This window comes from Coregonus clupeaformis, chromosome 27, assembly GCF_020615455.1.
Source record: "Coregonus clupeaformis isolate EN_2021a chromosome 27, ASM2061545v1, whole genome shotgun sequence".
NCBI classification, from domain to species: Eukaryota; Metazoa; Chordata; class Actinopteri; order Salmoniformes; family Salmonidae; genus Coregonus; species Coregonus clupeaformis.
In genome coordinates this window covers 38,706,972-38,965,436 of record NC_059218.1, presented here as the reverse complement: position 1 = coordinate 38,965,436, position 258,465 = coordinate 38,706,972, and the positions used below count along the sequence as shown (strand labels likewise).

The 258,465-nt window shown below is 45.5% G+C and overlaps 7 protein-coding genes and 1 non-coding gene across 17 annotated transcripts; 4 read left to right on the top strand and 4 right to left on the bottom strand.

Annotated features, from left to right (window-relative positions):
- Window positions 1–15,374: 15,374 nt before the first annotated feature.
- LOC121542083 (CXXC-type zinc finger protein 5-like) lies at window positions 15,375–34,068 on the bottom strand. Of its 5 annotated transcripts, XM_041851535.2 has the most exons (4): window positions 33,969–34,061; window positions 33,786–33,843; window positions 24,598–25,602; window positions 15,375–15,602 (listed from the first exon to the last, which is right to left on the bottom strand). In XM_041851535.2, the coding sequence occupies exons 3-4, from the start codon at window positions 25,402–25,404 to the stop codon at window positions 15,558–15,560; spliced, it is 852 nt and encodes a 283-aa protein (XP_041707469.2). In that variant the 5' UTR covers window positions 25,405–25,602; window positions 33,786–33,843; window positions 33,969–34,061; the 3' UTR covers window positions 15,375–15,557. The 5 variants fall into 5 exon arrangements, with proteins under 5 accessions (XP_041707469.2, XP_041707471.2, XP_041707472.2 ...); XM_041851537.2 differs by lacking the exon at window positions 33,786–33,843 and having other exon boundaries at window positions 33,969–34,068; XM_041851538.2 differs by having other exon boundaries at window positions 15,375–15,599; window positions 33,786–34,050.
- A 5,518-nt stretch (window positions 34,069–39,586) lies between these two features.
- LOC121542082 (ubiquitin-conjugating enzyme E2 D2) lies at window positions 39,587–46,656 on the bottom strand. Of its 2 annotated transcripts, none has more exons than XM_041851533.1 (7): window positions 46,636–46,656; window positions 43,269–43,332; window positions 42,945–42,976; window positions 42,776–42,853; window positions 42,441–42,546; window positions 41,087–41,180; window positions 39,587–40,985 (listed from the first exon to the last, which is right to left on the bottom strand). In XM_041851533.1, coding segments are annotated over exons 2-7 (357 nt in total). In that variant the 5' UTR covers window positions 43,270–43,332; window positions 46,636–46,656; the 3' UTR covers window positions 39,587–40,939. The 2 variants fall into 2 exon arrangements, with proteins under 2 accessions (XP_041707467.1, XP_041707466.1); XM_041851532.2 differs by lacking the exon at window positions 46,636–46,656 and adding an exon at window positions 46,319–46,535.
- LOC121541954 (serine/threonine-protein phosphatase 2B catalytic subunit alpha isoform) lies at window positions 46,514–143,244 on the top strand. 4 transcript variants are annotated; one of them, XM_041851364.2, is made up of 15 exons: window positions 51,260–51,538; window positions 104,312–104,512; window positions 109,906–110,030; window positions 114,244–114,355; window positions 115,678–115,823; window positions 116,229–116,368; window positions 123,031–123,108; window positions 123,293–123,387; window positions 135,153–135,278; window positions 135,827–135,910; window positions 137,768–137,852; window positions 138,298–138,395; window positions 139,519–139,569; window positions 140,080–140,122; window positions 141,317–141,429. In XM_041851364.2, the coding sequence occupies exons 1-15, from the start codon at window positions 51,484–51,486 to the stop codon at window positions 141,342–141,344; spliced, it is 1,467 nt and encodes a 488-aa protein (XP_041707298.2). In that variant the 5' UTR covers window positions 51,260–51,483; the 3' UTR covers window positions 141,345–141,429. The 4 variants fall into 4 exon arrangements, with proteins under 4 accessions (XP_041707299.1, XP_041707298.2, XP_045064127.1 ...); XM_041851365.2 differs by lacking the exons at window positions 51,260–51,538; window positions 140,080–140,122 and adding an exon at window positions 46,514–46,599 and having other exon boundaries at window positions 141,317–143,244; XM_045208192.1 differs by lacking the exon at window positions 140,080–140,122 and having other exon boundaries at window positions 141,317–143,244.
- Window positions 143,245–147,802: 4,558 nt separating this feature from the next.
- Window positions 147,803–166,737, top strand: LOC121541953 (dnaJ homolog subfamily C member 18). Of its 2 annotated transcripts, none has more exons than XM_041851363.2 (8): window positions 147,803–148,398; window positions 157,453–157,627; window positions 157,847–157,992; window positions 163,680–163,886; window positions 164,041–164,153; window positions 164,611–164,720; window positions 164,929–165,101; window positions 165,257–166,737. In XM_041851363.2, the coding sequence occupies exons 1-8, from the start codon at window positions 148,272–148,274 to the stop codon at window positions 165,379–165,381; spliced, it is 1,176 nt and encodes a 391-aa protein (XP_041707297.2). In that variant the 5' UTR covers window positions 147,803–148,271; the 3' UTR covers window positions 165,382–166,737. The 2 variants fall into 2 exon arrangements, with proteins under 2 accessions (XP_041707297.2, XP_041707296.2); XM_041851362.2 differs by having other exon boundaries at window positions 147,804–148,398; window positions 164,608–164,720.
- Window positions 166,738–171,493: 4,756 nt separating this feature from the next.
- Window positions 171,494–186,619, bottom strand: LOC121541330 (bromodomain-containing protein 8-like). The gene is made up of 20 exons (XM_045207943.1): window positions 186,537–186,619; window positions 181,519–181,615; window positions 181,214–181,283; window positions 180,907–180,956; window positions 180,596–180,718; window positions 180,273–180,353; window positions 179,916–179,980; window positions 179,371–179,513; window positions 178,963–179,154; window positions 178,730–178,817; window positions 177,987–178,133; window positions 177,529–177,662; window positions 176,900–177,371; window positions 176,708–176,745; window positions 176,347–176,603; window positions 176,154–176,246; window positions 175,972–176,040; window positions 175,499–175,781; window positions 172,707–172,751; window positions 171,494–172,162 (listed from the first exon to the last, which is right to left on the bottom strand). Exons 1-20 carry the CDS (start codon window positions 186,553–186,555, stop codon window positions 172,103–172,105), a joined length of 2,526 nt encoding a protein of 841 aa, XP_045063878.1. The 5' UTR covers window positions 186,556–186,619; the 3' UTR covers window positions 171,494–172,102.
- A 203-nt stretch (window positions 186,620–186,822) lies between these two features.
- trnaa-agc lies at window positions 186,823–186,895 on the top strand. The gene has a single exon. It is a non-coding gene; the product is annotated as a tRNA-Ala (tRNA).
- An 860-nt stretch (window positions 186,896–187,755) lies between these two features.
- kif20a (kinesin family member 20A) lies at window positions 187,756–197,603 on the top strand. The gene is made up of 17 exons (XM_041851359.1): window positions 187,756–187,892; window positions 188,994–189,193; window positions 192,309–192,434; window positions 192,546–192,665; window positions 192,777–192,915; window positions 193,049–193,224; window positions 193,312–193,411; window positions 193,600–193,812; window positions 193,951–194,137; window positions 194,389–194,532; window positions 194,647–194,815; window positions 194,917–195,063; window positions 195,150–195,392; window positions 195,513–195,723; window positions 195,814–195,905; window positions 196,023–196,160; window positions 196,742–197,603. The coding sequence occupies exons 2-17, from the start codon at window positions 189,011–189,013 to the stop codon at window positions 197,093–197,095; spliced, it is 2,742 nt and encodes a 913-aa protein (XP_041707293.1). The 5' UTR covers window positions 187,756–187,892; window positions 188,994–189,010; the 3' UTR covers window positions 197,096–197,603.
- Window positions 197,604–207,070, bottom strand: cdc23 (CDC23 (cell division cycle 23, yeast, homolog)). Its single transcript, XM_041851361.2, has 16 exons — window positions 206,933–207,070; window positions 206,596–206,668; window positions 206,317–206,454; window positions 206,096–206,138; window positions 205,868–205,973; window positions 205,643–205,775; window positions 205,332–205,509; window positions 205,140–205,237; window positions 204,973–205,054; window positions 204,623–204,776; window positions 204,037–204,156; window positions 203,673–203,748; window positions 203,491–203,552; window positions 203,320–203,398; window positions 198,422–198,541; window positions 197,604–198,234 (listed from the first exon to the last, which is right to left on the bottom strand). The coding sequence occupies exons 1-16, from the start codon at window positions 207,037–207,039 to the stop codon at window positions 198,079–198,081; spliced, it is 1,725 nt and encodes a 574-aa protein (XP_041707295.1). The 5' UTR covers window positions 207,040–207,070; the 3' UTR covers window positions 197,604–198,078.
- Window positions 207,071–258,465: the final 51,395 nt, after the last annotated feature.

The following is a 258,465-nucleotide window of genomic DNA, read 5'->3' as shown; positions in this document are numbered from 1 at the left end:
CACAGGCCAGAAAGTGCATGGGGCCTGGACTGGACTGCAGGTGGGGTCCCATGGGGAGAGCTGAGGTCTGCCTGTCAGCCTGGCTGGTGAGGGATTGGTGGTGGTGGATGGTGTGGGAGATGTGTCATGGTACACAAAGCACGTACCATGGAAAATGCAGGAGGGAGTGTAGCTCACGGCCAGGGAGGCAGTCAATACCAGGGAAATTGATCGTAATCAAGCGAGCTGCAGAGAGTGAGCAGAGCACAGTCACCGACTCTCCTTCCCCTTCTCTCCTCCTCTCCTCCTCTCCTCCTCTCCTCCTCTCCTCCTCTCCTCCTCCAGTCTCTCCATACACTCTTAGAAAAAAGGGTTCCAAAAGGGTTCTTCGGCTGTCCTCATATAAGAGAACCCTTTTGGGTTCCACGTAGAACCCTTTTGGGTTCCATATAGAACTCTCTGTGGAAAGGGTCCTACATGGAACCCAAAAGGGTTCTACCTAGAACCAAAAAGGGTTCTTCAAAGTGTTCTCTGGTGGGGACAGCCGAAGAACTCTTAGGTTCTAGATAGCACCTTTTTTTCTAAGAGTGTATGTATGTTTCTCTTGATTTCAAAGGAAATGTTAACAATGGAGAAACCTTGTGATGTGGAAAGGTATGTGAGTTCTATAAGATTGTGTTTGTATATGAAAAATGTATGCACTCATTAACTGTAAGTCGCTCTGGATAAGAGTGTCTGCTAAATGACTAAAATGTAATGTAATGTATCCATTTTAATTTCTTATTCACAAAATCTATTATTACCGTTTTAATGACTATTACTAATTTATGTTTACAGGTGTTATTATTAAAATACAGATATTTATTCCTTTTGTCTCTCTGTATACAGTAGACTTTAACCTTTCACCTTTTTAATGTCTAAAGGACATTTCTGATATTCTTCAGTAGAATCCTCCAGATATACTGCACCTGTCTGTCTGTATGTTAGAGGACATAACAAATTACCCAGGAACAGGAAAGGAGGTGAAGGTCCAAGGCTTTCTCTCTCCCCTCGCTGCACCATCATTTCTCATTTGAAGACGCTGGCGTACCTGGCTGTGCGGCTGTGCTGTTAAAAGCGCTGGCCCAATTATAGCATAACACCTAGCCTTACGGTTACCATGGCTGCACGATGCATCTGTCCCGCGGGACGCACAGTGGAGGAACGAGCGTCTTATCAACAATCACCCTGGTAATAACACTTCCCCTGAGCCTTAGCCGCCTAACGAGAACCCTGGGTGAAATCTTTCTCCCATTCGAGCCACAGCCTGATTTGGGCTTAATCTGTTTCTGTGTCCCTGCATGTGTGCGTATGCGTGTGTGGCTCATGCGGAACAAGCGTGGATGAGCTTGGATTCTCTCTCTCTCTCTCTCTCTCTCTCTCTCTCTCTCTCTCTCTCTCTCTCTCTCTCTCTCTCTGTTTGTGTCCACGTTAATTTGTGCCCATTCTGCATTTGTTTTCACATTTCTATATGTACCTAATTCTGATTTCCCTTCCTGCAAACCTACACTGTTATCTATGTTGAAAACATGCACAGTATGTACTGTTTGGAATACAGTATTTTTATCTGCTTAGGGTGGTGTTGCTTACCAATATTGACTATATCTATTTATTTAAAAAAATATTTGACATCAATACTGGAGTCTCTTGCCAACATATCATGAAATACACATGGTGAACTAATATCTTATTGCCTTTCCTTTTATAATTGTTGTATGTTTTATTTTTAAGATTTTCTTTACAATACAAAACATCCATATACAAACTACAACATAAAGATTCTCACCAACATCCATAACATCACCCCTGCCCAGACCCACCTGCTCACATCTCCATCTCCAGCACCTGCATCACTCTCCGCCACATGGCCTCAAACGGCACCATTTTGTTTCTCTTTGTCGCCCACGCACTTTCAACATTCAGAAAATAAAGCATTTTACCTTTCCATTGTGTTAACAATAGAGGATTGGTTGATTTCCAGTTTTGAAGTATACATTTTTTCAAGATGATCGACGAGTAAAGTATCATCCAACCCATCGGGTATCTCACTGCACTCTCAATGCCATGTCTTGAAATATGTAGACAGACGGATTTAAAAAATTCTAACTCCGCCCATAACTTTTGGACTTTATAGCATTGTCTTTCCAAGAGGTCCTCAAATAACAACAACAAGATTAACTAAAAAGAACAAGACCTTTCCCTTTCAGGTGGCTGACACAACTACAGACCTAAGCTACTGATTGCAGTCTGCCAGCCAGACAGCTAAGTTTGGCTTTATACATAGCTTGGGCTTTGTCGAGTAAGGCTTAAACTATGTATTTAGATTGTAGTTAGGTATTATAGGTAGGCATCGTGGGCTGTATATTATTAGGTATTATAGGTAGGCATCGTGGGCTGTTGTGGGTAGTTGTTGTATGTAGTTATTGTAGGTTACTTTTGTATTCGGCGGTGCCGGGTGTAGCACGAAGCTAGCTAGCTAACTCACCTCCTGAACTAGCTGGCGAGTAGCTATTAGCAACGGTAGCTACTAAATACAATATCCTTTTAGCCAGCTACATTCGTTCGCAGCGACGCAGTTTTTCAAACAAAGTCAACACAGCAGCCATTGCTAGCTAGCCAACACTACCAGCTAGCTGTACTGTAGTAGCTAAATACAATATCTTTGTGCTAGCTAGCCAATGTTTAATTATTGCTGCGTTATTAAAGAACTAGACACGGACACGAATTATCTGTTTAGTGTGTTAACACACTATTGGTAGTTTGTTGTAACCAAGTATTGGTGCTAAACTGTGTGTTATTGGATGCTAGCATGCTAGTTAGCTATGGCGTCATAGTTAGCTAGCTGAATAAAGTAAGTTGAGTCCACTCCTTGAAACATTGAACCGCTGTAGTTTACAACAATTCTAATTTCTAAAGTGGAAGTTGGGAGAGTTTTATTCGGGTGGTTCAGTGAAACAATTATCGTTTCTGAGGTGGAAGTTGGGAGAGTTATATTTTTTTTGGTGAGGGAGGCCCTGCTCTCTCCTTTCCCAGATGTTTAGTTCATTTCATTCCGATCTCCTCTGCATTATTGTAGCCATCTGCTACAGCCTGTCAACTATGCCTCTGCCTATCCCTGTTCTCTCCTCTCCGCACAGGCTACACAAACGCCTCACACCGCGTGGCTGCTGCCTCTCTAACCTGGTGGTCCCTGCACGCACCACACACCTGGAGTTCCAGGTCTCAGGCAGCCTCTGGAACTGCCGTTCTGCTGCCAACAAGGCTGACTTCATCCCAGCCTATGCTACCCTCCAGTCCCTCGACTTCCTGGCGCTGACGGAAACATGGATTACCACTGAAAACACTGCTACTCCTACTGCTCTCTCCTCGTCTGACCATGTGTTCTCGCATACCCGAGAGCATCTGGTCAGAGGGGTGGTGGCACAGGAATCCTCATCTCTCCCAAGTGGTCATTCTCAATTTTTCCCCTAACCCATCTGTCTATCTCCTCATTTGAATTCCACGCTGTCACAGTCACTAGCCCATTTAAGCTTAATATCCTTGTCATCTATCGCCCTCCAGGTTCCCTTGGAGAGTTCATCAATGAGCTTGACGCCTTGATAAGTTCCTTTCCTGAGGATGGCTCACCCTTCACAGTTTTGGGGGATTTCAACCTCCCTACGTCTACATTTGACTCATTTCTCTCTGCCTCCTTCTTTCCACTCCTCTCCTCTTTTGACCTCACCCTCTCACCGTCCCCCCCCTACTCACAAGGCAGGCAATACGCTTGACTTCATCTTTACTAGATGTTGCTCTTCTACGAATCTCACTGCAACTCCTCTCCATGTCTCCGACCACTACTTTGTATCCTTTTCTCTCTCGCTCTCCTCCAACACTACTCACTCTGCCCCTACACAGATGGTAACGCGCCGCCGCAACCTTCGCTCTCTCTCTCCCACTACTCTCTCCTCTTCCATCCTATCATCTCTTCCCTCTGCTCAATCCTTCTCCCTCCAATCTCCTGATTCTGCCTCCCTCAACCCTCCTCTCCTCCCTTTCTGCATCCTTTGACTCCCTGTGTCCCCTATCCTCCCGGCCGGCTCGGTCCTCCCCTCCAGCTCCGTGGCTTGATGACTCATTGCGAGCTCACAGAACAGAGCTCCGGGCAGCTGAGCGGAAATGGAAGAAAACTAAACTCCCTGCCGACCTGGCATCTTTTCACTCCCTCCTCTCTACATTTTCTTCATCTGTTTCTGCTGCTAAGGCCACTTTCTACCACTCTAAATTCCAAGCATCTGCCTCTAACCCTAGGAAGCTCTTTGCCACATTCTCCTCACTGCTGAATCCTCCCCCCCCCCTCCTCCCTCTCTGTGGATGACTTCGTCAACCACTTTGAAAAGAAGGTTGACGACATCCGATCCTCGTTTGTTAAGTCTAATGACACTGCTGGTCCTGCTCACACTGCCCTACCCTATGCTTTGACTTCTTTCTCCCCTCTCTCTCCAGATAAAATCTTGCGACTAGTGACTGCAGGCCGCCCAACAACCTGCCCGCTTGACCCCATCCCCTCCTCTCTTCTCCAGACCATCTCCGGTGACCTTCTCCCCTACCTCACCTCGCTGATCAACTCATCCTTGACCGCTGGCTATGTCCCTTCCGTCTTCAAGAGAGCGAGAGTTGCACCCCCTTCTCAAAAACCAACACTCGATCCCACTGATGTCAACAACTACAGACCAGTATCCCTTCTTTCTTTTCTTTCCAAAACTATTGAGCGTGCCGTCTTTAGCCAACTCTCTTGCTATCTCTCTCAGAATGACCTTCTTGATCCAAACCAGTCAGGTTTCAGGACTGGTCATTCAACTGAGACTGCTCTTCTCTGTGTCACGGAGGCTCTCCGCACTGCTAAAGCTAACTCTCTCTCCTCTGCTCTTGTCCTTCTAGACCTGTCTGCTGCCTTTGATACTGTGAACCATCAGATCCTCCTCTCCACCCTCTCCGAGCTGGGCATCTCCGGCGCGGCTCACTCCTGGATTGCGTCCTACCTGACCGGTCGCTCCTACCAAGTGGCGTGGTGAGAATCTGTCTCCGCACCACGTGCTCTCACCACTGGTGTCCCCCAGGGCTCAGTTCTAGGCCCTCTCCTTTTCTCCCTATACACCAAGTCACTTGGCTCTGTCATATCCTCACATGGCCTCTCCTATCATTGCTACGCTGACGATACACAACTAATCTTCTCCTTTCCCCCTTCTGATAACCAGGTGGCGAATCGCATCTCTGCATGTCTGGCAGACATATCAGTATGGATGACGGATCACCACCTCAAGCTGAACCGTGGCAAGACGGAGCTGCTCTTCCTCCCGGGAAGGACTGCCCGTTCCATGATCTCGCCATCACGGTTGACAACTCCGTTGTGTCCTCCTCCCAGAGTGCGAAGAGCCTTGGCGTGACCCTGGACAACACCCTGTCGTTCTCCGCTAACATCAAGGCGGTGACCCGATCCTGCAGGTTCATGCTCTACAACATTCGGAGAGTACGACCCTGCCTTACACAGGAAGCGGCACAGGTCCTAATCCAGGCACTTGTCATCTCCCGTCTGGATTACTGCAACTCGCTGTTGGCTGTGCTCCCTGCCTGTGCCATTAAACCCCTACAACTCATCCAGAATGCCGCAGCCCGTCTGGTGTTCAACCTTCCCAAGTTCTCTCACGTCACCCCCTCCTCCGCACACTCCACTGGCTTCCAGTTGAAGCTCGCATCCGTTACAAGACCATGGTGCTTGCCTATGGAGCAGTGAGGGGAACGGCACCTCCGTACCTTCAGGCTCTGATCAGTCCCTACACCCAAACGAGGGCATTGCGTTCATCCACATCTGGCCTGCTGGCTCCCTTCCTCTGCGGAAGCATAGTTCCCGCTCAGCCCAGTCAAAACTGTTCGCTGCTCTGGCACCCCAATGGTGGAACAAGCTCCCTCACGACGCCAGGACAGCGGAGTCACTCACCACCTTCCGGAGACATTTGAAACCCCACCTCTTTAAGGAATACCTGGGATAGGATAAAGTAATCCTTCTACCCCCCCCCCAAAAAAAAAGAAGAAAAAAAAAAAAAATTTGTAAAGTGGTTATCCCACTGGCTATAGGGTGAATGCACCAATTTGTAAGTCGCTCTGGATAAGAGCGTCTGCTAAATGACGTAAATGTGCCCTTGAGCAAGGCACTTAACCCTAATTGCTCCTGTAAGTCGCTCTGGATAAGAGCGTCTGCTAAATGACTAAAATGTAAAATGTAATGTAATGTAGTGATTGGCTTTTGGATGAGCAATGTATACATCAGGTAGGCTGCCTTTTTTTCTCATCTATCATCTCAGATCTATGGGGGATGTCTATGTCTATGTATTGTCTTCTGACAGGTGGCGTCGCTCCTACGCGGCACTCGTCCCTCAGTGCAGGCGGAATCATCGCGCTATCTGACGTGAGACAGAAAAAGTAGTGAAGATAGTGTTGTGTCTTCTCTACGATCAATTCCCAAGCCCTGTGACTGATATTATTGTTTATAGTATTGTTTTATTCCTGGCCTGTAGATGTCATCTTGTTACATGAGTCAGGCTTGTCAATATGATTTTTGTTGTTGTCTAACTAACAGGACACAGGAATAGCCTGAGTATGTTTACAGGTGTTTATAGGTGTCACTGAGGCATTGTGCCTTAGTATCATCCTACCATCCTGCAGCAGCTCCAACACTGCTGGCCCTCACAGCTCACACACATAAACACATAAACACATAAACACAGGACCGCTTGGTTGTGGTAGTGAGGGAGGTGTGTATGACCACCACCAGAGATGAAGCATACCCCTCAGCTCCCAGACCCACACACAGTGTGAATAATTGGGCAAAGTCAGCTGCTGGAAGCTAGTCAGCATAACGGATACATTCTGAGCCTGGAGATGGACGCAGATACTGTTAGAAAATAAAAGGGAGCAGTGCTGTTGGTCAACAGCATGAACCTCAAAGCCACAGCAGAAACAGAGATACAAGAGAGATGAGGAAATGGTCATCCCTGTTAATCAATCAGCATGTGATTGAGTTCACACTGCCTGCATCACCTAACCTAAGTCATATGGAGGTATGCCTCAAGCACCTCCAATACTGAGCAGTCACAGTGAAATTAGGTTTTACATTGATGCATAGTAGCTCTCCAGCCAGATGGCTATATTCACAGTGGTCAGTCATTTAATTCCATCAAATGGTCATAATTAACATTAGAAACAAAAATATTTTAAAAATCAGTGTTTCTATGTTGGTTTTGTTATATTTCAGTCTTCTTTGATCTATATAAAATGTAATATTGGGATGAATATATTTCAACTCTATATCTGACATGGTACAGGTGTCTTCTTGTTTTTAAGCTCATAACCATGTGTGTGTGGTGTATACTTTTGTTTCCAAATATATTTGTTTAAGACTACCAAGAAACACTATGTGTGACCCTGATTTTGTCAACTGCAGTAAAAGGTTAACTTGTTTAGTATAATCCATTTGTAACTCCACTCACTACTTGTAGCTGAATAGTCCGTTTGTTTGTGATGTTGGTCTTGGCTAGCTTAATGTTCTGTTCGGTAGCTAGCTGGCACTCACTCACTGAAGTGGCTGCTAGCATCGTCATGAAAAGGGGCATCAGGGAAGCCCTACAATATGATGTTTTTCTAAGTAGTGAGAACACTAGGGAGCAGGCAATGTTGAAAGGTCATCTTTAGACATGTTGTACTTTTCTTAAATGTAGTTTTGTAATTGACTAAAACAAGCAGACAACAAGAAAATTGTGTTTGAAAAAGGTTACTTCTTTGCTGTGAGCCAATGGGGTAACCTAGGTAATCACAGGTTGTTTTCCCCACACGCGGGCAGGGTCGCAACGTTCGAAAGGGATAATCAACGAAAGTGTGTTCCACGACGCACTAGTGGATTGGAACTAACCTTCCACAGAGTTGCATTATTTTCCAGAGAACGCATAGAGCCCGAGTTGATTATCCCTTTTATACCATGGCTATAATTTAACACATTTGCCGCTAGCAGTGTGTTCATTTGCAGATAGAAATGTGTTCAACATCCACTGAAGTGGCTAGCAAGTTTACTAGATAGCTACAGTAGTTGCCGTTTTTAACCAAACAAACAGACTTGCTAGTTTAGCTAACCAAACCATGAGTCCCAGCTTGCTATTATGAAAATCGAATTCAACAATGCCAATAATGTTTTCAATTCGACTTTTGCTTTCAAAAGCAGCTCAATAGAACATGTAAGAATTAACTATAGCCATTGAATTCTACCTTGCTGATATACCCTGCATTATAGGGAAATAATGCACGCTCTAGAATGCCCTTCAAGCCAATCAGAAACGAGTATTCAACAGTGCCATGGTATAATTCAGCAATAAAGCCAGGCTATATACCACGGCTAAGGGCTGTTCTTAGGCACGACGCATCGCGGAGCACCTGGACACAGCCCTTAGCCGTGGTATATTGGCCATATATCACAAACCCCCGAGGTGCCTTATTGCTATTATAAACTGGTTACGAACGTAATTAGAGCAGTAAAAATAAATGTTTTGTCATACGGTCTGATATACCACGGCTGTCAGCCAATCAGCATTCAAACCAACCAGTTTATAATATCTAATACCAACTGGGTCTATTTAGGCTCAGAATGACATGTGGCCCATTGTTTACCTTGTCATCAAAGACACTTATTTTTTATATTTAACTTTATTTAACTAAGCAAGTCAGTTAAGAACAAATTCTTATTTACAATGACGGCCTACACCGGCCAAACCCGGACGAATTGTGCACCGCCCTATGGGTCTCCCAATCACGGCTGGTTGTGATACAGCCTGGAATCGAACCAGGGGGTCTGTAGTGACACCTCAAGCACGGAGATGCAGTGCCTTAGACCGCTGCGCCACTCGGGAGCACATTGTGAGAGAAAGGTACAGATGAGAGAAAATATACAATTTCTTCATTTCTGAGCATTTTAACAGCGTAAAAATATTATGGGTGATATTTTGGTCACTCAAAGGCACTCAAAGGCTTTATTTTTACTTGGAAAATAGGATGACTGTGCGGGTCCTTTAAGAAATTAAGAACTGCTCAGACAAGCTGGCTGTTGTGTTTACGGACATATTCAATCTTTCCCTTTCCCAGTCTGCTGTTCCCACATGCTTCAAGATGGCCACCATTGTTCCTGTACCCAAGAAAGCAAAGGTAACTGAACTAAATGACTATCGCCCCGTAGCTCTCACCTCTGTCATCATGAAGTGCTTTGAGAGACTAGTCAAGGATCATATACAGTGGGGAAAAAAAGTTTTTAGTCAGCCACCAATTGTGCATGTTCTCCCACTTAAAAAGATGAGAGAGGCCTGTAATTTTCATCATAGGTACACGTCAACTATGACAGACAAAATGAGAATTCCAGAAAATCACATTGTAGGATTTTTTATGAATTTATTTGCAAATTATGGTGGAAAATAAGTATTTGGTCAATAACAAAAGTTTCTCAATACTTTGTTATATACCCTTTGTTGGCAATGACACAGGTCAAACGTTTTCTGTAAGTCTTCACAAAGTTTTCACACACTGTTGCTGGTATTTTGGCCCATTCCTCCATGCAGATCTCCTCTAGAGCAGTGATGTTTTGGGGCTGTCGCTGGGCAACACGTACTTTCAACTCCCTCCAAAGATTTTCTATGGGGTTGAGATCTGGAGACTGGCTAGGCCACTCCAGGACCTTGAAATGCTTCTTACGAAGCCACTCCTTCGTTGCCCGGGCGGTGTGTTTGGGATCATTGTCATGCTGAAAGACCCAGCCACGTTTAATCTTCAATGCCCTTGCTGATGGAAGGAGGTTTTCACTCGAAATTTCACGATACATGGCCCCATTCATTCTTTCCTTTACACGGATCAGTCGTCCTGGTCCCTTTGCAGAAAAAAAGCCCCAACGCATGATGTTTCCACCCCCATGCTTCACAGTAGGTATGGTGTTCTTTGGATGCATCTCAGCATTCTTTGTCCTCCAAACACGACGAGTTGAGTTTTTACCAAAAAGTTCTATTTTGGTTTTAGTTCTCTTCTGGATCATCCAAATGCACTCTAGCAAACTTCAGATGGGCCTGGACATGTACTGGCTTAAGCAGGGGGACACGTCTGGCACTGCAGGATTTGAGTCCCTGGCGGCGTAGTGTGTTACTGATGGTAGGCTTTGTTACTTTGGTCCCAGCTCTCTGCAGGTCATTCACTAGGTCCCCCCGTGTGGTTCTGTGATTTTTGCTCACCGTTCTTGTGATCATTTTGACCCCACGGGGTGAGATCTTGCGTGGAGCCCCAGATCGAGGGAGATTATCAGTGGTCTTGCATGTCTTCCATTTCCTAATAATTGCTCCCACAGTTGATTTCTTCAAACCAAGCTGCTTACCTATTGCAGATTCAGTCTTCCCAGCCTGGTGCAGGTCTACAATTTTGTTTCTGGTGTCCTTTGACAGCTCTTTGGTCTTGGCCATAGTGGAGTTTGGAGTGTGACTGTTTGAGGTTGTGGACAGGTGTCTTTTATACTGATAACAAGTTAAAACAGGTACCATTAATACAGGTAACGAGTGGAGGACAGAGGAGCCTCTTAAAGAAGAAGTTATAGGTCTGTGAGAGCCAGAAATCTTGCTTGTTTGTAGGTGACCAAATACTTATTTTCCACCATAATTTGCAAATAAATTCATTAAAAATCCTACAATGTGATTTTCTGGGAAAAAAATTCTCAATTTGTCTGTCATAGTTGACGTGTACCTATGATGAAAATTACAGGCCTCTCTCATCTTTTTAAGTGGGAGAACTTGCACAATTGGTGGCTGACTAAATACTTTTCCCCCCACTGTAACCTCTACCTTACCACCCCCCTATCCACATCGACGGGACCGCAGTGGAGAAGGTGGAAAGCTTCAAGTTCCTTGGCGTACACATCACTGACAAACTGAAATGGTCCACAAACGCAGACAGTGTGGTGAAGAAAGCGCAACAGAGCCTCTTCAACCTCAGGAGGCTAAATAAATTTGGCTTGGTACCTAAAACCCTCACAAACTTTTACAGACTCACAATTGAGAGCATCCTGTTGGGCTGTATCACTGCCTGGTAAGGCAACTGCACTGCCCGCAACCGCAGGGCTCTCCAGAGGGTGGTGCGGTCTGCCGAACGCATTACCGGGGACAAACTACCCGCCCTCCAAGACACCTACAGCACCCGATGTCACAGGAAGGCCAAAAAGATCATCAAGGACATCAACCACACGAGCCACTGCCTGTTCACCCCACTATCATCCTGAAGGTGCGGTCAGTACAGGTGCATCAAAGCTGGGACCGAGAGAATGAAAAACAGCTTCTATCTCAAGGCCATCAGACTGTTAAATAGCCATCACTAGCACATTAGAGGCTGCTGCTGCCTATTGAAATCACTGGCCACTTTAAGAAATGGAACACTAGTCACTTTAATAATGTTTACATATCTTGCACTACTCATCTCATATGTATATACTGCATTCTATTCTATAATATTCTACTGTATCTTAGTCCATGCCGCTCTGTCATTGCTTGTCCATATATGTATATATTCTTAAATTCCATTCCTTACTAGATTTGTGTGTATTAGGTATATGTTGTGAAATTGTTAGATATTACTTGTTAGATATTACTGCACTGTCGGAGCTAGAAGCACAAGCATTTCGCTACACCCGCAATAACATCTGCTAAACACGTGTATGTGACAAATAAAATTTGATTTGATTTGATCCTACTATATTTTCTGTGCGAGGAAGGAGGCGAGCGAAGTGGAGAGAGAAGGGAAGGAGTCTGCCTGTGCAGGGGCATGTGAATGGGGGAAGGGCACATCTGCCGGCCAAGAGGGTGAGCAGATCAGTACAGCTCAGTGTCTGCGAGGCGTTGATAAGATTCCAGGATTCTCCCACTGTGACAGGCCTGCTTACCCTAACTCTGTAGAAAAACACCGCACCACCACCACATGACCCTCAACTACAACTACACCACCTCACTATCGTCCCCAACCTCATTCAACTCTCACCACACCTGGTGGTTTTGGATACCACAGGAGGTTAGTGGCACCTTAATTGGGGAGGATGAGCTCGTGGTAATGGCTGGAGCGGAACCAGTGGAATTGTATTAAATACATCAAACACATGGTTTGATGCCATTCCATTTGCTCCGTTCCAGTTATTATTATGAGCCGTCCTCCCCACAGCAGCCTCCACTGTTGGATACTCTATTTGTTCGGAGAAGGGGACTAATATCTGACCATTGGTGGTTTATATTCCTACCCTGATTTAAACCTATAATTGTTTTGTTTTTGCTCAGCAGTAAGCATCAAATAGGAGTATAATAATGAAACAGTGAGTCCACTCTAGCTCCGATCCTCCTACACATGGCAGGTTGGGCAGTGAGCTGTGCTTTGCTGTACAAAGCAGTGCGGGCGGCGCGGAGCAGAGGAGGTGAGGAGGACGCCGCGGCGCACATTAATAATGCAGGGCCTCAGCTCCCCCCCAGCGCCACAGTGATGGCACCAGCCCAGCGCTGTCACCAGTGGGGAGCTGGGAATACGCACTCTCCAACCCTCGCACAGCCAAGCTGCTCACCAGCTCTCTCACACACGCACACACATACACCAGCCCACCACTCTGGGCCTCCACCGTGGATACTCACTCATTAAAAAAACTCACCATTATAACCATGGTAGAAACCTGTATCTACGTCCACACTGCTAACTGTACGTAGCCAGGGTTTGGAACTATCTGACATTTTCATTATTTTGCAGGAATTGGAAATTCACCTTTGTGCGCTTTGGACCTGAGAACTGTTCTGAAAAAGCCTCATAGTCCTACTAAGATAAAGAGAGGATAAGGACATTCTCAATCCTAAATCATATCTTACCTGTTATAGTCATTACCTCCAATGTAATATAATATCAGTTGTGGTCTTTTAGCGGACGAGGTCTCATAAAGAGCTTGCATTGGATAAATGTCACAGGACCATGTGTGAAGTCACCAGAGTGGGGGACCTGACTCCTGACATCCAAAAAGCTTCCCTTTACTCTTAAACAACCCTCTCCTTTGTGGCTTTGAGGACAACACTCTAATTCAACATTATTGAGTAAATATTAATTATTCATAGCTTTCTAATAGTGTTTTTTTTTTTTTTAACCAGTAAATGTCATGTGGTGTCAGGGGAGTAGGACATTTGAGGAGGGTGGAGGAAGTGACTCCATAGATTTGGAGGATATACAGCACATTCCAGATTTAGATTTAGGTTTGGTTTCACTTTAACATTACAATGCCACAGGAAACTGCCAAAATAATGTAATCACTTGAGTAAATGAGGGATACAAAGTATATTGAAAGCAGGTGCTTCCACACAGGTGTGGTTCCTGAGTTAATTAAGCAATTAAAATCCCATCATGCTTAGGGTCATGCATACAAATTCTGGGCAGGCCATTATTTTGTCTACCATGGCTATGCCCCCATAGGATGACAATTCCCACATCCACAGGGCACGAGTGTTCACTGAATTGTTTGATGAACATGAAAATGTGTAAGCCATATGCCATGGCCGTATCAGTCACCAGATCTCAACCCAATTGAACACTACTGGGAGATTCTGGAGCGGCGCCTGAGACAGCATTTTCCACTACCATTAACAAAACACCAAATAATGGAAGGTCTCGTGGAAGAATGGTGTTGCATCCCTCCAGTAGAGTTCCAGACACTTGCAGACTCTATGCCAAGGTGCATTGAAGCTGTTCCCGCCCAACACCCTATTAAGTCACTTTATTTTGGCAGTTACCTGTACATCAATCTACCCATTGCAACAACTCCCCACTATCTCTACATAGAACCTTAATGTACAACACTCTCGCATGAGGAACACTAATGGGTGCTTTTATACTTTCTGAACTATCCCACTCTAATTAGGGACCCCTGGGAAACACTCACCAAAACTTTGGTTCCTACCCTGTCACTACCAGTGTTGTTTGTATCGGGTATCTATGCTATAGAAAGAGGAAACATCTGAATGAAACACACCATTTCCTGCTTCTGCTTTAATTAGTTGTTTTTCTTGCCCAATATATATATTTTAAATTATAGCATCCAATGATATGAAAAGGGAACAAATTTGAACGATTTACCGAACATCTTCATACTTCAGAATTTTCTCAAGTCAGCCGCTGTTTTAGGAAAAAAAACATGCAAAGACAAGTAGACAAACATCAGAACTGTAAATTTTTACACAAATACATGCATTCGTTTTTATTCACAAAAACAGTCAAATTTTCTAAATTAATACAAACATTGCTGTTGTTTTTAAAAGATGTAGCTACCAGCAACATAATAAAAAAATTAAAATTAAAATTAAAAATCATGTTTCAGTGCGTTCAAATGGGTAGACTCAGAGCAAGTGCCTCCTAGTGATGTCCCCCTCTGTGCTGTCCCTCTCATGACACACACTCGTTAGGGCCACAGGAATGTAAGGCTGCCAGTTTCACAAAATAAAAAGCTTGGAAATACAGGCGAGGAAAACACGGTTGGTTGGTTGGTCGGGGAGATTCCAATGAGTTCTCTGGAGGTTAGCGTCATCCTGCTAAAGAGTTCCCTAGACCAGTGGTCCTCAATCCTGGTCCTGGGGACCCAAAGGGGTGCACATTTTTGTTTTTGCCCTAGCACTACACACCTGATTCAAATAATCAAAGCCTGATGATGAGTTGATGATTTGAATCAGGTGTGTAGTGCTAGGGCAAAAACAAAAATGTGCACCCCTTTGGGTCCCCAGGACCAGGATTGAGAACCACTGCCCTAGACTTCTGCCCAATAGGATGAGAGTTACTTTTTCATTTGAATCAGAAATCTGGATTTTTACATCTTGAAACATTTCCTTTTTCTTTTAAAAGACAACCATTAATCAGTTGCAAAACTATATTCTTGCAACAATACAAATCATAAAATAGACAAGGGTTTAGATAAGAACAATGGTGCTAAATTACAATAGTGCCTGCCATTAGCCACTAGTTTTAAAATATAGCCATAAATGTACATTCTCTACACAAGTACTGTATCTTTCCACACGTGAACAACATTAACACCAAACACAGAAATTTGTTGATTGTCCACACTCAGTCCGTCATTTCTGTTTGGCAATGAACAGTTCCATGTCTAAGCGACAGAAAAGACCTGCTGGAAACAGGACAAAAAGGTACCAAAATGGGAACATAGAAAAGGGAATGAAAGTTGCCATAGATAATTTTATTTATATTTAATTTTTGGTTCAAGGAATAATTAGGTGCATCCATTACTCGGTTGATTCCTTCGTATCATTCCTGTTGAGCTTTTTTTTTGTATCTTTTTATTTGTTGTTTGTTTGTTTTCTTGTCAGCCAGTGTCCGTGCCCGAGACAATCCAAGCGAGAGTTGGCATTGCACTTGATCGCAGCGCTTTGGGTTTGTGTAGGTAAGGGTTAGAGTGGAGGAGGGTCAGAGTCTTACTGGAACCATCGGAATGCTGCTCCTGTAGGAAGCATCACCTTCTTAGAGAAACAAATAACAAAGAGAGAGGAGAGAGAAGGAGAGGGTTAGTGGACGCAGCTAGGAGAAGATAACACATCCCTAGACCCATTGTAAACCGCAACATCTGCAGTTTTCTCTCTCTCTCTCTCTCTCTCTCTCTCTCTCTCTCTCTCTCTCTCGCTCTCTCTCTCGAACATTTTTCTCCCCAAGACTAATTATTGAATAGATTCAGACAACAACATGCTCATCAAATCTCCACATCAAACACATTAACAGACACCATCACCCTCACTCCCCACTCCTCCTCGCTTCTGCTCCACTTCTCTCTCTCTCTTGCTCTCTGTCGCTCTCTCTCCAGACCAGGCCAGGCAGGCACTATCATGGAAATCACTGCGTCCCACACAGACATATCCCCCGTCCCCCCCCCACCCCACCCCCCACCCCACCCCACCTCATCAGCCATGGCCCTGGCTCCACGTGAAACCCAATATGGCACATCTATTATTTAGTCACCAAGCAGTCACGTCCATCTCCCATCACACCACACCGCTCTCACTGGTGACACTGCTCTCTGTTCTTCCCTCACTCCTCTCTCAGAGTGGGATCTCTAGCTCTGATTGCATTGCACTAGGCAGGGCAGGCACCAATGCAATGCAGCTGCAGGGGTTGAGTGGTCGCCTGCCAGTCATAAGACAGAGGACCACTGGGGCTCAGGCTCGGCTCAGTCCTAGGAGCTACAGCACAACTCTACTGCGGCACAGAATCTCACATGTTAGCCAGCACTGCCCGGAGCCATTCAGGGCCAGCTCGACAAACACGCACACACCCACACAAACACACACACACCTCCCCACACGGAAATACATAAAATAGCACAAGAACAATATACTTATCACACTGATAAACCACAAAGCTGATGCTACAGCTAGCTTTGGGATTTATCAGTCGATGTCAAAGTGGTAACTCAAAATAAATCACAGACTACACAAAACAATTCAGAATAGGGGGGAAATAGTATTTGAAAAAGAAAAGGAGAGTCGCACACTCTAGGAGCTCAGATGCAATCATTTTATAACCAACATTTCGACAGCCAAGCTCTCTTCATCAGGGTATAGAAAGAGAAATAGGGGCAGGAGGAAGATAGAAAGAGAGAGGGAGGAGAATGAAAGAAATAAAGAGAGAGGAGGAGGAGGAGGAGGCGGCGGAAGAGATAAGGGGTGGAGGGGGAGAGAAAGAGAGAAAGAAAGAGGGGGAGGAGAGAAAGAGAGAGGGGGGGAGAGAAAGAGAGAGGGGGAGGAGAGAAAGAGAGAGGGGGAGGAGAGAAAGAGAGAGGGGGAGGAGAGAAAGAGAGAAGGGGAGGAGAGAAAGAAAATAGTATTTAACATAATCAACTTTTCTCTTCTATTATATCATTTTCACTTTGGAATATTCCCAACACTAAAAAAGCAAGGAGGTCAAGGTGGTGCAAGCCATAAGCACCTAACTAATGACCTTTCACCTATGACACTCAGGCACCTGGACGCTAACCTCAAGACCTTTTTCATTGTGAACTCACTAGTGACTTATTAAAGGAAAAACACTCTGAGCCAACACATGTGACCTCCATTCTGCATAAACATGGTTGTTTGTCACATCTGGCTAAGGGGGAATGGGCTCCTAAGGTCACAATCCATTCCAGGCGTCCATTTCAATGTCCAGCATCTTAATCTCTGTTTATTGACTTTACTATGAATATGTTCCTGCTACTTTCCTCAATGGACGCTGCATTTAGTCTACACTTCCCCAACCCAGGGGCCTGCTAGCCTTGCTCTAGCACACATATTGAGAGCATCGGTTAGCATAACATTTCATACTCTGAAATGTGGCTCCAGTTTCTAATTTGCTATCTTATTTGTTCTGACATATTGTGACTGTTTTAGGCACAGCTGATCCAGGACCAGCCCATAGGGGAACATTCGCTTTAGAGCAGAGCATTAGGCTAAATACTCCCATCAATCACTTCCCATTGGACAGCCCCAGGTCCACTGGTAACAAGAACCCTTTCATCTGTGACTGTGATGTCATCTCGCCCCTCCCCTCTCATAGGTTGGCTAAGGGAGTTAATAACTCCACTGCTGTTTGTCCGTATGTGTCTGTTTGTGTCTGTATGTCTGTCTGTCTGACTGTACCTGTCTGTCCTACTCCTACTAGTTTCTGTGTCTGCCTGGCAACATGCCTACTGATCAGTGTGTCTCTGTGTCAGTCTGCATGCCTGTGTATCTCTGTGTCCGTCTGCATGCCTGTGTGTCTCTGTGTCAGTCTGCATGCCTGTGTCAGTCAGCATGCCTGTCTGCCGTTTGATTTCTAAGAGGAGGGAGGGGGTAACAACACTCAGCGAAAATTCTCTGGCTCAGTGTCTGCATGCCTCAAACTGGCCATGTCATGTCACCACACATGTAATACCTGTAGTGGGTCGGCTAGATCTGTCCTCTGACTATGATACTTCAACACAGAAGACAGACAGACAGACAGACAGACAGACAGACAGACAGACAGACAGACAGACAGACAGACAGACAGACAGAACAGACAGACAGAACAGACAGACAGAACAGACAGAACAGGAATTAACAAACACATTTCCACAAAACCAAACGAATCCCCCAAGGCCCTGGTCACCCTCACAAACAAATCCAATCAGCAGACCAGAGTACAGAAACACACTAGCATTAAAATAATCACATAACTAAACAAATATAAACACATGTTGACATAAAACCAGTGGTGTAAAGTACTTGAGTAAAAATACTTTAAAGTACTACTTAAGTAGTTTTTTTTGGTATCTGTACTTTACTTTACTATTTATATTTTTGACAACTTTTACTTTTACTTCACTACATTCCTAATGAAAATAATGTACTTTTTACTCCATACATTTTCCCTGACATCCAAAAGAACTCGTTACATTTTGAATACTTAGCAGGACAGGAACATGGTCTAATTCACACTCTTATCAAGAGAACATCCCTGGTCATCCCTACTGCCGCTGATGTGGCGGACTCACTAAACACAAATGCTTTGTTTGTCAATTATGTCTGCATGTTGTACTGTGCCCCTGGCTATCCGTAAATTGAAAAAACAAGAAAGTTGTGCCATCTGTTTTGCTTAATATTAGCAATTTGAAATGATTTATACTTTTACTTTTACTTTTGATACTTAAGTATATTTTTGAAATTACATTTACTTTTGATACTTAAGTATATTTAAAACAAAATACTTTTAGACTTTTACTCAAGTAGTATTTCACTGGGTTACTTTCACTATTACTTGAGTCATTATCTATTAAGGTATCTTTACTTTTACTCAAGTATGGCAATTGGGTACTTTTTTCACCACTGCATAAAACCTATACTTCTCTCTCTCACAGACAGGGCAAACACCAACCGTGAGACTGAGACTAGTGGTGAAAACTCAGACATGCAGCAGAAAGGGAGTGTTTCTCTTGGGTTTTATTTATTTCCCTTCAAACATAGCGTTCCCAAAATAAATTCAGACATCTCCAGCCAGCGAGGTGTGAGGTGGCAAAGGCCCCGGCACGCTAAGGCCTCGGCATGCTAACGGCACGCTAAGGCCTCAGCACGCTAAAGGCACGCTGAGGCCTCGGCACGTTAACGGCACGCTGAGGCCTCTGCACGCTAACGGCACACTGAGGCCTCGGCAAGCTAACGGCATGCTGAGGCCTCTGCACGCTAACGGCACGCTGAGGCCTCGGCACGCTAACGGCACGCTAAGGCCTTGGCACGCTAACGGCACGCTGAGGCCTCGGCATGCTAACGGCACGCTGAGGCCTCTGCACGCTAACGGCACGCTAAGGCCTCGGCACGCTAACGGCACGCTAAGGCCTTGGCACGCTAACGGCACGCTGAGGCCTCGGCATGCTAACGGCACGCTGAGGCATCGGCATGAATAACGGCACGCTAACGGCACGCTGAGGCCTCGGCAAGCTAACGGCACGCTGAGGCCTCGACACGCTAACGGCACGCTGAGGCCTCGGCACGCTAACGGCACGCTGAGGCCTCGGCACGCTAACGGCAAACTAAGGCCTCGGCACGCTAACGGCACACTAAGGCCTTGGCACGCTAACGGCACGCTGAGGCCTCGGCACGCCACCTCCCCCTTACTCTGTTTTTACGCCCATCTTTAGGCTGCCATGAGGTTTCAATGGAAACCGTCAACACCATCAAAGCGCAGAGCCACTCTTTGTATTCTCACAGACACACCACATCGGACCGCATCAACTTCAAATAATGTACACTCACAATATGCACAAATAAACAAATAAACAAACAAACAGACTAACAATTACAAATCTGTTATAAAGGAATTATAAATATGTTATCAAAAGCATTGATTAAAAACAACCAGTATTTTCCTTGATTTCGGGCGTCTGAAGAGGTTAAAACAAACCAAGCATCAAAATACTTATTGAATCACATGACACAGCTTTACAACATAACACGCACGCACGCACACACACACACACACACACACAGACACACTATAAGCACTATGGCTAACGGGTCTATGCCACCTCGCTAAGTGATCCCCAGCCATTAGCATCTCTGTTAGACAGTGGGCTGTGTGCATGTGAGATGTGACACTCTGGGGCTGTTTCCACTAGACCCCAGCTCAAGCTAACAGCAGATGACAGACTGTGGTATGCTGCTTACGAGCCGGATCGGATGACCATGATCCTCCATTTTGTCCCAGGTGCTGCCCAGGTGTCCCTGAACATGTCCTAACCTCAGTGACCAGAAGGGCTGAGGGGGAGTTGGGCAATATGTTTTACCATTTCATAATGCCCCAGTTAACAGAACATAAAACAGTGTAACCTAGATAATGCTATCTGTACTGTTTACAGTGTGGTAATGCTTGATAGGGAAATATGGATTCATAGTACAAGCAATGTTATTTTCTGTAGAGCCTGAAAGAACAACCTCCGTCGGCAATATGAATGGCAGAACCTCTCAGAAAAGCCCCAATAAATTATAAACGTAAACACACAAATCTGTAAGATCAAAGTAGGATACATATATCAGATGTGTTATTGTACACAATATGTTTTCTGTCATTATTCTCACCTTTGACCTGGTGTTATGACATCACTCTGACTGTGCAAGGCTACTCTCTGACCTATTGGCCTGTTGCTCAAGGCTGGCCCTAACACAGAACAGTTCTAGCCAGCATTGGCCTGCTAGTGTAAGATGAGGCACACCATTTTAGACAGACAGAAAACTAACCCAATCTGAAGGAGAAGTCAACAGTTCATTTGAAGATAAACTATTCCAAAACGTAAATGCTAAACAGATTATTATCACATCAAGTCCTGCGCTACGGCCATACTGCTGATGTGTTGTGTGTGACAAAACATAACAACGGCAAACAATCGGATTTTATTAGCAGCGTACAATTCTAAAACTATGTGACATCAATCAATTAGAAACTGAGATTAGTTTGTGTGATTCTTTCTTTTGGTTTGGGAGAACAAATGCAGACATTAACTTCATAGTAAAGGCTGCAGTCATGAATATTCCACTTGTTGTTGATCTGATGCTGTGAATGACTGGTGGTCACTGTTACCATGTGAACAACAATAGCATACTGTCAATCATTAACATACAGTAAGTCCTATTACCAACACACATTCACAAGCATCTGATTACATAAGATAACCCTTTCAGAGTATGAGTGTTGACAGTGAAACCATAAGAGTTGCCATCTGAAATGGAATCCTGTCTGATCACAATAGTTACAACCAGCGAACATGCGGGTCAAGCCCTTATTAATCTGTTGTTGCATGTCTGCTTGGAGAACAACTCTTTACTGCCAGGTTACACAAACGGATCACCCTCTGTCTCATGAACGTGAGTGTTGTAGCATTGCATAGTACATCCAGCTATAGAGGATATTCAGGATGTATTCCACATACTGTATACTTTGGCCAAAATAGTCATTATCACAAGTAAGAATATAAAATGTCTGATAATTAATTTGTGAACATGCGGACATTGTTAGAGAGCACACTTGTCATGATCAGGACAGCATTGTTTACTAGCATAGCTCATATCATGTATGTCTGCCTCCTTACAGGAACAACAAGATGCTGAAAGACTGAAGAGGGCAGAGGGCAGAGGGCAGAGGGCAGAGCCTAATCACATCAACCTTGTATTTACATCTTTAAAAGGAACGATAAATGAATCTGACCATTTTTGATGTGATGTTCACACATCTTCTTAACAGTAATTCAATATTGCATAACATCATCATGACAATTGAGGGTCATATAAATCAGCTAATACAATCTATCATGCCTTGGCAATATACCAAAATATTGTCATGGATGTTTTGTCATTTTGTCATAGAGTGTTTATCACATCTTTATACAGTACAGGCTTTAATTGTCAAATGAAGTGCCTTAAAAACAGAATGTAATATGCCACAGAGGTTTAAAAAAAATGGTCCAGTGCCACTGAGGTGACCCAGAAGACAAGTTTGGAGACCATTTAGCCAAACGGGTGTGCCACAGGAGAAAGAGAGAGGGAGAGAGGGGGGCGCCTGTGCCACAATGACACCTGGTGCCCCAGATGACAGCCACATGGCCAGATGGACCATGTCACACACACATTCTGCCACAACCATCAAATACCCACAAGCACACACACACACTATACATACAAAAGTATGTGGACACCCCTTCAAATTAGTGGATTCGGCTATTTCAGCCACACCTGTTGCTGACAGGTGTATAAAATCGAGCACACAGCCATGCAATCTCCATAGACAAACATTGGCAGTAGAATGGCCTTACTGAAGAGCTCAGTGACTTTCAACGTGGCACGGTCATAGGATGCCACCTTTCCAACAAGTCAGTTTGTTACATTTCTGCCCTGCTAGAGCTGCCCTGGTCAACTGTAAGTGTTGTTATTGTGAAGTGGAAACGTCTAGGAGCAACAACGGCTCAACCGTGAAGTGGTATGCCACACAAGCTCACAGACTGGACCGCCGAGTGCTGAAGCGCATAGCGTGTAAAAATCGTCTGTCCTCGGTTGCAACACTCACTACGACTTCCAAACTGCCTCTGAAAGCAATGTCAGCACAATAACTGTTCGTCGGGAGCTTCATGAAATAGGTTTCCATGGCCAAGCAGCCGCACAGAAGCCTAAGATCACCATGCGCAATGCCATCGTCGGCTGGAGTGGTGTAAAGCTCGCCGCCATTGGACTCTGGAGCAGTGGAAATGTATTCTCTGGAGTGATGAATCATACTTCACCATCTGGCAGTCCGACAGACTAATCTGGGTTTGGCGGATGCCAGGAGAACGCTACCTGCCCCAATGCATAGTGCCAACTGTAAAGTTTGGTGGAGGAGGAATAATGGTCTGGTGCTGATTTTCATGGTTCGGGCTAGGCCCCTTAGTTCCAGTGAAGGGAAATCTTGACACACAATGACACACAATGACATTGTAGACGATTCTGTGCTTCCAACTTTGTGGAAACAGTTTGGGGAAGGCCCTTTCCTGTTTCAGCATGACAATGCCCCCGTGTACAAAGTGAGGTCCATACAGAAATGGTTTGTTGAGATCAGTGTGGAAGAACTTGACTGGCCTGCACAGAGCCCTGACCTCAACCCCATTGAACATCTTTGGGATTAATTGGAACGCCGACTGCAAGCCAGTCCTAATCGCCCAACATCAGTGCCCAACCTCACTAATGCTCTTGTGGCTGAATGGAAGCAAGTCCCCGCAGCAATGTTCCAAAATCTAGTGGAAAGCCTTCCCAGAAGAGTGGAGGCTGTTAAAGCAGCAAACGGTGGACCAACTCCATATTAATGCCCATGATTTTGGAATGAGATGTTCGACCAGCAGGTGTCCACATACTTTTGGTCATGTAGTAGGTTCTACTACACACATACTACCCATGAAAACCATATACACACAAACAGTATCACACACTGCCGCACTCTGTCAAACACACACCTACAAACACACAAACTCTCATAATTCTAAATAGTCCATCAGACATTCTCTCTGTCACATCTCTCTCTCTCTCTCTCTCTCTCTCTCTCCTCATTCCTACTCGCGCATACCCACAAGGCAATACTAATTTTGCAACATATGCACACAATCAAACACACATTTGTGTAAACTGCTAAACACGCAATGACCCCCAATTAAGAAAGTCAATTAATCTGTTTTGTGAGGGGGTAAAATGAGAGCTGTGTATTATGGGTATGGACAGGGTGATGTTCATTCAGGGCGTGCGCTGCAATGCGGAGGACAGATTAAAGAGACAACATGGTGCATGTCTACTCCTCCCCCTCCCCACCACCTGTCATTCCCCGGCCCAGCTCAAAGCCTTCCCCACCAAAAAGCCCCTCCACACCCCTCTCCTTAACCCCTCACTTTGGAGCTCTATCCACACTGTGCAAAGAAATCAGAACAGTGCCACACTCTATACATACACGTATAAAGTTTAGTTGTGTGTATGGTTCATGTACATTCCAAACACTCTTTCCATCCCTATGCCCCATCCTGCCTGACCCCTCTGACCCTCTGACCCCTCTGTGACACTCTGTGACCCTCTGTGACCCTCTGTGTACCCCTCTGACCCTCTGACCCCTCTGTCACCCTCTGTGATTCTCTGTGACCCTCTGTGTACCTCTGTGACCCTCTGTGACCCTCTGTGACTCTCTGTGACCCTGTGTCCCTTTGTGTCCTTCTGTGACTCTCTGTGACCATCTGTGAGCCTCTGTGACCCTCTGTGTACCCCTCTGACCCCTCTGTCACCCTCTGTGACCCTCTGTGATTCTCTGTGACCCTCTGTGTACCTCTGTGACCCTCTGTGACCCTCTGTGACTCTCTGTGACCCTGTGTCCCTTTGTGTCCCTCTGTGACTCTCTGTGACCCTCTGTGATCCTCTGTGACCCTCTGTGACCCTCTGTGACATCTCCAGCTCTGTCTCCTCCCTGAACTCTTACCTCCAGAGTGGCAGACGGTTTCTTTTTCAGCTCATCACATTTGCGGAACTTGCAGATCTGGTGGCCCGTTTTGCGGTTCCGGCAGCTGCTGCACGTCTCGCAGTTAATTCGCCGACGGCAGGGCTGGCACATGCCGCAGCGTTTCCGCTTCTTTTTGCCGGAGTTGATGGCGGAGGCCAGCTCGCTCTGCGCCGGGTACTCGGCCAGGCCGGCCATGTGCAGAGCGCTGTCGGCTAGGAACACGCCTGCCGGTGTCATGATGAACAGTCCCGGATTGAACGGGAAGCCGCCTCCCACACCGTACGGGAAGTCTGCAATACCACCAATGGAGTCCGCAGCAGACGCACCCTCCAAGTCGTTTGCCCCTGAGCCTGAATCGCTAACCCCCATCCCCATCCCCATGCCCCCCGGCAGCAGCATGTGCTCCATCCCAGCCCTCTTTAACAGCACCGCGGCCTGGGCAAAGTGCAGCAGGCCGTTCTGTCCCTCCAGGACCTGCTCCAGGGTCCGGTCCAGTTTGGCTACCGCCAGCGCTGAGACGGTGGGCTGGGGCTGTGGGGGCGGCTGGGGCTTGGCCGGGTGGCTCTTGGCCTCTCCATTGTGGTGTGCGTGTCCATTAGTGCTGGTGGGACAGGCTGCTGTGTACTGGGAGAGGGTGCGGGACCTCTTAAGGCTCTTACTCAGGGGCTCACTGATGATGCCACTGCGGTTCCTGCGCTCCATGACAGGGACATCCTCACTGCAGCTGCTTCGCTCCAGGGCCTCGGCTGTCCGGTCTCGGCTTCCCTCCGACCGTCCGCTAGACATGGTCCAGTATGTGCAGGGCTGGGGGGGGCGGGCGGGAGGGGGAGCCGAGAGGTTCTCACAGTCTGTTCTGAGCCCACGTGAGGTGGCGCCTCCCCGCTGTGGACGAATCGGCCAGCCAATCACAGGCAGGCCTTAGAGCCCTTGTACTCTGTCTAAACCTCAGCCCTCATCCACATCCTTCCACTGGCAACCTACAAACTGGCACAGGGAGAGAGAAGGGTCCTTCAATAACAGGCTCAGTGTTGGACCTAGACAGCATCTTAGTAAACAACAGACTCCATTACTGCCATTCCTTTATGTTACCTGTTTATTAGATTGAACACAGCTAAAAAGCCAATGAGGCAGCTCCGTTAGATAGTATGTATACCAAACATCTCATAACCACTAATAAGTAAGAGTCCACTTACACAACTTAAAGTTCATCAACCCCCCCAGCTACAATGCACAATAACACAAATAAGAACATTCAGAACACAGCAAAACATGAAAGTACTAAATGTCAGTGACAGGAGAGAACAGGCACTTCTATGTATTTTCCTCCCAATTTGACCGATGTGTGAGCTAATTCCCACCCTTTAGGGCTAGGTTGAATGCAGCCATAGTATTTCCCGGAAGAAACACAAGAGGAGCTGGCCTGTGGATGGTCACACTTTCCATCAAAGGCATTTGAAACAATAATTCCCACACACTACACACTGACAAAATTCAAATCCATTTCACATGAATTAAGACTTCAGACCATGAACAATTCCCATTTTGATATCACTCTCTCCTAATAACAGAAACTGGCTTAGTCTTAGTGGTGGTGAATCTGGTGGTAAGGGTCACACCTCTTTGTTTTAATTTTTATTTTATTGGTCACATACACATATTTAGCAGATGTTATTGCAGGTCTAGCTAAATGGTTGTGTTCCTAGCTCCAACAGTGCAGTAGTATCTAACAATTCACAACAATACACACAAATCTAAAAGTAAATGTTAAACATTTATTTTATTTATTAGACGTTGACCTAATTTGCATAATATATTAACTTGTATGCATCAGATATTTGGAGAAAAAAAAACACACAAAGAGCCATTTACATACACAAATATATATATTTTTAAACACACAGTTTTGACCACTTACAACACAGTAAGTACGTTGGTTGTCATTATTGATGACATCATTAACCCTCCAACCACAAAAAGATTGTAATGTAGTATTTATATAACTCATCATCATTATGACTTGTGTATGCCCTACATTTCTGTCCAATTAGCTATATTCACATATAATGGCATAGCCTATGATAATCAATAATGTTGCATTAAAAAAGAAAATGCCAAATCCTCCAGATCACTAAAGTGTGCATGGCCAAAAGTATGTGGACACCTGCTCGTCGAACATCTCATTCCAAAAATCATGGGCTATTACAGGCTCAACTCTTCTAGGAAGGCTTTTCACTAGATGTTGGAACATTGCTGCGGGGACTTGCTTCCATTCAGCCACAAGATCATTAGTGAGATCGGGCACTGATGTTGGGCAATTAGGCCTGGCTCACAGTCGGCGTTCCAATTCATCCCAAAGGTGTTCGATGGGGTTGAGGTCAGGGCTCTGTGCAGGCCAATCAAGTTCTTCCACACCGATCTCGACAATGAGGTTCTTACTGTGGAATGCAGTGTTTGGTTTTCGCCAGGCATAATGGGACCCATGTCATCCAAAAAGTTGACTCAAGTTTGCCAGAAAGCACCTGGATGATCATCAAGACTCTTGGAAGAATGTTCTATGGACAGATGATTCAAAAGTATAACTTATTAGAGGACATAGGTCCCATTATGCCTGCCGAAAACCAAACACTGCATTCTACAGTAAGAACCTTATACCAACGGTCAAGCATGGTGGTGGTAGTGCATGGTTTGGGGATGCTTTGCTGCCTGAGGACCTGGACGACTTGCCTTAATAGTATCAGAGAATTCTACAGGAGAACGTCAGGCCATCCGTCTGTGAGCTGAAGCTGAAGCGCAACTGGGTCATGCAGTAAGACAATGATCCAAAACACACAATCAAGTCTACATGAAAATAGCTAAAAAGCAACACTTTTGAAGTTTTTAAATGGCCTAGTCAAAGTCCAGAACTAATCCCAATTAAGATGTTGTGGCAGGACTTGAAACAAGAAGTTCATGCTTGAAAACCCACAAATGTTGCTGAGTTAAAGCAGTTCTGCATGGAAGAGTGGGCCAAAATTCCTCCACAGCGACTTGAGAGACTGATCAACAACTACAGGAAGCGTTTGGTTGGAGTCATTGCAGCTAAAGGTGGCACAACCAGTTATTGAGTGTAAGGGGGCAATTACTTTTTTACACAGGGTTTTACATAACTTTGTTTATGAAATAAATTAAATAAGTATGTAATTGTTGTGTTATTTGTTTACTCAGGTTCCCTTTATCTAATATTAGGTTTTGGTTGAAGATCTGATAACATTCTGAATCAAAAATGTGACTCTTTTGAGAAAACTAGGCATATGTCGCGCGTCACTACTTCACAGGAGGCATTTGAACGTACACATATATTTTTAATCAAAATGTGTTTTTTGGCAGAAATGCCTTCTGGAAAATGTGAACTTTCATGAGCCTTAATAACAAACTTGTATGCCATCTGTAAATACAAATAAAATTGTTAAATTACGAGACTAGTTGGTTTAGCCACGGAAAAAGACAGGAACCTTCCCGCTAGCCATGATTGGCTGAGATAATGGATGGGCTGGACATAACGAGAGGTGAGTTCAGATTGGTCTGCCATGTAGCATGCGTCTGTCTATAATATGAGCTGCTCAGTATGTGTAGGTAATCCTTTCTAATGCTGCTTTTTTGAAAGATATTACGAAGAACTGCAAAAGTGTTGCTAATGCTCTCTACCTTCTGGAGGACCGAGTTTTGAAATCAGTGGAATGCCCGGTGGAAGCAGAGTATGATAGCTAAGGAGATGGAGAAAATTCTGCCGTTTGATTGCAAATATGCGGAGGGAGTCGAAAAGAGAACACACAGAAGGCTGTTGTATAAATCTCCTGTCTCCGGATTACATCTTCAAACTAAGGGCAACCATGGCATCCGTGAGAGAGGGAGAAGCGTTCCCCCATGTATACGGGTAAGAGAGTCTAGCTAGCTACATTTTCAGATATTAATGGTTTCTAATTTTGTCAGAAAGTCGTTTTCATTACAAGTTAAAGTGTGCTGTTAGCTAGCTAATGTTATCTTGCTGGCTGGCTCGCTAGCTAATGTTACGTGTATGATCTGTGTAGTAATATTATTCGTATCTCAGAACCATTTGCATTGCTGTTAAAGCCTAATGTTAGCTAGCTAGCTAACATTGAACCTAGTTGGTTAGCTTTAGCTACCTGTAGATTCATGCAGGGTGGTAACGTTATGAGTTGGGATTATGGTTCATTGTTTAGCTAGCTATGCAAGTAACCATTTCACTGTACCGTTTACACCTTCTGTATTCTGTGCATGTGACAAATAAACGTGGATTTTATTTCATATAGTATGTGTTTACCAGAGACGGTAATGTGAAGGACAACATGACCTGCACCAAAGTCAAATTAGGATATAACGTTAGTCCAACGAGACAGTGTCCAAGTTCTAATATTCTATGGTAGAATGCCCTGCTTTTATTTCGTCACACTCACAACCATAACCTATTTTCTGTAATTGGCTCGCCATTAACTTGTAAATAATTATCTTGTTGTGAGTTTATTTTCCTGTAGTAATTAATACAAATTAGCTAAAGTTAAGACGTTGTCAGCTATATGATTTACATTTTACATTTTAGTCATTTAGCAGATGCTCTTATCCAAAGCGACTTACAGTTAGTGAGTGCATACATTTTCATGATATGGTCATTATTTGAACTGGCTAGTCAGCTAATTTAACGTTAGCTAGCTAGCTACCAATCTAGAAACGAACCAAAACATTGTTTAGAAAGTTGCTTTTAGTTGCCTGGTTTGCTAGATTGACATATACTAAATTCATTTTTAAACTTTTGGGTTTGTTGGTGTTCAAACACACCAGTTATGCTATTTTGGACCACCAGGCTGCTGATGTCATGCAGCCTGTTGTTTTTGTGTTTATCCTTTTTCATAACGACAATGACAAGTTTGATGTTGGACGACGATTGAATGTTCATGATGTCACTGCGACAACTGTATACAGACATGTCGATAGACATGGCCTCACATGTGAATCCTTAAAAAGATGGGTGGGGCTAAGGCTTAAGAGGGTGTGAACGATGCTGAATAGGTGTAGACAAAGAAGACCTCTCCAGTAGGTGTACCAAAACATTCAAGGGCCATTTTCTCAAAAGTGATGTTACAAGTTTATCAACTTTTAAAGCAGAATTACTTTCCCATTGTTCCTCAACTGTAGTGTATGATATAAAATGTTCTAGCTCTAAGTCTCTACTTTTATCTAATGTGGAAAACACGTTTTCAAATTTTGCTACATAAGACCGAATCGAGGCGGTCAGTCACAAATATGCAAAAGTAGAGAAAATTAGAAAGGGGGCAAATACTTTTTCACAGCACTGTATGTTCATGTCTCCTTCCTTTAAGATTTTTTGCCAGAAGTTCACTGTTCTAGACTCTCCATATTATCAATTTCCCTATGGGTAGGGTGACGGTCCCTTGTGGCTCAGTCGGTAGAGCCTGGCGCTTGCAACGCAACAGTTGTGGGTTCGTTTCCCACGGGGGACCAGTACAGAAAAAATGTATGAAAAATGTATGCACTCACTACTGTAAGCCACTCTGGATAAGAGTGTCTGCTAAATGACTAAAATGTGACCAAACATAATTGATCATGTCTATCAATTAAACTAGATATCAGCACTTACTATGGCGTAGCATAGGGCAAGTTGGTTGGCTCTTTTAAATGTTGCTTGACAGTCCCTCTGGGGGAATATCCTGTTATTCACTATGAGCCCATTTAATGTCCACAATCCAATTGAAAAATAACACATTTATTGGCTGGGTATTTTTTCCATTCATCAATTAAAATGGACTGAAATGAATTTGACTCCAATGCTTTATTCAGATTGTGTACAACTGAAAAATCCCAATGGCCAACATCCTATGAAGAGACACACTATCCTCCTATTCCACTGACCTGTCCCCACTCACAAAGAAACACCTCCCAGAGAAAAGCTGAGGAAATGGCCGGACCAGTCCTTATAAGGGAAACAAAGGGAAGGGGCGGGAGAGAGGATTGGGGGTGGGGTGGGGGGGGGTCTGTGCAGCATGTGGAAATTGGAAGGCCAGAATTAGTGGGAGGTAAAGCTTCAAAGGCAGGAGCGCAGCCCCCGCATTCTCACCAGCTCAGGGGTCCGTGGCGCCAACGGACCCCTGAGCCAGCCCCTCAGCTCCTTGCTCTCCTGCTTCGAGTCTGACCAGGACACTGCTCTCTCTCACACTGCTGCAGGGCCACCCGCCTGCTACACTAACATATACAGTATGTCTGTGTGTCTCTTTCTTCCTGGTGTCCTAGTCTCACTCCATCAAACTCAGAGTGTCTCTCTGTCTGATCCATATCCCTCACACTCTCTCCATCCATCTCCATCAAACGTGAACATGTCATTCATAGCCTATCTTTTCCAACCATCTCAGTCCCTCTTTCTCAGTCTACCATTCCCCTTCCAATGTCAATGGCTCTATAACAGCCTATGTCCCTCCTCCATATAATTTACAGTCTCTCCGTTCATGTTTTCACCCTCTCTTAATATCACTCTCACTCTGTTCCTCTACTATGTCATTCACACGCTCCCTATGCATTCAAATTGTATCTCTTCCAAACCCCTAGACTGAACTTCACAGTCTCTCTTCTCTGTCACTCAACAGTCCCCCCAGTTTCTGTAACCAATCACTGTATTCTCTCTGAATATAATTATCCCAAATTCTGCTACTGCTGAGATGATGATGATGATGATGATGATGATGATGATGATGATGATGATGATGATTAGAAAAGCAAGGATGATTGCATAATGAGGAACAGGTTGGTTATATTCCTGGGAAAAGGTTATGTGTATCCATTGTTATATGAGAAAAGAAATGCACCAAAGAAATGCAATGTTGTTAGTGTAGACATTGTTGTTGTTTACATCTTCCTCAATGACGTCATTACCATCATGCCAGTGGCAGCCTAAGGATCTCTAAAGGCTATCTATACTTTCTGCAGTTATGACTTCTACCACAGCTCCTTTTTTTCTCACCCAACTAGCCTACTTCTCCTAATAGCATCACAAATAGGACTGCCACTAAAAAACATAATAACACTTTCCCACTATGCTTTCACCGAAGCACCCACTCTCCAAGCCTTATATAGATCTACTCTACATTGATTACGTCAGTGGGAGCTGCTGGAGACATGGCTCGTGCTTCCTCCATGGAGCTCAGCGCGCGGCGGTAATTGGCCCCTCTCAGCTGAATAACCATCCCGAACAGACTGACCATACAGACTCCCCAAGGCCAACGAGAGGGGTACTATATGCAATCTATAAGCAAAATGGACTAACCCACTAAAAGAACTCAAACATCTTTGGAATATGCAAGTTGAAAAAAAGTCTAACTCAAGTTATGATATAGGCCTATTACTAATTTACATTTTTAGAACATAGCATAATATTCTTCAAAATATTTGTTGTATTCATCAAATATTAATTAGGTCTATAATAAATAGCCTGACTATAGATATATGCGACTTTTAAAAGTGGACTACATAATACTGTCAATATGGAACTTGTTTCAAATACTGTATGTATTAATAAATAAATAAGCCTATTCATGTTTGTCATCAATCGTGAAACCAAAACATTTTACATTTACATTTTAGTCATTTAGCAGACGCTCTTATCCAGAGCGACTTACAGTTACTGAGTGCATACATGTATTTTTTTGTTGTTGTGTTTTTTTATACTGGCCCCCCGTGGGAATCGAACCCACAACCCTGGTGTTGCAAACGCCTTGCTCTACCAACTAAGCTACATCCCTGCCGGCCATTCCCTCCCCTACCCTGGATGACGCTGGGCCAATTGTGCGCATCTGACAACGAGCCAAAAACTTTAATATCTTGTGGGACGCTGCCAGGTAGCTCGACTATAGGCTACTTATTAGTTCAGGTAATGCAGTGTCAAATGCAACACTTCCTTCCAGACCGCGGTCACGCAGACACTCACACCTATCTTCCTAGCCCCCTCTCTCAACCACCCCCTCCCTGCTCTGACTCACACAAGAGCACTCACGTCACACACACTCACTCACAGACACACACACAGTCAGTCACATTTGTGCACGAGACCCATTGAAGTTTATAAGGACCAGAATTAAATATCCCACAACCTGCTGCGCCTCTCTGTTTCTTTTCCATTCTTGAGTTAAAATAGTCAAAATGGTATGCATGCGACGGTGTGTTAAATCGTGACTAATTTGCAAGAACATGAAGCCCATACGAGCGCCACTGCTGGTGGCGGATTGCGGCAGTACCAGGGGTCGGCGTAAATCCCGGCTTGCAACTGCGATAACACCGGGACATCGCGCGCATAAGACTGGCTGATCGTTGCATGCAGAACAACGATAAAATAAAATCACTCTGAGAACAACTGGCATACTGTTCTTAGGATGAGTTAAGGCTATGCACAAACTAAATCGTAAACAAATTAAACAATATTGCTCCTTTTTCATTCATTATGCATTTTCACAAAAACATTTGCAGATGATTAAAGGGAACACTGCAGAAAAAAAAGTTCAGTTTCGATGTATCTCTAGGTAAAGAGATGCCTCATCACCAACTGTCATTAAAAGCATAACATTCGTAAACATTGTCAAGATCCAATGCAAAGTGCCATAATTTCAATGGCAAAAATTTATGGAGAGCGTCAAGTTTCATGGAGCGCACGTCTTTAACAGATTATTCACACTTTCAATTTTCACCCTAAAAATCTTTGAATGAATGAACAGCTCTCCACAATTTTCACAAACCTTTTCTGCATCGACAAAATTATCGGAGGAAAATGACCATTATGGCCATTCTAACCCAATAACAGTGTGTGCATCATTTCACATGCGCCTGAGAGCCGCGAATCCTAATTGTATCTAATATTAAAGCACAAAAATACCTTTTGTCTAGACTCAATGATCTGAAACCACGGTCTCTGCGGTGCCATCGTATGGTCTGCACCAGCACGTTTGAGGGTATAGAAGAACCATTCTCCTATTCCCTTAGTTAACTTGATCGTTAGGAAGATGACATCCCAACTTTCAGCAGACTTCGACAAAGTATGATCCCCCCTCCCTCCCTCTTATGTAGCCTATCTGCATATTTGCAAACACGGGCCCTTTTTTATTCGCACCTACCAAACCAGAACGAAGAGGAGGGGAGGGCTCCCACTGTCCAAGCGGTCCGTCTCCAAGCCTACCGTAGAGATTGATGTCAAAAAAGAAAGGAAGACAACCTTACACTAAACCAACTGAAGTAATATAGTCCTCGTCTGTATAGAACAAGAGGGAAATAGAATAATACATTATTGTAAAACGTACTTTCTCGGAAGCTGAGCGTGTGGGCTCTCCAACCTTTCGATTCTCGCAATCCCACCTCTACATCCCCGCTCGCGGAGAAGAACATGCAAACACATTTCATAGATTTTTGGAGCTTCGCGGAAAAACCGAACTGGACTTTTCAGCGTAGAGACAGATAGACTAATAATATATCGCCAAAACCTTTTACAATATAGAGATGTATTGCCCTCGTCGACGCTTTTAGGTTCTCGACTTTGAATATTCAAGGATCGCGTGATGAAGAACATGTTTGTTATTAAAGCTTTACATGATTATGCCTTTGAAATTCATTTTTCTGGTTGTTGTGTAATCAGTGCATATGCACAATATGATTTTCTCTCTGTATGAGCGCAAGTTGATATTTCGTCATACCACTTTAAGACTAAACTTTCATTCATCACATTCATGCTTACAAAGAACTTTAACAGTGAAAACCAAAAATATGGAAACATACCCAATTGTGAATATTGAACATGACGAAAACTAATATTTTTCATGGGCTACAGCAGGCCTATTATTTGATTTTCATTGATGGACATAGACTAAGCCTACATTGGTGTGATTAATATACACTACATGACCAAAAGTATGTGGACACCTGCTGGTCGAACATCTCATTCCAAAACCACAGGCTTTAATATGGAGTTGGTCCCCCCTTTCCTGATATAACAGCCTCCACTCTTCTGGGAAGGATTTCCACTACTAGATGATGGAACATTGCTGCGGGGACTTGCTTCCATTCAGCCACAAGAGCATTAGTGAGGTCGGGCACTGATGTTGGGCGATTAGGCCTGGCTCGCAGTCGGCGTTCCAATTTATCCCAAAGGTGTTCAATGGGGTTGAGGTCAGGGCTCTGTTCAGGCCAGTCAAGTTCTTCCACACCAATCTCAACAAACCATTTCTGTATGGACCTCGCTTTGTGCACTGGGGCATTGTCATGCTGGAACAGGAAAGGGCCTTCCCCAAACTGTTGCCACAAAGTTGGAAGCACAGAATCATCTAGAATGTCATTGTATGCTGTAGCGTTAAGATTTCCCTTCACTGGAACTAAGGTGCCAAGCCGAAACGCATGGTGATCTTAGGCTTGTGTGCGGCTGCTTCCAGAGGCAGTTTGGAGTGTTGCAACTGAGGACAGACTATTTTTACATGCTTCAGCACTCGTGGTCCTGTTCTGTGAGCTTGTGTTGCCTATCACTATGCGGCTGAGCCGTTGTTGCTCCTTGACATTTCCACTTCACAATAACAGCACTTACAGTTCACCGGGGCAGCTCTAGCAGGGCAGAAATTTGACAAAACTGACTTGTTGGAAAGGTGGCATACTTTGACAGTGCCACTGTCACTGAGCTCTTCAGTAAGGCCATTCTACTGCCAATGTTTGGCTATGGAGATTGCACGGATGAGTGCTCGATTTTATACACCTGTCAGCAACTGGTGTGGCTGACATAACAGAATCAACTCATTTTAAGGGGTGTCCACATACTTTTGTATATGGTGTAGCTATAACCTATTTATGCAAATGATCCAGACCTGGGCTATCACATAATTCAGAAATTCGTTAAATGCCACCAAAACATGGCAAGATGCACTATTGCCCTTCAGGAGCAAGGAGTCTGATTTGCAACAAAAAAACATCCATAACTCATGGTCTTGATGGCAGAACATTATACATTATATTATAAATTGACATTTTATTGTCTTTCATTAACATGTTAATGTTCTAATTTATGATGAGAACACGTTCAGTTAGACATGTGACATGTCACTGATGGTTTCTGATGGTTCACATTAGCAGTGGTCGATGTAGCGTAATTTAGCGATGGGGTTGTTTTTCACACTCGTTGCGGTGCGTGCGCGTAGGAGTGGCCACGCGGTGCTCAGTTGCTACTCGCTATGTTGTCGCCAATGACCGGTGCGCTCGGCTCCTCTTCTCGCTCAAACCAGGAGTCCACTCCACCTCTTTCGAATGTCCTGTCTGCTGGCAGGCGGCCAACCGAAGTGTGTGGAAATGACACCGCCAGGGCGGCAGAGATTTTCCTTCATTTCTCTCCTTCCCGATCGCAGACGGGCTGACATTGGCTAGAAAGTGGAGCAGCTCGTCGGGGACAATCCATGCGAATCGATCGAGCCGTGCGGTTGAGGCTCCGAGCCGGAAAATAACGCGGCAGCTCGAGAGAGGGAGAGAGAGGGGAGGGGTTGTTCTAACACTGGTACTAGCCAGCCAACCCTTCTCCGGCACACAAATACACCCGCTTACAAATATACACACACAGTGAATAGTAAACCTTTATCTGTCACCAAACGCAGCAAGGCTGCGTTTACTATAAAGTGTAAGCAGAGAAACTTCATGCGTAATGAGTAATGCATTAATGTGAATTGTGCTCACATCTCAAAAAGAATAACAAATAATGTAATTGGTAAACGCTAATTGTAATTGACATCCCCATGACATGACCTATAAAAATAACCAACTTTATCATCAATGTTGAAGCATTGCATAATATTTAAACATTGGAATTATTTGGACACCCAAGAGCCATCCATTGACGCACCAAATATAGACTTAATGAATGTGTTTGAAACCAAAGTTGAATTGTTGTTAAGCGCCATTCAACTCTTGTTATATGGCTAAATCACTAATGAAGAGCACGTGACAGGTAGGCCTTAAGCTCAAGGATGACCACCTAATGTAGCCCTGTGAATCGCTTGGTTTTGGTTTCTCGTGACTACTTCTCTCCCTGTTTGTTTAACATGCCATTTGTTGTAACCCAGCCAAGCGCTTATATCCTCAACATATATGTTCGTGTTTTAAGTGGGCTGTTGGTAGCAGTAGCACCTTTATCTTTTATTTAAATACCATAGCAAAATGTGATAAAAGGTCATCTGCATTCCATTGCTTTTGTTTGTTTGGACGATTATCTCCTATAACGACTTTTATTTGTTTGGTTTTAAGTTTATTATTAGTTTATTTTTTCTCTAGGATTATGTTTACTGAGTGGCGGTGCAGGCAATGGTTCTGTTCGAGGTAATTGCACAATGGACGCATCCATTCCCCGACAACGTGCATAAATTGGACACGCATTGCTTCGTAATCTCTGGTGTCTAGCATGGCTCTGGCAATATGCCTGGTCTCACCCTATCTCATATTAAGCAGATGCCAATCCCCTCGTCATCATTTGCGCCTTTGGAAATTACTTTAATGCCAACCACCAGCCATACCGACTCCAAGCTCTGAGGCATGTGCATAGTGGAGTAGACCTAGGGCAGGGATCATCAACTAGATTCGGGCCGACTTTTTCTGGAGCAGATGGTGGGGACGGGACAGGGGGACGACGACGAGGACGACATAATTACAAATAATTTGTAGACTGCAAATTAACATCAAGAAGCCCAAACAGATATAATGTTTGACTAAAATATAATTATTTCAAACCTTGATTACATTTGTATATGATAACGTCTCTCTATTATGCGTTGGAATACTTTGGGAAGAGATTTCTTAAATTAAAATAACTTGGCGCTGATTTCCTGATGTTTTTACAGTCATTTATGTCCAACAATGAAAAATCCACAAACAATTATTATTATTATTTATTTATTTATTTGCTTAGAAAACTTGGGGGCCAAATAAAACCACACTGGCAGCCAGTTGGGGAAGCCTGACCCAGCGCGTTGGCGTTTGCACTGCAAGTGGTCCATATTTACCACGTTACCAAAATGTGTTGTTGTTACACTATTATAACTCAACTCTTGCAATTGGTCACATAGGCCCACTCATTTCAAATTGATTGAAAGCACGCAGACTTCAGTCCTCACTTGGATTTGGTATCCTAAAGTGCACTGGCGCTTTTCCTTTTACAATGCCCAGACCGACCACATTCTTCCTGTCCGCTCTAGGCTTGTCTACATTCCTGCTCTTGACCCTCAGAAGTCAATCTTTCGCGCGCTCTCTCTCACACACACGTTAGGCATCAAAGTTTCGAAAATGACATTTTTTCACGTGGTGGGTGGTGAGTCAGTCAGAGAGAGAGGTGGAAATAAAGTGAGTGAGTGAGAGAGGCCATTGGTAGGAGTGAGCAGCAAGCTGTGACAGGAGACGTTCTGGTGGGCGAGCTGAGGCCTGGGGCTGCAGCCACACTCAGCTCTTTGTTGTTTTCGCTCTGTGCGAAGCGAGGCAGAGTACTTTCCTGAGCCGGCCGAGCATTAGTGTTACACGGCCTCTTCCAGCTGCACACATGACCAGTGCCACAGAAGAGCACCTAAAAACAACATAAAAGAGGAGTGAGAGGGAGTGTGTGGAGAAAGATAGATGGACGTCCGGTTTCTAAGACATTAAGGAAAGTTTCAAGCTATGCAAGCTCTCCCACTCCCCCTCTGGCCAGCCTAACCCCACATCACTACCTCACCTCTGTTGATTTCCCCACCTTATGCCCCTTGTCTTAGTCAAGAGGCTCATCCCATTCATCTGTCTGGCACCTCTCTCTGTGGCTGCAGCTGATCCATGCCTCCCTCCCCTCTGCTCCTCCTCTTGGCTCATCAGTCCCCTCAGTGTTGCCAAATTCAAGGACACAGACATTAGAGTTGGGCCCTGGAGTGAATTAAATAACCATATTTTTGTAGGTTATATGGGTTTTCGATGTGGGTACATTTCCTCACCACAAAGTATAGGACTTAAACATGCAGTGGAGTAGACTATACCTGATCCTCATCGCTCTAAGCTGCAGTGGGCTGCTGGTGGTCAACACTGGTGGAACTTTAAACAACGATTTGCTGTTCAGGCAGCAACCAATCACACGTTCATTCTCTGCACTCAAAATGTAATAGGCCACAAACGACCCATAATATGGACATAGAGGTTATAGGTCATATCTATATAATGACTGTTTGTGGTATCTAATGACATTTAACTTAATTTATACTTCCACAAATCCTGTACATTCCACAGTGACTAGCTGATTGTGGCCCTCATGAAAGGCACAAACAGTTAGGTACATTATGAAAAATCTAACTAAAATGTTTGCCAAACCCAATGATAGAGCTCCATCTAGTGGCAGAAAAATATATAGAAAAATCGAATTTACTACCTGGAAATAATTTAGTCATGGTGAGGCAGGTGAATAGGTCCAAGTATATTATGCTGATCTTGGCCCAGCTTTGTTGTAGTCTTGCTCACATCAGTTGTTTCTTAAATATTACATACTTCCAACTATCATAGCAGCTTAGCACTAATATATACGACTGGAAATCGAGGCTAGAGTAGTTGCAGGTTCTGTAACTTTGCTTCAAATAATGCAATAATTAATTAAATGAGTTGGCAGTAATAAGAACAACAACTAGGTGAAGTCTTAAGCCTCAGTGTAGAGTTTGCTGTAAAAGGGGACTGAGTGAGACAAAGTGCTGGTATGAATCAGGTGGAATAATAATAGTAGGTTTCCTTGTTGCTATCAAAACCTCAGCAATATATCTCGAACATGAATAGGGCACATGCAAAACTAACAAATTGTATAAAATATTAATCACTTTTCAAAATGAGAAAGCCTTCAAATAAATTCCAAATGCACACACATTTGTGCATCAATACTAAATAAAACAGTGATAACCCACAACTTTAATAATCATGTTTATTACAGTTTAATTAAGACACAAGCTCAACGAGCTCTCAGGTAATTAAATATACAGAAGTTTGTTTGTCTGGAACTCAAGTCCAGGGTTCTGAGATCCAGACAGGGAGTCGTTGGAGCTTCAATGTCAACAATTGCAGCTCAAATATACAAAGTGTGATTACAGAATAATGAGGTCACCGTTTTATTTTATGAGAATACACCCCAATCTGACTGATTTCCTTCAATTTAGCCCACTTGTGGTTAGACAGTTTAAGTCCATCATATTTGTCTAGTGCTACTCTTGCTTAAAACATTTTAGAGCTTTGGCGTTGCCTTCAAACAACATGCTTTATTACTAATGCCAAATATTTGTCCTTTCAGGCTGGACTTGAAGCCAAAGAGAAAGAATGTAGATAAAAAATTGACGATCAAGCTGGATTAATACCATTTCAGTCTACTAGTACCACCCAATTTAGCTGCCGAACTTGGATCCAAACTTTGGCCGTTTTAAAATCAGACCATCACCCAGAAGACAAAGACTTGACACAATTGAGAGAACTAAAATAATTTGATGAAGGTGCAAGTGGCAATCTAAAAGGGTACTAGCTTATTCCTTTAGCAAAATCAACATTACAAGAGTATTTCGCTTGACTAGGGTGAGGGAAAACAGTCATTTTGGATGTAATATTCAGTAGATATATAGATATCTGTCTCATTACTTTATTGTCCCACATCATACAGTGTGGAAGGGTCCATGGGTACCTAACAATGATCTTAAATGACAGTGATTCATATTGTGGAGGGGCTATGAGGCGGGATCCTGGGCATCCCATTGCCAAACAGAGAAAGTCCCCTAGAGGTTTCCAGAACCATTGACAGATTGATGGCTATTTCTTATTATAGCCAAATAGAATAGACAAAAACATTCTCCAAGCCCCTTCTCTTGCCGCCCCGCTCATCATCTCACAGGACAGCTGGAAGCACAGAGGGAGAAAAACAACCAGAGAAACAAAGCACAGACATAAAATCCCTCAATCTTGGGATAGCAAACCATGGGTTCATAAAAACGATAAGGAATGCTTCTTGGAATCAAATAAGAGTGGTCCTACATAGGTCCTGTTGGACATAGTGGAGGGGTATACAATTTGCAGTCTCAAATATGTACATCATGGCAGCTGGACAGGTTGAAGGGGGTGAGGCAGCGGGAAGGAGGTCAAGTGCGTAGGGAGAGGGAGGGTGTGGCTCAAAGAAATCACTCCAAAGGAAACCAACAATACTTTTTTCCTCTTTTCATTCAAAGCTCCCCAAGCCTTTGAATATAAAAGGCAGATTTTCCACTGTAATGCCTTGAGACTACATAGCATATTTCTGTGTCCATTCCCGGGCTATTCTGTTGTATCTGGAATGACAGGAGGATAAAAAATAAAAAATCGTTATCCTTGTAGCAGACAGGTTGTACCCCCCAAAAAAAATGGAATATTGAAACTGTGTAAGACCTACTTTTCCCTGTCTGTCTTGTAGATGCGTGCGATCTCAGGCACTAGAGGGTCATCTGGGTTTGGGTCACAGAGAAGTGAGCAGATGGACAGGAGGACTGTAGGATGACAGACAACAGAGTCAACACAGTTCTGACAATCTACTGTGACAATCAATGTACATCTCTGACCTGTTAATGAGCATAGTTTGGGACATACACTATATATACAAAAGTATGTGGACAACCCTCCAAATTAGTAGATTCGGCTATTTCAGCCACACCCGTTTCTGACAGGTGTATAAAATTGAGCACACATACATGCAATCTCCATAGACAAACATTGGCACTAATTACATTTGACAAAGTGACTTGTTGGAAAGGTGGCATCCTATGACAGTGACACGTTGAAAGTTACTGAGCTCTTCAGTAAGTCAGTAAGGCCATTAGACTGCAGTTTAGAGTGTTGCAAAAGAGGACCGATGATTTTTAACTGTAAGTGCCTACCACTTCGCGGCTGAGCAGTTGTTGCTCCTAGAAGTTTCCATTTCACAATAACAGCACTTACAGTTGACCAAGGCAGCTCAAGCAGGGCAAACATTTCCTTGGTTACAAGACTCACTAACGAGCACAATAACTTTTCCATGGCAGAGCAGCTGCACACAAGCCTAAGATCACCATGCACAATGCAAAGCGTCAGCTGGAGTGGTGTATAGCTCGCCGCCATTGGACTCTGGAGCAGTGGAAACGCGTTCTCTGGAGTGATGAATCATACTTCACCATCTGGCAGTCCGACTGACAAATCTGGGTTTGGCGGATTCCAGGACAACGATACCTGTATCAATGCATAGTGCTTCCAACTTTGTGGCAACAGTTTGGGGTATGCCCTTTTCTGTTTCAGCATGACAATGCCCCCGTGCACAAAGCGAGGTCCATACAGAAATGGTTTGTCGAGATCGGTGTGGAAGAACTTGACTGGCCTGCACAGAGCCCTGACCTCAACTCCATCGAACATCTTTGGGATGAATTGGAACGCTGATTGCGAGCCAGGCCTAATCTCCCAACATCCGTGCCCGACCTCACTAATGCTTGTGGCTGAATGGAAGCAAGTTCCCGCAGCAATGTTCCAACATCTAGTGTAAAGCCTTCCCTGAAGAGTGGAGGCTGTTATAGCAGAAAAGGGGGGACCAACTCCATATTAATGCCCATGATTTTGGAATGAGATATTTGACTAGCAGGTTTCCACATACTTTTGGTCATGTAGTGTACTTACCAGAATCTGTTGTGAAACATTCAAAACCATGCTGGTTTAAACTACCCAAAACAAATGATCTAGACCCACATACAAAACATAAACCAAGAGCCCCATTCTGGGCTTACCTTTGGAGATGGTGAGTGCTGGCGACCACTGCGACCTCAGGATGTCCAAGCAGATGCTGCCATTGCTGTTGATGTTTGGGTGGTAGATTCTTGTGGTGAATGCAACCTTTAGAGGACACATTGTTTTTACTGTATCTCACAAATGTATTGCATTTACATCATCTCCTTTAGCACACTGACGGGACAGAATTGGTTGTCAGTTACATCTCATATACTGAAAACAAACCGTTGTGAATTATTATTATTTCCATCAATATAGGTCTAGTTCATAGCTCCATTAAAAGTCTGCCAACACTTTTCTAATGTATAGCTGAGTTCCAGGACACATCCCTTACTTTTGGTGGTTTGAAGGGATAGTCAGTGGGGAAGTGAATGGTCAAGAAGAACACACCACCCTGATACGGACTGTCATTCTGTAGAAAGGAAAATAGATGGTTACTACTACATGACCCAGAGCAAAAGCTGTGAACCCCTAAACTACAAAGAACAGGAGGGTATACTTACTGGTCCCATTATTGTAGCCTGCCAGTGAAACACTAAGTAAGAGAGAAAACACTTTTAATACACTATAAGCACCTTTATAAAGTACATTGTTTAAATTAGATTTTCGTGCCAAGATGCAGAAGACCACTGGTCATCAATCATTATTGGCTTGTATCTACAGGCTACATTTCATTGCCAACAGTTTTCTTTTGGAGTCAAATCCTGTTTTCTATGATTAACAAAGATATAATCTTATCAAGAACATTGAATGAAATAGGTGGTGTTAGAGATGTGCTTTGGACGGTGAACTGTGGGTGGTGGTGTTGAGTGGTTGAGGAGACTTACTGTCATCTCCAACAGGTCCTGCGGAGCACTGTGCTGGAGGGTCACGAGCCAAATCATTTAACTCCTAGGGACAAAGAAAAGAGCTCTAATTTCTTCAGAAAAGTATAATACTTTAACAATATGTATTGTTTCAATATGTATGGTTTCAGTAGTTCAGCCAAACTGCATACCATGTCTCCAACGCTGAATGTGGGCTGGAAGTAGCAGGCCTAAGCTCATAGGCCTAGGCTAACCCAATATTAGTTTATTATTTAATTAATTAATAAGACAAGGTGTCTAAGGTCATTCCATAGCTACTACGTTGAAGATAACTCATGGTCCAATGACTGTACCTGCTAATAGCAATTGTCCCGTGTCTGAAGATTGAGCCATAAATCGGTAGATGGTTCTGATTGGAGAATTGCCGTTTGCATCACCGAGCAGTGAAAATAAACAATTAAATCCCATTTAGATGCCCCCAAATCAAAATCTAATATGCATCGCAATGTTTTGTTGTAGCTTCTCACGCACACATTTCTTTTACTTCCCGTCTGCGGCAGCACCTGCCTGCTTTGCAGGACTCATTAGCTAACAGACATTAATAAGGAGTTGGTCCCCCCCTTGCTGCTATAACAGCCTCCACTCTTCTGGGAAGATTTCCACTAGATGTTGGAACATTGCTGCGTGGACTTGCTTCCATTCAGCCACAAGAGCATTAGTGAGGTCGGGCACTGATGCTGGAAGATTAGGCCTGGCTCGCAGTCGGCGTTCCAATTCATCCCAAAGGTGTTCAATGGGGTTGAGGTCAGGGATCTGTGCAGGCCAGTCAAGTTCTTGCACACCGATCTTGACAAACCATTTCATGGACCTCACTTTGTGCACGGGGGCATTGTCATGCTGAAACAGGAAAGGGCCTTCTCCAAACTGTTGCCACAAAGTTGGAAGCACTGAATCGTCTAGAATGTCACTGTATGCTGTAGCGTTAAGATTTCCCTTCACTGGAACTAAGGTGCCAAGCCCAAACGATGAAAAACAGCCCCAGACCATTATTCCTCCTCCACCAAACTTTACAGTTGGCACTATGCATTGGGGCAGGTAGCATTCTCCTGGCAAACCCAGATTTGTCCGTTGGACTGCCAGATGGTGAAGCGTGATTCATCACTCCAGAGAACACGTTTCCACGAGAACACGTTTCCACTGCTACAAGCTTTACACCACTCCAGCCGACACTTGGCATTGCACATGGTGTGCGGCTGCTCGGCAATTGAAACCCATTTCATGAAGCTCCCGACGAACAATTATTGTGCTGATGCTGCTTCCAGAGGCAGTTTGGAACTCGGTAGTGAGTGCTGCAACCGAGGACAGACTATTTTTACATGCTTCAGGACTCGGTGGTCCTGTTCTGTGAGCTTGTGTTGCCTATCACTTTGCGGCTGGGCCGTTGTTGCTTCTAGACATTTCCACCTCACAATAACAGGCACTTACAGTTGGGCAGCTCTAGCAGGGCAGAAATTTGACGAACCGACTTGTTGTTAAGGTGGCATCCTATGACTGTGCCACGTTAAAAGTCACTGAGCTCTTCAGTAAGGCCATTCTACTGCCAATGTTTGTCTATGGAGATTGCATGGCAGTGTGCTCGATTTTGTACACCTGTCAGCAACGGGTGTGGCTGAAATAGCACTATCCACTAATTTGAAGGGGTGTCCACATACTTTTGTATATATAGTGTATCATACCAATTTGAGTATCCCATAGTTACATTTACTATGTTACATCTAGTCTATGAGACCAGGCTGTGCTGCTAGCAGGTACAGCCATTGGACCATGAGTTCTCGAATGCAGTCACTATGGAATGCCCTTAGACCTCGTCTTATTAATTAATGAAATAATTAAATCAGAGGTCTAATAGTGGGCTACGGCCTACATCATCTGACAACAAATATTTCAATATTAAACTAATGTCAAGGTCCACCAACAACATCGTGGTCAGACCTGACCATCGTTTATGCGGCAACACAACTGAAAGTCAGTTAATTATCCTAATTGAAACACGGGGATGTTCAGAATGACATTGATGGATATTTATTTTATTTTCCTTTCAAATAAGTCTACTGTAGCAATCTGTCAACATCAATCATTTTCATGGATCATTATCATTGATCAGCCTGTGTCAGATGAAAGCAGCAGAGCATAACTTAATTTTGATACTGAAGACAATGGTAGAACAAAGTTAGAGCTAGCCGATTTGTAACTAACTTAGCTAACGTTATGCCAAACGTGATTTGACTTGGACTAAATTGAACTACTACTACTACTACAGTAGGAAGTAGCTAAGTAGTACAGTATCGTTACTTGCAAGGAACCAGGAATAGCAGGCCTATGACGGACTGAGGACTTCCCCGAAACTAACGTCAGCTAACGTTACACTTATCAAGTTATGATTAAAACTAGCTAGCCAAACTAGCGAGCTAATGTTAGGTCGTTAGCTAGCTACTGTATACAGCTATCACCACACCAGTAATTATCTACCTAACGTTAGCTAGCTACATAACTAGCTAGTTCGGTTGCTAACGTTACCGTTAATAATAGCATTTCTTAAATATCTAACGTTAACTAGCGAGCTAACTAGCTTGTTAAATCAAACTAACTAACATTAACTGTTACCTAGCTAGCTAGTAGCAAATAACTTCAAGTTAGCTAGCTTGTTAACTAGCTACCTTCATTAGTTATCGATGTTGTAATATGTCGCTAAACTGTGCGAGCTACCTTTACTTAGGCTAGTAGCCAGCAAGCTGGTTTTCAAAAGCAAATATATATCTGTGATCACAAGTAGCCACCAGCCATATTTAACTTAGCTAATATATGGCTTTGGTAGCCACTGACCAGCCGGCAGACGACGAAAGTGGTATCAAATAGCTAGGTAATTTGGGCTAGCAATCTTTCTTCTTGCTGTAGCCTACAAGTAGCTCGAAAGCGTGCCTAAAAAGTGAAGGCCAAAAGCGGCTAAAGATTAACGTTAGATAGCCTGTTAGCTAGCACGGAACGGAAGCAAGCTAACGTTACTTCCTTACCTTATGAATTCTTTTCAGGGCCATTGCTGTGCTTGTGCCTCTGTCAATGTAACCTCGTTTTACTTCTGTGAAATGACGATTTTACCGCTAGCTAGCTACGTTTTTTAATTGTTCTCCTACAATACAATGCAGCGGAGTAGTCTAGCGAAACTGAAATAAAGTGCGCTTCACACCGTTCATCCTAGCAGCTGAGAGCACTGGGAACCGCATCACTTCTCGGAAGAGCTGTGATGAATTGCAAACGTCCGCCCACGCTACATCCGCTGCAAGCTGTGAAACAGGTTAGAGCTATGCAACTGACATAATTTCTGACTCACATGAGAATGAAGAAGGCATCCAAGCCAAGTTGAGGCAAGTCATCAAAATTCGTAGTTTCTGTGCAGCCTATACTGTGTGGCTGCACTGTGGTCTACCACAGCTGACTGTAATGTAAATACGTAGTCTATTGTAACGTGTGTCTCCAATAGACAGGTAGGCCTTGATGCAGTATGAAAAATGTATGCACTCACTAACTGTAAGTCGCGCTGGATAAGAGCGTCTGCTAAATGACTAAAATGTCAAATGTAGGCAAGATAAGGGTAGACCTACAATTTCAGATGTTTAGGCAGGGACTATCCAAGCTTCAGGGGGAAGCTGGTTCCACGCATTACAGGGTACCTAGCTGGCTAAAAAAGATTGTTGGAAAATAGTATTGTGACACCACAGCCCTGTGTGTCGTTGAGTTGCCAGAACAAGTTGTCTGTCTATTGGAACTGAAATGATAGAATCCGCAGTGAATCTAAGTAGCCTCAGGGAATGTGCAAACATTCAGCACCATGGACAGCGCTGCGATGACCATAAACTGACTGGTCACTGGTTTCAGAACCACAACTCCTGAACAGTGCTGCGCTCTGGCAGCTCATATAATGAGAAGATTCATTCCATGCACCTGTTGTGGGGCTGCAGTGGATAGCTTCCATCTTACTGGCTCCTGACCAATCCTGCTATTTTGTGTGTGTTTTTTTACGCTGATCTTAACTTTTTTTGTGCCGAATATTTCCGCCAGCATTTCCTATGAGCAAAAACAGCTTCTGCACATCAGAATAGTGATCACTAACCTCGATTTGGATGAAGATTTCTACTTCAACGAGTCGGCAGCTGTGGATGTACTGCTCATTCCGGACCAGGCCCTAATCCCCGGGACTCGAAAGAGGAAGAGACATTGCAAGAGAGGCAAACAAGCGGGCTCCCTGACGAGACTACGCCGGAGAGTAAATAAACCGCCTCTACCCTCTGTTCTACTGGCAAACGTACAATCACCAGAGAACAAACTGGACGAGCTCCTTTCGAGACTATCCTATCAACGGGACCTGAAGAACACTAATCGGGACACTTACAAGAAATCCCGCTACTACCTCTGACGAGCCCATCAAACAGTAAAAACATCAATACAGGACTAAGACCGACACTTACCACGCCGGCTCTGACGCTTGTCAGATGTGGCAGGGCTTACAAACTATCACATTATATAGGGAAACCCAGCCGCAAGCTGCCCAGTGATGCGAGCCTATCAGATGAGCTAAATTCCTTCTATGCTTGCTTCGATGCAAGCAACACTGAACCATGCATGAGAGTACCAGCTGTTCCGGACGACTGTGTGATCTCGCTCTCTGTAGCTGATGTGAGTAAGACCTTTAAACAGGTTAACATTCACAAGGCAGAGGGGCCAGACAGATGACCAGGACACTTATTCAGAGCATGCGTTGACCAGCTAGCAAGTGTCTTCACTGACATTTTCAACCTCTACCTGACCCAGTCTGTAATACCTACAGTGCATACAATTATTCAGACCCCTTGAATTTCTCCACGTTTTGTTACGTTACAGCCTTTTTCTAAAATTGATTAAATTACTTTTTTTCCTCATCAATCTACACACAATACCCCATAATGACAAAGCGAAAACAGGTTTTTAGACATTTTTGCAAATCTATTGAAAATAAAGAACAGAAATATCTTATTTACATAAGTATTTATACCCTTTGCTATGAGACTCGAAATTGAGCTCAGCTGCCTCCTGTTTCCATTGATCATCCTTGAGATGTTTCTACAACTTGATTGGAGTCCACCTGTGGTAACTACAATTGACTGGACATGATTTGGAAAGGCTCACACCTGTCTACATAAGGTCCCACAGTTGACAGTGCATATCAGAGCAAAAACCAAGCCATGAGGTCGAAGGAATTGTGCGTAGAACTCCGAGACAGGATTGTGTCAAGGCACAGATCTGGGGAAGGGTACCAAAACATTTCTGCAGCATTGAAGGTCCTCAAGAACACAGTGGCCTCCATCATTCTTAAATGGAAGAAGTTTGGAATCACCAAGACTCTTCCTAGAGCTGGCCGCCCGGCCAAACTGAGCAATTGGGGGAGAAGGGCCTTGGTCAGGGAGGTGACCAAGAACCCGATGGTCACTCTGAAAGATCTCCAGAGTTCCTCTGTGGAGATAAGAGAACCTTCCAGAAGGACAACCATCTCTGCAGCACTCCACCAATCAGGCCTTTATGGTAGAGTGGCCAGACAGAAGCAACTCCTCAGTAAAAGGCACATGACAGCCCGCTTGGAGTTTGCCAAAAGGCACCTAAAATACTCTCAGACCATGAGAAACAAGATTCTCTGGTCTGATTAAACCAAGATTGAACTCTTTGGCCTGAATGCCAAGAGTCACCTCTGTAGGAAACCTGGCACCATCTCTACGGTGAAGCATGGTGGTGGCAGCATCAAGCTGTGGGAAAGTTTTTCAGCGGCAGGGACTGGGAGACTAGTCAGGATCGAGGGAAAGATGAACGGAGCAAAGTACAGAGAGATCCTTGATGAAAACCTGCTCCAGAGCGCTCAGGACCTCAGACTTGGGCGAAGGTTCACCTTCCAACAGGACAACGACCCTAAACACACAGCCAAGACAACGCAGGAGTGGCTTTGGGACAAGTCTCTGAATGTACTTGAGTGGCCCAGCCAGAGCCTGGACTTGAACCCAATCGAACATCTCTGGAGAGACCTGAAAATAGCTGTGCAGCGTCTCTCCCCATTCAACCTGACAGAGCCTGAGAGGATCTGCAGAGAAGAATGGGAGAAACTCCCCAAATACAGGTGTGCCAAGCTTGTAGCATCATACCCAAGAAGACACAAGGCTGTAATCGCTGCCAAAGGTGCTTCAACAAAGTACTGAGTAAAGGGTCTGAATACTTATGTAAATGTGATGTTTCTGTTTTTTATTTTTAATACATTTGCTAAAATTTAGAAAAACCTGTTTTTGCTTTGTCATTATGGGGTATTGTGTGTAGATTGATGAGGGGGAAAAACGATGTAATCCATTTTAGAATAAGGCTGTAACATAACACATTTTGAAAAACTCAAGGGGTCTGATTACTTTCCGAACGCACTGTACATTTTTCAAACAGACCACCATAGTCCCTGTGCCCGCCCATGAACGCCAAGGTAACCTGTCTAAATCACTATCGCCCCGATATCGCACTCACATGCTTTGAAAGGCTGGTCATGGCTCCTACCAACACCATCATCCCAGGCACCCTGGACCCACTCAAATTCGCAAACCGCCCCAACAGATCTACAGATGTTGCAATATCTATTGCACTCCACACTGCCCTCTCCTACCTGGACAAGAGGAACACCTACGTGAGAATGCTGTTTATTGGCTATAGCTCAGTGTTCAACACCATAGTGCCCTCCAAGCTCATCACTAAGCTCAGGACCCTGGGACTGAACACCTCCCTCTGCAACTGGATCCTGGACTTCCTGATGGGCTGCCCCCAGGTGGTGAGGGTAGGCAACAACACATCACGCCACGCAGATGTCCACATAACTAAGGAATTCTCATGGTCCACACACATCAACACAGTCATGAAGAAGGCACGACAACGCCTCTTCCTCCTCAGGAGGCTGAAAAGATTCAGTATTGGCCCTCAGATCCTCAAAAAGTTATACAGCTGCACCATTGAGAGCATCTTGACTGGCTGCATCACCGCTTGGTATGGCAACTGCTTGGCATCCGCCCACAAGGCGCTACAGAGGGTAGTTTGTATGGCCCAGTACATCACTGAGGCCGAGCTCCCTGCCATACTGGACTCTATACCGGGCGGTGTCAGAGGAAGGCGCTAAGAATTGTCAAAGACTCCAGCCACCCAAGTCATAGATTGTTCTCTCTGCTACCACACGGCAAGCAGTACCGGTGCACCAAGTCTGGAACCAACAGGACCCTGAACAGCTTCTATCTCCAAGCCATAAGACTGCTAAATAGTTAGTCCAGGTAGCTATTAGTTAACTATTTAACTATCTGCATTGACCCTTTTTGCAATAACGCTTTTCACATACGCTGCTGCTACTGTTTATTATCTATCCTGTTGCTCAGGGAATAAAATGGGCTGGTGTGGGGGCCTCGAGGAAAAAAGTGGGGCGTTGTGGGGGGTCAGTGTGTTAGAAATGACAGAGCCGATTTCTGGCCACAGTCTGCCCCTGACGCACGCACGCACACACACACACGCACACACACACACACACACAAGCCATTTTGACTTGTCATCTGATTATTTGAAAATGTTGGAGAAATAACATCTCCCACAAAAAGCAATGATGCAATGTTTTACCCCGGGAAGATTCACTGATATAACCATAATGAATACAGTACAGACCTATGCGTCTCAGGCCCTACCCCATCAGCAAGTGCATAGAATATAAAAACATGGCGCGCGCGTGTTGTTGGGAAACCCCGGCTCTGCCTCCACCTGATGGCAGCATCAGGCAGCCTCGCGAAACATTAGCGTGGGAGTTCCCTTCATCGCCAATGTTGGGGTGGTGCAGCGTGCAGTGAGGATCTCCTGAGCAGAGTCCCCCCCCTTCTCTCTCACTGCCGCCCCCTCCCAATTCGTTCCCTCCATCCTCCCCCACACGACTGCTAAGCACAGCGCAGCACCCTCCTCAGCAGCATCCACCCTAACTGGGTAGCAGAAGTCATCCCCAGACCCCAGCGCAGGCAGTGATACACTGAGGGACGCATCCAAGTGATGCCACTGCACCAACCGCATCTCGCAACCGCGAAAACACACCGAGAATAAAACAGTCACTTCTACAAGGAGGAATACAAACGCGTTTGCCTCGAGACCGCAACTGCCCATGAAGATGTCTAACGTTGATATAGTCTTAAATGCCACGGATCGGGTAGTAAAAAGTGAGTGCATTTTCTTTCAATTTTGTATTTATTTTATATAGGCTACTAAGAGTTATATGATATGAATTATGTACGATATAAGATATCGTAGGCTATATGGTTGGGTATTGCGTCCTGTGGACGTATGATGTGCTAAATTATAGAAATAATTGTATTTGCTCTGGACGGTGAAAGGCAGTGACTGTGTTTATAGCTATAGGCCGACAGTCTGTGTGGGGGATGGGATATTTTCTTAATAATCGTGTTCCTGGCAATATATTTTTCACTGTCCCAATGTGATTGAATTTAGTCACGGACAGGCAGAAGAGGAGACTAAATGAGGCAGAGTTGCCGAAGAAGTCTTTGCGGTTGAGGCAGTGATGCAGCAGGATTTCGCTGGCACTGTGATAGAGGGCGCTTGGCGAATACCTGGATCTATATTGGCATTTATGTAACAGTTTTCACTGTCGATGAGGGGGGGGGGTGCAATCTATATTGGCATTTATGTAACAGTTTTCACTGTCGATGAGTAAACCATAGGCTGGCTGTAGTGTTGCTTGGATCATTTCGATTAGGCCTATATTCATATTTGTTTGGCACGCGTGCCATTAACGTCTGTCACTGATAGGCTATTAGTAGCCTACAACCAGTACATGTTATTACAGTGTAACTATGTGTTATTACAGTTAACTACAATACTTGTTACAGTGTAATTAAACATTTAATTAGGCTAAACTGTAATAAGGATCCCTTAAAATGAAGTGTTACCTAAATATAATATAATGTAGGCCTGTAGTCTTTTCTTTCAATGGGTCTATTGTCTCTACAATTTACTTTTCTTCCGTCAAAAGTGCTGTGGTCTGCAATGAAGTGAATGGGGCTATGCCACAAGTAAATTAGTGTTGACTGTCATTAATGTTAAATGCCGTTTCATTATAAATGTTACCGCTTTCCAATATTGGAGTTGTTTATTTCTGACGCATTTTATTTACTATTCGAGTCCCAATTGCACACCAAACCCTATTGCATTTGTCTGCAATCGCAGACGATGTTTAATGTAAATGTAAACCCGAGTTCGACGCTGCACCTATCCAGGTTCGGACAGCTGGACTGTGATATAAGATGCATTGTTTAAAAAATAATAATACTGTAGCACCTGATTGAAAATAGGCCTATAGGTCTACTCCTAGGTTTATCTTAATGTGACAGGGTAGGAAACATATTTTTGTTCCGTGTTTCATAGGGGACTGTAATTAGTGCAGAACATATCAAAAGTATAAAAAAGATCACTGCCTGATAGACCTACCAAGCACCTGACGACTGTCACATATATGCTTGATAGGCCTACAACACTGGGATAATGGCCAGTCTTGGATCTTGCCTCGGTTTGCGCTCCTCATGCAGGATTGGTAGTGTTTCGATATGTTCCAGAACTAGCGGGCTCTTCAAAGCGTCCCAGTGCGTCTACGGTAGTATTTAGTATTTTATTAGGATCCCCATTAGCTATTGCCAAGGCAGCTGCTACCCTTCCCGGGGACCAAACAGGAACAAAATGAAATATTCATAGGCAACGTCATCTACTTATGGGGTGAATATTCATAGGCTATGTCATCTACTTATGGGGTGAATATTCATAGGCAAAGTCTTCTTGTAATGTGTTCCTGCATAATATCTCAAGTATTGTTGCTAAGTAACCATTTACCTTTAATACATCAATCATAATTTATTAGTTATATATATACACTACCAGTCAAAGGTTTGGACACACCTACTCATTCAAGGGTTTTTCTTTATTTTAAAAATGTTTTACATTGTAGAATAATAGTGAAGACATCAAAACTATGAAATAACACATATGGAATCATGTAATAACTAAAAAAATGTTAAACAAATCTAAATATATGTTATATTCAGATTCTTCAAATAGCCACCCTTTGCCTTGATGACAGCTTTGCACACTCTTGGCATTCTCTCAACCAGCTTCACCTGGAATGCAGTTCAATTAACAGGTGTGCCTTCTTAAAATTTAGAATTTCTTTCCTTCTTAATGTGTTTGAGCCAATCAGTTGTGTTGTGACAAGGTAGGGGGGGTATACAGAAGATAGCCCTATTTGGTAAAAGACCAAGTCCATATTATGGCAAGAACAGCTCAAATAAGCAAATAGAAACGACAGTCCATCATTACTTTAAGACATGAAGGTCAGTCGATCTGGAACATTTCAAGAACTTTGAAAGTTTCTTCAAGTGCAGTCGCAAAAACCATCAAGCGCTATGATGAAACTGGCTCTCATGAGGACCGCCACAGGAATGGAAGACCCAGAGTTATCTCTGCTGCAGAGGATAAGTTCATTAGAGTTACCATTCTCAGAAATTGCAGCCCAAATAAATGCTTCACAGAGTTCAAGTAACAGACACATGTCAACATCAACTGTTCAGAGGAGACTGTGTGAATCAGACCTTCATGGTATAATTGCTGCAAAGAAACCACTACTAAAGGACACCAATAAGAAGAAGAGACCTACTTGGTCCAAGAAACACGATCAATGGACATTAGACCGGTGGAAATTTGTCCTTTGGTCTGGAGTCCAAATTGGAGATTTTTGGTTCAAACCGCCATGTCTTTGTGAGACACGGTGTGGGTGAACGGATGATCTCTGCATGTGTAGTTCCCACTGTAAAGCATGGAGGATGAGATGTTATGGTGTGGGAGTGCTTTGCTGGTGACACTGTCTGTGATTTATTTAAAATTCAAGGCACACTTAACCAGCATGGCTACCACAGCATTCTGTAGCTATACGCCACCCCATCTGGTTTGGGCTTAGTGGGACTATCATTTGTTTTTCAACAGGACAATGACCCAACACACCTCCAGGCTGTGTAAGGGCTATTTTACCAAGAAGGATAGTGATGGAGTGCTGCATCAGATGACCTGGCCTCCACAATCCCCCGACCTCAACCCAATTGAGATGGTTTGGAATGAGTCGGAAGGCAGAGTGAAGGAAAAGCAGCCAACAAGTGCTCAGCATATGTGGGAACTCCTTCAAGACTGTTGGAAAAGCATTCCAGGTGAAGCTGGTTGAGAGAATGCCAAGAGCGTGCAAAGCTGTCATCAAGGCAAAGGGTGGCTTTTTGAAGAATCTCAAATATAAAATATTTTTTGATTTGTTTAACACTTTTTTGGTTACTACATGATTCCATATGTGTTATTTCATAGTTTCAATGTCTTCACTATTATTCTATAATGTAGAAAATAATAAAAGTAAAGAAAAACCCTTGAATGAGTAGGTGTGTCCAAACTTTTGACTGGTACTGTATATATAGTCATTATGGGGCTTTGCCAATGGGAGAATATAATAAACTCTTTAGAAGCATAGCATATTTAAGTCATAATGAATTAGCAAAGGAATGTGCTGCAGGATAGTAAGGGCTCTATTCAATCCACATTGCAGAAGTTCAGCTTTACAGCGTGATTGAATGTAAAGGCAATGTTCCCGCATTAGCGGAGACTGCTTTTTACGGTAAACGCTGCATTTGTACCTCAATCGGAAATTACCTTTACATTTCCATCTCGTAATCTGTAACGTTTCAGCGATACAGATTTAATAGAGCCCTAAATTAGAAAACATTGCAAGTATGGATCCCTTATTTCTCAATTCCATTCTGAGGGCATAGCTACATATTTCCGAACAGGTGACAGTACAGAGACAGCTTTACATGTTTGTCTTTGTTGCATCTCAAAGAGTGTGTGTTTGCAGAGAGAAGGAGGAGGGGTTAACAGTGGAATGGGTTCACTCAAAGTTGACTGTAGTTGTTTGTAATACAGAACACAATTCTCTCAAAGGAACATCCCATCTTCTGTGGGCCAGTCTCATCATAAGGGAAGTGGGATTCGATGGATGAACCACGGCAACTGTGTGTTGAATGTGAAGGGATTTCCACATAGAAAATCTATTCATGACCACAGCAAGATCATTGGGAGGAGGTGGCTGTACCGTCCCTGGTGGGACTGGTAAATGCAGCAATCGCATAGCACTAGAAATTGATTAATCAATTGCAGCAATTCCTTCATGCTGCTCACACAAACATCTCTTTTGAGGTGGCTGAAGATTGATGCGTTTTGGCACTACTTAGTACTTGCTCAGAGATCCCAATACCTTATACAGCTGTAGCAAATATGTAAAGGGTGCCATCACAAACGTGTCGGTTTATACTTATTTCCTGGCAGCTGGAGGGCAGGGCGCTGCTATGTGTCTATTGTACTTTGATCTGTATTGTTGTGTTCCACATGGCTCATCTGGAAAAGAGACCTTGGTCTCAGCTTTGACTCCCTGTCAAGATAAAGGTTAAATAAAGAAAAACATTTAGATATATACACTGGCCATTCTTTTGGGTTTGGAGTACATCACGATTGGCTTCTCTATACCAACATACTATAGATTCTTCAAATAATCCAGATCAAAGCTGTGAGAGGGATTTGGCAGGTGCATGTGCTCACATTTCTTATTGAGTGAGATTGTGACAGTGTGGATGCAATGGGGACCTGCTGGAGCAGCAGTGGTGGCAGTGGCATCTCCACACCACAATAGGATTCTGCTCAGCTCAGCTCCTAAACCTCTTTCATTCCTGCTGAGAAACTGCTCACAAATAAGGTTGGACCCCTCCCAGTTGATGTATAATTGACAAATTGTATTGTGTACAAAGATAGCTACATCAATAAATAACTACGTATCCAATCCCAGTGATGTTGGAAGTGGAAATTGCATCATCAGCTCAGCACATAGCTACACATACTGCCCTGTAAATGACATCTGTTTGTAAGCCTTTGTTTTCCTGTTTGATGTTACTCAGCGCTTATTTTTGCAATGTCACACTCACTTGTATGTTCTCTTACAGTTGTATATGAGGTGGTAAGATGTTAACCTTTTCACTCTTCACAGATGTCATCACATGACTTTCCTCCCCTACTCAGTGATGGATTCTGTCATATGTCCACTTGCTACACTCTTAGAAAAAAGGATTCCAAAAGGGTTCTTCGGTTGACCCCATAGGAGAACCCTTTTTGGGTCCAGGTAGAACCCATTTGGGTTCCATGTAGAACCCTGTCACGGTTTCGGCCGAGGCTGCCTCTCTTCCTTGCTCGGGCAGGCTTCGGCGTTCGTCGTCTCCGGAATACTAGCTGCCACCGTTGCATGTTTCTATGTTCGTTTGCTTTTGTCTGTTTGTTGTGACACCTGTTATCGTTTAGTGTAATTAGTGTCCTATAAGTTCTCGTTGTGTTTGTCTAGTGTTGTGTGTGATTGCTTTATTTCTGTCATGCGTTGCTGGACGTGTATACTATATCGCTCGGTTGAGCTATTCTCCACTGTGTTGGAGCGTTTGACGCACCTGTGTAGTGCGCCCGTTTTGTTTTGTCGCCTACGTGCTGAGTTTCACCTTCGGGAAAGTTTGTTCATTTTCCCTTGTGGATTTTCACTAAAGTCTTTTGGACTGTACTTCGGTGTCCTGCGCTTGATTCCACCACCACACCCACCTACAGCATCACTGACAAAATCACACACCTTCAAGAATGGAATCAGCAGGAGCCGCAGCAGCACAGGCGACGCTGGAGGACAGGGTCCGCGAACAGAGTGACCAGATCCTGCGGATGGGGTCCGCACTGCAGGAGGTGATCACCACCATCCGAGGCTGGGAGACCCGAGGGACTTCTCCACCGCCATCCTCCCTGCCAGCACCATCGGCAAGTCAGCCCATTCCCGCTCCGGAACCCAGAGGAGTTCGACTCTCGCTCCCGAGGGGCCTACGATGGGACCGCGGCCGGGTGTCAGGGATTCCTTCTCCAGGTGGAGCTTTACCTGGCCACCGTGCACCCGGCGCCCTCGGGACACGAGAGCGTGTCCGCCCTGATCTCCTGCCTTTCCGGGAAGGCGTTGGAATGGGCCAACGCAGAGTGGAGGAGAATCGACGCGAACACCATCACCTACGACGAGTTCTCCCGCCGCTTCAGGGCGGTGTTTGACCATCCCCCGGAGGGGAAAGCGGCGGGGGAGCGTCTGGTCTGCCTCCGGCAGGGGAAGAGGAGTGCCCAGGAGTTCGCCTTGGAATTCCGTGACTCTAGCGGCGGATGCAGGGTGGAATGAGCGGGCTCTCATCGATCACTACCGATGTAGTCTACGCGAGGACGTCCGTAGGGAGCTGGCCTGTAGGGACACCAGCCTCTCGTTCGACCAGCTGGTCGACATGTCCATCAGGCTGGATAACCTGCTAGCTACCCGCGGACGTCCCGAGGGGGGTCCGTCCATTTCACCCTCCAGCGCCTCCGAGCCGTGCCCCATGGAGCTCAGGGGCACTGGCGCTAGAGAGAGGAGGGGTCGGCTTACGAGGGGGTCCATCTCCTGCACCAACTGTGGTCGGGGAGGACACACCGCGGCTAGGTGCTGGGGATGGCCTCCTAGGGGGAGAGGACGACAGGTCCCGCACTGGGGAGTCCTTCCAGGTGAGTAGGCGCCCCACTCACCCAGAGCTCTCTGTTGCACATTTCTGTATACCTGTGCGTTTTCCACAGGTAGCACCTCATTCCCAGCATAAGGCGCTGGTAGATTCAGGCGCGGCTGGGAATTTTGTTGATAAGAAGTTTTGTTTAGCCTTAGGGATTCCCCTTCTTCCTGTTGACGTCCCCTTCCCCGTTCATGCCCTAGATAGCCGTCCGTTGGGTGCGGGCTTGATCAGGGAGGTCACTGCGCCACTTAGGATGTGTGCGCAGGGGGTCATCAGGAGATGATCCAGCTATTTCTGATCGACTCGCCTGCGTATCCGGTGGTGCTGGGCATGCCCTGGTTGAGTACCCATAACCCATCTATTTCGTGGCAGGAGAGGGCTCTGATGGAGTGGTCTGCCCAGTGTGTGGGTCGATGTTTAGGCGTTTCCGTAGGGGCTACCTCGGTGGAGAGTCCAAACCAGGTGCCCGCATTGCACGTTCCCCCTGAGTATGGGGATTTGGCTATTGTGTTCAGTAAGTCGAGGGCGACGCAGTTGCCTCTCCATAGGCAGGGAGATTGTGCGATAGACCTCCAGGCAGGAGCTGCGCTCCCACGGAGCCATGTGTATCCTCTGTCTCAGGAGGAGAAGAGAGCTATGGAGACGTACATAGACAAATCTCTGAGACAAGGATACATACGGCCCTCCACTTCCCCTGTGTCCTCGAGTTTCGTTTTTGTGAAGAAAAAGGATGGAGGATTACGCCCGTGCATTGATTACCGTGGTCTCAATCAGATCACGGTGAAGTACAGTTATCCACTCCCGCTGATTGCGACCATGACGGAGTCATTGCACGGGGCGCGTTTCTTCACTAAATTAGATCTCAGGAGCGCGTACAACTTGGTGCGCATTAGGGGGGGCGATGAATGGAAGACAGCCTTTAGTACCACCTCGGGCCATTACGAGTATCTCGTCATGCCATACGGGTTGATGAACGCTCCTTCAGTTTTCCAATCGTTGTGGATGAGATCTTCAGGGACATGCAGGGGCAGGGGGTGGTCGTGGTACATCGATGACATTCTCGTGTACTCGCCTACCCGAGTCGAGCATGTGGCCCTGGTGCGCCGAGTGTTGCGGAGGCTGTTGGAGCACGACCTGTATGTCAAGGCAGAGAAGTGTCTGTTCTTCCAGGAGTTGGTCTCCTTTTTGGGTTATCAGTTGTCTGCGTCAGGGGTGAAGATGGAGGTAGACCGGGTGTCGGCCGTGCGTAATTGGCAAACGCCAACCACTGTGAAGGAGGTGCAGCAGTTTTTGGGGTTTGCGAATTATTACCGGAGGTTTATCCAGGGTTTTGGACAGGTGGCAGCTCCCATAACGTCTCTTTTGAAGGGGGTCCGGTGCGTCTGCAGTGGTCGCCGTTGGGAGGCTGAAGGACCTGTTTACCTCGGGCCCGGTGCTGGCGCATCCGGATCCCTCTTTGCCATTTCAGGTAGAGGTGGACGCGTCAGAGGCCGGGTATAGGAGCCGTGCTGTCGCAACGGTCCGGCGCGCCACCTAAACTCCGCCCCTGTGCCTTCTATTCCAAGAAGCTCAGTCCGGCGGAGCGAAACTATGACGTGGGGGACAGGGAGCTGTTAGCCGTAGTACAGGCCCTAAAGGTGTGGAGGCACTGGCTTGAGGGGGCTCAACACCCTTTCCTCATTTTGACGGACCACCGTAACCTGGAGTACATCCGGGCAGCGAGGAGGCTGAACCCTCGCCAGGCGAGGTGGAATATGTTTTTGACCCGGTTCACATTTAAGATCACGTACATCCCTGGGTCACAGAACGGTAAGGCAGACGCACTGTCTCGGCGGTATGACACGGAGGAGAGGTCCGTGGAGCCCACTCCCATACTGCCGGAGTCGTGTCTGGTGGCAACGGTAGTGTGGGAGGTCGATGCTGAACTCGAGCGGGCGTTACGCACCGACCCTAGTCCACCGCAATGCCCGGAGGGTCGGAAGTACGTTCCGCTCGAGGTTCGGGATCGATTGATCTATTGGGCTCACACGTCACCCTCCTCTGGACACCCTGGTATCGGCCGGACAGTGCACTGTCTTAGTGCCAAGTACTGGTGGCCCACGTTGGCGAGGGATGTGAGGGTTTATGTTTCCTCCTGCTCGGTGTGCGCCCAGTGTAAGGCGCCTAGACATCTGCCTAGGGGTAAGTTACTACCCCTGCCCGTTCCACAACGACCATGGTCTCACCTCTCGGTGGATTTCCTCACTGACCTTCCTCCTTCACAGGGGAATACCACTATACTGGTCGTTGTGGACCGGTTTTCTAAGGCCTGTCGTTTGCTCCCTATGCCGGGCCTTCCTACTGCCCTGCAAACCGCCAAGCACTATTCACCCATGTGTTCCGGCACTACGGGGTACCCGAGGATATTGTGTCTGATCGAGGTCCCCAATTTACCTCCAGAGTCTGGAGAGCTTTTATGGAGCGGTTGGGGGTCTCGGTGAGCCTCACCTCGGGTTACCACCTGGAGAGTAATGGGCAGGTGGAACGCGTGAACCAGGATGTGGGGAGGTTTCTTAGAACATACTGCCAGGATCGGCCGGAGGAGTGGGCAAGGTACGTTCCCTGGGCCGAAATGGCCCAGAATTCCCTACGCCATTCCTCCACTAACCTAACCCCTTTTCAATGTGTGTTAGGTTACCAGCCGGTTCTGGCACCTTGGCAGCAGAGCCAGATCGAGGCTCCTGCGGTGGATGAGTGGGCGCGGCGCTCGGAGGAGACATGGAACGCTGCACACGTCCACCTGCAGCGGGCCCTCCGTCGTCATAAGGCGAGCGCCGATCTCCACCGCAGTGAGGGACCGGTGTACGCACCTGGTGATCGAGTCTGGCTCTCTACCAGAAACCTGCCCCTCCGCCTGCCCTGTCGGAAACTGGGTCGGCGGTTTGTAGGGCCATTTAAAGTCCTGAGAAGGTTGAACGAGGTGTGTTACAAATTACAACTACCTGTTGAATATAAAAGTATTAACCCCTCGTTCCATGTGTCTCTTCTCAGGCCGGTGGTAGCTGGCCCACTCCAAGAAAGTGAGATCAGGGAGACTCCTCCGCCCCCATTGGACATCGAGGGGCACCGGCGTACTCCGTGCGGTCCATCTTGGATTCGAGACGTCGGATGGGGGTCTCCAATATCTAGTGGAGTGGGAGGGGTACGGTCCGGAGGAACGGTGCTGGGTGCCGAGGAGAGACATTTTGGACCCGTCTCTCCTGACGGAATTCCATCGTGGGCACCCGACGCACCCTGCTCCGCGTCCTCCTGGTCGTCCCCGAGGCCGGAGTCGGCGCGACGTCTGGAGCCGCGCGTCAAGGGGGTACTGTCACGGTTTCGCCGAGGCTGCCTCTCTTCCTTGCTCGGGCAGGCTTCGGCGTTCGTCGTCTCCGAATACTAGCTGCCACCGTTGCATGTTTCTATGTTCGTTGCTTTTGTCTGATTGTTGTGACACCTGTTATCGTTTAGTGTAATTAGTGTCCTATAAGTTCTCGTTGTGTTTGTCTAGTGTTGTGTGTGATTGCTTTATTTCTGTCGTGCGTTGCTGGACGTGTATACTATATCGCTCGGTTGAGCTATTCTCCACTGTGTTGGAGCGTTTGACGCACCTGTGTAGTGCGCCCGTTTTGTTTTGTCGCCTACGTGCGGAGTTTCGCCTTCGGGCAAGTTTGTTCATTTTCCCTTGTGGATTTTCACTAAAGTCTTTTGGACTGTACTTCGGTGTCCTGCGCTTGATTCCACCACCACACCCACCTACAGCATCACTGACAAACCCTCTGTGGAAAGGATTCTACCTTGAACCAAAAAAGGTTATTCAAAGGGTTCTCCTATGGGGACAGTCGAAGAACCCTTTTAGGTTCTAGATAGCACCTTTTTTTCTAAGAGTGTACACCCTCCCACATAACAGGACAGTGTCACAATGACATGTGCTACATTCACAATGGCATGAGTACAGTTTGATTGGTTCAAGCAGAGCCCTCTATTTACAAGTAGGGTCTCGGAATTGTAGTGTGTATTGACCTCACTCTTCAGCACTGTGATATCTCCCATGATTGCCCCACACAGGAAATGGAACAGAGAGGGAAGAGGGTTCATTGAAAAAGCTGTCCTAGGGGCTGTTCCTCTCTGTTCCTTTACCTACTCTGTGTTGGAAGGTGTGATCATGTGAGTCTTGGTAGAGGAATGCTGATGTTAGTGATGCCTAGAAGTAGGGTTGTTGTGACCATGCAGGCAAGGGACTGGTTATTGGAGGAGAGGAGACTGTGTCAGCCACTTGGCCTGGTCCCATGTCTGGGCCTCTCTGGGGAATGTGAACAGGCTCCAAGAGGCCTACTTTCTCTTAGAGTGATTCTAGGACATTATCTGTGTTAGTTATGGTGGGGCTTGGTGAATCACTGTGGATCCTGTGGATCAAATGCCTTTTGTCTGACAGAGGGGACCCTCACAATACCAGATTTATTTTCAGAACAAAACCGAGACAATCATGGAAAGGGCTGATCGATCAGTAAAGGCATTGCTGGATTTAGAGAGTCAGTCAGTCAGCACACGGGGAATCTCTCTTCCGAAATATGAATATGAAATATAGCTCTGTTTTTGTCTCCCTAAGCTAATGCTGGAGAGAGATCATTCTGGAATGGTGACCATTCTTTGTACCTCCATATTTCTGGTTAAGATTCAGCAGTTTCTGATCCATTTCTCAACACCCGCCATTTGATTTCTGACATTCAGAAAGTAGTGGTATGGTGTGTTTTTTGTCACATCGGGTTCACATTGTGTTGCCTGTTGGAGCAGGAAGTCTTTCAGCATTCTGCCAACGCTTGAGAAAGGAGTTTCACTGTTAGATGTAGTATAATTAAGCAATAAGGCCCGAGGGGGTGTGGTCAATATACCATGGCTAAGGGCTGTTCTTATGCACGACGCAACGCGGAGTACCGGATACAGCCCTTAGCCGTGGTATAATGGCAATATACTACAAACCCCCGAGGTGCCTTACTGCTATTATAAACTGGTTACCAACGTAATTAGAGCAGTAAAAATAAATGTTTTGTCATACCCATGGTATACGGCTGTCAGCCAATCAGCATTCAGAGCTCAAACCACCCAGTTTATAATATTGGTATGACTCTGATAGGTGTCTGTGTTGACGGAAATGTGTCATTCTTTGTTGATGTTTTGCTGGAAGTGTTGATGTGTTTGTTGACGGGTCCTGTTCTCATTGTGTGTAACTATATTAGAGGGTGTGTGTGGATATGTTTGGGATCGGAGGTGTGTAGGTCTGTTTTTATTGTGTGTTTGTTTTTGAAAATAAGTTACACAGTGACTCATTGGCCAGACAGCGTAGAGCCCATCCCCCTGAGATGGCTCATTGGCCAGAGAGCATAAAGCCCACCCCTCTGAGATGGCTCATTGGCCAGAGAGCATAAAGCCCATTCCCCTGAGATGGCTTATTGGCCAGAGAGCGTAGAGCCCATCCCCCTGAGATGGCTCATTGGCCAGAGAGCATAGAGCCTACCTCCCTAAGATGTGTGTGAGTAGACGTGGTGGATCTTGATGGTGTGATAGCCTTCAGAGGGAGAGAGGGGGCAAGCTGGGCACAGGGTATCTGCATACATGATATGTACTCACAGGCTTTATTTAGCGGTGTGGGTGAATTATTTAAGCATTGGTTTTCAGCAGTGCTTTACTGCACACAGGCCTCTTACATAATGAAACTTCCCTGAGGTCTAGTGATGAGAGTGTGTAGAGAAGGAGGGAGACGGAGAAAGGGAGAGGAAATGAAGGGGGATATAGAGACAGAAGGGAAGAAAAGAGAAACGATTGTAAGAGCATGGATATAGGAAAGTAGGGAGAAGGAAGGAGAAAATAAGAGATGTATTGAAGAGAAAGCTACCCTCATACTACCTTCCTCTCCCCCCACACAGCCTCAGCCCCAACCCTCATATTACCTTCCTCTCCCCCCACACAGCCTTAGTCCTAACCCTCATACTACCTTCCTCTCCCCCCACACAGCCTCAGCCCCAACCCTCATACTACCTTCCTCTCCCCCCACACACACAGCCTCAGCCCCAACCCTCATACTACCTTCCTCCCCCCCACACAGCCTCAGCCCCAACCCTCATACTACCCTCCTCTCCCCCCACACAGCCTCAGCCCCAACACTCATACTACCTTCCTCTCCCCCCACACACACAGCCTCAGCCCCAACACTCATACTACCTTCCTCTCCCCCCACACAGCCTCAGCCCCAACCCTCATATTACCTTCCTCTCCCACCACCCAGCCTCAGCCCCAACCCTCATACTATCTTCCTCTCCCCACACACACACACAACCTCAGCCCCAACCCTCATACTACCTTCCTCTCCCCCACACAGCCTCAGCCCCAACCCTCATACTACCTTCCTCCCCCCACACACACAGCCTCAGCCCCAACCCTCATGCTACCTTCCTCTCCCCCCACACACACAGCCTCAGCCCCAACCCTCATACTAACTTCCTCTCCCCCCACACAGCCTCAGCCCCAACACTCATACTACCTTCCTCTCCCCCCACACAGCCTCAGCCCCAACCCTTATACTACCTTCCTCTCCCCCCAAAACACACAGCCTCAGCCCCAACCCTCATACTACCTTCCTCTCCCCCCACACACAGCCTCAGCCCCAACCCTCATAATACCTTCCTCTCCCCCCCACACACATATAGTCTCAGCCCCAACCCTCATACTACCTTCCTCTCCCCCACACAGCCTCAGCCCCAACCCTCATACTACCTTCCTCTCCCCCCACACACAGCCCCAGCCCCAACCCTCATACTACCTTCCTCTTCCCCCCACACACAGCCTCAGCCACAACCCCAACCCTCATACTACCTTCCTCTCCCCCCACACAGCCTCAGCCCCAACCTCATACTACCTTCCTCTTCCCCCACACACACAGCCTCAGCCCCAACCCTCATACTACCTTCCTCTCCCCACTCACAGCCTCAGCCCCAACCCTCATACTACCTTCCTCTCCCCCCCCACACAGCCTCAGCCCCAACCCTCATACTACCTTCCTCTCCCCCCACACACACAGCCTCAGCCCCAACCCTCATACTACCTTCCTCCCCCCCACACAGCCTCAGCCCCAACCCTCATACTACCTTCCTCTCCCCCACACAGCCTCAGCCCCAACCCTCATACTACATTCCTCTCCCCCACACACACAGCCTCAGCCCCAACCCTCATACTACCTTCCTCTCCCCCACACAGCCTCAGCCCCAACCTCATACTACCTTCCTCTCCCCCCACACACACAGCCTCAGCCCCAACCCTCATACTACCTTACTCTCCCCCACACAGCCTCAGCCCCAACCCTCATACTACCTTCCTCCTCCCACACAGCCTCAGCCCCAACCCTCATACTACCTTCCTCTCCCCCACACACAGCCTCAGCCCCAACACTCATACTACCTTCCTCTCCCCCCACACAGCCTCAGCCCCAACCCTCATACTACCTTCCTCTCCCCCCACACAGCCTCAGCCCCAACCCTCATACTACCTTCCTCTCCCTCACACAGCCTCAGCCCCAACCCCTCATACTAACTTCCTCTCCCCCCACACAGCCTCAGCCCCAACACTCATACTACCTTCCCTCTCCCCCCACACAGCCTCAGCCCCCAACCCTCATACTACCTTCCTCTCCCCCCAAACACACAGCCTCAGCCCCCAACCTCATACTACCTTCCTCTCCCCCACACACACAGCCTCAGCCCCAACCCTCATAATACCTTCCTCTCCCCCACACACACAAGCTCAGCCCAACCTCATACTACTTCCCCCCCCACACAGCCTCAGCCCCAACCTCATACTACCTTCCTCTCCCCCCACACACACAGCCTCAGCCCCAACCTCATACTACTTCCTCTTCCCCCCACACACACAGCCTCAGCACAACCCCAACCCTCATACTAACTTCCTCTTCCCCCACACAGCCTCAGCCCCAACCCCCATACTACCTTCCTCTCCCCCCACACACAGCCTCAGCCCCAACCCCATACTACCTTCCTCTCCCCACACACAGCCTCAGCCCCAACCCTCATACTACCTTCCTCTCCCCCCACACAGCCTCAGCCCCAACCTCATACTACCTTCCTCTCCCCCCACACACAGCCTCAGCCCCAACCCCTCATACTACCTTCCTCTCCCCCCACAGCCTCAGCCCCAACCCTCATACTACCTTCCTCTCCCCCACACAGCCTCAGCCCCAACCCCCCTACTACCTTCCTCTCCCCCCACACACACAGCCTCAGCCCCAACCCTCATACTACCTTCCTCTCCCCCCACACAGCCTCAGCCCCAACCCTCATACTACCTTCCTCTCCCCCACACAGCCTCAGCCCCAACCCTCATACTACCTTCCCTCTCCCCCACACACAGCCTCAGCCCCAACACTCCATACTACCTTCCTCTCCCCCCCACACAGCCTCAGCCCCAACCTCATACTACCTTACTCTCCCCCACACAGCCTCAGCCCCAACCCTCATACTACCTTCCTCTCCCTCACACAGCCTCAGCCCCAACCCTCATACTACCTTCCTCTCCCCACACAGCCTCAGCCCCCAACACTCATACTACCTTCCTCTCCCCCCACACAGCCTCAGCCCCAACCCCTCATACTACCTTCCCTCCCCCCACACAGCCTCAGCCCCAACCTCATACTACCTTCCTCTCCCCACACAGCCTCAGCCCCAACACTCATACTACCTTCTCTCCCCCCACACAGCCTCAGCCCCAACCCTCATACTACCTTCCTCTCCCCCCAACACACACACAGCCTCAGCCCCCAACCCTCATACTACCTTCCTCTTCCCCCACACACACAGCCTCAGCCCCAACCCCCAACCCTCATACTACCTTCCCTCCCCCCACACAGCCTCAGCCCCAACCTCATACTACCTTCTCTGCCCCCAACACACACAGCCTCAGCCCCAACCCCATACTACCTTCCTCTCCCCCCTCACAGCCTCAGCCCCAACCCCATACTACCTTCCTCTCCCCCACACAGCCCAGCCCCAACCTCACACTACCTTCCTCTCCCCCCCCCACACACACAGCCTCAGTCCCAACCCTAATACTACCTTCCTCTCCCCCCACACAGCCTAAGCCCCAACCCTCATACTACCTTCCTCTCCCCCACACAGCCTCAGCCCCAACCCTCATACTACCTTCCTCTCCCCACACAGCCTCAGCCCCAACCCTCATACTACCTTCCTCTCCCCCACACACAGCCTCAGCCCCAACACTCATACTACCTTCCTCTCCCCCCCACACACACTCAGCCCCAACCCTCATACCTCCCTCCCCCCACACAACCTCAGCCCCAACCCTCATACTACCTTTCCTCTCACCCCCCCACACACACAGCCTCAGCCCCAACCTCATACTACCTTCCTCTCCCCCCCCACACACAGCCTCAGCCCCAACCCCATACTACCTTCCTCTCCCCCACAGCCTCAGCCCCAACCCCTACACCTTCCTCTCCCCCCCCACACAGCCTCAGCCCCAAACCTCATACTACCTTCCTCTCCCCCCACACACACAGCCTCAGCCCCAACACTCATACTACCTTCCTTTCTTCCCACACACACAGCCTCAGCCCACACACTCATACTACCTTCCTCTCCCCCCACACAGCCTCAGCCCCAACCCTCATACTACCTTCCTCTCCCCCCCACACACACATCCTCAGCCCCAACCCTCATACTACCTTCCTCTCCCCCCACACACACAGCCTCAGCCCCAACCCCATACTAACTTCCTCTCCCCCACACAGCCTCAGCCCCAACACTCATACTACCTTCCTCTCCCCCCCACACAGCCTCAGCACCAACCCTTATACTACCTTCCTCTCCCCCCCACACACACAGCCTCAGCCCCAACCCTCATACTACCTTCCTCTCCCCCCCACACGCACAGCCTCAGCCCCAACCTCATACTAACTTCCTCTTCCCCCCCACACACAGCCTCAGCCCCAACCCCAACCCCAACCCTCATACTACCTTCCTCTCCCCCCCACACAGCCTCAGCCCCAACCCTCATACTACCTTCCTCTCCCCCACACACACAGCCTCAGCCCCAACCCTCATACTACCTTCCTCTCCCCCCACACACAGCCTCAGCCCCAACCCTCATACTACCTTCCTCTTCCCTCCCACACACACAGCCTCAGCCCCAACCCCAACCCTCATACTACCTTCCTCTCCCCCCACACAGCCTCAGCCCCAACCCTCATACTACCTTCCTCTCCCCCCACACACACACAGCCTCAGCCCCAACACTCATACTACCTTCCTCTCCCCCCACACACACAGCCTCAGCCCCAACACTCATACTACCTTCCTCTCCCCCCACACAGCCTCAGCCCCAACCCTCATACTACCTTCCTCTCCCCACACACACAGCCTCAGCCCCAACCTCATACTACCTTCCTCTCCCCCCACACACACACAGCCTACAGCCCCAACCCTCATACTAACCTCTCCCCCACACAGCCTCAGCCCCAACACTCATACTACCTTCCTCTCCCCCCACACAGCCTCAGCCCCAACCCTTATACTACCTTCCTCTCCCCCCCACACACACAGCCTCAGCCCCAACCCTCATACTACCTTCCTCTTCCCCCCCACACACACAGCCTCAGCCCCCAACCCCAACCCTCATACTACCTTCCTCTCCCCCCTCACAGCCTCAGCCCCAACCTCATACTACCTTCCTCTCCCCCCACAGCCTCAGCCCCAACCTCATACTACCTTCCTCTCCCCCCACACACACAGCCTCAGCTCCCAACCCTCATACGACCTTTCCTCTTCCCCCACACACACAGCTCCTCAGCCCCAACCTCCTCAACTACCTTCCTCTCCCCACACACTCAGCCTCAGCCCCAACCTCATACTACCTTCCTCTGCCCCCACACACAGCCTCAGCCCCAACCCCAACCCTCATACTACCTTCCTCTCCCCCACCCAGCCTCAGCCCCAACCCCTCATACTACCTTCCTCTGCCCCCTCCCACACAGCCTCAGCCCCAACCCTCATACTACCTTCCTCTCCCTCCTCACAGCCTCAGCCCCAACCCTCATACTACCTTCCTCTTCCCCCCACACAGCCTCAGCCCCCAACCCTCATAATACCTTCCTCTCCCCCACACACACAGCCTCAGCCCCAACCCTCATACTACCTTCCTCTCCCCACACAGCCTCAGCCCCAACCCTCAAAGTACTACCTTCTCTCCCCCTACACAGCCTCAGCCCCAACCTCATACTTACTTTCCTCTCCCCCCACACACACAGCCTCAGCCCCAACCCTCATACTACCTTCCTTTCCCCCCACACACAGCCTCAGCCCCAACTCATACTAACTTCCTCTCCCCCCACACAGCCTCAGCCCCAACCCTCATACTACCTTCCTCTCTCCCACACAGCCTCAGCCCCAACCCTCATACTACCTTCCTCTCCCTCACACAGCCTCAGCCCCAACCCTCATACTACCTTCCTCTTCCCCCCACACACACAGCCTCAGCCCCAACCCCAACCCTCATACTACCTTCCTCTCCCCCCACACAGCCTCAGCCCCAACCCTCATACTACCTTCCCTCTTCCCCCCACACACACACAGCCTCAGCCCCAACACTCATACTACCTTCCCTTTCCCCCACACACACAGCCTCAGCCCCAACACTCATACTACCTTCCTCTCCCCACACAGCCTCAGCCCCAACCTCATACTACATTCCTCTCCCCCACACACACAGCCTCAGCCCCAACCCTCATACTAGCCTTCCCCTCTCCCCAACCACAGCCTCAGCCCCAACCTCATACTACCTTCCTCTCCCCCACACACACAGCCTCAGCCCCAACCCTCATACTACCTTCCTCTCCCCCCCACACACAGCCTCAGCCCCAACCCTCATACTACCTTCCTCTCCCCCACACAGCCTCAGCCCCAACCCTCATACTACCTTCCTCTCCCCACACACAGCCTCAGCCCCAACACTCATACTACCTTCCTCTCCCCCCACACAGCCTCAGCCCCAACCCTCATACTACCTTACTCTCCCCACACAGCCTCAGCCCCAACCCTCATACTACCTTCCTTTCCCCTCACACAGCCTCAGCCCCCAACCTCATACTACCTTCCTCTCCCCCCACAGCACAGCCTCAGCCCCCAACACTCATACTACCTTCCTCTCCCCCACACAGCCTCAGCCCCAACCCTCATACTACCTTCCTCTCCCCCCACACAGCCTCAGCCCCAACCCTCATACTACCTTCCTCTCCCCCCACACACACACAGCCTCAGCCCCAACCCTCATACTAACTTCCTCTCCCCCCCACACAGCCTCAGCCCCAACACTCATACTACCTTCCTCTCCCCCCACACAGCCTCAGCCCCAACCTTATACTACCTTCCTCTCCCCCAAACACACAGCCTCAGCCCCAACCCTCATACTACTTCCTCTCCCCCACACACACACAGCCTCAGCCCCAACCTCATAATACCTTCCTCTTCCCCCACACACCAACATAGCCCCAGCCCCAACCCTCATACTACCTTCCTCTCTCCCCCACACAGCCTCGAGCCCCAACCCTCATACTACCTTCCTCCCCCAACACACACAGCCCTCAGCCCCAACCCTCATACTACCTTCCTCTTTCCCCACACACACAGCCTCAGCTACAACCCCAACCTCATACTACCTTCCTCTCCCCCACACAGCCTCAGCCCCAACCCTCATACTACCCTTCCTCTCCCCCACACACACAGACTCAGCCTTCAACCCTCATACTACCTTCCTCTCCCCAATCTCAAAGCCCTTCAGCTCCCAACCCTCATACTACCTTCCCTCCCCCCGACACAGCAGCCCCAACCTCCTCATACTACCTTCCCTTCCCACACACACAGCCTCAGCCCCAACCCTCATACTACCTTCCTCTCCCACCCCACACAGCCTCAGCCCCAACCTCATACCTACCTTCCTCTCCCCCCACACAGCCTCAGCCCCAACCCTCATACTACCTTCCTCTCCCCCCACACACAGCTTCCAGCCCCAACCCCTCATACTACCTTCCTCTCCCCCCCACACAGCCTCAGCCCCAACCCTCATACCACCTTCCTCTCCCCCCCACACAGCCTCCAGCCCCAACTCCTTACTACCTTTCCTCTCCCCACACACAGCCTCAGCCCCAACACTTATACTACCTCTCCTCTCCCCCCCACACAGCCTCAGCCCCAACCCTCATACTACCTTCCTCTTCCCCCCCACACAGCCTCAGCCCCAACACCCCTCACACAGCCTCAGCCCCAACCCTCATACTACCTTCCTCTCCCCACACACAGCCTCAGCCCCAACACTCATACTACCTTCCTCTCCCCCCACACAGCCTCAGCCCCAACCCTCATACTACCTTCCTCTCCCCCCACACAGCCTCAGCCCCAACCCTCATACTACCTTCCTCTCCCCCACACACAGCCTCAGCCCCCAACACTCATACTACCTTCCTCTCCCCCCACACAGCCTCCAGCCCCAACCCTCATACTACCTTCCTCTCTCCAAAACACACACACAGCCTCAGCCCCAACCCTCATACTACCTTCCTCTCCATCACACAGCCTCAGCCCCAACCCTCATATTACCTTCCTCTTCCCCCCCACTCACACAGCCTCAGCCCCAACCCCAACCCTCATACTACCTTCCTCTCCCCCCACCCAGCCTCAGCCCCAACCCTCATACTACTTCCTCTGCCCCCCCACACACACAGCCTCAGCCCCAACCCAAAACTACCTCCTCCCCCTCACAGCCTAAACCAACCCCATACTACCTTCCCCTCCCCCCACACACCTCAGCCCCCAACCTCCTAAACCCCCCACCCCAAAAAAACAAAACAAAACCCCCACACAGCCTAAGCCCCCAACCCTCCTTACTACTCCCTCTCCCCACACAGTCTCAGCCTAACCCTCATACTACCTTCCTCTCCCCCACACAGCCTCAGCCCCAACCCTCATACTGACCCTCCCCCACACACCAGCCTCAGCCCCAACACTCATACTACCTTCCTCTCCCACACACACAGCCTCAGCCCCAACCCTCATACTACCTTCCTCCTCCCCCCACACACAACCTCAGCCCCAACCTCCATACTACCTTCCTCTCCCCCCACAGCCTCAGCCCCAACCCTCATACTACCTTCCCTTCCCACACACAGCCTCAGCCCCAACCCTCATACTACCCCTCTCCCCACACAGCCTCAGCCCCAACCTCAACTACCTTCCTCTCCCCCCCCACACACAGCCTCAGCCCCAACCCTCATACTACCTTCCTCTCCCCCCACACACAGCCTCAGCCCCAACACTCATACTAACTTCCTCTTTCCCCCCACACACACAGCCTCAGCCCCAACACTCATACTACCTTCTCTCCCCCACACAGCCTCAGCCCCACCATACTACCTTCCTCTCCCCCCCACACACACAGCCTCAGCCCCAACCTCATACTACCTTCTCTCCCCCACACACACAGCCTCAGCCCCAACCCTCCATACTAACTTCCCTCCCCCCCCACACAGCCTCAGCCCCAACACTCATACTACCTTCCTCTCCCCCACACAGCCTCAGCCCCAACCCTCATACTACCTTCCTCTCCCCCCCACACACACAGCCTCAGCCCCAACCCTCATACTACCTTCCTCTCCCCCACACACAGCCTCAGCCCCAACCTCATACTACCTTCCTCTTCCCCCCCACACAAGCCACAGCCCTCAACCCCAACCCCAACCTCATACTACCTTCCTCTCCCCCACAGCCTCAGCCCCAACCCTCATACTACCTTCCTCTCCCCCCACACACACAGCCTCAGCCCCAACTCAACTAACCTTCCTCTCCCCTACACACAGCCTCAGCCCCAACTCATACTACCTTCCTCTCCCCCACACACACAGCCTCAGCCCCAACCCCAACCCTCATACTACCTTCCTCTCCCCCCACACAGCCTCAGCCCCAACCCTCATAAGCTACCTTCCTCTCCCCCCACACACACAGCCTCAGCTCTAACACTCATACTACCTTCCTCTCCCCCACACACACAGCCTCAGCCCCAACACTCTACTACCTTCCTCTCCCCCACACAGCCTCAGCCCCAACCCTCATACTACCTTCCTCTCCCCCCCCCCACACACAGCCTCAGCCCCAACCCTCATACTACCTTCCTCTCCCCCCACACACACAGCCTCAGCCCCAACCCTCATACTAACTTCCTCTCCCCCCACACAGCCTCAGCCCCAACACTCATACTACCTTCCTCTCCCACACAGCCTCAGCCCCAACCCTCATACTACCTTCCTCCCCCCCCCACACACAGCCTCAGCCCCAACCCCTCATACTACCTTCCTCTTCCCCCCACACACAGCCTCAGCCCCCAACCCTCATACTACCTTCCTCTCCCCACACAGCCTCAGCCCCAACCCTCATACTACCTTCCTCTCCCCCCACACAGTGCCTCAGCCCCCAACCTCATACTACCTTCCTCTCTCCCGCACACAGCCTCAGCCCCAACCCTCATACTACCTTCCTCTTCCCCACACACAGCCTCAGCCCCCCAACCTCATACTTACCTTCCTCTCCCCCCACACACACAGCCTCAGCCCCCAACCCTCATACTACCCTCCTCTGCCCCCCACACACACACCCTCAGCCCCAACCAACCCAAATACCTCTCTCCCCACCCAGCCTCATCCAACCTCATACTACCTTCTCTTCCCCCCACACACACAGCCTCAGCCCCACCACCTCATAATACCTTCCTCTCCCCCACCACAGCCTCAGCCCCAACCCTCATACTACCTTCCTCTCCCCCCCACACAGCCTCAGCCCCAACCCTCATACTACCTTCCTCTCCCCCCACACAGCCTCAGCCCCAACCCTCATACTACTTTCCTCTCCCCCCACACAGCCTCAGCCCCAACCCTCATACTACCTTCCTTTCCCCCACACAGCCTCAGCCCCCAACCCTCATACTACCTTCTCTCCCCCCACACACACAGCCTCAGCCCCAACCTCATACTACTCCTCTCCCCCACAGCCTCAGCCCCAACCCTCATACTACCTTCCTCTCCCCCACACAGGCTCAGCTCCAACCCTCATACTAACTTCCCCCCCCCCACACAGCCTCAGCCCCAACCCTCATACTACCTTCCTCTCCCCCCAAAACACACAGCCTCAGTCCCAACCCTCATACTACCTTCCTCTCCCCCCACACAGCCCCAACCTCATACTACCTTCCTCTCCCCCCACACACACAGCCTCAGCCTAACCTCATACTACCTTCCTCTCCCCCACACACAGCCTCAGCCCCAACCTCATACTACCTTCCTCTTCCCCACACAGCCTCAGCCCCAACCCTCATATATCTGCAACTTCCTCTCCCCCCACACAGCCTCAGCCCCAACCCTCATACTACCTTCCTCTCCCCCACACACACAGCCTCAGCCCCAACCTCATACTACCTTCCTCTCCCCACACACAGCCTCAGCCCCAACCCTCATACTACTTCTCTCCCCCACACAGCCTCAGCTCCAACCCTCATACTACCTTTCCTCTCCCCCACACAGCCTCAGCCCCAACCTCATACTACCTTTCCTCTCTAACACACACAGCCCTCAGCCTGTCACACACTCATAATATTCCCTCCCCCACACACAGCCTCAGCCCCAACCCTCATACTACCTTCCTCTCCCCCACACACAGCCTCAGCCTACCCCAACCCTCATACTACCTTTCCTCTCCCCACACACACAGCCTCAGCCCCAACCCTCATACTAACTTCCTCCCCCACACACAGCCTCAGCCCCAACACTCATACTACCTTCCTCTCCCCCCCACAGCCTCAGCCCCAACCCCATACTACCTTCTTCTCCCCCCCACACACAGCCTCAGCCCCAACCCTCATACTACCTTCCTCTCCCCCACACACACAGCCTCAGCCTCCAACCCTCATACTACCTTCCTCTCCCCCCACACACAGCCTCAGCCCCAAAACCTCATACTACCTTCCTCTCCCCCTACACAGCCTCAGCCCCAACACTCATACTACCTTCCTCTCCCCCACCACACAGCCTCAGCCCCAACCCTCATACTACCTTCCTCTCCCCCCACACACAGCCTCAGCCCCAACCCTCATACTACCTTCCCTTCCTCCCACACACACAGCCTCAGCCCCAACCCCCAACCCTCATACTACCTTCCTCTCCCCCCACACAGCCTCAGCCCCAACCTCATACTACTTCTCTCACCAGCCCCATATTCTTCCTCTCCCACACACACAGCTCAGCCCACCTCTCTACCTTCCTCTCCCACACAGCCTCAGCCCCAACCCTCATACTACCTTCCTCTCCCCCCACACACACAGCCTCAGCCCCAACCTCATACTACCTCCTCTCTCCACACAGCCTCAGCCCCAACCTCATACTACCTTCCTCTCCCCCACACAGCCTCAGCCCCAACCTCATACTACCTTCCTCTCCCCCTACACACAGCCTCAGCCCCAACCCTCATACTACCTTCCTCTTCCCCCACACAACATCAGCCTCAGCCCCAACACTCATACTACCTTCCTCCCTCTCCCACACAGCCTCAGCTCCTAACACTCATACTTACCCTCCTTTCTTCCCACACAGCTCTCAGCTCCCAACCCTCATACTACCTCCTCCCCTTGGCAGCTCAGCCCCAACCCTCATACTCACCTTCCTCTTTCCACACAAACAGCCCCAGCCCCAACCCTCATACTACCTTCCTCCCCCACCCAGCCTCAGCCCCAACCCTCATACTATCTTCCTCTGCACCCCCCACACACAGCCTCAGCCCCAACCCTCATACTACCTTCCTCTCCCCACACAGCCTCAGCCCCAACCCTCATACTACCTTCCTCTCCCCACACACAGCTTCAGCCCACCCTCATACTACCTCCTCCCCACACAGCCTCAGCCCCAACCCTCATACTACTTTCCTCTCCCCCACACAGCCTCAGCCCCAACCCTCATACTACCTTCCTTTCCCCACACACAGCCTCAGCCCCAACACTCATACTACCTTCCTCTCCCCCCCACACACACAGCCTCAGCCCCCACCCTCATACTACCTTCCTCTCCCCCACACACAGCCTCAGCCCCAACCCTCATACTATTTTCCCCTCCCCCCACACAACCTCAGCCCCAACCTTCATACTACCTTCCTCTCACCCCCCCACACACAGGCTCAGCTCCAACCCTCATACTAACTTCCCCACACAGCCTCAGAACCCTCATACTACCTTCCTCTCCCCCCAAAACACACAGCCTCAGTCCCAACCCTCATACTACCTTCCTCCCCCCCCACACAGCCCCAACCCTCATACTACCTTCCTCTCCCCCCAAAACACACAGCCTCAGTCCCAACCCTCATACTACCTTCCTCTCCCCCCACACACATAGCCTCAGACCCAACCCTCATACTACCTTCCTCTCCCCCCACACAGCCTCAGCCCCAACCCTCATATTACCTTCCTCTGCCCCACACTTCCTCTCCCCCCCCACACAGCCTCAGCCCCTACCCTCATACTAACTTCCCCCCCACACAGCCTCAGCCCCAACCCTTATACTACCCCCCACACAGCCTCAGCCCCTACCCTCATACTAACTTCCTCCCCACACAGCCTCAGACCCCACCCTCATACTACTTTCCTCTCCCCCACACAGCCTCAGACCCAACCCTCATACCCTAACTTCCCCCCCACACAGCCTCAGCTCCAACCCTCATACTAACTTCTCTCCCCCCACACAGCCTCAGCCCCAACCCTCTTACTATCTGCCTCCCCCACACAGCCTCAGCCCCAACCTCATACTAAATCCCCCCACACAGCCTCAGCCCCAACCCTCATACTACCCCCCACACAGCCTCAGCCCCAACCCTCATACTAACTTCCTCCCCCTCACACAGCCTCAGCCCCAACCCTCATACTATCTGCCTCCCCCAAACAGCCTCAGCCCCAACCTCAACTAACTCCCCCACACAGCCTCAGCCCCAACCCTCATACTAACTCCCCACACACAGCCTCAGCCCCAACCCTCATAATAACTTCCTCCCCCCACACAGCCTCAGCCCCAACCTCATACTAACTTCCTTCCCCACACAGCCTCAGCCCCAACCCTCATACTACTTCCTCCCCCTCACACAGCCTCAGCCCTACCCTCATACTAACATCCTCCCCCCCACACAGCCAGCCCCAACCCTCATACTACTTTCCTCTCCCCCCACACAGCCTCAGACCCAACCCTCATACTAACTTCCTCCCCCCCACACAGCCTCAGCCCCAACCCTCATACTAACTTCCTCCGCCCCACACAGCCTCAGTCCCAACCATTTACATTTTACATTTACGTCATTTAGCAGACGCTCTTATCCAGAGCGACTTACAAATTGTTGCATTCACCTTATAGCCAGTGGGATAACCACTTTACAATATGTATTTTTTATTTTATTTTGTTATTTTTATTTGGGGGTGGGGTAAGGGGGGGTAGAAGGATTACTTTATCCTATCCCAGGTATACCTTAAAGAGGTGGGGTTTCAAGTGTCTCCGGAATGTGGTGAGTGACTCCGCTGTCCTGGCGTCGTGAGGGAGCTTGTTCCACCATTGGGGTGCCAGAGCAGCGAACAGTTTTGACTGGGCTGAGCGGGAACTGTGCTTCCGCAGAGGTAGGGGGGCCAGCAGGCCAGAGGTGGATGAACGCAATGCCCTCGTTTGGGTGTAGGGACTGATCAGAGCCTGAAGGTACGGAGGTGCCGTTCCCCTCACAGCTCCGTAGGCAAGCACCATGGTCTTGTAGCAGATGTGAGCTTCAACTGGAAGCAAGTGGAGTGTGCGGAGGAGCGGTTTGACATGAGAGAACTTGGGAAGGTTGAACACCAGACGTCCTGCGGCATTCTGGATGAGTTGTAGGGGTTTAATGGCACAGGCAGGGAGCCCAGCCAACAGCGAGTTGCAGTAATCCAGACGGGAGATGACAAGTGCCTGGATTAGGACCTGTGCCGCTTCCTGTGTAAGGCAGGGTCGTACTCTCCGAATGTTGTAGAGCATGAACCTACAGGATCGGATCACTGCCTTGATGTTAGCGGAGAACGACAGGGTGTTGTCCAGGGTCACGCCAAGGCTCTTTGCACTCTGGGAGGAGGACACAACGGAGTTGTCAACCGTGATGGCGAGATCATGGAACGGGCAGTCCTTCCCCGGGAGGAAGAGCAGCTCCGTCTTGCCGAGGTTCAGCTTGAGGTGGTGATCTGTCATCCACACTGATATGTCTGCCAGACATGCAGAGATGCGATTCGCCACCTGGTTATCAGAAAGGGGGAAAGGAGAAGATTAGTTGTGTGTCGTCTGCGTAGCAATGATAGGAGAGGCCATGTGAGGATATGACAGAGCCAAGTGACTTGGTGTATAGCAAGAATAGGAGAGGGCCTAGAACTGAGCCCTGGGGGACACCAGTGGTGAGAGCACGTGGTGCGGAGACAGATTCTCGCCACGCCACTTGGTAGGAGCGACCGGTCAGGTAGGACGCAATCCAAGAGTGAGCCGCGCCGGAGATGCCCAACTCGGAGAGGGTGGAGAGGAGGATCTGATGGTTCACAGTATCAAAGGCAGCAGACAGGTCTAGAAGGACAAAAGCAGAGGAGAGAGAGTTAGCTTTAGCAGTGCGGAGAGCCTCCATGACACAGAGAAGAGCAGTCTCAGTTGAATGACCAGTCTTGAAACCTGACTGGTTTGGATCAAGAAGGTAATTCTGAGAGAGATAGCAAGAGAGTTGGCTAAAGACGGCATGCTCAAGAGTTTTGGAGAGAAAAGAAAGAAGGGATACTGGTCTGTAGTTGTTGACATTGGAGGGATCGAGTGTAGGTTTTTTGAGAAGGGGTGCAACTCTCGCTCTCTTGAAGACAGAAGGGACATAGCCAGCGGTCAAGGATGAGTTGATGAGCGAGGTGAGGTAAGGGAGAAGGTCACCGGAGATGGTCTGGAGTAGAGAGGAGGGGATAGGGTCAAGCGGGCAGGTTGTTGGGCGGCCGGCCGTCACAAGTCGCAAGATTTCATCTGGAGAGAGAGGGGACAAAGAAGTCAAAGCATAGGGTAGGGCAGTGTGAGCAGGACCAGCAGTGTCATTTGACTTAACAAACGAGGATCGGATGTCGTCAACCTTCTTTTCAAAATGGTTGACGAAGTCATCCACAGAGAGGGAGGAGGGGGGGATTCAGCAGGGGAGGAGAAGGTGGCAAAGAGCTTCCTAGGGTTAGAGGCAGATGCTTGGAATTTAGAGTGGTAGAAAGTGGCTTTTAGCAGCAGAAACAGAGTAAGAAAATGTAGAGAGGAGGGAGTGAAAAGATGCCAGGTCCGCAGGGAGTCTAGTTTTCCTCCATTTCCGCTCGGCTGCCCGGAGCCCTGTTCTGTGAGCTCAATGAGTCATCAAGCCACGGAGCAGGAGGGGAGGACCGAGCCGGCCGGGAGGATAGGGGACATAAAGAGTCAAAGGATGCAGAAAGGGAGGAGAGGGGGGGTTGAGGAGGCAAAATCAGGAGATTGGAGGGAGAAGGATTGAGCAGAGGGAAGAGATGATAGGATGGAAGAGGAGAGAGTAGCGGGAGAGAGAGAGAGCGAAGGTTGCGGCAGGCGCATTACCATCTGAGTAGGGGCAGAGTGAGTAGTGTTGGAGGAGAGCGAGAGAGAAAAGGATACAAAAGTAGTGGTCGGGAGACATGGAGGGGAGTTTCAGTGAGATTAGTAGAAGAACAGCATCTAGTAAAGATGAGGTCAAGCGTATTGCCTGCCTTGTGAGTAGGGGGACGGTGAGAGGGTGAGGTCAAAAGAGGAGAGGAGTGGAAAGAAGGAGGCAGAGAGAAATGAGTCAAAGGTAGACGTAGGGAGGTTAAAGTCACCCAGAACTGTGAGGGGTGAGCCATCCTCAGGAAAGGAACTTAGCAAGGCGTCAAGCTCATTGATGAACTCTCCAAGGGAACCTGGAGGGCGATAAATGACAAGGATGTTAAGCTTGAATGGGCTAGTGACCCTCATACTAACCCCCCCACACACACACACACAGCCTCAGCCCCAACCCTCATACTAACTCCCCCCTTCCCCCACACAGCCTCAGCCCCAACCTCATACTAACTTCCTCCCCCCCACAGCCTCAGCCCCAACCCTCATACTAACTTCCTCCCCCACACAGCCTCAGCCCCAACCCTCATACTAACTTCCTCCCCCACACAGCCTCAGCCCCAACCCTCATACTAACTTCCTCCCCCCCACACAGCCTCAGCCCCAACCCTCATACTAACTTCCTCCCCCCCACACAGCCTCAGCCCCAACCCTCATACTAACTTCATCCCCCCACACAGCCTCAGCCCCTACCCTCATACTAACTTCCCCCACACAGCCTCAGCTCCAACCCTCATACTAACTTCCCCCCCCCACACAGCCTCAGCCCCAACCCTCATACTAACTTCCTCCCCCCCACACAGCCTCAGCCCCAACCCTCATACTAACTCCCCCCCTACACAGCCTCAGCCCCAACCCTCATACTAACTTCCTCCCCCCCACACAGCCTCAGCCCCAACCCTCATACTACCTGACAAAAAGAGACATAACAACCGAATAATGAGTTCTGTTCTGACATTTTGTGAATATCCAAATGTATGCTCTAATCCAACTGAGTTTACCTGTTGTGGTTATGGGTCATCATCAGTAATGTAGACTGGTCAAACACACACTGCCTAATGCCTGCCCTGTCCTGGCTTCTCTGTTCAGATCCCTTCTTCCTCATTGGCTCCTTCTCCTCCCAGTCTTTAGCATATTGGGGTTTCATGCATGGGCTGATCTGAGGGCTGCAAGCTGCCATTCGGCCAGGCAGACTGTGCAAGCAGGCAGGAAGGATGCACTCACTTTAGGGGCTCTGCGCATTTGGGGCTTTACACAGGAAATAAATGGTTTCGGTGTAGGTCCAATGGGTGAACACACACATTTAGAAATTTCAAACATTTGCATCTCAGGCTGTTGAGTGCTATGATAACAAACCCGTCAGTTAGCCCAACAGCTACACTATCCCAATTAAATGGAGGAACCAGTTAATCACGACAATACAAACAGACTGAACAAAATTGGTATTGTCTGGACTCTTAAAGGTCAGAGTTATTCACAGTGCACTGGAAATGGAACCACAGCAAAACAGCTTGTCACCCAAATGATTATGCAACATTGTTTGCCAAGTTATTTATAATATCTCCATGTGTCTCTGTGTCTGTTCAGTAAATGGAATGCTGTCAGCACTGCATATGGTTTAGGGCATCTGTAGCCAAGTAGTATGATTCAGCAACTTGTAATATTAGACATATTGCATATTCCCTCAATTGTGTGCAGAGTGCATTGAGGTTTTTAATTCTACTCCTAGTTATTATGGACATTACAAAGTTAGGATGACATAAACCACAAGAGCTGTAGTCCTGGAGAAACATCCCTCCCTGCCACATTCTTGGGTGGTAATGAAGATGTCACAGGCTCAGACAGAGGGGGTCAGCAGGTGTGGTAGAAGCAGGACTGAGACCTGTCTGACAGACAGACAGACAAACCTGACAGACAGAAGGACATACAGACCTGACAGACAGACCGACGGACAGACCGAAAGACAGACCAGACAGGCAGACCTGTCCGTCCGTCCGACCGACCGACCACGACCGACCTGACAGATTGACCGACCGACCGGACAGACCTGGCTGACCTGACAGACAGACAGACAGATAGACCTGACAGACAGACAGTCAGACCTGACAGACAGACCTGACAGACATAAAGACCTGACTGACAGACTGACAGACAGGTGCATCTAGAGGGGAGTAGTGCTGTAGGTGTGGACAGATTTGACAGGATGCTGTTGGTCTCCAGTGTTATTGAAATCCTTTTTTCAATTTATTGTACTGTCAAGTATAAGCTTCCTGCCCTTTCTGCCTAGAGCAGCGATTCTCAACTGGTGGGCACTCTAGCAGGGCAGAAATTTGACGAACTGACTTGTTGTAAAGGTGGCATCCTATGACGGTGCCACGTTGAAAGTCACTGAGCTCTTCAGTAAGGCCATTCTACTGCCAATATTTGTCTATGGAGATTGCATGTCTGTGTGCTCGATTTTATACACCTGTCAGCAGCTGGTGTGGTTTACATACACTCAATTAGTATTTGGTAGCATTGCCTTTAAATTGTTTAACTTGGGCCAAATGTTTCAGGTAGCCTTCCACAAGCTTCCCAAAATAAGTTGGGTGAATTTTGGCCCATTCCTCCTGACAGAGCTGGTGTAACTGAGTCAGGTTTGTAGGCCTCCTTGCTCGCACACGCTTTTTCAGTTCTGCCCACAGATTTTCTATAGGATTGAGGTCAGGGCTTTGTGATGGCCACTCCAATACCTTGACTTTGTTGTCCTTAAGCCATTTTGCCACAACTTTGGAAGTATGCTTGGGGTCATTGTCCATTTGGAAGACCCATTTGTGACCAAGCTTTAACTTCCTGACTGATGTCTTGAGATGTTGCTTCAATATATCCACATAATTTTCCTTCCTCATGATGCCATCTATTTTGTGAAGTGCACCAGTCCCTCCTGCAGCAAAGCACCCCCACAGCATGATGCTGCCATCCCCGTGCTTCACGGTTGGGATGGTGTTCTTCGGCTTGCAAGCATCCCCTTTTTCCTCCAAACAGATGGTCATTATGGCCAAACAGTTCTATTTTTGTTTCATCAGACCAGAGGACATTTCTCCAAAAAGTATTGGCTGATTTCTTTAGATTTTCCCATGATGTCAAGCAAAGAGGCACTGAGTTTGAAGGTAGGCCTTGAAATACATCCACAGGTACACCTCCAATTGACTCAAATTATGTCAATTAGCCTATCAGAAGCTTCTAAAGCCATTACATCATTTTCTGGAATTTTCCAAGCTGTTTAAAGGCACAATCAACTTAGTGTCTGTAAACTTCTGACCCACTGGAATTGTGATACAGTGAATTATAAGTGAAATAATCTGTCTGTAAACAATTGTTGGAAAAATTACTTGTGTCATGCACGAAGTAGATGTCCTAACCGACTTGCCAAAACTATAGTTTGTTAACAAGAAATTTGTGGAGTGGTTGAAAAATGAGTTTTAATGACTCCAACCTAAGTGTATGTAAACTTCTGACTTCAACTGTATAAGTATATATACACTACCAGTCAAAAGTTTGGACACACCTACTCATTCAAGGGTTTTTCTTTATTTTTACTATTTTTTACATTGTAGAATAATAGTGAAGACATCAAAACTATGAAATAACACACATGGAATCATATACAGTGGGGAAAAAAAGTATTTAGTCAGCCACCAATTGTGCAAGTTCTCCCACTTAAAAAGATGAGAGAGGCCTGTAATTTTCATCATAGGTACACGTCAACTATGACAGACAAATTGAGGGAAAAAAATCCAGAAAATCACATTTGTAGGATTTTTTATGAATTTATTTGCAAATTATGGTGGAAAATAAGTATTTGGTCACCTACAAACAAGCAAGATTTCTGGCTCTCACAGACCTGTAACTTCTTCTTTAAGAGGCTCCTCTGTCCTCCACTCGTTACCTGTATTAATGGCACCTGTTTGAAGTATGGGGGTGGAAACATCATGCTCTGGGGCTGTTTTTCTGCAAAGGGACCAGGACGACTGATCCGTGTAAAGGAAAGAATGAATGGGGCCATGTATCGTGAGATTTTGAGTGAAAACCTCCTTCCATCAGCAAGCACCCCCACACCATAACAGCTCCTCTTCCATGCTTTATGGTGGGAAATACACATGCGGAGATCATCCGTTCACCCACACCGCGTCTCACAAAGACACGGCGGTTGGAACCAATAATCTCAACGTGGCTGGGTCTTTCAGCATGACAATGATCCGAAACACAACAAAGGAGTGGCTTCGTAAGAAGCATTTCAAGGTCCTGGAGTGGCCTAGCCAGTCTCCAGATCTCAACCCCATAGAAAATCTTTGGAGGGAGTTGAAAGTCCATGTTGCCCAGCGACAGCCCCAAAACATCACTGCTCTAGAGGAGATCTGCATGGAGGAATGGGCCAAAATACCAGCAAAAGTGTGTGAAAACCTTGTGAAGACTTACAGAAAATGTTTGACCTGTGTCATTGCCAACAAAGGGTATATAACAAAGTATTGAGAAACTTTTGTTATTGACCAAATACTTATTTTCCACCATAATTAGCAAATAAATTCATTAAAAATCCTACAATGTGATTTTCTGGATTTATTTTCTCATTTTGTCTGTCATAGTTGACGTGTACCTATGATGAAAATTACAGGCCTCTCTCATCTTTTTAAGTGGGAGAACTTGCACAATTGGTGGCTGACTAAATACTTTAAAATATATGTTATATTTGAGATTCATCAAATAGCCACCCTTTGCCTTGATGACAGCTTTGAACAATATTGGCATTCTCTCAACCAGCTTCACCTGGAATGCTTTTTCAACAGTCTTGAAGGAGTTCCCACATATGCTGAGCACTTGTTGGCTGCGGTCCGACTCATCCCAAACCATCTCAATTTGGTTGAGGTCGGGGGATTTTGGAGGCCAGGTCATCTGATGCAGCACTCAATCACTCTCCTTCTTGGTAAAATAGCCCTTACACAGCCTGGAGGTGTGTTGGGTCATTGTCCTGTTGAAAAACAAATGATAGTCCCACTAAGCCCAAACCAGATTGGATGGCGTATCGCTGCAGAATGCTGTGGTTGCCATGCTGGTTAAGTGTGCCTTGAATTCTAAATAAATCACAGACAGTGTCACCAGCAAAGCACCCCCACACCATAACAGCTCCTCTTCCATGCTTTACGGTGGGAAATACACATGCGGAGATCATCCGTTCACCCACACCGCGTCTCACAAAGACACGGTGGTTAGAACCAAAAATCTCAAATTTGGACTCCAGACCAAAGGACACATTTCCACCGGTCTAATGTCCATTGCTTGTGTTTCTTGGCCCAAGCAAGTCTCTTCTTCTTATTGGTGTCCTTTAGTAGTGGTTTCTTTGCAGCAATTTGAGCATGAAGGCCTGTTTCACGCAGTCTCCTCTGAACAGTTGATGTTGAGATGTGTCTGTTACTTTAACTCTGTGAAGCATTTATTTGGGCTGCAATTTCTGAGGCTGGTAACTCTAATAAACGTATCTTCTGCAGCAGAGGTAACTCTGGGTCTTCCTTTCCTGTGGCGGTCCTCATGAGAGCCAGTTTCATCATAGCGCTTGATGGTTCTTGCGAATGCACTTAAAGAAACTTTAAAGTTCTTGAAGTTTTCCGTATTGACTGACCTTCATGTCTTAAAATAATGATGGACTGTCGTTTCTCTTTGCTTATTTGAGCTGTTCTTGCCATAATATGGACTTGGTCTTTTACCAAATAGGCCTATCTTCTGTATACCCTACCTTGTCATAACACAACTGATTGTCTCAAACGCATTAAGAAGGAAAGAAATTCCACAAATTAACTTTTAAGCAGGAACACCTGTTAATTGAAATGCATTCCAGGAGACTATCTCATGAAGCTGGTTTAGAGAATGCCAAGAGTATGCAAAGCTGTCATCAAGGCTAACGGTGGCTATTTGAAGAATCTCAAATATAAAATATTTGTTTAACACTTTTTTGGTTACTACATGATTCCATATGTGTTATTTCATAGTTTTGATGTCTTCACTTTCATTCTACAATGTAGAAAAAGTAAAAATAAAGAACAACCCTTGAATGAGTAGGTGTTCTTAAACGTTTGACCGGTAGTGTATATATATATATATATATATATATATATATATATATATATATATATATATACAATGGGGAAAAAAAGTATTTAGTCAGCCACCAATTGTGCAAGTTCTCCCACTTAAAAAGATGAGAGAGGCCTGTAATTTTCATCATAGGTACACGTCAACTATGACAGACAAAATGAGGAAAAAAAATCCAGAAAATCACATTGTAGGATTTTTATGAATTTATTTGCAAATTATGGTGGAAAATAAGTATTTGGTCACCTACAAACAAGCAAGATTTCTGGCTCTCACAGACCTGTAACTTCTTCTTTAAGAGGCTCCTCTGTCCTCCACTCGTTACCTGTATTAATGGCACCTGTTTGAACTTGTTATCAGTATAAAAGACACCTGTCCACAACCTCAAACAGTCACACTCCAAACTCCACTATGGCCAAGACCAAAGAGCTGTCAAAAGACACCAGAAACTAAATTGTAGACCTGCACCAGGCTGGGAAGACTGAATCTGCAATAGGTAAGCAGCTTGGTTTGAAGAAATCAACTGTGGGAGCAATTATTAGGAAATGGAAGACATACAAGACCACTGATAATCTCCCCTCGATCTGGGGCTCCACGCAAGATCTCACCCTGTGGGGTCAAAATGATCACAAGAACGGTGAGCAAAAATCCCAGAACAACACGGGGGGACCTAGTGAATGACCTTCAGAGAGCTGGGACCAAAGTAACAAAGCCTACCATCAGTAACACACTATGCCGCCAGGGACTCAAATCCTGCAGTGCAAGACGTGTCCCCCTGCTTAAGCCAGTACATGTCCAGGCCCGTCTGAAGTTTGCTAGAGTGCATTTGGATGATCCAGAAGAGGATTGGGAGAATGTCATATGGTCAGATGAAACCAAAATATAACTTTTTGGTAAAAAACTCAACTCGTCGTGTTTGGAGGACAAATAATGCTGAGTTGCATCCAAAGAACACCATACCTACTGTGAAGCATGGGGGTGGAAACATCATGCTTTGGGGCTGTTTTTCTGCAAAGGGACCAGGACGACTGATCCGTGTAAAGGAAAGAAATGAATGGGGCCATGTATCATGAGATTTTGAGTGAAAACCTCCTTCCATCAGCAAGGGCATTGAAGATGAAATGTGGCTGGGTCTTTCAGCATGACAATGATCCCAAACACACTGCCCGGGCAACGAAGGAGTGGCTTCGTAAGAAGCATTTCAAGGTCCTGGAGTGGCCTAGCCAGTCTCCAGATCTCAACCCCATAGAAAATCTTTGGAGGGAGTTGAAAGTCTGTGTTGCCCAGCGACAGCCCCAAAACATCACTTCTCTAGAGGAGATCTGCATGGAGGAATGCGCCAAAATACCAGCAACAGTGTGTGAAAACCTTGTGAAGACTTACAGAAAATGTTTGACCTGTGTCATTGCCAACAAAGGGTATATAACAAAGTATTGAGAAACTTTTGTTATTGACCAAATACTTATTTTCCACCATAATTTGCAAATAAATTCATTAAAAATCCTACAATGTGATTTTCTGGAATTTTTTTTCTCATTTTGTCTGTCATAGTTGACGTGTACCTATGATGAAAATTACAGGCCTCTCTCATCTTTTTAAGTGGGAGAACTTGCACAATTGGTGGCTGACTAAATACTTTTTTCCCCACTGTATATATATATATATATATATATACAGTGCCTTCGGAAAGTATTCAAACCCCTTGACTTTTTCCACATTTTCTTACGTTACAGCCTTAATCTAAAATGGATTAAATATATAAAAAATCCTCAGCAATCTACACACAATAAACAATTTATAACAGAAATACCTTATTTACATAAGTATTCAGACTTTGCTATGATACTCGACATTTGTTAATTTTTTATTTATTTATTATTATTATTATTATTATTAGTATTATTTAATTATTTAGAGACTCGAAATTGCATCCTGTTTCCATTGATCGTCCTTGAGATGTTTCTACATCTTGATTGAAGTCCAGCTGTGGTAAATTCAATTGATTGGACATGATTTGGAAAGGCACACACCTGTCTATATAACAATACAATACAATACAATATGCCATTTAGCAGACGCTTTTATCCAAAGCGACTTACAGTCATGTGCGCATACATTTTTACGTATGGGTGGTCCCGGGGATCGAACCCACTACCCTGGCATTACAAGCGCCATGCTCTACAAGCGCCAGCTCGTTGAGTGCGGTCTTAGTGCCAACATCGGTTTGTGGTGGTAAATAGACAGCTACAAAAAATATAGATAAAACTCTCTTGGTAAATAGTATAAGGTCCCACAATTGACAGTGCATGTCAGAGCAAAAACAAAGCCATGAGGTTGAAGGAACTGTCCGTAGAGCTCCGAGACAGGATTGTGTCGAGGCACAGATCTGGGAAAGGGTACCAAAAAATGTCTGCAGCATTGAAGGTCCCCAAGAATACAGCGGCCTCCATCATTCTTAAATGGAAGAAGTTTGGAACCACCAAGACTCTTCCTAGAGCTGGCTGCCCGGCCAAACTGAGCAATCGGGGGAGAAGGGCCTTGGTCAGGGAGGTGACCAAGAACCCGATGGTCACTCTGACAGAGCTCCAGAGTTCTTCTGTGGAGATGGGAGAACCTTCCAGAAGGAATACCATATCTGCAGCACTCCACCAATCAGGCCTTTATGGTAGAGTGGCCAGACGGAAGCCACTCCTCAGTAAAAGACACGACAGCCCGCTTGGAGTTTGCCAAAAGGTACCTAAAGGACTCAGACCATGAGAAACAAGATTCTCTGGTCTGATGAAACCAAGATTGAACTCTTTGGCCTGAATGACAAGCGTCACGTCTGGAGGAAACCTGGCACCATCCCTATGGTGAAGCATGGTGGTGGCAGCATCATGCTGTGGGGATGTTTTTCAGCGGCAGGGACTGGGAGACTAGTCAGGATTGAGTCAAAAGATGAACGGAACAAAGTACAGAGAGATCCTTGATGAAAACCTGCTCCAGAGTGCTCAGGACCTCAGACTGGGGGCGAAGGTTCACCTTCCAACAGGACAACGACCCTAAGCACACAGCCAAGACAACGCAGGAGTGGCTTTGGGACAAGTCTCTGAATGTCCTTGAGTGGCCCGGACTTGAACCCGATGGAACATCTCTGGAGAGACGTGAAAATAGCTGCGCAACAACGCTCCCCATCCAACCTGATAGCACTTTAGAGGATCTGCAGAGAAGAATGGGATAAACTCCCCAAATACAGGTGTGCCAAGCTTATAGTGTCATACCGAAGAAGACTCGAGGCTGTAATCACTGCCAACGGTCCTTCAACAAAGTACTAAGTAAAGGGTCTGAATACTTATGTAAATGTGATATTTCTGTTTTTTTTTATTATAAATCAGCAAAAAACTCTTCAAACCTGTTTTTGCTTTTTCATTATGGGGTATTGTGTGTAGATTGATGAGGGGAAAAAACAATTTAATCCATTTTAGAATAAGGCTGTAACCTAACAAAATTTTTAAAAAGTGAAGGGGTCAGAATACTTTCCGAATGCACTGTATACACTCATTTTAAATGTTTGATGAAAAATACTCCAGTCTGAATTTAAATGACTAAAACCAGGTAGAAGGTGTGTAGAAATGATAATGAACCTATTTTTTGTTTATATAATTTAACCTCTGAACTATTTTTCTTCTATCACAGTATTTTCAATGTAGAGTTATTAGCAGTGCTATTTAGTGCATTTGGTTGATTTTGTGGTCTCAAACCAGTGACCTTAACATTCTTCATCAAGAATATGGGAAAATGGAATTACTACAATGAGAAAGGTGTGACTGTTCCCTTGTCATATCATTTGTAGATTTACTATCAATATAGTATTAAAAACAGTTTTCCAGATTGCATTTAGGCAACAAAAACAATAGCGATGCGAATATTGGATCACGACTGAGACAACCTGGTTCAATTTGGGTCTCGAGGCAAAACCAGTTGAGAACCAGTGGCTTCGAGCATTGTCTTGGGTAAAGTGTGCTTCGGATAAGGAGAAAAATAAGAACTACAGTGGGGAAAAAAAGTATTTAGTCAGCCACCGATTGTGCAAGTTCTCCCACTTACAAAGATGAGAGAGGCCTGTAATGTTCATCATAGGTACACTTCAACTATGACAGACATATTGAGGGAAAAAAATCCAGAAAATCACATTGTAGGATTTTTTAATGAATTTATTTGCAAATTATGGTGGAAAATAAGTATTTGGTCACCTACAAACAAGCAAGATTTCTGGCTCTCACAGACCTGTAACTTCTTCTTTAAGAGGCTCCTCTGTCCTCCACTCGTTACCTGTATTAATGGCACCTGTTTGAACTTGTTATCAGTATAAAAGACACCTGTCCACAACCTCAAACAGTCACACTCCAAACTCCACTATGGCCAACACCAAAGAGCTGTCAAAGGACACCAGAAACAAAATTGTAGACTTGCACCAGGCTGGGAAGACTGAATCTGCAATAGGTAAGCAGCTTGGTTTGAAGAAATCAACTGTGGGAGCAATTATTAGGAAATGGAAGACATACAAGACCACTGATAATCTCCCTCGATCTGGGGCTCCACGCAAGATCTGACCCCGTGGGGTCAAAATGATCACAAGAACAGTGAGCAAAAATCCCAGAACCACACGGGGGGACCTAGTGAATGACCTGCAGAGAGCTGGGAACAAAGTAACAAAGCCTACCATCAGTAACACACTACCCCGCCAGGGACTCAAATCCTGCAGTGCCAGACGTGTCCCCCTGCTTAAGCCAGTACATGTCCAGGCCCGTCTGAAGTTTGCTAGAGTGCATTTGGATGATCCAGAAGAGGATTGGGGAGAATGTCATATGGTCAGATGAAACCAAAATAGAACTTTTTGGTAAAAACTCAACTCGTCGTGTTTGGAGGACAAAGAATGCTGAGTTGCATCCAAAGAACACCATACCTACTGTGAAGTATGGGGGTGGAAACATCATGCTTTGGGGCTGTTTTTTCTGCAAAGGGACCAGGACGACTGATCCGTGTAAAGGAAAGAATGAATGGGGCCATGTATCGTGAGATTTTGAGTGAAAACCTCCTTCCATCAGCAAGGGCATTGAAGATGAAACGTGGCTGGGTCTTTCAGCATGACAATGATCCCAAACACACCGCCCGGGCAACGAAGGAGTGGCTTCGTAAGAAGCATTTCAAGGTCCTGGAGTGGCCTAGCCAGTCTCCAGATCTCAACCCCATAGAAAATCTTTGGAGGGAGTTGAAAGTCCATGTTGCCCGGCGACAGCCCCAAAACATCACTGCTCTAGAGGAGATCTGCATGGAGGAATGGGCCAAAATACCAGCAACAGTGTGTGAAAACCTTGTGAAGACTTACAGAAAACGTTTGACCTGTGTCATTGCCAACAAAGGGTAGATAACAAAGTATTGAGAAACTTTTGTTATTGACCAAATACTTATTTTCCACCATAATTTGCAAATAAATTCATTAAAAATCCTACAATGTGATTTTCTGGATTTCTTTTTCTCATTTTGTCTGTCATAGTTGACGTGTACCTATGATGAAAATTACAGGCCTCTCTCATCTTTTTAAGTGGGAGAACTTGCACAATTGGTGGCTGACTAAATACTTTTTTTCCCCACTGTATGTGTCTCTGTACATTATGTGTAGGTTATCTATGTGAGCAAATCACAGTATACAGCACTGGCTGTACTCCAATAGTCAGCTGCTGTTGCCCGGCACAACAGTTAAACTCAGCCTGGGCTCCCAGTCGAAGTGAGCTCTCTCTCTCTCTCTCTCTCTCTCTCTCTCTCTCTCTCTCTCTCTCTCTCTCTCTCTCTCTCTCTCTCTCTCTCTTCTCAGTCTATTAGAGTTGAAGAGCTGTTAAGTTAATACACTAAATCAATGACGCCCACTCACATACTCAAACACAAGTCTACAATCATACAGGACATGCAGTATCAGTATCTCTAGTATCTTTATTAGGTCTCTACCATTACAGTTCTATCATTCGGGCTCTTTAGGTCCATTAGAATGGCTTTTCAGTGACGTCCGTTGGTTAGACTGAGTCACAGATGCATCAGACAGACCACTGAGATTGTGACACGTTCTCTTGATTAAACAGATCTGCCTCATCCTGTTCCTGCTAACAATGACAACACTATCTGCTTCATAGTGTCGAGGGGGAACACTTAGGAGCCTCCAAATTCAGTAGAATGTACAGCGTGTCCTTTTACAAACATGAAGACACAGGCACATTTATTCGCTCCAAGTAGTTGCACAAATTTGTACATAGGCCTATATGTGGAAACACAATACAGTCAGGCATACACACCTACAGTCTATGTAAGCTCAGAAACAAACACACGGATGGCGCAGCGCACAATTGGCCCAGCGCCATCCGGGTTAGGGGAGGGTTTGGCCGGCTGGGATGTCCTTGTCCCATCGCGCTGTAGCGACTTCTTGAGGCGGGCCGGGCGCATGCACGCTGACTTCAGTTGCCAGTTGTACGGCGTTTACTCATTGATGCGGTTGGCTTCCAGGTTAAGCAAGCAGTGTGTCAAGAAGCAGTGCGTCTTGGCAGGGTCGTGTTTCGGAGGATGCATGGCTCTCGACCTTCGCCTCTCCTGAGTCTGTACGGGAGTTGCAGCAATGGGGCAAGACTGTAACTACCAATTGGACATCACGAAATTGGGGAGAAGGGGTAAAAAGTACAATTATTTTTTTTTTAACTACATAAATAACCGTTACAGAGTTTAATGGCTGTGATAGGAGACAACTGAGGATGTGTTGTAGTTACTCCACAATACTAACCTAATTGACAGAGTGGAAAGGAAGAAGCTTGTACAGAATAAAAATACTCAAAAACATGCATCCTTTTTGCAACAAGGCACTAAAGTAATACTGCAAATGATGTGGCAAAACAAATCACTTTTTGTCCTGAATACAAAGTGTTATGTTTGGGGCAAATCCAATATAACACATTACTGAGTACCACTCTCCATATTTTCAAGCATAGTGGTGGCTGCATCATGTTATGGGTATGCTTGTAATCATTAAGGACTGGGGAGTTTTTCAGTATAAAAAAGAAACGGAATGGAGCTTAGCACAGGCAAAATCCTAGAGGAAAACCTGGTTCAGTCTGCTTTCCACCAGACACTGGGAGATGAATTCACCTTCCAGCAAGACAATAACCTACAACACAAGGACAAATGGAGTTGCTTACCAAGAAAATGTTTCTGAGTGGCCGAGTTACAGGTTTGACTTAATCTAATTGAAAATCTATGGCAAGACTTGAAAATGGTTGTCTAGCAAAAATAATAATGTATTAATAATTGTACAATCCAGGTGTGCAAAGCTCTTAGAGACTTACCCAGAAAGACTCACAGCTGTAATCGCTGCCAAAGGTGATTCTTACATGTATTGACTCAGGGGTGTGAATACTTATGTAAATTAGTTATTTTTGTATTTCATTTTCAATACATTTGCAAACATTTCTAAAAACATGTTTTCACTTAGTCATTATGGGGTATTGTGTGTAGATGGGTGAGAAAAAATATATTTAATCCATTTTGAATTCAGGCTGTAACGCAACAAAATGTGGAATAAGTCAAGGGGTGTGAATAGTTTCTGAAGGCACTGTAGGCACACACACTAACAATCCTACTTTCACACACACACACACTCTGTTGAATGGGATGTCTTTACCCCATGCCATTCCTGGCTCATTATCCCAGCAGTAGCAACATGAGATTTCTCTTTTTCCCCCTCTAGTCAAACATCCATTATTTAGCAGCATGTTGATCACGTTGAGCCTCAAGTCGCAGATCTCTCTCCTCTTTCTGTTCCATTCCATTCCCCCATAGCCACATGCACAGAGCAACACAAATCACAGAAAAAAACGTTGCAATATTGCTATATAGACAGTACATGACCAAAAGTATGTGGACACCTGCACGTCGAACATCTCATTCCAAAACCATGGGCATTAATATGGAGTTGGTTCTCCCTTTGCTGCTATAACAGCCTCCACTCTTCTGGGAAGGCTTTCCACTAGATGTTGGAGCATTGCTGCGGGAACCCGCTTCCATTCAGCCACAAGAGCATTAGTGTCACGCTCTGGCTCCGGGACTCTGTATGTTGAGCCAGGGTGTGTTCATTCATTGGGTGTATTTCTATGTTGGTATTTCTGTTGGGTTGTATTTCTTTGTTTGAAGGAGTGACTCCCAATCAGAGGTAACGAGTGTCAGCTGTTTGCTCGTTGTCTCTGATTGGGAGCCATATTTATACTGTCTGTTTTCACCTTGGGGTTGTGGGTTTTTGTTCCTGATGCGGTCAGTGTAACCGTGGACTTCACGAGTCGTGTTTTGTTTGTTATTTAGATACTTTGATATATTAAAGTCATGTTCATTTCACACGCTGCGCCTTGGTCTACTCTCCTTTACGACGATCGTGACAGAAAAACCCACCAAAAAAGGGCCATAGTCGGATGGAAGAGAGGCAACCCCAAATAAATTTTTGGGGGGGGCACATGGCTTGGGCGGCTGGGCAGCAGGCGGCTGCTACAGGACGTTTTGGAGAGGTGGTCACCGGGTGTTGGGAGGCAGAAGGCAGGTTGGCGAGGCCTGGAGGTAGAGCGGAACCAACTTCCCGTACTCAGGCATGGCAGCATGAGACGGGGCAGGTTCCGCGGTATGCGGAGCAGCGTACTGTGCCACGAGTGGTCCGGCACAGTCCTGTACGTCCTGTGCAAGCACCCCGCACGTGTCGTGCGAAGGGGGGGATGCAGCCAGGACGGAGTGTGCCGGCTCTACGCTCGAGGTCTCCAGTGCCTCTCCGCGGTCCCGGATATCCTGCTCCCGTATCGCGTGCTGTCATGTCGGTACGGGTTCACAGCCCTGTACGTCCTGTGCGGATGCCTCACGCAGAGTGTGTGAAGGTAGGCATCCAGCCAGGACGGGTGGTGGCCGCTCTTCGCTCCAGGTCTCCTATCCGTCTCCACAGTCCGGTGAGGCCTGTCCCAGCTCCACGCACTAAACCTACGGTGTGCGTTGCCAGCCCAGCCCGGCCGGTTCCTGCTCCACGCATCAGGCTCACGGTGTGCGTCGCCAGCCCAGCCCGGCCTATCCCGGCTCCACGCACCAAGCCTACGGGGTGCGTTGCCAGCCCAGCCCGGCCTGTCCCTGCTCTACGCACAAAGCCTACGGTGTGCGTCGCCAGCCCAGCCCGGCCTATTCCTGCTCTACGCACAAAGCCTACGGGGTGCGTCGCCAGCCCAGCCCGGCCTGTTCCTGCTCTACGCACAAAACCTACGGTGTGCGTCGCCAGCCCAGCCCGGCCTATCCCTGCTCCACGCACCAAGCCTACGGGGTGCGTTGCCAGCCCAGCCCGGCCTGTCCCTGCTCTACGCACAAAGCCTACGGTGTGCGTCGCCAGCCCAGCCCGGCCTGTTCCTGCTCCACGCACAGAGCCTACGGTGTGCGTCGCCAGCCCAGCCCGGCCTGTTCCTGCTCTACGCACAAAGCCTACGGGGTGCGTCGCCAGCCCAGCCCGGCCTGTTCCTGCTCCACGCACAAAACCTACGGGGTGCGTCGCCAGCCCAGCCCGGCCTGTTCCTGCTCTACGCACAAAGCCTACAGGGGTGCGTCGCCAGCCCAGCCCGGCCTGTTCCTGCTCCACGCACAAAACCTACAGTGTGCGTCGCCAGCCCAGCCCGGCCTGTTCCTGCTCAACGCACAAAGCCTACGGTGTGCGTCGCCAGCCCAGCCCGGCCTGTTCCTGCTCCACGCACAAAACCTACGGTGTGCGTCGCCAGCCCAGCCCGGCCTGTTCCTGCTCAACGCACAAAGCCTACGGTGTGCGTCGCCAGCCCAGCCCGGCCTGTTCCTGCTCCACGCACAAAACCTACGGTGTGCGTCGCCAGCCCAGCCCGGCCTGTTCCTGCTCCACGCACAAAACCTACGGTGTGCGTCGCCAGCCCTGTCCGGCCTGTCCCTGCTCCACGTACCAAGTCTACGGTGCGTTTCGTCGGCCCTGTCCGGCCCGTTCCTGCTCCCCGCACCAAGTCTGTGGTGCGTGTCGTCAGCCCTGTCCGGCCCGTTCCTGCTCCCCGCACCAAGTCTGTGGTGCGTTTGGTCAGCCCGGTCCGGCCCATTCCTGCTCCCCGCGCCAAGGCAGTGGTGCGCGTCGTCAGCCTGGTAAGGCCCGTTCGTCCTCCACGCACCAAGCCAGGGGCGCGTGTCGTCAGTCCGGCTCCGGCCAGCGGGGCTAGACAGGACCAGGGGTACTTTGGGGGGTTGGAGAGGAGGTGGGGATCAAGGCCGGAGCCAGAGCCACCGCCGAGGAGGTATGCCCGCCCAGCCCTCCCTTGTTTAGCCCGTATTGAGGCGCGGTCGCAGTCCGCGCCTTTAGGGGGGGGTACTGTCATGCTCTGGCTCCGGGACTCTGTATGTTGAGCCAGGGTGTGTTCATTCATTGGGTGTATTTCTATGTTGGTATTTCTGTTGGGTTGTATTTCTTTGTTTGAAGGAGTGACTCCCAATCAGAGGTAACGAGTGTCAGCTGTTTGCTCGTTGTCTCTGATTGGGAGCCATATTTATACTGTCTGTTTTCACCTTGGGGTTGTGGGTTTTTGTTCCTGATACGGTCAGTGTAACCGTGGACTTCACGAGTCGTGTTTTGTTTGTTATTTAGATACTTTGATATATTAAAGTCATGTTCATTTCACACGCTGCGCCTTGGTCTACTCTCCTTTACGACGATCGTGACAATTAGTAAGGTCGGGCACTGATGTTGGGCGATTAGGCCTGGCTCACAGTTGGCGTTCCAATTCATCCCAAAGGTGTTCGATGGAGTTGAGGTCAGGGCTCTGAGCAGGCCGGTCAAGTTCTTCCACACCGATCTCGACAAACCATTTCTGTATGGACCTCAATTTATGCATGGGGGCATTGTCATGCTGAAACAGGAAAGGGCCTTCCCCAAACTGTTGCCACAAAGTTGGAAGCACAGAATCATCTAGAATGTCATTGTATGCTGTAGCGTTAAGATTTCCCTTCACTGGAACTAAGGGACCTAGCCCAGACCATGAAAAACAGCCCCAGACCATTACAGTGAGGGAAAAAAGTATTTGATCCCCTGCTGATTTTGTACGTTTGCCCACTGACAAAGGCATGATCAGTCTATAATTTTAATGGTAGGTTTATTTGAACAGTGAGAGACAGAATAACAACAACAAATCTAGAAAAACGCATGTCAAAAATGTTATAAATTGATTTGCATTTTAATGAGGGAAATAAGTATTTGACCCCTCTGCAAAACATGACTTACTACTTGGTGGCAAAACCCTTGTTGGCAATCACAGAGGTCAGACGTTTCTTGTAGTTGGCCACCAGGTTTGCACACATCTCCTCTTTGCAGATCTTCTCCAAGTCATTAAGGTTTCGAGCCTGGTGTTTGGCAACTCTAACCTTCAGCTCCCTCCAAAGATTTTCTATGGGATTAAGGTCTGGAGACTGGCTAGGCCACTCCAGGACCTTAATGTGCTTCTTCTTGAGCCACTCCTTTGTTGCCTTGGCCGTGTGTTTTGGGTCATTGTCATGCTGGAATACCCATCCACAACCTACTTTCAATGCCCTGGCTGAGGGAAGGAGGTTCTCACCCAAGATGTGACAGTACATGGTGCCGTCCATCGTCCCTTTGATGCTGTGAAGTTGTCCTGTCCCTTTAGCAGAAAAACACTCCCAAAGCATAATGTTTCCAACTCCATGTTTGATGGTGGGGATGGTGTTCTTGTGGTCATAGGCAGCATTCCTCCTCCTCCAAACACGGCGAGTTGAGTTGATGCCAAAGAGCTCGATTTTGGTCTCATCTGACCACAACACTTTCACCCAGTTCTCTGAATCATTCAGATGTTCATTGGCAAACTTCAGACGACCCTGTATATGTGCTTTCTTGAGCAGGGGGACCTTGCAGGCGCTGCAGGATTTCAGTCCTTCACGGCGTAGTGTGTTACCAATTGTTTTCTTGGTGACTATGGTCCCAGCTGCCTTGAGATCATTGACAAGATCCTCCCGTGTAGTTCTGGGCTGATTCCTCACCGTTCTCATGATCATTGCAACTCCACAAGGTGAGATCTTGCATGGAGCCCCAGGCCGAGGGAGATTGACAGTTATTTTGTGTTTCTTCCTTTTGCGAACCAACTGTTGTCACCTTCTCACCAAGCTGCTTGGCGATAGTCTTGTATCCCATTCCAGCCTTGTTTAGGTCTACAATATTGTCCCTGACATCCTTGGAGAGCTCTTTGGTCTTGGCCATGGTAGAGAGTTTGGAATCTGATTGATTGATTGCTTCTGTGGACAGGTGTCTTTTATACAGGTAACAAGCTGAGATTAGGAGCACTCCCTTTAAGAGTGTGCTCCTAATCTCAGCTCGTTACCTGTATAAAAGACACCTGGGAGCCAGAAATCTTTCTGATTGAGAGGGGGTCAAATGCTTATTTCCCTCATTAAAATGCAAATCAATTTATAACATTTTTGACATGCGTTTTTCTGGATTTGTTGTTGTTGTTATTCTGTCTCTCACTGTTCAAATAAACCTACCATGAAAATTATAGACTGATCATTTCTTTGTCAGTGGGCAAACGTACAAAATCAGCAGGGGATCAAATACTTTTTTCCCTCACTGTATTCCTCCTCCACCAAACTTTACAGTTGGCACTATGCATTGCACATGGTGATCTTAGGCTTCTGTGCGGCTGCTTGGCCATGGAAACCCATTTCATGAAGCTCCCGACGAACAGTTATTGTGCTGACGTTGCTTCCAGTGGCAGTTTGGAACTCGGTAGTGAGTGCTGCAACTGAGGACAGACGATTTTTACGCGCTACACGCTTCAGCACTTGCCGGTCCCGTTCTGTGAAGTTGAGTGCGCTACCACTTCGGGGCTGAACCGTTGTTGCTCCTAGACGTTTCCACTTCACAATAACAGCACGTACAGTTAACCGTGGCAGCTCTAGCAGGGCGAACTGACTTGTTGGAAAGGTGGCATCCTATGACGGTGCCACATTGAAAGTCACTGAGCTCTTCAGTAAGACCATTCTACTGCCAATTTTTGTCTATGGAGATTGCATGTCTGTGTGCTCGATTTTATACACCTGTCAGCAACTGGTGTGGCTGAAATAGTCGAATCCTCTAATTTGAAGGGGTGTCCACATACGTATATATATACAGGACCAGCCGAAAGTTTGGACACACCTACTCATTCAAGGGTTTTTCTTTATTTCTACTATTTTCTACATTGTAGAATAATAGTGAAGACATCAAAACTATGAAATAACACATATGGAATCATGTAGTAACTAAAAAAGTGTTAAACAAATCAAAATATATTTTAGATTTTAGATTCTTCAAGTAGCCATCCTTTGCCTTGATGACATCTTTGAACACTCTTGATGACAGCTTTGCACACTCCACAGAGTTCCTCTGTGGAGATGGGAGAAACTTCCAGAAGGACAACCATCTCTGCAGCACTCCACCAATCAGGCCTTTATGGTAGAGTGGCCAGACGGAAGCCACTCCTCAGTAAAAGGTACATGACGGCCCGCTTGGAGTTTGCCAAAAGGCACCTAAAGGACTCTCAGACCATGAGAAACAAGATTCTCTGGTCTGATGGAACCAAGATTGAACTCTTTGGCCTGAATGACAAGCGTCACGTCTGGAGAAAACCTTGCACCATCCCTACGGTGAAGCATGGTGGTGGCAGCATCATGCTGTGGGGATGTTTTTCAGTGGCAGGGACTGGGAGACTGTACAGGATCAAGGGAGAGACGAACTGAGCAAAGTACAGAAGAGATCCTTGATGAAAACCTGCTCTTGAGCGCTCAGACTGTGGTGAAGGTTCACCTTCCAACAGGACAATGACCCTAAGCACACAGCCAAGACAACGCAGGAGTGGCTTCGGGACAAGTCTCTGAATGTCCTTGAGTGGCCCAGCCAGAACCCGGACTTGAACCCGATCGAACATCTTTAGAGAGACCTGAAAATAGCTGTGCAGCGACACTCCCCATCCAACCTGACAGAGCTTGAGAGGATGTGCAGAGAAAAATGTGAGAAACTCCCCAAATACAGGTGTGCCAAGCTTGTAGCATCAAACCCAAGAAGACTCAAGGCTGTAATTGCTTGCTTCAACAAAGTACTGAGTAAAGGGTCTGAATACTTATATAAATGTGAAATGTAGTTGTTTATTTTTAATAAATGTGCAGAAATGTCTAAAAACCAGTTTTGGCTTTGTCATTATGGGGTATTGTGTGTAGATTGATGAGGGGAAAAAACTATTTAATCCATTTTAGAATAAGGCTGTAACGTAATAAAATGTGGAAAAAGTAAAGGGGTCTGAATACTTTCCGAATGCACTGTATATACACTACCGTTCAAAAGTTTGGGGTCACTTAGAAATGTCCTTGTTTTCAAAAGAAAAGCAATTTTTTGTCCATTAAAAGAACATCAAATTGATCAGAAATACAGTGTAGACATTGTTAATGTTGTAAATGGCTATTGTAGCTGGAAACGGCTGATTTTTAATGGAATATCTACATAGGCGTACAGAGGCCCATTATCAGCAACCATCAGTCCTGTGTTCCAATGTCACGTTGTGTTTGCTAATCCAAGTTTATAATTTTAAAAGGCTAATTGATCATTAGAAAACCCTTTTGCAATTATGTTAGCACAGCTGAAAACTGTTGTGCTGATTAAAGAAGCAATAAAAATGGCCTTCTTGAGACTAGTTGAGTATCTGGAGCATCAGCAATTGTGGGTTCGATTACAGGCTCAAAATGGCCACAAACAAATAACTTTCTTCTGAAACTCGTCAGTGTATTCTTGTTCTAAGAAATGAAGGCTATTCCATGCGAGAAATTGCCAAGAAACTGAAGATCTCGTACAACGCTGTGTACTACTCCCTTCACAGAACAGTGCAAACTGGCTCTAACCAGAATAGAAAGAGGAGTGGGAGGCCCCGGTGCACAACTGAGCAAGAGGACAAGTACATTAGAGTGTCTAGTTTGAGAAACAGACGCCTCACAGGTCCTCAACTGGCAGCTTCATTAAATCGTACCCGCAAAACACCAGTCTCAACGTCAACAGTGAAGAGGCGACTCCGGGATGCTGACCTTCTAGGCAGACTTGCAAAGAAAAAGCTATATGTCAGACTGGCCAATAAAAAGAAAAGATTAAGATGGGCAAAAGAACACAGACACTGGACAGAGGAAGATTGGAAAAAAGTGTTATGGACAGACTGATCGAAGTTTGAGGTGTTCGGATCACAAAGAGGAACATTTGTGAGATGCAGACCAAATGAAAAGATGCTGGAGGAGTGCTTGATGCCATCTGTCAATTATGGTGGAGGCAATGTGATGGTCTGGGTGTGCTTTGGTGGAGGTAAAGTGGGAGATTTGTACAGGTTAAACGGGCTATCACTCCATTTTGCAACGCCATGCCATACCCTGTGGACGGCGCTTGATTGGAACCAATTTCCTCCTACAACAGGACAACGACCCAAAGCACAGCTCCAAACTATGCAAGAACTATTTAGGGAAGAAGCAGTCAGCTGATATTCTGTCTATAATGGAGTGGCCAGCACAGTCACCGGATCTCAACCCTATTGAGCTGTTGTGGGAGCAGCTTGACCGTATGTTACGTAAGAAGTCCCCATCAAACCAATACAACTTGTGGGAGGTGTTCAGGAAGCATGGGGTGAAATCTCTTCAGATTACCTCAACAAATTGACAGTTAGAATGCCAAAGGTCTGCAAGGCAGTAATTGCTGCAAATGGAGGATTCTTTGACAAAAGCAAAGTTTGAAGGACACAATTATTATTTCAATTAAAAATCATTATTTCTAACCTTGTCAATGATTACATTTCCTATTCATTTTGCTATATTTCCTATTCAAACTCATTTCATGTATGTTTTCATGGAAAACAAGGACATTTCTAAGTGACCCCAAACTTTTGAACGGTAGTGTATATCTAGTGTGTGTGTGTGTGTGTGTGTGTGTGACACATATAGCAGGAGTTGGAAGACATCTCCGCTTTATAGGCATGAAAGGTCATGGTATCTGTTGTTTTTCATTATTGCACTTCAGTCAGCAACAGCTTTAGAGCTCAGACACTGGTTAGAGGAATCTCTATCCAATCAAATACTTTTATAGGTTTGTACAGTAGTGTTATTGGGTGATGAAAACCATTGTTGGGGAGTAGTGAACTACATTTAGTTAAACTAACTACATTTTGCAGTAGCTTTGTGGTAGTTGAACTAAATTCAAATCTAGGTAGTGTTTTGTGTAGTTAATTACTTTTTAGCAATGTAGCACTGTAGCTAACTACTGGAACACAAAAATAAACTCTGGACGATGTAGGCTATAATGTTCTTTATTTTCTGGCATCAGACCTGCCTAATTCTCACTTGAAAAACAGTTTTCTGTGTGCTTGATAGGTAAAATTAGGCTACACACTCTGTTAACATATTACCCCAAAGTGATCTGTCTTTCATTTTGTAGTCTAAGACATTTCAGATTTACATATGATAATCTTTCACTAAATAGTTGTGGATGTAAGTAAACTATATTTTTCTGAAGAGCAGGTTTAGTGTAGCTTAACTTCTTCCAGTGTGACGTAATGGTTAGCTTATATTTTCAAAGTAGCTTCCCCAACACTGATGAAAACCATCAAGGCTCTATATAACTGTGAGTTCACAGGTACATTGTGCTATTGGTCAAAGGACCTACCTGATGTGTGCTGGTTTTCATTCTAACTGGTCCCTGAGATACAGTGCATTTGGAAAGTATTCAGACCCCTTGACTTTTTCCACATTTTGTTACGTTACAGCCTTATTCTAAAATGGATTAAATTGTTTTTTTCTTCATCAATCTACACACAATACCCCATAATGACAAAGCGAAAACATGTTGAGAAATGTGTGCAAATGTATTACAAATAAAAAACAGAAATACCTTATTTACACAAGTATTACTTTTAATCCATTTTAGAATAAGGCTGTAACGTAACAAAATGTGGAAAAAGTCAAGAGGTCTGTATACTTTCCGAATGCACTGTATACTTACGAGCACAATGGTGTCACATTTAGTTTAGTATCCAATCTGAATCAAACATAATTGTCTATGATTGATTGGAATGAAAACCTGAGTTCATAGTAAGGCCTCAGGTCCAGCAATGAGAAAGGCTGCTGCATCAGCAAGCGTGGCTACTTTATGATTTTTGGTTGGATACTTTTATATTATGCAGCACAAAAAAGCCAACCAAAGCAGAAAATGACCTTTGTTGCTCCCAAAGCAATGAACATGAGTTGGATGTGATGTTTTCAGAGGTTGCCTGGTAGTTACGTACTACTTTATTCGTGGACTGAGATTTCAAGTATTGTTTCCTGTGGTATTACAGCATTATTAGCTTTGAATCAGAAAACACTGCATCCCATGTTGAGATACAATACAATAATTTCCCTCATATTAGGGTTTAGAAATACGTACAGGAACTACTCATTCGGATAGTGGTGGTAAATGTAAGACCTTTTTACTCTCTGTTGATCAGACTTTATTAAACTGTTTATACATATTTCAGAATATGGATTTTTGAGTCTCGCATAAAAAGAGTCCATTTTTATTCCACCCACCACATTGTCAATTTACAGCGATGAATAAATGATAATAGACTCTGGAATTAAAGTAGGCTACATTTTGGGAGGGTTTCAGACTGACGGCAGACCTCACGCACTCTGTTTACAGTCATGCAATCTGAGACAGAACTTTTCCCCCTCTACAATTTATGAGACACTTTTAGGTGTCTCTAAGGGCAGGGTTAGCGTTATGCATATAAACACCATAATTGAAAAGCGGGTTGAGCAGTTTCATCTACAGTATTGGAGGACAGAGTATCTATATAGGCTTTGTTGTGTCCTTATAGCTGCGCACAAACATTCAGCACCGCAGACAGCACCACGATCTGAGCAGACTTAAACAAGGGACTGGTAAACCGGTTCAGCACCATGGCCACTAACAGCGCCACGCCGCAGCTCTTAACTAGCATTTGTGGTGCTAGGTATCAACAGCTAATCCAGTAGGGGCTGGAAGCTATAGTGAGCTTCGATTGGTGAAACGCGGCGCGATCGCTGAGTATTTGCATAAAGTTCTGCTTTCCCCAAATTAGGTCCCGCCGTGTTCACACTCCGTCGCCCATGCTCACATTGCCCACTTCACTTCACTTCACTTCACTTCAGTTGAAAATGAATGGCTTTCCGTAGTTTCACTGTGTTCTGTGGACCATTGAGTTGTGTTGTCTCACTGTGTTGTCTCACTGGGTTGTCTCACTGGGTTGTCTCTGTTCTCTCCACAGCCGTGCCCTTCCCCCTGAGTCATCGCCTCACATTGAAGGAGGTGTTTGACTGTGAGGGGAAGCCCAGGGTGGACCTGCTCAAAGCCCACCTCACCAAGGAGGGCCGCGTGGAGGAGGCTGTGGCACTACGCATCGTCAACGAGGGTGCCGCCATCCTGCGCCAGGAGAAAACCATGCTGGACATAGAAGCACCAGTCACAGGTTAGGAGCAGAGATCACCTTTAACTTACACTCTGGTGAAACACACTGACTGACATTCACAGCATTCACAACATTCACAGCATTCACAGCATTCACAGCATTCACAACATTCACAACATTCACAGCATTCACATCAACAGTGAGAAGGAAGGGTGTAGTATCAAAATGTTGAAGACCTGCTGTCAGAATGGGTATGATTTATGCTGGTTATTTTGTCCAGTGGCGAGTGAGAAAGAGTATTATGCCTGTGGTAGCTGTGAAAGTGGGTCCGTGGGCTTAAAGTGCTTCCGATTGAGGGACTCTTTTATGAGCAGGTTAGTCTGAGAGTGAGTCTGAGCTCTGGAGTAAACTCTGGGAGAAAGTACTTTTGTTTGGTGTATAAATGTATGTCTGTGTACGAAGGTGTATGACTGTAAGCAAATACTAGTAGGCTAGTAGGAGTGTGAGTGTCTGAAAAAGTGAAACAGGAAGACAAGAGAGACTGGGAGTGAGTTCTTGACCTGAAATACAAAAATAAACTCCAAAGTACCTGACAGGAGTTGAAATGAAGATGAATGGTAGAGACATCAAAGCAGGACTCTATATGCAGCGTCCCATAGCAGGTAGCTGTCACTTTCAGTATCATCTGCATTATGGTCATGGAACAATAATATATTCCTTAAGCACATCAGCACATCAAGCGCTCTGCATCTCTCTTCATCTTTCTTTTCAAGGATCAGATCAATGTTGAGTGTTGTTTTGCCTCTCAGACAGACATGGATGGACAGGCACTTATACGTGATGAGGAACACAGTACATTGAGGCTTGTTCGACCAATCAATGCAGCAGTTTATCTTATGAGCCGTAGTGGAAGATCGTCACCTCACCTGCATATGACCTCACCATCATGTTGGGATAACTCAACTCAATATGAGTACAGATGTATGATGTTAATTCGATCACACTGTAGTCCTGAAATGCAGGACATTTAAAACATTTAGTGTATTTTAGGTTTAAAAAGGCTTCTGAAGTTTGTAATTTCCAATTTGAAATTTCAGACTTGATTTTCCCTTTCTAAAAAATGTATCAACCCCTACAAAAATGTCCATTAATTACAATCCACATAATATTTAAAATGTCCTGTTGCTGCAGGATTATTTTCCTGCTGTAGCAAACTGGCTCAAATTAAGATCCTACATCTGTAGATGTGTTTCCTTTTTAAATCAATATGGCTGAACAGTCCAGCACATAGTTTGTGTGGGATTCTTCAGGCTTTTAGCTTGCTTATATTCAAATGGTACACGTTGTTAGGTATGCCCTACTCATATATTAGCAAGCAAGCTAGCTAACATATGCTAACATCAACAACTACCGCTAGCTAATGCTAGCAGCCCTTCTGGCCTTTCCTATTGCAGGGATCACATATCACAGTCGTAGCAAGTACATTTTCCCTCAATAAAGTACACTCTTAGAAAAAAGGGTTCAAAAAGGGTTATTTGGCTGTCCCCATAGGATAACCTTTTCTGGTTCTGGGTAGAACTATTTTGGGTTCCATGTAGAACCCTCTGGGAAAGGGTTCTACATGGAACCCAATAGGGTTCTACCGGGAACCAAAAAGGGTTCTTGAAAGGGTTCTCCTATGGGGACAGCCGAAGAACCCTTTTAGAGTCTAGATAGCACCCTTTTTCTAAGAGTGTTGGTATCAGCAAAGTCAGTGCTAGTACAAAAAGACAAGTGCAGGTTTGTTAAGCCGTGGGATTTCTATTTGCTTGTTTGTTTACTCTAGCACCATTGGACATTTTTACTTTTGCGACAAGGTCACACAAGACCCCTCTGGATTCCCCTAGTTCAGCCTGCCTATACACTGACTCTACCAGGAGCCCAGTGGCACCTTTTGTCCCTGGGCTGATAGCCATCCAGCCCACAGTGATGGTAGTGCTGATCAACCCCTCAGTCCTGACTCATCCACACCACAGAGCATGATTACATCCCAGCCATAGCTGCCTGCCTGCTGGAGCACCCAGGTGGTCCAAATGGACTGATATACCCTTTCAAAAATACTATGCTCCTTTGGATATTTTAAATGTGAGAAGCCATTTAGATGCAATTGCGAGAGAGGGAGAGAGTTTACGTGTGCGTGCATGCATGTTTGTTTGTTGTAGATAGACATGTGGTATAGCTACACTGCTTTTTGATGGTACTGGGAAACAATAGCATGAGTAAATGTATTTGCCATTACGTCCAATCACATAGGAGGTAGACCTATTTACTATGACAGCTACTAAGCATGCACATAGCTTCTTGCATATTTAATACAGTCTTGACATTAATAATACATGTTTTCAAGGTTTAATTTGCCCTAGTTTTGGCTAATCTGAACAAGTCATTATGAACAAAGGTGTTAGACTAACCATCAACACGTGCACACAACCAATCCGCACACAAAGGCGCTTACTGTAAAAACACGCACGCACACACATAAACCTGAAAACACACAACAGCGCAGCAAATGCACACTCACTCGCGCATCTCTGGATGCTGGATCACATACACATCCTCGTTGTTATCGGATTTAGTCGTTCCTCTGTCATTAAGCCCAGTAGTCATGGGATGGTAGATGCAGACAAACTTACATAATACTGCCTCCAGAAATGAAGAGATTGAAGAATGGTGTGAGAGAGTGACAGAGAAGGGAAAGAAATAGAGGGAAACAGAGAAATAGTGGGTATGGGGGAAATGTGGACGAGTGAATAACAGAATGGTAGTAGAGAGAAAAAGATAGAGAGATAATGGAAGAGGGAATAGCAGGGAAGAGAGAGAGAGAGGAGGGGGTGGTAATGGTGGTTCTGTTCTGGTCACTTCAGCCTCTTCTCCCCTCCCCCATGTCTGAATCTCCTCCCATACTGAGGCCATGGAGGACAGGAGGGCTGGAGTAAGGTATTAGAGATGGAGGGAGAGGAGGGCTGGAGTAAGGTATTAGAGATGGAGGGCTGGAGTAATGTATTAGAGATGGAGGGAGAGTAAGGTATTAGAGATGGAGGGAGAGTAAGGTATTAGAGATGGAGGGAGAGTAAGGTATTAGAGATGGAGGGAGAGTAAGGTATTAGAGATGGAGGGAGAGTAAGGTATTAGAGATGGAGGGCTGGAGTAATGTATTAGAGATGGAGGGAGAGTAAGGTATTAGAGATGGAGGGAGAGTAAGGTATTAGAGATGGAGGGCTGGAGTAAGGTATCAGAGATGGAGGGAGAGGAGGGCTGGAGTAAGGTATTAGAGATGGAGGGAGAGGAGGGCTGGATTAAGGTATTAGAGATGGAGGGAGAGGAGGGCTGGAGTAAGGTATTAGAGATGGAGGGCTGGAGTAAGGTATTAGAGATGGAGGGAGAGTAAGGTATCAGAGATGGAGGGAGAGGAGGGCTGGAGTAAGGTATTAGAGATGGAGGGAGAGTAAGGTATCAGAGATGGAGGGAGAGGAGGGCTGGAGTAAGGTATTAGAGATGGAGGGAGAGTAAGGTATTAGAGATGGAGGGAGAGTAAGGTATTAGAGATGGAGGGAGAGTAAGGTATCAGAGATGGAGGGAGAGGAGGGCTGGAGTAAGGTATTAGAGATGGAGGGAGAGGTTCACCATGTTACATCAGTATAGCTAGTGTTCAGTGTTCATCCAGCACCAATGAGACTGGGCTGTAACATGAGACTCAACCAATTTGCTTTGTCGGATAACTGCCAATTGTATATTTATCTTGTGTTTATACAGGTGATCCCATTGAGAGTAGAAGTCTATTTGTACAGGGGGCAGGGTCTGTCCTGTTCCTGTGCTATGATTTACTTTAAAATAGGCACACTGTGTATCACTGACATTATGGGTCATAGTTTCTTAAAAATATTTGTTTAATTTGTTATCAGTACCCATTTTCATTTAATTCCTGCTCTGAAAGGTCTTGGTTACCATTGTACACATCATGCCAGTTGTACACATTATGAATTAACATAGCACACAGATGACTCCTCCCCTTGGGACTGATTAATTAGTAGACTGGCTCCTCCCCCCAGGACTGACTAATTGGTAGACTGGCTCCTCCCCCTGGGACTGACTAATCGGTAGACTAACCTTGACTGATTGGTGGACTGACTGATGAAATGGTTGAGTGATTGGTGGGAGATGGTAAATGGAGACAGGATACCTTAGTTACAGTACAGGAGTAGTCCTTGCCCCCTCCGGTAAACTAGCACCACAAAAAGGAGGCTAACATGCTTTATTTATTGAGCATGAAATATGGATGATGATGTGTGTATCAGTGCATGGACATCTGTGAGCATGGAGCTGCAACTGTGGTGCTCTATGTAGGACTGTTGTGCTCTCCCTAGCACTGTGTGTAAATGTCTGTGCATACATGTGCAAGAATGTGTGTCTGTGTGTGTACTACTGTATGTGCTGTGCACATATGCTATTTGTGCATGTGTCTGTGTGTGTTTGTTTGATTCCTTTAGTCACACAAGCAGAGGCTCCCACATACTCACGTTGCTCTGAGCTTTGAGTGGGCGAAGGCCACAGTGGAGCTGATAGGAGGAGACATGGAGAGGAGAGGAGGGAGGGAGGGAGGGAGGGAGGGGAGGAGGAGAGGAGAGGAGAGGGAGAGGAGAGGGAGAGAGGAGAGGAGAGGAGAGGGAGAGGAGAGGAGAGGAGAGGAGAGGAGAGGAGAGGAGAGGAGAGGAGAGGAGAGGAGAGGAGAGGAGAGGACAAGAGAGGACAGGAGAGGAGAGGAGGAGGGCGAGTGGGAGAGAAATAGAATGAAAGAGTAGAAAACAGGGGAAAGATGAAAAAATAAGATGCAGGTTTGCTCTGTAGTGCCAGTGTTGAGCTCCCAGAGTCCAGTTGTTATTGTCTGCAGGGAGTGGAGCAGCCAGCCAGCCAGAGTCCCAAGCTCCCAGGCTCCCTCAACCAGGCCCAGGGTCCCTGAGCCACCCACACTTCCTACTGGGGGTAGAGAGAGAGAGGCCTCTGGGGCAAAAACCCAGGCAGCATCTCCATGCCAACACTGCGCGAGGGCGAGAGAAATGAAAACTATTTATTCTCATAAAAATCACATTGCCATGGCAACAGGAGTTTGCAACTTCTACAGCTCTCTCTCTCTCTCTTACTCTCTCTCTCTCTCTCTCCCTCTCTGAGAGAATCAATGAGCCGAGAAGCAGCACAAATCTTCTACTCTAACTTACACAGGGAATGCATGCATCACACACTCTCTTTATTTCTTTGTACCACACACACAGGCAGACTAACAAGCACACACACACAAACCTTTGTATCCTTTATCATCTATAAAATTCCCTCTGTAATGTACAGTATGTAGTAGTGCTAACAGACCCAGTGATAATGTGTTTATGTGTTCTCATGGTGTGGGATGTGATGTTTTGCAGTGTGTGGGGACATCCATGGGCAGTTCTTTGACCTTATGAAGCTGTTTGAAGTGGGTGGCTCGCCGGCCACGACACGGTACCTCTTCCTGGGAGACTATGTGGACCGGGGATACTTCAGTATCGAGGTAAGAGACACCCACTGAACATCCTCCTCCCTTAATGCTCATAAACTGTTAGTATCTTTGTCTGTACGTGTTTACTTCAACACCTCAATTTAATCCAATGCACATAGAGATATACCATATACAGTGCATTCGGAAAGTATTCAGACTCCTTCACTTTTTCCACATTTTGTTACGTTACAGCATTATTTTAAAATTGATTAAATTGTTTTTTTCCCCTCATCAATCTACATACAATACCATATAATGACAAAGCAAAAACAGGTTTTTAGAAATATCACATTTACATACACTACCAGTTAAAAGTTTGGACACACCTACTCATTCAAGGGTTTTTCTTTATTTTTAGTATTTTATACATTGTAGAATAATAGTAAAGACATCAAAACTATGAAATAACACATATGGAATCATGTAGTTACCAAACAATTGTTAAACAAATCAATATATATTTTATATTTGAGATTCTTCAAATAGCCTCCCTTTACCTTGATGACAGCTTTGCAGACTCTTGGCATTCTCTTAACCAGCTTCACATGGAATGCTTTTCCAACCGTCTTGAAGGAATTCCCACATATGCTGAGCACTTGTTGGCTGCTTTTCCTTCACTCTGCGGCCCGACTCATCCCAAACCATCTTAATTGGTCGGGAGATTGTGGGGGCCAGGTCATCTGATGCAGCACTCCATCACTCTCCTTCTTGGTCAAATAGCCCTTACACAGCCTGGAGGTGTGTTGGGTCATTGTCCTGTTGAAAAACAAATGATAGTCCCACTAAGCGCAAACCAGATGGGATGGCGTATCGCTGCAGAATGCTTTGGTAGCCATGCTGGTTAAGTGTGCCTTGAATTCTAAATAAATCACAGACAGTGTCACCGGCAAAGCACCCCCACACCATAACACCTCCTCCTCCATGCTTTACGGTGGGAAATACACATGTGGAGATCATCCGTTCACCCACTCTCCAATTTGGACAGTGGGACTCCAGATCAGAGGACAAATTTCCACCGGTCTAATGTCCATTGCTCGTGTTTCTTGGCCCGAGCAAGTCTCTTCTTCTTATTGGTGTCCTTTAGTAGTGGTTTCTTTGCAGCAATTCGACCATGAAGGCCTGATTCACACAGTCTCCTCTGAACAGTTGATGTTGACATGTGTCTGTTACTTGAACTCTGTGAAGCATTTATTTGGGCTGCAATTTCTGAGGCTGGTAACTCTAATGAACTTATCCTTCCATTCCTGTGGCAGACCTCATGAAAGCCAGTTTCATCATAGCGCTTGATGGTTTTTGTGACTGCATTTGAAGAAACTTTCAAAGTTCTCGAAATGTTCCGTATTGACTGACCTTCATGTTCCGTATTGACTGACCTTAATGATGGACTGTTGTTTCTCTTTGCTTATTTGAGCTGTTCTTGCCATAATATGGACTTGGTCCGTTCATCCACCTCTGGCCTGCTGGCCCCCCTACCTCTGCGGAAGCACAGTTCCCGCTCAGCCCAGTCAAAACTGTTCGCTGCTCTGGCACCCCAATGGTGGAACAAGCTCCCTCACGATGCCAGGACAGCGGAGTCACTCACCATCTTCCGGAGACACTTGAAACCCCACCTCTTTAAGGAATACCTGGGATAGGATAAAGTAATCCTTCTACCCCCCCTTACCCCACCCCCAAAAAATAAAAAATATAAAAAAACATATTGTAAAGTGGTTATCCCACTGGCTATAAGGTGAATGCACCAATTTGTAAGTCGCTCTGGATAAGAGCGTCTGCTAAATGACGTAAATGTAAATGTAAATGGTCTTTTACCAAATAGGGCTATCTTCTGTATACCCCCCCCTACCTTGTCACAACACAACTGATTGTAAGAAGGAAATAAATTCCACAAATTAACTTTTAGCAAGGCACACCTGTTAATTGCAATGCATTCCTCGTGAAGCTGGTTGAGAGAATGCCAAGAGTGTGCAAAGCTGTCATCAAGGCAAAGGGTGGCTATATAAAATATATTTAGATTTGTTTAACACCTTTTGGGTTACTACATGATTCCATATGTGTTATTTCATTCTACAATGTAGAAAATCGTAAAAAATTAAGATAAACCCTTGAATGAGTAGGTGTGTCCAAACCTTTGACAGGTTCTGTAAGTATTCAGACCCTTTACTCAGTACTTTGTTGAAGCACCTTTGGCAGCAATTACAGCCTTGAGTCTTCTTGGGTATGACGCAACAAGCTTGGCACACCTGAATTTGGGGAGTTTCTCCCACTTCTCTGCAGAGCCTCTCAAGCTCTGTCAGGTTGGATGGGGAGCGTCGCTGCACAGCTATTTTTACGTCTCTCGAGAGATGTTCGATCGGTTTAAAGTCCAGGCTCTGGCTGGGCCATTCAAGGACATTCAGAGACTTGTCCCAAAGCCACTCCTGCGTTGTCTTGGCTGTGTGCATAGGGTCGTTGTCCTGTTGGAAGGTGAACCTTCGCCCCAGTCTGAGGTCCTGAGTGCTCTGGAGCAGGTTTTCATCAAGGATCTCTCTGTACTTTGCTCCATTCATTTTTCCTTCGATCCTGACTAGTCTCCCAGTCCCTGCCGCTGAAAAACATCCCCACAGCATTATGCTGCCACCACCATGCTTCACCATAGGGATGGTGCCAGGTTTCGTTCAGACGTGACGCTTGGCATTCATGCCAAAGACTTCAATCTTGGTTTCTTCAGACCAGAGAATCTTGTTTCTCATGGTCTGAGAGTCCTTTAGGTGCCTTTTGGCAAACTCCAAGCGGGCTGTCATGTGCCTTTTACTGAGGAGTGACTTCTGTCTGGCCACTGATGGAGTGATTGGTGGAGTGCTGCAGAGATGGTTATCCTTCTGGAAAGTTCTCCCATCTCCACAGAGGAACTCTGGAGCTCTGTCAGAGTGACCATCAGGTTATTTGTCACCTCCCTGACCAAGGCCATTCTCCCCCATTGCTCAGTTTGGCCGGGCGGCCAGCTCTAGGAGGAGTCTTGGTGGTTCGTAACTTTTTAAATGTAAGTATGATGGAGGCCACTGTGTTCCTGGGGACCTTCAATGCTGCAGAAATGTTTTGGTACCCTTCCCCAGAACTGTGCCTCGACACAATGCTGTCTCACAGCTCTACGGACAGTTCCTTCGTCCTCGTGGCTTGGTTTCTGCTCTGACATGCACTGTCAACTGTGGGACCTTATATAGACAGGTGTGTGCCTTTCCAAATCATGTCCAATCAATTGAATTTACCTGGAAACAGGATGCACCTGAGCTCAATTTCGAGTCTCATAGCAAAGGGTCTGAATACTTATTTATAAAGTTGCAAAAAAAACGAAAAACCTGTTATTATGGGGTATTGTGTGTAGATTGATGAGGAAATGTTTTAATTTAATCCATTTTAGAATAAGGCTATAACGCAACAAAATGTGGAAAAAGTCAAGGGGTCTGAATACTTTCCGAATGTGCTGTACACACTCCAGACCTGGTTATGATGACTTCTGCCCCAGGTTACCAATCCCCAATATTATCACTCTACCTGGTTGGCTTTGACTGGAGGGCTTTCCTATTAGGAGCCATCAGGAGCTCATTCTCTCTGCTGAGGCTACCTTTAAACTGAAGGCATTCTGCTGTTTCCACTGAGATGAGATCGATGGAATCTCTGTCCTGCTGCCTCCCTCCCTGTGCCACTCCGTGCACTGTGCTGCTTCCATGCTCTGCGTGACGAGGAGCTATAGTGCACTGAAGCCCCGGAAAAACCGTGAGGAGGAAGGGGGAATCATCCAGTCACAATGCAATCGATGCTGACACGCTGCATTTGCATAAAGGAGGGCTTTCCCGTTGGCATGAGGGGTTGATTATCCTTAAACAGACTGGCTCCACCAATTCTCATGATTATCACACTACCTTTATCAGCTGTCACCAAATCAATGGCTTGGGGTCCCTCATCTGAGATCATCCATAATCATATATGATTAAATGGAGGCCTGTTAGAGTTCAAATAAAGGTCAATTTTATGCTTTTTCTGATTTGAGCTTTGGGCAGTCATTGATCGTGATACAGTCTGATTTTATAATTCCCATGTCATGTTATATAATGTTGATTTTGTTATCGTCAAGCTGCAGCCTGGTGCAGGCCTTTTTTCTTAGGCCCGAACTGTGTATTTTATCATGGTGTGTATTTGTGTGTATATAAACTGAGCTAATAACCCTCTTTATCCACTCTCTTGACAGTGTGTTTTGTATCTTTGGTCGTTGAAAATCCTCTACCCAAAGACGCTATTTTTACTGCGAGGAAACCACGAATGTAGACATTTGACAGAATATTTCACCTTCAAACAAGAATGTGAGTACTGTCTCTCCAGAGATGTTCTATTTCTTTCTGTTTACTTCTCCCATGACTTATCAATACCATGTCTCACCTGGAGCACTATTGATGAAAAAAGATATCATGCCTTGTTCCTTGAGAGAGGAGCAGGCAGGAGGTGAGGAGGACAGGTAGATATGGGAGAGGAGCAGGCAGGTGAGGAGGAGAGGTAGATCTGGGAGAGGAGTAGGCAGGAGGTGAGGAGGACAGGTAGATCTGGGAGAGGAGCAGGCAGGTGAGGAGGAGAGGTAGATCTGGGAGAGGAGCAGGCAGGAGGTGAGGAGGACAGGTAGATCTGGGAGAGGAGCAGGCAGGAGGTGAGGAGGACAGTTAAATCTGGGAGAGGAGCAGGCAGGAGGTGAGGAGGACTGAGTTGGTGATTGAGAGTTAATGATGAAACACTGCATCGCATATAAGCACACACAAACATAAACACACACACACAAACAAAGATGAAACAGAGGCTTATCTGAGGAGAAGTTGTGATCAATATCAGAGATCCCTGAGATGAGATGGGGAGGAATGGGGAGAGTTGTTCTCTGGGGAGGAATGGGACAGAAGGTAGAGGTGTTCTCTGGGGAGGAATGGGGCAGAAGGTAGAGGTGTTCTCTGGGGAGGAATGGGACAGAAGGTAGAGGTGTTCTCTGGGGAGGAATGGGTCAGAAGGTAGAGGTGTTCTCTGGGGAGGAATGGGACAGAAGGTAGAGGTGTTCTCTGGGGAGGAATGGGACAGAAGGTAGAGGTGTTCTCTGGGGAGGAATGGGACAGAAGGTAGAGGTGTTCTCTGGGGAGGAATGGGGCAGAAGGTAGAGGTGTTCTCTGGGGAGGAATGGGACAGAAGGTAGAGGTGTTGTCTGGGGATGAATGGGACAGAAGGTAGAAGTGTTCTCTGGGGAGGAATGGGACAGAAGGTAGAGGTGTTCTCTGGGGAGGAATGGGACAGAAGGTAGAGGTGTTCTCTGGGTCTCTAGTCATACATTCATGAAGAAGTGCATGATGGGGGTCATCTTGTTCTCTGCTCAGTCTCATCACACAATAGAGCATATATTATGTGTGTGTGAGTGTAGAAAGAGGATGGTTGGATGTTCTTGAGGATGAGATATTGTGTTAGTTCTTTCTTGGAGTATCCATTGCAGGCTGAAATCTCTCTTACGTTTGAATCATGAATTAATGTCAATAACAATTGAAGCTATTAACCCATATCTCACATCAGGATTCCACCTTTACTAATGATGAGTCCCTATGTGTATCATTCTACTGATCCAGTTGTCTCTATGTCTGCCCCTCTCTGTGGTGATCAGGTAAAATCAAGTACTCGGAGCAGGTGTATGATTCATGCATGGACGCCTTTGACTGCCTTCCCCTGGCTGCCCTCATGAACCAGCAGTTCCTGTGTGTCCACGGAGGACTCTCACCGGAAATACACACCTTAGATGACATAAAGAAGGTACTTAACCACACCATGGCAGTACCAAGCCATGCATAGGAAAATCACATTGACTGTGTCTTTTTTCTTTGCATACTTGAGTACAGTACATGTGCATTTTGTTTGTTTGTGTGTGCCTGTGTGTGTCTGTCTGTCTGTGTGTGTGTTGTGTGTGTGTGTGTGTGTGTGTGTGTGTGTGTGTGTGTGTGTGTGTGTGTGTGTGTGTGTGTGTGTGTGTGTGTGTGTGTGTGTGTGTGTGTGTGTGTGTGTGTGTGTGTGTGTGTGTGTGTGTGTGCCTACCAACCAGTGTGTGTGTGTGTGTATGTCTGTGTCTGTGTCTATGTGTGTGCATGTTTTTATGTTTTTATGTTTGAAAATGTGTGTATTTGCATTTGTCTGAATTCAGCATGTTTCTCTCTGCTGTAGATAGACCGGTTCAAGGAGCCTCCAGCATTTGGGCCCATGTGTGACCTACTGTGGTCTGATCCTCTGGAGGACTTTGGCAACGAGAAGACACAGGAGTTCTTCAGCCACAACACAGTCCGAGGCTGCTCCTACTTCTACAGGTCAGCTCTCTCACTCTCCTTTTCAACACTTTCTCTCATCACTGTTCCTCATGTTTTTGAGCCATCAAGATCACTCTTTTGTTGCTGAGAAGTGCAAATTTGTAGTGTATTTGAGGTTTAAAAATGCTTCTAAAGTTTGTCATGTCCACTTTAAAATGTCAGACTTGATTTCCCCTAAGGAAAAATGTATCAACCCCTACAAAAAATGTCAATTAATTATAATCCACATAATGAATCACATGTCCTGTTGTATCAGGAGTATTCTCCTGCTGTAGCAGACTGGCTCAAATTAAGATCCTACATCTGTACCTCCAAACCAAAATGAATGAATCCTATCTCACACACACAAACACAATTGTATAGACACACGGATATACAGCACATACAGTGCATTCGGAAAGTATTCAGACCCCTTAACTTTTTCCACATGTTGTTACGTTACAGCCTTATTCTAAAATGGACTTAATCGTTTTTCCCCCCTCATCAATCTACACACAATACCCCATAATGACAAAGCAAAAACTGTTGTTTTTTTTTTTACATTTTTGCAAATGTATTAAATATATAAAAACTGAAATATCACATTTACATAAGTATTCAGACCCTTTACTCAGTACTTTGTTGAAGCACCTTTGGCAGCGATTACAGCCTCAAGTATTGTGGGGTATGACGCTACAAGCTTGGCACACCTGTATTTGGGGAGTTTCTCCCATTCTTCTTTACAGATGCTCTCAAGCTCTGTCAGGTTGGATGGGGAGCGTCGCTGCACAGCTATTTTCAGGTCTTTCCAGAGATGTTAGATCGGGTTAAAGTCCAGGCTCTGGCTGGGCCACTCAAGGACATTCAGAGACTAGTTCCGAAGCCACTCCTGCATTGTCTTTGCTGTGTGCTGAGGTCCTGAGCGCTCTGGAGCAGGTTTTCATCAAGGACTAGTCTCCCAGTCCCTTCCGCTGAAAAAAACATCCCCACAGCATGACACTGCCACCATCATGCTTCACCATAGGGATGGTGCCAAGTTTCCTCCAGACGTGATGCTTGGCATTCAAGCCAAAGAGTTCAATCTTGGTTTCATCAGACCAGAGAATCTTGTTTCTCATGGTCTGAGAGTCCTTTAGGTGCCTTTTGGCCAACTCCAAGCGGGCTGTCATGTGCTTTTTACTGAGGAGTGGCTTCCATCTGGGCACTCTATCATAAAGGCCTGATTGGTTGAGTGCTGCAGAGATGGTTGTCCTTCTGGAAAGTTCTCCCATCTCCACAGAGGAACTCTGGAGCTTTGTCAGAGTGACCATTGGGTTCTTGTTCACCTCCCTGACCAAGGCCCTTCTCCCCAGATTGCTCAGTTTGGCCGGGCGGCCAGCTCTAGGATGAGTCTTGGTGGTTCCAAACTTCTTCCATTTAAGAATGATGGAGGCCACTGTGTTCTTGGGGACCTTCAATGCAGCAGACATTTTTTGGAACCCTTCCCCAGATCTGTGCCTCGACACAATCCTGTCTCGGAGCTCTACGGACAATTGCTTCGACCTCATGGCTTGGTTTTTGCTCTGACATGCACTGTCAACTGTGTGCCTTTCCAAATCATATCCAATCAGTTGAATTTACCACAGGTGGACTCCAATCAAGTTGTAGAAACATCTGAAGGATGATCAATGGAAACAGGATGCACCTGAGCTCAATTTCGAGTCTCATAGCAAAGGGTCTGAATACTTATGTAAATAAGGTATTTCTGTTTTTTATTTTTTATACATTTGCTAACATTTCTAAAAACCTGTTTTCGCTTTGTCATTATGTGGTATTGTGTGTAGATTGATGATGGATTCTTTAAAAAAAATCCATTTTAGAATAAGGCTGTAACGTAACAAAATGTGGAAAAAGTGAAGGGGTCTGAATACTTTCCGAATGCACTGTAAATACACACCACCTATGTGCATCTGTGTTGCCTCGGCTCTGTATCCTGTAAGCAATAGTGTATGTCATGTCTGTGTGAGATGCAGCCGCTGCCCTGACCTACATTCTGGGTGCCGAGGGAATTTGGGTGGAAAGCCCTGGATCTATGGGCTTCATACAGTAGGCTCTCCAGGAGCTCAGGGCACGGCCGTTATTCTGTTGTTTTTATTTACATTTACATTTTACATTTTAGTCATTTAGCAGACGCTCTTATCCAGAGCGACTTACAGGAGCAATTAGGGTTAAGTGCCTTGCTCAAGGGCACATTTACGTCATTTAGCAGACGCTCTTATCCAGAGCGACTTACAAATTGGTGCATTCACCCTATAGCCAGTGGGATAACCACTTTCCAAATTATTATTATTTTTTATTTTTTATTTTTATTTTTATTTTTATTTTTTTTGGGGGGGGGTAGAATGATTACTTTATCCTATCCCAGGTATTCCTTAAAGATATTTCTTGCGTAAACCTTCTAACACTTAAATATTTCACACGCTGATTAACCTTTGATGGGGCTGTGGATGGCAGTGGCTGTGGGGAGGGGTAGAGGGGTTGGCGGCAGGATGGGATGGGTCAGCTCAACCTCTGCCTATACACAGACTACAGACTACTGCGCGTAGACTGCTGTGCCCCAAAGCCGCTAGGGGGCCCCCGACCCCAAAAAAATAAACTCGATCTGGGTCTCAACTTAGTTTGGAGAGTTAGAAAAGTAGAATACATAATGTGCAATTTAAAAATGTGGTATTGCATCAGCAGGTTTCCAATTGAAGAGTTTCATTTCAAAACGCTATGTCCATTTTCAGAAATGTTGGTAAATTCATTTTTATTGTTTAAAGAAATTATGAAAGAGATTGGTGTGTTTTTTCACTCTCTAATCATGGCATGGGGTTGTTCAATGACAGACCTGTATTTGTTTAAAATCTATCACTTGATGGTTTCATTTCAGAGAGACAAATATTCATGTTTGTTTTTGCAAAATGTTATATAGCTGCCTCACTCTCAGAGAAATAAGTAGTACTGCTAGGTTTTACACGGTCAAATGTAACAAATAACGACATTTTTTATAAATAAATGTACCAATAATAGATTTGTGACACCAATATTTATTTAACACATTTTAAATAATAATTCAGTACAGTAATATGAGATATGTATGTAAAACATTTACACTCCCGGTCAAAAGTTTTAGAACACCTACTCATTCAAGGGTTTTTCATTATTTTTTACTATTTTCTACATTGTAGAATAATAGTGAAGACATCAAAACTATGAAATAACACATATGGAATCATGTAGTAACCAAAAAAGTGTTAAACAAATCAAAATATATTTTATATTTGAGATTCTTCAAATAGCCACCCTTTGCTTTGATGACAGCTTTGCACACTTTTTTTTCATAGTTTTGATGTCTTCACTATTATTCTACAATGTAGAAAATAGTAAAAACAAAGAAAAACCCTTGAATGAGTAGGTGTTCTAAAACTTTTGACCGGGAGTGTACATATGACATTTACCCAGGGCGACTTACTTAGTGCATTCATCTTAAGATAGCTAGGTGAGACAACCATATCACATTCAAATATACAGGATATGAACATTACATTCCAGCTAAACAATGGATGTATCGCGTTTAGCAAAAAAAAAACTTTTCATACACATCTCAAATCTATTAATTAAAAATATGAGAACAGTAATATTTTACACACACATGAAGGTACCCATAAGCAATCATTTCTGATGAAAAAAAACACAAATGTGAAAAATTGGTGGATATAGAGTTTTGGAAATAAACTCACTTTTTATGTCAGTCACTCAATTAGCCCATGTCAGCTAAACATTTTTAGATTGCTAGGTAAGATAGTCTAGCCAGTGGGGTCCAAAATTATTGAGACCCTTGATAAAGATGAGCTATAATGACTGTATAAAATAAATAATTCAAATTCTGTATGCTATATAATATTATACTAATACAATTGCTCAGAGAAAAATATTTTGTTTAACAAGTAATACTTTTTTCCTCAAAAAGGTAGGGGTCAAAATTGATACACCTAAATATTCTTAGAAATAAAGTAGTTAAAAGTTTAGTATTTGGTCCCATATTCCTAGCACGCAGTGACTACATCAAGCTTGTGACTCTTCAAACTTGTTGGATGCATTTAAAGTTTGTTTTGGTTGTGGTTCAGATTATTTTGTGTCCTTTAGAAATTAATGGTAAATAATGTATTGTGTCATTTTGGAGTCACTTTTATTGCAAATAAGAATATAATATGTTTCTAAACACTTCAAGACATGCTAACCTCTAACCATTACCAATAAAAGGGGAGGTTAGCATGTCTTGGGGATATGATCATTGACCCTCTGTAACTTTCTCTCTCATCATTATTCACAATTCATTCAGGATTATCCATAATCATGGTAGCATCCACATGAATGTAGAAGTGTTTAGAAACATATTATATTCTTATTTACAATAAAAGTGACTCCAAAATGACACAATACAAGATTTACCATTCATTTCTATTGGGCACAAATACAACCAATACAACCAAAACTAACTGCAAAATGCATCCAACAAGTTTGTAGAGTCACAAGCTTGATGTAATCATTGCGTGCGAATATGGGACCAAATACTAGACTTTTGACTACTTTATTTATAAGAGTCGTTAAGGGTGTCTAATTTTGAACACTACCTTTGAGGGTTTTTTCTTTCTTCATAAACAGAATATCTTTCTCTGAGCAATTATATTAGTATAAAATAATATAATTTCCCAATTTTATGAGCATACAGTCATAATTGCTCATCTTTATTAAGGGTGTCAATCATTTTGGACCCCACTGTATCTAAACCTATCACCAAATTACCAACTGGGCAAGTGCCCATGGGCCCTGACCCCCAGGGGGCCCACATTGATTTTGTTAGTCACTCTCACTCAGATATCATATAAACATGGCATAAGTCATGGCAACATGTTTAGAACTACAGGGGCAACCAAATCTTGCTTTGGGCCCCCAAAAAGCTAGGGGTGGCCCTGGGATGGGTGGAGATGTTGGTACAATGCATGGCTGTCTTAGGTTAACACATCCTCATTAGATGCAGTTACACACAGAAACAAGTGCACCTCTCAGGGCATTGGTCAGTCAGTTTGTGAGGGGGCATATGGTATCATTGGTGATAGTAGGTGGCGTAGATGGATCTCAGCTGGCTTATGTCCATGTTTATGTGTGCTGTATCATTCTGACTGACCACAGTAATACATTAAGGGAACTATCGGACAGCCACAAGACACTTTATGTAGTCCCACCCGGCATCCATGTTGTTAAGTGGTGGACTGAGCTTGTTTTCATATGGTGAGGTGAAAAGGCCTATGGCCTGGTTTGTCAGTGAGGGGTTTTAATAGTGTCTTCAGGGAACGTCTCTGTAATGCTTCTCATCAGTCACCCTGTAACCCTAAAGTTTCAGCACCTGAAGGTTTTACCAATACACTGGTCAAGAGAAACGCCCCAGGAGCCAAATCTGACACAGATATGAGTAGACCCCCTCCTCTGACCAACTGAGCCATGGATTAAAAAACGATGCACATTCGGGCCAATCAATATGTGAGCTTGAGTCGTAAGCATTTGCATTCCATTTTTTCATAACCATTGTTATCCTGTTATTTTATGAATCTGATAATTTTGTGTTATGATCATGGTGATCGTAGTGTCTCTTTTTTCTGTTCATCACGAAATAGATTTGACTATACGATTATATAACCATATACACATTCTGGGTTTATGTAGCATCTGTTAAGCTCACAATTCCTTCAGGAATTGGAATGGAATCAAGCTTTAGCTGAAACTGTATCTCTATCTGAATCAGCAGGACGGAGTGAGATACAGAGGGGTGATACATTAGAGACAGCAGGTGGGGGTTGTGGGGTTAAAGGAGAGTAATGTAGAGGAGATGAGAGGGGGAGTAGACATAGGGACCTCCTACTCCAAGCCAGGCGGTTGAAATGCATCGTGGGTGTAAAGCAAGAGTCCGGGCAGGGGCCAGTATCAGCTCAACACTGCCATCTATCCCACAATCCCCCTGGGGCTCTGCAATGAGCTGTTGCTATGACAACCCACTCCTCCAGCCCAAACTGGAGCAAGTGATAGGAAGAGGAAGAGATGGAAGGGAAGGAGTGAACAATGCTGACAAACAGGCCATCTTGTTAACAGTTTGCTTAAAGAATGGGGTTATGTACCAATCCTCACACATTTCCTGTCAGGGTAGAACTGACAGCCAGTTAGCAGTCAAATAATAGCTGACATGGTTTGTTGTGTTTTTGAGCCCAGTGAGTGGCATAAGGTTGCTTTGGGAGAACTGGGAGCCGTGGGATGGGCTGGGATGGGCTGCTCTGTCTTACATCATACTGAGCAGTGCTCTGATAACAACACACTGACGCCTGCTGATGCTCTGCACTGTTTTGTTGTGTTGTAGGACAATGTCAATGTTCTACTCTGTGGCTGGACCAGGGATATCATATTGTATTCTCTGTTTCGTGACTGTAATATAGTCATATAACGTTTTGCCACTGTGTATTCAGCTATGCGCTGTTACACAATACTTATGTATTCTGCATGTTTTTCAGTTCCATGGGTCAGTGCTAGCTGTGTTGCTCTGTGATATGTATCAAACAGTGTGAATTTAAATATGCCATCCCAAAACCCTTTCTCCTTTTTCTGCTGTGCAGTTATCCAGCTGTATGTGAGTTCCTACAGAACAATAACTTATTATCAGTTATCCGAGCACATGAAGCACAAGATGCTGGGTATGTACTCTCTCTCTCTCTCTCTCTCTCTCTCTCTCTCTCTCTCTCTCTCTCTTCGCTCTCTCGCTCTCTCCCCCCCCACACACACACACACACACTTTCAATAGCTTTCATACGATTCATGATTCATCCAGATGATTAATCTGAAAACACCTCCCACTCTCTATCTGTGGGTGTCCTATAGCTACCGGATGTACCGGAAGAGCCAGACTACCGGCTTTCCCTCCCTCATCACCATCTTCTCAGCGCCAAACTACCTTGACGTTTACAACAACAAAGGTCAGTCTATCTGCTCCATGTAGTTTTTATATACACTACCAGTCAAAAGTTTGGACACACCTACTCATTCAAGGGTTTTTCTTTATTTTTTTACTATTTTATACATTGTAGAATAATAGTGAAGACAACAAAACTATGAAATAACACATATGGAATCATGTAGTAACCAAAAAAGTGTTAAACAAATCAAAATATATTTTATCTTTGAGATTCTTCAAAGTAGCCACCCTTTGCCTTGATGACAGCTTTGCACACTCTTGGCATTCTCTCAACCAGCTTCATGAGGTAGTCACCTGGAATGCATTTCAATTAATAGGTGTGCCTTGTTAAAAGTTAATTTGTGGAATTTCTTTCCTTCTTAATGCGTTTGAGCCAATCAGTTGTGTTGTGACAAGGTAGGGGTGGTATACAGAAGATAGTCCTATTTGGTAAAATACCAAGTCCATATTATGGCAAGAACAGCTCAAATAAGCAAAAATAAAGGACAGTCCATCATTACTTTAAGACATGAAGGTCAGTCAATCCGGAAAACTTCAAAAACTTTGAAAGTTTCTTCAAGTGCAGTCGCAAAAACCATCAAGCGCTATGATGAAAATGGCTCTCATGAGGACCGCCACAGGAAAAGAAGACCCAGAGTTACCTCTGCTACAGAGGATAAGTTCATTAGAGTTACCAGCCTCAGAAATCGGCACTTAACTGCACCTCAGATTGCAGCCCAAATAAATGCTTCACAGAGTTAAAGTAACAGACACATCTCAACATCAACTGTTCAGAGGAGACTGCGTGAATCAGGCCTTCATGGTCGAATTGCTGCAAAGAAACGACTACTAAAGGACACCAATAAGAAGAAGAGACTTGCTTGGGCCAAGAAACACGAGCAATGGACATTAGACCGTTGGAAATCTGTCCTTTGGTCTGATGAGTCCAAATTTGAGATTTTTGGTTCCAACCGCCGTGTCTTTGTGAGGACACATAGTAGGTGAACGGATGATCTCCGCATGTGTGGTTCCCACTGTGAAGCATGGAGTAGGAGGTGTGATGGTGCTTTGCTGGTGACACTGTCTGTGATTTATTTAGAATTCAAGGCACACTTAACCAGCATGGTTACACAGCATTCTGCAGCGATACGCCATCCCATCTGGTTTGCGCTTAGTGGGACTATCATTTGTTTTTCAACAGGACAATGACCCAAAACACACCTCCAGGCTGTGTAAGGGCTATTTGACCAAGAAGGAGAGTGATGGAGTGCTGCATCAGATGACCTGGCCTCCACAATCACCCGACCTCAACCCAATTGAGATGGTTTGGGATGAGTTGGACTGCAGAGTGAAGGAAAAGCAGCCAACAAGTGCTCAGCATATACGGGAACTCCTTCAACACTGTTGGAAAAGCATACTACATCATGAAGCTGCTTGAGAGAATGCCAAGTGTGTGCAAAGCTGTCATCAAGGCAAAGGGTGGCTACTTTGAAGAATCTAAAATCTAAAATATATTTTGATTTGTTTAACTTTTTTTTGGTTACTACATGATTTCATGTGTTATTTCATAGTTTTGATGTCTTCACTGTTATTCTACAATGTAGAAAATAGTAAAAATAAAGAAAAACCCTTGAACGAGTACGTGTGTCCAAACTTTTGACTGGTACTGTTTATGTATATTTCTATATTGTTTATATATTGGATATATAAGGGTATGTATTTGTAGTGTTAACGTATGAGTCTATGTGAACTAGTATATACAGTGAGGGAAAAAAGTATTTGATCCCCTGCTGATTTTGTGCGTTTGCCCACTGACAAAGAAATGATAATTCTATAATTTTAATGGTAGGTTTATTTGAACAGTGAGAGACAGAATAACAACAAAAAAATCCAGAAAAATGCATGTCAAAAATTTTATAAATTGATTTGCATTTTAATGAGGGAAATAAGTATTTGACCCCTCTGCAAAACATGTACTTGGTGGCAAAACCCTTGTTGGCAATCACAGAGGTCAGACGTTTCTTGTAGTTTGCACACATCTCAGGAGGGATTTTGTCCCACTCCTCTTTGCAGATCTTCTCCAAGTCATTAAGGTTTCGAGGCTGACGTTTGGCAACTCGAACCTTCAGCTCCCCCCACAGATTTTCTATGGGATTAAGGTCTGGAGACTGGCTAGGCCACTCCAGGACCATAATGTGCTTCTTCTTGAGCCACTCCTTTGTTGCCTTGGCCGTGTGTTTTGGGTCATTGTCATGCTGGAATACCCATCCACAACCCATTTTCAATGCCCTGGCTGAGGGAAGGAGGTTCTCACCCAAGATTTGACGGTACATGGCCCCGTCCATTGTCCCTTTGATGCGGTGAAGTTGTCCTGTCCCCTTAGCAGAAAAACACCCCCAAAGCATAATGTTTCCACCTCCATGTTTTGATGGTGGGGATGGTGTTCTTGGGGTCATAGGCAGCATTCCTCCTCATCCAAACACGGCGAGTTGAGTTGATGCCAAAGAGTTCGATTTTGGTCTCATCTGACCACAACACTTTCACCCAGTTCTCCTCTGAATCATTCAGATGTTCATTGGCAAACTTCAGATGGGCATGTATATGTGCTTTCTTGAGCAGGGGGACCTTGCGGGCGCTGCAGGATTTCAGTCCTTCACGGCATAGTGTGTTACCAATTGTTTTCTTGGTGACTATGGTCCCAGCTGCCTTGAGATCATTGACAAGATCCTCCCGTGTAGTTCTGGGCTGATTCCTCACCGTTCTCATGATCATTGCAACTCCACGAGGTGAGATCTTGCATGGAACCCCAGGCCGAGGGAGATTGACAGTTATTTTGCGTTTCTTCCATTTGCGAATAATCGCACCAACTCTTGCCACCTTCTCACCAAGCTGCTTGCCGATGGTTTTGTAGCCCATTCCAGCCTTGTGTAGGTCTACAATCTTGTCCCTGACATCCTTGGAGAGCTCTTTGGTCTTGGCCATGGTGGAGAGTTTGGAATCTGATTGATTGATTGCTTCTGTGGACAGGTGTCTTTTATACAGGTAACAAGCTGAGATTAGGAGCACTCCCTTTAAGAGTGTGCTCCTAATCTCAGCTCGTTACCTGTATAAAAGACACCTGGGAGCCAGAAATCTTTCTGATTGAGAGGGGGTCAAATACTTATTTCCCTCATTAAAATGCAAATCAATTTATAACATTTTTGACATGCGTTTTTTAAATTATTTTAAAAAATATCTGTCTCTCACTGTTCAAATAAACCTACCATTAAAATTATAGACTGATCATTTCTTTGTCAGTGGGCAAACGTACAAAATCAGCAGGGGATCAAATACTTTTTTCCCTTACTGTACGTAGTGAATGTATGTTGGATCATATATGTGTTGGTGAGTGGTGTTCAATATGTGGCTTGGTGGAGATGGATAGTGGGACATAGTGAGAGCGTTGGAGGGACTGTCGGTAAGGCTGACTATCTCTATGTAGCTAGCTTTATATCTCATGATGGAACACTTCACTTCTGGGGCTCAAGAAGGGCACCTAATGGTTGATCGTCTCATCTCCTTTCTCTGTCTGTCTGTCGCTGTCCTGTGCCTCTGTCTCTTTCTGTGTCTGTCTCTGTTTCTTTCTCTCTGTGTCTGTCGCTATGTCTCTGCCTCTCTCGCTCTGTCTCTGCATCTTTCTGTCTCTTTCTGTGTCTGTCTCTGTCTCTTCCTCTGTTTCTGTTTCTGTCTCTTTCTCTGTTTCTGTCTCTGTCTCTTCCTATGTTTCTGTCTCTGTTTCAGTCTCTGTTTCTGTCTCTGTCTCTTCCTCTGTTTCTGTTTCTGTTTCTGTTTCTGTCTCTGTTTCTGTCTCTCTCTTCCCATGTTTCTGTCTCTGTCTCTGTCTCTGTTTCTGTCTCTGTTTCTGTCTCTTCCTCTGTTTCTGTCTATGTTTCTGTTTCTGTCTCTGTCTCTGTCTCTGTCTCTGTCTATTCCTCTGTTTCTGTCTCTGTTTCTGTCTCTCTCTTCCTCTGTTTCTGTTTCTGTCTCTTCCTCTGTTTCTGTCTCTGACACTTCCTCTGTTTATGTCTCTGTCTCTTCCTCTGTTTCTGTCTCTGTTCTGTCTCTGTTTCTGTCTCTTCCTATGTTTCTGTCTCTGTTTCTGTCTCTGTCTCTTCCTCTGTTTCTGTCTCTGTTTCTGTCTCTCTCTTCCTCTGTTTCTGTCTCTGTCTGTCTCTTCCTCTGTTTCTGTCTCTTCCTCTGTTTCTGTCTCTTCCTCTGCCTCTGTCTATTCCTCTGTCTCTTTCTCTGTTTCTTCCTCTGTTTCTGTCTCTCTCTTCCTCTGTTTCTGTTTCTGTCTCTGTTTCTGTCTCTGTCTCTGTTTCTGTCTGTCTCTTCCTCTGTTTCTGTTTCTATCTCTGTTTCTGTCTCTCTCTTCCTATGTTTCTGTCTCTGTCTCTGTCTCTGTTTCTGTCTCTGTCTCTTCCTCTGTTTCTGTTTCTGTTTCTGTCTCTGTTTCTGTCTCTTCCTATGTTTCTGTCTCTGTTTCTGTCTCTGTTTCGGTCTCTGTGTCTCTTCCTCTGTTTCTGTCTCTGTTTCTGTCTCTGTCTCTTCATCTGTGTCTGTCTCTGTTTCTGTCTGTTTCTGTCTCTGTCTCTTCCTCTGTTTCGGTCTCTGTGTCTCTTCCTCTGTTTCTGTCTCTGTTTCTGTCTCTGTCTCTTCCTCTGTTTCTGTCTCTGTTTCTGTCTCTCATCCTCTGTTTCTGTTTCTATCTCTGTCTCTGTTTCTTCCTATGTTTCTGTCTCTGTCTCTTCCTCTGTTTCTGTTTCTGTCTCTGTTTCTGTCTGTCTCTTCCTACGTTTATGTCTCTGTTTCTGTTTCTGTCTCTGTCTCTGTCTCTTCCTCTGTTTCTGTCTCTGTCTCTGTCTCTGTCTCTGTTTCTGTCTCTTCCTCTGTTTCTGTCTCTTCCTCTGTTTCTGTCTCTGTCTCTTCCTCTGTTTCTGTCTCTGTTTCTGTTTCTGTTTCTGTCTCTGTCTCTGTTTCTGTCTGTTTCTGTTTCTGTTTCTGTCTCTGTCTCTTCCTCTGTTTTTGTCTCTTCCTCTGTTTCTGTCTCTGTTTCTGTCTCTGTTTCTGTCTCTGTCTCTTCCTCTGTTTCTGTCTCTGTTTCTGTCTCTCTTCCTCTGTTTCTGTTTCTGTTTCTATCGCTGTCTCTGTTTCTTCCTATGTTTCTGTTTCTGTCTCTGTTTCTGTCTCTGTCTCTGTTTCTGTCTCACTCTTCCTATGTTTCTGTTTCTGTCTCTGTTTCTGTCTCTGTCTCTGTTTCTGTCTCTCTCTTCCTATGTTTCTGTCTCTGTCTCTTCCTCTGTTTCTGTCTCTGTCTCTTCCTCTGTTTCTGTCTCTGTCTCTTCCTCTGTCTCTGTCTCTTCCTCTGTTTCTGTTTCTGTCTCTTTCTCTGTTTCTGTCTCTGTCTCTTCCTATGTTTCTGTCTCTGTTTCAGTCTCTGTTTCTGTCTCTGTCTCTTCCTCTGTTTCTGTTTCTGTTTCTGTTTCTGTCTCTGTTTCTGTCTCTCTCTTCCCATGTTTCTGTCTCTGTCTCTGTCTCTGTTTCTGTCTCTGTTCGTCTCTTCCTCTGTTTCTGTCTATGTTTCTGTTTCTGTCTCTGTCTCTGTCTCTGTCTCTGTCTATTCCTCTGTTTCTGTCTCTGTTTCTGTTTCTTCCTTTTCTGTCTCTGTCTGCTTCCTCTGTTTCTGTCTCTGTCTCTTCCTCTGTTTCTGTCTCTGTTCTGTCTCTGTTTTGTCTCTTCCTATGTTTCTGTCTCTGTTTCTGTCTCTGTCTCTTCCTCTGTTTCTGTCTCTGTTTCTGTCTCTCTCTTCCTCTGTTTCTGTCTCTGTCTGTCTCTTCCTCTGTTTCTGTCTCTTCCTCTGTTTCTGTCTCTTTCTCTGCCTCTGTCTATTCCTCTGTCTCTTTCTCTGTTTCTTCTCTGTTTCTGTCTCTCTCTTTCTCTGTTTCTGTTTCTGTCTCTGTTTCTGTCTCTGTCTCTGTTTCTGTCTGTCTCTTCCTCTGTTTCTGTTTCTATCTCTGTTTCTGTCTCTCTCTTCCTATGTTTCTGTCTCTGTCTCTTCCTCTGTTTCTGTCTCTGTCTCTTCCTCTGTCTCTGTCTCTTCCTCTGTTTCTGTCTCTGTTTCTGTCTCTGTTTCTGTCTCTGTCTCTTCCTCTGTTTCTGTCTCTGTTTCTGTCTCTGTCTCTGTTTCTGTTTCTCTCTGTCTCTTCCTCTGTTTCTGTCTCTGTTTCTGTCTCTGTCTCTTCCTCTGTTTCTGTCTCTGTCTCTTCCTCTGTTTCTGTCTCTGTCTCTTCCTCTGTTTCTGTCTCTGTCTCTTCCTCTGTCTCTGTCTCTTCCTCTGTTTCTGTCTCTGTTTCTGTGTCTGTTTTTTTTCTCTACCTATGTTTCTGTCTCTGTCTCTGTTTCTGTCTCTGTCTCTTCCTCTGTTTCTGTCTCTGTCTCTGTCTCTGTTTCTGTTTCTGTTTCTGTTTCTGTTTCTGTCTCTGTCTCTGTTTCTGTCTCTGTTTCTTCCTCTGTTTCTGTTTCTGTTTCTGTCTCTGTTTCTGTCTCTATTTCTGTCTCTTCCTATGTTTCTGTCTCTTCCTATGTGTCTGTCTCTGTTTCTGTCTCTTCCTATGTTTCTGTCTCTGTTTCTGTTTCTGTTTCTGTCTCTGTCTCTGTCTCTGTCTCTGTTTCTGTCTCGGTCTCTTCCTCTGTTTCTGTCTCTGTTTCTGTCTCTGTTTCTGTCTCTTCCTATGTTTCTGTCTCTGTTTCTGTCTCTGTCTCTTCCTCTGTGTCTGTCTCTGTTTCTGTCTCTGTCTCTTCCTCTGTTTCGGTCTCTGTGTCTCTTCCTATGTTTCTGTTTCTGTCTCTGTTTCTGTCTCTGTCTCTTCCTCTGTTTCTGTCTCTGTTTCTGTCTCTCTTCCTCTGTTTCTGTTTCTGTTTCTATCGCTGTCTCTGTTTCTTCCTATGTTTCTGTTTCTGTCTCTGTTTCTGTCTCTGTCTCTGTTTCTGTCTCTCTAATGTTTCTGTTTCTGTCTCTGTTTCTGTCTCTGTCTCTGTTTCTGTCTCTCTCTTCCTATGTTTCTGTCTCTGTCTCTTCCTCTGTTTCTGTCTCTGTCTCTTCCTCTGTTTCTGTCTCTGTCTCTTCCTCTGTCTCTTCCTCTGTTTCTGTCTCTGTTTCTATGTCTGTTTCTGTGTCTGTTTCTGTCTCTTCCTATGTTTCTGTCTCTGTTTCTGTTTCTGTCTCTGTCTCTTCCTCTGTCTCTGTCTCTTCCTCTGTTTCTGTCTCTGTTTCTATGTCTGTTTCTGTCTCTGTTTCTGTTTCTGTCTCTGTTTCTGTCTCTGTCTCTTCCTCTGTTTCTTTCTCTGTTTCTGTTTCTGTATCTGTTTCTGTTTCTGTTTCTGTCTCTGTCTCTGTCTCTGTTTCTGTCTCTGTCTCTTCCTATGTTTCTGTCTCTGTCTCTGTCTCTGTTTCTGTCTCTGTCTCTTCCTCTGTTTCTGTTTCTGTTTCTGTCTCTGTTTCTGTCTCTTCCTATGTTTCTGTCTCTGTTTCTGTCTCTGTTTCGGTCTCTGTGTCTCTTCCTCTGTTTCTGTCTCTGTTTCTGTCTCTGTCTCTTCATCTGTGTCTGTCTCTGTTTCTGCTCTGTTTCTGTCTCTGTCTCTTCCTCTGTTTCGGTCTCTGTGTCTCTTCCTCTGTTTCTGTCTCTGTTTCTGTCTCTGTCTCTTCCTCTGTTTCTGTCTCTGTTTCTGTCTCTCATCCTCTGTTTCTGTTTCTATCTCTGTCTCTGTTTCTTCCTATGTTTCTGTCTCTGTCTCTTCCTCTGTTTCTGTTTCTGTCTCTGTTTCTGTCTGTCTCTTCCTACGTTTATGTCTCTGTTTCTGTTTCTGTCTCTGTCTCTTCCTCTGTTTCTGTCTCTGTCTCTGTCTCTGTCTCTGTTTCTGTCTCTTCCTCTGTTTCTGTCTCTTCCTCTGTTTCTGTCTCTGTCTCTTCCTCTGTTTCTGTCTCTGTTTCTGTTTCTGTTTCTGTCTCTGTCTCTGTTTCTGTCTGTTTCTGTTTCTGTTTCTGTCTCTGTCTCTTCCTCTGTTTTTGTCTCTTCCTCTGTTTCTGTCTCTGTTTCTGTCTCTGTTTCTGTCTCTGTCTCTTCCTCTGTTTCTGTCTCTGTTTCTGTCTCTCTTCCTCTGTTTCTGTTTCTGTTTCTATCGCTGTCTCTGTTTCTTCCTATGTTTCTGTTTCTGTCTCTGTTTCTGTCTCTGTCTCTGTTTCTGTCTCACTCTTCCTATGTTTCTGTTTCTGTCTCTGTTTCTGTCTCTGTCTCTGTTTCTGTCTCTCTCTTCCTATGTTTCTGTCTCTGTCTCTTCCTCTGTTTCTGTCTCTGTCTCTTCCTTTGTTTCTGTCTCTGTCTCTTCCTCTGTCTCTGTCTCTTCCTCTGTTTCTGTCTCTGTTTCTATGTCTGTTTCTGTGTCTGTTTCTGTCTCTTCCTATGTTTCTGTCTCTGTTTCTGTTTCTGTCTCTGTCTCTTCCTCTGTCTCTGTCTCTTCCTCTGTTTCTGTCTCTGTTTCTATGTCCTGTTTCTGTGTCTGTTTCTGTCTCTTCATATGTTTCTGTCTCTGTTTCTGTCTCTGTCTCTTCCTCTGTCTCTGTCTCTTCCTCTGTTTCTGTCTCTGTTTCTATGTCTGTTTCTGTCTCTGTTTCTGTTTCTGTCTCTGTTTCTGTCTCTTCCTCTGTTTCTTTCTCTGTTTCTGTTTCTGTATCTGTTTCTGTTTCTGTTTCTGTTTCTGTCTCTGTCTCTGTTTCTGTCTCTGTCTCTTCCTATGTTTATGTCTCTGTCTCTGTCTCTGTTTCTGTCTCTGTCTCTTCCTCTGTTTCTGTTTCTGTTTCTGTCTCTGTTTCTGTCTCTTCCTATGTTTCTGTCTCTGTTTCTGTCTCTGTTTCGGTCTCTGTGTCTCTTCCTCTGTTTCTGTCTCTGTTTCTGTCTCTGTCTCTTCATCTGTGTCTGTCTCTGTTTCTGTCTCTGTTTCTGTCTCTGTCTCTTCCTCTGTTTCGGTCTCTGTGTCTCTTCCTCTGTTTCTGTCTCTGTTTCTGTCTCTGTCTCTTCCTCTGTTTCTGTCTCTGTTTCTGTCTCTCATCCTCTGTTTCTGTTTCTATCTCTGTCTCTGTTTCTTCCTATGTTTCTGTCTCTGTCTCTTCCTCTGTTTCTGTTTCTGTCTCTGTTTCTGTCTGTCTCTTCCTACGTTTATGTCTCTGTTTCTGTTTCTGTCTCTGTCTCTTCCTCTGTTTCTGTCTCTGTCTCTGTTTCTGTCTCTTCCTCTGTTTCTGTCTCTTCCTCTGTTTCTGTCTCTGTCTCTTCCTCTGTTTCTGTCTCTGTTTCTGTTTCTGTTTCTGTTTCTGTCTCTGTCTCTGTTTCTGTCTGTTTCTGTTTCTGTTTCTGTCTCTGTCTCTTCCTCTGTTTTTGTCTCTTCCTCTGTTTCTGTCTCTGTCTCTTCCTCTGTTTCTGTCTCTGTCTCTTCCTCTGTTTCTGTCTCTGTTTCTGTCTCTTCCTATGTTTCTGTCTCTGTTTCTGTCTCTGTCTCTTCCTATGTTTCTGTCTCTGTCTCTGTTTCTGTCTCTGTCTCTTCCTCTGTTTCTGTTTTTGTCTCTGTCTCTGTCTCTGTCTCTGTCTCTGTTTCTGTCTCTTTCTCTTTCTCTGTCTCTGTCTCTGTCTCTGTTTCTGTTTCTGTCTCTGTCTCTGTCTCTTCCTCGGTTTCTGTTTCTGTTTCTATCTCTGTTTCTGTCTCTTTTCCTCTGTTTCAGTTTCTATCTCTGTCTCTGTTTCTTCCTATGTTTCTGTCTCTGTCTCTTCCTCTGTTTCTGTTTCTGTCTCTGTTTCTGTCTGTCTCTTCCTACGTTTATGTCTCTGTTTCTGTTTCTGTCTCTTCCTCTCTGTTTCTCTCTCTTCCTCTGTTTCTGTCTCTGTCTCTTCCTCTGTTTCTGTCTCTGTCTCTTCCTCTGTTTCTGTCTCTGTCTCTTCCTCTGTTTCTGTCTCTGTTCTTCCTCTGTCTCTGTTTCTGTCTCTTCCTATGTTTCTGTTTCTGTTTCTGTCTCTGTCTCTTCCTATGTTTCTGTCTCTGTCTATGTTTCTGTCTCTGTCTCTTCCTCTGTTTCTGTTTTTGTCTCTGTCTCTGTCTCTGTTTCTGTCTCTGTCTCTGTCTCTGTCTCTGTTTCTGTTTCTGTCTCTGTCTCTGTCTCTTCCTCGGTTTCTGTTTCTATCTCTGTTTCTGTCTCTGTTTCTGTCTCTTTTCCTCTGTTTCTGTTTCTATCTCTGTTTCTGTTTTTGTCTCTGTCTCTGTCTCTGTCTCTTCCTCGGTTTCTGTTTCTGTTTCTATCTCTGTTTCTGTCTCTGTTTCTGTCTCTTCCTCTGTTTTTGTCTCTGTTTCTGTCTGTCTCTTCCTCTGTTTCTGTCTCTGTTTCTTCCTATGTTTCTGTCTCTGTCTCTTCCTCTGTTTCTGTCTCTGTTTCTGTCTGTCTCTTCCTCTGTTTCTGTTTCTGTCTCTTCCTCTGTTTCTGTCTCTGTGTCTTTCTCTCCCTGTCTGTCGCTATGTCTTTTTCTCTGTCTGTCTCTGTCTCTCTGTCTGTCTCTGCTAATCTGTCTCTTTCTCTCTCTGCCTGTCTTCCTGTGCCTCTGTTTCTCTCTCGCTCTGTTGCTCTCTCTTTCTCTCTCTGTCTGTCGCTATGTCTCTTCCTCTGTCTCTGTCTCTGTCTGTTTATATCTCTGTTTCAGTCTCTCTCTCACACACCCACACAAACACATATCAAGGTGTGTACCCCCATAAGACTATGAATGTTGCTCCAGCCTACTATCTTCAGGCCACTCTGAAGAGCCCGTGTATAATTAGACCTCTGCTCTGTTTGTAATTTGATAGATTATTGTTTTATACAGATGTATTTTTGTATATATATATATTTTTTAGAAAAGTTATTTGTTTGATGTCATGGATTCTGTTACCTCTTTGAGTAAAAAGGCTCCTTCCTGTAGCATCTGTTTGTCAAGAGACTAAACTCATATCATGCTTATACTGTATATAGTGGAAGAAAATAAGTTTGAAATCCTGTCAATTCCCAAGACGGCATTGTTTTTTCCATCTCACACCAACGATTCATGCCTCCAGTTGCGGACAGAAAACGGAGCATACGATGTGCTTCTTCTGCAGACATATTCACAGTGACTGAAAGGACCAAAGAAGGTGCTTTTGAAGAAAAATATTTTGGAGAAAAAAAAGCATGTCTTTGAAACAGAGTCATAATTATCCTAGAGCTAGCTCCCATCAACCACTGCTGTTTCAAAGACATGCATTTTTTTCCCAAAATATTTTTCTTCAAAAGCACCTTCTTTGGTCCTTTCAGTCACTGTGAATATGTCTGCAGAAGAAGCACATCGTATGCTCCGTTTTCTGTCCGCAACTGGAGGCATGAATCGTTGGTGTGAGATGGAAAAAACAATGCCGTCTTGGGAATTGACAGGATTTCAAACTTATTTTCATGCATATGCTTGCAGCAAAATAACGCATGCTGCGCCATTGATATAGGAGTGGGCTCAAAATGGAGAATTCCACGGCATTAGTGATGTACAGCGTGATGAATGTATCACTCGACACACTGATGGTCATTTTTTACTGTGTTGTTTCTTTAAACCTACTAGGTTTTGTGTAGTATGTGTGTATCCATGTAGATGTAGACATTTTTATGTTTACATGACCCTTACATGACCCTTGTGTTTTTTTCCCCCTCCACAGCTGCAGTACTGAAGTATGAAAATAACGTGATGAACATCAGGCAGTTCAACTGCTCCCCTCATCCCTACTGGCTGCCCAACTTCATGGACGTGTTCACCTGGTCCCTGCCTTTTGTGGGGGAGAAAGGTACCGCCACCACCCTTTCCCATTCGTTAGTAGAACATGTCTTTGTGTAATGATGACTACGCTGCACTGTTCTGCTGTTTTAATCCTGTTCAAGCTGAGTGGTGAGAATCATCTTAACTTGCTAGTCAATACAAACGTTCAGCAGGACTCATCCATGCTCTCAGACTGATATGCTTTAGCAATAAGGCACGAGGGGGTGTGGTATATGGACAATATACCACGGCTAAAGGCTGTTGTTATGCATGACGCAACACGGAGTGCCTGGTACAGCCCTTAACCGTGGTATATTGGCAATATACCACAAACCCCCGAGGTGCCTTATTGCTATTATAAACTGGTTACCAACGTAATTAGAGCAGTAAAAATACATGTTTTGTCATACCCGCGGTATACCATGGCTGTCAGCCAATCAGCATTCAGGGCTCGACACACCCAGTTTATAATGAACAATGACCCGTGTTCTTCTATATTTACCCTCTTGCTACATTTTATCATAATCAAATATGTACAGCAGCGCCCTCATCTGATAACCTTTGACCCCTCTCCAGTCACAGAGATGCTGGTGAACGTGTTGAGCATCTGCTCTGACGACGAGCTCATGAATGACGGAGACGACCAAGAGATCTTAGATGGTGAGTCGATGATATACAGTACTGTTAAGAGTCCATTAGAACTGTAGTGTCTCACACTCCTCTCCCTGGCATAGGTCCTTATAAATAAGTAAGAACATGTATTATTATGGTATTCGTACATTATATGACCTCTGGGTTTTTGTTTGTTATGAGGGGCTCATTTAATTACCAGTAAAGAATATACAGTGCATTCGGAAAGTATTCAGACCCCTTGACTTTTTCCACATTTTGTTACATTATAGCCTTAATATAAAATTGATTAAATTGTTTTTCCACCTCATCAATCTACACACAATACCCCATAATGACTAAGCAAAAACAGTTTTTTTGAAATTTTTGCAAATGTATTAAATATAAAAAAACTGAAATATTACATTTACATAAGTATTCAGACCCTTTACTCAGTACTTTGTTGAAGCACCTTTGGCAGCGATGAAAGCCTTGATGTCTTCTTGCTATGTCGCAACAAGCTTGGCACACCTGAATTTGGGGAGTTTCTCCCACTCTTCTCTGCAGAGCCTCTCAAGCTCTGTCAGGTTGGATGGGGAGTGTCGCTGCACAGCTATTTTCAGGTCTCTCCAGAGATGTTTGATCGGGTTGAAGTCCAGGCTCTGGCTGGGCCACTCAAGGACATTCAGAGACTTGTCCCGAAGCCACTCCTGCGTTGTCTTGGCTGTGTGCTTAGGGTCGTTGTCCTGTTGGAAGGTGAACCTTCGCCCCAGTCTGAGGTCCTGAGCACTCTGGAGCAGGTTTTCATCAAGGATCTCTCTGTACATTGCTCCATTCATCTTTCCCTCGATCCTGACAAGGCTCCCAGTCCCTGCCGCTGAAAAACATCCCCACAGCATGATGCTGCCATCACCATGCTTCACTGTAGGGATGGTGCCAGATTTCCTTCAGACGTGACGCTTGTCATTCAGGCCAAAGAGTTCAATCTTGGTTTCATCAGACCAGAGAATCTTGTTTCTTATGGTCTGAGTCCTTTAGGTGCTTTTTGGCAAACTCCAAGCGCACTGTCATGTGCCTTTTACTGAGGAGTGGCTTCCGTCTGGCCACTCTACCATAAAAGCCTGATTGGTGGAATGCTGCAGAGATGGTTGTCCTTCTAGAAGGTTCTCCCATCTCCACAGAGGAACTATGGAGCTCTTTCAGAGTGACCATCGGGTTCTTGGTCACCTCCCTGACCAAGGCCCTTCTCCCCCGATTGCTCAGTTTGGCAGGGCAGCCAGCTCTAGGTAGAGTCTTGGTGGTTCCAAACTTCTTCCATTTAAGAATGATGGAGGCCACTGTGTTCTTGGGGACCTTCAATGCTGCAGACATTGTTTGGTACCCTTCCCCAGATCTGTGTCTCGACACAATCCTGTCTTGGAGCTCTACGGACAATTCCTTCAACCTCATGGCTTGGTTTTTGCTCTGACATGCACTGTCAACTGTGGGACCTTATATGGACAGGTGTGTGTGCGCCTTTCCAAATCATGTCCAATCAATTGAATTTACCACAGGTGGACTCCAATCAAGTTGTAGAAACATCTCAAGGATTATCAATGGAAACAGGATGCACTTGAGCTCAATTTTGAGTCTCATAGCAAAAGGGTCTGAATACGTATGTAAATAAGGTGTTTATGTGTTTTATGTTAAATTAGAAAACATTTCTAAAAAAATTTTTTCGCTTTGTCATTATGGGGTATTGTGTGTAGATTGATGAGGTAAAAAAATAATTAATTCAATTTTAGAATAAGGCTGTAACGTAACAAAATGTGGAAAAAGTCAAGGGGTCTGAACACTTTCCGAATGCATTGTAAATGGATCATTTCAACGTGGCCCGTAGACTCACTCCTGACGTCTGCCTCTTTCTAGCCAACGCAGCTGCAGCTCGGAAGGAGGTGATCAGGAACAAGATCCGCGCCATTGGGAAAATGGCAACGATGTTCAAAGTGCTTCGGTGAGAACGTTCTCCACCTCGCATTCTACTGTAGCTGTTGCACTTGAACACATCTCTAACACTGAATATAGAGTTATTATAATAGAGTGGATATACAGTAGAAGCCCCCCCCCAGAAGCCTACGCAGGGATGTAGCTCAGTAGAGCATGGCGTTTGCAACGCCAGGGTTGTGGGTTCGATTCCCACAGGGGGCCAGTATAAAAAAGAATGTATGCACTCACTAACTGTAAGTCGCTCTGGATAAGAGCGTCTGCTAAATGACTTAAATGTAATGTAAATATAAATGTACATGAGTGACCTGTGTGGATGTCCTCTGACCTGTGTGTGGTCCTCTGACCTGTGTGTGGTCCTCTGACCTGTGTGTGGTGCTCTGACCTGTGTGTGGTCCTCTGACCTGTGTGTGGTCCTCTGACCTGTGTGTGGTGCTATTCCGTGTGTCCCGCAGGGAGGAGAGTGAGAACGTGTTGACGCTGAAGGGTCTAACTCCTACTGGCATGCTGCCCAGCGGGGTGCTCTCCGGGGGCAAACAGACCCTGCAGAGTGGTGAGGAAGAGGCCCAGGCCAGGGCTGTTTATCCCTCCTTCCTTCCCTCCCTCCCTTCCCTCCCTGTCTGTCCGTTCCTCTTTCTATCACTGTGACTCTTTTCTTTGTCACAGTCTCCATCGCTCTCTCTCTCTCCCTGGGTCTTTGTCTTCGTATCCGTCCTCTGGTCCCTTTGTTTCTGACCCAGGTTTGGGCAGCCACCCTTGACTCTGGAGGCCTGCAGATTCTGCCCCCTTTAGCTATAGCTCGACACTAGAGAGAGAGAGAGACAGTCATCTCAACTCACCTGTCATCTCACCTCACCTGTCATCTCAACTCACCTGTCATCTCAACTCACCTGTCATCTCACCCCACCAGTCATCTCATCTCACCTCACCTGTCATCTCATCTCACCTGTCATCTCAACTCACCTGTCATCTCATCTCACCTGTCATCTCAACTCACCTGTCATCTCACCCCACCAGTCATCTCATCTCACCTCACCTGTCATCTCATCTCACCTGTCATCTCAACTCACCTGTCATCTCACCCCACCAGTCATCTCATCTCACCTGTCATCTCAACTCACCTGTCATCTCAACTCACCTGTCATCTCATCTCACCTGTCATCTCACCTCACCTGTCATCTCACCCCACCAGTCATCTCATCTCACCTCACCTGTCATCTCATCTCACCTGTCATCTCAACTCACCTGTCATCTCATCTCACCTGTCATCTCAACTCACCTGTCATCTCACCTCACCTGTCATCTCACCTGTATTTACTCCCATTGAGTTGACCTTTGAAAATCTGGATGAGGTGTCTTTCTACTACTAGTCTCTCTAGAACTGCCTCCCACAATGTTACCAATGTTCCAGACCTAGGTCTGGGATTTCCAAGACCATTCTACTCTGTTGAGTTCAGTCAGGTCCTGTGGCCCTCAAGAGTCTCTCAAGCCCAGCCCCAGGGTGTTCCCCAGGCCTCTGGCCACTCAGTCTGGCTGTGTTACTGGGGTACATGCGTCTCTCACTTCCTGGTCTCTCGCTGGTCTCTAGCTAGCTGCCTAACTACCGTCGGGGGCTGCATTCTGCATCTGCATGGCTTTGCCAGAAGTAACACGCTCCCCTCCTTTCCCCCCCCCAGCCACCACCGAGGCCATCGAAGCCATCGACACAGAAACTGAGGACGGAGAAGGTAAAGCTGTGTCCCCGACCCCACCCCTCTCAGCAGGCTGGCCTGCAGGACATGCATTGGGTCAACTACCCGTCAGTTACAATAGTAGTACATATTCAGCCTGCATTAAACAACATATCAGGGGGACAGTTGGATTTAGAATGGGTAGCACGGAACTTTGCAGTATCTTGATTACAAGAGATGTCAATGTAAATATCTAAACTATATCAGTTATGATGTAAGTGTCAAGAGATGTATTTGACATTAATTACATGGTGTGCACAGGAAAAACAAAGCCTTTCACAAGTGTGATCAAGTTTAATACCTTACATAGAAATACAAACACACACATGTAAACACATATAAATATAAACACATGGATTTGTTATTGTATGTAAGTAATTAAAGCCATGCAAAGTGAGGTGCTACCAAGAGCTGCATGATGGTTTCAGGTATCTTTTTATGCTCAGGCATGATTCCTTCTTTTATTTTTTGGATTTGGCTTATCTTCCACCCCCATCTGGTTCAAAGATGCATCGCATGCAGGGAGAACAGGACACAGGCGAGAGCTAAGGTGAAATACAGTATGCATCATGAAGTCAACTGAATGGTATCATGAGCATGATGTGTCATCTATGTGAACAATAGAGTCTCCAAAGATAGTGAATAAATGAAGAAGTCCCACTCAGGCCATTTACCGTTGAAAAAAATTGGTCAGTGTTCCGGTCTGCTTAAGGGGTGGCTCTCCCATAGGCACCAATGCATTAGCAGCTGGGTCTGGTCTGCTTAGTTCATTGTCTGTATATGAACCATAAAAAAGGAGCGAGTGAGATGTCTCGCTTCCTCTTCCGTCTCCGGAGTCTCTGGACACCTGATGCTCTCACAATGACCTGACAATGTCATGATGCAGCAATTGACAGCCGCAGTTAAACAACTGCCTGCATCACGACAGGGTTAAGTGAATGGGCATGAACTTACACACTAACAGGACGATGTATGGAGTATGACATGATTATGTCATGCAACTGGTACTGTAATGTCATGTTGGCTTCATGATACATAATTATAACAACCGTAAACAAGGGTGCTATTCTAGTAAACAAGGGTGCTCTTCCACGAGGGGAAGTTTGTCTAAGTTATTAAAGGAAGGTGCCATTCTAGTAAACAAAGGTGCAATTCTAGTAAAGGAGGGTGCAATTCTAGTAAACATGGGTGTCATTTTAGTACAGGACAGGAGGGTGCTGAGTCGTTGACTCATTCTCTCAGATGAGCCTGTGGATATCTCAAGGTTTCTGATATCACTCTGTCCACAATTACATCTATTCAAATCCTCCCCCAACAGTTATTTTTTTCTTCTCCTCAAGACCAGTATGTTTCTTTTACGCCTGCTACATTAGGTTAGCCCAATTCTGATATTTTTTTCCACTAATTGATATTTTGACCAATCACATCAGATCTTTTCACAGCAGATCTTTTTCAGAGCTGATTTGATTGGTCAAAAGACCAATAAGTGAAAATAAATATCAGAATTGGGTTGCCTGTCTAAACACAGCCTATTGCATTCAGGCCAAAGTATGGTACTTCCCAATAATATTTTATGTAAAAAGCATATACTGTAGGCTATGTTTAACCATTTTCATATGAGAGTGCACAAAGAGGTATTTCAAAGGATTTAAAATCAAGGTTTATCAGTTATAAATTATATCATGATACAGTGATACTGATCCCCTGTATGTCCTCTCTCTCCTCCTACCTGTCCTCCCTGCAGCCATCCGTGGGTTTTCTCCCCAGCATAAGATTGCCAGCTTCGAGGAGGCCAAGGGCCTAGACCGTATCAACGAGCGTATGCCTCCCCGCAGAGTCGGGGTCAACCACGTGGGACAGTCCATGGGCAAGATGAACATGTCCGAGGCCAACGGCACAGAAGACAATGACAATGACAACAGCAACAGCCAGTGATGCTTCGTCCTGTGGCCCGCCCTAGAGTCCATGCGACTGCCGTGCTGTGCGCCAAGAAGTCGCCAAATCGTGATATCAGGCCTCAGAATATAGACAAAACATAACACACCCACAGACACAACACAACATCTGCATCTACCGCCTGCTGCTCTTTCATCCAATTAGAGAAACGAATCAAATGTTAAATCTCTTATTCAAATGGGTAAGGTGGTTTATTTTTTAGACGGCAGGTCACCACAAAGGGAAACTGAGCACAGACGGGAGGGGGGTAGTGGGGTCAGAGCTTAGGGCAGGGACAGGGAGGAGGAGAGGAGAGGCCAGCGGTGCGGGATGTAGGGGCCCCTGTTGGGATGAGGGCCAGGGGTGTGGTCCTGTGGGTGTGTCTGCTGTTCCCTCTCTCAATCCAATCACAGACCGAGTGGGCAGAGTTTGGAGTCCCGAGCTTTCTCCCATGTCTGTTACAGTACATCCTCATGGGGTCTGACATGGGACACTCCAGTACAGTACCCATGCCACACACACATTTGACTATTTTGATTAAGAGTTTCACTCATGAACTCATCTCATACAGAAATGATCTCGCTAGTCAAATGTTTTGCTACTAGTATTAATGAATACAAATAAAATCTTGTTTGTAAGAAAGGACATTTGAAAATAAAAAATATGTAGATTTTACTTCTTGCAATGCAATCTTACCTGAAAACTTTGATTTCTTGATTTATTTTGTGGTAAGATGCCATGAGCCTGCAGGGGAAGGGGTAGGGGTGGAACGTGGGCTTGGCTGTGGCCTCTCCACCAACCAAAGCCACGGTCTGTCATGTTTAGGCGCTGTAGTCCCAGCTCCAGGTCTACCTTCTGTCACCCGTACCTGATTGTTTCTCACCTGCCTGTAACTAAAGAGAGATCATTCACATAGTACGTCAAATCTTCTGTCGGAGTAAAAAAATGATCTAATATATATATATATAATGAATTATAAAGATGGACAATAACAAAGACAATGGTTTTTAACAGCATCCACGGTATGGAACGCATCGATGCATGCAATTAAGTTCCTTATTGATATGTGAAATAATAATTGTGATGTTTCAGTATAGTAGACTTGAATTATTTCTCTCATCAAATTTGATTTGTAAAGTTTCCCTTTGTTTTTTATTTAATTTTTTTATTGTTGTTTCCTTTGATTTGTTTTTTTCTTCATTTTTTAATCAATATTATTTGTTTATTATATTATTATTTTATTGTTTTGCTGTACAGGCACATATGCTCTTTTTAAGGTGTGAAGCCTTTTTTGTTCTGTTGGTGTACAGAAGTTGTTCAATTGTGTGAATGAACATATTACTCAGTGAAAAGCAACATTCAGGCTGCCAAAGCATGATCGCATGGTTTGTTCAAATGTAAACAAATTGGACACAATGAAAATCCTGTGTCTCACATACTTTTTAAAGGAAAACAATATATTCTCATTATAATTCTTGATGATATTCTTATTATTCTCACGATTAAGCTTACGGTTATTTTTCCTTCCACTGTTTTCTGATCCTTGTTTGGTCTAGACGTGGTTTATTTTGAAGAAGGAATTTCATGGATTTTAACTTGTGACGACAATTTTTTCTTGTAATTTTCTCCGGAACTAAGTTTTGGCATTTGACTTCATAAATGATACACACATTGTAAGCATGCCCTATGGGACAAATCACTTTTTTTACTCTTGAATAAAATATGCATGAACCAATAGTGTGGCTTCCAGTTTCTCATCGATAGATAGGAAATATATCCTCACATTGTGCAACATGATGGGAATAGGAGCCTTTTCACAATTTAGGCCACGCCCAAACAATATGCTCTGCGGGATGGAGTGTGTGTGTGCATGTGTGCAAAATGGGCAGCTTCACTGTTTTTCAAGGGAGCTGCATTTTCACAGCCAACCTGAATCAAAACAGTGGGCGAATGTTCTTTTCTCTACAGTTTCCATGAGGGCATTCCATCTGCTTCCTGCCATTCTTCCACAGGAAACTCTGGGAAAAGCGTCAGACAGGCCATGGCAACCACTCCCACCTCACACTGAACCCACGGTAGAGGGCAAGTAACTCCTAACCACCACTCTATGGAACAGGACAGCAACATCTCGCTACCAGGACCTTTACCATACTCTCTCATTAACACACGCAAATACACACACTCAGGCCACAAGTTGAGACTGCTTCCATACACGGACACACATTACTCAGAGAGACTCCATACGCTATCTAGTACGCTCATGACAGTGGGTTCTCTTGCCCCTGGGTGACCCCAAACATTTTATACACGCACTAATACATACACACAGTGGGAATCTGAGAGGCTCCAGACAGACAGAGGAAACGCTGTGGATTTGTACATGGATCTGCTTCTGTATCCTGTCCCTCTGCTGAGTGTGTTTCTCCTCATTCCAGCAGGTAGGTTCAGATTAATAAAGGCAACGCGGCCAGATTACGGGTACTTGTCTTACATAGATATTGCTTGAACAGTCTTTTAACTCTCTGTTTGACATCCAATTTGTTTAACGTATTACTTTGAGCAGTTTCCGCTCTCTTGATAGAAATTGTACTTGTACATCTAACAGTATCACGCTAGAAAAACAGGCGATGACTAAATGTAGTGCTTTATAATGACATCACGTGTTTCATTAGCCAAAGGACAAAAGCTGTTTTGATACTATAGTGTTCAGAGGAAGCCAGACCTTACTAGAGCTGTTTGTTACAGTTTCAGCCCAATCTGCCATCAATCAAACCAACCAGAAAGAGGTTATGGGTGGATCCTTAGAATCCACCATGCCTGCAGCAGGTCCAATGGGTGAGTTTAGGCCTTGTTGGGTGTAACTCTCTGATTCTGGCTAAGAATTAGTTCATTGGTTGGAAAAAGTATTTTGACTGGGGAACTGCTTGATCACCAGAGCTGTTTAACCATCATCATAAACTGATACTGTAGTCAACATTCAGGAATCACCTGACCATGTAGGTCACTGTTATTTGATGGAGATGTTTTCAACCCACAGTGACCTCACCACCGACACTGACATCCAACACTTTTACTGTGGCTGGCAGTGCAACCACCCCAACTACAGCCCATCCAACGAAATGTTGTGACATCATCCCCAGCACTCTCAGCGCCAGGTAACTCTGGTCTTCTATAGGGCTTATCTGCTGTGTTGTCTCACTGCTAATGTTTGAGTAGAACTGAGAGAAAGTATTGCGTTCATTTTGTTGTTTTTCTAGGGAACAACCCTCTTGTGACAACCCACAGTGTCCTGCAGTCTAATCAATCAACAACCTCACCTGGTAATACAGAGAAAATGTAGCATTCTGTACTAAATAAAAATCAAAACCAATGTTATTGGTCACATACACATATTTAGCAGATGTTATTGCGGGTGTAGCGAAATGCTTGTGTTACTAGCGTCCAAAAGAGGGATACAATAAACCTAAGGCAGCAAGAGTTTTGTTGATGTTGTTGTGGACGTGTTTCAGGAAACGCCAACAGTGACAATGAGGTACCCACATCCTCACCTCGACCACCGTCTCCTAATGTCAGAAGCTCTGCTAAAATACCTGTTAGCCCCTCACAAGACACTGCTACTGGACCAGGTGAACACTATTTCTCTGTCTGTCTTTGTTCTCTGTCTACTGATGACACGATGACAAGTTGATGTGCCTTTTGTCTGAATGGTGTGCGCATCCTGTTATTGGATGGTATTCGGAAATCATGAGCCAGGAAATTCTGATTTGCTAGCTGTGCTTTACAGAGTTGAGGACTTCGTAGAAAGCCATGTGTCATTCACAGGACACATGATGTCACTTGTTTGTTATGATCACAAGCTGCCTTTACTGTCAACCTTACATGTGTGCTGTAGAACAATCTCCAGGTCTTAATATTTCTCATGTAGTGTTTGCTGTAAGTTGACTTACATGCCTGTTTATGTGTTCAGTCTCAGGATCAACAGCTGCTGCAACAGCAACCACTTCGACCTATGTGACCTCTCCTGAGGGATCCACAGGGACACACACTGACATCCCTCCGACTCAGTCACCGGGCAAGAGCCTCACCATGCTTGCCTTTGGTATGCTTAACGATACATGATGATGATGATTAAAACATTGTTATGAAACTATCCTATACTCAGGTGGAGTATAACTAACTCTGTCTGGGATGTTGCTCCCCAACAGGTGTCATGAGTTTAATCCTCATTCTCGTCATTGTCATGGTGGTTTTAGTAACAGTGGTCAACCTAAGAGACCGGTGCAGCAACTCAAAGGAGGAAGGTAAATGTAAATGATGATAATTCATGTGAGAGAATGGATACATGAGAGTAACAGTATCTATATGTATGTTATGTGTATCCATGTTAACACCTGTAAAGATCTCTCTTCGTAGACGCTAACTACCTTTAACGTCTATTCATGAAGGTATCTTCTGGCTGGAGGAGTTTTGTTAAGAGCCCCAATGCTCGTTCTGAACGTTAACACACATCGCTTGCGGTATGGCTTTGGTAACATAAGGAATGTATCTTTCATATCAGTGAGAATTTTTTTTCAAAAAACAAATGGTTAAATTATTACACACCTTTATAGGGTTAGGGTTAGTGTTCCCACAAGGCCATATTTCCATGTTACAGCACTTGTTTAAGGAAGACAGACGACGGAGACGACCACCTCTACTAATTAGCTATATAGAATAGTCCGAACATCTGTGTGTAAGCATAACTCGGGAGGAAGTGTAGTGGAAGTGTAGTTCATCGGCTGGAGACACACAGCTGTATGCATCTTTGCAAACCAGCTACAGTAAGTGTACATTTTTTATCTGAACAATTATTTTCCTGATATTAAAGATCAGTTCCATATATTTGGAAAACCGTATCGCAAGCGATGATTATTGACGTTTCTAAACATTAAAACAGAGCGTAGGGATTGCAGTTCACATGGTCCCACTGGTAAGTGGCACTTATAGCTGAGAACCCTTGGGATAAGGCAGAATGCCCTGTTAATGCCTTAGGTTCTCCAGAGCTATGGCCATGCCAGCTTGAGAAGAGAGTAGTTATAATAAGAGAAGAGCATCCTGTCAAACATGCCAGACAATGAGAATCACCACAGTTTCTGTTCCACAGGTAAAAAGAGCAGTGATTCTGTGGTGTCTGAAAGGTATGCACACCAAAGTATACACATGCATAGCGTTGATAGGGTACGACAAACTGTATATGTCTCTGTTTATGTTTGTAATTAATCAATTTTTTTCCATAGCAATGTCACGTCCAATGGAGAAAAAGAGAGCATCACTTTGGTCTCCATGAAGAACATTAACACAGAAACTGGTGGGGACAAGGTCACAGTAGTGCTTCACTTTGAAATAGTCCCCAAAACTAATATTGAGGGGCCTCTGTTTTTACTGCTTATAATAGCTATAATTGCTGATGATTATTGGGGGAAATGGGCTTGCTATTCACAGTGATACAAGACAAGGGAGCATGGGAGCAAAACATCTCTCTCTTTTCCCACAGACACAGACTCCCCCCAGGTCTCCTCCATTCACAGTACAACACTGGACTTTGAGGAGCAGGAGCTGAACAGGGACCTACTGAACAATAAGGTGGGCTCAGGAAATAACTTTTCACCAGCACTAACTGCAATGAATACAACCACTTCTTAAACAGAATAGTCAAAAGCAAATATCCAATGGATTTAAGCTAATATTGCATATTGTGTTATTTTTTGCAGCTGGTGTGAAAATAAAGACCCTAGATGTGCCGTTCCAAAACACAGAAATCACCAAACTACTCAAACAAAATAGTACAGTGGTTGTTCTATACATCTGAGATCAAGTTACCGGGAGCCCACACAGCACCTGAATTCATAGCTATGGGGATATTATGCCATTAAACTACAACTAGGCCTACCGTTGAGTCTGATGTGTCTATGTGGATGAATTTATTTTGTTGCCATTCTAATGTTCATGTATTTGTGTGATGATATCAAAACTGCTGTTATGGAGATAATGTTGTGTTCATATATTTTTTTTACTTTTGTAAAATATGTTTTAGTTTGTGGATTACAGCTGCCAATAAAACAAAATACAGAATATACTGTTCACAAGACAACATTGTATCACTCTGTCTGACATGTTTGTTAATAATGTTACAAGAATGTAGCAATCAGAAGCTGCAACAACGTCCAAAATGATTTACATGTAACACTGCTGAACTACAGATGAGTCAATAGGTCAAGGGCAGAGGTTTTCCATTGGTTGACTTGACTGTTGTTGCTAACTCTGCCCGTTTCCGCTTCCTGTTGGCATGGCGGTTACCAAAGAAGCTCTGTGTTAATACGGGACTGGTTAATGTCGGTATTACATTTCTTCCCGTATTGCATGGATTTGAACTAGTTCCAGTTTTTCTATCGTTATTCGGACGACTTGAATAGGCGCTTGCACCTGTGTTCATGTCTGACTTCTAAAGTGGGAGGCGTCATCGCTAGTATGATACCTGATAGCTACGGCGAAATATCATAGCTTACCTATTGCTAGCTAGCTTGTTATCTGTAAACAAAGCTAGCTAGCTACGGCTCATTTCAGTTGACAGACAACGCCCATGTACATCTCAACATAAGATAGCTATTAGCAAAATTATTACGATTTCAGGCAGTCAACCGCATTTGTGTAGCGAGCGTAACTTATTGGGGTTGCAGGCCTCGGTGAGAATAAGCTAACTAGCTAGCCATCGAACAGCTGTCAAAATGGATAAACAGGAATCGGATCGATTGATAGAGAAAGCAAAGCTGTCCTTGCGGTCAGGGCGGAGAGAAAAAGCCCTTCAACTGTTGTATGAAGCCCAGAAAATATTCCCCAGCACCCGGGCCAGAGGTAAATATGCCGTAATGGCCGTCTTGTTAACGTTAGCCTTGCTTGCCAACTTGAATATTAAAAGAGAAAGTGCAACGTCTGTATCTTGTAAATATGAATTTGATTATGTATGCTCCCCTCGAATCAGTGAACATGTTAAGCATATGTTATAGCTACATGTCATCTGAATGATATGTACAATATGGTCGGCCTTATAATACAGGTAATCTCTTTCTATAGCGTGTGTGCTAGCCTGTAAACCACACTACAATGTATAGTTAGTAATGTTTATTTCATTAATTTATCCGTGTTATTGCTCAACCTGGTGGTGCAGCTGCAACCAGCGAAACTGGTTAGCTAGTATCATTTCTGGTTAACTGTCATAAGTAACTCATCTTCTGAAGATAAAAAGGGACTAGGTTAGGGAATAACGTTACATGTTTCAGGTACATAATGTTACTTTAATACAGGGGTTCCCAACCTTTTTTCCCCAGGGCCCCCTTTTTCACATTTGAAAAATGTCACGCAAATGTATATTAATCCTCAATTAAATGATAGTCACGCATTGCATAAGATTACTTCCCAAGCAAAGTCCAATTTCTTTGACACCACAACTGTAGAATGTTGTAGCTAGGCCCAAATGGAATCTGCTGGAATGTGTTATATTTTCTATGGAGATTTCTGCTGAAAATTCTGCTTAAATCTTTTTTTAAACTCTGGTGTAAAGTGCCTTGCAAAAGTATTCATCCCCCTTGGCGTTTTTCCTATTTTGTTGCATTACAACCTGTAATTTAAATTGCTTTTTATTTGGATTTCATGTAATGGACATACACAAAATAGGCCAAATTGGAGAAGTGAAATGAAAACAATTTTTTCAAAAAATAACGGAAAAGTGGTGCGTGCATATGTTTTCACCCCCTTTGCTATGAAGCCCCTAAATAAGATCTGGTGCAACCGATTACCTTTAGAAGTCACATAATTAGTTAGATGTGCACACAGGTGGACTTTATTTAAGTGTCACATGACCGTGTGTGTGTGTGTATATATATATATATATATATATATATATATATATATATATATATATGTATATGTATATGTATGTACAGTGGGGGAAAAAAGTATTTAGTCAGCCACCAATTGTGCAAGTTCTCCCACTTAAAAAGATGAGAGAGGCCTGTAATTTTCATCATAGGTACACGTCAACTATGACAGACAAATTGAGGTTTTTTTTCTCCAGAAAATCACATTGTAGGATTTTTAATGAATTTATTTGCAAATTATGGTGGAAAATAAGTATTTGGTCACCTACAAACAAGCAGCATCATGCTGTGGGGATGTTTTTCATCGGCAGGGACTGGGAAACTGGTCAGAATTGAAGAAATGATGGATGGCGCTAAATACAGGGAAATTCTTGAGGGAAACCCGTTTGTCTTCCAGAGATTTGAGACTGGGACGGAGGTTCACCTTCCAGCAGGACAATGACTCTAAGCATACTGCTAAAGCAACACTCGAGCGGTTTAAGGGGAAACATTTAAATGCCTTGGAATGGCCTAGTCAAAGCCCAGACCTCAATCCAATTGAGAATCTGTGGTATGACTTAAAGATTGCTGTACACCAGCGGAACCCATCCAACTTGATGGCGCTGGATCAGTTTTGCTTTGAAGAATGGGCAAAAATCCCAGTGGCTAGATGTGCCAAGCTTATAGAGACATACCCCAAGAGACTTGCAGCTGTAATTGCTGCAAAAGGTGGCTCTACAAAGTATTGACTTTGGGGGGGGTTGAATAGTTATGCACGCTCAAGTTCTGTTTTTTTGTCTTATTTCTTGTTTGTGTCACAAGAAAAAATATTTTGCATCTTCAAAGTGGTAGGCATGTTGTGTAAATCAAATGATACAAACCACCCAAAAATCCATTTTAATTCCAGGTTGTAAGGCAACAAAATAGGAAAAATGCCAAGGGGGGTGAATACTTTCACAAGCCACTGTATGTGTACACGTCATGCAGTTGAATGGGACACTTAATTTTATACAAATAAAGGTAATCTGTTACATGTAAAATGACTTTATTTAACTTTTATTTCAGTACAATCAGTGTAAACGGATATGAAAACAGTAAGTTAATGAATGAATAAATAAATATAAGATATACATAGTGTCATATAAAGTGTCATGAATTGAGTACTGTTTCTGCTAGAGAGAGCAATAGATAAATGTTCTGTGGGAAGAGTCAGCTCTTTTCTGCCTGGAGGATGTACGTATTTCTAATTCAAAGAAAAAACTATAATTAATTAATGTAGCCTATGCAACTCAGACCGTAAACTTTAATTCAATAACATATTATGTTTTTGTATGTATGAACTAAGATTCAAGATTTTCATTGACAAAATAAGTTTCACTGTAATACCCTGAACACTTACATCTGAATTTGAATCACTTGAATCACTTGTTTGAAGAGTCAATCAGGCCGTCAGATAAATAAACCAAACCTTATAGAGGTGTAGACAGGAATGGAACAGGGCCAACATTGTTTCCTAAAGACTGTGCTTTCACAAAGTATTCACAGCCCTTGACTTTTTCAACATTTTGTTACAGCCTGAATTAAAAGAGAGAGAGAGCGAGATCCACTGCTCTCACCTCTCTGGCATCAGTTTTGTCTATTGACATGTACCTGTGCCACCCCTCTTCAATCAATCAATCAAATGTATTTATAAATTCAGACACCTCACTCAACGCAGCGATGATGTGCACATATCCTTCCTCTCTTTCCTGTACCCTTCCACTTGTGCTGGGTCGAATATATGAATAGAGTTAAAGACAGCTAGTCTCGGGTGCCTCTCCGTCAAAGCCTGCAGCTTAATGGCACATTCTCTCATGGCAGCCTTGAAGAGCTCTGCACACCCATCTCTCTCTTGCTCTGGAAGTTCCTCCAGCTGAGTGGTGGTGTGGTGGCGCCAGTCATCTGCCGCTGCCGTACTCCAAGAGGTCCTGCAGCTTGTCGCTGATGATGTGGGCTGATGGCTCTGGTGTCTTCTCCAGTTTCTTAAGAAGGACCACTAGCTCCAGACTGTGTTCAACGATGAACACAGCCTGGGCCTTCAGCAAGTATTATTGGTTCCCCAGCAGCTCCTTCAGATCCTAGACACACTTAGCAGGTGGTTCAAAGGTGTCCAGTAACTCAGAGAGGACATCCATGTGCTCTGCCAGCACCATCTGAAGTCCTTTGCCAGCATGAACGCTCTGAGCTGCTGCCGATGCTGGGGGCCTGGCAAAAATACCTCTTAACAAGAGCACACAAGGTGTTCATTTCCACAAACACTTCAGGCAAGACATCTCAAACAAGGTTTAGGAGATGTGCAACACATGTCACATGGGTTGGGTTGGGAAAGAGTTCCTTCAGGATCTCCTTGAAGGCCTTTGTCGTGCAGCTGGCTGAATCTGATACAACAACCCACACCTGATTGAAGCGCACTTGGACAGGATATCAACGCCTGGGACACTGTTGTAAAGTTGACTTTGTCCAAAAACGGCCTGAAACTAGGTTTTTGGTCCACGCAGATATTTTACCAGCCAAAATTACACAAAAAAACAGGTGCGCATACTTTGTAATGTTTCTAAAATAATACATGTATTACTAAGAAGGAATGTGGTATATTGCTTAATTTGTTGTGACCACATAGCATGTTGGGGGCGATGAAACAACGGGAAGCCCATTCACTGTGTCATTATTGACCAATTAAAGCTCACTATAGTTTCCAGGCCCTACTGGACTGGCGATTGATACCTACAGTTGAAGTTGGAAGTTTACATACACTTAGGTTGGAGTCATTAAAACTCATTTTTCAACCACTCCACAAATTTATTTTTAACAAACCTATAGTTTTGGCAAGTCGGTTAGGACATCTACTTTGCATGACACAAGTCATTTTTCCAACAATTGTTTACAGACAGATTATTTCACTTATTATTCACTGTATCACAACTCCAGTGGGTCAGAAGTTTACATACACTAAGTTGACTGTGCCTTTTAAACAGCTTGGAAAATTCCAGAAAATGATGTCATGGCTTTAGAAGCTTCTGAAAGGCTAATTGACATCATTTGAGTCAATTGGAGGTGTACCTGTGGATGTATACCTGTGGATGTATTTCAAGGCCTACCTTCAACCTCAGTGCCTCTTTGCTTGACATCATGGGACAATCAAAAGAAATCAGCCAAGACCTCAGAAAAAAATGGTAGACCTCCACAAGTCTGGTTCATCCTTGGGAGCAATTTCCAAACTCATGAAGGTACCACGTTCATCTGTACAAACAATAGTACGCAAGTATAACACCATGGGACCACGCAGCCGTCATACCGCTCAGGAAGGAGACGCGTTCTGTCTCCTAGAGATTAACGTACTTTGGTGCGAAAAGTGCAAATAAATCCCAGAACAACAGCAAAGGACCTTGTGAAGATGCTGGAGGAAACAGGTACAAAAGTATCTATATCCACAGTAAAACGAGTCCTATACCGACATAACCTGAAAGGCCGCTCAGCAAGGAAGAAGCCACTGCTCCAAAACCGCCATAGAAAAGACAGACTACGCTTTGCAACTGCACATGGGGACAAAGATCGTACTTTTTGGAGAAATGTCCTCTGGTCTGATGAAACAAAAATGGAACTGTTTGGCCATAATGACCATCGTTATGTTTGGAGGAAAAAGGGGGTAGTTTGCAAGCCGAAGAACACCATCCCAACCGTGAAGCACGGGGGTGGCAGCATCACGCTGTGGGGGTGCTTTGCTGCAGGAGGGACTGGTGCACTTCACAAAATAGATGGCATCATGAGGAAGGAAATGTATTTGGATATATTGAAGCAACATCTCAAGACATCAGTCAGGAAGTTAAAGCTTGGTCACAAATGAATCTTCCAAATGGACAATGACCCCAAGCATACTTCCAAAGTTGTGGCAAAATGGCTGAAGGACAACAAAGTCAAGGTATTGGAGTGGCCATCACAAAGCCCTGACCTCAATCCTATAGAAAATGTGTGGGCAGAACTGAAAAAGCGTGTGCGAGCAAGGAGGCCTACAAACCTGACTCAGTTACACCAGCTCTGTCAGGAGGAATGGGCCAAAATTCACCCAACTTATTGTGGGAAGCTTGTGGAAGGCTACCTGACCCGTTTGACCCAAGTTAAACAATTAAAAGGCAATGCTACCAAATACTAATTGAGTGTATGTAAACTTCTGACCCACTGGGAATGTGAGGAAAGAAATAAAAGCTGAAATAAATCATTCTCTCTACTATTATTCTGACATTTCACATTCTTAAAATAAAGTGGTGATCCTAACTGACCTAAAAAAGGGAATATTTACTAGGATTAAATGTCAGGAATTGTGAAAAACTGAGTTTAAATGTATTTGGCTAAGGTGTATGTAAACTTCCGACTTCAACTGTAGCACTACCTAGCCAGCTTGCTAGCACCAACATGAGGGTGAAGCAAGCGTGGCTATCCGAATTTCCGCGTTAAAAGTGTCTCGGCCGTTAGATTGAGAGAGCCTGACTAGTATCCGCTTCGTCTTCTCTTCCCTAGCAGTTGAAACTCAAACATTTGAAAAACAACCTAGCTTGTGAACAAAACAATGTAAATAGCCAAGAAACACAAGGACAAAGTCTCACTTCAGTAGAATTTCATTTCAAGTAAACTAGACCAACTTTTATGCCTGTGCCAGCGCTTCTAAAAATGAATCTTTCACTCAGCACTTGACGTATGCACAGCCCCCAGCCAGGCAGTGTTGCTGCGCGAGGTGGGATAGGCTATAGGATTCGTAGTTCTTTGACTTTATGCGATTAATTTATGAGCTATGAAACAAAACGGTAGAAATACTTTGAAAACAGCTACTGCAGCATTTATTTTGCTATAAATGTGATCAGAAAGTATTCATACCCCTTGACTTATTCCACATTTTGTTGTTACAGACTGAATAAAAAATGTATAGATTTTGTCTCACCCATCTACACACAATACTCCAGAATTACAAAGTGAAAACATTTTTAGATTTTTTTGCAAATGTATTGAAAATGAAATACAGAAATATCTAATTTACATAAGTATTCACACCCCTGAGTCAATACATGTTAGAATCACCTTTGGCAGCGATTACAGCTGTGAGTATTTCTGGGTAAGTCTGTAAGAGCTTTGCACACCTGGATTGTACTGAGTAAAGGGTCTGAATACTTATGTAAATGTGATATTTCAGTTTTACATTTTTTATAAATTTGCAAACATTTCTAAAAACCTGTTTTTGCTTTGTCATTATGGGGTATTGTGTGTAGATTGAGGGGGGAAAAACAATTTAATCAATTTTAGAATAAGGCTGTAACGTAACAAAATGTGGAAAAAGTAAAGGGATCTGAATACTTTCCAAATGCACTGTACATACAACACACACACGGAGAGATTCCAACACGCAGCACACGAAAGGACGCCCCATCATTCATTTTCTTTTCATATTGTTCTGGTCATTATTTCCTCCATGGTAACCCTGACCCTATTTAGGCCAGTGATTAAATACAGGCTAGGAAAGCTAGCAATATTTGCCACTGTTGCCTTTGATCAATGTGCCACAAAGCTGTGCATAGCACTCTCTCTCCCTCTCACACACCCGGGCAGAACCCAACACCCCCACCCACACACACACACACACATCAGAGTTCCACACACACACACACTACAGCTAGCCAACTTTTACAAAGATGTGAGTCACACTCTCTCTCCCACACGCTGGTAGAACCCAACAACCCCCCTCCGCCCCACACACAGACCACAGAGTTACACACACACACCACAGAGTTCACACACTGCAGAGTTCAGATAGCTAGCTTGCACTAAGCGAGGAAGCTAACGTAGCTAGCTAGCCTGCAAAGTTTACCTCAGTTTGCCACCGGTGAAGATAGCTTATACAATGCAACATAACGAGTGGGCTACTCTGTTACCCTACTATCAAAATAAGTAAGCTAGGTTATTTACATCCAAATACTTACCAGGTTGTTAGCTCGCCTTTCGAGTCTGGTGTTGATTGGATCTCAGGTGCTCCACCACCGTTTTGCTTTCTTATGTGGTCGATAGTGTTGGCATGCTTTACAAAAGAAGATCCCCTTGTCCTCATAAACATAATTTGGGAACTCTTAAGCCTTGTTCACATTGGCAGTTTAGAATAGACTGAAATCATTTTTTTTTGCATATCTGATTAGAATCTGTTCTTTTTCCTGAAGTCTGACCAGCCAAAAAGCACATGGAAGCAGATATTTCAAGTCACCTTCGTAGGTTGTTTGAAATCAGATACAAATCTGATTCCTGGCCATGCAACTTGTCTGAACGGTCAAATCACAAGTGCTTTTTAGACTGTTATTTGGCATATATTGTTGCTTGCTAGCTACTCTAACAGTTTTGACAAGAACATGTGGTAGCTAACTAGCTTGTTAATGGTTTACAAAAAATGTGTGAATATGCTAGAAAGTTAAACAGCTACATAGCTAGCTACTTGACTACTGTTCCTGGCCAAAAATGACTTGTTTTGAAAGTTGGATAATCTTATCCTTTGAGGCTTTAAATGCATTCTTACTTATGATCATTCAAAGCAACTGGGAAATGTCCATGGCAAGCATTGTTGTCACCTTAGTTTGCTACATAACTTCTGAGTGATAGGACGCACAAGCACCACCACCAATCAGCCACTGTGCACTCCATTGACAATGAGTTATTTCCATCGGAACGCAAAGAATTTAATGCATCTGGTGGACATGAAGCGTCGGGCAGGCCGGTATGGTCCAGGCAAAATAAATAATGGGGGCTCGCCGTACCAGTAAAACATGAGCCTACATTTTTTCAAGAGAACTGTATCATTACCACATGTCAGATACATGAAATATGAGCGAATGGATTTGAAAATGTTTGGTATAGCCTACGCTCCAAAATGCGATGTGGTTCCACGAGAACACTGACATTTTGTCAAGGCAGAGATGAGTGGGTTGACACTCGCCAAATGTCATTACACTTTTTGGTGTTTTGTGTAACCGATGTCTATTTCCATTCATTCTTTACGGCTAGGCCCACAGAGATCCTATTGAATTAATAGGGATTCTATATGTATGATTAGGCTCATATATTTTTGGGGTGCAAGAGCATGCACATATAGGAGGTCCCGTACCGGGAATAAATTAATTATACTTTCACCCCTGCTTGTAACTTGCTGTTTGGACAGTCAGTATTCCAAAATTGATTTGAAAAACAAAACCGATTTGAGCATTAAGGCCTGCAGTGTGAACAAAGCTTTAGTCTTGCTCTTGTTTTTGCAGTCAGATTGGTCGCGAGATGTCTTCTTCTAAGCTCATCTGTTGACAATCAATCTAGGCATTGTTTCACTTTTTAATTTCTCTTCTCACTGACTGACGGGACTAGCGACTGTCAGTCAGGCACCTCACATCCTCCTTTTCCCCCGCCCCCTTCTCAAATCCCAGTGGAGGAAAAGGGAAGATGTCCAGCAGTAGATCTATTTATTTATACATTTTCATGTTTTTTCATGGTTGTTAATTAATAAAATAAAATGTTTAATCGCAATACAATAACATGTGGGTTGCAGTTGCTTTTAATTCAACGCCTCTGTATTGTGCTTTGAATCGAATGCAGTTAATTTTGTGCATTGTCTGAGGCTCCGGAATTATGCGTGCGCGGATTCCATTTGGGCCTGGTTGTTGCTCAGCTTCTAGGCAAAGATATTCCCATGTGCATTAGTCACGTCTTCCACTGGCATTTTACTGCTTATTTCTAGCCTAAAGCATTGTGGATTTATGTGTCGTTTTAGATCGGTATAAACAATCGCAAATTGTTTTTAGTTTTTTACTCTTTAAATCAAGGAAGGTCCCGCAACCCCCCCCACCACGAAACGTTGATGCCCCCTATGGGGGCCGTACCCCCTAGGTTGGGAACCTCTGCTTTAATACACACCAACAGTTAGGCTTATCCAGACTGAGACTGGCTGTCTCTTCTATTGATATTTACCCCCTTGCCTGATCTCTCTGTCTTCCCTCAGTGCTGATTGATGCCATAGTGAGGAATGGGAGCTCTGCTACTACAGAGGAGTCACACATACCCCCACCACGTGGCTTCCGATCAAATGAAGAGGACGGGGATCGAGAGGAGGCACGCAGAGGAGGCAGTGAGGAGAAGAAGACCTACACAGAGGATCAGTGTCAGGGTGTTCTCAGGTACCTGCCCCCTAGCATTAAATCACACTCACACTGACTTTACCGGAGGTTTTTACATTTTATTTAGTGATAGGCCATCATTCATCTTGAGCACTCAGAGACCATAGCTACATTTGTCAAGTTTTCCACCCAGTGAAAGTGCACCTGCACATTGTCCACATTGTACTGTTGTAATGTCAGATTTCATAAGATTCTTTGTGTTTTGTTTGATCCATGCAGGATAAAGAAATGCAAGGACTTCTATGAGATCCTGGGTGTTCCTAAAGACGCTAGTGATGAAGATCTGAAGAAGGCATACAGGAAGCTGGCACTGAAGTTCCACCCTGATAAGAATTGTGCCCCGGGAGCCACAGATGCATTTAAAGGTAAAGGGATGCCTCTGTTACTGCTGTGTTGCCCTCTCCAGATCTTCCACATTAGATGATCATGTGAGCATTCCTCATGTGCTCCTAAAATGCGCTGACCACCTGGCACGTGTCTTCACTGACATTTTACATTCTTTATTTATTTTTTAACGTTTTAGTCATTTAGGAGACACTTATCCAGAGCGACTTACTGGAGCAATTAGGGTTAAGTGCCTTGCTAAAAAGAAATGCACCTAATCGGCTCGTGGATTCAAACCAGCGACCTTTCGGTTACTGGCCCAACGCTCTTAACCGCTAGGCTACCTGCTGCCCTTTTTCAACCTATCTCTGACCCAGTCTGTAATACAAACTTGTTTCAAGCAGACCACCATAGTCCCCATGCCCAAGAACGCCAAGGTAACCTGCCTAAATGACTATCGCCCCATAGAACTCACATATATAGACATTAAATGCTTTGAAAGGCATGTCATGGCTCACATCAAGACCATTATCCCAGACACCCTGGACCCACTCCAATTCGCATACTGCCCCAACAGATCCACAGATGACGCAATCTCCATTGCACTCCACACTGCCCTTTCCTACTTGGACAAAAGGAGCACCTACGTGAGAATGCTGTTCACTGACTACAGCTCAGCGTTCAACACCATAGTGCCCTCCATGCTCATCACCAAGCTCAGGACCCTGGGACTGAACACCTCCCTCTGCAACTGGATCCTGGACTTCCTGACGGACCGCCCCCAGGCGGGAAGGGTAGGCAACAATACATCCGCCACGCTGACCATCAACAAGGGGCCCCTCGGGGGGGGTGCTTAGTCCGCTCCTGTACTTCCTGTTAACCCACGACTGCATAGTCGCGCTCGACTCCCAACACCAAGTTTGCTGACGACACGACGGTGGTAGGACTGATCACAGACGACGATGAGGCAGCCTATAGGGAAGAGGTCAGAGATGTGGCAGTGTGGTGCCAGGACAACAACCTCTCCCTCAACATCAGCAAGACAAAGGAGCTGATCAAGGACTACAGGAAACAGAGGGGCGAGCACACAACCATCCACATCGATGGGGCTATAGTGGAGCGGGTCGGGAGCTTCAAGTTTCTCTGTGTCCACATCACCAAGGAATTAACATGGTCCACACACACCCACACAGTTGTGAAGAGGGTACGACAGCACCTTTTCCCCCTCAGGAGGCTGTAAAGATTTGCATGGGCCCTCAGATTCTCTCAAAGTTCTATAGCTGCACCATTGAGAGCATCTTGACTGGCTGCATCACCGCTTGGTACGGTAACTGCAAGGCACCCGACCACAAGGCGCTACAGAGGGTGGTGAGTACAGCCCAGTACATCACTGGGGCCGAGCTCCCTGCCATCCATGACCTCTATACCAGGCGGTTTCAGAGGAAGGCCCAAAAAATTGTCAAAGACTCCAGCCACCCAAGCCATAGACTGTTCTCTCTGCTACCACATGGAAAGCGGTATCGATGCAACAAGTTTGAAACCAACATGACCCTGAACAGCTTCTACCCCCAAGCCATAAGAGTGCTAAACAAGACTGATTAATAGCTAATCAAATGGCTACCCGGACTAACTGCATTGACCATTTTTGCACTTACTGTCTTGCACTGACTCTGTAACACACACAGTGGACTCTACCCACACACTCACACATTCTTACACTGACACCCCAACACCAGTGGAGGCTGCTGAGGGGAGGACGGCTCATTATAATGTCTGGAAAGGAGTGAATGGAATGGCGTCAAACACATGGAACCCATGTTTGATGTATTTGATACCATTCTACTTATTCCACTCCAGCCATTACCACAAGACTGTCCTCTCCAATTAAGGTGCCATCAACCTCCTGTGCCCAACACACACACACATACACACACTACATATTCCCACATACATATAACATGCGCACACGTGCATACTGACGCAACACACACTCACACTTTTACACTCACCATATATAGGCTGCTGCTACTGTCTATTATCTATCCTGTTGCCTAGTCACTTTGCCCCTACCTACATGTACATACAGTGGCTTGCGAAAGTATTCACCCCCCTTGGCATTTTTCCTATTTTGTTGCCTTACAACCTGGAATTAAAATGTATTTTATGGGGGGGGGTTGTATCATTTGAGTTACACAACATGCCTACCACTTTGAAGATGCAACATTTTTTTTTGTGTGAAACAAACAAGAAATAAGACAAAAAACTGAACTTGAGCGTGCATAACTATTCACCCCCCATCAAGTTGGATGGGTTCCGCTGATGTACAGCAATCTTTAAGTCATACACAGATTCTCAATTGGATTGAGGTCTGGGCTTTGACTAGGCCATTCCAAGACATTTAAATGTTTCCCCTTAAACCACTCGAGTGTTGGTTTAGCAGTTTAGGGTCATTGTCCTGCTGGAAGGTGAACCTCCGTCCCAGTCTCAAATCTCTGGAAGACTGAAACAGGTTTCCCTCAAGAATTTCCCTGTATTTAGCGCCATCCAGCATTCCTTCAATTCTGACCAGTTTCCCAGTCCCTGCCGATGAAGAACATCCCCACAGCATGATACTGCCACCACCATGCTTCACTGTGGGGATGGTGTTCTCTGGGTGATGATAGGTGTTGGGTTTGCGCCAGACATAGCGTTTTCTTGATGGCCAAAAAGCTCAATTTTAGTCTCATTTGCCCAGAGTACCTTCTTCCATATGTTTGGGGAGTCTCCCACATGCCTTTTGGTGAACACCAAACATGTTTGCTTATTTTTGTCTTCAAGCAATGGCTTTTTTCTGGCCACTCTTCCGTAAAGCCCAGCTCTGTGGAGTGTGCGGCTTAAAGCGGTCCTATGGACAGATACTCCATTCTCCGCTGTGGAGCTCCACAGGGTTATCTTTGGTCTCTTTGTTGCCTCTCTGATTAATGCCATCCTTGCCTGGTCTGTGAGTTTTGGTGTGCGGCCCTCTCTTGGCAGGTTTGTTGTGGTGCCATATTCTTTCAATTTTTTTATAATGGATTTAATGATGCTCCGTGGGATGTTCAAAGTTTCTGATATTTTTTTATAACCCAAACCCTGATCTGTACTTCTCCACAACTTTGTCCCTGACCTGTTTGAAGAGCTCTTTGGTCTTCATGGTGCCGCTTGCTTGGTGGTGCTCCTTGCTTAGTGGTGTTGTAGACTCTGGGGCCTTTCAGAACAGGTGTATATTATGTCATGCAATAAAATGCAAATGAATTACTTAAAAATCATACAATGTGATTTTCTGGATTTTTGTTTTAGATTCCGTCTCTCACAGTTGAAGTGTACCTATGATAACAATTACAGACCTCTACATGCTTTGTAAGTAGGAAAACCTGCAAAACCGTCAGTGTATCAAATACTTGTTCTCCTCACTGTATGCTGAGATCATGTGACACTTAGATTGCACACAGGTAGACTTTATTTAACTAATTATGTGACTTCTGAAGTTAATTGGTTGAACCAGATCTTATTTAGGGGCTTCATAGCAAAGGGGGTGAATACAGTGAGGGAAAAAAGTATTTGATCCCCTGCTGATTTTGTACGTTTGCCCACTGACAAAGATATGATCAGTCTATAATTTTAATGGTAGGTTTATTTGAACAGTGAGAGACAGAATAACAACAAAAAAATCCAGAAAGACGCATGTCAAAAATGTTATAAATTGATTTGCATTTTAATGAGGGAAATAAGTATTTGACTCCCTCTCAATCAGAAAGGTTTCTGGCTCCCAGGTGTCTTTTATGCAGGTAACGAGCTGAGATTAGGAGCACACTCATAAAGGGAGTGCTCCTAATCTCAGTTGTTACCTGTATAAAAGACACCTGTCCACAGAAGCAATCAGTCAATCAGATTCCAAACTCTCCACCATGGCCAAGACCAAAGAGCTCTCCAAGGATGTCAGGGACAAGATTGTAGACCTACACAAGGCTGGAAGGGGCTACAAGACCATCGCCAAGCAGCTTGGTGAGAAGGTGACAACAGTTGGTGCGATTATTCGCAAATGGAAGAAACACAAAAGAACTGTCAATCTCCCTCGGCCCGGGGCTCCATGCAAGATCTCAACTCGTGGAGTTGCAATGATCATGAGAACAGTGAGGAATCAGCCCAGAACTACACGGGAGGATCTTGTCAATGATCTCAAAGCAGCTGGGACCATAGTCACCAAGAAAACAATTGGTAACACACTACGCCGTGAAGGACAGAAATCCTGCAGCGCCCGCAAGGTCCCCCTGCTCAAGAAAGCACATATACAGGGCCGTCTGAAGTTTGCCAATGAACATCTGAATGATTCAGAGGAGAACTGGTTGAAAGTGTTGTGGTCAGATGAGACCAAAATCGAGCTCTTTGGCATCAACTCAACTCGCCGTGTTTAGAGGAGGAGGAATGCTGCCTATGACCCCAAGAACACCATCCCCACTGTCAAACATGGAGGTGGAAACATTATGCTTTGGGGGTGTTTTTCTGCTAAGGGGACAGGACAACTTCACCGCATCAAAGGGACGATGGACGGGGCCATGTACCGTCAAATCTTGGGTGAGAACCTCCTTCCCTCAGCCAGGGCATTGAAAATGGGTTGTGGATGGGTATTCCAGCATGACAATGACCCAAAACACACGGCCAAGGCAACAAAGGAGTGGCTCAAGAAGAAGCACATTAAGGTCCTGGAGTGGCCTAGCCAGTCTCCAGACCTTAATCCCATAGAGGGAGCTGAAGGTTCGAGTTGCCAAACGTCAGCCTCAAAACCCTAATGACTTGGAGAAGATCTGCAAAGAGGAGTGGGACAAAATCCCTCCTAAGATGTGGGCAAACCTGGTGGCCAACTACAAGAAACGTCTGACCTCTGTGTTTGCCAACAAGGGTTTTGCCACCAAGTACTAAGTCATGTTTTGCAGAGGGGTCAAATACTTATTTCCCTCATCAAAATGCATATCAATTTATTAAAAATGTACATGCGTTTTTTCTGGATTTTTTTGTTGTTATTCTGTCTCTCACTGTTCAAATAAACCTACCATTAAAATTATAGACTGATCATGTCTTTGTCAGTGGGCAAACATACAAAATCAGCAGGGGATCAAATACTTTTTTCCCTCACTGTACATATGCACGCACCAGTTTTCTATAAACATTTTTTAGCTTTTTTTGAAACAAGTTATTCTTTTCATTTCACTTCACCAATTTGGACTATTTTGTGTATGTCCATTACATGAAATCCAAATAAAAATCCATTTAAATTACAGGTTGTAATGCAACAAAATAGGAACAACGCCAAGGGGGATGAATACTTTTGCAAGGCACTGTATCTACCTCAATTACCTCTTACCCCTGCATATCGACTCAGCACTGGTACTCCCTGTATATAGCCATGTTATTTTTATTTGTTATTGTTATTCACTGTGTATGTATTCCTCGTGTCAGTATTTTAATTTTGTATTAGATTTTTTATCTTTAACTCTGCGTTGTTGGAAAAGGACCCTTAAGTAAGCGTTTCACTGTTAGACTACACCTGTTGTTTACGAAGCATTCAACAAATAAAATTAGATTAGATTTGTATTTTTGTGGAACTGCCGGTGCAGATAATTAGACTAGCTCCTCCCTTCTCATGCTGTTGTCAGACAACACCACACCATAAGAGTATCAATCGTAGGCCTGATAAGTATTTTCTTTACAGCCATAGGCAATGCGTATGCAGTGCTCAGCAACGCTGAGAAGCGTCTTCAGTATGACCAGTATGGAGAACAGGCTCCCTGTGAGAGCGCCGCCCACCCGTCAGCCCACGCTCGCCACGGACACTACCGCAACTTCAACAGGGACTTTGAGGCCGACATCTCCCCTGAGGAACTCTTCAACATCTTCTTTGGAGGAAGGTTTCCCACAGGTCAGTTTGTGTGTGTGTCTGTTTCTGATAGAAAGAGTTGGTGTGTGTGTGTGTTTATCTCTCTTGTTACTTGAATTTTGGATTTGAGTGACTCATTGTCAGTTGTTGCTTAGTAGTTAAGAGCATGTAAATCATGTCTGTTCTGCTCCCTCAGGCAACATCCATGTGTACACCAACAGAGGAGCCACCTACTCTAACTTCTACCAGCCTCGTCGGCGACGTGCATATGAGAGGCGCGAGGAGGAGGTGGGGGAGAACCGCAGTCAGGTCAGTCAGTGCCCACATGAGGAGAAATCTCCTAGAAACTCCCACCAGTTCAACTCATAGATGTTCTGTGGCTGTGTGATTAACCAACAAGGCTACAACTTATGGGTTTCTTATGGGTTTACAATTTATGCTGGGCCTTGATTTGAAAGAACTCCACTCCCTAAGGTTGGGTGGGTGGAGGGTTTAGATTTGATCCTGTTTTTGTCATTGTGCTGCAATAGGCAATTAAATGGAGAACCTTATGCTGCTCCAAGAGGATCAGTTATGGTGGGGGTTGAAGGTTGACCAGTGAAACAGACCAGCTGTGAAATTAAGAGTCTTTCACCATGCCTAGACCAGATTTTAGTTGTTGCAGTAAGCAAACGAGTCATTGAAACTTTACTGTAGATTGATTCAATGTATTTACAGGTATGTGATGTGTGTTTGAACTTCTTCTGGTTTTGCCTTTCCTCAGCAGAACACCTTCACAGCCTTCCTGCAGCTTCTTCCTGTTCTGGTGCTGATCCTCATATCTGTTGTGACCCAACTGATGGCCACCAACCCTCCTTACGGTCTATTCTACAAACCGTGAGTCCACCACAACATCAACCAAGCTTCTTGATTATAAGTTTGTCTCTAAAATAGACTGCATATGAACCTATTTCACAGACTGGTAGCATGGTAACTGTCAAATGCTGGGTGCAGAGTGCATGAGGACCCTGAAGAGGGTGAGGTGTGATGGGTATTGGGTACCCTTTGTAAATATTTAGTTGGACTGACTGTATGTTTATTTCAGGGCCATGGGCCTGGTGGTATCCCGGGAGACCCAGAACATGGGCGTGCCCTACTACGTGGACAAGGGCTTCCAGAAGGAGTACCGTGGGGAGTCCCTGGAAGAGCTGGAGAAGACCATAGAGAGTGACTACATCGAACACCTGCAGAGCAGCTGCTGGAAGGAGAAACAGCAGAGTAAGTCCAGCTGCATTCAGGTCCTGGCAGCTTGACTCTGTCCCCATTGACAACCACCTGAGACGTGTTGACTGAGATAGCAACACATGGTTTATTCGTGTTGTAGAGTATGAATGTATCCATATATGAGCTGATGTTTTTCTCTTTCCTCACAGAGTCTGACTTGGCGAACCTTGCACAACTGTACCGTGATGACAGACTGAAGGCGAAGGCTGAGTCTCTGAAGCTGGACAACTGTGACAAGCTGTACCGCTTTGTGGGTCGACAGAGAGGAGAATGAGGGGCTTAGACAGGAGAAGAGGGAGGCATCTCTTTCCAGCTGGGAATTCTACACTTTACTCATTTAATATTGTTTATTTATTTAATTTATTCAATCGGGGCACTTTTTTGAAGAATATCTCTTCTCTGGATAGAGCACAGTGGCAGCCAAAGCCTTTGATCTGAAACATTGTGCCTTCTCTCCCCTCGGATGGAAGAAAATGGAGGTGCCCACCTTGGCTCTGTGGATAACCACATAAAGCCCAGCCTGGCTGGCTCTGGGATTGTTTTATTGATGTACCTTGTTTCTACTTCCTTACATTAAGGAATATAGGCTTGCTTACAAGGTTTGAGAAAATGGTTGTCTGTTCACACGTACACTTTCCGTTAGTCACCTGTTTGAAACATGTTTAGCATTGCTGCTGGGTTACTCATTTATTTCCATGTTTGTTTCTGTGGCGTGAGTTAAATGGGAGTATATTGTTTAGGTCTTGGGAAAGAACATAGTTAGAGCAGTGAGTTACTTTTTAAGTGGAAAGAACATTTAATTGTGAAGAAAGAATGCAAGGACCTGAAAACCACTAACTTCTAGAAAAGGTTTTCAGACACAGAGGCAAACGAGAGCTTCTATTTGAAAAGACCGATCTATATGGTCTTAAACTGTGAAGAAAATGTAGATTTGTCGTGCTTGCTGTTTAAAGAAAGTAAGGCCAGAGCTATATACTATATCTCTAGTACATTAGATCCACTTAAAATCTAATTTCTGTTTTATGTGAAGACAGAAATACATTGATACTTTGTTTCTTTTGCTGTGCTCTAAGACTTTGCCAAACGGCATTGCTATAGTCGTACTTGTCCATTATTTGGTCCTTCTGGTTCATTCTGAAGCACTTTGTGATGCCGTTTTATTTGGAACCTGCTGTCCTAGTCTCTATTCTCTAATGCATGCAGCCCAGAGTGAAGCCACATATTCTTGCCTCTTTTACCCTGGCCTTGTGTTACACCTCAGGTGCTCAGTCAACAGCTGCTGCAGCACACCTCTTTGGAAAGGACTATTAAGAGCAATCCACTCATCCTGCCCATTCATGTAATCAACTGTTACTTTACTAAGCACTTTCAAACATTTCTCCAAATGAACATTTGTTCAGTAGTAGTTCCAATCTTTTAATGCTTGACCTTCCTTTAGTCAGATCATAAATCCAGCAGACGAAGGGTTAACAGCCACACTAGTGGCAGACAGACAGGATGCAGTTGTCTGTAATGGATTACAGATTAGACCTGATGCTAACTAGAGACCCAGTTGCCTCGTGGCTAAACTCTGGTGATTTGTACTGTCAGAGCAGGTTTTCAAGCTGGTTTATTAAAAAGTTAAACAATCCCTTGGTGTCTATGGGTTGCTTTTGTCTAGTATGTCTATAGAGCATTGATCCAGATTGCTATACTCTCAACCATTTTCCCTACTGGTGTTACACCCCAGCTTAGGCAGAGTTTCAGCCTGATTGCGCTGTCGACAATGCAAATTGTTCGATTGAGCTGACATATGCAGCGTTTACCGTGAATGCGGTCTCCGCGAACAAGGGAACATTGTCGACAACGCACGATCGGATTAAATCCCAGCCTTAGTCCTTGTTGGATTTCTTTGTAGCTAGAAACCTTAATTGAAACAATAACAAAGCAGGCACCCCGCCTATGTTTTGGGTGAAAAGCTGAGGGATGGGCCTGGAGAAATGTAACCACTCTCAAATTCATAGACCAAGCTATGGATGGACTAAACATCCATGATACATTTGCTTGAACCATGTTTTCAGGCTACACAGAGTATGTTTTAATTTACATTGGAGTACAACAAGTTTATATTTTGGATCCTGATGGGGTACAACAGTTAAACTAAGCTTATCAGGCATTTCTAAGTTATATTTTTCAAGAATCAGTGGATATATCATTAATTTAAGTACAAAAATTGATGTGTCAACTAAGGATCATAGCTTTAAAACAAAATCACACTACTTGCTTTGCTGAGTTGGGGAACCACAATCATGCACAAATATTTATTGGACCACCATATGTACTCAAAGGGACATGCCTGTACAATACTATACAGAGGACTTCAAAACAATTGACATACACAATGCAAGGTCTATACATTTTCTGTTGACACATTCAGGAGTTGGGGTATACAGTTGAAGTCAGAAGTTTACATACAGTGGAGAAAAAAAGTATTTAGTCAGCCACCAATTGTGCAAGTTCTCTGACTTAAAAAGATGAGAGAGGCCTGTAATTTTCATCATAGGTACACGTCAACTATGACAGACAAAATGAGAATTTTTTTCAGAAAATCACATTGTAGGATTTTTAATGAATTTATTTGCAAATTATGGTGGAAAATAAGTATTTGGTCACCTACAAACAAGCAAGATTTCTGGCTCTCACAGACCTGTAACTTCTTTAAGAGGCTCCTCTGTCCTCCACTCGTTACCTGTATTAATGGCACCTGTTTGAACTTGTTATCAGTATAAAAGACACCTGTCCACAACCTCAAACAGTCACACTCCAAACTCCACTATGGCCAAGACCAAAGAGCTGTCAAAGGACACCAGAATCAAAATTGTAGACCTGCACCAGGCTGGGAAGACTGAATCTGCAATAGGTAAGCAGCTTGGTTTGAAGAAATCAACTGTGGGAGCAATTATTAGGAAATGGAAGACATACAAGACCACTGATAATCTCCCTCGATCTGGGGCTCCACGCAAGGTCTCACCCCGTGGGGTCAAAATGATCACAAGAACGGTGAGCAAAAATCCCAGAACCACACAGGGGGACCTAGTGAATGACCTGCAGAGAGCTGGGACCAAAGTAACAAAGCCTACCATCAGTAACACACTACGCCGCAGGGACTCAAATCCTGCAGTGTCAGACGTGTCCCCCTGCTTAAGCCAGTACATGTCCAGGCCCGTCTGAAGTTTTGCTAGAGTGCATTTGGATGATCCAGAAGAGGATTGGGAGAATGTCATATGGTCAGATGAAACCAAAATAGAACTTTTTGGTAAAAGCTCAACTCGTCGTGTTTGGAGGACAAAGAATGCTGAGTTGCATCCAAAGAACACCATACCTACTGTGAAGCATGGGGGTGGAAACATCATGCTTTGGGGCTGTTTTTCTGCAAAGGGACCAGGATGACTGATCCGTGTAAAGGAAAGAATGAATGGGGCCATGTATCGTGAGATTTTGAGTGAAAACCTCCTTCCATCAGCAAGGGCATTGAAGATGAAACGTGGCTGGGTCTTTCAGCATGACAATGATCCCAAACACACCGCCCGGGCAACGAAGGAGTGGCTTCGTAAGAAGCATTTCAAGGTCCTGGAGTGGCCTAGCCAGTCTCCAGATCTCAACCCCATAGAAAATCTTTGGAGGGAGTTGAAAGTCCGTGTTGCCCAGCGACAGCCCCAAAACATCACTGCTCTAGAGGAGATCTGCATGGAGGAATGGGCCAAAATACCAGCAACAGTGTGTGAAAACCTTGTGAAGACTTACAGAAAACGTTTGACCTGTGTCATTGCCAACAAAGGGTATATAACAAAGTATTGAGAAACTTTTGTTATTGACCAAATACTTATTTTCCACCATAATTTGCAAATAAATTCATACAAAAAATTTCTTTCTCATTTTGTCTGTCATAGTTGACGTGTACCTATGATGAAAATTACAGGCCTCTCTCATCTTTTTAAGTGGGAGAACTTGCACAATTGGTGGCTAAATACTTTTTTCCCCCACTGTACATACATATATATATATATATATATATATATATATATATATATACACACACACACAGGTCATGTGACACTTAGATTGCACACAGGTGGACTTTATTTAACTAATTATGTGACTTCTAAAGGTAATTGGTTGCACCAGATCTTATTTAGGGGCTTCATAGCAAAGGGGGTGAAAACATATGCACGCACCACTTTTCCGTTATTTTTTTAAAAAATTGTTTTCATTTCACTTCTCCAATTTGGCCTATTTTGTGTATGTCCATTACATGAAATCCAAATAAAAAGCAATTTAAATTACAGGTTGTAATGCAACAAAATAGGAAAAACGCCAAGGGGGTTGAATACTTTTGCAAGGCACTTTACACCAGAGTTTAAAAAAAGATTTAAGCAGAATTTTCAGCAGAAATCTCCATAGAAAATATAACACATTCCAGCAGATTCCATTTGGGCCTAGCTACAACCTTCTACAGTTGTGGTGTCAAAGAAATTGGACTTTGCTTGGGAAGTAATCTTATGCAATGTGTGACTATCATTTAATTGAGGATTAATATACATTTGCGTGACATTTTTCAAATGTGAAAAAGGGGGCCCTGGGGAAAAAAGGTTGGGAACCCCTGTATTAAAGTAACATTATGTACCTGAAACATGTAACGTTATTCCCTAACCTAGTCCCTTTTTATCTTCAGAAGATGAGTTACTTATGACAGTTAACCAGAAATGATACTAGCTAACCAGTTTGGCTGGTTGCAGCTGCACCACCAGGTTGAGCAATAACACGGATAAATTAATGAAATAAACATTACTAACTATACATTGTAGTGTGGTTTACCTTAGCCAAATACATTTAAACTCAGTTTTTCACAATTCCTGACATTTAATCCTAGTAAAAAAATCCCTGTCTTAGGTCAGTTAGGATCACCACTTATTTTAAGAATGTGAAATGTCAGAATAATAGTAGAGAGAGATTTATTTCATCTTATTTTCCTTTCATCACATTCCCAGTGGGTCAGAAGTTTACATACACTCAATTAGTATTTGGTAGCATTGCCTTTAAATTGTTTAACTTGGGTCAAATGTTTCAGGTAGCCTTCCACAAGCTTCCCACAATAAGTTGGGGTGAATTTTGGCCCATTCCTCCTGACAGAGCTGGTGTAACTGGGTCAGGTTTGTAGGCCTCCTTGCTCGCACACGCTTTTTCAGTTCTGCCCACAAATGTTATATATGATTGAGGTCAGGGCTTTGTGATGGCCACTCCAATACCTTGACTTTGTTGTCCTTAAGCCATTTTGCCACAACTTTGGAAGTATGCTTGGGGTCATTGTCCATTTGGAAGACCCATTTGCGACCAAGCTTTAACTTCCTGACTGATGTCTTGAGATGTTGCTTCAATATATCCACATCATTTTCCTTCCTCATGATGCCATCTATTTTGTGAAGTGCACCAGTCCCTCCTGCAGCAAAGCACCCCCACAGCATGATGCTGCCACCCCCATGCTTCACGGTTGGGATGGTGTTCTTCGGCTTGCAAACTAACCCTTTTTTCCTCCAAACATAACAATGGTCATTATAGCCAAACAGTTCTATTTTTGTTTCATCAGACCAGAGGACATTTCTCCAAAAAGTACGATCTTTGTACCCATGTGCAGTTGCAAACCGTAGTCTGGCTTTTTTTATGGCGGTTTTGGAGCAGTGGCTTCTTCCTTGCTGAGCGGCCTGTCAGGTTATGTCGATATAAGACTTGTTTTACTGTGGATATATATTTTGTACCTGTTTCCTCCAGCATCTTCACAAGGTCCTTTGCTGTTGTTCTGGGATTGATTTGCACTTTTCGCACCAAAGTACGTTCATCTGTAGGAGACAGAACGCATCTCCTTCCTGAGCGGTATGACGGCTGCGTGGTCCCATGGTGTTTATACTTGCGTACTATTGTTTGTACAGCTGAACGTGGTACCTTCAGGCGTTTGGAAATTGCTCCCAAGGATGAACCAGACTTGTGGAGGTCTACATTTTTTTTTCCTGAGGTCTTGGCTGATTTCTTTTGATTTTCCCATGATGTCAAGTAAAGAGTCACTGAGTTTGAACGTAGGCCTTGAAATACATCCACAGGTACACCTCCAAATGACGTCAATTAGCCTATCAGAAGCTTCTAAAGCCATGACATCATTTTCTGGAATTTTCCAAGCTGTTTAAAGGCACAGTCAACTTATTGTATGTAAACTTCTGACCCACTGGAATTGTGATACAGTGAATTATAAATGAAAATCTGTAAACAATTGTTGGAAAAAATTACTTGTGTCATGCAAAGTAGATGTCCTAACCGACTTGCCAAAACTATAGGTTGTTAACAAGAAATATGTGGAGGTGGTTGAAAAACGAGTTTTAATGACTCAAACGTAAGTGTATGTAAACTTCCGACTTCAACTGTAAGTGCTTCTTTCTCATTGCTGGGGTTGAGTTTAGAGCTGGGATGATAAACTGGAAATTATCGACACCGACTGAACCGACCACTTATCGTGGACATTTTGCTGATATCTTTAATTACGATAAGAAGTCTATACTGGAGAAATGTCGCGTTTCAAATTAAATTAGTCTGCTAATTTGGGTGACTGTTAAATGGGATAATTGATAGCTACAACATTCAAAGTAATAGTAGTAGTTAAGGTAATATATACAAGAACTGGTGCACGTTAATGTTATAAATGTATTGTTCTTTTATCGTTATGATAATTCATTCAATTTATCATGATATGGATTTTTGTCTATCGCCCAGCTGTCGATGCGTTGTCTCTAAACTGCAATTCAGGAATGGCATTTATCTCTCAGCGAGACATGCCATGTCCAATTGAAGTAACCGGACATGAAACGACATTGACCCCGACTGTGGTGTCCTTCACTAAGGTAATCAAGTGGGACATGACCAGGGAGGACACCAGTCAGACGTACTCCACAGTCTAGGTACTTCCCTGCAGCTTATTTCTTCATCTTCAGGTCGGCTTCTATGGCACAACGGCGCCCCCTGGTGCCCCCATCCTGTATAGATAGGCACAGAGAGGAGATGGGTTAACTCTGGTCCAAAACAATCAGAAGCTTGAAAAACTAGCATCACCCTGGAAAACACTCTCGTTCACACCTGTAACCTGGACACTGGACAGACTGGCCCTCATACTTTTGTGTTTGTAAATTAAAGGAAACATGGTTCAACATTTGGATTCAATGCAAATTACAAACCAAAATGCTTGTGTCTATTAGCTTGTGTTCATGAAAGTGAGCCAATTTGTGTTTTTGTGCTATATGCCTGCATGTGTGTAGGACAGAGAGTGGGAAGGGGGAGGGAGGGGGGGGGGAAATGGGGTGTAAGAAAGAGAAAATACTACCCACAGGGCACAGACGTCAATTCAAATGTCTCTTCCACGTTGGTTCAACGTCATTTCATAGAAATTAAGTTAAAAAAGTTGATTCAAACAGTGTGTGCCCAATGGATATAGAGCAGGGGTATTCAATCTGACCTGGGGCCAGAATGTGAATACCCCAGCTGTAGTCTTGACAGGTCATAAGCTGCAGACTGGGTACTTACAAAGAGAGAGAGAAGGAAGGCAGGAGAGGCCATGGGGACACTGTCCTGTGAGAGGACAGAGGATACAGTCAGAGAGAGGGAAATAAGACACACCCACAAAGAAAACAAGGAAAGAAGAGGAGTAGTGGAGCACACACCCCGACGACAAACAGGAAAGAGAACTACATACGCCCCTTAAAAAGATACAGACCCATCCAAGGGAGGGTATAAAATAAATGCACACCACTACTCACGGACACTAGAAATACTGTATACGATATAACCCTGTGGGCAAACACACTGGAGCAGGTACAGAACCCATCTCACGGGAGTGCTTCAAGAACTGAGCCAACTTCTTTTATTAAAACAGGTGGGAAACCAATTCCTCACTTGGATTATGAAGAGATTGTTGGAGCCATTTTTTTGTGATTAACTAAATATAAACATCCCAGTTAAAATATGTACCATGTGACCAAATATGAAATTCTGTAGCATAGCAAAATACTTATGTTTCAAATACTATAATAAAAATTGGATCTGTCGCGCTAAATCGAAAATACATTCTAAGTCTCCCTAAACCGTGACCTTCTTTCCTGCTATCTACCAGCCAGAGCTAGAGAAACTGGAGAGGAACACCAGGAGAGGAACACCAGGTTGGAGTGCTGCCATGGCTCTCTTCACACACATTATATAACAAGCTGAGATACACACACACACAAAATACACACGCACACAAACCCACACACAAAAAGCCAACAGACACAGGCTGTGAAAGGATGAAGGACAAGAAAGTGTTTGTGTGTGTGTGCGTGGACTCGGTGACTTTTGTCTTGCGTTGTTCCTATACATGCACAGGTATAGGTGCATTGCATGCGTTTTAACTATTTTGTGTCCTTGTCTGTAATGCAATTCAACAGTATTAGCAAACATACAGTACCAGTCAAAAGTTTGGACACACCTACTCATTCAAGGGTTTTTCTTTATTTTTACTATTTTCTACATTGTAGAATAACTAAACTATGAAATAACACATATGGAATCATGTAGTAACCAAAAAAGTGTTAAACAAACCAAAATATATTTTATATTTGAGATTCTTCAAATAGCCACCCTTTGCCTTGATGACAGCTTTCCACACTCCCGGCATTCTCTCATCCAGCTTCACCTGGAATGCTTTTCCAACAGTCTTGAAGGAGTTCCCACATATGCTGAGCACTTGTTGGCTGCTTTTCCTTCACTCTGCCATCCGACTCATCCCAAACCATCTCAATTGGGTTGAGGTCGGGGGATTGTGGAGGCCAGGACATCTGATGCAGCACTCCATCACTCTCCTTCTTGGTAAAATAGCCCCTACACAGCCTGGAGGTGTGTTGGGTCATTGTCCTGTTGAAAAACAAATGATAGTCCCACTAAGCCCAAACCAAATGGGATGGCGTATCGCTGCAGAATGCTGTGGTAGCCATGCTGGTTAAGTGTGCCTTGAATTCTAAATAAATCACAGTGTCACAAGCAAAGCACCCCCACACCATAACACCTCCTCCTCCATGCTTTACGGTGGGAACTACACATGCAGAGATCATCCGTTCACCCACACCGCGTCTCACAAAGACACGGCGGTTGGAACCAAAAATCTCCAATTTGGACTACAGACCAAAGGCCAAATTTCCAACGGTCTAATGTCCATTGCTCGTGTTTCTTGGCCCAAACAGGTCTCTTCTTCTTATTGGTGTCCTTTAGTAGTGGTTTCTTTGCAGCAATTCGACCATGAAGGCCTGATTCACACAGTCTCCTCTGAACAGTTGATGTTGAGATGTGTCTGTGACTTGAACTCTGTGAAGCATTTATTTGGGCTGCAATTTCTGAGACTGGTAACTCTAATGAACTTATCCTCAGCAGCAGAGGTAACTCTGGGTCTTCCATTCCTGTGGCGGTGCTCATGAGAGCCAGTTTCATCATAGCGCTTGATGGTTTTTGCGACTGCACTTGAAGAAACTTTCAAAGTTCTTGAAATGTTCCGTATTGACTGACCTTCATGTCTTAAAGTAATGATGGACTGTCGTTTCTCTTTGCTTATTTCAGCTGTTCTTGCCATAATATGGACTTGGTCTATTACCAAATAGTGCTATCTTCGTTATACCCCCCCTACCTCGCCACAACACAACTGATTGGCTCAAACGCATTAAGAAGGAAAGAAATACCACAAATTAACATTTAAGAAGGCACACCTGTTAATTAAAATGCATTCCAGGTGACTACCTCATGAAGCTGGCTGAGAGAATACCAAGAGTGTGCAAAGCTGTCATCAAGGCAAAGGGTGGCTATTTGAAGAATCTCAAATATAAAATATATTTTGATTTGTTTAACACTTTTTTGGTTACTACATGATTCCATATGTGTTATTTCATAGTTTTGATGTCTTCGCTATTATTCTACAATGTAAAAAATTGTCAAAATAAAGAAAAACCCTTGAAGCCAACCACCAGTATGGTCTCCATCCATGACAACTCAGAATGGAGAATAGTGAAGGATGTCAGTGGGGAAATGGATAAAATGAACAGTGAAACACTATGGCTGACATACATGTGCCCCCATATAAAATCTAGGACAGTGTGTTTCGCTGCCTTCCAATGGTAAGAGACTTGTGCCTTTTCTTTTCCTCTGAGATTAAATGGATCCCTAATCTGGCTCTCCTTGCTTCCCCAAATTCTCACCTTCCTTTCCTCTCCTGGACTTTCCATTCTCCCCACTCTCTCATCTCCTCCCATTCCTATCTATAGACCCTCTATCTCGTGCAGTCCCAGTGAGCAGAACACCTTGTCCGAGGGGTCCTGCTTGCGGGTGCTCTCCCGGCCCCTCAGGCTCTTGGCGCTGATGCCCGACTCTGAGGTCTGCATGATGAGCTGTGTGGCCAGGAACTGCTGGACCTGTTCCAGGACGTCCCTCTGCATCTCCAGGGCCATGTGGAACACGTCGTGGTCACAGCTGTTGTACATCACTGCGTTCTGGAACATCAGCATGATGTCCCGCTGGAATTCTGCCGTGTTGCGGATCAGACCTGTCTCAATGTTCTTCTTAATGGAGGACAGGTCCATGGGCCTGGGGTGGAGGAGAGAGGAGCGAGAGAGAGGGGTGAGGAGAGAGGAGCATGGTCAGATTGTCCAAGCCAGCAGAGAAAGCACTTGTGGTCAGTGTTTACCTGTTCCCTGTGTCAGTGGTCAGTGTTTACCTGTTCCCTGTGTCACTGGTCAGTGTTTACCTGTTCCCTGTGTCAGTGGTCAGTGCTTACCTGTGAACAATACTGTGGTACCCCGGGGCAATGTCATCAGTCACAGGCTGCAGGAATACATTAGCATACCTGAATCAGGAAAACAGCAAATATATAACTTTCAAAAACTGAAATGAGAGGCCTGGAGCATGGTGCAGGCAGGGTCCTGTTATATACCGGGGTTCCATGAGTGAGATTCTTACCTATGATTGGCAGCTGCACGCCATACCAGCATGATGGCTTTCTTCCAGATCTTCTGAGCCTGTCTGGCCTCCTGATCCTCACTGCACATTGAACTGAACAGACAGAGAAAAATAAATAGAAGAAGAGGAGAGAAAAAGAGAGAGGGAGTTTTGACAAGATATAGACATACTTGGTGGTGTGTGTGTGACTCACAACTGGGAGGAGGCAGGGCTGCTGGGGATAGAGTCTGCAGTGGTGTGAAGCTGCAGAGAGGAGGAGGCTGTGTGCAGACTGTAACCGTCCTCACTCTCACTGGCTGGGGGTTCCAGCTCTGTCTCCCCCTCTGCCTCCGACAGGTAGGCCTCTGCCCCGTCCCCCTCCTCATCCCCCCCATCCCCATCCAGGCCCTCTTTAGTCTCTGAGGCACTCCCCTCCTCTCCGTCGCTCACCCCCTCTTCCTCCTTCACATCCTACACAGGTTCAGAGAGAGAGAGGGCGAGACAGTGGATCTCAGGTTCTAACACAAGGACAACAAGCACAAGCCTGTTCTCTCCTCAGTGAGGGGGAGGTGTACCTTGGAGTGTCTTCTTGTCATGGGGCCATCCTCGGAGTCTGAGGGAGATAGAGAAAGTGAAAAGAGAGAGAGAAACAGGAAGTGATGCTGAGAACAGATGGAAAATGTGTTTACTCAAGAGCTGGTGTCTGCTGCAGGTGTTTGAGCCTCTGTGTATGATTGTCAGTCTGATGTGCCAGGGCTATGAGTGACCTGCATGTGGGGTGTCAGCTCCTTGCTGCGTCCACTCTTCACTCTCACATTTGATGGTCGCGTGGGGAGAGACTGGGCTTCCCTCCCCATCGGCCCCGCCCATGGCCCCAGGCTGCAGACGACCCCCAATAGCCTGGCTGTGCTCCAGCATCATAGAAGAGCAGGATGATGAAGAAGAGGAGGGAGGAAGGCCGCTGATGCCCAGGGGCCGTGGGTACCCCGAGGGACAGTTGTCCTGGCTGTCACATGCAGAGCTCCCACTCCGTAACTCCAGGGCCTCCCTCTTCACCTCCTGACTGCCAGCGAGGGAGGAGAGGTGTGAGGAGGAGTGTGGGGCCCCAGAAGGGTCAGACTCAGGGGGCTTGAAGGGCCCTGGCTCCAAACGGCCAGACAGGGCGTATCCTGTCTCCTCACACAGGGACAGAGCAGCCTCCACTGCAGCCGCATCCAAAGCCTCAGTATTCTCATCACCCTGTAGGATGAGAGGTCACAGCCTGTCACTTCAAGACTCAGGAAGACCTATTATGTACTGTTATTAAGGAGAGGAGGCTGATATAACTATGGCTTTATAGGCAGAACAGGTGAGTATCAATCCCTGTTTTTAGGTGTGTGAGGCAGAGAAGGAGCACCTTGTCCTCGATGATGGCGATGATGTCCCCCACTGTCTCCTGGTCCAATTCTTCTGCCATGTAGGACACCGTCACTAGGTCTTCTTCTGTCCCCTCCCCTGGGCCAGGCTGGGAGGCCCCCACCTCATTCCCTCCTGTACACACACGCATATACAGGTATTACTAACAGCCTAATATGATTCAAATCCAATCTCTGCGTAAAGACAACAGACGGAGGACATAATCATTGTGATGTGCTTCACGTTCATGTTGGAGGAGATGAGATGGACTGACAAGTCATGTACAGGAGTCTGATGTTCAGGTGACAGACTGATCACACACTGCTGGCCACAATCTGATGACAGACACAAAGGAGATGCTTGGGAGGAAGTGTTGACGAAAAAATGAAGAGGATGGATGGGCAGTGATTGTACAGTATAGAAGCAGAGAGAGGGAGGCAGGGAGGGAAAGGGAGAGACCTGTGTGTAGTGAGGCGGGGGAGTCCATAGTGGGGGGTGCAGCAGCAGTGAGAAGGACACTGGAGGAGTCTGTGCTGCTGGCCAAGGAGCCCAGCGGAGCTGAGAACTGAGGCCCAGCCTCCAGCAAACGAGAAAGTGTAGGGGCACCTAGCGCACACGGACACACACACACACACACACACACACGGACACACACACACACACACACACACACACACACACACACACACACAGAGCGTACAGAGAGACCAGGCAGAGCCTTGATCTAGTCAAAATGCAACGCTAAGCAATACTCAATTTTAACTATTAGACTACCTAAATCTAGCATTAGCAAACATGGACAGGTACACATCTGCAAACAAACATTATAGAAGAAAGCTCTTTCTGCTGGGTGTTTATGCAAAAGCATAAGTCAGTCCTTCCAGAATTCTGATATTTTGCATGCCAATTTGCAATTATTTTTGTCCAATTTGTCACAAAAATGCGTTGACGGGGAAAACGTTTGTTGACATCTGGCTTGATTTAACTATTTTATGCATTAAAAGTCCTGTGATTAGTTAAAACTACGAGCCCTCTTTTTGTAAAGCGGTGATCAGACAGTTTTTAAGCGGAAATAGTGTGGTAATTGGTCAAATTTACAATCCCTTGCATAATATGTGGTGAATTGTTGATATTGCTAAAGAAGTTGCGATCACAGAATCGCAAAGCCCTGGAGGGAATGACAAGTGTGAGTGTGTGTGTACCTGTTGCCAGACAGCCAGGTAGAACAGAGCCTGTGAGCTGTAGGTCATGTGCTATTGTCATATTACCAGGCAGGTCACCTTCTCCAACCTATGAGACAAAAAAGGACTCTGTAACTGCAAGAGGATTCATCTGACGGTGTGTCTGAGATGTTCAAATGGCTATGGGTTGTTACATTTTAAAATCTTATGAAAGTGAACAATCTCTATGGAATACTATTTCTTCTCAGACATACCAGTCTGGGGCTTGTGGGTAGGAGATTGCCTTTCTTCAGTAGCTCAGAGAGGAGAGGGGATGGTGGCGGCGTGGCTTTCTGGCCCAAGAGCTTCTTTTGTGGGGACTCATCCAGAAGAGTGCCCAGGCCCGCCTCTGCACCACCCAGCCCACAGGCCTCAGTCAGGGGCATGAACCCTGCTGCTCCTGGTGCCTACGGAGAGGAGGGGAGAAAATGAAGTTGGGAAAAGGGAACAGGGGGAGTATAACATGCAAGGGAGAGAGGCAGGCAGGCAGGCTGAGGAAAAGGTATTCTGTGTAGCACGTTCCAGCACATCTAATTGACATCAAATCAAGAATGTTTCTACTGAACTCCAATAATCTCTCTACCTGCCCCTGCCCCGTTCCCCTGTAGCTGACAGGGACTCACAGTCACTGAGGTGCTGGGGTCCTCGGGTGTGTTCTGGGGTGTGTCCCCTTGGCAGAACTCGAGGCTTGGCGAGCCGCACCCCGGGGGAGAGCGCACGGTCACACTGGGCACTCTTTTAGGGGTGTTCTTCACCGCCTGTCTGGCTGGAAGGGGGGTGGGGCAGCGGGGTGAGACTGTTCTTAGTTTGACCAATCACACTACAATTGATCTACTATTTACTTTGAACACCTTTGTGGCTGTGTACAAATCTATCTTAGCCTTAGATATACTTTCTGATAGAGCTCCTCATCCAAACCCCTTGGCATGATGTTTTTTTATTTCAACATCCCCTGTGGGTTTATTGAATCATTGAAAAAACATAAAATACATCTTCATCAACCCGTATACTATCTGGTATATTGTGTTTTACAAGGTTTGGAGTGAGACATATACAAAGTGGTGCCCATGGAGCAATAGCAGAAAATATTGTTATATTTACTGAGTAGATTAAGAAAAGCCATAGGCAAAAGCAGCTAGTGGTGTGCATGAAGTGGGTTATCTTTTACCTAGATAGGCTGTGTCTGTGGCCTTCCTTTTCACGTCTGCCTCGTCCTGTTCCTGTTTCTTCTTCCTGGCAGGCACAGAAAGTAAAGTTTCTCAGAAAAATACAAATAGACATGTAAATCACAAGCGGCTGGTGACACCTTAATTGAGGAGGACGGCTCATAGTAATGGCTAGAACGGAATAAAAGGAATGGTATCAAACACATCAAACACCTGGTTTCCATGGTTTCCATGTGGTTGATACCATTCCATTTACTCCATTCCAGACATTATTATGAGCCGTCCTCCCCTCAGCAGACTCCTGTGATGTAAATAGATACAGAAATATTAACAAAGGCTGACAGATAAAAGGGTCATACTGCACAATCTCTCCCCATAGATCCTCTAGCTTGGAGTCCAGGTGCCCGGCTTGGATCAGCTCTGCCTCTGTCTTCAGCTTCCTGTGAATGCAGCAGATCAACAACTGACATCAGAGTTGGGTCAATCAAGTAGCAGGGCGGCAGGTAGCTTAGTGGTTAAGAGCGTTGTGCCAATAACCGAAAGGTCGCTGGTTCTAATCCCTGAGCCGACTAGGTGAAAAATCTGTTGATGAGCAAGGCACTTAACCCTAATTGCTCCTGTAAGTCGCTCTGGATAAGAGCGTCTGCAAAATGTAAAAAAGATCTACTGAAGGCCATTATACCTGTGCTTCTCCTGTGTGTCTTTGATCAGTCTCTTCAGCTCATCAATCCTCTCTGCCGTGAGCCTGCGGACTATCAAATCCTCCACTGTCTCCACCACCTCACCTTTCTCACCACGCTTCCGTCTGGGGAGCGATACCGTGCCATAAGCCATCCAGACAAGATCATGTTATCCATAAACCAATGCCTTCACACTAACATACTACCCATGTTCTCCAACCCCCCTCTGATCATAGGAAATGCAACAACAGAACAATCACAGATCCAGCCACACAGAAAAAGACATCAAAATAACAGTGACTGCTGTGCTCACTTTGGGGTCTCTGTTGTCTCCAGGAGCTCTGAGTACTGGGAGGCACAGTGCTATGAGAAGAACAAGTCAGTTATTTCCTTTATTTCAACAGGCTGCATATATGTACTCAGTTTATTGACAGGCCAGGGCAGTGGAAGAGAACACCGATGGAAAACTAACAATGCTAGGGAATGTAGAGTTAATGCAAAGGACCCATGCCACCTCTCTCACTCAATCAACCCATAAGGTTACTGCATCATCATGGGCACCAAATGCAAATCTCTTTCAGATGCTATCATCAGGTTATTGTGTGTGGAGCACATCCTACCTTTTGTGAGAACCAATCAGGGGGTCGTCCTGGCTCTGCAAATGGTTTGATGGCTCGACTGACAGACACCCTGTGGGTATGGATAGATATCCTATTATTGCATCATCACAATTCCTATTCAACTGACCAATTCTATTCCAAAATCTTTCCTCACATAATCAATTGTGTGACAGATGGACTAATGCTTGTTTCCATTACCAGAAGTCTTTACTCAGTGAAAGTCGGTGGCTGGCTAAGATTCGACTGGTCTGTCCAAAAAAATAAGAACAGTAACATGATGTAGGCCTAAACATGTGCTGCTTTACCAGTTCTGGTCCCCGCTCTTCATGACAGAGGTGGCCAAGCACAGCTTCTCCCTCACCGACCATGGCTCTGTTGGCCCCATGGAGAGCAACTTGTGTTCTGCAGATAAGGAGTGGAGGGGGAGGACATGTATGGACAGAGTCAGTACAGGACAAGAAATATCAAAAAAGACAATTTCTTGTAATCACATCCTATTTTACAGGTCAGGATGTCCCAAGATCCCGCAAAACAAATCCCATTGTTGTCAACTAGGTACAACTACAATGAAATAAACTCTCAGATAAATAGCTGAGGAGGTTATACCACACTGAATACCAAGCAAGTGCCTTGCAAAAGTATTCAGCCCCCTTGGCGTTTTTCCTATTTTGTTGCATTACAACCTGTAATTTAAATGGATTTTTATTTGTATGTCATATTATGGACATACACAAAATAGTCCAAATTGGTGAAGTGAAATGAAAAAAATTACTTATTTCAAAAAATTCTAAAAAATTAATAACGGAAAAGTGGTGCGCGCATATGTATTCACCCCCTTTGCTATGAAGCCCCTAAATAAGATCTGGTGCAACCAATTACCTTCAGAAGTCACATAATTAGTTAAATAAAGTCCACCTGTGTGCAATCTAAGTGTCACATGATCTGTCACATGATCTCAGTATATATACACCTGTTCTGAAAGGCCCCAGAGTCTGCAACACCACTAAGCAAGGGGCACCACCAAGCAAGCGGCACCATGAAGACCAAGGAGCGCTCCAAACAGGTCAGGGACAATGTTGTGGAGAAGTACAGATCAGGGTTGGGTTATAAAAAATTATCAGAAACTTTGAACATCCCACGGAGCACCATTAAATACATTATAAAAAAATTGAAAGAATATGGCACCACAACAAACCTGCCAAGAGAGGGCCGCCCACCAAAACTCACGGACCATGCAAGGAGGGCATTAATCAGAGAGGCAACAAAGAGACCAAAGATAACCCTGAAGGAGCTGCAAAGCTCCACAGCGGAGATTGGAGTATCTGTCCATAGGACCACTTTAAGCCGTACACTCCACAGAGCTGGGCTTTATGGAACAGTGGCCAGAAAAAATAAACAAACACGTTTGGTGTTTGCCAAAAGGCATGTTGGACGACAAAGCCTATTCCCCCTCAGGAGACTGAAAAGATTCGGCATGGGTCCTCAGATCCTCAAAAAATTATACAGCTGCACCATCGAGAGCATCCTGACTGGTTGCATCACCGCCTGGTATGGCAACTGCTTGGCTTCCGACCGCAAGGCACTACAGAGGGTAGTGCGTACGGCCCAGTACATCACTGGGGCCAAGCTTCCTGCCATCCAGGACCTCTATACCAGGCGGTGTCAGAGGAAGGCCCTCAAAATTGTAAAAGACTCCAGCCACCCTAGTCATAGACTGTTCTCTCTGCTACCGCACGGCAAGCGGTACCGGAGTGCCAAGTCTAGGTCCAAAAGACTTCTCAACAGCTTCTACCCCCAAGCCATAAGACTCCTGAACAGCTAATCATGGCTACCCGGACTATTTGCACTGCCCCCCCACCCCATCTTTTTACGCTGCTGCTACTCTGTTAATTATTTATGCATAGTCACTTTAACTCTACCCACATGTACATATTACTTCAACTACCTCAACTAGTGTCACGCCCTGACTCAAGGGACGTTTATTTGTTGAGTCAGGATGTGTATATTCCGTGTTGTGTTTGTTCATTGTTATAGTATCTATGATGTGTAGATCTATGTTGGCCGGGGTGGTTCCCAATCAGAGGCAGCTGTAGCTCGTTGTCTCTGATTGGGGACCATACTTAGGCAGCCTTTTGGCACGAGTTAGTTGTGGGATCTTGTTCCGTGTAAGGTATGTTTGTGTGTTACCTTGGACTTCACGTTTCGTTTGTTGTTTTGTCGTGTGTTTATTCGTGAAATAAATATGAATGCATATCACGCTGCGCCTTGGTCCTTCTCGTCCGTAAACAATCGTGACAGAAGATCCCACCAAGCCTGGATCAAGCAGCGTGACGAGGAGAGAGGATGGACTTGGGAGGAGATGAGCGAGAGTCTGGCAAGAGGGATGGAGGCCATGATCACGGGGGAGAGGCAAATCCCAAAAAAAATTAGGGGGGGGCTCACGCCGTGGACGACGAGACAGCAGGAGGCCGCGATAGAGCGGTTCAGCCGTTTAGCAGAGGAGGCCGCCAGATTAAGGTGGTCATTGGTTCAGAGGGAGCAGAAGGAAAGTGTAGAGGCACGGCGAGAGGAGCTGGTTAGGCAGCAGAAGGAGCGGGGGTTAATGAAGGAACCCAGTCCCGCTCCTCGCACCAATCAAGTGGTGCATGTCGCCAGTCCGGTCCGGCCCGTTCCTGATTCCCGCACTAAGCCAGTGGTGGGTGTTCCCAGTACGGTTCGGCCCGTTCCTGCTCCTCGCATCAAGCCAGTGGTGCGCGTCGCCAGCCCGGTCCGACCTGTGCCTGCTCCCCGCACCAAGCCAGTGGTGCGCGTCGTCAGCCCAGTCCGGCCCGTTCCTGCTCCCCGCACCAGGCCAGTGGTACGCGTCGCCAGTCCGGTACGGCCCGTTCCTGCTCACCGCACCAAGCCAGTGGTGCGCGTCGTCAGCCCAGTCCGGCCCGTTCCTGCTCCCCGCACCAAGCCAGTGGTGTGCGTCGTAAGCCCAGTCCGGCCCGTTCCTGCTCCCCGCACCAAGCCAGGGATGCGCGTCATCAGCCAGGTCCGGCCCGTTCCTGCTCTCCGCACCAAGCCAGTGGTGCGTGTGTCCAGTCCGGCACGGCCCGTGCCTGTTCCACCGGTGCCTGGTCCGGCACCGGTCAGCTGCTCAACTCCGGAGCCAGAGCAATCCGCTCCACCGGGGTCCAGTCCAGCTCCGGTCAGCGGCTCCACTCCGGAGCCAGAGCAGTCCGCTCCACCGGTGCCTGATCCAGTTCCGGTCAGCGGCTCCACCCCGGAGCCAGAGCAGTTCGATCCACCGTCGTCGGGTCCAGCTCCAGTCAGCGGTTCCGGTCCAGACCCAGACGTCAGCCCCTCTCCAGGTTCGGGGTCTCCCACACCAGGGTCCAGACAGGGCTTGGTACTTCGTGGGAGGAAGGAGAGGGGAAGCAGCGCGCTGAGGTCCAGACCAGACCAGGGGCGCAACGGGGAGATGGAGAGTAAGTGGTGGTCACACCCGGAGCCGGATCCGCCGCAGAGGCGGAATGCCCACCCGGCCCCTACCCTGTTATGTTTATATGGCGTGGTTGGAGTCCGCACCTTTGGGGGGGGGGGGGTACTGTCACGCCCTGACTCAAGGGACGTTTATTTGTTGAGTCAGGATGTGTATATTCCGTGTTGTGTTTGTTCATTGTTATAGTATCTATGATGTGTAGATCTATGTTGGCCGGGGTGGTTCCCAATCAGAGGCAGCTGTAGCTCGTTGTCTCTGATTGGGGACCATACTTAGGCAGCCTTTTGGCACGAGTTAGTTGTGGGATCTTGTTCCGTGTAAGGTATGTTTGTGTGTTACCTTGGACTTCACGTTTCGTTTGTTGTTTTGTCGTGTGTTTATTCGTGAAATAAATATGAATGCATATCACGCTGCGCCTTGGTCCTTCTCGTCCGTAAACGATCGTGACAACTAGCCGGTGCCCCCGCACATTGACTCTGCACCGGTACCCCCCTGTATATATAGCCTCCCTACTGTTATTTTATTTTACTTCTGCTCTTTTTTTCTCAACACTTTTTTGTTGTTGTTTTATTTTACTTTTTTATTTAAAATAAATGCACTGTTGGTTAAGGGCTGTAAGTAAGCATTTCACTGTAATGTCTGCACCTGTTGTATTCGGCGTATGGGGCCAATAAAATTTGATATGATTTGATTTGTTAATCCTAAATTGTAATTATTTTGCACTATGGCCTATTTAATGCTTTACCTCCAGAACTTGCTACATTTGCACACACTGTATATATAGTTTCTGTTGTGTTTTTGACTTTATGTTTTGTTTACCCCATATGCAACTCTGTGTTGTTGTTTTTTATCGTACTGCTTTGCTTTATCTAGGCCAGGTCGCAGTTGTAAATGAGAACTTGTTCTCAACTGGTTACCTGGTTAAATAAAGGTGAAATAAAAAGTTAATTAAATAAATAAATAAAATGGCCTAGTCAAAGCCCAGACCTCAATCCAATTGAGAATCTGTGGTATGACTTAAAGATTGCTGTACACCAGCGGAACCCATCCAATTTAAAGGAGCTGGATCAGTTTTGCCTTGAAGAATGGGCAAAAATCCCAGTGGCTAGATGTGCCAAGCTTATAGAGACATACCCCAAGAGACTTGCAGCTGTATTTGCTGCAAAAGGTGGATCTACAAAGTATTGACTTAGTGGGGGGGTTAATAGTTATGCACACTCAAGTTCTGTTTTTTTGTCTTATTTCTTGTTTGTTTCACAATAAAAAATATTTTGCATCTTCAAAGTGGTAGGCATGTTGTGTAAATGAAATTATACAACCCCCCCCCCCCCCAAATCAATTTTAATTCCAGGTTGTAAGGCAACAAAATAGGAAAAATGCTAAAGGGGGGGTGAATACTTTCGCAAGCCACTGTTTGTATGGAGGAGGGGTGAAAATAAATGTTGCGCTTCCTAAAGCTAGCTACCATCTTGAGAGCTGTTACAAAATGACCTACGAATGTTTCAAAAGTCATGAAGGACTCATCTCAACACCTTTCTAATCAGACATATGGAAGGATGAACTTACTAGCAATATTTTGCTGGTGACTTAGTATAGCTAGCTAACTAGCTAGCGAGCTTCTGCTAACTGGTCAGCTAACGTTGTCTAGCGAGAAGGGAAGAGTGAGCCATTCATTCAAAGCTCATGCCAGCATGGGTAGGCTATTAAGAATTCACCGATTTGCAATGCCGTCTAACGTTACATCAATCCCAAGACTATAGTGTGCAAACGATTCATGAACATCTGGTTGCCATGCATTAAAAATCATATAATTTGACAACAGGCTCATTTACTCACTTCCAATCCCGCTCGCCATCTTCTTGTTATACAGCAGATACAGTACTCACTCCACCCACCCACTCGGTCTACAGTAAACCAAGTTAGATCATTCCGATTAAAAAAGAGAAAAAGGGATATATTGATTTTGCGTAGACTCACTATGGCTGCCGCTGTGTAGAACTATAATCATATATACATTATCTGAGCTATTTGATGTGTTCTTTGCCATTATATACAGCACCGCAGAGCAATGAGTCAAAGAACGGCAGGTTTAAATTGTCTCGTGGTCAGGCTCTGTCATATCGGGGGATTAGCTCAAATGGTAGAGCGCTCGCTTAGCATGCGAGAGGTAGCGGGATCGATGCCCGCATCCTCCAACTGTTTTGTACATTAAAAACATTTCACCTTGTATTGATACCACACCTTTTTGATTTTTTTAAAAAATTCTTCTCTATGTTGAAAACCTGTTTGCTGAGGAATGTGATTGTTTTTCATGTGTGCTTTATAGTGCTTTATTTTTTTCTATTCTCTTTGTATTATAATTTTCTGGTGTATTTGCTATGTGTTATATGTTGTATAATTGTAAAATGCAGGGCTTTTGCAAAAGAGACCTGGTCTAAACGGGACACCTTGTTAAAAAAAAAAAAAGTATTCTACCAAGAGGTCGGGAGTCGGGACATTTATAGAAGTGGTGGTGTGTGGCTGTGTGTTTATTATTTGCCTACAGGGATGACGCCTACCTGGTTAACGTTTTCTGTTTAAAAAAAACAGAATCGCTACACTGGTGGCAGAAATGGGATAATCCCATCCCTGAACTCACAGCGTGCTTGCTCTGTAATCACCAAGTCACTGGTTTGTCAGCAGTTTCCCGGACCCAGACTAGACTAAACCACAGATAACAGATTAGTTCCATAATTTTTGACTAAACCTAGTCCTGGACTACAACCGGATGATTTATAATCCAGGGCTAGGGTCCATGCAATTACATTTTCCTAGATAACAGTATTAGAACATTTGTAGATATAACATAACACACACATAACTAGCTAAAACATTCAAAGGATCAAATAAACACTTTCTAAATTCGCATTTTCTTTAGTAATTTTTGTCTGTAGCCACGAGCTTCGTATTGGTCAGCGTCTGTGTGGCGTCTGTGTAACCTTTATCCTGTGATTGGTTGTGCACGTGAAGCGCGATGTTTGAATTGGTTGAATCAGTGGACGCCTTTGAGGGAAGTGTCTGTGCACAAAACAAGGGGCATTGTCAGGTAGCATTTCATGGCTAGATAGATAGAGCAAGTTGTTTGTTTAAAAAGGTAGCTTTTTTTGCATTTACGAAGATAGCTCAAAACGTTACATCCCCGCGACTGACGAGGTAATTTTATCTGTTTCAGAATTAGAGCATTCAGCATTGACTTGATGAAACTAACGTTACCTGAAGCGAAAACCTTTGCTACTAGCTAAATGGCAAACGTCGCAACTAGGCTATCTTGTTTTTGCTAACGTTAATCAGCGCTTTCTAGGTAACGTTAGACAAATGGCAACCTGGTTAGCTAACTACATTTATTTATTTAGTGCACTTTGAGATTATTATTGTACAATGAAAAGCGCGTTACAAATGTAATGTATTAATATTTATTTTGTAAATTAGATGTAACACATTTTAATTAAGAAACTATTAACTAGGTAACGTTAGCTGTTAGTTACCGTGGCAGTTTAGCTAAACAAACCAGCGGTCTGCTTGCGTGTAACATTACCTGCCAATCACCAAGCCAGCCAATGGATTGCTTTATGTGGGTTCAAAAGTTTTTGCCACATTTTCAACTCTGCAGCAACAGGCCTGTAACTAATGTAATTTTTTAAAATCAGTAATGGCATAATTTCATTTGGGATTGAGCCATGGAAATGGCTGAATCTACACAACACATGAGGTGGGACTTTGGACTTGAAACCACTTTTAGATCTGAAAACAAACTGGGCTAGCTAACACTCTAGAATAAACACCAGTCTTGTCTTTTGCAGACCAGCAAACTTGACTTTTGGCCCCTCTAGTCATCCAAGGTTCCCTTCTAATCAGATTGCCTTTTATTTTACATTTTTAGCAGATGCACTTATCCAGAGCGACTTACAGTTAGTGAGTGCATACATTTTCATACTGGTCCCCCGTGGGAATCGAACCCACAACCCTGGTGTTGCAAACTCTGTGCTCCACCAACTGAGCTACACGGGTCTTGTACATACATAGTCCCATGTAGTTCAGTTGGTAGAGCATGGCGCCAGGGTTGTGGGTTAGATTCCCATGGGGGACCAGTATGAAAAAAGGATAAAAATGTATGCACTCACTACTGTAAGTCTAAATGACTAAAATGCATATGAAAGTTGATTATTTTGCACCAATTTAAGTAAACCTGGAAAACTCGTTGATGTAGATTTCACTCACTCTTGACAGCTCTGTGATCCCAAAATCTCAATTCAGTCACCCAACAGGTTGCTATGGCGTTGTCTATGGCGTCTCCATGTGGAGTCCTGTCTGACGAGGAGGAGGGGGGCATGGCTGTGTTTGAATCCACGGCAGCTGACATCGGAGGCCTGGTGGGACAACGACTGAACAAAGTCACTCTGCCTGAGATCTCCATCATCTCCCCTGGACTAGAACCTCGGCCATCCATCAGAGAGGTGAGGCCTTAGCTCTAACTGAACTCATAACACTCCGCACTCAAAATATATATATTTAAGGTTCCTTTATTACAGGCCTACCAGTACTTGTTTATTCTTCAGTGAAGGTAACGTTAATAGGCAGCACAACACTACATTGTGGTGACGGCTTGTTTGGACAAGCCTTTCATCACTCAGTGAATATTCTGCAACACTTGATACATCTCTTTATAAGATAGTGAAGTTGGACAGTGTTTGAGTGTTTCCATTTTCCCAGACTGTCATTTTTTTTGCAAAGGGCATTAGGGTAGACGCTAGACAGTTATTTATTGGGTGTTACGCCCTCCAGCGATTTGGCACACAGCAATAAGATCTTTTAACAACAAGTGCTTTATTACACACAAACATCAATACAATTTTATTTATAAAGCCGTTTTTACATCAGCAGATGTCACAAAGTGCTATACGGAAACCCAGCCTAAAACCCCAAACAGCAAGCAATGCAGATGTAGAAGCACGGTGGCTAGGAACAACTCCCTAGAAAGGCAGAAACCTAGAGAGGAACCAGGCTCTGAGGGGTGGCCAGTCCCCTTGTGGCTGTGCCGGGTGGAGATTATAACAGTACATGGCCATTAAGGCCTGATTTTTCTCCAAGATGTTCAAACGTTCATAGATGACCAGCAGGGTCTAATAATAATCACAGTGGTTGTAGAGGTTGCAACAGGTCAGTACATCAGGAGTAAACGTCACTTTGCTTTTCATAGCCGGGCATTTAGAGGTTGAAATAGCAGGTGCGGTAGAGAGAGAGAGAGTTGAAAACAGCAGGTCTGGGACAAGGTAGCGCGTCCGGTGAACAGGTCAGGGTTTCATAGCCGCAGGCAGAAGAGTGGAAACTGGAGCAGCAGCACGACCAGGTGGACTGGGGACAGCAAGGAGTCATCAGGCCAGGTAGTCCTGAGGCATGGTCCTAGGGCTCAGGTCCTCCGGGATGGGAGGGAGAATTAGAGGGAGCATACTTAAACCCCACCCACTGCCAAAGCACAGCCTCCACACCACCAGAGGGATATCAACAGTCCACCAACATACTACCCTGAGACAAGGCTGAGTATAGCCCACGAAGATCTCCTCCACTGCATGAGCCCGAGGGAGCAACAAACCGGACAGGAAGATCACGTCAGTGACTCAACCCACTCAAGTGATGCACCCCTCCTAGGGACGGCATGGAAAGCACCAGTAAGCCAGTGACTCAGCCCCTGTAATAGGGTCAGAGGCAGAGAATCCCAATGGAGAGACAGGAACCGGCCAGGCAGAGACGGCAAGGGTGGTTTGTCGCTCCAGTGCCTTTCTGTTCACCATCGCACCCCTGGGCAAGACTACACTCAATTATAGGATGAGTCTTCAGGAAAGACTTAAAGGTCGAGACCGAGTCTGCATCTCTCACATGGATCGGCAGACCATTCCGTAAAAATGGAGCTCTATAGGAGAAAGCCAGCGACAGCCCCAAAACATCACTGCTCTAGAGGAGATCTGCATGGAGGAATGGGCCAAAATACCAGCAACAGTGTGTGAAAACCTTGTGAAGACTTACAGAAAACGTTTGACCTGTGTCATTGCCAACAAAGGGTATATAACAAAGTATTGAGAAACTTTTGTTATTGACCAAATACTTATTTTCCACCATAATTTGCAAATAAATTCATAAAAAATCCTACAATGTGATTTTCTGGGGGAAAAAATCTCATTTTGTCTGTCATAGTTGACGTGTACCTATGATGAAAATTACAGGCCTCTCTCATCTTTTTAAGTGGGAGAACTTGCACAATTGGTGGCTGACTAAATACTTTTTTCCCCCACTGTATGTACGGCAGGACCAAATTGGAGAGATGGGTAGGAGCAAGCCCATGTAATGCTTTGTAGGTTAGCAGTAAAACCTTGAAATCAGCCCTAGCCTTAACAGGAAGCCAGTGTAGAGAGGCTAGCACTGGAGTAATATGATAAAATTTTTTGGTTCTAGTCAAGATTCTAGCAGCTGTGTTTAGCACTAACTGAAGTTTATTTAGTGCTTTATCCGGGTAGCCGGAGAGTAGAGCATTGCAGTAGTCTAATCTAGAAGTGACAAAAGCATGGATTAGCTTTTCTGCATCATTTTTGGACAAAAGGTTTCTGATTTTTGCAATGTTACGAAGATGGAAAAAAGCTGTACTTTAAATATTCTTGATATTTTAGTCAAAAGAGATCAGGGTCCAGAGTAACGCCGAGGTCCTTCACAGTTGTTGTTTTTTAGACGACTGTACAACCATCAAGATTAGTTGTCAGATCCAACAGAAGATCTCTTTGTTTCTTGGGACCTAGAATTAGCATCTCTGTTTTGTCCGAGTTTAAAAGTTAAACATTTGCCGCCATCCACTTCCTTATGTCTGAAACACAGGCTTACAGGGTAGGCAATTTTGGGGCTTCACCATGTTTCATCGAAATGTAGAGCTGTGTGTCGTCTGCATAGCAATGAAAGTTAACATTGTGTTTCCGAATGACATCACCAAGAGGTAAAATATATAGTGAAAACAATAGTGGTCCTAAAACGGAACCTTGAGGAACACCAAAACATACAATTGATTTGTCAGAGGACAAACCATCCACAGAGACAAATTGATATCTTTCCGACAGATAAGATCTAAACCAGGCAAGAACTTGTCCGTGTAGACCAATTTAAGGTTTCCAATATCTCCAAAATAATGTGGTGATCGATGGTGTCAAAAGCAGCACTAAGGTCTAGGAGCACGAGGACAGATGCAGAGCCTTGGTCTGACGCCATTAAAAGGTCATTTACATTTTGTCTTCAGGAAGGCAGTGAGTTGCTGCACAACAGCACACACTAATGCTTTATTCTCTGGTCAGACGTTACACACACACTTGGCTTAGGGACTACTCCCTCTGTCTGACCTATCATATGAAATTTTTGCTTGTCATTTGTTCATAAACATTTTGCGCCAAAAACACAGATTTCCATTGAAACGTTCTAAGTGTGTAGCTGATTTACACAAAGAGGATCAGTGATAGGCCTACGGTATGAAAATGTTCAACAATGCTGTTCATCACAGAACTACAGTACTATCACCACTTTCTTTCCAATATTCAGAAAGCGTTGGCGAAGCCTGGAGTGATCAGACAAGGCAGCAGTGAAGAAGGGAACACTGAGAAAGTGAAGGTATTTCTGCGTATCCGCCCCCTGACTGAGGGAGAGAAGGAAAGAGGAGAGGAACAGGTACGATCTGCACTCTCATGCCATTCTATTGTATTATCATTCCATCCTATTCTCCATGTCAACTTTTAAGTACTTGTGAGACGGGTGTCATTTTCCCTCCTCTCATTTCAGGGCTGTGTGTGTGTTCAAAACGAAGAGACCCTGATGCTGAAAGCCCCCAAAGACTCCCAGAACATGAAGAGTGCAGAGAGGGGTGTTGCCCATGGCACCCACAAGTTCAGCTTCTCTCAGGTAAGTTTCACTTTCACACAAGACCTGAGAGATAAGACTCTACTATGACACGTGTACTACATTATAATATACACAGAGCTCACAGACGTCTTTTCATGTGTTCCTCTGTAGATCTTTGGTCCAGAGACCAAACAGCAGGACTTTTTCGAGAGCACCATGAAGGAGATGGTGAGAGACGTGCTTCGTGGAGAGAGTCGGCTCCTCTACACATATGGTGTCACCAACTCTGGCAAGACCTACACCATTCAGGGTGAGATAGGATTAGTTGATATCACCAAGTAACTACAGAAAGCTAGACATTTCCACAGTCTTGGTTTAGCTGTTTGCTAAGTATACAGTGGAGATGGGTACCACAAAGTACTGATGTGACCTTTCCCCTGTAGGAGTGGGTCGTGAGGCGGGCCTCCTGCCCCGGGCCCTGGTGTCTGTGTTCAGGAAGCTGCAGGGCCGTCTCTACGGGGCCATGGACCTCAAGCCTGTCCTCTACCAGGAGGTACGCCAGCTGGACGCCGGTGAGGTCCGGGCCGAGGAGATCCGCAAAGACTGTCTGCTCAAAGAGGTGAGGGAGACGGGAGCATAAATCACCCTGGACTCAACTGTAAGTCACATGATGCCACGTTCACCTCTCCCTGTGTCTCTATCACAGGAGGATGGCATGACTTCTCGGATGCGAGGCGGCACCAGTACCTGGGACAGCGGCATCGGTGGACACTCCATAACCAGCCACATCGCCACCCAGCTAGAGGGTGAGGGCGTTCAGACTGTAACATGACTCTGCTCTCTGACGCCTAGCGAAGTCTAGAGTTAGGCCTATACAGCATTTACACAGCTGCTTTATTATATAGGCAGTGGTAGTATGTAGAGTATTTTTCCTTTTGTATAATCCTGGAGGTTGTGTGGCCACTGCTCAACACGCCCATCTCTCTCCCAGCAGACTCTGACAGTGTGTGTCTGGAGCCCGACAGCCTGTCCCACAGTGGAGGGGAGGAGCTGGAGGAGGGGGTGCAGTTCTCTGTCTGGGTGTCCTTCTATGAGATCTACAATGAGTTCCTGTATGACCTGCTTGAGGCTCCGCCCTCCCTGCAGCCTAAGAAGAGGGCCATCCTGCGGCTGAGTGATGACAAGCAGGGGAACCCTTACGTCAAGGGTAACACGCATTCAGATTCTCTAAGAAAACATGCTTTCTGTTTCTAAAAGTAGTGACTATATTATGTAGATCATCTTAATTATGTTTTTCATTGTAGTTTATTCACATTACTGACCTTTGTGTTTATGTGTTGTGCAGATCTCACCTGGGTGCAGGTCCACAGTGCAGAGGAGGCTTGGAGAGTGCTCAGGGCTGGCCGGAGGAACCAGAGCTTTGCCAGCACTCATCTCAACCACAACTCCAGCCGCAGCCACAGCATCTTCTCCATCCGGATCCTGCACGTCCACCCAGAGGCTGACCAGGGCCAGGCCACACAAACCAGCGAGTACGTCCCATCCAGGCTTCTCATTCTCCGACCCACTGTCTTATCCTGACTGTTCTGTCTGATTTGACATTGGTGGTTGCTAGTAGTAGGGATTCTGTCGCACTAGGCTGGCTGTCTGTGACCTGGCCTTAGTATAATAGTGATTCTCTCCCATTAGGCTGTCTGTGACCTGGCCTTAGTATAATAGTGATTCTCTCCCATTAGGCTGTCTGTGACCTGGCCTTAGTATAATAGTGATTCTCTCCCACTAGGCTGGCTGTCTGTGACCTGGCTGGCTCAGAGCGTTGTAAGGACCAGCGCAACGAGGAGAGGATGAAGGAGGCTAACAATATCAACACCTCCCTCCACACCCTGGGCCGCTGTATCGCTGCTCTGAGGCACAACCAGAACAACAAGTAGGACACACGCATCTAAACAAGAGGAATTCATCACATGCCGTAAAACCACATGTAAATGAAATGCATCCCAGCATTGTACTGTCCAGGTGACGTGTTCTGCTGTCTCTACAGGTCGCGACCCCCTCAGGTGGTGCCGTTCAGAGACAGTAAGCTGACCCGGGTTCTCCAGGGCTTTTTCTGCGGCCGGGGGCGCTCCAGCATGGTGGTCAACATCAACCCCTGTGCCTCCACCTACGACGAGACCCTGCAGGCCCTCAAGTTCTCTGCCATCGCCACACAGGTACAAACAGCTCTCATCTTGCAGTCAATAATACAGCCTTGGTTTCAGAGAGCTATTCAGTGGGTGTCGTTGTGACCTCTGTCGCCTGTCTTCTCTCTCAGCTGGTCCATGGGTCGTCCACTAAGACCCGGGTGGCCTACATCCTGTCCCTGCTGCGGGAGCCCCAGCCTCACTCCAATGACAGCACTCTGATGGAGGATGACGATGACAGTGATGAAGACGGGGACATCACCATGTTCGATTCAGATGTATGTCCTCTCCGTCCCCCTGTGAATTAAATGTCAACTTGTGTGTGTTGGGCCTCGGTGACTGACTGGGTCTGTGCTGTGTTCAGGCTCTGCTGCGGGCCATCGAGGTGCTGAAGAGGGAGGTGCAGAGGCAGCGGGAGGAGAAGGAGGCGCTGGAGGCCACCGTCAGAGAGCAGGTGTTCTCTGAGATGATGGAGGTCATCTCTGGCATGGAGAAGGACTTCAGCCAGACCCTGGAGACTGAGAAGGCTCTGATGGAGGAGAGGTTTGAGGACAAGATCAACAACCTGCAGAAAAGCCTCAAGAGATACTACAACCAGGAAATAGAGGTGAGCGGGATGGGACAGTCTGTAGATGAAGAGTTATCAGCTCTTTCAGTGGGTTTAGAATAGAGGAGTTCTCCATGCTACAGATGGTTGATTCCTTTCCACCTTCCCTCCCCATCCTAGGAGCGTGATGAACAGATTGAGGCACTGACTGCAGGCCTGGAGAAAAGGGGAGGCGTGTCCCTAGCAGAGCCAGCCCCACTCCCCCTCTTCCCACCCCTAGCCCTGGGAGGAGAGGCTGAGGGTCCCACTCCCCGTCGCTCCCAGCGCCTGGCCTCCACAACCACAGGAGAGCTGAGCAGAGTGAGGGCCGAGCTGCTGGAGAAAACACAAGGTAAGAGAAGAGGGAGTACTGGGACAAGAGGGAAGTCTAGATGATTGATTGGCAAATGACATGGGTCTTTTATAACTGTAACTCTTTCAGAACTGAGGCGCGTCCAGGGGCAGCTCACACCACCAGAGCCCTCTGACGCCCTGACCAACGCTGCCGACCGCAAGCTGGGGGAGGGCCAGAAGGTCGGTACTCCAGCCAGGGGCCTAGTCTCCTCACACATTACCCCTGTACCTTCTGTATTAAACACTATAACCAGGTGTGATTGCTGGGGTTTTAACATGTTAGTGCCTCTGCTGCAGAACCTGCGTCAGTTGCGTCTGGACCTGCAGAGGCTGGGTCTGAACCTGCAGTCTGGAGAGAGGGCATGCTGCCGCAACACTGGCGGGGAGAGGCTGCGCCATGCGCTCGCCTCTGCAGACCACACACTGGCCAAACAGGTACACATCTATAGAATTCAATAGGACTTTATTCCTAGGCAGGGTAGGGAACACTTTGTACTTAGTGATCCTAGGCAGGGTAGGGAACACTTTGTTCTTAGTGATCCTAGGCAGGGTAGGGAACATTTTGTTCTTAGTGATCCTAGGCAGGGTAGGGCTGCTGCTAGTTGGTGTGTTTTTGTCACTCTGAAAAGGCACATATTCAACTGGAAATACATGTGGGAGGTGGACTTAGTAGCCCCCCACAGTGTAAAGAAGAGAACCCTGTCCACTCCTGTCCCTCCCTCACCCTGTCCACTCCTGTCCCTCCCTCACTCTGTCCCTCCCTCACTCTGTCACTCCCTCACTCTGTCACTCCCTCACTCTCTGTCCCTCACCCTGTCCTTCTCTCACCCTGTCCACTCCTGTCTGTCTCCTCCTGTCCCTCCCTCACCCTGTCCACTCCTGTCCCTCCCTCACCCTGTCCCTCCCTCACCCTGTCAATCCCTCACTCTCTGTCCCTCACCCTGTCTCACCCTGTCCTCTCCTGTCCCTCCCTCACCCTGTCCACTCCTGTCTGTCTCCTCCTGTCCCTCCCTCAGGACCAGACCCTGGTAGAGCTGCAGAACGGCCTGCTGCTGATCAAGGCTGACCTGAGGAGGAAGGCAGAGACCCTGGCCCAGATGGGTCAGATGCCCCCCTGTGGCTCAGCCTCTGCTACTCCCGGCTCCTGTCAGAAGAGGGGCTGTGGTGCAGCAGGCAACGCTGAGAACCAGCCCCCAGAGAAACAATCCTTCTTCCGCTCCCTTCTCTCACAACGTACCCCGTCACGAAACAGACAGGGACGCCCCCGTGAAGATCAAACCACACCCTACTCACGGATCCTTCGCTCCCGCCAACAGTCTCCTCCCCCAAGTCCCTGCCCCTCTGGCAGGTACAGGGTCACCAAGTGCTGATTTTATCCTCTACCATTATGCAAACCAAATTGTAAATCTGTACTGTTTTACTTATTTGTAATGGTGTTTTTCAAATACCTTTTTATTTGAAGTGTTACTACAGTATCTGCACTGCTAAGCTGTCTTCCTATAGAATGCAACAAAGTTTTGTTTTTGGAGTGACTCGGGTATTAAACACAATGCTACAACTTTTCAGTTTCTGATCTGATAATAAATTGAGTAATGTTTGTCAAAATGCAGGATAACATTTGAAATTCTAATTTAGTTGTAGTGACTGGTTGGTTGAGTGGTTGTGTAAATGAATGAGGGCTGATGCACACTACGTATCTTGCACATATTACCTCCTGCTAAAGTGCTTTAAGAGTTCATGTTACTATTAGACATTTCTTTAAATTACATTCTCTCATTCATGTTTTGCTTTCAATGTTTGTCCAGTTAACTTGTCTTTCATTATCTCAAAATACTTTGAGTGGTGCAACTGTAATATTGTAATAAAAATTTTCCTCAATCTTGTAAGAAATCAATTTATTCTTAAAGTAACATGAGCATGCAGTTTCCATTGATCCAATGACACTCCAGATTCAATGGTTCAGATAATTCTTTCATATTCAAAAGTAGGGTGGCAACTCCTGCACTGCCGACTACATGTAAACATACACAGAAAATATTTACATTATGTATAAGACTTGACATTTACGAACAGCAATCTCTTCGATGAGTCTCCCTCGATATGGCATTAAGTACTAATTCACCATAACTGGATACGGAGCCAACAGGATAAGGCTGAGATGAGGTTGTCCTATTAGAGTCAAAGTGAAGTAGAGCTTTCAGCTAGCCAGTGGGGTGGTGAAGGAGGACAGGTCGAGGGGTGTGTGTCAGGGGGTGAAGGACGACAGGTCGAGGGGTGTGTGTCAGGGGGTGAAGGACGACAGGTCGAGGGGTGTGTGTCAGGGGGTGAAGGACGACAGGTCGAGGGTTGTGTGTCAGGGGGTGAAGGACGACAGGTCGAGGGGGGACACCCTCCTAACAGGGGTGTTGTTGTTGGAGGACAGCGGTCCAAACAGGTCTGTGGATGAGGCCTCCATCTGGTCTCTGACCTGGGAGATCTGTCTGAGCAGAGCCTTCCCTTCCTCACGAGCCTGTAGAGGGACACCACAGCAATCAGTCAGCCCCATAAATAAATACATCTGTGGTCTTCAACTCAAACAGGACTGACACTTTAGCTGTACCGGACAAGCAGTAGTGTATGTAGATAGAAGTGTCCATCTTATCAAAATATTATGATTTTTGTTCATTGACAACAGTTCAACTAGAGGCAGTGCTTACGTCGTTGTAGTCACAGCAGCGTTGTGCACACAGTGAAGCCTCGTCGTAAAGCTTGTTCTTGAAGTAGTACTGGCCAAGGTAACGCAGCGCCGTGCTCACCTCTGCATGCTCCAGCTGCTCCTGTAAGCACAGATTTTCACACTAACTCCAGGGGCATATTCATTATGGAAACCATTTACAGTTTAAGAACCAAACGGAAGCAAACTGAGCATAACAAGAGTTTCTATTGGACAAATTCAGGTAGGTCCCTCACAGTTTGCTTCTGTTTGAATAAACGTTTTGCAACAGAATCGGTGTAATGAATATGCCCCCAGCTGTGCCGACACAGGAGGACTGGTCATAGAGACTGACTCAATGGTACACACATTCCTTAAACATACCTATACAATCCCCCACGTATTTATTTGGACAGTGAAGCTAATGCTTTTAATTTGGATCTATACTCCAGCAATTTGAATTTGCGATCAAATGTTTTACATGAGGAGACAGTACAGAATGTCACCTTTCATTTTAGGGTATTTTCATACATATGTTTTACCGTTTAGAAATTAAAGTACTTTATCTAGTCATCCCATTTGAAGGCATCATAAGTATTTGGACAAATTCAACTATTGTGTATAACATTTTGTCAAAAGTTGAATATTTGGTCCCATATTCCTAGCACGCAATGACTAAGCTTGACTACAAACTTGTTGGATGCATTTGCACTTTGTTATGTTATGCCCAATAGAAATGAATGGTAAATAATGTATTGTGTCATTTGAGTATCTTTTATTATAAATAATGTTTCTGAACACTTCAAATCAAATTGTATTTCCAAGAGTGTGCAAAGCTGTCATCAAGGCAAAAGGTGGCTATTTGAAGAATTTCAAATATAAAATATATTTTCATTTGTTTATTTTTTATTATTATTTTTGTCATTTAGCAGACACTCTTCACCCTAATTGCTCCTGTAAGTCGCTCTGGGTAAGTGCCTTGCTTAAGGGCACCGACAGATTTTTCACCTAGTCGGCTCGGGGATTAGAACCAGCGACCTTTCGGTTACTGGCACAATGCTCTTACCCACTAAGCTACCTTCCTGTTTAACACTTTTTTTGGTTACTTCATAGTTTTGATGTCTTAACTATTATTCTACAATGTAGAAAATAGTAAAAATAAAGAAAAACCCTTGAATGAGTAGGTGTTCTAAAACTTTTAACCAGTAGTGCATATATATATATATAAAATACTTTTTTCCCCCCTCACTGTATGTATGTATGTATGTATGTATGTATGTATATATGTATATATATACACACACACACATATACATACAGTGAGGGAAAAAAGTATTTGATCCCCTGCTGATTTTGTACGTTTGCCCACTGACAGTCTATAATTTTTATGGTAGGTTTATTTGAACAGTGAGAGACAGAATAACAACAAAAACATCCAGAAAAACGCATGTCAAAAATGTTATAAATTGATTTGCATTTTAACGAGGGAAATAAGTATTTGACCCCTCTGCAAAACATGACTTAGTACTTGGTGGCAAAACCCTTGTTGGCAATCACAGAGGTCAGACGTTTCTTGTAGTTGGCCACTAGGTTTGCACACATCTCAGGAGGGATTTTGTCCCACTCCTCTTTGCAGATCTTCTCCAAGTCATTAAGGTTTCGAGCCTGATGTTTGGCAACTTGAACCTTCAGCTCCCTCCACAGATTTTCTATGGGATTAAGGTCTGGAGACTGGCTAGGCCACTCCAGGACCTTAATGTGCTTCTTCTTGAGCCACTCCTTTGTCGCCTTGGCCGTGTGTTTTGGGTCATTGTCATGCTGGAATACCCATCCACGACCCATTTTCAATGCCCTGGCTGAGGGAAGGAGGTTCTCACCCAAGATTTGACGGTACATGGCTCCGTCCATCGTCCCTTTGATGCAGTGAAGTTGTCCTGTCCCCTTAGCAGAAAAACAACCCCCAAAGCATAATGTTTCCACCTCCATGTTTGACGGCGGGATGGTGTTCTTGGGGTCATATGCAGCATTCCTCCTCCTCCAAACACGGCGAGTTGAGTTGATGCCAAAGACCTCGATTTTGGTCTCATCTGACCACAACACTTTCACCCAGTTCTCCTCTGAATTATTCAGATGTTCATTGGCAAACTTCAGACGGGCCTGTATATGTGCTTTCTTGAGCAGGGGGACCTTGCGGGCGCTGCAGGATTTCAGTTCTTCACGGCGTAGTGCGTTACCAATTGTTTTCTTGGTGACTATGGTCCCAGCTGCCTTGAGAGCATTGACAAGATCCTCCAGTGTAGTTCTGGGCTGATTCCTCACCGTTCTCATGATCATTGCAACTCCACGAGGTGAGGTCTTGCATGGAGCCCCAGGCCGAGGGAGATTGACAGTTCTTTTGTGTTTCTTCCATTTGTGAATAATCGCACCAACTGTTGTCACCTTCTCACCAAGCTGCTTGGCGATGGTCTTGTAGCCCATTCCAGCCTTGTGTAGGTCTACAATATTGTCCCTGACATCCTTGGAGAGCTCTTTGGTCTTGGCCATGGTGAAGAGATTGGAATCTGATTGATTGATTGCTTCTGTGGAAAGGTGTCTTTTATACAGGTAACAAGCTGAGATTAGGAGCACTCCCTTTAAGAGTGTGCTCCTAATCTCAGCTCGTTACCTGTATAAAAGACACCTGGGAGCCAGAAATCTTTCTGATTGAGAGGGGTAAAATACTTATTTCCCTCATTAAAATGCAAATCAATTTATAACATTTTTGACATGTGTTTTTCAGGATTTTTGTTGTTGATATTCTGTCTCTCACTGTTCAAATAAACCTACCATTAAAATTATAGACTGATCATTTCTTTGTCAGTGGGCAAACTCAGCAGGGGATCAAATACTTTTTTCCCCTCACTGTGTGTGTATATATATATATACACATACATATATATATATATATACATACATACAGTGGGGAAAAAAAGTATTTAGTCAGCCACCTATTGTGCAAGTTCTCCCACTTAAAAAGATGAGAGAGGCCTGTAATTTTCATCATAGGTACACGTCAACTATGACAGACAAAATGAGATTTTTTTTCTCCAGAAAATCACATTGTAGGATTTTTAATGAATTTATTTGCAAATTATGGTGGAAAATAAGTATTTGGTCAATAACAAAAGTTTCTCAATACTTTGTTATATACCCTTTGTTGGCAATGACACAGGTCAAACGTTTTCTGTAAGTCTTCACAAGGTTTTCACACACTGTTGCTGGTATTTTGGCCCATTCCTCCATGCAGATCTCCTCTAGAGCAGTGATGTTTTGGGGCTGTCGCTGGGCAACACGGACTTTCAACTCCCTCCAAAGATTTTCTATGGGGTTGAGATCTGGAGACTGGCTAGGCCACTCCAGGACCTTGAAATGCTTCTTACGAAGCCACTCCTTCGTTGCCCGGGCAGTGTGTTTGGGATCATTGTCATGCTGAAAGACCCAGCCACGTTTCATCTTCAATGCCCTTGCTGATGGAAGGAGGTTTTCACTCAAAATCTCACGATACATGGCCCCATTCATTCTTTCCTTTACACGGATCAGTCGTCCTGGTCCCTTTGCAGAAAAACAGCCCCAAAGCATGATGTTTCCACCCCCATGCTTCACAGTAGGTATGGTGTTCTTTGGATGCAACTCAGCATTCTTTGTCCTCCAAACACAACGAGTTGAGTTTTTTTATTTTGGTTTCATCTGACATTCTCCCAATCCTCTTCTGGATCATCCAAATGCACTCTAGCAAAACTTCAGACGGGCCTGGACATGTACTGGCTTAAGCAGGGGGATACGTCTTGCACTGCAGGATTTGAGTCCCTGGCGGCGTAGTGTGATACTGATGGTAGGCTTTGTTACTTTGGTCCCAGCTCTCTGCAGGTCATTCACTAGGTTCCCCCGTGTGGTTCTGGGATTTTTGCTCACCGTTCTTGTGATCATTTTGACCCCACGGGGTGAGATCTTGTGTGGAGCCCCAGATCGAGGGAGATTATCAGTGGTCTTGTATGTCTTCCATTTCCTAATAATTGCTCCCACAGTTGATTTATTCAAACCAAGCTGCTTACCTATTGCAGATTCAGTCTTCCCAGCCTGGTGCAGGTCTACAATTTTGTTTCTGGTGTCCTTTGACAGCTCTTTGGTCTTGGCCATAGTGGAGTTTGGAGTGTGACTGTTTGAGGTTGTGGACAGGTGTCTTTTATACTGATAACAAGTTCAAACAGGTGCCATTAATACAGGTAACGAGTGGAGGACAGAGGAGCCTCTTAAAGAAGAAGTTACAGGTCTGTGAGAGCCAGAAATCTTGCTTGTTTGTAGGTGACCAAATACTTATTTTCCAGCATAATTTGCAAATAAATTCATAAAAAATCCTACAATGTGATTTTCTGGATTTTTTTCCCTCAATTTGTCTGTCATAGTTGACGTGTACCTATGATGAAAATTACAGGCCTCTCTCATCTTTTTAAGTGGGAGAACTTGCACAATTGGTGGCTGACTAAATACTTTTTTCCCCCACTGTGTATATATATATATATTACCAGTCAAAAGTTTGGACACACCTACTCATTCCCATAGGATGAGCTGAAGAGTATTTCTGTCTGTAATAAAGCCCTTTTGTGGGGAAAAACTCATTAATTGCTGGACCTGGCTCCCCAATGGGTGGACCTGGCTGCCAAGTGGGTGGGCCGATGCCTTCCCAGGCCCACCCATGGCTGCACCCCTGCCCAGTCATGTGAAATCCATAGATTAGGGCCAAACAAATGTATTTCAAATAACTGATTTCCTTATATGAACTGTAACTCAGTAAAATCTTTGAAATTGTTGCATTTATATTTTTGTTCAGAGAGATAAAAATACATATACAGTTGGGTTGCTCACCCCACAGGAGAAGATGTCTTGGATGTAGATGATGTAACACTGGGCCGCATCGTCAGCCTCATTAAGCTGCTCGTGAAGTCTGTCAACAAACAACATATGTATTAGGGACTATAAGTCTCAACAACACAGCATTAAGTGGACACACACATATACATGCTATGATGTCCTTACTTTGCCAGTTTCAGTAGGGCCATCCTCTCCACGTCCCCCACAGAGTAAGCCCTCCAGTAACACTGGATAAAAATAAAGAATAGAACTTAATGACAAATTACAGCAGGGGCAAAAATATTACATTCTAAAAATACAGGAAAACGAAAAACTAATGGCAGAGATAGAATGCTGCTGTTGCTAACCTTCTTGGCCTCCACATGTTGTGAGAGTTTCTCGTAGCTCTCTCCCAAAGCAACCAGCATACGAGAGTCATTGGGCCTGAGGAGGGACACAGTGACACAGTGACACGTCATTTACACTACAGTATGTAACAATTTGGTAATACATTTTAGTCATTTAGCAGACGCTCTTATCCAGAGTTAGTGAGTGCATACATTTTTTTTCTTCTTCCATACTGGCCCCCCATGGGAATCGAACCCACAACCCTGGCGTTGCAAGCGCCATGCTCTACCAACTGAGCTACACGGGGTAATACACTTTACTACACGATACCATGCACCCACTGACAAGAGAACCCTCTCACTTGGCTTTTACTCAAACACACACCTGAGCTGGTGGGCCTTTCGATAGTAGTACAGGCAGTAGAAGGGCATCTTGAGGATCTCATAGGTCTGTCCCAGACCATACCAGGCACGGTAGTCTCGCTTGTTCACTTCTATAGCATGCCTGATCAACAAAGAAAACATACACAGAAATATAAAACCATGGAGCACAACTCTCTCATACCCATAGGATGAGCAATGCCACAGCGTGGCGTGCACCAGTTATTTCTTTATATTACCCTTAAAACGACTACTATTTTGAATGCTGTAGCTATAAATTGTCCTGTTCGAAATAGCCCTAGCAAACTTCAAATTTCTCTAGTAAAAACGACTTATCGTTATTATCGATATCAGTAAAATGTCCTCGATAAATGACTGGTTCGGTCGGTATCCATAATTTTTGGTTTATTGTCCCAGCTCTAAGCCATGCCATAGTGGAGTGTCAGTCTGACCTGTAGGCCTGGATGGCAGTGGGCCATAGTGGAGTGTCAGTCTGACCTGTAGGCCTGGATGGCAGTGGGCCATAGTGGAGCGTCAGTCTGACCTGTAGGCCTGGATGGCAGTGGGCCATAGTGGAGTGTCAGTCTGACCTGTAGGCCTGGATGGCAGCGGAGGTGTTCTTCATCTCCATGTACTCGTGGCCCATCAGAGTCCAGGCCCCCAGGCAGCGAGGGTTCAGCTTCAGAGCCCTCTGGAAGTACAGCGCTGCCTTTTCATGCTGCGACCGCAAACTGTAGTAGTTACCTACACACAGGACAGACAGAATGAACTGGTTAGAAACATAACATATCAGTTGTAGGTAGAGTTGGTTGTACTGCTTGAGCCTTGAAAGGTCTGTCTGTGATTACTGAACATAGTAAAGAGTTCTGGTAAGGGGGTTTGACTTGTGAAGAGGTGTGGTTTTCCATCCCGTTTAGCTGTGTAGTGGCAGAATCCTTACCGATGACACAGCAGGTTTCTACCCTGTACTTGTCAATCTCCACCAGGTTGTGGGCCAGATAGCTGAGCTCTGGCTTCATGCTCTGTGGAAACACAACAGAGTCTCAGACGCAGGTTCACAAAGACGGAGCCCAACAGATGGAGACAGTCAATTCATTGGGGTCTCACCCGGACGTATAGCAGGTTGGAGAACGTGTCCATGTTCTCAATGCGAAAGGGATCCTGCTCCCGCAACTCATTGAACAGAGCCAGAGCCTGGTCAATATCTACGACAAAGAAAAGCACAGGTGTGAAAGTGAATAGGAGAAAGAAAATACATAGCAGAATGTTTCTTCATATTACTTTATTGACTTGACAGACCTCGGATGTTGTGGTAGGCCACAGCGATCTGTGAGACGATATACGTGCTCTTGGAGAAGCCGGACTCAATCAGACTCTGGTATTTCTGCAGGGCCTCTTTGATCATCTGCAGCTCTGTGTACATGTGGGCCATGAAGAAGTCTCTGATCCAGCAGTCTGGCAGAGACAGGGACTTCAGCTGACGAGAGAAGAGAGGAGCCACAAGTACATCACTAATATTCTGTAGAAGTTAATTGACATGTAATGTAGTCCAGTAGATCTGGGAACTACTGTAGTGGGTACAGAGGAGAAATTATCTGGGTGATTATTACCATGTCAATGTTGGTGATGAGGTTACAGAGTTCCAACCATGCTCCCCAGTGTAGAGGTAAGGCATGGGTCGCCTCCACAAACACATCTACCGCCTCCTTCAGTAGATCCAGCTTCCGCAGCACCACCCCATACCTACACACACAGGTTTGTGAGGTTAAAGACTCACTGAGCATGTGTATGGTGCGCAGGTCCACTGAGTGTGTGTGATAGTGTGATGTGCTTACAGGTACAGAGCGAATCCATCCAGCTCTCCAGCACTGTGCTTCTTACTCAGCTCCACCCTCAGCTCCCGCAGAGCCTCATTACGCACCTGACCTTTCTCCAGAGGCCCTGCAGCCAATCACAGCAGGAAAAACCAACCAATTAAGACATTGAACTCTGTCTAGACACACAGTTTTGATTTAGATGGCATTGATGTTTTTTTTGGTGACATAGAAAGCTTAGCTCTTCACCAAGGCTGTCCACCGTCTCATCATCTTTCTTCTTTTCTCCAGACTGGAAACCAAGGAAACAGATGAGTGTCAGAATTTGACAACATTACTGAAATGACAGGCTACATTGGATGGCCCCCATGAAGGAGTTGCAAGGATTCTGGAAAAAGTAACTCTATTCCCATTTTGACAACTAGATTTCTAGAGGTGACGTTGCTGTGAATGCTGAAACACCATCTCACCAGATAGCGAGAGTACATGTACAGGAAGTATGCTTTCTGGCTGCGGCAGCCCCGAAGGAAGTAGGCAGCGCGGTCATACTCTTTCAGGTCAAAGTAGGACTTGGCCAGGCCAAGAGCATCCAGGTCCTGAGCATCCTCCTACAACCAGGATGATAGAGAGAGATAACAGAGCTTGTACATACCACTCAAATGGCCTCCAATTCAAAAAGATCAGCAATTTGTTCATGCATTAGCAAGGAAAATATTATCGTGAACTTTAGCCACTAGTTAGACACAAACCTCAGTAAAAGCTGCCGGTGGAGGTAATTCATTCTTGGGAAGGGGGTCCAGGGCAAATGCCAACTCTGAAGCCCTGAAATAATGTCACACAACCATCGGTGATATCACTGACGTAGTTAACGCAATGTGTTATCAACTTCAACATGAACCTGTATTAAGAAAATAAGAGTCTGAACCAGTCTGAAAAAAAATAGGCTAGACTTGACAAGACTTGCAAGTTAATCGTTAGCTAGCTAGTTAGCATTAGCAAGCTAGCTAACAACTGTGAGTTCACCAACTGAAGCTATTCTTCACTGAAAGAAATACAATGATCATAACATCAAGAAGAGCTTCTTACCATTTCACGCTATGTACAAGTCCTCTTTCTTTACAAAGCGATATCACAGAGATCAGCTGTTTTTTTATTTTAACTAAATCGCCAAACTCACTACACAAGTCCGCCATTTTTCATACCTTGAGTTGTACGTCATAAGTTGTGATTGGACAGCATTAGGACTAATCGACTCTTAGCAGTAGCTTTTCAGCTTTTTATCTGAAATTATTCTTTACAATGTAAAACAGTTTTAGAAATTAGTTGAAGTCTTTTAAGAATAGGCTACCTAAATATTTTTAAGTGAGATGGAAATCAACTACAATGCAGTTCAGAATTTATCCAGAGGGTGGCAGCATGTACCACAGAATACGATGCATGTTGCTACAGTACTGTCAAGACAGCTAATTAGGTTTCCCTCCAACCTTTTTATGCGAGTAAAGTATGTCGGATAAAGAAATTAATGACATGCCTGATGGAAACAGCAAATTTGTCAGTAAACTTTCCAAATGTTGACAAAACAAAATACGCAAGACAATGTGAGATATTGTTGTGTTGGTAAAATTAATTATGTGAGAAATTAGGGTGGGAACGCTTTTATGAGCAAATATTGATATAATATCAAAGTACATTTGGAGTCACGGGATGACATGTATGGTCCTCCCACTATGATTTGGGAAAGCATGCCCTTTATTAGGCTACAGAATAAATATATGATGATGAACTTCACAGGGTGGTGAAAGTGCAAGATGATGAGCTTGATACACCTTTCCAATAAATATCGAGGGTCTTATTCTGGTGACATGATGATCGATGCTTGGCTGCCATTTGACAAATAAAAATAATCTCACTCTTTTGTCCATAATAATCTCAACATGTCGGCTAAACCTGCACTGTATCTGCAAACTGTTGTCTAGAGCGCACATGCCAATACCAGAATGCCATATTCGCTATATAACGCAAAATGTTTTATGACAAATCCATCAATAGAGTTGAGAATGCGATGGAAACCCATTTAACTTATATTTTCTATTCGGTACATGGGAATTTAACCGCAAAAGTAATTTTTGTGTGCACTATGTCATCAAGCACAGACTTTTACCCGCAACAGGTCAATTTGATGGAAACACATCTCTGGTGGGGAAAACCGCATATTTTATTTATGCACAGTTGCGATTATAGCATCAAAATCTTGGTGGGGAAAACTAAAAATATAAATTTTTAGATGAATGCCAGCAAAGCCACTACACAACACAACACAACACAATACTAAACAATACATTAAGTGCACTATAAAGGTGACAAACGGTGCCTACTAACTGTTAGGGACTACATAAAGTTGTCCCAACAGCAGAGTCCCAACACCTTACCACTGCTACACCTGGCTCAGCTGAGTTGTCTGGCAGCGAAACAGTTAATTCAGCCTCATTTACTGCCTTTAAAAAAAAACATAGCTGAATGGCTGACTTGCTTAAACAAATGTGCTTTCTACTGACAATTGAGATGTACAAACTATGGCATAAGGGGATGATGAGCAGGTAAGAGGCAATCCATAATTTCGATTAAGACATTAATGAGCGAGCTAGGACGGAAGTAGTCAATATAATTATTTGTTCAGCACTTTTGAAATGTACAGCGACAGAATTCAGAACATGGGCCGTTCTTACAGTGTTCTCCCTGTACACCAAGTCAGAACAGTAGGATAAATAAAGTGGGCATATAAGCAGACAATGAAAGCTCTTACAATATTCGATGATTACATTTCAAAAAAACAGGTTATAGGCTACATGTGCACCACCAAGTCAGAATAGTATGCACAATTAAGAGGGCAAAATAGACCAAATTATTAGGGTGAGGTACATGGGCTACTAACAGCTTACTACACAACACACACTTAGTATTACTTTCTTAGCTACAGTATACATATCTCCCTGGCATATTACATAATTTATGCAGTAGCATACAATACATTTTTGTTCTCACCTTGTTGTGCTGTGCTCACTTGAACAGGAAGGAGGTGCGGCAGACCTTCGCGGGCAAATTTTGTCATTAAACTTTGTCATCAAAGTCTGGCATTCTCTGGATCTATGGTGCTTTCACCATCAGTGATCTTCAGGTCGTAGCTCTAGAAAGAGGCCTGAGTTCCCGACTTACGTATTTTCCCAGTCGGAACTAGTTTTCTTCCAGAGTTTCCAGTTGTTTTGAGCGTGGCAGAAATCATGATGGATTGACAGCATGGCCAATGTTGAATGTTAATAATTTTAAGTTTGGAAAAGAGACCCTTAAACCGAGACTTGGGACCACACAGCCACTCCACTGAACAGCAGGATAGTGATTGCTTTGCAATGCTTGCAGTTAGCCACTAATTCCTTCCAAACCACTCATTGTTGAATTTGCGATTTCCAACTTGTTGTGTAATATTTATGTCCAATGGCTGATGAGCACCGATATGTTTTATCTATCTAATTTCTCTTCATTATTTCTCTTCATATGACAAGGATTAAAAAGGATTTGCCAGTAGATTGTCGACTTGATTCATTTTGATGACTGTTAGCTTGCTAGCTAAGATTTTGAAAGTATGATGTTGACATGATCAGTCCTATCAAAGCTACTGTAGATATAACATGATTTGACGTCATTTTATCTGTAGCCAATGACCTTGAGTCTTCTTAGATGGGCACTTCTAATGTAACTATATGGCAGCACCCAAGGGGCTTGAATTTTCAAGCTCTACCCTTAGATTTGGAAGGGGTTATAGTGCCCCCATGAGTGATAGAAGACAGAGCCAATCACGGCGCAACTAGAGAACATTACCAACCCCTGCGCTCTGTATTTTCTGCTGGCTGCCCCACCACCACAGAAAGCACTGAGCTAGGCTGAAACACCTGCATTTTGGAGCTGCCTTACTCAAGAAAGCAAACATTGTTTGCAAACTGTTATGTGACATGTATTAATGTCAAAATAACATGCAAAACAAGGAACTACAAAGGTGGGGCTCAAAATATTTTTTTGAATATTCGCATGAAAATCTGTCACCAATTGGATGGAAACCTAGCTACTGACAGACAGACTATGTACCGAATTTGATAGGATAAAATGACAGAAAGCAAGCAATTGGGTGACCACTCACAAAATCCCAATTTACCCTCTACACTAACCCTTCTGTCCCAGTCATGTTGAGATGGCAGGTTGTGAAAGGCCAATTCATATGTCAAATTCACAGTGGACAGCGTCTGACAGGCACAACAGGTACCTTTACTGTCCTCAAATCAAGGGGATATCAATGTGCCAGTGCATGTGCCAGTACTTGGCACATTGATTGGGCATTGCATTGAGGACAGAGAGCTTAAAAGACAAGGTACACATACTCCTGTTGTGCCTGCTCATGCTGTGCATTCAGAATTGTACATATGAATTGGCCCTTCACAACTTGCCCTCTCAACATTGCTTACTGAGCAAGATCAATGCATTTAGGCTCAAACATGACGCAAAACATCTTTGCCGTTGTCACTTTCTGAACAGAATGTTGCTATGATAACAGCTCGTAGGAGTGTGTTTTGCCCACTGTGACTGATGCTGCTAATCTGTAGTTTGCTATGTGGAGCACAGATCCTGGGGTTGGGGCATGTGGTAGCGGCATGGTTCTACCTGGGAGCCTCCTATGGGAGAGCTGGGTTAGGTCAACAGCTGGGACCATACTAACCTACCCTTGTACGGAAAGAAAGAAAGAAAGAAAGAAAGAAAGAAAGAAAGAAAGAAAGAAAGAAAGAAAGAAAGAAAGAAAGAAAGAAAGAAAGAGACTGACATTTGATTGACCTACTATATATTATATATGTTGTGCTGCATGTGCATGCAACCCTTTTTATTGGCTATTGGCTATCTCTCTATAGACACATGTTTCTTGGCAATTGTCTATCTCTCTATAGACACATTTTTATTGGCTATTGTCTATCTCTCTATAGACACATTTTTCTTGGCTATGTCTCTATAGACAACTTTTATTGGCTATTGGCTATCTCTCTATAGACACATTTTTCTTGGCTATTGGCTATCTCTCTATAGACACATTTCTCCCGGCTATCTCTTTCACATTTCTATGGGCTATTGGCTATCTCTCTACAGACATACACAAAAAGCAGAGAGCAGAGCACACCATATTTTTCTCTGTTTAGATTTTTTCTCAGTACACCTCCCCTCAGTTGCTCCCCTCTCTCTCCCTCTCCTTCTCCCTCTCCTCCAGTTCAAAAGGCGTTTTAATAGACTGACAAGGTAATCAAGTATTGCCGGAGAGTTTACAAGTGCAACCACATGGCTCACTGAGCAGGTTGAAAGAGGCACAATAAGACAGGTTATATGCCCCATCCCTCTCTTCCTTCCCTTCCTCCTCTCTCTTTCTCTCTCTATCTATCCTTCTATCTCACACAAACACACACGCACGCACGCACGCAAGCGCACACACACACACACACACTTGTGCCCTGCAGGTAGAGCAGTGAACTGCGTGAGGGAGTTGCTGAGACAGATTGCTGCGTAATTAAAAAGGACAATATGCCACTGATGTGCCCTGCTCTCTTGTTGTGTGCTCCACAGAGCCCTGCACCATGGGACCTAAAGCTGTGTACACAGAGGTAACCTCCCCTTCCACCTCCACCTTTCTCACAGTATCTCTCAGTTGCACTCCCCTTTATTACACCTCCCAATTCTCTTTCATTTCAGATCCAATTGCTCTTCCCGTCCTCATCTAATGCAGCTCTGTATCCAAACCTCTTCTCTTCTGGCAGTGTGGGGGGAGAGGGCACAAAGTATACCGTATATTCAATGCCACCACGTCTCTGAGCATTGTCAATGTGTTTGTGTATGAGTGAGTGAGATTCTACTGTATTAGCACAGTCCGTCTCAGCCAGACCTGAGAGGCTGGGTGCAGGACCCTGTAATGAGGCTGTGATGATGTCGTCACGTTGGATTGCGGACAGCAGCCAGAAGCTTGGCCTCAATAGGGCAGCCACCACCTGAGCCCCTGGCAGCACCACAGAGACAGATACAGAGCCTGGCCAGCACACTGACTGACTGACTGACTAACTGACTGACTGACTGACTAACAAACTGACTGACTGACTGACTGACTAACTGACTGACTGACTGACTGACTGACTAACTGACTAACTGACTGACTGACTAACTGACTAACTGATTTACTGACTAATTGACTGACTGACCAACTGACTAACTGACTAACTGACTAACTGACTAACTGACTAACTGACTGACTGACTAACTGAATAACTGACTAACTGACTAACTGACTGACTGACTGACTGACTGACTGACTAACTGACTGACTAACTGACTGACTGACTGACTGACTGACTGACTGACTAACTGACTGACTGACTAACTGACTGACTAACTGACTAACTGCCCTGGGATGGTCCCGTCAGTCTGCTCTCTACCCTGGGATGGTCCCGTCAGTCTACTCTCTACCCTGGGATGGTCCCGTCAGTCTGCTCTCTACCCTGGGATGGTCCCGTCAGTCTGCTCTCTGGCACTGGGATGGTCCCGTCAGTCTGCTCTCTGGCACTGGGATGGTCCCATCAGTCTGCTCTCTGGCACTTGGAAGGTTCCCGTCAGTCTGCTCTCCGGGCCTGGGATGGTACCGACAGTCTGCTCTCTGGCACTGGGATGGTCCCGTCAGTCTGCTCTCTACCCTGGGATGGTCCCATCAGTCTGCTCTCTGCCCTGGGATGATCCCGTCAGTCTGCTCTCTGGCACTTGGAAGGTTCCCGTCAGTCTGCTCTCCGGGCCTGGGATGGTACCGACAGTCTGCTCTCTGGCACTGGGATGGTCCCGTCAGTCTGCTCTCTACCCTGGGATGGTACCGACAGTCTGCTCTCTGGCACTGGGATGGTCACGTCAGTCTGCTCTCCGGTCCTGGAATAAATAATAAAATAATACGCCATTTAGCAGACGCTTTTATCCAAAGCGACTTACAGTCATGCGTGAATACATTTTTGTGTATGGGTGGTCCCGGGGATCGAACCCACTACCTTGGCGTTACAAGCGCCGTGCTCTACCAGCTGAGCTACAGAGGACCACGGATGGTACCGACAGTCTGCTCTCTGGCACTGGGATGGTCCCGTCAGTCTGCTCTCTACCCTGGGATGGTCCCGTCAGTATGCTCTCTACCCTGGGATGGTCCCATCAGTCTGCTCTCTGGCTGACTGACTGACTTCCTGACTGACTAACTGACTGACTAACTGACTGACTGACTGACTGACTGACTAACTAACTAACTAACTAACTAACTAACTGACTGACTGACTAACTGACTGACTGACTGACTGACTGACTGACTAACTAACTAACTAACTAACTAACTAACTAACTAACTAACTAACTAACTGACTGACTGACTGACTGACTGACTGACTGACTGACTAACAAACTGACTAACTAACTGACTGACTGACTGACTAACTGACTGACTAACTGACTAACTAACTGACTGACTCACTGAGTGACTAACTGACTAACTGACTAACTAACTTACTAACTAACTGACTAACTAACTGACTAACTAACTGATTGGCTGACTAACTGACTAACTGACTGACTGACTAACTGACTAACTGATTTACTGACTAATTGACTGACTGACTAACTGACTGACTGACTGACTGATTGACTCACTAACTGACTGACTGACTAACTGACTGGCTGACTAACTGACTAACTGACTAACTGACTGACTGACTGACTGATTGACTCACTAACTGACTGACTGACTAACTGACTGGCTAACTGATTGACTAACTGACTGACTGACTGACTGACTGACTAACTGATTGACTGACTAACTGACTCACTAACTGACTGACTGCTCCACTGAACTACTGTTTCCAAACACAACACTTGTCTCTGTTCCATTGTATGGTTGTAGACATTTTATTTTGAAGACTATATACAGAAAAGTGAATAATGACGCACACACACTTGGTGAGAGGTAGTCGACACATCCTTTATGACAAGGTGCTGTATGATGTATTCCAGAGAGGTGTCAGGCTGGGGATAATGACTGAGACAGATGTCTAATGTCTAGGCATGGAGGCAACCAGAGAGGGCAGCATGGAGGGAAGGGGGCCGTATTTAGGGCATGTGATTAATGTGCCCCCTGGGACAAGTGGGGGGTTGGTTGGATGGGGTGTAGTTGCAGGAGAAATGTGTTTGAGTTTTAACAGGGAAAAACATCCAATGGTAAACCTAAAATGAAAAATCTGATGGGGGTTGGGTATCAATGGAGTATATCACTGATATTCCTGTAAATATGAAAATACGTTAACATTTTCAGTAAATGCTTCTCACATATGAAATAGCTCAATCAACACCCTGTTTTACCCCAAGGTTATTATTTCCTGTAATGTGATTCAATCCCTTGTTTTGGTCCCTTGTTGAGGACTGTGGGTTTTGATAGGCTGCTCACAGATGGCCATGTAGCTTAGAGGTTGTCTGGTGGTGAAAATAAGGAATCAAGGAATAAATCCTGGTTATACATTACATCAAATCAGTCAGCTCGTCACAATTTTAATGTGAAAGAACCAACCTTTCCCCTCAGATTTAATTAAACCAAGTCTTTGATCATTTCATATGGTATGTAACTCACTGGGTCTTGTGTATATGAGAGTGTGAGTCTAGCAGCATGACAGTCCACTTGAACTTAATTCCCCAACAGATGTAACCAATCAGGTGTACTGAGGAGTCCCAAGGCCAGGGAGCAGCCGCAGAGAGAGAGAGAGAGAGAGAGAGAGAGAGAGAGAGAGAGAGAGAGAGCAGAGCAGGGTGAGGAGAAGGGTGGGAGAGTAGTCATCATTCTTGAACTTCTGTCCCCTGCCCAGCCTCTCTTTAGATCTATCCCCTCCTCCATAATCCCTATGTCAGCATGAACGAATATCGAGAGAGAAACAGACACATAGAGAGATAGAGAGAGAGAGTAAAAGATAGAGAAAGAGACAGAGATTCTTAGAAGGTCGTTTTGGATGTTCAACTGAAACAGTTGGGGGTTTTGCACATACTGTAATTCTCACATTGCCGAATCACAACGATTGTTGAATAATCTAGGACATTGAAGGCTGTGTAAACATTCATGATGTACACTAATAGTTTTCCGGAGCAAATGAAGTCTTGGGATTTCTATTCATTTAATTAACCCTGACCTGACATTACTCAAATCCAGCAGAGCAGAGATAGTTACATTCCTCTATCCTAATAATGATGAAATTCATCACGTTCACTAGAGTTAAGCCAGGGCTCTCTCACAACAATACATTTTGCAAGCAGAGTGAATTCAATGAGTATATACAATAATATATAAAAGATTATTCCCATGGTAACCTTGTATCAATTAACTGCTACTCTTTTAGAAATATAATTTCCCCTCAATGTTATGCTCCAATCAAGTGAACCAACTGCTATTTTCACACCTTATAAGAGTAGGAGCTTATCATTCTATTTCAGAGCTGTTTGTAACGGTGGAAATGTGGGAAACAAAGGCATGTGAAATGCTTTCAAAAGATGGCTGTGAATACAATCTTCTGACTTAGCCTGCTTTGTTTTAGTTTTTTCAAAGTCTGGCTGTTTTTCTGTAAAAGAGAAAAGTAAATTAAGATGTTTACTCTTGCCTCATACAACATCATTGCCACAGATACAGTACATTTACTGTATATGACAGGGGCACAATGGGAGCTGATTGCAAAAACATCAAGAATATACTGTATCTGAGTGATGAAAACAAGTCATATAACTGCAGACACATTGAAGAAGACAATGATACTGGCAATTGTTGTCAATGGGACAGAGAGGCAAGAAGATCTCAGTTGAGATGAAAGCAGATAATATGCAATCAAGAGGAAAACAATAGCTTTACAATTGAACAGTTGAGTATAGCACGACAATTAATACCAATCAAAAGCTCTTTAGTTGTGGGTTTGATAGTGAAGAGGATGTGCTTCTGCCTGGTAACAGTACAAGGCTGCTGAATGCTCTATTCAAACAGAGCTGGTGAAAGTAAAGGAGAGGGAAAGATGGGTAAGTGATAGAATCCTGGGAGACCTTCTGACGTGACAAATGAAGCCATGAGTCTCCTGACGTGACAAATGAATAGGGTGCAAAATGTCAAAATGCTCCAGTAATACTCAGTAGCCAATTTTTTTATGTGGCTCTTGTCTGCAGCCCAAGCTACAGGAAAGAGTACATCCTTGATTGAATAAATAAAGATGAGGATCCATTTTTCATCCTTAAAAATCTTTCAGCATGACCACAGGTATGTATTATTTTCCCTCTGTGCCACCCTCCCTTGTCTCCTCCCTCTCCTGTCTTTTCCTAGGATCCCTCCCTTCTCTCTCAGTGGAGTGAATTAGTAACTCCCTTCTCTCTCTGTGGAGTGAATTAGTAAAGAGTGCACTAATAAAAGAGTGTCCAGGCGGAGCTGGCTGATTAAATTAGTGTAGATAGGACCGTCCGTCCCCTGGCTAATCTGGAACGCTATCTGCTGGCCAGTGCATTAGGAGCATTAACTGTAGCGTACTGGAGTATGTTCTGCTGCTACCTGCCTGACTCCCTGTCCCATCTCTAAATCTGTCCCCCTCCCCCAGGACCAGCTGATATGATCCATTACTGTCAGTCAACCTCATATCCTCCTAATTGCTGTAGATAGGAGCTTGCTGCTGCTGGTAAAAAATAAACCTGCAGCCCTCTCCATTTATTTTAGCACAACGATATAGGGACCATTATTGGAACGCTAAAACAGAGCCCAGCAACAGCCTCTCTGCTTGCTTGCACCTGTACTGCAACAACATGACTGCACTAAATTGAACGAGACCTGGGAACAGAACCAGAATGCATACATCTAGACTATCATGTTCAATTCAAGGGTTGAGATGACAAATCATGACTTGAGATGACAAATCATGACTTGAGATGACAAATCGTGACTTGAGATGACAAATCGTGACTTGAGATGACAAATCTTGTAGGTGGAGGCAACAGCTTAGGCCTGCGTAGTTAAAGGTTGGCAGGTTTTGTACATGTGTACGTGTGTGTTTAGGCGAAGGGGAATGGACTCTGTTGACTGGTGGCCAGGGAGATCGGGGCAGTGTGCTGAGGTTGAACAGAGCAGAGCAGGGGATCATTGTGTCTATCTGAGCCCTGGCAACACAACACTGATTCACTGAGGTACCAACCCGCATGACATCATCCAATCCCCAATCTCTTGCCTCTGGATCTCACCTAAACTCACTCACAAACACACACACACACTCCCATTGTCTGACATGTCTCCTTACATCATCACTGATACACACAGGCACACATGCACGCACGCACTCTCCCTAACAAATCTGACATGAAGCCATTGTAATCTTAGTAGAAGATGGCACCGACAGACATGGCAGCTGTGCTTCTAGCTCCTAAGCAACTTTGCAGTATTTGTTTTTTGTGTGTTATTTTACAAGCATTTCCCTACACCCGCAATAACATCTGCTAAATATGTGTATGTGACCAATAAAATTAGATTAGATTTGATCTTGCTCACCCCCTCGCCGTGCGTACTGATGCCGTCCGCCTTGCCCTCTATTTGTTATTTATTCCCAGTATCAGTGTTTTATTTATTCACAGCAGCCGTGTAACTGATCAGGGTGTCTGTGGCGGCGTGCGGTGACAACCAGTGCCGGTGATATCCAGCCTATTAACTTGTTGACACTTTGGGGTCAGGCTGACGCTGGGCTAATGTCGAGTGTGACAGACCGGAACCTCTTCATTATCCCACTGTAATGTTTTCATCGCTGAGGGCTTGCTCACTGGCTCTCCCCTCTCTCTCCTCTCTTTCTTTCTCGCTCCTTCTGTCTCTCTCTACCTCTTCTTCTCTCTCTCCATTCATCCCTGCCCCCCTCATCTTGCCTCTTCATCTATCTGACTGGCTAGGAGTGAGCGTCTACAAGGTACTCTTTTTTTAACTAGATTTTTCCACTTTCCCTCTTTTCCGTAAAACCCATATTTATTCCTCTCTCCATCCCTCCCTGATTCTATCTTTAATTTCAGTCCCTTATTTTGTCATCTTTCACCTACTTGCCCTTGTTTTGCTTATTCTGGTTTTGCTCTGCCCGTCAGTCTGCTCTCTACCCTGGGATGGTCCCGTCAGTCTGCTCTCTACCATGTGATGGTCCCGTCAGTCTGCTCTCTACCATGGGATGGTCCCGTCAGTCTGCTCTCTGCCATGGGATGGTCCCGTCAGTCTGCTCTCTACCCAGGGACGGTCCCGTCAGTCTGCTCTCTGCCCTGGGATGGTCCCGTCAGTCTGCTCTCTACGCTGTGATGGTCATGTCAGTCTGCTCTCTACACTGGGATGGTCCCGTCAGTCTGCTCTCTACCCAGGGACGGTCCCGTCAGTCAGCTCTCTGCCCTGGGATGGTCCCGGCAGTCTGCTCTCTACCCTGGGATTGTCCCGTCAGTCTGCTCTCTACCCTGGGATGGTACCGTTTGTCTGCTCACTGCCCTGGGATGGTTCCGTCAGTCTGCTCTCTGCCCTGGGATGGTCCTGTCAGTCTGCTCTCTTCCCTGGGATTGTCCCATCAGTCCGCTCTCTGCCATTGGATGTCCCATCAGTCTGCTCTCTACTCTGGGATGGTCCCGTCAATCTGCCCTCTGCCCTGGGATGGTCCAGTCAGTCTGCTATCTACCCTTGGATGGTCCTATCAGTCTGCTCCCTGCCCTGGCATGGTCCCGTAAGTCTGCTCTCTACCCTGGGATTGTCCTGTCAGTCTGCTCTCTAGCCTGGGATGGTCCCGTCAGTCTGCTCTCTACCCTGCGATGGTCAGTCAGTCTACTCTCTGCCCTTGGATGGTCCCATCAGTCTTCTCTCTGCCATAGGATTGTCCCAACAGTCTGCTCTCTGGCCCTGGGATGGTCCTGTCAGTCTGCTCTCTGGCACTGGGAAGGTTCCATCATTCTGCTCTCTGGCCCTGGGATGGTCCCGTCAGTGGGCTCTCTACCCTGGGATGGTCCCGTCATTCTGCCCTCTGCCCTGGGATGGTCCCGTTAGTCTTCTCCCTACCCTGGGATGGTCCTGTCAGTCTGCTCTCTACCCTGGGATGGTCCCGTCATTCTGCCCTCTGCCCTGGGATGGTCCCGGCAGTCTGCTCTCTACCCTGGGATGGTCCCGTCATTCTGCCCTCTGCCCTGGGATGGTCCCGTTAGTCTTCTCCCTACCCTGGGATGGTCCTGTCAGTCTGCTCTCTACCCTGGGATGGTCCCGTCATTCTGCCCTCTGCCCTGGGATGGTCCCGTCAGTCTGCTCTCTGCACTGGGATGGTCCTGTCAGTCTGCTCTCTACCCTGGGATGGTCCTGTCAGTCTGCTCTCTGCCCTGGGATGGTCCCGTCAGTCTGCTCTCTGGCACCGGGATGGTCCTGTCAGTCTGCTCTCTGGCCCTGGGATGGTCCCGAAAGTCTTCTCTCTGGTCTGGGATGGTCCCGTTTGTCTGCTATCTTGCACTGGAATGGTCCCGTCAGTCTGCTCTCTGGCCTTGGGATGGTCCCGTCAGTCTGCTCTCTGGCACTGGGATGGTCCCATCAGTCTACTCTCTAGAGCTGGGATGGTGAAGTCAGTCTGTTCTCCAACCTGGGATGGTCCTGTCAGTCTGCACTATACCCTTGGATGGTCCCGTCAGTCTGCTCTCTACCCTGGGATGGTCCCGTCAGTCTGCTCTTTGCCCTGGGATGGTCCCGTCAGTCTGCTCTCTACCCTGGGATGGTCCGGTCAGTCTGCTCTATGAACTGGGATGGTCCTGTCAGTCTGCTCTCTATCCTGGGATGGTCCGGTCAGTCTGCTCTCTGAACTGGGATGGTCCCGTCAGTCTGCTCTCTGGCACTGGGATGGTCCCATCAGTCTGCTCTCTGCACTGCTCCCCCTCTATTATTTGTACATCTTCTTCCCATCTCTCCTCCTGACCTAACACCCTTTCTATTAGTCTGCAATTTACACTCTCTTTCTTTTTTATTTATCTTTCTCTCCCCCTCTCTTCTTGGTGCAATCACTTGGAGTTCTGATAACAAACTCACCCTAGCCTGCTCTCCAAACCCCCTGTCCCAATCACTTGGAGTTCTGATAACAAACTCACCCTAGCCTGCTCTCCAAACCCCCTGTCCCAATCACTTGGAGTTCTGATAACAAACTCACCCTAGCCTGCTCTCCAAACCCCCTGTCCCAATCACTTGGAGTTCTGATAACAAACTCACCCTAGCCTGCTCTCCAAACCCCCTGTCCCAATCACTTGGAGTTCTGATAACAAACTCACCCTAGCCTGCTCTCCAAACCCCCTGTCCCAAAGCCTCCTCCAAATGTCTCAACCCTAATGCTTTATTGTGACTGTCTGCATGTCTGTGTGCATTGGCCAGCTGCTGTAGAATCTACAGAGAGAGTAAACAATAGCAGAATCATTATGCATTACAATCACAATGAGTAATACGAACTGCCAAGGTAAATCTCTCACTCTCTCTCCACTTCCTCTCCTGCTCTGTCATTTGTCACTTCTCTCTTCCTATATCCCCTGAATGATGCAGGCACGCATGCTTGCTACTTATTTTGTAAAACTGCTAGTCAATGTTTTGTGCAGTTTTCCTTGTTAGGTTATATTGATGAGAGAGAGAGAGAGAGAGAGAGGGGGGGGGGAACAATGTACTCTGAAATGTCAATTTGGCTTTTCACCAAATTACCGTACGACAGACCACGTATTCACCCTGCACACCCTAATTGACAAAGAAACAAACCAAAACAAAGGCAAAGTCTTCTCATGCTTTGTTGATTTCAAAAAATGCCATGAGGGTCTGCTATACAAATTGATGGAAAGTGGTGTTGGGGGAAAAACATACAACATTATCAAATCCATGTACACAAACAACAAGTGTGCGGTTAAAATTGGCAAAAAACACACACAAATCAGAGCAAATTAGAATGCTATTTGGCCCTAAACAGAGAGTACACAGTGGCAGAATACCTGACCACTGTGACTGACCCACACTTAAGGAAAGCTTTGACTATGTACAGACTCAGTGAGCATAGCCTTGCTATTGGGAAAGGCCGCCGTAGGCAGACCTGGCTCTCAAGAGAAGACAGGCTATGTGCACACTGCCCACAAAATGAGGTAGAAACTGAGCTGCACTTCCTAACCTCCTGCCAAATGTATGACCATATTAGAGACACATATTTCCCACAGATTACAGAGATCAACAAAGAATTCGAAAACAAACCCAATTTTGATAAACTCCCTTATCTACTGGGTGAAAAACCACAGTGTGCCATCACAGCAGCAAGATTTGTGACCTGTTGCCACAAGAAAAGGGCAACCAGTGAAGAACAAACACCATTGTAAATACAACCCATATTTATGTTTATTTATTTTCCCTTTTGTACTATAACTATTTGCACATAATATGACATTTGAAATGTCTTTATTCTTTTGGAACGTTTGTGAGTGTAATGTTTACTGTTAATTTTTTTATTGTTTATTTAACTTTTGTTTATTATCTATTTCACTTGGTTTGGCATTGTAAATATATGTTTCCCATGCCAATATAGCCCTTAAATTGAGAGAGAGAGAGAGAGAGAGAGAGAGAGAGAGAGAGAGAGAGAGAGAGAGAGAGAGAGAGAGAGAGAGAGAGAGAGAGAGACTGTATTTCATCATAGTGGAAAGACCTTGATGTGGGCAGGTAGACGGTTGATGGGAATATCATGGATGTGCGTTATGGGTTGATGTTTCTATTCATTCACTCATTCACTTGAACAGCAAAATGTGTACATGTGTGACAGTTCTCATGATTATTTTGGCAAAAGATCAACTGGTCATGGCAATATACCTCAGACTAAGGGGAAGTCTATAAAACCTTATACAAGAGGGAAGTATAGTTATTGGCTGTCATTATTAAAATAATTTGTGTGTGTGTGTGTATGTGTGTGTGTGTGTGTCGTATTGGTGTGTGACTGCACTCTCTGTGCTCTGATTCCCTTTGCATTGATCCTGGTGCTAATCAAAGCCTTCTCCCTCCCCGATCAGCTGACATGCAGACACATTCAAAACAGCACATCCTAATTGGCCCAGAGGTTAAAGCTCATCAAAGTCAACTGACAGGTACCAGACTTCCAAGATGCATGCATCATCCCAGCAAACCAAAATTGATTCTGGGAAAGTTCCCAGAACATTTGTTAGGTTGCTGCAAATGTTCTCAAAACACAAAAACTGTCATGCTGATGATTATAGAATGTTTGTATAAAACATTCACCTGATGTTGCAAGAACGTTCCAAGAACACATTTAATCTGTTCTTTAAAGGTTCCCAGAATGTTTCATTAGGTTCTCGGAACATTGTGGGCATATGACAAGAGATACTGTAGGTTTCCAAAACACTTGTTTTGCTGACATTCAGATAATGTTTGTATCAGAGTGCAAAAAACATTCCTTTGATGTTGCAAGAATGTTGACAGAACAGCCTTTCTGAGTTCTTTAAAGTTTCCCAATTGGATGCATTACAAGAGATAGGTTCCCAAAGCACAAAATATGCTCAGTTGTGATGACATTCAGACAATGTTTAAGTTAGGTTGCACAGTACATTCCCTTAATGTTGTAAGAATATTCTTGTGAAATTCACAAAGGTTGCACAGAACATTCCCACAATGTTTTACAATTTCCAAATAATTCTGTTTTTATTACATTAATAGCATATTTGTTTTAGGTTTAACATAATATTCCATTGATGTTCACACAATATACATGTTACCTTGTCTTGGAGGTCCTCAAAACATTTCAAGAGCATTTAGTTTGACCACAACATTTTCAGCATGCAAATCTGTAGCTCCTTATTGCAAATTAGAATACATCCCCGTTGTGTTTCTCTTCAGATTTAATGGCTATTCACATTTGAGAATTGTATTGTAAACCCACTACAAGGTTATATAGACACACAGCATTTTAATTTAATTCATAGGTCATTTTAACAACATTTAATCATACAAACGCAACCATATTTTTACACATCAGATGTTGATAATCTGCACATCATTTAATTCATAAGACATTTGAACAGCATTTTATCATACAAACATTTTTTTTAACACTTTATATGTTGACAATCCACACATGTGGGGTTTGAACCTACAATGTTTGGTTCCCAAGCGAGGTCTTTTGTTGTCTGTGCCACCAGGGAAGCGCTCTTACTGCTTATTTTTTCACTGTACAGCCATGGCAGTATGGTCAATCAGGAAGTCCATGGTTCCTTTGTAGCCTTCTTAGACATAACTAACCCTGGTATATAATTAGGGCGGCAGGTAGCCTAGAGGTTAGAGTATTGGGCCTGTAACTGAAAGGTTGCTAGTTTACATCCCTGAGCTGACAAGGTGAAAAATCTGTCGATGTGCCCTTGAGCAAGGTACTTAACCCTAATTGCTCCAGGGTCACTGTTGATAATGGCAGACCCTGGCTGTGACCCCACTCTCTGAGGGTGTCTCAGGGAGAGTGGGATATGCAAAAAACGAATTTCCAGTTCACACAAGTTTATTAATACACACGTGTACATGTGTGAAATAGGACAAATATAAACACCCACCTATTTATTATTATACCCCTGACTTAGAGTCTCCCTTCCCTGTACAAAGTCTCCTTACCCAGTTGGCCAGTGCCCCTGTCCTCTATGCCAGGGCACCAGTCCAGTGAGAGTACCTGCCTGGCCTCAGCCCCCCCCCAGCAGTGGTCCGGTGTGTGTGAGCCGTGCTCTCTGCTCGTCTGGGGCCGGGACAGGGCCGATGGGTTATTCATTAGCGTAATGAATGAGGTGTCAGAGTCGTTCAGCTTCGCCGTCATCCAGAATGATTTCTCTCTGTCTTCCTCTACCCTGCCACACGCAGCTCTTATTGATTATGATGAGGTCATCATCTCTTCAATTATTAAAATATTGATCTCAGGCAGATGTTGAAGAGGAGTGTGACTGGAGATGGAAGAAGTTCTGGAGGGGAGGCGGAGCCAGGCCTACTGAGGGAGAGTATGGGAGGAAAGCACACAATCACAGGAGGGTAGGGTACTAACGAGTCAGTGTGTGGAGCTGGGGTGGGTTGTGATGATGTGATCAGGGAACAAAAGTGTAGGTCTGAGTAACTATGGTTTGCAGTACTCAGTTTCCTTCCAGTTTGCCTGTAAACACATCCCGCACTGTATGTCTGGGGAGGATTCCATCTTCATCTCCTTCATTCATATTTGTGGCTGTTTGCTCAGCGAATGAGATAGCCTGTCTCCCTCCAAACACAGCCTCCCCTGGAGTGCAACCTCAATTACAGAGGCAGGCAGATTAGGGGCCAGAATTAATACCACTCTTAATCTGTAAACACCCTCGTCTCTCTCTCCAGCTCCCTCCATCTCCCCCTCTTCTATCGCAACTTAATTGTGAGCGTGTCGATCCAATGCCAGTTTCATTCAGTAAACAGGAGACAGCTTGACCACTCCATGCACTCGCCCTCCTCCTCCCCTCCATCTCTCCCCACTTCCTCTACCATGTCTCTGTCTATCACACACACACACACACACACACACACACACACACACACACACACACACACACACACACACACACACACACACACACACACACACACACACACACACACACACACCTCTCTCAGCCAGTCCCCTCTCTCCACCCACCTCCCCAAACTGTTTATCCTCCAACCCCCTCCCCTCTCCTCCAATCCCTCCGCTCTCCTCCAATCCTCTCCCTCTCCTCCAACCCCCTCCCCTCTCCTCCAACCCCCTCCGCTCTCTTCCAACCCCCTCCGCTCTCCTCCAAACCTCTCCCCTCTCCTCCAACCCCCTCCCCTCTCCTCCAACCCCCCTCCCGCTCTCCTCCAACCCCTCCCTCTCCTTCCAAACCTCTCCCCTCTCCTCCAACCCTCTCCCCTCTCCTCCAACCCCTCCGCTCTCCTCCAACCCCCTCCGCTCTCCTCCAACCCCCTCCGTTCTCCTCCAACCCCCTCCGCTCTCTCGCTCAGCAAATCTCCCTCATGTTGGTAGACAGTGAACATACATACTCATAGAAAATACAGATTAAGTTGTACATTCATAAACACACACACACACACACAGACAAACACACACACAGACAAACACACACACACACAAACACACATGCACACACAGTCTAAGACACATAGACATTACAGTACAGTATTCATTTTCCCTTTCATTTTTTTTCTTCAAACACTCTCACACTCTTACACCTACAGACATAGGTCTGCACATAGCATACACACACAGACACAAACAAACTAGTTTACTCCAATTAGGGGAGGGGTGGTAGGGTTAGAAAGTAATAAAGGATAATAGATATATTTTTTTAAAGGATATGGACATACAGTGAGGGAAAAAAGTATTTGATCCCCTGCTGATTTTGTACGTTTGCCCACTGACAAAGAAATGATCAGTGTATAATTTTAATGGTAGGTTTATTTAAACAGTGAGAGACAAAATAACAACAAAAAATCCAGAAAAACGCATGTTGAATGAGTAGGTGTTCTAAAACATTTGACCGGCAATGTATATGTATGTGTATGTATTTCTATGTGTATGTATATGTGTGTATGTATGTATGTGTATGTATATGTATATATTTATATTTGCAAAAAATATATGGGGGATTGGAAGTGATGCAGACAATTACATTGATGGAAGCTACAATCTATCTGCAATATTAAAGCTGATCTACCCCCTAAAAAAATAAACAATAACATATATAACTCACACACACACTTTGTCCCTGGCTTTGCCTCTGACACAGGCCAGTGTTGTGTGCCATGGGCACCCAGGCAGCGTGAGAGTTGAGAGTAGAGGCGAGCTATTAAAAACATGACACCATCCATCAGAGACGCATGTTGTGTTCCCGACTTATCTCTCTGCTTTCATCTCTCTTCGCAAAGCGCATCACTAGAAAACAACAACACTGGCGACCATGAATAAAGAAGAGAAATGTCACCGCTATGGGGAATGTCAAATCAGAAAATAATACAGTCAGGTCCAAGCATGGAGGCAGAAAACTGAGTAAAGGGATGATAACAGGAAGGGGCAAATAGGTGTGGAATATGAAATGACACAGAAAGGTAGAGAGAGAGAGAGAGTGACGCCATGGGATGTTCTGAGGATAATGTTTTTATGTGTCTCCATCTTCACAGGAGAGTAATTGCTTTTGATCCCCCCCCCCACATACACACCAATACACACATACTGTCACCAGCCGTCGGCCTCCCCCTATCCATTCCCTTGGGCCGTAGTAAAAGCCTGGAGGGAGAGGAGGAGAGGAGGAAGAGAGGAGCGGAGGAGGCAGGAGAGATGGAGAGTGGGAAGCAATGCTCTTAGTACATTTTTTATTTCCGATTAATGTGCAGAATAGATCAACTGTTGCTTCTCCTTCCCCCTTTTCTCTGTCTCACCTATTCTGTTTTACTCCCAGTCGCCTCTCATTTAGCCTTTCCCACTATTTCTCCCCACCCTCTTTCACTTGAGATGAGCAGCACCAATCTGTCCTTTTACTAATTCAATAAACTCTTATCCACTCATCGTGTGTTGCTGCCAGGGCTCCCAGTGCCAACCCAAATATTATTACTGACAGAGACGTTATATACAGATTTACAGGCCAGAGGGCAGGGGTGATATATGATAATGTCATGTTATATCTCCACAGAGAGGTGAGAATGCACACATGGTGACACCAGAGGCAGACACACTGGTGGGGACGACAGGGTGGAGATGGGGTAATGTAGCTTAATGGCATACAATACACTGGTGCTGACCCCAGTCGCAATGGTTATTACCTCTCTTCAGTCTGGACTGAATAGGCGCTCCTAACTTACTGGTTTATTCCTTGGCTCAACAAACGGTCCTTTGTCAAACCTACAGGCCATCGTCCAACCACAGAAAAATTCACTTTAACACATATATCAGATAAGCATAACTGAATTCAAATACTCTTTGGATTCTATGTCTGGTCACTTGCTTAACATTTGTACACTGTGAAAAACTCATTTAGTCATTGTACAACACTATAAGTATAAAACAGACATGATGGTGATCGCTATAGCAACAGTGAACAGCCTACCCATTGCACTGTCACAGAGCTAATACGTAGTGCTTTCTATCCTCTACCATCCTAATGACCTATTGTTCTCATCTGGGAGCAAGTCATCATGACCAAGTCTGCTCCATCTGCTCTTCCTCTGTGGTGCCTCTAGTCTGTCCCAAACACCACTACCAGTCATTCACCTGGGCTTCTATTCAAACAACACTTACATATGGATTATTATTGGAGGTATGGAGATTGATTCTCTCTCTCTCTCTCTCTCTCTCTCTCTCTCTCTCTCTCTCTCTCTCTCTCTCTCTCTCTCTCTCTCTCTCTCTCTCTCTCTCTCTCTCTCTCTCTCTCTCTCTCTCTCTCTCTCTCTCTCCCTCCTCTCTCTCTATAATTTTGTCAGTGTTTTTTATGTCAGGGCTATAGGAGATGAAAGGTAATGATCAACAGCTGTTTCTCAGTGTTATCACTGTTTAATGTTTACTTCATTCACTTCACACAGAATTCGATTTGAAAAGGGCAATAACCCTGCGGTGTGGTTTATATTTAATAAAGTTGCATTTGAGAATGAGTGTCTCTGTGTGCATAAGCTGTGTTTGTGTGTGTGTGTGTGTGTGTGTGTGTTCTGTCTGGGTAATGGAGTGACCAAGCAGGCCAAACCGGGGCAGGGATTCAATTACTTCAGTCTGGTATCCCTCATACAGCAGGCCTCCCAGCCTGCCCAGCACCACAGGGACAGGAGAGGATCTCATCGCTGCCTCATCTCAACTGCTCCAACCCTTTGTCTCAATTCAACCAAATGAAACACAACTCATCATATCATTGACGTTTTCAAGTCACCCATCTTCTTACACGGGATGCTAGAGTGTGTGTGCGTATGTGTGTGTGTCCGTGCGTTCGTGCGTGTGTGTGTGTGCATGCGTGCAATGTATAACACTCGACTTTATGGATGGGAGTTGAAACTATATTAAACCATCAGCAGGTGGATGAAAGGGATTCCATTAGGATAAAAACATTCAGTAGAGAGGGACTTCAGAGAGAGAGAGAAGGACAGCGACAACAATCAAAACTCAATGTGAGCTAAAACAAATAACAGATTTGATCATCCCCCCAGGAATCAATACTTCTCACTAGCGAGCCGGCACAGAGAAAATTAGATTTCCATTGAAGAGGCATCGTTATTTGTTGCGTTTTCATTTACACTACCGTTCAAAAGTGTGGGGTCACTTAGAAATGTCCTTGTTTTCGAAAGAAAAGCAATTTCTTTGTCCATTAAAATAACATAAAATTGATCAGAAATACAGTGTAGACATTGTTAATGTTGTAAATGGCTATTGTAGCTGGAAACGGCTGATTTTTTATGGAATATCTACATAGGCGTACGGAGGCCCATTATCAGAAACCATCAGTCCTGTGTTCCAATGGTACGTTGTGTTTGCTAATCCAAGTTTATCATTTTAAAAGGCTAATTGATCATTATAAAACCCTTTTGCAATTATGTTAGCACAGCTGAAAACTGTTCTGCTGATTAAAGAAGCAATAAAACTGGCCTTCTTGAGACTAGTTGAGTATCTGGAGCATCAGCAATTGTGGGTTCGATTACAGGCTCAAAATGGCCAGAAACAAATCACTTTCTTCTGAAACTCGTCAGTCTCTTCTTGTTCTGAGAAATGAAGGCTATTCCATGCAAGGAATTGCCAAGAAACTGAAGATCTCGTACAACGCTGTGTACTACTCCCTTCACAGAACAGCGCAAACTGGCTCTAACCAGAATAGAAAAAGAAGTGGGAGGCCCCGGTGCACAACTGAGCAAGAGGACAAATACATTAGAGTGTCTAGTTTGAGAAACAGACACCTCAAAGGTCCTCAACTGGCAGCTTCATTAAATAGTACCCGCAAAACACCAGTCTCAACGTCAACAGTGAAGAGGTGACTCTCGGGATGCTGACCTTCTAGGCAGAGTTGCAAAGAAAAAGCTATATGTCAGACTGGCCAATAAAAATAAAAGATTAAGATGGGCAAAAGAACACAGACACTGGACAGAGGAAGATTGGAAAAAAGTGTTATGGACAGATGAATCGAAGTTTGAGGTGTTCGGATCACAAAGAAGAACATTTGTGAGACGCAGACCAAATGAAAAATTGCTGGAGGAGTGCTTGATGCCATCTGTCAAGCATGGTGGAGGCAATGTGATGGTCTGGGGTGCTTTGGTGTTGGTAAAGTGGGAGATTTGTACAGGGTAAAAGGGATCTTGAAGAAGGAAGGCTATCACTCCATTTTGCAATGCCATGCCATACCCTGTGGACGGTGCTTGATTGGAGCCAATTTCCAGGACAATGACCCAAAGCACAGCTCCAAACTATGCAATAACTATTTAGGGAAGAAGCAGTCAGCTGGTATTCTGTCTATAATGGAGTGGCCAGCACAGTCACCGGATCTCAACCCTATTCAGCTGTTGTGGGAGCAGCTTGACCGTATGTTACGTAAGAAGTGCCCATCAAGCCAATCCAACTTGTGGGAGGTGCTTCAGGAAGCATGGGGTGAAATCTCTTCAGATTACCTCAACAAATTGACAACTAGAATGCCAAAGGTCTGCAAGGCTGTAATTGCTGCAAATGGAGGATTCTTTGACGAAAGCAAAGTTTGAAGGACACAATTATTATTTCAATTAAAAATGATTATTTCTAACCTTGTCAATGACTACATTTCCTATGCACTTTGCTGTATTTCCTATTGAAACTAATTTCATGTATGTTTTCAAGGAAAACAAGGACATTTCTAAGTGACCCCAAACTTTTGAACGGTAGTGTATATGGTTTTAACTTCATTACTACGGGTCTTACAATAAAAGGGTACCGTAATCGCTTCCAGTAATGTCCGTGGGAGGCACATTGTTTCTGAACATCCACCCACTCAGAGCAGTTAGGCCCAGGAGTCTGTGTTTGAGCAACAGAGCATCCCTGATCTGTACTATTATCAGGACAGTGTTCTAGTAACACATCTGTCTGTTAGCATTACATTCTAGTGATTTAGCAGACGCTCTTATCCAGAGCGACTTACAGTGCGTACATTTTCATACTGGTCCCCTGTGGGATTCAAACCCACAACCCTGGCGTTGCAAGGTTCATGCTCTACCAACTGAGTCACACGGGAATGTATGGCTTCAAGAAGATAGAGGATTACCCAGTGGCACAGTCTTAATCTAATGTGCCACATTTTGATCTTGTGGGCCTTAGGTTTTCAGCTGTATTTGAATGACATGCAGACAAGGGGAGGAGGGGTTTTATCTATTCAGCCTATTTCTGGCACAAAGACAGTAGCTAATTACTGGAGATGTACCTTAAGCAGGTTAGTCCAGGAGGACCGGGAGCACCTGTCCACATCTACAGCAGACAGCCCTGGAGACTTCAGAATGGACATAAGCTTTCTGGCTAGAAGTCCAGTGTTTTAACCACTGGTATTGACCACTGGTCCGTTTTGTAGTTGGGCACTTCAGATTGAAGTGTGTTTGTGTGTGTGTGTGTCTGTGTGTGTGTCTCTGTGTGTGTGTGTGTGTGTGTGTGTGTGTGTGTGTGTGTGTGTGTGTGTGTGTGTGTGAGAGAGAGAGAGAGAGAGAGAGAGAGAGAGAGAGAGGAGAGCGAGAGAGAGAGAGAGAGAGAGAGAGAGAGAGAGAGAGAGAGAGAGAGAGAGAGAGAGAGGAAAGAGAAAGAGAAAGAGAGAGAGGAGAGAGAGAGAGAGAGAGAGAGAGAGAGACAGACTTCTCGGCAGGATTACGTCTCTAAAGCCCCTGGCTCCATCTTTACCCCTGAGATACCCCATTTCCCCTCCTCCTTCCAATCTCTCTCTCCCTTTCTTACATCCCTTCATCCCCCTGCAACCCTCTATAATCCCCCAAAAGTATGTGCTTTCACTCCATCTCAACAGAGAAGCATCCATTAAATTGCATAATTTACCCACAAAGCAAAAAGTCTCAAAAAGGGCCACTTCCATTCCATTGAGTGCATTTCACTACTGTAAAGGTGCTTTGTGTACCACTCACCAAGCTAGGCAGGGGGCTTTAAGGCCAAACCTCAGACATGGAAGCCAAATCCCCAACCTGGCCACTCACCCCATCTTCACAGAGTACATAATGCTCACATAGAGATGAAATCACTTATGGCCCACCTTTTGCACAAATTGATTTCAATACAGAACCAAGTGCACCGTCAGGGTCACACTGGCGTATTAACCATACCATCACACACACTGGCGTATTAACCATACCATCACACACACTGGCGTATTAACCATACCATCTTCTGTCTGTGTGTATGCTTGTTTTTGTACACGTGAGTGTTGTGAAAGTTATCATAACAACAGAAAGTGCAGTGAATAAAAATAAAGGATAGGCATGAGGAGTGTAAAAATGACAGAGAAGATGAGGAAACTGGCCGAAGTACTGACCCTCGCACCAAATCCCTCCTGATTACATGTTCATCCAGGAGTCTCTACAAAATGAAAGACCCTGTTTTTCTAGTTAGGATGCGTCAAGGTGAGATCATGGATAATGTAGTTAAATTACATATTGACTTTACATCATGAGTCATCAACTTCAACCCAAAATATATTATGATCAAGGCCAAGATCTGCTGTATGTCATAAATCGCCAGTTCTATTTGGCTTTATTTAAAGAGAATAAGTGAATAATTCAAAGCAAACTTCTTATCTGAATAGTGTGACATTATTCTACTGACTCGACAGGAGACCCAGACTGCTGAAGAGGATGATAGGTAGAAGTAGAAGCCCTGATTCCAACAACACTGCTGTCTGTGGTAGAAGTAGAGGACCTGACTCCAACAACACTGCTATCTGCGGTAGAAGTAGAGGACCTGACTCCAACAACACTGCTGTCTGTGGTAGAAGTAGAGACCCTGACTCCAACAACACTGCTGTCTGTGGTAGAAGTAGAGACCCTGACTCCAACAACACTGCTGTCTGTGGTAGAAGTAGAGACCCTGACTCCAACAACACTGCTGTCTGTGGTAGAAGTAGAGACCCTGACTCCAACAACACTGCTGTCTGTGGTAGAAGTAGAGGACCTGACTCCAACAACACTGCTATCTGTGGTAGAAGTAGAGGACCTGACTCCAACAACACTGCTATCTGTGGTAGAAGTAGAGGACCTGACTCCAACAACACTGCTGTCTGTGGTAGAAGTAGAGGACCTGACTCCAACAACACTGCTGTCTGTGGTAGAAGTAGAGGACCTGACTCCAACAACACTGCTGTCTGTGGTAGAAGTAGAGACCCTGACTCCAACAACACTGCTGTCTGTGGTAGAAGTAGAGGACCTGACTCCAACAACACTGCTGTCTGTGGTAGAAGTAGAGACCCTGACTCCAACAACACTGCTGTCTGTGGTAGAAGTAGAGACCCTGACTCCAACAACACTGCTGTCTGTGGTAGAAGTAGAGACCCTGACTCCAACAACACTGCTGTCTGTGGTAGAAGTAGAGACCCTGACTCCAACAACACTGCTGTCTGTGGTAGAAGTAGAGGACCTGACTCCAACAACACTGCTATCTGTGGTAGAAGTAGAGGACCTGACTCCAACAACACTGCTGTCTGTAGTAGAAGTAGAGACCCTGACTCCAACAACACTGCTGTCTGTGGTAGAAGTAGAGGACCTGACTCCAACAACACTGCTGTCTGTGGTAGAAGTAGAGACCCTGACTCCAACAACACTGCTGTCTGTGGTAGAAGTAGAGGACCTGACTCCAACAACACTGCTGTCTGTGGTAGAAGTAGAGACCCTGACTCCAACAACACTGCTGTCTGTGGTAGAAGTAGAGGACCTGACTCCAACAACACTGCTGTCTGTGGTAGAAGTAGAGGACCTGACTCCAACAACACTGCTGTCTGTGGTAGAAGTAGAGGACCTGACTCCAACAACACTGCTGTCTGTGGTAGAAGTAGAGACCCTGACTCCAACAACACTGCTGTCTGTGGTAGAAGTAGAGACCCTGACTCCAACAACACTGCTGTCTGTGGTAGAAGTAGAGGACCTGACTCCAACAACACTGCTGTCTGTGGTAGAAGTAGAGGACCTGACTCCAACAACACTGCTGTCTGTGGTAGAAGTAGAGGACCTGACTCCAACAACACTGCTGTCTGTGGTAGAAGTAGAGGACCCACAACACTTCAGAATTTACAATCTTAATAACAAATACCTGCCACGATAGGTGAGTTGTAATGATGGGGAACAATCTTGTGGCTCTGCCAAAAACATCTGCAAATTGACAGCTTGATCAACTCCTGTTCCTATGGAGTGACTTGCCTCTACTGTTGTGCTGATAGATTTATAAGTCATATATCTAGACACCTAGCAATAGAGTTTTTTATGTTGATGTCAGTATTGCGATGATATTACTATAACAATATAATAAGTAGCTACTCTGAGCTTGTATTAATAAACGGTTGTGGCAGAACAGTAGTAGTACTATAATGGATGTTCAGAGTTATAGATTTATAATAAGGTAGGCGAGTCTTTAAATAAAGCAAGTGACAGGCAGAAATCCCATAGCTCTACAGCTCATGTAATCAGAAAATTGCTAAAATGCAGAAAGCACCATTTGGTAAATGCTGCAAGAGCAGAGCCTGGGGTAGCAGTGATGGGGTCATCTGAGGGGAGGGAACTCAGGTCTGGACACAGATTGCAGGTCATCACCCTCTAATTGAAAAATATATTCCATTCCAACCCGAGTCTTCTTTTGGGGGGGATTTGTATCTTGACCAGGCAAGATGGCAATCTGAATGTGCAAAACATTCTCCTGTTCACTGGTATTCACCTGTTTAATCTCCCCTGGTTGAGTTTACAACACTCCAAAATAAGAATAAATATTATGGAAGTTGGAAAAGAACTGAGTCAGAGGTAAAGAGTCCATTCCAAATAGCAAGAGGAGTAGAAACTGCTTACTTTTCATGATTGTAGACATTACTTTTAGCTCTTGACCAGTGGAGAGATGTTTTATTGAGTAATTAATCTATTGAAACCATTTTAGTATAAGGCATCCACTCAGAAAAGCAGTAGCGGAATCAGAATTTGTCATCGCTGTAGCTGTACTCAAATTTCATAAGATGTATCAAGTGATAGACAGAAAAACTGACCAAAAGCATGGGAACCAAATGGCTATTACAGCCCATCAAAACAGAACTGTGCTCCGTTGGGTATTACACACCCAATGTAATGTGTGGCTAATTCTGTGTTGTCCCCATAGGAGAACCCTTTGAAGAACCCTTTTTGGTTCCAGGTAGAACACTTTTGGTTCCAGGTAGAACCATTTTGGGTTCAATGTAGAACCCTTTCCAAAGGGGGTTCTACATGGAACCCAAAATGGTTCTACCTGGAACCAAAAAGTGTTCTACCTTACATTTACATTTACGTCATTTAGCAGACGCTCTTATCCAGAGCGACTTACAAATTGGTGCATTCACCTTATAGCCAGTGGGATAACCACTTTCCAATATGTTTTTTTTTTTTTTTTTATTTATTTTTTTGGGGGGGTGGGTTGGGGTAAGGGGGGGTAGAAGGATTATTTTATCCTATCCCAGGTATTCCTTAAAGAGGTGGGGTCTCAAGTGTCTCCGGAAGGTGGTGAGTGACTCCGCTGTCCTGGCGTCGTGAGGGAGCTTGTTCCACCATTGGGGTGCCAGAGCAGCGAACAGTTTTGACTGGGCTGAGCGGGAACTGTGCTTCCGCAGAGGTAGGGGGGCCAGCAGGCCAGAGGTGGATGAACGCAATGCCCTCGTTTGGGTGTAGGGACTGATCAGAGCCTGAAGGTACGGAGGTGCCGTTCCCCCTCACAGCTCCGTAGGCAAGCACCATGGTCTTGTAGCAGATGTGAGCTTCAACTGGAAGCCAGTGGAGTGTGCGGAGGAGCGGGGTGACGTGAGAGAACTTGGGAAGGTTGAACACCAGACGGGCTGCGGCATTCTGGATGAGTTGTAGGGGTTTAATGGCACAGGCAGGGAGCCCAGCCAACAGCGAGTTGCAGTAATCCAGACGGGAGATGGCAAGTGCCTGGATTAGGACCTGTGCCGCTTCCTGTGTAAGGCAGGGTCGTACTCTCCGAATGTTGTAGAGCATGAACCTACAGGATCGGGTCACCGCCTTGATGTTAGCGGAGAACGACAGGGTGTTGTCCAGGGTCACGCCAAGGCTCTTCGCACTCTGGGAGGAGGACACAACGGAGTTGTCAACCGTGATGGCGAGATCATGGAACGGGCAGTCCTTCCCCGGGAGGAAGAGCAGCTCCGTCTTTCCGAGGTTCAGCTTGAGGTGGTGATCCGTCATCCACACTGATATGTCTGCCAGACATGCAGAGATGCGATTCGCCACCTGGTTATCAGAAGGGGGAAAGGAGAAGATTAGTTGTGTGTCGTCTGCGTAGCAATAATAGGAGAGGCCATGTGAGGCCTACCTGGAACCAAAAAGGGTTCTCCTATGGGAACAGTCGAATAGTATAGGAGCCACTCGGCTACCATCAACCAGCACCCAAAGGGTTACACCTCATCCTTCATATCTCTTTCTCCAGGCCCTAGGAGCCCTCTGTACTCCCCTCACCCATCACCCCTCACCCAGTTCCCTCTCTGAAGTAAGTTATTCGTTCAATTATTTATCTTTTTCGGCTTGCTCCAGCAGGTACATTTAATTTCTTTAAATGTTATCAATTTTGTTTTCTTCTGAGAATTTGTAAGGGTTTCACTTGGCGACTGCAAGGATAGATAACTGTCAAACCTTTTCCCATACACACATGCAGGGCGCATAGACACACACGTGCCACACACACACACACACATGAACACACCCACACACACACACAGTTCCCCTTGCTTGCTCCCTGGGACATACATTTCCTGGTGGGAGTCGGTCTGTCTCTCCTGCTGTGATACAAAACATGTGTAGTTATAAAAACTGCATAAGACATTCACATGGTACTACTCAATTTAAGTGGAAACAACCCACTGGGCACACACTAGTTGAATCAATGTTGTTTCCACATTATTTCAATGAAATTACGTTGAACCAACGTGGAATAGACGTTGAATTGATGTCTGTGCCAAGTGGGAATCTTTTACACGTGTGCATCTCAGCCATTTCTTCCTGCCGTCATGAACAAGGGCTATGATCACACTCAGGGGCACAACTTTGGTTTTAAAAGTGGGAGGGACATACATCATTATATATATATATATTTTTTTATCCAGTCCGATAAACACTCCAAACAGCCTACCCAACCGCTCGGAGGCGTCTGCATGGTCCTAAAGCACACTGTTGCCTTGTTTTGTATCACATTCCAATGATAAAACTGGGGGGGGGGGGAACAAAAATGTAATTTCAGAAGTTGCGCTCCTGATCACACTACCCTCATCCTTTAACCTTCTTCTTTTCTCATGATTCCACTTTTTGTATTTTTCTGCATCCTGAATTAGCTTAAACAAAAATGACGATGTGAGCACTCATCCAAATTGATTTGTGTGGGAACAGGGTTTGATAGAATATTTTGGAAGCTATGATTTGTATAGAATAGATAGGCTCACCTATATTCTCATTGAAATGGGGGGTAAGGGATTAGCCTACCCACTGGGCACACTGTCACGCCCTGGCTCTGGGGACTCTAATATGTTGAGCCAGGGTGTGTATAGTCTATGTGTGTTCTAGGTTTCACTTTCTGGTTTTGTAGATCTATGTTGGCCAGGGTGGCTCCCAATCAGAGACGGCTGTAGCTCGTTGTCTCTGATTGGGAGTCATACTTAGGTAGCCGTTTGGCACTCTTTCATTGTGGTTTCTTGTTCGTATTTGGTTTGTGTATGACCATTGACTGTCACGTCATCGTTTTGTTGTTTAGATCGTGGTGATCATTATAATAATAAATATGTTCACATTCAACGCTGCGCCTTGGTCCTCATCTCTCACCGACGATCGTGACAGAAGAAACCACCATAACAGGACCAAGCAGCGTGAAGAAGAGAGAGGATGGACTTGGGAGCAGTGGAGTAAGAGTCTCGACTGGGCCAAGCCAAGTGAAGAGGAGAGAGGTTGGACTTTGGAGCAGTGGGGTGAGAGTCTGGCGAGAGACATGGAGGCCTGGTCCACGGGGAGAGACGCCCAGAACATTTTTAGGGGGGGGCTAACGCCGTGGACGACGGGCCAGCAGGAGACCGCGGCAGAGCGGCCCAGCGGGTTGGCAGAGGAGGCCGCCAGGTTACGGGGGCCACTGGTCGAAGAGGGGGTGGAAGGTGTAGAGGCACGGCGAGAGGTACTGGGGTGTGTTACCAGTCCGGTCCGGCCCATTCCAGATCCCTCGTAGACCAGTGGTGTGTGTCCCCAGTACGGTCCGGCCTGTTCCTGCTCCCCGCACCAAGTCAGTGGTGCGCCGTCAGCCCCGGCTCGGCCCGTTCCTGCTCCCCGCACCAAGTCAGTGGTGCGCTCGTCAGCCCGGCTCGGCCCGTTCCTGCTCCCCACACCAAGTCAGTGGTGCGCTTCGTCAGCACCGGCTCGGCCCGTTCCTGCTCCCGCACCAAGTCAGTGGTGCGCTTCGTCAGCCCGGCTCGGCCCGTTCCTGCTCCCCCGCACCAAGTCAGTGGTGCGCCGTCAGCCCGGCTCGGCCCGTTCCTGCTCCCCGCACCAAGTCAGTGGTGCAGCCCGCCAGCCCGGCTCGGCCCGTTCCTGCTCCCGCACCAAGTCAGTGGTGCGCTCGACAGCCCGGCTCGGCCCGCTCCTGCTCCCCACACCAAGCCAGTGGTGTGCGTCGTCAGTCCGGCACGGCCCGTTGCCTGTTCCACCGGTGGCTGGTCCGGCACCGGTCAGATGCTTCACGCCGGAGCTAGAGCAATCCGCTCCACCAGTGTGCAGTCCAGCTCCGGCCAGCGGGGCCAGACCGGACCAGGGTACTTTGGGGGGTTGGAGAGGGAGCGGGGATCAGGCCCGAGCCGGATCCGCCGCCTAAGCGGAGTGCCCACCCGGTCCCTCCCCTGTGGTAGTTTGGTGGGCGCGGTCGGAGTCCGCGCCTTTAGGGGGGGGTACTGTCACGCCCTGGCTCTGGGGACTCTAATATGTTGAGCCAGGGTGTGTATAGTCTATGTGTGTTCTAGGTTTCACTTTCTGGTTTTGTAGATCTATGTTGGCCAGGGTGGCTCCCAATCAGAGACGGCTGTAGCTCGTTGTCTCTGATTGGGAGTCATACTTAGGTAGCCGTTTGGCACTCTTTCATTGTGGTTTCTTGTTCGTATTTGGTTTGTGTATGACCATTGACTGTCACGTCATCGTTTTGTTGTTTTGATCGTGTGATCATTATAATAATAAATATGTTCACATTCAACGCTGCGCCTTGGTCCTCATCTCTCACCGACGATCGTGACAGAAGAAACCACCATAACAGGACCAAGCAGCGTGAAGAAGAGAGAGGATGGACTTGGGAGCAGTGGAGTAAGAGTCTCGACTGGGCCAAGCCAAGTGAAGAGGAGAGAGGTTGGACTTTGGAGCAGTGGGGTGAGAGTCTGGCGAGAGACATGGAGGCCTGGTCCACGGGGAGAGACGCCCAGAACATTTTTAGGGGGGGGCTAACGCCGTGGACGACGGGCCAGCAGGAGACCGCGGCAGAGCGGCCCAGCGGGTTGGCAGAGGAGGCCGCCAGGTTACGGGGGCCACTGGTCGAAGAAGGGGTGGAAGGTGTAGAGGTACGGCGAGAGGTACTGGGGTGTGTTACCAGTCCGGTCCGGCCCATTCCAGATCCCTGCGTAGGACCAGTGGTGTGTGTCCCCAGTACGGTCCGGCCTGTTCCTGCTCCCCGCACCAAGTCAGTGGTGCGCTCGTCAGCCCGGCTCGGCCCGTTCCTGCTCCCCGCACCAAGTCAGTGGTGCGCTCGTCAGCCGGCTCGGCCCGTTCCTGCTCCCGCACCAAGTCGTGGTGGCGCCCGTCAGCCCGGCTCGGCCCGTTCCTGCTCCCCGCACCAAGTCAGTGGTGCGCTCGTCAGCCCGGCTCGGCCCGTTCCTGCTCCCCGCACCAAGTCAGTGGTGCGCTTCGTCACCCGGCTCGGCCCGTTCCTGCTCCCCGCACCAAGTCAGTGGTGCGCCGACAGCCCGGCTCGGCCCGCTCCTGCTCCCCACACCAAGCCAGTGGTGTGCGTCGGCCAGTCCGGCACGGCCCGTGCCTGTTCCACCGGTGGCTGGTCCGGCACCGGTCAGATGCTTCACGCCGGAGCTAGAGCAATCCGCCCACCAGTGTGCAGTCCAGCTCCGGCCAGCGGGCCAGACCGGACCAGGGTACTTTGGGGGTTGGAGAGGGAGCGGGATCAGGCCCGGAGCCGGATCCGCCGCCTAGCCGGAGTGCCCAACGGTCCCTCCCCTGTGGTGTGTGGTGGGCGCGGTCGGAGTCCGCGCCTTTAGGGGGGGGTACTGTCACGCCCTGGCTCTGGGGACTCTAATATGTTGAGCCAGGGTGTGTATAGTCTATGTGTGTTCTAGGTTTCACTTTCTGGTTTTGTAGATCTATGTTGGCCAGGGTGGTTCCCAATCAGAGACGGCTGTAGCTTGTTGTCTCTGATTGGGAGTCATACTTAGGTAGCCGTTTGGCACTCTTTCATTGTGGTTTCTTGTTCGTATTTGGTTTGTGTATGACCATTGACTGTCACGTCATCGTTTTGTTGTTTTGATCGTGTGATCATTATAATAATAAATATGTTCACATTCAACGCTGCGCCTTGGTCCTCATCTCTCACCGACGATCGTGACACACACAACCTACAGTGGGGAAAAAAAGTATTTAGTCAGCCACCAATTGTGCAAGTTCTCCCACTGAAAAAGATGAGAGAGGCCTGTAATTTTCATCATAGGTACACGTCAACTATGACAGACAAAATGAGAAAAATAAATCCAGAAGATCACATTGTAGGATTTTTTATGAATTTATTTGCAAATTATGGTGGAAAATAAGTATTTGGTCAATAATAAAAGTTTCTCAATACTTTTATATACCCTTTGTTGGCAATGACACAGGTCAAACGTTTTCTGTAAGTCTTCACAAGGTTTTCACACACTGTTGCTGGTATTTTGGCCCATTCCTCCATGCAGATCTCCTCTAGAGCAGTGATGTTTTGGGGCTGTCGCTGGGCAACACAGACTTTCAACTCCCTCCAAAGATTTTCTATGGGGCTGAGATCTGGAGACTGGCTAGGTCACTCCAGGACCTTGAAATGCTTCTTACGAAGCCACTCCTTCGTTGCCCGGGCAGTGTGTTTGGGATCATTGTCATGCTGAAAGACCCAGCCACGTTTCATCTTCAATGCCCTTGCTGATGGAAGGAGGTTTTCACTCAAAATCTCACGATACATGGCCCCATTCATTCTTTCCTTTACATGGATCAGTCATCCTGGTCCCTTTGCAGAAAAACAGCCCCAAAGCATGATGTTTCCACCCCCCATGCTTCACAGTAGGTATGGTGTTCTTTGGATGCAACTCAGCATTCTTTGTCCACCAAACACGACGAGTTGAGTTTTTACCAAAAAGTTATATTTTGGTTTCATCTGACCATATGACATTCTCCCAATCCTCTTCTGGATCATCCAAATGCACTCTAGCAAACTTCAGACGGGCCTGGACATGTACTGGCTTAAGCAGGGGGACACGTCTGCACTGCAGGATTTGAGTCCCTGGCGGCGTAGTGTGTTACTGATGGTAGGCTTTGTTACTTTGGTCCCAGCTCTTTTTTTTGCTCACCGTTCTTGTGATCATTTTGACCCCACGGGGTGAGATCTTGCGTGGAGCCCCAGATCGAGGGAGATTATCAGTGGTCTTGTATGTCTTCCATTTTCTAATAATTGCTCCCACAGTTGATTTCTTCAAACCAAGCTGCTTACCTATTGCAGATTCAGTCTTCCCAGCCTGGTGCAGGTCTACAATTTTGTTTCTGGTGTCCTTTGATAGCTCTTTGGTCTTGGCCATAGTGGAGTTTGGAGTGTGACTGTTTGAGGTTGTGGACAGGTGTCTTTTATACTGATAACAAGTTCAAACAGGTGCCATTAATACAGGTAACGAGTGGAGGACAGAGGAGCCTCTTAAAGAAGAAGTTACAGGTCTGTGAGAGCCAGAAATCTTGCTTGTTTGTAGATGACCAAATACTTATTTTCCACCATAATTTGCAAATAAATTCATTAAAAATCCTACAATGTGATTTTCTGGATTTTTTTTCTTCTCAATTTGTCTGTCATAGTTGACGTGTGTAACGATCCCGGCAGTCTGAGTCGGGTCCTGTCTGGTGACTAGTGTTTCTGTTCGTGATCTCCAGTTTCCCGAGGGTTCGGGAACGCTCCGGGGAGCGCTCTTGATTTCCGCACACTGCATCCCATCAGCAATCTGCACACCTGGTCCTGATCATCACCCTTCTTAGGCTCTGGCCTAACATCCAGTTCCCTGCCGGATCGTTAGCCATGAACAGTATGTTTGTCAGCGTATCAGCCTCTAAGCTACTAGTGTTAGTTTTGTTGTTTTGCACCTTGTTGGCTTGCCGTACTTACCTCCGTTTGTTTCTATCTGCAGTCTCTCACCCGAACCTTCTCCCCACCTCTGCCTGATGGTCGGCGGCTGCCGAGCCATTACCGGACCAACCACTGCACCCTCAACAACCCATCCACGCCACCCGCTCTGTTCCTGGATTATTCAGCCTCACTCGGGAATCTGTTAAATAAACACTCACCTTTGTCTCAACGTACCTTGTCCTGGTCTGCTTCTGGGTTCTGGCTTAGTAAACCGTGACAGAACGATCCGGCCAGTAATGAACCCAGCGGACCTGGACTCTGTTCGCCATGCCATTACCCAGCAGGAGAAGATGTTGGGCCATCATAGCACGGTACTACATGAGATCGCGTTGTCAGTTCGGAACCTTTCTACCGGTCTGACGGAGGTCCAGAACCAACGCAAGTGTCCGGTGGAGGATCCACTACCGGTTTCACCCATCTCGCCTGCCGCTTCTGAAGTTGTGTCCCTCCGTGAGCCCAAGGTTCCGACGCCGGATAAATATGAGGGGGAGCTGGGAAGATGCCGTTCCTTCCTTATGCAGTGTGGATTAGTGTTCGATCTACAGCCCTACTTATGCTACAGACAAGGCTAGGATAGCCTTTGTGATTGAGTTGCTGCGTGGTCGAGCGCTGGAGTGGGCTTCAGCCGTTTGGGAACGACAGGATCCCTGCATGGCTTCATACCAGGGGTTCACGGCCGAGATGAGGAAGCTCTTCGACCATTCCGTCCGAGGGAGGGACGCAGCTAGGCGCCTGTTTTCACTTCACCAAGGAATTCGCAGCGTGGCCGACTTCGTGATCGAGTTCAAGACGTTGGCTGTGGAGAGTGGGTGGAACGAGGAGTCTCTGCAAGCGGCCTTTTACCAGGGTCTGTCGGAGCAGCTCAAGGATGAGTTGATCTCCTATCCGGAGCCTAGTGACCTGGACAGCTTGGTAGCCTTGTCGATTCGGGTGGATAATCGAGTCCGAGAGCGAAGGAGGGAGAAGCAATGGGGTCCGTTCCAATCGATCAGCTTCTCAGTTCCCAGTCGGGTCGGGTGGTGGACCAGAACACGTCGATCATTCGCCACCACAAGGGATTAGTGGAGAGGACCTCTCTCCCGATTCTGAACCCCATGCAAGTGGGGCGGCACGGGTTAACCAAGGAGGAGCGTCAACATAGACGTAAGACCAACTGCTGCCTCTACTGTGGTCGCTCGGGACATTACATCTCCACTTGTTCCCGGCGGTCGTCAGAACTGCCCGGCTCGCCAAAGTTGGGAGGACTTTTAGCGAGCCAGTTTCAACCTCTCAGTACCTCTGTCAGACCCCGTTTCCCGGCTACCCTTGTGAACAGGAATCAAAGCTTAGCGATTAACGCTTTTGATCGATTCAGGTGCCGATGGAAGCTTTCTTGATGCCGAGTTGGTGGAACAGCTGGGGCTTTCCAAGGAGCAATTGCCGGAAGCCATTGAAGCGACCACTCTGAACGGCAGTAGTCTGGCACGTATCACGATGAGGACTGAACCCGGTTAAGATGCGGTTGTCGGGGAATCATTCTGAGATGATTTCATTCTTCATTCTGCCGTCTTCCCATGTTCCTCTGGTCCTTGGATACCCCTGGCTGAAGGAACACAATCCCACGTTCGATTGGGTGACGGGCAAGGTAACGAGTTGGAGCCTTGATTGTCATGCTAACTGTCTCAAGACTGCCTGCCCCCATTCGGTTCCCAGTCAGGTGATTGAGGCTAAACCCCCAGATTTGTCCCTGGTTCCCGAGACATATCACGATTTGGGGAAGGTTTTCAGTAAGCAGAAGGCTCTGTCACTCCCTCCCCACCGACCATATGATTGTGCCATCAACCTGTGCCCGGGAGCTGTCTACCCCAAGGGAAGGTTATACAGTATCTCCCGACCTGAACGTGAGGCGTTGGAGACCTACATCAAGGAGTCCCTAGCGGCTGGTCTCGTTCGTCCCTCGTCATCACCCCTGGGGGCAGGATTCTTCTTTGTGGGTAAGAAGGATGGCTCTCTTCGACCATGTATTGATTATCGGGGGTTGAATGACATCACGGTCAAGAACAAGTATCCCCTGCCATTGATGAGTTCTGCCTTCGACTCCTTACAGGGTGCTACGGTATTCACCAAGCTAGACCTACGCAATGCGTATCACATGGTCCGGATCAGAGAGGGGGGACGAGTGGTTGACGGGTTTCAATACACCGATGGGTCACGCAGTATCAGGTGATGCCGTTTGGACTGACCAATGCTCCAGCGGTATTCCAGAGTATGGTGAACGACGTCCTGAGAGATATGATCGGTCTCTTTGTGTTTGTTTACCTGGATGACATTCTGATCTTCTCGAAGGAACCTTCCCGACCCACGTCCAGCATGTCCGGCAGGTTCTGCAGCGATTGTTGGAGAATCGCCTGTTCGTGAAGGCCGAGAAGTGCGAGTTTCACGCCCACACGACATCCTTTCTCGGGTACATCATCTCCAGGGGAGAGATTAGGATGGACCAGGAGAAGGTTAGGAGCGGTTCTGGAATGGGCCCAGCCCGGTACGAGATTGCAGCTCCAGAGATTTTTTGGGGTTTGCGATTTCTACCGCAGATTCATCCGGGATTACAGCCGTGTGGCCGCTCCGTTAACTGCCTTGACTTCCAGTATCAGGACCTTCAAGTGGAATCCGGAGGCGGATCGAGCGTTTCTGGATTTGAAGAGGCGATTCACCAACGCACCGATTCTCTCTCAACCGACACGGCCCGTCAGTTCGTGCCGTTGAAGTGGACGCGTCTGATGTGGGAGTTGGCGCCATCCTGTCGCAGCGATGCTCCACGGACAGTGGAAACTCCATCCCTGCGCCTACTACTCTCGTCGCCCTCGCTGCGGAGAGGAATTACGATGTGGGTAACCGGGAGCTTCTCGCGGTGAAACTTGCCTTGGAGGAGTGGCGCCACTGGTTGGAGGGCGCGGGAGCAACCGCTTTACTGTCTGGACTGACCACAAGAATCTTGCTTACGTGCAATCGGCTAAACGTCTCAACTCCCGTCAGGCCAGGTGGGCGTTGTTTTTGGACGATTCAAGTTTTCCCTGACGTTCCGACCTGGATCTAAGAACGGCAAGGCGGACGCCTTGTCCCGGATGTTCTCCAAGACGGAGGAGAGTGGGTCCAAGACCGAGACTATTCTCCCCGAACTGCGTCGTGGGAGCAGTTATGTGGAAGATTGAGGAGGAGGTGCTGGCGGCCCTTCGGACTCAGCCCGGTCCCGGTAACGGTCCACCCGGTCGGTTGTTTGTGCCTGAGTCGGTTCGGTCCTGCTGTCCTCAAATGGTCCCACGCCAGCAAGATGGCTTGTCACCCTGGCGTGGCTCGGACAATGGCGTTTCTTCGCAGACGTTTTTGGTGGCCTGCCATGGCCGAGGATACTCGGGGTTTTGTTGCTGCCTGTCCAGTGTGTGCGCAGAATAAGAGTACCAATCGCCCAGCTCTGGACTACTTCACCCCCTTCCTATTCCCCGGCGACCATGGTCGCATCTGGCCCTGGACTTCGTCACTGGGTTGCCCGCTCTGAGGGGAACACGGTCGTTCTGACTATCGTGGACAGATTCAGCAAGTTCGCCCACTTTGTGCCAATTGCCAAGCTTCCTCTGCCTCGGAGACGTCCGAGATCCTGGTTAGGGAGGTTTTCAGGGTCCACGGTTTGCCCAGTGATATCGTTTCCGACCGTGGCCCTCAGTTTACCTCTGCTGTCTGGAAGTCCTTCTGTTTGGCCATTGGAGCTACAGTCAGTCTCACATCTGGTTTTCACCCCCAATCCAATGGTCAGGCGGAGAGAGCCAACCAGAAGATGGAATCCACGCTACGCTGTCTGGTCTCTTCCAACCCCACCTCCTGGGTCTCTCAGTTGCCTTGGGTTGAGTATGCCCACAATACTCTCCCCTACATCTGCCACTGGGATGTCTCCCTTCCAGTGCCTGTATGGCTACCAACCTCCCCTGTTCCCTTCTCAGGAGAAGGAGCTCTCAGTGCCTTCTGTTCAGGCCCATATTCGCGTTGCCACCGGACCTGGCATCGGGCCAGAAAGGTACTCCTTAGAGGTTCGGACCGGTATCAGCTCCAGGCGACGTCGCCGGATCCCCGCCTCCCACCTATACCATCGGAGATAGGGGTTTGGTTGGCCACACGGGATCTTCCGTTCACGGACTGAGTTCTAGGAAGTTGTTACCGAAGTTCATTGGTCCGTTTGTGGTGGAGAAGGTGATCAATCCAGTGGCAGTTCGACTCAAACTACCGAGGACGCTCAGAGTCCATCCCACCTTTCATGTCTCCTGCCTCAAGCCTGTCTTCCTCAGTCCTCTGTTGCCTCCTCCGCCTCCTCCTCCTCCTCCTCGAATGATCGGAGGTGGTCCTGCCTACACGGTGCGTCGCATCATGGATTCCAGACGGCGGGGCCGGGGTTTCCAGTATCTCGTGGACTGGGAGGGGTATGGCCCTGGAAGAGAGGAGTTGGATTCCGCGGCGACAGGTCCTAGATGCGGACCTCATCAGTGACTTCTACCGCCTCCATCCTGGCGCTCCGGGAGTCCGCCCGGTGGCGTCTGGCCGGAGGGGGGTACTGTAACGATCCCGGCAGTCTGAGTCGGGTCCTGTCTGGTGACTAGTGTTTCTGTTCGTGATCTCCAGTTTCCCGAGGGTTCGGGGAACGCTCCGGGGGAGCGCTCTTGATTTCCGCACCTGCATCCCATCAGCAATCTGCACACCTGGTCCTGATCATCACCCTTCTAAGGCTCTGGCCTAACATCCAGTTCCTGCCGGATCGTTAGCCATGAACAGTATGTTTGTCAGCGTATCAGCCTCTAAGCTACTAGTGTTAGTTTTGTTGTTTTGCACCTTGTTGGCTTGCCGTGTACTTACCTCCGTTTGTTTCTATCTGCAGTCTCTCACCCGGAACCTTCTCCCCACCTCTGCCTGATGGTCGGCGGCCGTGCCGAGCCATTACCGGACCAACCACTGCACCCTCAACAACCCATCCACGCCACCCGCTCTGTTCCCTGGATTATTCAGCCTCACTCGGGAATCTGTTAAATAAACACTCACCTTTGTCTCAACGTACCTTGTCCTGGTCTGCTTCTGGGTTCTGGCTTAGTAAACCGTGACAACGTGTACCTATGATGAAAATTACAGGCCTCTCTCATCTGTTTTAAGTGGGAGAACTTGCACAATTGGTGGCTGACTAAATACTTTTTTCCCCCACTGTAATTTCAACATGGAGAATTGGGTACTATTTTCACCCACTCAAAATTGTGTTGAATTCCCAATGTGTTACCATTATGATTTAAACCATCTAAAAGCAAAACCAAATTCCAATGGAAAATCGTTTTTTATAATTGCATAAGAAGAGATTTATTGTTACAGTAACCTCAAAATGTGGCCTTAACTGTAACATGGCCTTAACTTTAGGCCATTTCATGTATTACAAAAGTTATATTGAATTGTGTTTGGTTGACAACGCAACCAAATATCAACATTTAATGGAGATGCATCTACTGCTTGGATAGTTCCATCTGAGCCACTGGCTTTGTCACATTCTTTAACTTTTATTTTTGGTTGCGATGGAGATGTAAATCCAACATATCATTTGTGGTATAGCCGACAAGATAATAGGCTATTTACTGTATTGCAAAAGTGATATTGAATTGTGTTTGGTTGTCAACGCAACCAAATATCAACATTTGAAGGAGATGTATCTTCTGCTTGGATAGTTCCATCTGTGCCACTGAGTATTGCTTTAATTCCAGTTTGTCTACAAATTAATAATTGATATGTTGGATTCACGTCTCCATTTCAACCAAAAACAATTCTTAGATTTTTGGTTGAGATGGAGACGTGAATCCAAAATATTTATTATAAAATTGTAGATTCCATTTGAAATCAACCAAAGCTTGAAACCCTAAGCCTACAGTATATGAATAGTCTATTTTAGATTAATCCTGGGCTGAATTTAAATAATAGCTGTCGATGACTTCCGAAATGCTATATAGGCCTAAATAGCATCATTGATGATATATGATTGATAAAGTATGGTTACATTTCATTTGCTCTGTTAAACCTACCCTTTGGAATGACTTTGATAGCAACAATTAATTTATTAAGTGGAGCTTTCTCAACAATCATTCTCACGATAGCACATTAGTAATAGTCAGTGACAAATATCAAAGCTGGGCTTGGTTAAAACCCTGGATGGGAGACCAAACGAATAGCTGTAGATAGATCAACTCTCCAGTAGGAGGTGCTGCCCAGCCTATTGTTTTTTTCTTATAGTGGATATTACGTTGAAGATCTAATGTTGTTTCAAAGGTAAAATGTCAATATATTTTATACAAGGTTGGTCTATGTTGAAAATTGGGTACCATGGTACATAATCCTGTGGTTGAAATTTCACCCTCAAAACAACAGTGGATGGCTTTTTGCAAATCCAGTGTATTTTCCACATAGATTCCTTGTCACAATACGATGACAAATTACGTTGAAATAACATCGATTGAAACAGTTTGTGCACAGTGGGTACTGTGTCCAAAGTCTTCAGTGAGAGAGCCTGCAGGTGATGCAGATGATTCTAAGTGATGTTTTCCTCCATCCACCCGTTTAATCAGGCCAACTCCAACTACAGATGTGCCGCAGGCAGCATGCGTGCCCCATCCTCTTCTACACACCTGGCTGGCTGGCTGTGTGCCCACCAATCCTGGGACTTTCCTCACCTCGGGCTGATAGTACAATATCTGTACAGACAGACATAGTGTCACAATACATTTTTTTGGGGGGGGGAGTTATTCACCCAGTCTCTCACCCACATCTGAAAATCCCTACAATATTTGGGCTAGGCTACTCCTTATGTGGTCACTCCCCCACCATGCATGCATCAGAAAATGTATAGGCCCATTTGAAGCCCAGAGAATGATATGCTCTTATTAAGTATATATAACCAAATACGGGCCTATAACCTACATTAGGCATGTGATGTGGCTCTAAGGCCTACATCTAGTCTGACAATTCGGCTCACAGATGCAGGCAGCTCTGATAGAATGGCGCCCATTACACAAAGCCATTAACGGATTAAAAGCTTTTCGTCGTCTTCTGGTTGCGTCACCTACCTCGTCCTTTAGCGCACTCAAAGGACAAGATGGACTCCCCTGAGAGTTGAGCAAAAAGGGAATCAGAAGATATTTTACTGTGAGCGCTGTGAAGACTGGTGACGGCGGGAGTGAATCAGCTCGAAAAGGACGGGAGAGATCCCAGGTGTGGAGGCTCTCCCATCTAGCAAATTACCATGATAAGTACTTATCAAGCACTTTCGCAGGGTAAATCATCGTTCCCCACCATGGCAGCGATATGGACGCGAGGAGATAAGAGTGCTGAGTAGTTGAATTAAATCCAGCTTCTCTGCATTCTAGAGCTCAGGGTTGTGGTTCGGGTTAGACTACTAGCAGAGTCACCAATTTTGGTACATCATGAACTTTTTTGTTTTCTACATGGTTGCATTTTGCACAAATGAGCAGAGGCTTTCTAGGTTGTTGTTAGTGCAACACTGGCCAATAGTCATGGAAACAAACAGGATTTGGAAGGATGGCATTGCCCATGCAAGACTACTGCTACACCTAGTCCTAAATAGGGTATCTTTAATTTTAGACCTTAGGACAAACATACTTGTCAAGGCCTTGGTGATTAACAACAAACATATTAGTCAAGGCCTTGGTTATTAACAACAAAGATACTAGTCAAGAGCTTGGTGATTAACAGCAAACATATTAGTTAAGGCCTTGGTTATTAACAACAAAGATACTAGTCAAGGCCTTGGTTATTAACAACAAAGATACTAGTCAAGAGCTTGGTGATTTACAGCAAACATATTAGTTAAGGCCTTGGTTATTAACAACAAAGATACTAGTCAAGGCCTTGGTTATTAACAACAAACATACTTGTCAAGGCTTTGGTTATTAACATTGAGATAACAAGCTGAATGTACCGAGCTGTCTGTTTAAACTACTAGCACACAGCTCGGACACGCATGCATACCCCACAAGACATGCCACTAGAGGAAGTCCAGAACAGACTATGGGAAGCGCACAGTACTAAATAGAGCCATGACTACATGGATTTCTATTCCACATCAGGTAACTGATGCAAGCAGTAGAATCAGATTTTTAAAAACAGGTAAAAATACACCTTATGGAACAGCAGGGACTGTAAAGAGACACACACAAAGGTAGAGACACATGCATACATTGTAATATTGTTGTATGGTGTTGTTATACATTTTGTATTGTACATTCTGTATTGTAGATATGTAGTGGTGTAATAATGTTATATGATGTACTGTTTTATCTTTTATTTTATATGTAATTTAAGTGCTTTAATGTGTTTGGACCCCAGGAAGAGTAATGGGGATCCCTAATAAATACAAATAATCTCAGTTAACCCATAACTAAAGTGTTGCTTAATTGGTCAGATGCTCAATTTAGTTCTGGGTCCATAGATTTTAAGAGAAGAGATAGAACAGGGATCGGAACCAAAACAAAGAGCTCCACCCTTTCCCTTTGCAAGTTACGGGTAAGTCTATGGGCCAAATGTCCCCTCCTCTTTAGAGATTCGAAACATGCTAACACCTGGGAAATCGTGATTTGTCCAAATAACCAGTGATGAAAAACCCGAAAAACCCACCCAGCTAACAACAAACGTTCCCACAACTTTAGAGAACGTTCCATTAAGAATCTCATTGGTTCATTATTGTTTTCATAGGAATGTTCGTGTGATGTGCAACGTATGTTTCCATGAGACCATTGCCTTAATGTAAAGTGGAACCTACCCAGAACATGGTAAGTTTCATGGGAACGTTGCAAGAACATTCATGTGTCCAGTTTTCTGTGGGTTATGCAAATATTCCAGCAATGTACGACCAAACACATACAGAACATGGTTGTGTGTCTGTATGTTTGGTGGAATGTTGCTGGAATATTCTGCTAACCCACAGAAAACTGGACATATGAATGTTCTTGCAACATTCCCATGAAACCTGTCTAGAACTTTCATATCTTAAGTTCTGAGTGCATGTTAACCACCTATTTGAAATTAAAGCCAGACTCAGTGTCTCATTTACAAAACAAACCCAGGCAAGATGTCATAATGTGCACTATCAGAGTTCTCAAGCGGCTGCTAGGCCAGCCACCCTTTGATCAGTCAGTATAAGACAGCTGGTGTTCTCCTTTGCTTGTAGCTACAAGCACGTAGGCTACTCTACTGTATTATAAAAATGTACATTTACACGTTGAGTCAGCTACGAAAGTTACAATACAGCAGTAAAATGTAATTCTAATTTTCATAGACACAGGGGAGCAACTTTGGTTTTAGAAGTGTGGGGGGGGGGGGCATAACTTGTCTGGGGGTCCGAAAGATTTTTGCATTTCCACACAATCTATTATGACCCATTGCCCTTCTAGCCGTCTCTATTTAGAACAACAAAAAGTAGACAAAAATGCCCACAGTCATCAAGCTAGGTACAGTGGTTTCTCAATTTAAAGTTTTGAGCTAATGCCATGACCGTTTGTGGTAGATGGTGACAGATTGTAGATAATTGCATAATTCTGTCATTGCACCACACTATCACAAGGGGGAGTCCCGGAGTTGAGAGAGAACTTGGGTAAATACAATGGCGCAATTACACTTGACATGTGGATTGACCAGCTTTTGGTTTCTCCCTCTAAAACAGAAAGAAATCATTCTAAATAACAAACTGGCCTTATTTACCACAGGGTGAAAGAGTGATAGCCCCTCTACAGTGGCTTGCGAAAGTATTCACCCTCTTAGCATTTTTCCTATTTTGTTGCCTTACTACCTGGAATTAAAATAGATTTGGGGGGTTGTATCATTTGATTTACACAACATGCCTACCAATTTGAAGATGCAAAATATTTTTTTTGTGAAACAAACAAGAAATAAGACAAAAAAACAGAACACTTGAGCATGCATTACTATTCACCCCCCAAAGTCAATACTTTGTAGAGCCACCTTTTGCAGCAATTACATCTGCAAGTCTCTTGGGGTATGTCTCTATAAGCTTGGCACATCTAGCCACTGGGATTTTTTCCCATTCTTCAAGGCAAAACTGCTCCAGCTCCTTCAAGTTGGATGGGTTCGGCTGGTGTACAGCAATCTTTAAGTCATACCACAGATTCTCAATTGGATTGAGGTCTGGGCTTTGACTAGGCCATTCCAAGACATTTAAATGTTTCCCCTTAAACCACTCAAGTGTTTCTTTAGCAGTATGCTTAAGGTCATTGTCCTGCTGGAAGGTGAACCTCCGTCCCAGTCTCAAATCTCTTGAAGACTGAAACAGGTTTCCCTCAAGAATGTCCCTGTATTTAGCGCCATCCATCATTCCTTCAATTCTGACCAGGTTCCCAGTCCCTGCCGATGAAAAACATCCCCACAGCATGATGCTGCCACCACCATGCTTCACTGTGGGGATGGTGTTCTCGGGGTGATGAGAGGTGTTGGGTTTGCACCAGACATAACGTTTTCCTTGATGTCCAAAAAGCTCAATTTTAGTCTCATCTGACCGGAGTACCTTCTTCCATATGTTTGGGGAGTCTCCCACATGCCTTTTGGCGAACACCAAACGTGTTTGCTTCTTTTTTTCTTTAAGCAATGGCTTTGTTCTGGCCACTCTTCTGCAAAGTCCACCTCTGTGGAGTGTATGGCCTAAATTGGTCCTATGGACAGATACTCCAATCTCCGCTGTGGAGCTTTGCAGCTCTTTCAGGGTTATCTTTGGTCTCTTTGTTGCCTCTCTGATTAATGCCCTCCTTGCCTGGTCCGTGAGTTTTGGTGGGCGGCCCTCTCTTGGCAGGTTTGTTGTGGTGCCATATTCTTTCCATTTTTTAATAATGGATTTAATGGTGCTCCGTGGGATGTTCAAAGCTTCTGATATTTTTTTATAACCCAACCCTGATCTGTACTTCTCCACAACTTTGTCCTTGACCTGTTTGGAGAGCTCCTTGGTCTTCATGGTGCTGCTTGCTTGGTGGTGCCCCTTGCTTAGTGGTGTTGCAGACTCTGGGGCCTTTCAGAACAGGTGTATACATACTGAGATCATGTGACACTTAGATTGCACACAGGTGGACTTTATTTAACTAATTATGTGACTTCTGAAGGTATTGGTTGCACCAGATCTTATTTAGGGGCTTCATACCAAAGGGGGAGAATACATATGCACGCACCACTTTTCCGTTATTTAATTTTTTAGAATTTTTTGAAACAAGTTATTCTTTTCATTTCACTTCACCAATTTTGACTATTTTGTGTATGTCCATTACATGAAATCCAAATAAAAATCCATTTAAATTACAGGTTGTAATGCAACAAAATAGGAACAACACCAAGGGGGATGAATACTTTTGCAAGGCACTGTATTAGGCTATTTCGCAATATAAAGCTATATTTTTCAGCATAAATCTGAGTGACTCACTCATTCATGGCTTTGGATCAAAGTACCAACATTATTTCTGATAGTCTTTAATAAATAAATGTTTTGACCAAGTTAATCTGCTCATGTTGAGTGTGTTCATTTATTTCTGACATTGTGGATACAATGAAGAATGTAAACAAAATAAATCAAATAAATCCTATTCATAATGAATAATCAGATGCGTGTTGCAAGCATGTCATTTTTCCTTATTTAATTTTTTTAAACGATTTTATTATATATTTTCAGTTTTTGATTATATGTTTTTTCAAGATGATTGACGAGAAAAGTATCGTCCAACCCATAGGGTATCTCATGGCACCCTTATGCCATGTCTTGAAATATGCAGACAGATGGATTAAAAATGTATTTCCACTGTAATTCTTATGACAGCCAAATGTCTAACTCCACCCATAACTTTTGGACTTTATAACATTCCCAGAAGGCATGGATTATTATAACCTAATGAAAAATGAACCTGGTAATCTAATTTAATTTAGTGCAGGCCTAAGACCTTTGGGTTTAACCTTCTGAATGAATGATTATATTGAAGATAGAAGCCACCTCTTAATGAGTTCAGAGAGCCGATCCTTTACCCAACAAAATAGCATCAATTTATTTAGCTTAATTGTTTTTATGACTACAAACAGTAGGCTATTATTCCTCTTTTCCTCCATTGACTAATTTGTCTGCATGTCTATTCAACATTTGGCTAAAAAGAAACCACACCATGAATTAAGAACAGATTTATTATTTTTTTCACAATGCAATGCAGCAAAATGCTTTAAGAGTCTTCTAATATTAGACAACAAATACATATACTAAAAACAATAACTTCAAAAACAGTCCATTCATCACTGGATTTCTTCAAATTGCTTTGCAGGAAAAGGATAACATTCACCGTGCCTGGTTGCAGGTTCGCAGCTGTCTTCTCTCTGAAACCACACATCCATCTGAAGGTGATGCTTTATCCTTTGGAACCACACAATTACCAGGTGGACAGTAGGCCTCTTGAAGCGATAGAGGAAATCAACAAGGTCCACAAGTATTCTTTCACAATAGCTGGCCTTATGTTCTCTGCAGTTTTGAGCTGCACTGTCCCACTCCATGGTGGATAACATCCACTCTTCGTTTATGTAATGGGCTGTAAGGCACAAGTATCCTATTTTTCTAAAATCGTCAGTCCACATGTCAAATGTAATTGTGCCATTGTATATACCCAAGTTCTCTCTCAACTCCGGGACCACCCGCCAGCTGATTTTTTTAACCTGATGCAGGACTCTAGTGTGATAGGAGAGAGACTGACTGAAACATTCACACCTCCATTAATTTACAAAAGGATAGTCTAATAGCTCTGCTAGGTGTGAAAAATCCCCCAATTTGTGGCACAGTTTAGATTACCGATAGATGCTGCGGACTTGTCAGAGTTGAGTCCTATTGTAAAGTGTAGCCTAATAGCCAAAAAGGGGCAAACTTGCAATGTATTCGATGCTTGACTACTCTAAAGTTTTACATTTCTAACTCAATAATACAAACCAGATTTGCCTTTCTTTAAAGTCTCACTGCCTCCTTCTCACAAATGATCCCAAAAATATACAAATTAAATAAAGTTGGTTCAACACAGTGGCTGGTCATTTTGACCCTAGGACAACGGGAGGGTTAAATGCGGCCGCTTTTGTTTGTATGGTCCGTCCAAGCCGTTTCATAACTGCAGATGTACACCGTCTCTGGCCCCTGTTATCAACTCCTGGCAAAGCTCGCCAAATACAGTGGGGAAAAAAAGTATTTAGTCAGCCACCAATTGTGCAAGTTCTCCCACTTAAAAAGATGAGAGAGGCCTGTAATTTTCATCATAGGTACACGTCAACTATGACAGACAAAATGAGGGAAAAAAATCCAGAAAATCACATTGTAGGATTTTTTATGAATTTATTTGCAAATTATGGTGGAAAATAAGTATTTGGTCAATAACAAAAGTTTCTCAATACTTTGTTATATACCCTTTGTTGGCAATGACACAGGTCAAACGTTTTCTGTAAGTCTTCACAAGGTTTTCACACACTGTTGCTGGTATTTTGGCCCATTCCTCCATGCAGATCTCCTCTAGAGCAGTGATGTTTTGGGGCTGTCGCTGGGCAACACAGACTTTCAACTCCCTCCAAAGATTTTCTATGGGGTTGAGATCAGGAGACTGGCTAGGCCACTCCAGGACCTTGAAATGCTTCTTACGAAGCCACTCCTTCATTGCCCGGGCGGTGTGTTTGGGATCATTGTCATGCTGAAAGACCCAGCCACGTTTCATCTTCAATGCCCTTGCTGATGGAAGGAGGTTTTCACTCAAAATCTCACGATACATGGCCCCATTCATTCGTTCCTTTACACGGATCAGTCGTCCTGGTCCCTTTGCAGAAAAACAGCCCCAAAGCATGATGTTTCCACCCCCATGCTTCACAGTAGGTATGGTGTTCTTTGGATGCAACTCAGCATTCTTTGTCCTCCAAACACGACGAAGTTGAGTTTTTACCAAAAAGTTCTATTTTGGTTTCATCTGACCATATGACATTCTCCCAATCCTCTTCTGGATCATCCAAATGCACTCTAGCAAACTTCAGACAGGCCTGGACATTTACTGGCTTAAGCAGGCGGACACGTCCTGCACTGCAGGATTTGAGTCCCTGGCGGCGTAGTGTGTTACTGATGGTAGGCTTTGTTACTTTGGTCCCAGCTCTCTGCAGGTCATTCACTAGGTCCCCCGTGTGGTTCTGGGATTTTTGCTCACCGTTCTTGTGATCATTTTGACCCTACGGGGTGAGATCTTGCGTGGAGCCCCAGATCGAGGGAGATTATCAGTGGTCTTGTATGTCTTCCATTTCCTAATAATTGCTCCCACAGTTGATTTCTTCAAACCAAGCTGCTTACCTATTGCAGATTCAGTCTTCCCAGCCTGGTGCAGGTCTACAATTTTGTTTCTGGTGTCCTTTGTCAGCTCTTTGGTCTTGGCCATAGTGGAGTTTGGAGTGTGACTGTTTGAGGTTGTGGACAGGTGTCTTTTATACTGATAACAAGTTCAAACAGATGCCATTAATACAGGTAACGAGTGGAGGACAGAGGAGCCTCTTAAAGAAGAAGTTACAGGTCTGTGAGAGCCAGAAATCTTGCTTGTTTGTAGGTGACCAAATACTTATTTTCCACCATAATTTGCAAATAAATTCATAAAAATCCTACAATGTGATTTTCTGGATTTTTTTTCTCAATTTGTCTTTCATAGTTGACGTGTACCTATGATGAAAATTACAGGCCTCTCTCATCTTTTTAAGTGGGAGAACTTGCACAAATAGTGGCTGACTAAATACTTTTTTGCCCCACTGTATGTCGTAGAAATATTTGACTCCAAAGTAGTCAACTCTAAAATATCTCTCAAGAAACTGGAGCCTGTGAATCCAAAAATTAGACTTTTATTATCTAATAACGAAAGCCGAGCAGTTCCATGGAGTGGCTGTCTTCCTTTGGCTTAGACATCCCTTTTATACATACACACAAATGCACAAACATACTTACATGGCATATTCAGTTACCCCCCTTATGGAAAATTCCTAACTTATTTTAGTTCTACACCACCCTTCTTTTTCAACGTCCAGCTGTCACACAATGTCCACTCCAAAAGGTCATGAATGCTTTTTTCTATATGAAGCCTCTCATTCTATCATTCTATTGGCTGCTTGGCCTAGGCCCCTTCTTAAAAAAGAACTAATGTAACGCATACTGTTGAGAGCTTTTGTGAAAGAGCGCATACATTCATTTGAAACACAGCATATACTACATGGCAATATTCCTTATTTAAGCATGTATCTGGATTATAAAATATCAAACATGTTTATTATATTTTACCTTTGACCTCTCCCTACATTTGCCTTAATGATACATAACATAATATCATAGCTTCAGTGAGGGACCATATCTCCTGGTGCCCAGGCCAGATTCATACTGGGTTTCAGTGAGGGACCATATCTCCTGGTGGCCAGGCCAGATTCATACTGGGTTTCAGTGAGGGACCATATCTCCTGGTGGCAGGCCAGATTCATACTGGGTTTCAGTGAGGGACCATATCTCCTGGTGACCAGGCCAGATTCATACTGGGTGTCACTGGGGGACCATATGTCCTGGTGACCAGGCCAGATTCATACTGGGTGTCACTGGGGGACCATATGTCCTGGTGACCAGGCCAGGCCTCACATTTCCAGCAGCATACCGCCCTGCATCCCACTGCTGGCTTGCCTCTGAAGCTACTGCTGGCTTGCCTCTGAAGCTAAGCTGGGTGGGTCCTGGATGGGAGACCTGATGCTGCTGGAAGTGAAAGTGGTGTTTGAGGGCCAGTAGGTGGCACTGTTTCCTCTGGTCTAAGGAGAGCCCTGGGTTGTGATGGGGACATTACCTTTCATAGGGTGCTGTCTTTCGGATGGGACATTCCCCTAACCTTGACCCTTTAAAATAATGCCTAAACTTAACCCTAACCCTAACCCCTAACCCCTAGCCTCGCTAACGTTAGCCAGCTAGCTAACATTAGCCACCTAGGCAGAATTCGTAATATATCATACTTTTTGCAAATTCGTAACATATAGTACATTTTCTCATTTGTATTTTTGCAAATTCGTTATATGAAATGGGTGATGGACATCCACAAATTATTACATACCATACGAAACGTAACATATACTAAATGGAGTGTCTCGGATTTACATACAGAATAATATGAAATGCTCTGAGACCAAGTTGAGATAAGGCGCGCTGTTACCTGCTTTTATAGTAAGTCTTGAGGTGGTACCACCCAGCACATCTAGAAGGGAGTGTACCTCATACTGAAGCCCTCCCTTGAGATGATGTAGAGGCACCTTCAACATAACGATTTCAATAGTAGAGTTGAACAGCCAGGGGCAAAAAGAGATAGATTTACTACTAAAATATAAATATATCACTTTTGCAAGGAACTGTAAAAATTAAGACCAGAATTGCTGTGTTTCACTATAACTAAGCCTAAAACATCTGGTTTTCAATGTTTTTTTAAGTTAATGAAAGTTACTCTTTCATCATGTAATTTTACTACTTCATTACAATGTAAATCATTTGTATGTGTTGAAAGATTTACTATGACATTAAAACTTCATTATAAGTTATTTTGAAACACTGGGACATTCTTTTTATTTGAATTGTATTTTATTTGCACACAAGAAAATACAAAACAATATGATCAAAGTTTAAAAGGAAAACAAAAAGAGCAGGCGAGGTAGAAAAACCAAGAGGCACCTCCCCATTTCAAATGATTTTGGAATTATTATTTAGACAAAATAATAAATTTACACAAAGAAAAA

Bases quoted from the DNA above. Each gene is read 5' to 3' on its own strand.
- LOC121541954 (XM_045208192.1), top strand. From the start codon at position 51,484: ATGAAGATGTCTAACGTTGATATAGTCTTAAATGCCACGGATCGGGTA. The intron at 116,369-123,030 runs GTCAGCTCTCTC...TCTGCTGTGCAG, and splicing joins GGCTGCTCCTACTTCTACAG to TTATCCAGCTGTATGTGAGT. The intron at 123,388-135,152 runs GTCAGTCTATCT...CCCCCTCCACAG, and splicing joins TGACGTTTACAACAACAAAG to CTGCAGTACTGAAGTATGAA.
- LOC121541953 (XM_041851362.2), top strand. From the start codon at position 148,272: ATGGATAAACAGGAATCGGATCGATTGATAGAGAAAGCAAAGCTGTCC. The intron at 148,399-157,452 runs GTAAATATGCCG...GTCTTCCCTCAG, and splicing joins CCCCAGCACCCGGGCCAGAG to TGCTGATTGATGCCATAGTG. The intron at 165,102-165,256 runs GTAAGTCCAGCT...CTTTCCTCACAG, and splicing joins CTGGAAGGAGAAACAGCAGA to AGTCTGACTTGGCGAACCTT.
- cdc23 (XM_041851361.2), bottom strand. From the start codon at position 207,039: ATGGCGGACTTGTGTAGTGAGTTTGGCGATTTAGTTAAAATAAAAAAA. The intron at 203,749-204,036 runs GTGTGTGTTTGA...GTCCCTCCTCAG, and splicing joins CGAAAGGCCCACCAGCTCAG to GCCCAATGACTCTCGTATGC. The intron at 203,399-203,490 runs GTAAGGACATCA...GTTTGTTGACAG, and splicing joins GCCCTACTGAAACTGGCAAA to ACTTCACGAGCAGCTTAATG.
- LOC121542082 (XM_041851532.2), bottom strand. From the start codon at position 46,342: ATGGCCCTGAAAAGAATTCATAAG. The intron at 43,333-46,318 runs GTAAGGAAGTAA...CTTTGTCCCTAG, and splicing joins CCCTGAAAAGAATTCATAAG to GAGTTAAATGATTTGGCTCG. The intron at 40,986-41,086 runs GTAGGTCTTACA...CTGTCATTCCAG, and splicing joins TACAAGACAGACAGGGAAAA to ATACAACAGAATAGCCCGGG.
- LOC121541330 (XM_045207943.1), bottom strand. The intron at 179,514-179,915 runs GTAAAAGATAAC...CCCCCCTTCCAG, and splicing joins CACAGACACAGCCTATCTAG to CCAGACAGGCGGTGAAGAAC. The intron at 177,663-177,986 runs GTCTCTCCCTTT...GTGTGTGTACAG, and splicing joins CCCCGCCTCACTACACACAG to GAGGGAATGAGGTGGGGGCC.
- kif20a (XM_041851359.1), top strand. From the start codon at position 189,011: ATGGCGTTGTCTATGGCGTCTCCATGTGGAGTCCTGTCTGACGAGGAG. The intron at 192,435-192,545 runs GTACGATCTGCA...CTCTCATTTCAG, and splicing joins AGGAAAGAGGAGAGGAACAG to GGCTGTGTGTGTGTTCAAAA. The intron at 193,225-193,311 runs GTGAGGGAGACG...TCTCTATCACAG, and splicing joins AAGACTGTCTGCTCAAAGAG to GAGGATGGCATGACTTCTCG.
- LOC121542083 (XM_041851537.2), bottom strand. From the start codon at position 25,404: ATGTCTAGCGGACGGTCGGAGGGAAGCCGAGACCGGACAGCCGAGGCC. The intron at 15,603-24,597 runs GTAAGAGTTCAG...TGTTTCTCTAAG, and splicing joins AACCGTCTGCCACTCTGGAG to AAGGTGATGCTTCCTACAGG.